Genomic DNA, 287,611 nt, shown 5'->3' with positions numbered 1-287,611 from the left:
CAGAACTCAGCAGGTAAATACTGCGAAGAGGTGAACAGGGGGAAAGAGAAGCCTCCGAGGGCAGGGAGCTGTTTTTGCTTGCAGAGAAAGAATAGAGACAGGGAGAGAGTACAGGAAAAGCACCCACACACACACAAAGCACCTGGAGAAAAAGTGGAAAAGTGGAAACAGCTGCAGGGACTGAACTAAAAAGGGAGAAAGAAGAAAAGAGAGGGTTTAAATTCCATTAAGACTCTATAAACAGGGGAAGTGCAGAATCTGAAACTCTGCAGCTCCATACCTAGTGGTGCTCTGGTGGGAAGGGCAAATCTCCAGGAGCAGAGAGGGAGGGGTCCTCAGCCCACATGGGGAGAGGCAGTTCACCTGCTGGGAGGACATTTGGTAGAGGTTGTGTGGCCCCTCCACAGGCAAAGGTCTCAGCAGACCCCAAAGAACAAACACATTTGCTGGTGCTGGAACAAGGTTGTTAAGGGTGAAACCTGGTGCCAGATGTGTGTTGTGATTTTCCATAATCCCTGAAACACTGTTGCTACACGATTGTGTGAACATTCTCTCGGGTGTGCTGGCACCCAGCTGCAGTCTCTGGGCATCAGCAGCAGCATGGTCCCACGAACATTCCTGGGTGCGGCAGCCACCAGGCCGTTGCTTGGTGACACCCTCCCCCAGAAGGTCTGAGCAGGTCAAAGCTGCAGTCTCAGAAGTGAGGGATTGGGAAACGCAGTCACATCTGAGGTAAAACTCAGGAAGGAGGGGCCGCCTGGCAACCTGACAGCTTGGTCACAGACAGTGTAAAAGCGGGGAGTGGATGGAAGCCAGAGACAAAGGATGGGTGTGCAAACGCTGATCCAGGAGGACAGAGTTCTGATACTAGAGACTGGGTAGTTGGATGACACCATTTTCAACATTCCCACACATGCACATACACACCTACAAGCACCACAATACTCTACCCCAAAAAGCTAAGCAGCACCATCCAGTGGAGAACAGAGCTGTTACACTAAGCACCACCCAAATGGGCCAACCTGGCTCTTCAAGAACACCACAAGTCTCTCCACCTGCTTAGTTTACAGACTATAAACTGCTTCATAGTTTGACTTCCAGGAGAAAACGATGTAATTTCAATCATATTTCAGTCTGCTTGCAGGTCCATATATTCAATTTTCTTTTTTTTTTTTGTTCCTTTTCTTTTTCTTGAATACAGAAATAGAAAAAATTTATTTTATTTTCAATTATTATTAAAAATATTTCTTTAATTTTTTCTATGATTCTTTTTACTTTTTTGTAAATTTTTCAAATCTATATTACTTCCATCATTTCATTTTATCCTATTTCAATGTATTCATTTTTTTGAATTTTCAAATGTTTTCTTTTTTCTTTGATTTTTTTCTTTTTTCTTTTTTTTGTTTTATTTTTCTCTAACCAACAAGCTCCTTTCAACAACCAGACCAAAACACACCTAGGATCTAGCATCATTTATTTAATTCTCTGTGTGTGTGTATATGATGCTTTTAATTTTTTAATTTTAATTTTTTTTACCTTATTAATTCCTATTTTTCCTTCAAAATGATGAAACAAAAGAATTCACCCCAAAAGAAAGAGCAGGAAGAAATGACAGCCAGGGACTTAACCAACACAGATACAAGCAAGATGTCTGAACCAGAATTTAGAATCACGATAATAAGAATACTAGCTGGAGTTGAAAATAGATTAGAATACCTTTCTGTGGAGATAAAAGAAGTAAAAGCTAGTCAGGATTAAATTAAAAATGCTATACCTGAGCTGCAATCTCACTGGATGCCATGGCGGCAAGGATGGATGAGGCAGAGCAATGAACCAGTGATATAGAGGACAAACTTATGGAATATAATGAAGCAGGAAAAAAAGAGGGAGACTAAGGCAAAAGAGCACAATTTAAGAATTAGAGAAATCAGTGACTCATTAAAAAGGAACAACATCAGAATCATAGGGGTTCCAAGATGAAGAAAGAGAGAAAGGGGTAGAAGGGTTATGTGAACAAATCATAGTGGAAAACTTTCCTAACCTGGGGAAAGACAGATATCAAAATCCAGGAAGCACAGAGGACTCCCATTAGATTCAATAAAAACCAGGGTGCTGAGTGGCTCAGTCAGTTAAGCGTCTGACTTCAGCTCAGGTCATGATCTTGCAGTCTGTGAGTTCAAGCCCCGCGTCGGGCCCTGTGCTGACAGCTCAGAGCCTAGAGACTGCTTCAGATCTGTGTATCCCTCTCTCTCTGTCCCTCCCCAGCTCATGCTCTGTCTCTCTCACTCTCAAAAATGAATAAATGTTAAAAAAAAAAAGAAAAAATTTAGATTCAATAAAAACCAACCATCAACAAGGCATATCATAGTCAAATTCACAAAATACTCAGGCAAGGAAGAATCATGAATGCAGCAAGGGAAAAGAAGTCCTTAACCTACAATAGAAGACAGATCAGGTTTGCAGCAGACCTATCCACAGAAATTTGGCAGGCCAGAAAGGAGTGGCAGGATATAGTCAATGTGCTGAATTGGAAAAATATGCAGCCAAGAATTCTTTATCCAGCAAAGCTGTCATTCAAAATAGAAGGAGAGATTAAAAGATTCCCAGACAAACAAAAATTAAAGGAGTTCATGGCCACTAAACCAGCCCTGCAAGAAATTTTAAGGGGAACTCACTGAGAGCAGAAAAGACAAAAAAAAAAAAAAAAAAAAAAAAAAAAAAAAATATATATATATATATATATATATATATATATATATATATATACACACACACACAGCAACAAAGACTAGAAAGGACCAGAGAACCAGAATGAATTCATATCTTTCAGTACTCACTCTAAACATCAATGGACTACATGCTCCAGTCAAAACACATAGGGTAACAGAATGGATAAGAAAATAAGATCTATCTATATGCTGTTTACAAGATACCCACTTCAGACCCAAAGACACCTTCAGATTGAAAGTAAGGGGATGGAGAACCATCTATCATGCTAATGTCACGAAAAGAAAGCCAGTGTAGCCATACTTATATGAGACCATCTAAACTTCAAAATAAAGACTGTAACAAGAGATGAAGAAGGGCATTATATCATAATTAAGAGGTCTATTCACCAAGAGGACCTAACAACTGTAAACATTTATGCTCCAAACGTGAGAGCACCCAAATATATAAATCATTCATAAACATAAAGAAACTCATTGGTAATAATACCATAATAGTAGGGGACTTCAACACCCCACTTACAGCAAAGGACAGATCATCTAAACAGAAAATCAACAAGGAAACAATGGCTTTGAATGACACAATGGGCCAGATGGACTTACAGATATATTCAGAACATTTCATTGTAAAGCAGCGGAATATACATTCTTCTCCTGTGCACATGGAACAGTCTCCAGAATAGACCACATACTGGAACACAAATCAGGCCTCAACAAATACAAAAAGATCAAGATCATACTGTACATATTTTCAGATCACAATGCTACAAAACTCGAAATCAACCACGAGAAAAATTTGGAAAGGAAACAAATATTTGAAGACTAAAGAACATCCTACTAGAGAATGAATGGGCTAACCAAGAAGTTAAAGAGAAAATTAAAAAGTATATGGAAGCCAATGAAAATGATAACACCACAGCCCAAAACCTCTAGGATGCAGCAAAGGCGGTCATAAAAGAAAAGCACATAGCAATCCAAGCATTCCTAAAGAAGGAAGAAGGGTCTCAGATACACAACCTAACCTTACATCTTAACGAGCTGGAAAAAGAACAGCAAATAAAACCCAAAAACAGCAGAAGACAGGAAATAATAAAGATTAGAGCAGAAATCAATGCTATCAAAACCAAAAAACAAACAAACAAACAGAACAGACCAATGAAGCCAGAAGCTCGTTGAAAGAATTAACAAAATTGCTAAACCCCTAGTCAGTTTGATCAAAAAGAAAAAGGAAGGACCCAAATAAAATCAAGAATGAAATAGGAGAGACCACAAGCAACACAGCAGAAATAGAAACAATAATAAGAGAATATTATGAACAATTCTACACCAATAAAATGGGCAATCTGGAAGAAATGGACAAATTCCTAGAAACATATAAACTACCAAAACTTAAACAGGAAAAAATAGAAAATTTGAATAGACCCATCACCAGTAAAGAAATTGAATTAGTAATCAAAAATCTGCCAAAAAACAAGAGTCCAGGCCCAGATGGCTTTCCAGGGGAATTCTACCAAACATTTAAGGAAGAGTTAATACCTATTCTCTTGAAGCTGTCCCAAAAAATAGAAATGGAAGGAAAACTTCCAAACTCTTTCTATGAAGCCAGCATTACCTTGATTCCAAAACCAGACATAGACCCCACTAAAAAGGAGAACTATAGACCAATTTCCCTGATGAACATGGATGCAAAAATCCTCAACAAGATATTAGCCAACCAGATCCAACAATACATTAAAAAAAATTATTCACCACGACCAAGTGGGATTTATACCTGGGATGCAGGGCTGGTTCAATATCTGCAAAAAAATCAATGTGATTCATCACATCAATAAAAGGAAGGACAAGAACCATATGATCCTCTCAACAGATGCAGAGAAAGCATCTGACAAAATACAGCACCCTTTCTTGATAAAAATCCTCAAGACAGTAGGGATAGAAGGAACATACCTCGAGATGATAAAAGCAATATATGAGCGACCCAACGCTAATATCATCCTCAATGGGGAAAAACTGAGAGCATTCCCTCTAAGGCAGGAACAACACAGGGATGTCCACTCTCGTCATTGTTACTCAACATAGTATTGGAAGTCTTAGCCTCAGCAATCAGACAACACAAAGAAATAAAAGCATCCAAATCGGCCAGGAGGAGGTCACACTTTCACTCTTCGCAGATGACATGATACACTATATGGAAAACCCAAAAGATTCCACTAAAAACCTGCTAGAACTAATCCCTGAATTCAGCAAAATTGCAGGATATAAAATCAATGCACAGAAATCGGTTGCATTCTTATACACCAACAATGAAGCAACAGAAACAGAAATCAAGGAATCTATCCCATTTACAATTGCACCAAAAAACCATAAAATACTTGGGAATAAATCTAACTGAAGAGTTGAAAAATCTATACACTGAAAACTATAGAAACTTATGAAAGAAATTGAATTAGACACAGAAAAAAGGAAAGTATTCCATGCTCCTGGATAGGAAGAACAAATATTGTTAAAATGTCAATATTACCCAAAGCAATCTACATATTCAATGTGATCCCTATCAAAGTAACAACAGCATTCTCACAGAGCTAGAACAAACAATCCTAAAATTTGTATGGAACCAGAAAAGACCCCGAATAGCCAAAGCAATCTTGAAAAAGAAAACCAAAACAGGAGGCATCACAATCCCAGACTTCAAGCTATACTACAAAGCCGTAATCATCAGGACAGTATGGTACTGGCACAAGAACAGACACTCAAATCAATGGAATAGAATAGAGAACCCAGAAATGGACCCACAAACGTATGGCCAACTCATCTTTGACAAAGCAGGAAAGAACACCCAATGGAATAAAGACAGTCTCTTCAGCAAGTGGTGCTGGGAAAACTGGACAGTGACATGCAGAAGACTGAACCGGGACCACTTTCTTACACCATACACAAAAATAAACTCAAAATGGAGGAAAGACCTCAATGTAAGACAAGAAGCCATCACAATCCTTGAGGAGAAAGCAGGCAAAAACTTCTTTGATGGTGCCCTCAGCAACTTCTTACTCAACACATCTCTGGAGGCAAGGGAAATAAAAGCACAAATGAACTACTGGGACCTCATCACAATAAAAAGCTTCTGCACAGTGAAGGAAACAATCAGCAAAATAAAAGGCAACTGACGGAATGGGAGAAGATATTTGCAAACGACATATCAGATAAAGGGTTAGTATCCAAAATCTATAAAAACCTTATCAACCTCAACACCCAAAAAACAAAGAATCCAGTGAAGAAATGGACAAAAGACATGAACAGACACTTTTCCAAAGAAGACATCCAGATGGCCAACCGACACATGAAAACATGCTCAACATCACTCATCATCAGGGAAATACAAATCAAAACCACAATGAGATACCACCTCACACCTCTCAGAATGACTAACATCGACAACTCAGGCAACAACAGACGTTGGTGAGGATGCGGAGAAAAAGGATCTCTTTTGCACTGAAGGTGGGAATGCAAACTGGTGTAGCCACTCTGGAAAACAGTATGGAGGTTCCTCAAAAAATTAAAAAGACAACTACCCTATGACCCAGCAATTGCACTACTAGGTATTTATCCAGTGAATACAGGTGTGCTATTTCAAAGGGGCTCATGCACCCCAATGTTTATAGCAGCACTAGCGACAATAGCCAAAGTATGGAAAGAGCCCAAATGTCCATAGATGAATGAATGGATAAAGAAGATGTGGTATATATATATATATATATATATATATATATATATATATATACACAATGGAGTATTACTCAGCAATCAAAAAGAACGAAATCTTGCCATTTGCAACTATGTGGATGGAACTAGAGGGTATTATGCTAAGCAAAATTAGTCAGAGAAAGACAAATATCATATGACTTCACTCATATGAGTACTTTAAGATACAAAACAGATGAACATAAGGAAAGGGGAACAAAAATAATATAAAAACAGGGAGGGGGACAAAACAGAAGAGACTCATAAATATGGAGAACAAACAGAGGGTTACTGGAGGGGTTGTGGGAGGGGGGATGGGCTAAATGGGTAAGGGGCATTAAGGAATCTAATCCTGAAATTATTGTTGCACTATATACTAACTTGGATGTAAATTAAAAAATAAATTAAAGAAATCATTTTGGATTAAGATGTATACAATAAACAATAAAGTAATCACTAAAATGACACAGTGTGATAGATAATAAGTCAAAAAGGAGATAAAAATAGAAGCATAAAAAAATAATCCAAAAGAAGGCAGAAAAAGAAAGAAAACAAAGAACAGATAAGACCAAAAATAATTAGAAAAGGGACACCTGGGTGGCTCAGTCAGTTAAACATCTGTCTCTTGATTTCAGCTCAGATCATGGTTTCCTGGTTGTGACACAGAGGTCAGCGTAAGATGGGGCTCCATACTGAGCGTGGATTCTCTCTCTTAAGATTCTCTCTCTCTGTCTCTCTCCCTCTGCCACTCTCCCCAACTCGCATGCTCTCTCTCTCTCCAAATATTAAAAAAAAATAATAAAAAATAAAAATAAATTAGCACAATGACAGGCTTAACCCCAACCAAATTAGTAATCACACTAAGTGAAAATGCTCCAAATAGTCCAATTCAAGGAAGATATTCCCAACCAGAAATAGACAAACAGATCAGTAGAACAGAAGAGAGTCTAGAAGTAGACCAACAGATAAATGGAAAAATCTTTTTTTTTACAAAAATACTAAGGTAAATCAATGAAGAAAATAGTCTTTCAGACAAGATCAGGCACATTCAGGGTGGTATGACCACAGACAAGAAAACAGTCTTTCAACAAATGAAGATGGAACTACTGTATATCCACATGCAAACAAAACAAAAATAATTTTGATCCATATCTCATACTATATACAATAAATTAACTCATTTTGACCTAAATATGAAACTTAAACTTACAGAAGACAACATAGGAGAAAATCTTTGTGTGACCTTGGTTTAGACGAATATTTGTTAGATACCAAAAGCACAGTCCATAAAAAAAATGATAAATTGAACTTCATGTAAATTGAAAACTCTTATTCTTCAAAAGTCACTATTAAGAGAATTAAAATGCAAATCACAAACTCAGGAAAAAATGTGCAAAGCATATATCTGATAAAGGATTTGTTTCCAGAATATATTTTTTAAAAACTCTCAGGCATCAAAAATTTTTTAAAACCCAATTTTTTTAATGGGCAAAAGCTTTAAGCAAACTCTTCAGCAAAAAAGATACACGAATGGCAAATAAGCACATGAAAAGATGTCTAACATCATCAATCATTAAGGAAATGCACATTAAAATCACAATTATACATATCTACACGCTTTGATTTAATGGCTTAAATTTAAAAGACTAACCATACCAAGTGTTGGCAAGGATGTCGAAGAACTGAAACTCTCATACACTACTGGCCAGAATGTAAAATGGTACAATCACTTTGAAAACAGTTTGTGGTATATCCACACATGAGAATACGACAGAATAAAAAGAATGGGATATTGATATATGCAACATGAATGAATGCCAAAGTAATCAGGTCCTGCAAAAGAAGGTAGACTAAAAAAATTTTAATGAAAAAGTTTAAAACCCATACTGTACTATTCTATTTATATAAATTCAAGAAAATGCAAACTAATATAGTGCAGGAAGCAGATCATTAGTTGCAGGGGTGGGAGGTGGGGGGCAGGATGAAGAGGGACAAGAAGAATTATAAAGGGAAATGAGAAAAACTGGGGTTATGACTGATTTTGTTCACTACCTTCATTGTGGTATTAGGTTCATAGGTATATACAGATGTCAAAATTTATATTAAATTACATACTTTAAACATGTGCCACTTATTACTACATGCAATAATTTATATAATTCAATATAAAATTAATTTAATTAATAATCTATATAATTATGCCTCAATAAAATTGGGCACATGATTATTTTATAGTCATAAAGACTTAAAACATACTTTAATAAATCCAAAGAAATATCTAAAGTAGAAGGAATTTCTGGGGCACCTGGGTGGCTCAGTTGGTTAAGCATCCGACTTCGGCCCAGGTCATTATTTCACCATTCTGAGTTGGAGCCCCACATTGGGCTCTGTGCTTATAGTTCAGAGCCTGGAGCCTGCTTCGGATTCTGTGTCTCCTTCTTTCTTTGCCCCTCGTTCTCTCTCTCTCTCTCAAAAAATAAATTAAAAAAAAAAAACATTAAAAATAAAGTAGAAGGAATTTCAGGGGCACCTGGCTGGCTCAGTCAGTGAAGCATGAGACTCAATCTCAGGCCCCACAGTGGGTGTAGAAGTTACTTAAAAAATAAAACAAAGTATTTTAAAAAAATAAAGTAGAAGGAATTTCAGCTTGCTATGTTAGAGGGAGATATTTTAGAGGAAGTGGAATCTTCAGCTCCTGTAAGTTACTAAAATTTCAGCGTGGCTAAAATACCTTATAGGCCGGACCACAGCTGGTGGTAATCACTTATTTATCTTGTGAATACTAACAGGAGTAAAGCTAAAATGAAAATCTACAAGAGATGTCTGGGTGGCTCAGCTGGTTAAGCTTCCAACTCTTGGTTTTGGCTCAGCTCATGATCTCACAGTTCATGAGTTCGAGCCCCACATTGGGATCTGCTCTGATGGCACAGAGTCTGCTTGGGATCCTCTCTCTCTGCTCCTCCCCTGCTTGTGCTGTCTCTTACCCTCTCTCTCAAAATAAATAAATAAGCTTTTAAAAAAATCACAAAAATAAAAGAAAGTCTACAGAATTTCAAGAGGTTTATTTCAATCATCCATACAAGGACTCTTCTCTTAAGACCATAAAACACAAGGCAAGGCCCCTTCAACACCAACTCACATACCTCAAACAACAACAACAAAACTGATTTCAATAGTTTCTTTGAATGTTTCTTTTCAATCACCAAGAGATTCCATCACAATCATGAGAATTCCCACAAATTATTTCAATAGGTATTGGAGTCTACTTAAAAGCTGCCATCCCAGTGAAATCTCCTGTAATCAATTTCACTCATCTTTGAGCACTTCAAGACTGTCTTCTTGGGGCGCCTGGGTGGCTCAGTGGGTTGAACAGCCGACTTCAGCTCAGGTCATGATCTCGCGGTCTGTGAGTTCGAGCCCCACGTCGGGCTCTGTGCTGACAGCTCAGAGCCTAGAGCCTGTTTCAGATTCTGTGTCTCCCGCTGTCTCTGCCCCTCCCCTACTCATGCTCTGTCTCTCTCTCTCTCTGTCAAAAATAAATAAACATAAAAAATTTAAAAAAAAAAAGACTGTCTTCTTAGCACTCAGGTTTGTAAACCAAACCACAATAACTACCAAAGATCTCTATGGCTGAATCCCTCTCTATGGCCAACTAATTGTGCACGTCACAAGAGAAACTATATGGACAGTGGGCATGGATGCATGCAAACCCTCCCCAAGACTATAGGAAAGAAGTAGACATTTAGAAATTCTACATTCTTGTTTCAAAAGTTGAGATTCTCTGGGTGGCTCAGTCAGTTAAACATCCAACTCTTAACTTCAGCTCAGGTCATGATCTCATACTTTGTGAGATCAAGCTCATGCTGGGCTCTGTGCTGACAGCTGGATCCTGGAGCCTGCTTCAGATTCAGATTCTCCCTCTCTCTCTCTCTGCCCCTCCCCCCGCTCGCATTCCGTCTCTCTCTCTCTCTCTCAAAAATAAATGAACATTAAAAAAAATTTTAATAAAAAAAGAAGTTGATATTCTCTTTTTTGGGGGGTGGGAGGGCAGGTGCAGGAGAAACATAAGTAACTGGTTATACTGATATCCTTTAGGAATACAGTCCAGGAGTAGAGATCAGAAACGGAGCTTTAACTTATTACTATATACCTTATAGTATTTTTTTAATTGTCTAACTCTTTATGTGTACAATTCTTTTAAGTCTGCAGGGGATATCTGGGTGTTGGATTTCAGATCTATTTGTATTCATTTTTATAATCCTTTATACTAAATCTTTTTTTAGGTGCACTTAGGTGGCTCAGTCGGTTAAGCGTTCAACTTCAGCTCAGGTCATGATGATCTCACCACCAGGAGAGATCAGTCTCTGTCAGCCCCACATCAGTCTCTGCGCTGACAGCTCAGAACCTGGAGCCAGCTTCAGATTCTGTGTCTCCCTCTCTCTCTACCCCTCCCCTGCTCGCACTCTCTCTCTCTCAAAAATGAATAAACATTTTTTAATGTAACAAATAAATCTTTTTTAATGTTTATTTACTTTGACAGAGAGAGCACATGGGGGAGGGGCAGAGAGAGAGGGAGAGAATCCCAAACAGACTCCATGTTGTCAGCGCAGAGTCTGATGCGGGACTCGATCTCTTGAACCATAAGATTATGACCTAAGTCAAAATCAAGAGTCAGACCCTCAACCAACTGAGCCACCCAGGTGCCCCTTAAATCTTTTAATAAGTGTAATTTTTAATAATTTTCATTTTCCACTGTCACTGGGTCCATTCAGAACCACAAGAGATCATAGAAATCTTTTACTCCAAGACCTTCCTTTTACATATAGAAAACCTGATGCTCAGAATAAAGAACCAGGTTCCTCAAGTCTCCACCCAGTAACTGGTATGGCAAATTCAGGATCTAAGTCCTCCTAACTTTCAATACATCCTACCAAATTTCCTTTCTGCACTTACATATTAATATTCCATAATAAACTTTTTAAAATTCTAAGAGCACCAATATTCTGGATGCCACACCTTAAAAGAAAAGGTACCAAAGTGGAAAACTCAAAGAAGTAATTGTGGGAATTTAAGAAGGCAGTTAATTAGGGATTGGAAGTTTTCTTGTGACCCCTCAATTTCTTTAAAGCAACATAATGAGGAAGGGGTGAGGAACGTGTTCTGTATGGCTCTAGAAGGAAAAACTAGGTCCCATGAAAGGAAGTCCAAGAGGACAAATGCCTGTAATCCAACTATCTGCAATGGAGTGGGGTGTGTGTGTGTGTGTGTGTGTGTGTGTGTGTGTGTATGCACATGCACGCACAGTGATTTGGAGACTAACATGCCAGTTATGCTGGACAAAGAGAGATAACCTCAATGTACACCAAAGTCTTTTCCCCTGAGCGCCTAGGCCAGGGTTCTACACACTGGGTGTGTAGGTGTGGGTGTTCCTAGGCACAGGCCACTGTATTGGATCATTCTTTCCCATGCCTCCTTTCATCTGGAAGACAGTGCTTCATCCCCTACAAATCTCCCTATGGAATAAATGAGTTACAGTTGGCTTCACAGAAATAGAACCTTAAATCAGCAGCAATGATTACTGGGCAGTTGAGCAAAATAAAATCACTGGGCCCCACAAACAGCCAAGGACCAGAACTTCCCAACAGAACTAGGCAAAGCTCAGAAAATGACGAGGCCTCTTTGGTGCATCCCAATCTTTCCATTCCATTACACTATCAATCTCACTGGGTTTTTGGTATTTTTATTTTTTGTCTGTTTTCTTGGGGTTTTTGCCCTCAGTTCAAAGTATCCTGCTGGTTCAAACAGCAACAAAGCAGCTAAAATGATCTTAGCCAACGGGTTCTGGGTCCTTAATGCAATGTTAAACAAGTACAGCCTCTAAACTTCCTTAGGGCAAGATTCACCCTTCCATGAGGAATAAAGTAAGAGGTGAGAGTGACCAGAATAAGAATTGGGCTGAACACTGAGTATGATCCCAAAAAAGGCTATTTTACCTCATTGGTAAGTTTTCTTATTTATATATATAATGGTAAAACATATACAGCATATATCTGAAAACCATGAGCATTGGCCAAAGTATCTGAACTTTGGTAAAGTGACCTGCCTTCTGAGTCCCAAGTTCACCAAGTGTAAAATGGGAACAATAATAAATTTCTGCTAATCATCTTCATATTGAGCCAGCTGCAGGTATCCTTACTTAAATAATACAAAAATTCCTCAAACTCAGCATGTCTAAAGCATATTCTTCCTTCTGTGAGCCTACACAATCTTCCAAAGTTCTCTGTTCCTCACTACATCACCACATACATAGTTATAAATCTGAGTCATACTAAATCTATCACCTTTCTTTTTCCTTACACATCCACAATAGTCCAGTTACCAAGCCCTGCCTTTTTTTTTAATATTTTTTAATGTTTATTTTTGAAAGAAAGAGCGAGAAAGACAGAGTGTGAGCAGGGGAGGAGCAGAGAGAGAGGGAGACACAGAATCGGAAGCAGGCTCAAGTCTCTTAGCTGTCAGCACAGAGCTGGATGTGGGGCTTGAACCCATGAACATGAGATCACGGCCTGAGCCAAAGTTGGATGCTCAACCGACTGAGCCACCCAGGTGCCCCGCAAGCCCTGCCTTTTAAAAGCGAGTATTATACGGGGTGCCTGGTTGGCTCAGTCAGTGGAGCACATAACTCTTGATCTTGGAGTTGTGGGTTCAAGCCCACAATTCTACATTGGGTGTAGAGATTGCTTAAAAATAAAATCTTTAGGGGTGTCTGGGTGGCTCAGTCAGCTAAGTGTCTGACTCTTGATTTCAGCTCAGGTAATGATCTCACAGTCATGAGATAGAACCCTGCATCAGGCTCTGTGCTGGATGTGGAGCCTGCTTAAGATTTTCTCTCCCCCCTCCCCCTGCCTCTCTCTCTCTCTCTCTCTCTCTCTCTCTCTCTCTCTCTCTCTCAAAATAATAATAATAATAATAATAAATTATTTAAATAAATAAATAAATATTATGCAGTTATTAAAAATAAGATTGAGGGGCGCCTGGGTGGCTCAGTCGGTTGAGCGCCCAACTTTGGCTCAGGTCATGATCTCACAGTCTGTGAGTTCAAGCCCTGCATCGGGCTCTGTGCTGACAGTTCAGAGCCTGGAGCCTGTTTCGGATTCTGTGTCTCCCTCTCTCTCTGACCCTCCCCCGTTCATGCTCTGTCTCTCTCTGTCTCAAAAATAAATAAAGGTTAAAAAAAAATTTTTTTAAATAAGATTGAAAAATATTTTATGCCTTAGAATGATGCTCTAAAAGTATGTATACACATATACACACAGAGGATAAGGTAGGAGGGAGAAAAGAAGGGAGGAAGATAGAAAAAAAATCACCAATTGTTTTTAATAATCACCCAAAGGATGTTGGGAATGAAGTTGTTTTTATTTTTCTCTTTTTGCTTATTGGTACTATATAAATGTTCTACGACTATTTCAAAGGAGAAATTTGTTTTTAATTATGAGAATTAGCTAAGGAAGAGATTCCTTTGAAGAGAATACCATAACAACAAACCCTGTTGTTTCAAGACCAAATGAAGAGGCAGTGGTTAGGACACAGGCTCAGAGCCACACGTCCTGGCCTGAACCCTAGCACGGCCACTTCTCATTATAGAATCTTAGATGAACTACTTATCCTCTGACTCTCAGTTTCTGCCTCTGTAAAATGGCAATAATATCAATACTACCTGCATAGGGTCAATGTGACAAGTAAATGAATTAACACGTGTAAAAATCCCTTAAACAGAACGCATAATACAGCAACGATTTATTAAAATGTTGCTGTTATCAGTAGTGATACTAGCACAACTGTCATCATCATCATCATCATCATCATCATCCTCTCCATCCTAATCTAGGCCCTCAATTTCTCTCATTTGGACTGTTTCGACAACTTTCAAATTACTCCCCTGCGTCTAGTTTTGCAACATCGTAAATTCATCCCCAGTTAGTAGGAGCCAGATTGACCTGGCTAAGGACAACTCTAACCATGCCACGTTAAAAAAAAATTTTTAACGTTTATTCATTTTTGAGAGACAGAGACAGAGCGTGAGCAGGGGAGGGGCAGAGAGAGAGAGAGATGCAGAATCCGAAGCAGGCTCCAGGCTCTGAGGTGTCAGCACAGACCCTGATGCGGGGCTTGAACTCACAAGCCGTGAGATCACGACCTGAGCCGAAGTCGGCCGCTTAACCAACTGAGCCACCCAGGCACCCCTAACCATGTCACATTATTTACAGAAAATATCTTATCTTAATGTGATATAGAATTACTTACCAGTTCTGCTCTGGCCCCTGTCCACTCTCTTTTCCTCACCTCCAAAATATTTTACTTTGTACTTTATGGTGTGATCACTCCAAACTGCTTCCCACAAACTCTGGTGAATCACCAAATTTCCCACATACCTTCTGGCTTTGCTGATGCTATTTTCTTTATGTGGACTGTGCCACCGTTTTTTTTCCCCTCAGATGGTTTTTACACATTCATTTGAGTTCAACATAGGTGCCATGTTCAAGAGTTTTCACTGAAGCCCCATATAATATTATTCCCCTTCTTTTTTTTTTTTTTTTGCATAATATCAAGTGCTCTACTATGAAATGTTCTGATTGTATGATTATTTTACACACCAAACTATGGGAATTTCAAGGGCAAGAACTATGCTTATTTCTTTTTAATGTTCATTTTATTCTTGAGAGAGCCCGCGAGCAGGGGAGAGGTAGAGAGAGAAGGGGCAGAGGATCCAAAGCAGGCTCTGCACTGACAGCAGCAAGCCCGATGAGGGGCTCAAGGTCACAAACCGTGAGATTATGACCTGAGCTAAAGTCGGAGGCTCAACAAACTGAGCGACCCAGGTACCCCAAGGACCATGTTTATTTCCAACAAATCTTTGTATACCCAAATTCTAGCTTCATACACACATTCAAACATTTGTTTAACTGAACACACCTGTATAACAATTTCAAAAGGATTGTGGAATTAATTGAAATGCGATTCCCCTCTTGATTTCTTCCTTTAATAAAAAGAAACAACAGCAAGAAAAATAAAATACACTAAGCACCTACAATGTGCCAACTCTGAACTAGGTACTATGGAATTAGTAATGACACCATAATATGAAAACAGTGATAAGATTCTTAGAAAATAATTATAGTGTGAAGTGACATTTGATAAAGTCCAAAGACAAGATACAAGTAGATGGTTAAAGAAATTTGAAAAGGGATAATATTGTTAAATTCAGTACACCAGGATCTGTGAGACTGGACCTTTGAGGGCTTAGAGCTCCAAATGATTTCTCCCAGAGAGAAAAGCAACTGTATGGACAGTGCTCTGTGTTTTGCCCTTCTGCTTGGATTCTTTCTGTTTATTCCATAATAGCATCCAGGAGTCTCCTGCTCAGTAAGAATTCCACAGTGGCAACCAAACATGTCCTCTTTGTCGTGAGTAGAGTAAGGATGTGCTGGTAGGTTCAAAAACAATGTCAATAACCACCAAAATGGGGAAGAGATAAAGTATAATAGCAGAAATAGACGGTCAAATATCCAAAGTTAATATTTGTGGGTATCCAAACATTAATAAAAGCATAAACACACACATAGAGTGTACTTTAAGCAGTTATCATAGTGCCTGAGGAAGAGGAAGCCTTGGCAATGAGTACTTATAGCTTCATCACAACAAGCCAATGAGGTAGGGGCATTCTACAGACAAGGAAACTGAGGCTCAGAATGTTCAAAAGAACTGCTCAAAGTCACAAGGTCAGTTGTGGAGACAACATTCAAACCACTGTCTATTAGACTGCAGTCTGTGTTCTTTTCATTACACTAAGCTGTCTGTTCAGCCTGAATTCCCCTGCACATGCAATAGATTTCTCTCCTGATCAATATTACCTATTACCTTAAGCTATGCCTGGTCATTATTGATTCAAGTGTAGCTTTAAAATGCTCACCTCCCATTGGCAGAGGCCAGCCTTGCTTCAGAGGGGAAGATGATCCAAAATAAATCCATATGCTCTGTGTTTCGGTCTATTTTGTGTCTGGCCCGATTTCCTGCTGCCCAAGCCTGAATTAGTCCCATAAGCATCCTCACGTGGCCACTCCAGGATGGTAGGGAAGAAACACAACACTGGGTGTTGTATATACAGGTTGAATATATACACACTCACTGAAATAACCAAAAGGGGGTATGGAAATTGGGAGATAATATTCAAAGGCCTATTCTAGCATTCCTTTACCCATTGTGTAAGATAGAAAACTGTAAACGCATCTGAACCAGGATTTAAAGCTTTGGAACTGAGAAATCTGTTCTCTGATATGTAAAAGGGGTTATTATAAGGAGTCAAAATAATAAGCATAACTTTCCCAGTCTGATGAGGGAGAGTGGGTCAAGCTGAGGGCAAAGTACAGGCTAACAGCACTCCCCACACCCCAGTGGGAGATGTGCAATATTCCTCAAACACTCCTGGCTACGCAAGAACAAAGGAAAAGGGTTTAAGTGCTTCCCATGGTGATGTGGGAAACTAAGGCAGATGAAAAATTAAATTCCCTTACTATCTATAGCCTTTCAAAGGGCTTGAAGCCAGGAGAGTGACCTCCCTCTAGGAGCTCAGCTACCTCGATGATGACACTTTGCTAGGGGCAAAAGGGAATCTTGGCTTAACATTATCCTGACCCCACGATCCTGTAAGTCTACTTTAACAGATGAAAGTTCCTTTGGAAACTTCCTTTATCTCAACTCCCCCAAGATATATGCTGGCAATCATACTCCAAGCTTATGGCCCCCAGATAAACATCTGGAGGGTCTCATGACTGAGGTTTTACTAAACAGTAACAAATGGCGTTTTCCTAATAGCAGCTGGACCCTCAAGGTCCTGGAAATCTTGCTTCCAAAATACCTTAGAGACTTACTCTATCCCTGACCTTCTCCCAACCTAAGGGTATATAATCAATTACCCATCACAACCCCAGGGCAGCTCTTCCTGCCCACAGATCCTGTCCCCATGCTTTAATAAATCACATTTTTGCACCGAAGATGTCTTTATTCCGTTGGCTCTGAACCACCCCCCAACATAACCCCAAAACGTCATTAAGCCCATTGTAAGATAGGTTGAAAACTGTTACTATTGTATTAGTAGTATATAGTAGAAGTATTGTTTTAGCATATGAAAACAGGTAATAACAGATTGATCTGGGAAGTCCTTAATGGATTGTTTGAGCTCTTGGAAACCAGCTCCTACATGGGTCCTTTCCTTTCAGCATGGGATGTGTACCGACAACTTAGACAAATAATCAGGGGCTTGACAAAGCACATGCAGAGAGACATAGTGCAATCTCCCACTCCTCCTGGAGGGGCTACCAATCTTTTGATGAATGATGACAGTAAGCTTCGGTAATGAGGCAGAGCAACAGGAGGCGCTCCACATTAAATATTCAAATCCCAGCTGCCGTTCCGAAGCCCCAGAATCCGCATACCAAGATCGGAAGCAAATGAAAAACAAGAGAGCAAGTAATAAGTTAACAACCCACTTCAGAAATGACTGCATTCGTTCTATTGAGCAGCTACTTAAATTGTGATGGTTCCTGCTCATTTGCCACTGTGTAATTCTAATCAGTATGAAAGTCCTTAATCATAGCAACATTACAGAAGCTTCTATCCTGAACCTGTTAGGACTCTTACAAAAGTAAATATCACGTGCTTGCTGGCCGCTGCAAAGGGAACTGAGTTACCAGCTCACAGCTCTATCCCAGGCTCATTCCTGATGCTGCCAGGCCACATCTCTTTCCTTTGTATTGGGTTTACCCGACTACAACTTAGCCTTTCATCTACCCATGCCCTATGCCTAAAGGTCATAAGTGTCCTCCCTGATGCTCTGACTCAGGTCAGCACACGTATCCTGACTCCCTGTTGTACTGGTCATTTAACTTGTCTGTATTTCATTTTTCTTATATGTAAAGCAGTTGGTCAAGGCACAGTGCCCCATCAAGCACTTAATACCCTGATTCAAGGCAGTACCTTTTATGAAGTTAATGAGAGAGTATCAGGGGGGAAATATATGGATAGGAGATCTACACGGCTAATGGAGCAGGCCATAAAAGTGACTGGGCTCTGTTTAGGTTTGATTGAGAGGAACAAAGAGAAGAGGAGAAAATCATAATACTGATCGACACTATCTTGCAAAATTAACTAACAGGAAAAGTGTCACGTTCCCTCATTATAAACAATGATTCACTTTTGGTCCAATTCATGGAAGTCCACATTGGCCCCTCATCAGGTCTACACCATTGTTTGAAGTCAATTCAGTAACCCAAAATGTAAACAACTATATAGTTCTCAAGTCTGCCCCATTTCTATTCTTTAAGTCACTATGGCTAGATATTCTATACCCACCTTTGACTCCTTCCTCAACCACCAAGCCCTTCAATATCTCTACTACCCCAAACCTCTGCTCCAACCCAGTGGTCAATAAAAAGCTCTAGACCTACATCCCCTCTCAACTAGCTCACTGAGAAAGTACTCAAAGCTTTGTTCACCCTGCCTTCAGTATATACATTTCAGGGTATCAAGTGTACCTCTGTGATTTTTAACCTTTTTAAAATAAAACTCTTATTCCAAAACAATAAAAGTCTGCCCAGTTTCCACAAAATAAAAGCCCAAATATCTCAACCAGGCCTTCAAGTATTTTCACAATCTGACCCCAAATGTCCTGCCTCCATCAGCTCTTTCTGTCTCCTTCCTTGAATTCTAGAGTCTACTTAGGCTAAACTGAATGTTGCTCCCAGTATATGCTTCTGCTTCCCCTCCGCGAACATGTGTTCATGATGTTTCCTGCCAGCAAGAAATCTCTAATCCACCAATCTGTTCATGTCTAAATCATCCTTAGTCATCTAGGTCCAATGACACCTTTTCTGATAGGTGGGATCTTTCTCTTCCTTCACCTCCACTGCCCTCTCTCGTAGTATTTATTACAGTGGAATGACTCCACACACTGAGTTCTTCACCGTTCCGTGCAACTTCCTCTCATGACGTAACAACAAATCAATCTCCAAGGAGTCTAAACCCTGACTTGGCCATTTATTAGACATTTGACCTGGAGTTATTTACTTAACCTCTACCAGCCTCCATTTGCTTGCTTATAAAATGCGGATAAAAAAAGATTCCTACTTCATGGGGTTAGCTGGAGGATTTAGTGAGGTAATACACATTAGGTACTTAGCCCACTGTCTGACATAAAAGGGCTCACTAAATTTTAGCTGGGGTTCTTATTTATTTGTATCCATAGAAAATACTCTCAAAAGAGGACTGCCATCAATTCCTTCCCTCTCTGGGAGTGTGTGCTACTTCACCCATCAAATCTACTACCTCTCCTCTTGAGTCACAGCTGGCAGTATGACTTTCCTTATCAATGAAATGCAGCAGAAACAATGCCATGTCTGGTCCTCTCCTTTAAGAATCCTGGCAGCTTCTGCTTTCTCCCTGGTGAAGCCAGTCACCTGGGATAAGGAAACTTTGACTAGACTACTGAAGGATGAGACACCACAAAAAAAAGAGAAAGGCCACGTGAAAGAACACCAAGGCACCAGACATATGAGTGAGGCAATACTGGACCTTAAGCCTAACATGCAGCTAAATAGATCTGCATGAGAGACCCTCGAAGCAAAACCACCAGATGAACTTTCCAACTGAGCCCCAGCAAACCATGGCCAACCCATGGGTTTATGGGAGATTATAAATTATTATATAGATAACTAAAACAATATCCATTCATTTTCTCTTCTACTAGACAATGAGCTCCTTAAAGGCAAGGACCATATCAAATTTATATCTATATTTCCAGTTCCTAGAGAGACAGAAATCTGAATAAATTCATATTTCAATACACCAATAGAGTAAGTAAGTGGCTAAGGCAGAGTGTTTGAACATAAAGCTGTTGAATGAATTCTTTCCTATCTCTTTATGAGGATACTGTACATGCAGAATCAAAGCCCGGGGTGGGAAAACATTAATACAAGCTGACAACCTAAGCGAGGGGACCCCATCTTTGAAAACTTTATGCTTAACATCGTGGTTAAACAGGTCTCTTCCAAAACAGCTTGGCTTCCAATTAACTGCTAAGACAGAGGCAACCTGGGTAACCAGAGGAAGGGAAGTGGGAAACTTGGATTTAGTGCACCAAGTTGAAACTGCAGAAACAGATGGGAGATAAAATGCTCCCTGAAGTTTACATTTTCCTAACCATTCATTCAGTGATTGCTGCTCACCACCTGTCTTAGCTCTGGCAAGAGTTGTAAGCATTAAAAGAGCCTCCTTCTGTGACTACTTTAGAATGACACCAAATGCACAAGGTTATACCTTGTCTAGCAGAGCCTAGCTCTGTCCCTTTAAGCCACTTGTGGCCCATCCTCACATCATAAGGCCTAAAAAGAAGTCATCTCAGTATGGAAACCAATATGACAATAAATTTCATATATTAAATAAATAAATAAATAAATAAATAAATAAATAAATAAAAGTCATTTCTCTCAAAAAAAAAAGGGGGGGGGGTGCTGACTGGCTTAGTCAGTAGAGCATGCAACTCTTGATCTCCGGGTCATGAGTTCAGCCTCACTTTGGGTATCGAGCTTACTTCGAAAAAAAAAAAAGTCATCTCTTTTTCAAAAAAGTTTTGTCCTAAATCATCACTCCCTTGCTTTGTTTTTACACCTCTTTTCTGATACAAAATCTTGCATATGTCCTATGACTCTAACTGGGTACCAGCAGTTCATAACCAAAGCTCTCTTCACTAATCATGGTATTTTACATTCTCCTGACTTTTCCTACTGCTGGGTATTGAGGAAAAAGTAAAAATTCTCATTTAATTGGCCTGGCCACAATATCCTGTGTAAACCTTTGTAATCTCTACAATCCTTAAGCATACATATGAGATATCAAATGAGGCCCATATCTCATCTCCTGGTCAACGTTTTACATGGATCCTTTGGAAATGGGGTAGGAAGGATAACAAAGAAGATATGCCCCTCCTAATCTGAGTCGATGCTAATGAAACCTAATGTCAAATGTTCTCATCAGCTTCCACTCTTCATTTTTCATCACATAAAAAGTCACATCTTCCCCAATAATTTTTAATTCCCAAGCTACTTACATTCTCACTGCCACTCCTCCCTGCCATTCCCTGCATCTACTGAACTCTTGTTCCTGTTCTTACTTATGTTCATTTACTAAGCCTCAAATATCTTTCTTACATCATCAAATATCTCTTGTGTCTTTCATAAGAGAATGTAACAAAACCCAATTAGTGCTGTCAGGACAAAAAGATCAAGTGGGGGTGACAGAAAATTTGATAGGCAATTAAATGTTGTGTAAGTTCTAGAGAAAAAGTAGAATGTCTCTAAGCACCTCATTCTGAGGGTGAGCTGGGAGGTCAGAAAAAGCTTCTCAAGCAGAGGAAAACTAGAAGCAAGTGATACCTATATACTTGTACTCAAAGTGTAGCCCATGAAAATAGACAAATCCACAATTATAGTGAGAGATTTCAGTATCTCTCTCTTTCTCTCTCTCTCTCTGTCTCAATAACTGATAGAACAAGTAGACAGGAAATCAGCAAGGATATATCAAACTTGAACAATTATCAGCCAACTTGACCTGAGTGACATTTATAAAACACCCAAACAACATCAGAATATATGTTTTTCTCAGATATATACAGAACAATTATCAAAAAGAAAATCCTATTCTGGTTCATAAATCAAGACTCAATTATTTCAAAAGGACCCAACTCACACTTCATAGTGAAAGACTTGTTTGATCTCAGGGTTGTAAATTTGGCCTCCACATTGGGGTCCACACTGGGCGTGAAGCCTACTTAAAAAAAAAATAATGAAAGACTTGAATGTTTTCTCCCAAAGATCAATTTCATCATTTCTATTCAACACTGGAAGTTCTGGAAGTTCTGCATAGTGCAATCAAGCAAGAAAAAGCAATAAAGTGTCCAGTTGGAAAAGGAAGAAGAAATGGTCTTTATGCACAGAAGACATGATAACCCATGTGGAAAAACAGATGAAATCAACCAAGAAACTACTAGAATAGGTGAGTATAGCAAGGTTGTAGGATGTAAGATCAATATACAAAAAATCAGTTATGTTTCTATATACTAGCTACCATTGAAATTGAATTTTTTTAAATACCACTTAAAATAGTATTTAAAAAGATTACTTAGGGATAAACCAGAAAAAGATGATAAGAGACCCATAAACTGAAAATAATGAAATAATGTTGAGATAAATTAAAGGAAAATTAACTAAATAGAGAGCTAAACCTTGGTCATTCATCAGAAAATGCGAGATTGTTAAGAATAAATTTTTCCCTAAACTCATTTATACATTCAAACCAACCTCATTCAAAATCCTGGCAGGTTTTTTTTCTAGAAGTTGATAAGTGATTCTAGAATTCATATGCAAATGTAAAGAACTTAAAATAACCAAAATAACTTAAAAAAAGAAGAAAGTTGGAGGACTAACCTACATAATTTTAAGAATTTTTTAAAACTAAAGTAATCAAAATGGCATGGCATTGCCATAAAGATAGACAAATAGAATAGAGTCCAGAAAAAAAATCTATACATACATGAACAACTGATATTTTTAAAAAGGCACATAGATAATATAATAACCTTATCAACAAATAGTTTCTATAAGAATTGGATATAAAACAAAAAAGGAAATAAAAGAAAAATAACTAGGACCCATACTACATACTATATACAAAAATTAACTCAAAATAGACCATAAATCTAAACATAATACCTAAAACTGGAAACCTTAGAAGGAAACATAAAATCTTTGTGACCATGGGTTAGGCAAAGATTATTTAGATATGGCACTAAAAATACAATCCATAAAAGAACTTCACCAAAATTTAAAACTTCTCCAAACAACTCTGTTAAGAGACTAAAAAGAAGCCAAAAGGGAGAGACATTTTTGCAAAGTATATCACTGATAAAAGACTATATCTAAAATATATTTTTGACTTGTGAAACCCAACAATAAAACAGTTTAATTTTTTATTGAACAAATAATTTTCAATTCTAATATAAAAGCTAAAAGACAAAAGTATTACAAAATAACTATAGCTACAATAATTGGCAATAGATGTACAACATAAAATTTGTAAATTATTAGATCAGTAACATAAAATATGGGAGGACGAGATATTAAAGTGTAGTTTTTGTTAACTTAAGTTGATATCAACTTAAAATAGATTGTTATATATATAGACATTTTATGTAAGCCTCATAGTAACCACAAATAAAAAACCTGTAATATACACACAAAAGATAAAAAGGAAGGAATCAAAATATATCACTACCAAAAAATCAGATCACAAAGGAAGAAAGAAACGAAGGTACTAGCAAACAGTCAAAAAACAATTTAAAAAATGACAATAAGTCCTAACCTATCAATAATTATTTTAAATGTAAATGGCTTAAATTCAATCAATAGAGTGACTGAATGGATAAAAAAACAAGATCCCACAAAATGCTACCTATAAGAGACTCACTTGAAACTTTTTTTTTTAATGTTTATCTATTTGAGAGAGAGAGAGAGAGACCACGAGTGGGGAAAGGGGCAGAGAAAGAACGGGACAGAGGATCTGTAGTGGGCTCCATGCTGACAGCAGAGAGCCCAACACGGGGCTCAAACCCACAAAGTACAAAAATCATGACCTGAGCCAAAGTCAGATGCTTAATAGCCACCCAGCACCCCAAGAGACTCACTTTAGTTTTAAGGACACACATGGAATGAAAGTGAAGGGATTAGAAAAGATGCAAATGTTAACCAAAAGACAGATACTTATATCAGACAAAATAAGCTTGAAGTCCAAAACTGTCATAAGAGTGGCACCTGGGTGGCTCAGTGAGGTAAGCATCTGATTCTTAATTTCGGCTCAGGTCATGATCCCACGGTTGGTGGGTTCCAGCCCCACATCGAGGCACTGTTAGTGCAGAGCCTGCTTGAGATTCTCTCTCTCTCATTCTCTCTCTCTCTCTCTCTCTCTCTGCTCCTCTCCCACTCACTCTATCTCTTAAAATAAATAAATAAATAAGTAAGTAAGTAAGTAAATAAATAAATAAATAAATAAATACAACAACAGCAAAAAAAAAAAAATAAATAACTCACAAGAAGAGCACCTGGGTGGCTCAGTCGGTTAAGCGTCCAACTTCAGCTCAGGTCATGATCTCGCAGTTTGTGAGTTCGAGCCACACGTCGGGCTCTGCACTGACAGTTCAGAGCTTGGAGCTGCTTCAGATTCTGTGTCTTCCTCTCTCTGCCCCTCTCCTGCTCATGCTCTGTCTCTCAAAAATAAATAAATGTTAAAAAAAATTTTTTTAACTCACAAGAGACAAAGACCATCATATAATGATAAAAGGATCAATTCATGAAGAGGATATAACAATTGTAAATATATATGCACCCAACATCAAGGAACCTAAATATATAAAGCAAATATTAACAGAACTGAAGAGACAAATAACAATACACTAACAGTAGGGGACATCAATATTACACATTCAACAATAGATAGGTCACCCATACAGAAAAGCAGTAAGGAAATAGCAAACTAAAACGACACTATAGATAAATGGACCTAACAGATATATACAGAACATTCCATCCAACAGCAACAGAATACATACACATTCTTTTCAAGTGCACATGGAACATTCTCCGGTACAGATCTTTGTTAGGTCACAAAACAAGTCTTAACATACTTAAGAAGACTGAAATCATATCAAATATCTTTTTGACCCTAATGGTAAGAAACTAGAAATCAATTAACAGAAGGAAAAGTTGTAAATTCATAAACATATGGAAACTAACACATTCCTGAACAACCAATGGGTCAAAGAATAAATCAAAAGGGAAATCAAAAATGTCTTGAAACAAATGAAAATAGTCAGCTGGGTTGAATGTATTATATATTATATATCTGTGTACATATGCCTGTAAAGTCACTGTCAAGTCCATCCTCAGACAGAAAATTAGCAATGGTACATCTGCATTAAATAAAGCCTAACTTGATTGCCTTTCTCATAAGGGCTATGGGAAGATAATATGCTTCTACTGCTGTTTCCATTCAGTTCCATTTGTAGAAACCAGGTTTCTTCCAGCTTTTAAATGATTACTAACTCTACAGAAGCAAAACAAACAAACAAACAAAAAAACAGTAAGTTAACAACACTTTTAGCAAGAGCCCCTTTATTTTCCATAAAATTTTACTGAATAAAATCTAGAAAAATTTAAAAAAGAAAAAGAAAAGAAGAAACAAACAAAAAGGGAAACACAACATACCAAAACTTATGGGATGCAGCAAAGCAGCTCTAAGAAGGAAGTTCATGGCAATAAATACCTACGTTAAGAAAAAAGAAACATTTCAAATAAGCAACCTAACTTTACACCTCAAGGAACTAGAAAAAGAAGAACAAACTAAACCTAAAGTTAGGAGAAGAAAGGAAATAATAAAGATCAGAGCAGAAGTAAGATAAATAGAGACTAGAAAAACAACAGAAAAGATTAATGAAACAAAAATCTGTTATTTTTAAAGAAACAAATTTGTGAAACCACTAGCTAGACTAAGAAAAAAAGACTCAAATAAATAAAATTATAAATAAAAGAGGAGACATTACAACTGATATTATAGAAATGAAAAAAACTCATAAGAGACTACTATGAACATGTACACACCAACAAACTGGACAACCTAGAAGAAATTAAATTCCTAGGAACATACAACCTACGAAAACATACAACCATACAAAACTGAATCATGAGAAATAGAAAATCCGAACACACCAATAACATATGAGACTGAGTCAGTAATCAAAAATTTCTCAACAAAGAAAAGCCCAGGACCTGATGATTTCATTGGTAAACATTTAAAGAAGAATTAATGCCATGTCTTCTCAAGCTCTCCCAAAACATTAAGAGAGGGAACACTTTCAAACTCATTTTGCAAGGTCAGCATTACCCTGATACCAAAGCTAGACAAGGACACTACAAGAAAACTACAGGCCAATATCCCTAATGAACATAGATGCAGAAATCCTTAATAGCACATGAAAAGGATCATGCACCAAATCTAAATGGGATTTACCCCTGGATGCAAGGATGTTTCAATATATGTAAATAAGGAAGTATGATACACCACATTAACAAAGTGAAGGATAAAAATCACATGATCATCTCAATAAACGCAGAAAAAGTATTAGACACAATTCAATATACATTCATGCTAAAAATGCAACAAAGTGAGTACAAGAGGAACATACCTCAACATAATAAAGGCCATGTATGATAAGTCCACAGCTAATACCACACTAATTTTTTTATTTATTTATTTTGAGAGACAGAGAAAGCATGTGTGCGTTGAGGAGGGGCAGAGAGAGAGGAAGAGTACTCTGAGCTGTCAGAGCAGATGTCAGGAACCATGAGATCAAGACCTGAGCTGAAATCAAGAGTCAGATGCTTTAACCAACTGAGCCACCCAGGCACCATAATGTCACACTTAATAGTGAAAAGATAAGGGGCACCTGGGTGGCTCAGTTGGTTAAGCATCTGACTTTGGCTCAGGTCATGAACTCACAATTGGTGAGTCTGAGCTCCACATCCAGCTCCATGCTGACAGCCCGGAGCCTGCTTCAGATTCTGTGTCTCCCTCTCTCTCTGCCCCTCCCCTGCTTGCTCTCTCTCTCTCTCTCTCTCTCCCAAAAATAAAATAAAACGTTAAAAAAAAATTTAAATAGTGAAAAGCTAAAAGCTTGTCCTCTATGATCAGGAACAAGACAAGGGTGCCCACTCCCACCACTCTTATTCAAAACAATACTGGGGTAAAAAAAAAAATAGTACCGATGTCCCAGCCAGAGCAACTGGGCAAGAAAAAAAAATAATAAAAGGAATCTAAATCAAAAAGGAAGAAGAAAAACTGTCTCTATTTGCAGATAACATGATATTATATTATATGTTGATCCCTGAACAACGTAGGAGTTAGGGGCACCAAGCCTCCACAGGACCAAAAATCCAAGTATAACTCTTGACCCCCAAAACTTAACTACTAACAGCCTATCGTTGACCACAAGCCTTACTGATAACGTAAACAGCCAATTAACACATATTTTATATGTTCTATGTATTATATACTGTATTCTTACAGTAAACTAGAGAAAAGAAAATGTAATTAAGAAAATCATAAGGAATAGAAAATACATTTATGTATTTATCAAGAAACCCACATATAACTGACCCACACAGTGCAAGCCTACATTGTTCAAGGGTCGCTGTATAGGAAACACAAAGGACTCCACCAAAAACCTGCTAGAACTAATAAATTCAGTCAAGTTGCAGGATACAAAATCATATTCAAAAATCAGTTGCATTTTTACCCAGTGGTTTACAACCTGTGGGCCGTATCTGAGTTATTAGCAGAAAAGAAGGAAGAACAAATGAAGCCTTGTTAAAATCTAATGGAGAAGATTCAATTCTCTAAAATCCCCAGAAGACCTAGAAGGGGGAGGAGGATTCTAATGTTGCCTTTAAAGCCCTTGTGTCATGCCCAGCATTTCTTTTTTTTTTAAGTTCATCCCTTTATTTCAATGGGGAGAGACAGAGAGAGAAGGTGTGAGCAGGGGAGAAGGACAGAGAGAGGGAGAGAGAGAATCCACAGCAGACTCCACACTGTCAGCACAGAGCCCAACGAGGGGCTCCATCTCACAAATTGTGAGATCATGACCTGAGCTGAGATCGAGTCAGAGGCTTAACTGACTGAGCCACCAGGCGCTCCAATGCCCAGCATCTCTAAAATAAATGAACCTCTTCCTAGGGGACTGAGGGGTGATTTCAGCAGGCAAGTAGGAACTGAATACCACAGGTAAATAAGGCTTGGGACTTTACAGTCTTTTGGGAAGGCAGATGGAGAGGACATAGGTGCTAAGAATGCTAAGAATTTCCTTCCACAGGCTCTCTGTGCAGGCAGCCAAGGCAAAAAGACCCCAGTATGCTCACTTCCAGGGCTCTCTAGCTCCTAGTCCCTCATAAACCAAGAGGAATCAAATCATGTGCCTGAATTCCCCATCTAATTGTGACAGAACCCAACTGCCCTCCCCACTGGACGGACACACAAACACACACACACAAACACACACACACACACACACACACACACACACAAACCTTCCAGTGATCACCTGCTTTTCTGACCCATCAGCTGCCCCACTCTGGAAAAGTAATAATAGTCATATTGGAATCTTGATCAGAAGTCAAGGTAGACATACATTCAGGCCACTATCACTGCCACGAAGACCTACCAGAGGGAGAAACACAACAGAATAATATGTTGAGATATTTTATCTCTATGGTACACTTTCCCAATTTTATTTCCTAGGACACAAGCAAGTAATTGGTCATATCACCATCGCCTCAGGAGAAAAACAACCCAAAGCAGAAATCAAAGAGATGTTGTAAATCCTCTTGATATTTTTTTCTAAATTTTAAGCCACAAGAAGAGGATTCAGAGGCACGAATACATTAGGAATATGTAGTGGGTAATTTTATGTGTTGATTTAACTGGACTTAGGGATGACCAGATATCTGGTAAAACAGTATTTCTGGGTGTGTCTTTGAGGGTGTTTTTGGAGGACATTGACATTTGAATCGGTAGAATGAGTAGAGCAGATTGTAATCCCCAATGGAGGTGGGCATCACCCGATCCATTGAGGGCCTAAATAGAATAAAAAGGTGAAGGAAGGGCAAATTTACTTTTGCTTAAACTTAAAAATTCATAGGGGCACCTGGGTGGCTGAGTCTGTTAAGTGTCTGACTTTGGCTCAGGTCACCAACTTGAAGTTCATGAGTTCAAGCCCCACATTAGTCTTTGCACATGTGCAGAGCCTGCTTGGGATTCTCTCTCTCCCTCTCTCTCTTCCCTTCCCCCACTTGTGCTCGCTCTCTCTCGCACGTTCTCTCTCTCTCTCTCTCTCTCAAAATAAATAAATAAACTTTAAAAAAAACTGTTAACAGTTGGCAACCAATGGAATGGGAGAAGATATTTGCAAATGACGTACCAGACAAAGGGTTAGTATCCGAAATCTATAAAGAATTTATCAACCTCAACACCCAAAAAACAAATAATCCATTCAAGAAATGGGCAAAAGACATGAATAGACACTTCTCCAAAGAAGACATCCAGATGGCCAACTGACACATGAAAAAATGCTCAATATCACTTATCATCAGTGAAATACAAATCAAAACCACAATGAGATACCACCTCACACCTTTCAGAATGGCTAACATTAACTCAGGCAACAACAAATGTGGGCGAGGGTGTGGAGAAAGAGGATCTCTTTTGCATTGCTGGTGGGAGTGGAAGCTGGTGCAGCCACTCTGGAAAACAGTATGGAGGTTCCTCAAAAAACTAAAAAGAGAACTACCCTATGACCCAGCAATTGCACTACTAGGTATTCATCCAAGGGATACAGGTGTGCTGTTTCAAAGGGACACATGCACCCCATTGTTCACAGCAGCACTATCAACAATAGCCAAAGTATGGAAAGAGCCCAAATGTCCACCGATGGATGAATGGATAAAGAAGTTGTGGTGTATATATATACAATGGAGTATTACTCAGCAATCAAAAAGAATTAAATCTAGGGGCGCCTGGGTGGTTCAGTCAGTTAAGCATCCGACTTCGGCTCAGGTCATGATCTCACAGCTTGTGGGTTCAAGCCCCATGTCAGGCTCTGTGCTGACAGCTCAGAGCCTGGAGCCTGCTTCTGATTCTGTCTCCCTCTCTCTCTGGCCCTCCCCCACTCATCCTCCCCCCCAAAAAAAATAAAAATTCAAAAAAATATTTCTATAAAGAATGAAATCTTGCCATTTGCAACTACGTGGATGGAACTAGAGGATATTATGCTAAGCAAAATTAGTCAGAGAAAGACAAATGTCATATGACTTCACTCATATGAGGACTTTAAGACACAGAACAAATGAAAATAAGAGAAGGGAAGCAAAAATAATATAAAAACAGGGAGGGGAACAAAACATAAGAGACTCTTAAATATGGAGAACAAACAGAGGGTTACTGGAAGGGTTGTGGGGGGAGTGGGCTAAATGGGTAAGGGGCAGTAAGGAATCCACTCCTGAAATCGTTGCACTATATACTAACTAATTTGGATGTAAATTCAAAAAATAAAATAAAATAAAAACTAACACTCATCTTCTCCTCCCCTCAGCCACTGGCAATCCCGGTTCTTGGGCCTTCAGGCTCAGGTCAGGATTTACACCACCTGCTCCCCCAGTTCTCCCCTCTGACTAGGACTGGGACTTACACCATTGGCTCTCCTTTGTCCTCAGGACTTTGGGCTCAGACTAAACTACATCACCTGCTTTCTTTGGCCTGCAGCTTGCAGACATCAGATTATGGGATGCCATATGCCTCCATAATAGTGTGAGCCAACCCCTCACAATGAATTTCGACAGAGGGGGAGAAGGGGAGAGAGAGAGAGAGAGAGAGAGAGAGAGAGAGAGAGAGAGAGAGAGAGAGAAATCCTACTGCTTGTTTCTCCTAAGAACCCTAATACAGGCTACTTGCTTAGAAGTAGAAGAGAAGACAGAGAAGCTTCCTCCTAGACTAGAAAAACTTTCTCTGGGCTGAGGAGCAAAGGAAAAAGTGAAAGGAGGTGGTCTGTGAGGCTAGAGTCACAGGAGCTGGAGGAGAAGGAGCCCTGTGTTCAGCAGTGATGCCCTAGAGGTTGGTCCTGCGTGGAGCATTCTGAGACTTCCACCACGAGGTGGCAGCATCGGCTCACAGATGCTACAACCGGCCGAGCCCTTCTCTGCAACATTCTGGAATATGCTTACAGAACACTAGAGGGTCCTGATCGCTTGCCTCCGTAAAGAAGGGCAGAAGGCTGATTCAGAAAACATTTCCTGATGGAGGGACAGTCATCTTCACACCTCCGCAGGTACACACATACTCCTACACTCATGCACTTGGAAAGTACTGTTACCAAAAAAAAGGCAATGACGACAAAGGAGGAGAAGGAGAAGGAGAAGGAGAAGGAGAAGGAGAAGGAGAAGGAGAAGGAGAAGGAGAAGGAGAAGGAGAAGGAGAAAAAGAAAGAAAGAAAGAAAGAAAGAAAGAAAGAAAGAAAGAAAGAAGAAAAAAAGAAACTACTGTTACATACTACAGAGGTGTTGCTATTTTATTATTTTAGAAAGAGAAAGAGAGTGTGCATGTGAGTGGCAGAGAGGGCAGAGAGGGAAAGAGAGAGAATCTTAAGCAGTCTCCACACTCAGTGCAGAGCCTGACACAGGATTCAATCCCACGACCTTGGGATCATGACCTGAGCCAAAATCAAGAGTCAGACACTTGGGGCCCCTGGGTGGCTTAGTTGGTTAAGTGTCTGAATTCAGCTCAGGTCATGATCTCATGGTTTGTGAGTTAGAGACCCTCGTTGAACGCCACGTAGGGCTCTGTGCTGACAGCTCAAAGCCCGGACCCTGCTTCTGATTCTGTCTCCCCCTCTCCCTGCCCCACCCCTGCTTATGCTCTCTCTGTCTCTCAAAAATGAATAAACATTTTTAAAAAAAATTTTTTTAAAGAGTCAGACGGTCAACACTCAACAGACTGAGCCACCCAGGCATCCCCAGGTGTTGCTATTTTACACACACACACACACACACACACACACACACACACACATACACGCACACCCCACAAAAGATGTCCAAGCTGAGAAAAGACCCCTTAACTACCAAATCTCAAGGTTCAGAGGGATCGTCTACCTGTTCCTTACTTCCTATTTTAAATACAGAAATCACTAGAGACGTAGCATATTAAACAACAGTTTCAGTGTCAGGATTTACTAGCCCCCAGTGTCAACCAGGCAGTTGTACCTTGCACGTCCAAGAACTGCAGGAAACCACAAACAAATAATTCACTGATGTTTATTGAGCACTTCCCCATGCCAGTCTCTGTGAAATAACTTTATCCTCTATTTTTACTTCAAGTAACTGATATTCAGTGCAGGTTAGTCACTTCTCCATTGTCCTACACTACCTATGACAGAAAAAAGATTCAAACCAAATTTGTCTGATTCCAAACCCCATTCTTTCTACTATTACAGCTTTTGCTACAATATAGGAGGGAGAACATGACAATATCCAGTTCTCTGAAAGGAATTCAGTGTCATAATAACACAATTTTTTCCTTCTACAAATAAAATCCAGTCAAAATAAACAAAGAATTTTGCGAAATACTAAGTAGGCATTTTCTTAACAAAGACAAGCCATAGGTAAATGGTATAGTACATGTGAATTCTCACAGGTATCATATAAAATGCAGTTTTCTGTAATCATAATATCACCCACAATGCCTGATCACCATATAAACCTTTTTAAGGTATATGAAAATTGCCTCACTTGTTCTCAAAAATGTTAATATATAAAATAAAATCAGCTGCATTTTTTCTTAATTTACATCCAAGTTAGCATATAGCACAACAGTGATTTCAGGAGTAGATTCGTTAATGCCCCTTACCCATTTAGCCCATCCCCCCTCCCACAACCCCTCCAGTAACCCTCAGTTTGTTCTCCGTATTTAAGAGTCTCTTACGTTTTGTTCCCCTCCGTTTTTATATTATTTTTGTTTCCCTTCCCTTATGTTCATCTGTTTTGTCTCTTAAAGTCCTCATATGAGTGGTCATATGATTTTTGTCTTTCTCTGACTAATTTCACTCAGCATAATACCCTCCAGTTCCATCCACATAGTTGCAAATGGCAAGATTTCATTCTTTTTGATTGCCAAGTAATACTCCATTGTGTGTGTGTGTGTGTGCGTGTATATATATATATATATATATTAAAATTTATATATCTTATATATATATATCTGTTATATATATATATATATATATATATATATATATATATATATACCATAAAGAAGATATGGTATATATATATACCATATCTTCTTTATCCATTCATCCAATGGACATTTGGGCTCTTTCCATACTTCGGCTGTTGTCAATAGTGCTGCTATAAATATTGGGTGCATGTGCCCCTTTGAAACAGCATACCTGTATCCTTTGGATAAATACCTAGTAGTACAATTGCTGGGTCATAGGGTAGTTCTCTTTTGAATTTTTTGAGGAACCTCCATACTGTTTTCCAGTGTGGCTGCACCAGCTTCCATTCCCACCAGCAGTGCAAAAGAAATCCTCTTTCTCCGCATCCTCGTCAACATCTGTTGTTGCCTGAGTTGTTAACGTTAGCCATTCTGAAAGGTGTGAAGTTGTATCTCTTTGCAATTTTGATTTGTATTTCCCTGATGATGAGTGACGTTGAGCATTTTTTCATGTGTCAGTTGGCCATGTGGATGCCTTCTTTGGAGAAGTATCTATTTATGTCTTTTGCCCATTTCTTCACTGGATTGTTTTTTGGGTGTTGAGGTTGGTAAGTTCTTTATAGATTTTGGATACTAACCATTTATCTGATAGGTCATTTGCAAATGTCTTCTCCCATTCCTTCAGTTGCCTTTTAGTTTTGCTGATTGTTTCCTTGGTTGTGCAGAAGCTTTTTATTTTGATGAGGTCCCAATAGTTCATTTTTGCTTTGGTTTCCCTGGCCTCTGGAGACATGTTGAATAAGAAGTTGCTGCAGCCAAGGTCAAAGAGGTTTTTGCCTGCTTTCTCCTCGAGGATTTTGATGGCTTCCTGTCTTACATTTATGTCTTTCATCCATTTTGAGTTTATTTTTGTGTATGGTGTAAGAAAGTGGTCCAGGTTCATTCTTCTGCATGTTGCTGTCCAGTTTTCCCAGCACCACTTGTTGACGAGAACATTGGATGTTCTCTCCTGCTTTGTCAAAGATTAGTTGCCCATACGTTTGTGGGTCCATTTTTGCATTCTCTATTCTGTTCCATTTATCTGAGTGTGTGTTTTTGTGCCAGTAGCATATTGTCTTGATGATTACAGCTTGAATACAGCTTATAATACAGCTTAAAGTCAGGGATTATGATGCCTCCAGCTTTGGTTTTCTTTTTCAAGATTGCTTTGGCTATTCAGGGTCTTTTCTAGTTCCATACAAATTTTAGGATTGTTTGTTCTAGCTCTGTGAAGAGTGCTGGTGTTATTTTGATAGGGATTGCATTGAATATGTAGATTGCTTTGGGTAGTATTGACATTTTAACAATATTTGTTCTTCCTATCCAGGAGCATGGAATATTTTTCCTTTTTTGTGTGTGTCTTCTTCAATTTATTTCATAAGCTTTTTACAGTTTTCATTGTATATATTTTTCACCTCTTTGGTTAGATTTATTCCTAGGTATTTTATGGTTTTTGGTGCAATTGTAAATGCGATAGATTCCCTGATTTCTCTTTCTGTTGCTTCATTCTTGGTGTACAGGAATGCAACCAATTTCTGTGTATTGATTTTATATCCTGCGATTTTGCTGAATTCATGAATCAGTTCTCGCAGGTTTTTGGTGGAATCTTTTGGGTTTTCCATATAGAGTATCATGTCATCTGTGAAGAGTGAAATTTGACCTCCTCCTGGCTGCTTTGGATGCCTTTTATTTCTTTGTGTTGTCTGATTGCTGAGGCTAAGACTTTCAATACTATGTTGAATAAATGGAGAGAGTGGACATCCCTGTCTTGTTCCTGACTTTAGGAGGAAAGCTCCCAGTTTTCCCCCATTGAAGATGATATTAGCATTGGGTCTTTCATATATGGCTTGTATGATCTCGAGGTATGATCCTTCTATCTCTACTTTCTTGAGAGTTTTTATCAAGAAAGGATGCTGTACTGTGTCAAATGCTTTCTCTGCATCTATTGAAAGGATCATGTGGTTCTTCTCCTTTCTTTTATTGATGTGATGAATCACATTGAGTGTTTTGCAGATATTGAACCAGCTCTGCATCCCAGGTATAAATCCCACTTGGTCGTGGTGAATAATTTTTTTAATGTATTGTTAGATCCGGCTGGCTAATACCTTTTTGAGGATTTTTGCATCCATGTTCATCAAGGAAATTGGTCTATAGGTCTCCTTTTTAGTGGGGTCTCTGTCTGGTTTTGGAATCAAGATAATGCTGGCTTCATAGAAAGAGTTTGGAAGTTTTCCTTCCATTTCTATTTTTTGGAACAGCTTCAAGAGAATAGGTGTTAACTCTTCCTTAAATATTTGGTAGAATTCCCTTAGAACGCCATCTGGGCCTGGACTCTTGTTTTTTGGGAGATTTTTGATTACTAATTTGATTTCTTTACTGGTGATGGGTCTGTTCAAATTTTCTATTTTTCCTGTTTTAGTTTTGGTAGTTTATATGGTTCTAGGAATTTGTCCATTTCTTCCAGATTGCCCATTTTATTGGTGTAGAATTGTTCATAATATTCTCCTATTGTTTCTGTTTCTGCTGTGTTGGTTGTGGTCTCTCCTCTTTCATTCTTGATTTTATTTGGGTCCTTTCCCTTTTCTTTTTGATCAAACTGGCTATGGGTTTAGCAATTTTGTTAATTCTTTCAAAGAACCAGCTTCTGGTTCATTGATCTGTTCTACTGTTTGTTTGTTCATTTGTTTTTGTTTCGATAGCATTGATTTCTGCTCTAATCTTTATTATTTCCTGTCTTCTGCTGGTTTGGGGTTTTATTTGCTGTTCTTTTTCCAGCTCCTTAAGGTGTAAGGTTAGGTTGTATATCTGAGACCTTTCTTCCTTCTTTAGGAAGGCCTGGATTGCTATATACTTCCCTCTTATGACCGCCTTTGCTGCGTCCCAGAGGTTTTTGGGCTGTGGTGTTATCATTTTCATTGGTTTCCATGTACTTTTTAATTTCCTCTTTAACTTCTTGGTTAGCCCATTCATTCTTTAGTAGGATGTTCTTTAGTCTCCAAGTATTTGTTATCTTTCCAAATTTTTTCTTGTGGCTGATTTCGAGTTTCATAACATTGTGGTCTGAAAATATGCGCAGTATAATCTTGATCTTTTTGTATTTGTTGACGGCTGATTTGTGTCCCAGTATGTGATCTGTTCTGGAGAACGTTCCATGTGCACTGGAGAAGAATGTATATTCCACTGCTTTAGGATGAAATGTTCTGAATATGTCTGTTAAGTCCATCTGGTCCATTGTGCCATTCAAAGCCATTGTTTCCTTATTGATTTTGTTTGGATGATCTGTCCATTGCTGTAAGTGGGGAAATAAGCTACATTCTTAGTTTAAGGTTAGATGTTACATAAATCTGGCCCTGAAGTCTTTTTTTATATACTACTGCCAGCCACAGGGCCATTACAGTCAACATATTGATGAGCTTAGGTTGCAGGAATAAAAGAATACAGTTTTAAGCAATTTAAATGGTCATCACACTCTGTCTAGGACTTCTCAGGATGGTACTAAGGTCTTGTTACATTTATAGCAGGTTTTGTTTACCTGAAGAATGGCTATTGATGCCAACTTATTATGACATAAGATGAATTTTATTTTTTTAATTTTTTTTAATGTTTACTTATTTTTCAGAGAGAGATTGAGAGACAGAACATGAGCGGGTGAGGGGCAGAGAGAGAGGGAGACACAGAATCTGAACCAGGTTCCAGGCTCTGAGCTGTCAGCACAGAACCCAATGCGGGGCTCGATCTCATAAACTGCGAGATCATAACCTGAGTCATAGTCAGATGCTTAACTCACTGAGCCCCCCAGGCACCCCTAAGATTAGTTTTATTAATCAGAGAAGAGAGATTAGGACAGCCATGAGCTGAAGAAGAAATGACCTAACAGGGGGAGCATAGCACCTGTACTCAAACATACATAGCCTTTATTATCTGGCTCTGGTGATCAGATGCAGGCCTATGAACTGAAGGTACACAGCGTTTATCTCATTATAAAGAAAAGCATTGTCACACCAAGTGCTGTCCCACAAATGAAATAGATGGCCTGATCAGTGCACCAACAAATATTTGATGAACCAATGAGATCCATAAGCGGAAAATTCTTCCATATACCGTGATATGCATAATGGTGTTGGAGGTAGGCTCTGTCTCTGCTGTCACAGGGCCTTCACTGTGAAAACAGAGCAGGAAAAAAAAAGGGACTTACAACTATAAAACATGAAATGTTCTATAATAAAGACAGAGTGCAAAAGAGCCCATCCAAGAGGCACCTGACCTTAACTCTGGGTAGTCAGAGAAGGATCCTCAGAGAATGGTTACCTAATTTGAAACCTTACAAATAGTGAATGGGAGTTAAATTTATAAAGAAAATAGAAGAGAGGTGTCTGGGTGGCTCAGCTCAGGTCATGATCTCACAGTTTGTGAGTTCAAGCCCTGCATGGGGGGCTTGGGATATTCTCTCTCTCTCTCTCTCTCTCTCTCTCTCTCTCTCTCTCTCTCTCACTCTCTCTCGCTCTCTCTGTCCCCTCCTGCCCCCTGCTGTGCACTCTCTCAAATAAATACACTTTTTAAAAAAGTAGAAGAAAGAGAGGATTTTCCACTGAGGACAATTCTCCTTCCCATAGTTTTCTGTGACCTTCATAAACACCAAGAAAAATAGCCCATTGTTATCAGTTATCTACTGCTGTGTAACAAACCACTCCAATATTTTGTGGCTTAAAATAACAATCATTTGTTTGCTCATGATTCTGCATCTTGGCTGAGCTCACCCATGTGTCTGCAGTCATTTGATAGCTCAACTACAAGGGACTGACCGACACTGCAGTGGCCAGGGTACCTAGGCTTTCCTCCACTAGCCTCCTAACTTCTGGAAGGCCAGACGGAGTTTCTTTACCCAGTGGTCTCAGGGCTGCATTCCAAGAGGATAAATGAGGAAACAACTCTTCTTTTTCACAGGAAGAGCTGCAAAACACTGTGGCTCTACTTTTCAATCTACCACAAGTGTGCTGAGAAGACACCAAGTGGAAGAAATTAGGCTAGACTCTGGAGAAGAGCTGGAGCTTGAATGCAGTCTAAAGGATGAGTAAGAGTTCACTGAGGAATGCAGGAGTGCACAGATTTATGTGGGCATATAGATGTCAGGGAGCACAGGTGACCTGTCTGGGGAGAGACACAGCAAAAGACGAACTATCTAAACATGCATTCGGCTGTTTATGTATGAGATGATCAATAAATATTTACTGTAGCCAATCAAGGACAAGATCACAAAGGCCTCTATGACAAATGTAGGAGTTTGCCCAGAGAAAATTTTTGATCAGGGGAGTTAGACAATGTGACTTTTCCTTCTACATCTGAAATGCCATTTCACAGACACAGCATAAAGTGACATCCAAACTATTTATTCCTATGGATCTGGTCAAGACTTTAATTATCTGTACTTTCTGTGGCTCTTATGTGACCTGTGTGAATTCTGAGTCCTTGTTCTGAGCACATCAATTTACTCAGGTTGGAGGAGAGAGAGAATATCCTCAGCAAGTACAATGACCCCATCAAACATGATAACTGACATCGAAGCCAGAGGATGACTATTAAAGCAGATAGGAAGGCAGATAGCTAACACTTAAGCCAACACATGTGATCTCCCTCAAGCTGGATTTATACAGGACTTTTTTTTCTATTCTTCCTCAATCAGTTAAAAGAAGACATCTTACTGCTAAAAGGCTAGAGAAAGAAAGAACTCAGATAACAATCCTACAACTAACCAACATTGGCAAAGCCAGGAGAGAGGTGACTGAGGTTGCCCAGGGTCATCCCCTAGTCAGGGTGGGGAGGGGAGCAATGACAGGTAGCTGCTAAAGGATACAAAATTTCTTTGAGGAATGATGAAAAAGCTCAAAAATGTATTATAATGATAGTTATACAACTCTGTGAATATATTAAAAACCACTGAATTGTATACTTTATTTTTTTTAAGTTTTGTTTTTGTTTGTGGTTGTTGTAATCTCTGCATCCAATGTAGGGCTCAAACTGACTATTCCAAGATCAAGAGTCAGGTAGTATTCCAACTGAGCCAGCCAGGCACCCTGAATTGTACAGTTTAAAAGGGTAAATTAGGGGCACTGGGTGGCTCAGTCAGGTGAGTGTCCGACTTTTGATTCTGGCTCAGGTCACGATCTCACATTCATGAGATCAAGCCCCTCGTCAGGCTCTGAGCTGACAGAGCAGGGCCTGCTTAGGATTCTCTCTCTCCCTCTCTATCTGCCCCTCCCCAGTTCATGCGTGTGCTCTCTTTCTCTCTCTCTAAATAAATAAATAAACATTTTGTGGGTGGCTCAGTTGGTTAAGCGTCCAAGTTCAGCTCAGGTCATGATCTCACTGCTTGTGAGTTCAAGCCCTGCATTGGGCTCTGTGCTGACAGCTCAGAGCCCGGAGACTGCTTCGGATTCTGTGTCTCCCTCTCTCTCTGCCCCTTCCCCATGCTCACATGTGGGCTCTCTCTCTCTCTCTCTCTTTCTCTCTCAAATATAAAAACATTTAAATTTTTTAAAATAATAAATAAACATTTTTTAATAAAGAAGAAAATAGGGGTGTCTGCGTGGCTCAGTTGATTGGGCGTCTGACTCTTGATCTCAGCTCAGGTCATGATCTTGCAGTTTATGGGATCAAGCCCTTCATCAGGCTCCCCACTAACAGTGTGGAGTCTACTTGGGATTCTCTCTCTCTCCCTCTTTCTCTGCCCCTCCCCTGCTCTCGTGCACTCTCTCTCTCTCTCAAAAAGAAAAAAATAAACTTTAGAAGGATGACTTAGTGATGAATCCACTCTACAGCATATGTAGCCCCAGACCTGTGTGTACCTGTGGGGTTCCTTCCTATCTCAGCAAAATAGAGTCAACCTGAGGCCCAGGGACATGTCTTCAGTCTTGCTAATCTAGTACAAAATGCATTGAATCAACAAGTCTTTATTTTTCCACCTCCAACAGACTCCACTTCTCCCCACAAAACAAAAACAAAAGGATAGTTTTTGCCAGCATTGAGGTTAACTGGATAATGTAAATTCCAAAATCAAAAGTTATTGGATTCTTGACCTGCATTTCTGCAGACGCTTCCCTTGAGTTAAACAAAGGGCACAATTAGGAAACAGAAGACATTTATTATATTTGTTTTTGCCTTGAGAATATGTCTCCTCTTGATTTTGAAAACACTTTCTGACCACAAAAGTAGATCAGAGGATGGTTCACAGCCAGCCTCCAAACGGCAGGATTTGCATGAAAAGAGAGTTTCCACTTTAATTCAACTTAAATTTTTTGGAGCAGTATTATTATCATTCTCATTATTTCTTAAATGTGTATTTATTTATTTTGAGAGAGAGAGAGAGAGAGAGCACATGTGCGAGACTTGGGGAGGAACAGAGAGAGAATCCCAAGCAGGATCTGTGGTGTCAGCACAGATCCCAATGAGGGGCTCAGTCTCACAAATCATGAGATCATGACCTGAGCCAAAATCAAGAGTCAGATGCTTAACCAACTGAGCCACCCAAGAGCACCTGTTTGTTTTTTTTTTTTAATATATATCTATTTATTTTGAGAGAGAAAGAGAGAGAGAGAGAGCACACGCACAAGCACAGGAGGGGCAAAGAAAGAGATGCACAAAAATGAGCAAAGGCAATCATGATGACACATATCCTAGAGGGCTTTCACATACTGCAGTCTCACATGATGCTCCTCCTAGACATGGTTAGGAAAGTTTTAATTACATTTATTTGCACATGAGAAAACTCAAGTTCAGAAACATCAGAATCATATAGTAGCCAGGACTTAGCTTTGGCAGAGATGGAGCTCTTAGTTCAGATGCCATTAATACAATGTATTAGTCTTCCGACGTTTTGCAAGTTTTGAAACTTTTCTGAGTTTCAGTCTCCTCAACTTTACAGTGACAATGATAATGCGTCTCTCATAGGTTTGTGTGAAATACAGGAGAATTTATTCACCCACGCACACGTATGCATAGACACACACAGGATGCCTGGCGCTTCAAAAGAGTTTAGAAATTGGTTATTAAACTGTGGCCTCTGGTTATTAAACTGTGGCCTCTGGATCAGACTACTTCAGTTGAAATTCCAGGCTTGTCATCTGCCAAAGTTCACAAATTTAAGAAGTCTGGCTTCTCATACCACGTTTCCTTAGCTACAAAATGGGGACAATAGTAGCAGCTGCTCCCACAAGTTTGTTGTGGAATTTAAAGATGATAAAGGCATATAAAGTTCATAATAAATAGTCAAAAAATGATGACGGAGATAAAAAGTATAGTGATAACAAAGGTAATTATCGTCTTAATTCTCAATTTGATCAGCGTCCATAACAGGTAAGGTAAAAGCAGTTTCCAATTCTAGGTCTTCTGACTTTAAATACTGACTTTAAATACTTCTTTCCACTACTAGGTAAGACCACAAAGTCAAAAGCAAGGATATGAAATATTTTCAGGTCCCAAGAAGTCTTTGGTGGCAGAAAATCATTGAGCAACATTCAGGAAACGATAGATACTTCTAAAAAAGAGAGAAAGGAACACTTCTTAACTTAGTGAATGAGACCAATATTGTTGCCCTGATTCCAAAACTAGATAAAGACATGACAAAAAAAAAAAAAGAAAACTAAAGATCAATTTCTTTTATGAATATAGATGTAAAAATCCTCAACTAAATACTAGCAAAGGGAACCCAACAGCATATAAAAATAATTATTCACTATGACCAAGTGAGATTTATCCCAGGAATATAAGTACAAAAGACAAAAAACAATCAGTATAATATACCATCTCAACAATATAAAAACAAAACCACATAACCATCTTAACAGATTCAGAAAAAGCATTTGACAAACTCCAACACCCTTTCATAATAAGAAAATACATACATACATACATACATACATACATACATACATACATCTCAATAAACCAGGAATACAAGGGAACTTCCTCAACGTCATCAACAGCATCTTTGGAAAATCTACAGCTAGTGTCATACAACTTGATAAAAAGACTGAACACTTTCCCCCTAAGATCAAGACAAGAATGAATGTCCACTATTGCCCCTTCCATTCAATATTGTACAACATCATACCACAGCAATTATGCAAGGAAAAGCAATAAAGACATCCAGATCAGAAAGACAGAACAGAATCTTATACATATCTTATACCCAAAGAATCCACTAAGACACTATATGAGCTAATAAGCAAGTTCAGAAAGTTGCAGGACACAAGATCAATAGAAAAAAAGTAGCTGTATTTCTATACACTAGCAATGAATAACCTAAACATGAAATTAAGAGAATAATTTCACCTGTAATAGCATCAAAAAGGATAAAATACTTAAAAATAAATTTAATCTAATAAGAACAAGACTTATACACCGAAAACTACAAAACATGTCAAAATTAAAGAAGATCTAAATAAGTGGGAAGAAATCCCACCCTGTGGGTCAGAAAACTTAATATTGTTCAGATGGCAATCCTCCCCAACAGATTCAGTGTAATCCCTACCAAAACCTCAGCTGGCTTCTTTGCAGCAATTGACAAGCTGATCCTAAAATTCATAAGGAAATTCAAGGGACCTAAATAGCCAAAACATCTTGAGGGAGGACTCACACTTCTTATTTTCAAAACTTACTACAAAGCTACAATAACAAAGACAGTGTGGTACTGGCATAAAGATAGACATCAAAGGAAGAAAATTAAGAGCCCAGAAACAAACCCATACATCTATGAACAACTGTTTTCCCACAATGATGCCAAAACCATTCAGTGGGGAAATGAGTCTTTTCAACAAATAATGCTGGGATATCTGGAGATGTAAAAGAATGGATTTGGGCCCCTACTCCCCACCATATACAAAAATTAATTTAAAATGGATCAAAGGCCTAAATGTAAGAGCTCACATCATGAAACTCTAAAAATAAAACACAGGGATAAATCTCTGTGACTTTGATTGGAAAATGGCCTCTTAGATACAGCACCAAAAGTACAAGAAACAAAAGAAAAAACAGATAAGTTGGACTTCATCAAAATGTAAAATTTCTGTGCTTCAAAGGATACCATCAAGATTGTGAAAAAACAACCCACAGATTGAGAGGAAATCTTTGCAAATCACCTATCTGCTGAGGTGCAATATACAGAATATATAAAGGATTTGTATACTTCAATAATAAAAAGACAAACAACTTTTTAATTTTTTAATGTTTATTTATTTGAGAGACAGAGAGAGAGCACGAGCAGGGAAGGAGCAGAGAGAGACAGAGAATCCCAAGCCAGCTTCATGCTGTCAGCACAGAGCCCTATGTGGGGCTCTATCTCATGAATCATGAGATCATGACCTGAGCCGAAATCAAGGGTCAGACATTTAACCAACTAAGCCACCCAATGCCCCAAATAATCAACTTTTTAAATGGATAAAAGATACCTGCAAAGAACATACACAAATGGCCAAAAAGCACATGAAAAGATGCTTAACATCATTATCCAGGAAATGCACATCTAAACCACAATAAGACACTTCTTTACACCCACTTAGACAGCCATAAGTTTTTCAAAAAGAAGAGTGGTGAGGATGTGGAAAAATTCAAACTTTCATACATTGCTGGTGGGGATATAAAATGGGAGGGCCACTGTGGAATAGTCTGGCAGTTACTCAAAATGTTAAACACAGAGTAACCATATGACCCAGCAATTCCACTCTTTCATGTACATCCAAGAGAAATGAGACATGTTCATACAAAAACTCATGCATGAATATTCACAACAGCATTATTTGTGATCGCCAAAATGTAGAAACAACCCAATGTCTATCAACTGACAGGTGGATAAACAAAATGTGGTGTAACCACATAATGGACTATTATTTGGCCCTAAAAAGAAATGAGGTGCGAATGTATGCTGCAAGATGAGTCAACTTTGAAAACATTAATAAGAAATGCCAGAGACAAAAGACATGTATCGCAAGAACGGATGAGGAGGATGGCAATGGAGATGACTACTGAAGGCTTGGGGTTTCTATTTGGGATCATGAAAATGTTCTTGAACTAGATGGTGGTAACAGTTGTACCATCTTCTGAATAGGCTGAAAACAACTGAATTGTACACTTTAAAAGCGTTCATTTAGGTATGTGAGTGGCATGTGAAATTAGATCTCAATTTTATTATTTTTTTTTAATTTTTTTTAATGTTTATTTATTTTTGAGACAGAGAGAGACAGAGCATGAACGGGGGAGGGTCAGAGAGAGGGAGACACAGAATCCGAAACAGGCTCCAGGCTCTGAGCTATCAGCACAGAGCCCAACGCGGGGCTCGAACTCACGGACCGTGAGATCATGACCTGAGCGAAGTCGGATGCTTAACTGACTGAGCCACCCAGGCACCCCTAGATCTCAATTTTAAAAAGAGAGACAATGAAAGCTGACATTAAGACCAGCATGGGAGGGCCTCCTCATGGCTAGAATGGGACATCTCTGACTTTAAGCAGGTTTCTAGGGAAACTATATTGCAAGACCAGTGTGGTCTGGTCTTGTGCAAAATAGTGGTGCAAAACTGTGTTGGTCCTGTGCCTGAGTTACAGAGCTCCTGCAACGGGTTGTGAATGTCAGAGAACATCTTCAACTTGGTTTTGATAGAAGGGTTTCTGCCATGATCACAAGGCACTCATATACTTTACTCCTCCCTTCTTCTGCATCATTACCTGTCAAGGTGGTCATTTACATCTGGAGTAGAAAGTGCCTTGCCTAGGTCCTTCACTTATTAATTTATTTATTTTCCTGGTACTTTCACTTGTGTGAAGTCAAATAGTTTGTATGTTAAGCTTCAATTTCCATATCATTGTTGGGAGACAGGTCTCCCTCGAATCCTCACTTTCTGCAGGTCTGGACCTTCTGAGCCAAAGATATGTGTGAGGGGTGCCTGGGTGGCTCTGTCGGTTGAGCATCTGACTCTTGATTTTGGCTTAAGTCATGTTCCCAGGGTCATGGGATCAAGTCCCACATCAGGCTCCACTCTCCCTGCCCCTCTCCCCTGCTTCCACTCTCTCTAAAATTAAAAAAAAAAAAAATTTTAGGATGTTTGAATAGCAAACAGCCTTGGAAGCTAGAAATATGTTCCCTCCTGAGCTATTTTGTTATTACCTCCCCAGAGATGTCCCAGAGTAGTAAAGATAAGCCTTCTCCTCTCTCCCTAGGAGATTGGCTTACATTCCGGAATAATGAGTAATCTCTCTCTCTCTTCCCCTTCTCCAGAGGGGAAGATGGGCAGGTCATCAGTTTCCTAATTTTACGGTTCCTCTCCTGTGGGGCACCTCACTACATGTGCAGGTAACAACACCCAGCCCTCATTGCATTTCCCCGCAGAAACTGGAGCATGGGGAAATGCTGTTCTGGTTCCTGTTTTTTCTGTGAGTAATAAATCTGTTTCGCTGACCCAGCAGTCATATCTTCTGTCAGTGTATGTATATAAAATTGTGCCAGACTAATTCATAAGCTTGCAAGTCACGTACAATCTCAGATCTTTCACAATTTCTAACTTAACGTTTTGTAAAATTGGTAATTGCAATGCTTATCCCTTAAGAGTTTTAATCAAACCATGTGAATAATGCACTTAGTTAATTATTGGCCAGTCACTGTGCCTTATTTTATCCATTAATTTCTCTGCTAAAGACACAAAGTTAGGGATGCAGTAGAAAACAAGGAAGGGATTTGGTTCTCAGATTTCTGTCTGAAAATATGAGTTGGAGTTCTGGTTCCACCACTCACCAGTTTTATGACGAAAGACAGGTCACTTCTCTCTCAGACCTTTGTGTTCTCATCTGTAAAGTTAGAATAATGGGAAAGGTCAACATTTAAAAGATATTTTCCTAGAAACATTAGACTCATGAGATTATGCTGGGGGAGAAAAGGGTTCTGTGGACACAGAGGTCTGGGAAATCTTGCATCTAATAAATCTCCCCTAAAAATTTATAAGGCATATAGTAAAAAGTCAGAGAGCCCTGCAGAAACCTGTTTGATTGAATTAAGCCAATGTTTCCAAAATGTCATTTGACGGCAGTACCCTTGTTTCCTCATGACAGCAAACTACCATCGCATGGACTGTATTGTAGAAAATACTAAACTACATGACCTAAGAGTCTTTCGAAGGTCAACAACCTTTTTCGTCTCTACTGTCATGCACCCACACCTGATGTTTTGTTCTACAGTTTCAAGCTCAGGTGTGAGTGGCATTGTCTTCTTGTGGACAGGAACCACACTTGTCACTCCTAAGTCACATGGTGTGGGCAACCAACAGATCTATATTTGCATAGAGCCACACCAGTAAAATACACACCCATCAGCAAATGCACAAAGAAGACAGCAACATTGGAAGTTTATACATGAGCTGCCCAGCATTCTTACTGCCACCAAACACACTTTGTTTTTCTACCATTCCTGGGAATCCAGGCAGGGCAAAAACTTTAGTAATCAGGTGGAGGGAAAAACTTGTTACCAAGAAGCCTTTTTCTGTCTTCTAAATAGCTAAATCCAGTAAGAATGATGGCCTGGAATCTGGAAGCTTTGGATTTTAATTGTGTACACCATGAATTCACTCCTGGTTTGAAGTGAGTTATCTTCCATATCAAATCATGTGTTTTTTCCATCTTGAAAGTGAGGGAGGGGGCTGGGTGGTGTCTGTCTTCTCATGCAGTTTGAGATTGTTGCTTCATTCTGAAGAAATGGCATCTAAAGGCAGCTTTCGGTCCAGCAATTCCACAGTGTGTCAGTCCAGCCTTCTGCAGCAGCCTTCTGGTCCCATGCAGTATGCATTAGCCTCTTTAGCCTCCAACAAGCAAAGCTGGAGGTGGGAACAGCTCGAGCCCATCTGGGTCTTTTCAAAAAGGCTACATCATGCCTCTCAGGGTCTGTGCCCCACACTAATGTCACTCATACTCTTTGGGAAATGCTCTCTCCAGTGTTGGGGACAGGCTGTGTCCACCAAATCAATGGCTTGGCCTTCTGTGATACTGACATTTTCTTTTCTTTAATGATTAAAAAATGTACAAAAATACTCATTTAAGTTGTGTGAAGGAGTTTACTTCAACCTCCAAAAGCAATGAGAGCTATGCCTGGGCCTGGAAGTGGGACCAGACACATGGCTTAGGTTAAGGCAAAAGGAGAGCTTCAAGTTTGAAGCTAAAGTTTGTTCTTATTTTGTGTGTGTGTGGCTCGGTCAGGGACTCAGCATGGCTAAAGCATAGCTTACTTGGGGGAACTACATGCTGTGAATGTGTAAATTGGCTCCTATTTCTCCAAACTGTGCTGAGGAGCTCAAATCCCCTTAACCACTGAGCACAGGGAATTTCTCCCCAGTGCAACCTCCAGCCTTGGCTTTGAGGTCACTGATTGCACCCTACAGTCAGCTGAACGAGGCCTTGGGCTTATCTGGATCCCCTCAGTCACCCTCTCAGGGCCACATGCTTGCAGGGAGAGGAACAAGGAAGGCCTGGTTGGCTCTGACCTTATTGATCTGTGGCCTGGAGCCACTCATGTGGCCTCTCGGGGCCTCAGACACTTTGTGTCCCTATAAAATGGAGCTGATAATCCTGCCATGAAAACCCCATCAGACCACTGGTGGAACACCTCCTGCTCCTCCCCAAATCGTGCTGTAATATCTGGGAGCATCTTGACTTTGTCTGTCTACCTCTTCCTCTGGTATCTACCAGGCTTGACAAGTGCTGCTCCTTCATCCTGGTAACATCCTTCCTTAAATTTTACTCATTCTTCTAGAGTCAGATCAAGTGTTTTCTCCTCCAAGTGACTTTTCTTGACATCACAGGCTGACCGTCTCTATTCTGCACTCCTCTGGCAGTGGCACCTATATTTACATTTGCTACTGAACTTAGAGAACCTGAAATCAGTTTCAACCTTTAATTAAGATGCTCAGAGACAGCCTTGTCTGAGGAAATCCTCAATGTCCTAGAGCTTGGAAAGCTTAACTTCCCAGCCTGCTGTCCCAGACCTGAGCTGCGGCTTCCAGCCCACCCATCCCTCCTGAAGGCTGGCTCCCCTCACAGCCATTTCTGTCCTAATGGAGTGTTGTACAACCTTTAGTCCACGGGTAGTAAGAAGCCAAGGACCGGTTTTCCCTCCGACATCTGTGAATGCCTTAACCCCCTTTATTCTACACTGAGTCCTAGTTTAGGTTCTTTGAGAATGAGCAGAGGAGGGACAGAGAATCCCAAGCATGCTCTACTCTGGCAGCTCAGCCCAATGTGGGACAACGTGAGGATTAGGACGTGAGCTGAAACCCAGAGCCACATGCTCAACCTACTAAGCCACTCAGGCACTCCAGTCCTATTTTAGCCCTAACATCTCCAAATGGTGAAACACTTCAATAAAATAACCACGATTTGGGGGGGAAAAGAAAGATGCTCAGAGACAGGGGGGCCTAGGTGGTTCAGTTGGTTGAGCGGCTGACTCTCGATCTCACAGTTCATGAGTTCAAGCCCCACATCAGGCTCTGCACTGACAGTGTGGAACCTGCTTGGAATTCTCTGTCTCCCTCCCTCTCAGTCCCTCCACCACTTGTGCACTCACTCTCTCTCTGTCTCAAAATAAATAAATAAATAAACTTTAAGACACACAGATGAAACATATTCTTTTGTAACTGGCCTTTCTTGCAATGTCCTCCTCGGGTGGCTAACACTAGTCTAGACACATGACTGACTGTTGAGAGTGAAGGCACGTGGGGTGCAGGGACCACCAAGACAGTAGAAGGACCCAAGGGGTGTGTGTGCAGCACTGGCATTGTCTGCGACATGGGAGGAGGCCAGCACCTGCCTCTCTCCATGATAGGCAGATCCTGCAAGGCCTCTCAAGGGTTATGTGGAGGGGACTGGACTCTATCTTGAGGAACCTCTGGAGGATTTTAAACAAGAGAGAGATATGATTGGCCATATGTTTTAGAGGTTTATGTTTATGTTTATGTTTATGTTTTGGCCACTATTGGCCACTGGCTACTGTAGGGACAATGTATAGAAGGGGCAAGACTAGAGTCAAACAGTCCAGTGAGTGGCTTTTAGTGTGACCCATGAGAGGGCTGCATCTGGATGGCAAGAGGACAGTGGCTCCATTTCCTTCCATATAATAAGGAGAAAGCTGGGGCTGAATCCCAGCTCTGCCCCTTCTTGGCTATGGACTTTGGGTGCCCACTTCACAGCACTCTGTGAGGGATAAATGAGACAATAAATGTTTTAGCAGTAGCAGTATTCCAGAAATGTCCTGGAGGTCAACTGGGGAGTATGGGAGGCGAGGGAGAGCCAGATCAAGGATGACTCTTGGATTTCTGGCTTAAGGAAATGGGTAGATAAGTCAGAAATGACTCAACTATGAGCATGTCAGGTCTTGGGATAGGTAGGAGGGCCTATTTGGGATCTGTGGGTGGAATGTGGGGAGGCCCTCCTATCTCAGCCCTGGCTCTCACTCCCATGGGCAGGGCAGGATGGATCCAACATAGGTAGCCAGAAAGGGTGGAAGTGATTGGAAACAACAACAGGCCAATTATCTGAAAGGCTAGGCCCTATCAGAGGTGCTCTGTAGGGCCCTGGGTAGGTCACTTCCCTGTCTGGGAACTGACTTCACACACATGTGAATCGGGGAGACATCCTCGTCCAGCCCTGGTTTCCCCAGACACTGAAAGCTGGGAAGTGCAGATGGTGATGTTGAAACACCTCCTCTGCATTCAGGGCCCCACACACGTGCCCCCTCCTCCACGCCACCTCTCCTGGCTCCCCAGCCAGCAACAACCACTCTTCACTCTGGGCTCCTAAAACTGCACACCCAGAGAACTTCCTTCCAAGCTATGTCTGGCCCCTGCCCACCCCACAGTACTGACCCACCACACGGCTCATTGCCGCAGGTGCTGCTCTGCCCCGCTCACTGCAGGTGGCCAGCATCGGCCCAGGGATAGTCCGGAATCTGCAGCTCCTGCTGGCATGATCCTAGCCAACGGGGGAACTGGATGATTTTCCTTCTGGTGGAAAGTCTAAGTGTGAAGCAGAACAAAGACATACCCAGGGGCTGTATGACAGGGGAGCCACAGAAGGACACCATTAATAAAGTATTTTTCAATCATGTATTAAAATCCTTAGAGTTCTCAGGTAGAGATGGGTAGGTGGGCTTTTCCAGAGTAATTTCACATACGCAGAAAAGTGTTTGCAGACACTCTGTGAGAAGGTGGGAGAAGTTTCCAGAGGGCCCACCAGCCAGAAACCAGGATATTCGGAGGGGGGGTGCTCAGAAGATGCTCCGGCACCCTGAGGAGAACCACAGTCCCCAGAAACTACCCCCCTCACCTCCTGCTAGGAGGAGGCCGATTGTGGCAGGGCAGTGCCTGGCCCCAGACATCCCCCAAGCTATTCTTCTGAGGCTTTGTGTTTCTCCTAAGGCAGGCTGGGCATAGAGGACAAGGGCTGTGAGGATACAAAAGAGCCTGGTCAGTCCAAAGAAAGAGCTACCTCCTCAAATGAGGTGGCCCTCTCACCCAGCACTATCCCTTCTCCATCCAAGGCCACTGAGGCAGCCCAGCATCCCCACCCTGGCCCAGCAGGTCTCCCCTGTCCTCCTCAGCAACAGGAGGCCACAGAGCTTCTTGACCGATGGGCTTGAAAGCTGGCACACAACTACTCCCCACCACTCCCACATACGGAATACTCGCATGCAAACAGGCATGTACATGGACATCTGCAAAGAAACACACCACTCACATCACGTATGCACACAAATGCCAAACACAAAGTCTCACTCAAACACGATCACCCCCACGTGCACATGCATGCCCTCCACAGACATCAAAGACAGGCATGTCCATATACAGCTATACACACACACACACACCCGAGCACTGCAAGTACTCTCCTTACAGATTTTATATACACAGTTGTGTACTAGATGCTCTGGGGTGCCGCTCAGGTCCCCGGCCCCTCTATCCACTGAAGCATCCACTTGCCCAGGCAAGGTCACTCAGCAGGATGAGGCAAGAGGGAGTTTGGGAGGGGGAGTCGATGCACAGGTACAAAAGGTAGGCCCCACTGCCTCAATTCAAGACAACTCTTTGGGGCTGCTTCCTTCATCCTCCCAGGTGTTGATCAGAGTGCTCCCCAAAACAGCCATGAGTCTGTGCAGAACTCTTCCTTTCTTTAAGGATCTTCAGTCCTCCGGACTGGGGGAGAACTAGCACTTTTCTCCCTGCGGCCTGAAGGCTGACCTCTCCTATAGCCTAGGCCTGGAGCCCTGAGAGGATTCCTGGAAAGGCCACCAAGGGGCTGACTCAGGGCTGGGAGCAGATCAAGGATCCTCTGAAATACCTGCAAGTGGTGCTGAAATAGGTACAAAGGAATCTATCCTTCATCTGTGCTTTTGATTCTAGTCTCAAACCCCAGCTGGCCGTGTGACCTTATGCAATACTTCCCTCTTCCGGCCTCAGATTTTCCATATATATAGGAGGAAGTCTGGAGTTGGAGACACAAGCGTCCTGTGATACCTATAAAGGGCTGGCAAGGTACGGTCTAGATCTGTGCTACTCAAAATGTGGTCTACTGGCCAGCAGCACAGCCCTCAGCAGGGAGCTTATTAGAAAAGCAGAATCTCAGGTTCCTCCCAGCACCTGCTGAATCAGAATCTGCATTTTAACCAAACCTCTGGGCAGTGCTGATGCACACTACAGTGTGAGAAGTACTGTCCTAAATGAGCTCTGAAAGCCCTTTCAGTTTCTAGAGTTCTATAAGTTTCTATAGTCTATTGGAGTAGAGAATGTGGGGCTTTTGGTTGAGAAGAGTTATTGATTTGCCAGCAAAGCTTTTTGTCAATCCCTGGTGACCAGATAGCTCTCTGATTTCTACAACTGGAACCGAGTCCTCTCTCCTGGGCCCTCCGCTGGCTCCCTCTCCTCCATCTGATCTTTGCCACGTTCTGCCTCCTATTAGCTCCTTTAAATGATGGCTAGTGTGGACCCTTTGCACTTTATCTTTGCCCCTTCCTTTAGACTCCTGGCTGGAATGGAGACATGTGGCTACTACCTGGGATCACTGGTTGAGAGCCACACTTAGGGAGGGCAGAGTCACAAGCTGGAAGTACCTCGGTCCCTGAGCACTTTGTGGGGCAGAAATGCCATGCCAGCCCTGGACTACCTATCTCCAGATTTTTAAGTCATAGAAGTAAATTTCATCTTGTCTAAGCCAATTATTTGGGGTCGCTATGACTTGCAGACAACCCCAGTTTTAGCTGATATACTGGCAATTATTTCAGACCCCTTTTCCACCTCTCCCTGCATCTAATCACCAAACCCTTTTTATCTACCTCCTTGATATATCCCAGATCTGTAATCTTTTCTCAACCACTGCCACTTGCACTGAACTCAGACAATCAGAATTTCTTCCCTGGGTTACCATGTCAACCTTCTTTCTACCTAGTCACCCTACTTTGTAAGGTCTGTCCCTTCCCATCTGTCTTTCCTACCAGTAACTCAAATCAGCTGTTGTATGAGAAACTTGAATATATATATATTTTACAGAGACCAGTATAACAAAGATACACACCCAAAATGATGACCATTGTTAATATTACCTATAATTTTTTATGAGACAAATATGACAAAGTTGTGTCATTCCCTCCACAAGGGCCTGATCCTGTACTGAACTGTATCCTTGGAGTATTTTTTCAAACTTTACATACATTTACAAATGAATATATGAAATGATTTTGTGAATGTTAAAATTTTATCTAAGTGGTGCCATACTAACCTATAGTTCTGCAACTTGCTTTTTAATATTTTTACAATTTATCAATTTTGATACCTATAAATTGAGTTCGTTCATGTCAGTAGCTCTACAGCGCTCCATCATGTGAGTATAACAGCACATCTATTTACCTATTAATGAGCAACTATATTATTTCCTGCATTTTTCTTTCATAAACAATGCTTCACTAACATCCTTATATATGTACGAGGTCTCTGGGGTCTATAGCTGGAAGTATAATTGCTAGGTCTTAACAATAGTGATGGTTATGGGATGAAATGCATCCCCTCAAAATATATGTTCCAATCCCAGGTACCTGTGAATGTGACTAATTTGCAAGTTGGGTCTTTGCAGATATAATCACCTTAAGATGAAACCACTAAGGTGGGCCCTGATCCAATATGATCCGTGTCCTACAAGAAGAGAACCAGAGAGATACACACAGGGAGAGAACACCGTGTGAAGACAGAGGCAGAGATAGAGTGATAGGTCTATAAGTCAAGGAACTGCTTGCTGGCAGGGACTTGTGGCAACTGCCAGAAGCTGGGAGTGGCAGAGAACAGATTCCTGTCTCGGGGACTCCCTGTTGACACCTCGATTTGGGGTCTCTAGCCTCCAGAACTGTAAAACAATACATTTCTGTTGTTTTAAACCATACAGTTCGTGGTAATTTGTTAGAGCAGCTGTAAGAAGCAAATGTAGTGGTGGAATCAAAAGACTTGGCCTGTGGGAACATAAGTTGAGGTCAGAGAGTGAGCAGATGAGTCTGAGACAGTTGGGGCTAGACTGGGAAGGGCCTACAATATGACCCTAGATAGGTATTTGGACTTATTCATTCAGGCAATGAGATGCCACAGAGGATAAATTACATCAGCAAAGGACACAATTGGGGTTAGAGAAGTGTCAAAGAAACAGCCAATCTTTAGCCATTTCTGCAGGGGGTTGTTTGTTTGTTTGTTTGTTTGTAAAGAAGGTTCCACACCTAATGTGGGGCTTGAACCCACCACCCTGAGATCAAATGTGGCAAGTTCCACCACTGAGCCAGCCAGGCGTCCAGAAATGGCCATTCTTTAGAGTGGACTTGTTTGAATCATTCAACTTCTGAGATCTCAGATTTATTCACTTTTTCCTTTAAAAGTGATTAATTCCCTTCCACACACAACTGCAGGATTTGACAAACACAAGTTTGTCATTAACAACCACAGGTTATCTGGTGCTTACTAAACCAAGCCCTGTTTTTAGACATAAGCGGCTAATCTCACTTAATCCTCACAAATACCCCACGAGACAGGCCTGTTATCTTCTACAAACAGAGATTTAAACACACACACACACACACACACACACACACACACACACACACTCGGGAAGAAGGTGAAGTGATAGCACTTAGCGAAATACTCAGTTGGATGTATGGCTGTAGGCAAACTACTTCAACTACATCAGCCTAAATTTTCTCATGTTTCAAACTGGCATAAAAACATCTACCTCTACTGTCCGGTCCACGGTGATTAAACGAAAAAGGTTTTCAAGCTCTTTGAACCTTAATATACGGTGTCGTCACCATTCTCCGGAACCACGTGGCCGGAGTTGGCTTGGAGGGGCGTGGTGCAGACTCCGGGGCCGCCCCGCCCACCCACCGCTCAGCCTTGGCCTCGCCGCTGCGCTCCGGCCGCCAGGGTGCGCTGTAACGCGGCTCAGACCGGCGGGCGGCCGCTCTAGCCGCCCCCGGGAAGTCGCTGTCCTTACCTTCAGAAGCAGCCCGCGCCTCGGTGTGCGCGCCCGCTGGCCTTCCGCTCTGTCCTGCAGCTACCCACTGCCTTCTCGCCGCCCACCATGGCCCTGCTGCACACCGGCCGCGTCCTGTCCGGGGTCGCCGCCGCTTTCCACCCGGGCCTCGCTGCCGCGGCTTCTGCCAGAGCCAGGTAAGCAGGACAGACGGAGACGGAGCTGGGGACAACAGGCCTGCCCAGCCGGGCTGCGGGCGCCCCTGGACATATCCCCGCTCCCCCCAAACACAAGCACCACACACATGCTTTCTCTGACACCCCTTCGGCCTCACTGGGCGCTGAAAATTGAGCGCCGGCGCCTCAAAGTAACCCTCGGGGTCCTACATCCCTCCCCTCTTTTGCCCCCAGGACTGCAGGAGAACGTGTCAGCGCGTTCCCCGGGGTTAGGCAGTGTGGGCCTTCTACGGCACCCGGACTTCCATTCAAGGGTGGGGGGTCACGAGACGCGGATTCGGCGCGGTGGGGGTGGGGTGGCGAGGGGAGAGCCAGCGGGGCTGAGGTGCCGGGCCCGGACGGCCTGGCGCCCATTGGCTGCGCCGCCGAGGCTGCCTCGCACCGATTGGCTGCGGCGCGGAGGGGCGCGGGTGCCCTTGATGGGCTGCCCTGGGGCACGGCGGGGCTCACCTATCGTGGCCTCCCTCGGGCCTAAGGGTTGGCAGGGCCGCGGAGTACTGCCGGTCGTGGGCCTGGGAGTAGGAAGTACTCGAGAGGAAGGTACCCCGCCGAGGCCCTGGCTTTCCAGCCCAGCTTTCTTTTCTGCATCCCCTGACCTTGGCGCGCGGCATCCTCCCAGCCGCGTTACCGCCTATGTCGCCGGTGACCCCTTTGCTTGGAAAAGAACAGAGGTGTAGTTCTGTTTGTAGTTTTGTTTGCCCTTAGGGGGTCTGATTGTGGAAAAGTCACCGTTCTTCCTCTCCACCTCGCTCTGCTCTCATTCAGTAAATACTTCGTCAGCTATAAGCCAGGTACTAGACCCGATGCTAACGATGGAGGCTGCGGTGAACACGCCTGACGGGGAAACAGGTGCCACTCAAAAAATTATAAATATGTCATTAAGCCCTGCGTGCTAAATATTGCCATTAAAAAGCACGGAGTTTAAAGCGAATTAGTAATTCCTTCCTAGTGGAGACTTGAGCCAGGCGATTGATTCACTCAAGAAGGCGATTTGGGACAGTATCCTTAAGTACCACCTAATGAATCTAGTCTCCAGCCCACCTCCAGCTAGATATTGACTACAAGGAGCAAAGCCTTGGCCTCTTTTATGTGCCTTGGCCTTTCCTTTGATTGTATGCGCGTTGTCTTCAAGTCAGCAGAAGTGTGTCCTTACGGAGCCTCAAACTCTTGGCAGTACAATTTTGTCTGGGCTTTCACTGCTCCTTCTCTCCCAGATTTGGCTCCTCCTTGGCCCTATGTCAAGGTGTGCTCTTTAAGCCATGCTACCTAGTGAGCCAGAATTAGGGAGTGGTTATCATTCATGCAGCCAGTTTGGAAAGGGGTGCCTAAACGATGGGCAAGAGAAAGTCTTTCAACATTGTAGTAACCTTAAAATAATTATTGGTTTAGGGGCGCCTGGGTGGCGCAGTCGGTTAAGCGTCCGACTTCAGCCAGGTCACGATCTCGCGGTCCGGGAGTTCGAGCCCCGCGTCAGGCTCTGGGCTGATGGCTCAGAGCCTGGAGCCTGTTTCCGATTCTGTCTCTCCCTCTCTCTCTGCCCCTCCCCCATTCATGCTCTGTATCTCTCTGTCCCAAAAATAAATAAACGTTGAAAAAAAAAATTTTTTTTAAATAATTATTGGTTTATAAATTTGGCTGCGTGTCCTAAAGCTTACTTAAAGTGCTTGGTGAAAATCCCTATGGGTGTGACCTTTTGGTCATTCTTTGAGTGGCTGACTCATTTTTCTTTTCAGTCTTCTCACAATTAGAATGTACGTTCCACGGGGGCAGAGACCTTACCTACTTTGTTCCCTGATACAAAGCCTTAAAATAGTTGAGTGCCTGTAGTTGAGGAGGTGCTGTTCAGGTTTAAGCAATGATACTTAATTGGGTAATAGAGCCTATAATGATCTGTTCTTAATTCTGATTATTTAATTTTTTGTGAAATAACTGAAGGAGTATCACGAGACCCTTTGGAAAGGCAGTGTGTGGTAGTTGTATAATAACCAGTAGCTAGAAGATCAAAATTGTACTATCTTTCCCATTTTTAACTCAGTGATCTTGAGCAAATTAATTAACTTCTCTTCTTATTTTAAAATAAGAATGTGGGGGCGCCTAGGTGGCTTAGTTGGTTAAGTGATCAACTCTTGATTGTGATCTCACAGTTGTGAGATAGAGCACCACAATTCAAAATAAAATAAGAATGTGAAGGAAAACATTTTTTTTAACTATTCTTAAACTATATATTTTAAACTATTTTAATTTCAGTTTTTTTAGTTTTTTTAATATTTATTTTTGAAGGAGAGAGAGAGAGAGAGAGAGAGAGAGAGAGAGAGACTGTGAGTGGGGGAGGGGCAGAGAGAGAGGGAGACACAGAATCCGAAGCAGGCACCAGGCTCTGAGCTGTCAGCACAGAGCCTGATGTGGGGCTTGAACTCACAGACCACGAGATCATGACCTGAGGTGAAGTCGGACACTCAACCGACTGAGCCACCCAGGTGCCCCTAAGCTATTTTAATTTTAAATTTTTTTTTAACGTTTATTTATTTTTGAGACAGAGAGAGACAGAGCATGATCGGGGGAGGGTCAGAGAGAGGGAGACACAGAATCTGAAACAGGCTCCAGGCTCTGAGCTGTCAGCATAGAGCCCAACGTGGGGCTCGAACTCGTGGACCGCGAGATCATGACCAGAGCTGAAGTCGGCCGCTTAACCGACTGAGCCACCCAGGCGCCCCTAAGCTATTTTAATTTTAAAGCGCCAGGTAGGTTCCCAGGAAAATTACAAGACATTTGAATTAGAAAAGGTTATCTGAATAGTTTGTACCTAACATCTTTTGGTTTGTTAGCCAACATTGCTCAATGGCTGAGGTTTTGCACTTGTCCAAAGTACATTTGTAGGAATCACTTTGTAGGCCACAGGTTATCAGCAACAGTTTTGTCCCTAGCACTCTTGTTTTCAGCTAGTACTGTCCCTTGAAAACATCATGGTTCTTACATTGTGGGTATAGAGTCTTTACAGTTTTAAGGAAGGGAATGGTGAAGGGCATAGAGGTTCTGAACATGATTACTAATGTAGAACTAATCAAATTGGGTATCCATGCTCCTGTATTTAGATTAAGATTCAATATGGTGTAGTTGCTTTTAGAATTCTTAGAAGATACACTCCAGAGGCGTCTGGGTGCCTCATAGATACTGCTATGTGCTCAGAAAAAGAAAGATTCCACTCTTGATCAGATCCCTGCCAGAAGACTTGAGGCTTTGGTTTCTCAGAGAATCTCTGTACTCAGTAAACTTTGTAAAGAACTTGATGAATAAGTGCTTTTCACATCATTTAATAAGAATGGCACCTTCTGTCCTTGTGGCTTGGGGCAGCAGTCCTGTCATTGTTGATGAAAGGCCTTAGAGACCAAGACATCTGTTTTGAAATGACAGTTGCTTCCTGCAGGTTTTCTATAATAGGTCTTTGACATTCAAAGTATTCCTTTCACTCACCAGTTAATGGCAGGGATATATACCGGCAGGTGGCTGCAAGCTTTCAGGGTCTAAACTGTGGGTAGGAAATAAAGGAAGCTTTCTTCAGGCCCAGGTCAGAAGTTGTTTCAAGGTATCTGTTTCTTACTATTGCTTAGGTACGGGAACAACTAAGCAGCCTACAACAATGAAAAAGAACAGGGGGGTTTTGAGTCCTGGCAGTAAAGCTAATGAGGGAGATGGATGGTAATGATAATGTCTCTCAAACTGTAGGAAAACTAGTAGTAATTGAAAAGCAAGAGGCACCTGGGTAACTCAGTCAGTTAAGCATCTGACTCCTGGTTTTGGCTCGGGTCGTGACCGCATGGTTTGAGAGTTCAAGCCATGCATCAGGCTCCAAGGTGGCATGGAGCCTGCTTGGGATTCTCTGTCTCCTAGCTCTGCCCCTCGGGCATGTTCTCTGTCTCTCAAATAAATAAACGTTTTAAACAACTGAAAACCAAGAAAGACCTGTATTTGGTCATAAAATTATGACCATTTCCTTCTTGAATTGTCTACATACTTGCCTTGCCAGGCTCCATACTGGCACGGTAGAATAGAAGCATAGAAGGAATAATTTAGTAGCAATGATACCAGTGAACAGCAAGCACTCATCCTATTCCAGGCTCTGAGTGTTTTATATTTAATAACTCCTTTCATCCTTATAACAACTCTGTAAGTTGGGTACCGTTATGTGCTCATGTATAAGGAAGGTTGAGATGTAATTGGCTTGCCTGTGCGCACACAGGCTTGTAGGCAGCTGAGCTGTTATTTGAATCCGTGCAGTTTGCCGAGTACTGACATTATCCGAGGCAAGCTAATAAAAGTCTGGGAAATCCAAAAATGGAATAATCTACGCTTTGATAACAGAATTAACTATATGTCACAATTACAGCTATTAATACAGAGGCAGTTTCAACTTGTCAGGAGAGCATAAATTTAACTCTGTAATGTGCTGAGCCATCCACTGTGCCTTATGGAGGAGTGAAATGAACGAGTGCTGACTGGCCACTGACTAGTTCAAGAGAATCATTTTCAGAAAAGAAATTCTGAATAATTCACTGAGCTTGTCAGCGTGGTGACCGTAGAGAACTTTCACTGTGCTGTGCTGAAACATTTGGTTGAGATTGGATAAGTGATTACTAAAGGAACGTGAGCTATTTCACCTGGGTAATTTGGAACCTTGCTTCCCTAGCTTTCACCTTTCCCTGCAGCACTCCCCCAGCTCTTTTTCACCCTTAGCCTTTCTTACGCCTCTGCTGGGAACGCCTTTTTCCTCCTCTCATCGGTAGCACTTAGCTCATGTGTCACCTCTTCCTGCAAGCCTTCTAAGCCTATACTATCTCCCCCTTTCCCAGGTTATTAGGTCCTCTCCTCGGTCTCTTAAAACTAATATTCTGTGCTCTGAGCCTGTCTTTATTGCTGAAGGTCATCCTCCGACCCCAGCCTGCCTACAGGTCACCCCACTGGGCTAATGTGGTAGATAGTCAGGGATTGTTTTACTCTGATATTCCCAGCTCTTAGCACATAGCACATTCTCAATGATTGATTTAGACAATCATAAAGACTTCTGTAATCTGAATCTGTAAAGAGCTTTTTGCTAATTTATCCTGAAGAAAAGGGGTAATCTTTTTTCAGAACAGTAATTTACCATGAGGTAAAACCTCAGTTTTGATACATTAATGCATCCTGCTGCTGAGAGTGTGTGTTGGAAACATAGATGGTGCTTCTTGGGTGCACTCTTAGAAATCTCACAGTAGTGGGGCACTGGGTGGCTCAGTTGGTTGAGCGTCCAACTTCAGCTCAGGTCATGATTTCATGGTTTGTGAGTTCAACCCCACGTCAACTCGCTACTGTCAGCCTGCGTGGGATCCTCTGCCCCTCCCCCACTCACACTCTCTCAAAAATAAATAAAATAGTTTTTAAAAAATCTCTCAGTAGCTTAAAAATAAAAAATCTCTCTGTAGGTTTAGATGAAAGATAGCCTGGAAGTTTTATGTTTTCTATGTTTAGGATTCAGTTTGAGAAGGCCAGATCAAAAAAATTTTTTGGTGATATTTGGTCACTTGATTAAAATAGGATTTTAAGTATCTGAGAATTAATCATTGTTTACCTATTTAATTAAAATGAGAAAATATTGAATTAAACATACAACATGATTGTAAAGAACCTTAGTTCCTTCATATATGAGGAACTGTGTTTTGTTTTTGGACATAAGAATCAACATAAAGCATAAAGAAGTATTCTGGTAAAACACAGAATCTCCACTGTATAGGCATATAACACAGAAGGTAAAAAATAACCTTTTGTATTATAAAGTCATTAATCACTGAACCAAGGAAGAATAAGCAGACTTTTAAAAAATGTTAACACATTTCTTAGCTTCTTTTCAGACTTAGTTTTTATGAATCAAGACAAAATTCACTTTGCAAGTTTTGTCCTTATATGCTCTTTCATATTTGGAACAAGCTGATACTCTAGTATAAGAGATTCTTAGTTTTAATTTCTGATACAGTAAATATTGGTAGTTATACCCCACATAAATAAAAGCTATTTCAGACCCCCAACAAGTTTTAAGAGGAAAAACAGATCCAAAGACCAAAATGTGTGAAGATCACAGCTTTAGAACAACATGACTTTTTTTTTCTTTGAAAGACTAAAACATACACAAAGTTGTACTTCTCTTGTCACAGTTGATCTGAGTATAGTCTCAACCACTCATTAAAAATAACTTTTAGGGGCGCCTGGGTGGCTCAGTCAGTTGAGCGTCTGACTTTAGCTCAGGTCAAGATCGCACGGTCCATGAGTTCGAGCCCCACATTGGGCTCTGTGCTGACAACTCAGAGCCTGGAGCCTGCTTCGGATTCTGTGTCTCCCTTTCTCTGCCCCTCCCCCACTCATGCTGTGTGTGTCTCTGTCTCTCTCTGTCAAAAATAAATAAACATTAATTTTTTTTTTTTTTAATAACTTTTAGAGGCACCTGGGTAACTCATTCGGTTAAGCATCTGACTTTGGCTCGGGTCATGATTTTGCAGTCCATGAGTTCGAGCCCCATGTCAGACTCTGTGCTGACAGCTCAGAGCCTAGAGCCTGGAGCCTGCTTTGGATTCTGTGTACCCCCCTCTCTCTACCCCTCCCCCACTCATGCTCTGTCTCACTCTGTCCCTCAAAAATAAATGTTTAAGAAAAAAAAATTTTTTTTTAATAACTTACAGCCAGGATGCCTGGGTGGTTGGATCAGTTAAGCCTCCAACTCTTGATTTCCACTCAGGTCATGATCTCACAGTGGTGAGATCGAGCCCCATATCTGGCTCAATGCAGAGCCTGCTTCAGATTCTCTATCCCTGTCTCTCCCCCACTCTCTCTCTCAAAATAAGTAAACTTTACAAAAATAGCTTTTAGCCAAAGTAACTTCCATTTCACAGACAAAACTGAGGGGGCGGGCATTGATGCCAGTCCTGCGCAAGCATTTTAGCACATAGCTAAAGAAGCACATAGTTCAGCTTCTGTAGCCACACACATATCCCTTTTATACTTTCTTTTATATGTTTTTTCTCTTTTTTTTAATGTTTGTTTATTTTTAAGAGAGACAGAGCATGAGCGAGGAATGGGCAGAGAGAGGGGGAGACATAGAATCTGAAGCACACTCCAGTCTCTGAGTTGTCGGCACAGAGCCAGACATGGGGCTGGCACTCAAGAACTGAGATCATGACCTGAGCTGAAGTCGAATGCTTAACCAACTGAGCCACCCAGGCACCCCTACGCTGTCTTGAAATGGCAACAACATGCTTACTAAAATGACCCAAAGCTATAGCCTTCTAGCCTATGTAAAAATAAGAAGTAAAAATATATGAAATTTAAATTATGTTTAGTAATAAATGTGTCTATATCCTCTCTTAGAAATTGTCTAAGAATCCAGTGATTAACCCTTTAACTCATAATTAAATTAGTCCACGATTTTAAGTTACTTAAAGGTCTTGGGAATTGTCTTCAAGCTAACACATTACAAAATACATTATTTTTCTTCTAAATACCCATAACTCCGGTCTAATGAGAAAAATATCAAATCCAATCAGGGGTACCCTGCAATATGCCTGACCAGTACTCCCCAAAATTGTCAAGGTGATAAAAAAAGCAAGGAATATCTGAAACTGTCATCACCAAGAGAAGCCTCAGGAGACATGACAAGTAAATGTAATATGGTATCCTGGGTGGAACTTTATAACAGAAATAGGACATTAGGTAAAAACTAAAGAAATCTAAATGAATTGTGGGCTTAATGTGTCAGTTCATTAATTGTAACAAAAGTACTCTACAAATATAAAATGTTAGTAGTAAGAGGAAACTGTTGGGGGGCAAGTTGTGGGAACTCTGTGCTAGCTGCTCAATTTTCTGTAAATCTAAAACCATTCTAAGAAATTTAACCTACTAATAAAAGTTAATAAAAAGATACATAATTTTTTATTTTTCTAGTTTAAGTATAATTAACATACAGCATTATTATATTAGTTTCGGTTATGCAGCATAAGGGTACAGCAATTCTATGCATTACTCAGTGTTCATCAATCTAAGTGGGCTCTTAATTAATCCCTTTTACCTGTTTTTACCCATTCCCCACCCACCACCCCCCTGGAAACCATCAGTTCTCTATATTTGAGAGTCTGGTTTTTTGTTTGTTTATTTTGTTTCATAAATTCCACATATGTGTTAAATGATACAATATTTGTCTTTCTGTGACTGGCTTATTTCACTTAGCATTATGCCCTCTAGATCCATCTGTGTTGTTGTAAATGACAAGACTTCATTCTTTTTTATAGCTGAGTCATATTCCGTTGCGTGTGTATACTATATCTTCTCATTCATCTGTGGATGGGCACTTGGGCTGCTTCTATCTTAGCTATTATGATGATGCTGCAATAAACATAGGGGTGCATATATCTTTCGAATTAGTGTTTTTGTTTTCTTTGGGTAAATACTTCTTAGTGGAATTACTGGAGCATATGGCAGTTCTATTTTTTTTTGTTTGTTTTTAATTTTTTTTTTTCAACGTTTATTTATTTTTGGGACAGAGAGAGACAGAGCATGAACAGGGGAGGGGCAGAGAGAGAGGGAGACACAGAATCAGAAACAGGCTCCAGGCTCCGAGCCATCAGCCCAGAGCCCGACGCGGGGCTCGAACTCACGGACCGCGAGATCGTGACCTGGCTGAAGTCGGACGCTTAACCGACTGCGCCACCCAGGCGCCCCTATTTGTTTTTAATTTTTTTTTTAACGTTTATTTATTTTTGAGACAGAGAGAGACAGAGCCTGAACAGGGGAGGGTGAGAGAGAGAGGGAGACACAGAATCTGAAACAGGCTCCAGGCTCTGAGCTGTCAGCACAGAGCCCGATGCGGGGGCTTGAACTCACGAACCACGAAATCATGACCTGAGCCGAAGTCGGACGCTTAACCGACTGAGCCACCCAGGCGCCCCTATGTGTTTGTTTTTTTAACTTTTGTTGTTGTTGTTTTCTTTTTTAAGTACTCTCAATACCCAACATGGGGATCAAACTCACGACCCTCAGATCAAGAGTCACATACTCTACCCACTGAGTCAGCCATGTGTCCTCTATTTATCTCCATAGTCTTTTCCACGGTGGCTGCACCAGTTTGCATTCCCACCAACAGTGCATGAAGGTTCCTTTTCCTCCACATCCTAGCTGACAGTTATTTCTTGTGTCTTTGATTGTAGCCATTCTGACAGGTATGAGGTGAAAATATGTCAGAATAATTAGTTGAACACAAATTCAGATTTTTCATAACTTTAAACATTATATTAGGAATGCTTTGTGTATAGTATGAGTAAACCAATGTAAGTTTAGGAAAAACAAAGCCACATAGAATAAAATGTATGCTTGTGTCTAAAAAAAGACCTAGCTTTTTTTTTTTTTTCCTAAGCCTCACACCCCACATGGAGCCCCATAAGGGACTTTAACTCACAACCCTGAGATAAAGACTTCAGCTGAGATCAAGAGTCAGACACTTAACTGAGTAAGCCACTCAGGCACCCTAGAAGACATAGCTACTTTTATTATATCAGTTAAACTGGTCTCAAAGGTTTATCTCATTTATGTGAACTTGAATTTTTTAAACACTTCTGAGTTAGTTTCTTTAAGAAAAAACTTTTGTCTAGCACATTTAAAGTAATAGGAATTCAGTCCCTATAACACAATCAGAACAGAGTGCCTTTGAGATTTTTATAATCCAATTTATCAGTACCCTCCAGAGCTGGAAAACATTTCACATTCAGACACTCAGAGACAAAACAAGAAAGCTTTTCTGAATTACAGACACACAGAGATCTTATAGCTCTTTAGGTCTAAAACTTCAGCTCTTTAGGTCTAAAACAGGCAGAGAACAAACACAAATAAAAACCTCACAATTCTGATTAAAAAAAAAGAAACAAAATCACACAAACAATAAACCATATTATGTGTCATCTCTCACCCAACAGAGAATAGATCTTTGCTGTCCATTTACAGAAATTACTGAATGGTCAGATCATAAAACCAGATTCACAGTCATTGCTGCCAATGAGGACTAGCTTATTGGCCATACGTGGAACAGAAACAAAACCCCAAATCAGTAGGGGGTGGAGAACAAGCCAGAGAAACAAGCCTCAGAAATGTAAAGCTCTGTTGCCTCGGAGTGCCAGGGTGGCTTAGTAGATTGAGTGTCAGACTCTTAATTTCAGCTCAGGTCATGATCTGGAGTTCATGGGATCAAGCCCTGCATCGGGCTCTGTGCTGTGTGGAGCCTGCTTCTGATTCTCTCTCCCTCTCTCTCTCTCTCTCTGCCCCTACTCTGCTCACTCGCATTCTCTCTAAATAAATAAACTTTTAAAAGAAAAGCTTTAAAGTTCTATTGCCAGAAAAAGGTTCTGTTGCCTCTTGAGATTACCTCAGGGCACTGAGGACAGATGTATACTTGCCTGGCAATACAGTTCACCTGGCCCTGGTGGATGACCTTCCCCCCCCCCACCACCACCCCAAGACTATTAAGGGATAATTTTTTTGACATTTATTTATTTTTGAGACAGAGAGACAGAGCATGAACGGGGGAGAGTCAGAGAGAGAGAGGGAGACACAGAATCTGAAACAGGCTCCAGGCTCTGAGCTGTCAGCACAGAGCCCAATGCGGCGCCTGAACTCACCAACCGTGAGATCATGACCTGAGCTGAAGTCGGACGTTTAACCGACTGAGCCACCCAGGCGCCCCAAGGGATAATTTTTTTTACGAGATAATTTTTTAAGGTAAAATCGTGACTCTCATATAAATAAAGAGTAATGAACATTGTCCGGCATTTTTTAACTTTGTAAGTAGTGAAGGAATCAGTAGTTTGTTACAAGCAGTTCTTGTTGATTTTTAATTCCTAAATAGCTCAAAATTCTGTCTTCCTCTCAAGCCCTACTGCCCCATCCTCATTCAGGCCGTCCTCTAACTCTCTGGCCATGTAATGAGCCAGTGCAGTGAGTGATCCTTCTACATCTGCTCTGACCACTCTGCATTCAGTGCCCCACCTTGCTCGCAGATGGGCTCTAAAAAGGCAAGGTTATCCATGCCACTCCCCTTACCTGATCAACAACCCTAACCCTCCTCACACCCAAAGAAAACAAAACTTTAATGACTCCACATGTTCTCATTATATCCAAGATGAGACACACAGGAACCTGTATTTTTTTTTTAATGTTTTTATTTATTTTTGAGAGAGAGATCTAGTGAGGGATGGGCAGAGAGAGAGGGAGACACAGAATCCAAAGCAGGCTCCAGGCTCTGGGTTCTCAGCAGAGTCCGATGCGGGGCTCGAACTCAAAAATTGTGAGATCACGACCTGAGCTGAAGTCGGACACTTAACCGACTGACCCAGCCAGGTACCCCAGGAACCTGTATTTTTAACAAGTTCTCCAAAAGATACCCCTTAATAATTTTGAGAACAAGGTAAAACCCAAGCCCCTTTGAGGGGACAGTATCACATAATACTCTTGCCCTTGTTTGCTTCTTTTGTGTCATCTTTTACCACTCTGTTTCTCATAGCCCTCTTTGCCTGGGAATTCAGGACAGGTGTGGGCTACTTTATTATTTTTTTTTTCAACGTTTATTTATTTTTTTGGGGACAGAGAGAGACAGAGCATGAACGGGGGAGGGGCAGAGAGAGAGGGAGACACAGAATCGGAAACAGGCTCCAGGCTCTGAGCCATCAGCCCAGAGCCCGACGCGGGGCTCGAACTCCCGGACCGCGAGATCGTGACCTGGCCGAAGTCGGACGCTTAACCGACTGCGCCACCCAGGCGCCCCAGGTGTGGGCTACTTTAAAAGCCTACACATGCACCCTGTCCTCCCCATCCACCTTCTCCTCCTTGCATTTGTGTTAAAATCTTTGGTCTTCTGCATTCTTCTGCAAAGAAATGGATTTTCAGCAGATCTGAGATGTCTCTGGCCATGGAAATCCAGCTACTATGACTGATTTCATTTTATTTCCCATTTCAGCTCCTGGTGGACCCATGTGGAGATGGGGCCCCCAGATCCCATCCTGGGAGTCACAGAAGCCTTTAAGAGAGACACCAACAGCAAAAAGATGAATCTGGGAGTTGGTGCCTACCGGGACGATAATGGAAAGCCTTATGTGCTTCCTAGTGTCCGGAAGGTGAGTTTGCCGTTCATCTGCTGCCTTCTCAGGGTGGGTAAACTGGAGACAGCTCCTAAAGAGTGGCAGAAAGAGCGCCACACTGGGAGTCGGGAGACCTGGGTTCTAGTTCTGGCACTAACTGCTTGAATCACTCAGGTTGTCTGCTGTGGTCTCCTTGGCTGTAAAAGAGACAGATTGGAACTGTGTGGTCTTTTTCAAGATTGAACTTACGTGATTTTCTACAGAAGCAGGCATCGTCTCGTATTTAATCCTGAGGGTGCACATAAGGACGAAGAATTAAACATTGCCTTTTGGTGATAAGAATAGCCCTTTGTGGATGAGGGTTACTGTGGTTATTTTCCATTTCCTCTCATGTTGATTGCCTTAATAAAGCTCTCACACAGGCATGCTCTGTCCTTTCTTCCTACTGCACTGTAGAATAATTTGTTTTATTATTGTTGTATTTTTATTAGTAGTTTTTCTATTGGTTATCATTATAACTTTAAATAATCCTCTTAGAACAGTTTTTTTTGAAAGAAAGTATGAGTGTCCTTTCCCTCTGCACCTCCTCTTCTTTGTCACTTCTCAAAGTGGGGTGATGATGCATCATTCCCCCATACAGGCACAGTGAGTGAACGTTTCAAAAGAATACTTCCAGGTAAGGGTAAGGAACTCTCTAACCATCTAAGCTGCACACTATACAGCAGGCTGGCCCAGCCCTCATGAGCCACTGAAATAATAGAACATGGCCTGAATGAACCACTGGAAGAAGAAATTTCTTCCAAAAGTGTGGGAGTGTGGGTTACGTGTCCTCTCTTTGACTCTCTGAGTACAAAAAAAGGGCTCAATTGTGAGGAGAAGACCCATTGAAAACTGCTGGCTGCTGGGTCTCAGGCCATGCAGAAATTGCTCTGGTCTCAGCAAGTCAGTTTAAAGTACTCAGCAAGTATTAGCTATTTTGCAGGCTGGAACACCACCACAAGCTCTTGTACATACTTCAAGTTGTTCCCCCATTCAGCTGAGACTCACACAGCTAAAGAGACAGCCACGCCTCCGTCTCCAAAGCATGAAGATATGTGGTTGTTACTGTTAACGCTTTGAAGTTCTGAGACTGGTGTATACCTTGAAATACTACTTTTTTATGTATTTAGTTTGATTTTATCATCTTATATCTACTTATAAGTGTTTTAAGTGTTGCTCGTAAACCTTGTTCTTGTGCATTCCAAGAATGCCATTTTATATTAAATATTGACCAAGAGAACACTGTACCCATTCATATAAAAACCTAAACCATATAAAAAATATATATATGATTTTAAAAATTAGAAATATTTCTGTTCTGCAATATAAAATATTAAGTATTCTACTTTTTTTATAGTTTGTATTTATTTTTGTGTTTTCAAGATTTTCTTTAGATTCCAGTTAACATGCAATGTAATATTAGTTTCAGAGGTAGTACTTAACCCTTTTCCTTGGACAGTACTTCCAAAATAAAAACAAGGCTTTACTTCCTTTATATTGAATATATATGTTTAAGTTATAAAACATTTAAATATTAATCACAGTAATTCCACGTAAGGAGAAGAAACTAAGCAGGTGCATTTTCTCTTGTCTAGGCAGAGGCCCAGATTGCTGCAAAAAATTTGGACAAAGAATACCTGCCCATTGTAGGACTTGCTGAATTTTGTAAGGCATCTGCAGAACTAGCCTTGGGTGAGAACAATGAAGTGTTGAAAAGTAGCCGGGTAAGCAGAGCAGACTCTGGCATCCTACAGTCTGTTTAAATTTAACAGTTTAAACAAATGTGAACTAATTTAAACAAATAGAGATACATCACTTTGTGTGATGGTTGTTTGCAGTAACCACACTATTGCTAATATCTCTCCTTTAGAAAGTAAGTTGGCACTCGTTAAATAAACGATTTCATATAACACCAATCCCAAAAATGCAGCAGTAGTCCTGAAAATGGAATAGTAATTTGATTGAAGATTTGACACTGCTCTGTGTATGCTTATGTTTATCTTGTACTGAATATGCTTTAGAAACTTAAAAAATGAGGGGCGCCTGGGTGGCGCAGTCGGTTAAGCGTCCGACTTCAGCCAGGTCACGATCTCGCGGTCCGTGAGTTCGAGCCCCGCGTCAGGCTCTGGGCTGATGGCTCAGAGCCTGGAGCCTGTTTCCCATTCTGTGTCTCCCTCTCTCTCTGCCCCTCCCCCGTTCATGCTCTGTCTCTCTCTGTCCCAAAAATAAATAAACGTTGAAAAAAAAAAAAATTTTAGAAACTTAAAAAATGAAAGGACAAACTACAGGACGCCTGGGTGGCTCAGTCGGTTAAGTAAGTGTCTGACTTCATCTCGGGTCATGATCTCACAGTTCGTGAGTTTGAGCCCCACATCAGGCTCTGTGCTGACAGTGCAGAGCATGCTTGGGATTCTCTCTCTCCTTCTCCCCCTGCCCCTCCTCACTCAAAATAAATAAACTTTTAAAAAAATAATAAAATGTAGCAATATTATTATAATGTATTGATTTGCTTTTCAAGGAGCTTTGATGTTCAGAGACACATTGAATTTTGTATAATTCTAGAATATTTTAATGTAGTGACCATGGTATATGTATAAATTAGCCCTTATTCATGGGGAGCGAGTTTGGGTCCTGAAAGTTTCTCATATACCATATGATACTAATAACAAGCTCTAAGGAATTAGCTTCTCCATCAGCAAAGGTGTTGGAAACTGAAAAGGTGGCTGTTTTGAGAACTCCAAGGAGAATCAATCTGTCTCTTAGCAAATGGGGAAATGAAACAATTAGTGCTGTTTTCTCGTTTGCAAATACCCATTTGGAACATTGTCTTCAACTTCTGAAAAATGAAGGGCAATGACTACAGAGTACTGCCTCTGTGGGCTTGGCCTCTGTTCTGTATCTGTGGGCCTCTAGCGAGTGTTGGACCTCCCTAACCGTGGTGTCTCTCCTTCAGTATGTCACCGTGCAGACCATTTCTGGAACCGGGGCCTTGAGGATTGGAGCCGGTTTTCTGGTGAGTCTGGAAACTCCTTCAGGAAAGAGCTGTAAGACAGTCTGTAAGCTGAGGAGAGGGTGTTTTCCTACTGCATGTGTGTTTGCTGACTTCTTTCCACATAATTGGAAGATTTCCTATTCTCTGATAAATGGAGTCACGGGTAAGGAATATGAAAGTACTTTAACTAATTTGGATTTAAGTTTAAAAAAAAAAGTACTTAAAAACTACAAGGAAGATATAATAATAATAAGGCACCTGGGTGGCTCAGTCAGTTAAGCATTTGACTCTTGGTTTTGCCTCTGGTCATGCTTTCACGGTTAGTGGGTTCGAGTCCTGCATCAGGCTCTCTGCTGATAGTGTGGAGCCTGCTTGGGATTCTCTTGCCCTTTGTCTCTCTCTGCCTCTTCCCCGTGAACATGTTCTCTCTCTCTCTCTCTCTCAAATAATTAAACTTTAGAAATTATAATAACAATAAATATAATTTATTGAGCACATATCTGTTACTAGCAGCTTTTGTTTTAACTCAGTTAATCTTTATGAAGGAGGTTCATTTAATGCTATTTTACAAATGAAGAAAGTGAGGCCCAGAGAGGTCCCTAACTACACAGCCAATTTCCTTGTCAGAGCCTGGATTCCAACGCAGGCAGTCTTGATGCTGAGTCATACCGTCTCTCAGTCATTACTGTCTCTCAGTCATTGAGATAAACTGAAGAGAAAATAGAGAAAAATGTCTTCCTCCATAAACTATGTCATTTTATTTTTCCTTCATTTTTCCATTCCCTTTCATCCCATTTTTTAGCAAAGATTTTTTAAGTTCAGCCAAGATGTTTATCTGCCCAAACCATCCTGGGGAAATCACACACCCATCTTCAGGGACGCTGGCATGCAGCTACACGGTTATCGATACTATGACCCCAAGACATGTGGCTTTGACTTCACAGGCGCTATAGAGGACATTTCGGTAAGTATGGCTTTCAGGGCAAGAGGGGTGAAGGAACAAGCTTCCTTGTGGAGATTTGATGCCTCACATCTCAGTCTCAATATCTGACTTAAAATACTGGGGATGAGCTAATTCTCAGAACTCATATTATCTTCGTTGATCAAAAATAGTGACCCTACAGCATTTCAGGTAAATTATCTTGTTGAGGGATGCAAAATCATCTGTTGGTTGTCTTTTTAGAAAATGCCACAGCAAAGTGTTCTTCTCCTGCATGCCTGTGCCCACAATCCCACGGGAGTGGACCCTCGCCCTGAGCAGTGGAAGGAAATAGCAACAGTGGTAAAGGTAAGGAGACTGAACTGACTGGTGACAGTGCTGTGTTCAGTAACTAGCCTTAGATGTTTGCCTTGGCAAAGTCTTAACAATGAGAATTAATTACCCTTGAGCCCACATTGTTAAGTTGTCAGGAAAGAACTTCTCATTTGCATAATTAGCAGTTCTTAATTGATGATACATGAGCAGCTTGCAAATAATTTTTGTTCCTCAGCCTGGATGTGGGGAATTCTGATAAATCTTGTCATTGACTAGCCTGTACAGTGGGTATCCACTGGTCCCGGGATGTCTGTCGTTTGCCCTGGTCCTTGTTACTTGTTCATCTTTTATACACTGTTTCATGTCCCCTCCTATCCTTGCCTGTTTGCTCAGCATTGCCATTACCATTCACAGCATCAGCTGTCAGAGAAGGCCCTAGTCAAAATTGTAATGGAGGAGGGGCACATTGGTGGCTCAGTGGGTAGACTGTGTAACTCATGATCTCAGAGTCTAGAGCTTGAGCCCCACTTTGGGGATGGAGTTTACTTAAAAAAAAAAAAAATTCCAAGGGAGGAAAATATTCCTCTTGCCTTATGTCCACGTTTTCACTTCTTTTGGTTTCCCTTTCTTTACATTCTGTCAAACCTAAGGTGTAAATAAAATGAGATGGGGGGGGTGGACAGAGAAAGAACATTCAGAGAGCACTTTGAAGATGAGATGGTTCTCATGAGGCCTTCCCATGATTTCTGGGTATAAGGTGAGGCTGCCAGAGTTACATTAGCCCCAGAAAAGGCTGATGCTGGTCCTGTGTCGACTGGACCACAGTAATTACCCAGACTCCTGTGGGCCTGAAAAGAGCTTCCTGTTGGATCAAGCAGCTTTCTGGGAAGACTGAAATTAAGAGTCTCTTTTCTTAATGTCTTTTTGAGGGACCATATCCACCAAAGTAAAAACATATATAATGATACCTTAACTCAAGGAAAATTAAACATCTCCAAATTGCCGGTTGGGGAGAAAACTGTGTTGACTCTATGTGAGGCAGACGTTGTCCCAATAAGCACAGGCAGCCATGTGGGTTGTCTTGAGAAGGACCCCCTAAAGCCTTGCTCTTCTCTTTCCTTCCCAGAAAAACAACCTCTTTGCATTCTTTGACATGGCCTACCAAGGCTTTGCCAGCGGTGATGGTAACAAGGATGCCTGGGCTGTACGCCACTTCATCGAACAGGGCATTAACGTTTGTCTCTGCCAATCCTATGCCAAGAACATGGGCTTGTACGGTAAGCGGAAGGCCCCAGTCTGTGATGTCTGTCCCAGTGAGATCGGAGAAGCGCTGGAAAAGGACACCACAGAGTGTCTGTGCCTGTCCATGCGTGTGTGTTACCCAGAGAGGAAAGACCGGTAACATGGATCTAACTGATCTTAGTCACATCATCTTTTGTGTCTCTGAATTCCTCTAGCAGAGAAAACTATTGTTTCTCTAAACAAGAAGTAACCGTTCCATGAGCCAAGAAATTGTATATAATAAGAGACCTTTGAGTTCTCAGACTTTCTTTCTGTTATCTCTAAAGTCACCATACTGGGTGTTGAAAGGTTTTTATTTATAACATATTTTTGTGGCGTTGCTGATGGAAGCATGACATGTAGCAAATTGAATCATTTGCTTCAGCATTTTACATTGGAAAACTAGAAGACAGGATCCCTTTTTGTCTTCTCAGGTGAGCGTGTGGGAGCCTTCACTGTGGTCTGCAAAGATGCTGATGAAGCCAAAAGGGTAGAGTCACAGTTGAAGATCTTGATCCGTCCCATGTATTCCAACCCTCCAATCAACGGGGCCCGGATTGCCTCGACCATCCTAACCAGCCCTGACCTGCGAAAACAATGGTAAGAGCACACTGCCACTCCCCAGCCATCTGTCTGTCCCACCACTGATCTCTCAAAGCTCCTTTATAATCAGCAACTAGTGACATACAAATATCACGCAGCCTCCATATATGGAAGAGGCAGAAGGGAGAGAGGAGTGGGCATTTTTTTTTTTTAGCACTTCCAAATAAATACATTGGAGACAAATGATTGAGAAATGGCAGGGTTTTTTATTCCATTATCTCCATGCTAAGTAAAACCTGCCTTCTCCTCAAATTGAGTTCAAATTGAAGTACCTTACATAGGAAAACTTTTTTAAGAACACCATATTTTTGGTTCTTAATCCTAGTAATAACTACCACCGAATCAGTATTTCTGCTTATTTTGAGTTTTTATTTTTCCTACCATCTGAATCTCTTGGCCCCTGTGCTCTTAGTCTTACTCGATCTCTTTAACCACAGTCCACATAAGACAGATATTTTGTATCATGACTCTGAATACATTACCTGTAAACATATATATAACTGACGTGGTTGTCCAAACTTAATATTAGGCTTCATGTGTTATATTTAAATTTTTTTTAATGTTTATTTATTTTTACGAGGGAGAGAGAGCATGAGTAAGAGAGGGTCGGAGATGGGGGCCCTTGGTGGCTCAGTTGGTTGGGCATCCAACTTCGGCTCAGGTCATGATCTCGCAGTTTGTGGGTTCAAGCCCTGCATCAGGCTCTGTGCTGACAGCTCAGAGCCTAGCGCCTGCTTTGGATTCTGTGTCTCCCTCTCTCTCCTTTTGTCTCTCTCTCTCTCTCTCTCTCAAAAATAAACATTAAAAAAATCAAAAAAAGAAAAAAAAAGGGTCAGAGAGAGAGGGAGACACAGAACCCAAAGCAGGCTCCAGGCTCTGAGTTGTCAGCACAGAGCCTGGTGCAGGGCTCAAACCCACAAACTGAGATCATGACCTGAGCCAAAGTTGAACACCAAACCAACGGAGTCACCCAGGCGCCCCTTCGTGTGTTATATTTTAATATTTTCTTTTTTTTTTATTTAAATATTTCCTGAATGCCAGTTGCATCCATCTACCTTGAATTTATGACCTACTCATGACTCATGACACACAATTTAGAAAAACTTTATCACCTACTAATGGGTCCTGACACAATTTAGAAAACCTTGCTCTAGATCAGAGGTTGGCAAACTTCTATGGATCAAATCTCGTTTGTTCCCTGTTCTTGTAAAGTTTTATTGGAACACAGCCACACCCATTTTTGATGAATTACGTGTGGCTGCTTTTATGCCATATAGCAGAATTTAGTAGTTGTGACAGAGAGCAAATGGCCCACAAAACCTAACAAATTTATAATTTAGCCCTTCATAAAAAGTTTTCCATGTTAACTCTACTGGAACTTTAAAAAATAAAAAAAATTAAAAAGTAAAAAATAAAAAGTTTGCTAACCCCCTGCTCTATATAATTCAAAGTTAATTAACCAAGGGGCATCTGGGTGGCTCAGTCAATTAAGTGTCCAACTCCTGATTTCGGCCCAGGTCATGATCTCACAGTTTGTGGGTATAAGCCCCACATTGGGCTCTGTGCTGAAAGTGTGGAGCCTGCTTGGAATTGTCTCTCTCCCTCTGCCCCTTCCCTGCTCGTGTTTTCTCCCCCCACCCCACCAAATAAATAAACTTAAAAAAAAAAAAAAAAAGCCAAGGTGCCCATGAACAATGTGATTTGTTATAACAAGAGTTTGTCCTGTGTAGCCAGTTAATTGGGGGAATCGATTCCTGAGTAGCTTCCTGAAGAGAAAAGCTAAATCTGTTGTCTGCTGTCTGCAAGGAACTTTATCTGCAACCCCCCAACTTTTCACATGACAGCTACTCTTTCTACTTTAAATTAATCCTGTGAAACATTGAAGTAAGTCTGGTTCAGGGTAGTTCTTTCAGTTCAGTAGTCCATGGAAGGCTTACCAAAATATTAACTACTTTTTAAATTCTACTTTTTTCCATTATAACATTAACGTGTAAGTACATTTCAGAAAGTTTAGGAGAGGGAAAAAATTAACTGTAAATATAGTCACTGTAACCCAGCTTTTTTCTTCACTATTTTTCATCATTGTAACATACTATATATTTTACTCCTATATATGTGTGTTGTAGGATTAGTTTCGATTTGTCTCTTAGAATTATAGTCTTTTTTTTTTTTTTAATGTGTGCACATCAGTACACATCGAAAGTCTGTAGTGTACAAAGATGACAAAGGTAGTATGCTGGATGAGTAAGACATTTCTACCTGTAGAGTTTATAATCCAGTGAGAAAGGTAAGTGTATGGCATTGATAAAAGAGACAAGGAATAAAGGCGGATGAAAGGAGCAGCCATCGATTCTAGGGGGAAATGAGGGAGGACCTAATGAAGACAGCAGCATGCGGGCTGTGCCTTGAAGAGAAAAGGCGGCTTTTTTTCCCCCAAAGGAGATGAAGAGTAAATGAAAACCGGACAGATGTGCATGAAGAAAGGCACACATTACACGATGTGCATCAAAAGTCCTAAGTGGTTTTTTGTGGCAAAGACACTGAGTGGGAGGAGGATGGAGAAGGCAGCAAAACTGGGAAGGTGGGAGCAGATAGATCATGGAGCACCTTCACTGATATCTTGAGAAGTCAGAAGTTCATTCTGTGGGTAGCAGGGAGCACGGAAGGGCTTCACCAAAGCTGCCCTGGATCTGGCCGTGGTCACACTCCCTGCCTTTAGCACCCCGGCCTCAAAGTAAATGGAGCTGGAGAGATGGAACCATAGGAAATGTAAACCCAGTGCCATCCCTAGAAGGGCCAGGGCTCCAGCTCCAGCCAGTAATCACTCTGCTAGTGCCGAGTTGCCAACTTTTCCAAGGGAGGACAAATCCATGTTTTTAGGAGCAAGTGCCCAATTGTAAATGTTTAACGAGTCACAAATGACTAGGACTGTCATTTGACTTGTAATTGGCGATTGTGATCTGTTCTGTGTATGGCCTCATCATAGGTGGTTAAAGAATGTGAACACAGGGGTGCCTGGGTGGCGCAGTCGGTTAAGCGTCCGACTTCAGCCAGGTCACGATCTTACGGTCTGTGAGTTCGAGCCCCGTGTCGGGCTCTGGGCTGATGGCTCGGAGCCTGGAGCCTGTTTCCGATTCTGTGTCTCCCTCTCTCTCTGCCCCTCCCCCGTTCATGCTCTGTCTCTGTCTGTCCCAAAAATAAATAAAAACGTTGAAAAAAAAAAAAAAAAAGAATGTGAACACATAAGAACTGGGGGAAACTATAAATGTTTCCACAGTCGTCTAGTTGCTGAGAACAGATAAGAATTTCCTCTAGAGCCATAGGAATAGAATGGGAAGAGGAGATTCTGAGGAAAGCAGTGATTATGTACAGAACTGAGTGAGCCATGTGGATCAGGACTCCTTTCAGCCACCCAGATAGAATTACATCTCTTCCTGGGGCCTTCAACACAGCACTGTTCTATGGGTTCTTACCTTCTCTTGCCTCGTTCCATAGCTGGTTGTTCCCAGGTTTGTTCCCAGTGTCAAGTTGTAAGATTTACAGGCAAGGACTATGTCTCAAGCCTCCCTTTCTCCCTACCACCTAGCACATGGCTTGGCACATTGTAGCCTCCCAGTGCACTGTCTTAACTGCAAACGCAGGAGTGTTTCTTCCATCCATGTTAAAAATAAAGTCATAGTCTGCTATTTAAAACACAACTTTTGCCTCCACATAAAGTATGGAGAACCTTAGCCTTCCTAGGTTTGAGTCGTTCTTTCATTTTTCTTAATAACTCAATTATGTTAATCATTTTAGCTGCCTAATCAAAATAGTGTTCTAATAGAAAACAGAAGGCTATAACTAGCATATAACTCAGGATAGGACAAAGAATTGAGGCACACTAGGGGAATACTCATGTCAGCTGTGGCTTGTCTGTCAGTGCTTGTCCGGAATTGAGCTGCATCTTGGTGGGTTTTTGCACAGGTTGCAGGAATTAAAAGGCATGGCTGACCGCATCATTAGCATGAGGACTCAGCTGGTCTCCAACCTCAAGAAGGAGGGCTCCTCCCACAACTGGCAGCACATCACTGACCAGATTGGCATGTTTTGTTTCATAGGACTGAAGCCTGAACAGGTGAGTGGACTCCAGTTTCTCCTCAGCTGACCAACTGATGAGTCTTTGCAAAATGATGGAATTCTTCATAGATCACTTAGCTGTTCAGATTACTGTTAAAACAGTCGTTTGAAGCCCTTTCAGGTAGAGTGTAGCATTCATTTTGTTTTGTTCTTAGTCATTTACCTGTCTGTGTCCCCCATGAGGTTGCACACTGCTGAGGAACAGAGCACATTTTGATCATTTTTGTGACCACTGCTGCTTCTCTGAAGAGTTTCCCAAACCAAAAGGAGCCTGAATATTGATAGGAGACATAGCTGTTCCATAGCTGGATTCTGGATCTATCTTTCCTACAAATGCTGAAATGAGATTTTTTTGTTTTTTTTTTTTGCCTGTCCACACCTCGGTATTCTTCATCCTACTTTAAGATAGCATTTTGTCCTTCTCTCCCTCTGCACTAGCCTACCAAATTCTGGGAATAGGGTTTAAACGAGAAAATAGAGTTTTCTGTTATTTTCCTGTTTTAACACTTGGCCACCGTGCCACACCTGGCTGGGCAAATCCCCCTGCCTGGGAGTGCTCCTGTACTCTTTCCTCTGCAGGTGGAGAGGCTGACCAAGGAATTCTCCATCTACATGACAAAGGATGGCCGCATCTCTGTGGCAGGAGTCACCTCGGGCAACGTGGGCTACCTTGCCCACGCCATTCACCAGGTCACCAAGTAATTTCCCTGCTGAGAAAGAGCCAACAGCCTTCCTGTCTACAGCCTCTGCTGTTGTGAGATTCACACAGAGGAAGGAGGAGGGCGGGTGGCGGTGAGCAGGTCATTTCTTTTCAGCGACAGTACTTAACACTCAACCATGTGTTTCTCAGAGAAGAACATGTAGTGAAATAGGGCAGAGGCATCTGTGGCTGGTGTCTGAAACTTTGTGGCTCAAAACCAAACTCCTGCTCATGCTTTAACTCCAGCTGTTCCAAGAGTTTACATGTATAAGAAAGCCCAAAAAAACCTGTCGATCATGCCATTGCAATGTTTCTGAAGCTTTAACTGGAGCACCATATGGTGTTGGGGCACCTCTGCAGATCCAGCACGAGAGTAGCACCTACAAGAGGTGTTGTGGGAAGACCTCATTCTAACATTAGCAGTCAGTCCCGTGTCCTCCCGTGATTGAGCAAGCTTATCAACAGACCTTGTTCCAGAAATCATGTTTCATGAAAACCAGCAAGTCTGCTGCCATTGCAGGGAGGAAAATAAAAGATACTGTTTCCTGTCTTATTTAAGGGGGGGGGGAAAGGCCCTTCTTTTTAATACTTTCAGGCATTTTAATGTTCCTCTCTTCTCCCTTATCATTGCTGTTCTTTTCCTTACACACAGAGATCTATAACTAGCCTAGATTTTCACCCTCTTCTCTTGCTCAATTGATCATCAACCCCATCCTATAGGATTTATTTATTTGAAGAATGAAGAACATATTTTACCGTTCATCCCATACCCTCACCTTTCTCATCAGAGAATAGCAGAGAGTAAGTCACTGCACTTAATTTTCGTGTCCTCTTCAATGATGGTCTCCTGTCGAGGTGTCGCCTCTGCCCAGTTGGACCCCTCACTTCATCCAGTGCGGTCATGCAGTCTCTCATCTCACATCATGAGCAGGCCATGCAGGGCAGACCAGGAAAGAGGATATCTGGGCTTTGGTTTTAACCTTTGTGTGCTGCCAGCTAGGCTCAGGCTTCACCCTCTGGAAAGAAAACTGCCATCTGCTCCGATCACGTAGACTTCTTGCAGCCTGGTTTCTCTGTTTAAAATAAAGATACTGTAGACCCCACCACTGTCTACTATGTTATGTTTTTCTTTAATGGGAGGAAAGGGTGGGAGTGGCTCTGTGTCCCAGAAGTGTGCGGTCATGTTCAGCTGCCCATAAGCCAGTGGGTGTGTTAGCTGTTCCGAATGTAAACTGAAGCCACGTCTTTGTCTTGCGATTCGGCCTGTCTAGTCCAGCGATGTTGAAAATGCAGGTATAATCCTTTAGATTTTGGGAGACATGTGGAATACCTCAAAGGAACCTGTAGATAGAGCAGGGATGAAGAAGGGGGGTGGGTGGGCAGTGGTGACTAGGTGTCTACAGGAGCTAAGCAGGTAATATAAATAGTGAATGTAAATTAAAACTGATGTGAACTAGAGATGAGATCATGACTGGTAAGCAGCCTTCGTCTCAGTATTGACTGGCAGGGAAGTGACAGCACTGCGAGAACCAAAAGTTTAGGGTTGTGGGTCTTAAGTTTTTTTAATAAAATGAAAATCCTTGTTTTTATGGGAGGCCAATTGATGCTTAAAAGTTGGTAACTGGGGCGCCTGGGTGGCGCAGTCGGTTAAGCGTCCGACTTCAGCCAGGTCACGATCTCGCGGTCCGTGAGTTCGAGCCCCGCGTCGGGCTCTGGGCTGATGGCTCAGAGCCTGGAGCCTGCTTCCGATTCTGTGTCTCCCTCTCTCTCTGCCCCTCCCCCGTTCATGCTCTGTCTCTCTCTGTCCCAAAAATAAATAAACGTTGAAAAAAAAAAAAAAAAAAAAGTTGGTAACTAATTCAATTTTTTTTTTTTAATGATTTGTAAGCAAGATGCAAGCAATAGATTGCCAGTGTGGGGCCTTTAGCCTGAAGTCATGTGCTCTGTCAGCAGACTTCTCGCACTAGTGGCATCTGCTTAGCATCAGTGCTACCCAAGGCTATTCTGTCCCCTCTGCTTCGTGCTAGGAAGCATTCAAGATGGGACGGCTACTGGCCAGACAGACCGTGGAACAGGAGTCAGGCTCAGAGGCCATCCACGGTGTTCTGACAGTTGTTGGGAGGGGAAAGTGGGCTCTTGTTTCTCCTCACTCCCTGAGGGACACAGTGCATGGGGAGGTCACTCCTGACCCTTGGCTCCTCTGCTAATGGAAACACCACGGTGGTAAAAGGAAAAGTGAATGGACTGGATCACTGGATGTCTTTGGAAATCTCTTTAAATAAAATGAACATTAATTGATCCATAAAGGAACTAACTGCCTAGGTTAGGAGAAACTGCTTTAAGTCTCCTTGTCTGGAGCTGAAAGGTTGAAGGTTGGCTGCCAAAACCTCAACCAAAAAAGGAACTTAACTGCCCTGCTGACTTGTTATTTTTAAAGCCATGTATTACCAGCTCACCCTGGACTGGACTAAGTCCCGTTCCTCACTGAAAACAGAGCTGGGAGATGGGAACCTGATGCTTCTCTCCACTGTCCAGGCTGTTTGCTTCACCTTTTCCTGGTTTCTTAGAGTCTAAAATGTTAACATTCTTCCACCTGATGGAGGAAATTGCCCACTTAGAATAGTCTTGCCTTTGTTCTGTTATAATTTAAGGTCTAATCATCCCCCAAACTGGATTGATTTTTAAATTTTTGTTCTTAACGTTTATTTTTGAGACAGAGACAGAGCATGAACAGGGGAGGGGCAGAGAGAGAGGGAGACACAGAATCTGAAACAGGCCCCAGGCTCTGAGCTGTCAGCACACAGCCCAATGCGGGGCTCGAACTCACGGACCGTAAGATCATGACCTGAGCCGAAGTCGGATGCTTAACCGACCGAGCCACCCAGGCGCCCCTGGATTGATTTTTAAAATATTGGTTCCCTGGTCTTACCTTTGGGCATTCTGACTCAGTATGTCTGAGATAAGGCTTGGGAATCTTTTTTTTTTTTTTTTTTTTTAATAAAAAAAAAACTTTCTAGGTGGTTCACATATAGCTGACCCATGGACCAGTCCTTGGGTATTCTTAGACTGCTTCAAGCTTACATCTAAACAACCAAAGTCCAGGGGCACCTGGGTGGCACAGTCAGTTAAGTGTCTGACTTGGGCTCAGGTCATGATCTCACAGTTATGAGTTCAATCCCCACTTTGGGTGCTGCACTGACAGTGTGGAGCCTGCTTCAGATTCCCTCTCTTTCTCTTTCTCCTCTGCCCCTCCCTCACTTATGCTATCCTTCTTAAAAATAAATGTTAAAAAAATTTTTTTAAGGAATGAAGTGCTAATATATTCCTCAACATGGGTGAATCTTGAAAACAGTATGCTGGGGCGCCTGGGTGGTGCAGTCGGTTAAGCGTCCGACTTCAGCCAGGTCACGATCTCACAGTCCGTGAGTTCGAGCCCCGCGTCGGGCTCTGGGCTGATGGCTCAGAGCCTGGAGCCTGTTTCCGATTCTGTGTCTCCCTCTCTCTCTGCCCCTCGCCCATTCATGCTCTGTCTCTCTCTGTCCCAAAAATAAATAAACGTTGAAAAAAAATTTTTAAATAAAAAAAAAAAGAAAAAAAGAAAACAGTATGCTGAGTGAAAGAAGGCAAAATATATGTGATAAAGTCACAGGTCAGTCTCTCTGAGGTGGATGTTCTTTGGATGCATCTAAAAATCCTACATGTTCATTCTCTAAGGATCACTACAATTATGTCCACTTTTACCTTATTTGTATTACTTTTAAAATTTGCTCTTTTCTAATTAAGAAAAAAAAAGTCATGGGCACCTGCCTGGCTCAGTCGGTAGAGCATCCAACTCTTGATCTCAGGGTCATGAGTTCAAGCCCCACATTGGGCGTGGAGCCTACTTTAAATTTTTTTTTCAACGTTTTTTATTTATTTTTGGGACAGAGAGAGACAGAGCATGAACGGGGGAGGGGCAGAGAGAGAGGGAGACACAGAATCGGAAACAGGCTCCAGGCTCTGAGCCATCAGCCCAGAGCCCGACGCGGGGCTCGAACTCACGGACCGCGAGATCGTGACCTGGCTGAAGTCGGACGCTTAACCGACTGCGCCACCCAGGCGCCCCGGAGCCTACTTTAAAAAAGGGGAGTTGCCTGGGTGGCTCAGTCAGTTAAGTGTGTCTGACTCTTGGTTCCTGCTCAGGTCATGATCTCAAGGTTTGTAAGTTGGAGCCCTGCATCGGCCTCTGCTCTGGCACCATAGAGCCTGCTTGGGATTCTCTGTCTCCCTCTTTCTCTGCTCCTCCCTCACTTGTGTCTGTCTCTCTCTCTCTCTCTCTCTCTCTCTCTCTCTCTCTCTCTCTCTCAAAATAAATATTTCTTTAAAAGTCACATATTCGACAAAAAGTCACAAGTGACTTTTTATGAAATGGCAATACTGGGCAACTCCATAGAAGCAGAGTAGGTTTGTAGTTTCCAAGGGCCTACAGGAAGGAGGAGTAGAAAGTGACTACTAATGATTACAGAGTTTTTGAGAGAGTGATGATAATGCTCTGAGACTGGGTAGGTTGCAAAATTCTGAACATAGCAAACACCACTGTATTGGACACTTTACAAGGGTGAATCTTGTGGTAAAATGCATAATGAACCTCAATAAAGTTATTTGTTTCAAAAACTTGCAGGGGTGCCTGGCTGGCTCAGTTGGGAAAAGCATGGGAAGCTTGATCTCAGGGTTGAGTTCGAGAGCCGCCTGTTGAGTGTAGCAATTTCTTAAAAAACAAAACAAAACTTGCAAACAGCTCAGCTATCCTTCAGCAAGTGATTACACAAACTGGTACATACACACCACGAAATACTACTCAATAATAAGACATACACGACAACTTGGATGTGTCTCTGGGAATTAAGTACAGAAAACCAGTCCTAAGTTACAAACTGTTTGATTCCATTTTTTTTAATTTAATTTTTTTTAATGTTTATTTATTCTTGAGACAGAGACGGAGCGTGAACAGGGGAGGGGCAGAGAGAGAGGGAGACACAGAATCCGAAACAGGCTCCAGGCTCTGAGCTGTCAGCACAGAGCCTGACATGGGGCTCAAACCCATAAACTGCGAGATCATGACCTGAACTGCAGTCAGTCGCTTAACTGACTGAGCTACCCAGTGCCCCTGTTTTTGCTTTTTTAAGTCTATTCATTTAATTTGAGAGACAGCAGGAGCAAGGGGGGAGGGACAAAGAGAGAGAGACTCTCAAGCAGGCTCTGCACTGTCAGCACGGAGCCCAACGCAGAGCTTGGTCTCACCAACCATGAGATCATGACCTGAGCCAAAATCAAGAGTCACACCCTTAACCAACTGAGCCACCTAGGCACCCCCATATTATTTCTTATAACTGCATATGAATCCACAGAGATCTCAATAAAAATTTCAGTTAAAGATGACTTGGGTTATGTGGTATTTCCTGTGTTCCCTCATCAATGAGGATCTTGATTCATGGACAGATACATGTAGTGGAGAGCATATTCTCATAAGACAGACCTGGGACATTGGAATGGCAAAGATTACGTGACAACTTGAAAATGTTGCACACAACCAGGAACAGAAGCCAGGGCTCTGGACACCCATTCCCTCATTCCACAAATATTTTTTTATATGAGTAACTAGATACCTCAGAAACTGTTTTAGCATCTAGGCCCTGAGGTTATGGCCATGAACAATACTCAGACCAGTCCTCTCACAGGAAAGATCACACAGCTCAAGTGGGTAAAAGTGGTCCCTCACTGTCAGTGAAAGAAACTCCAGGGTCACTGGTTGCGGGTCTGAGGCCAGGAGGGAGACACAGGAGGATAATGAGGCCAAATCACTTTTGTCCGGTTCCTGGGCCTGGCAAAGACACCAAAGCTCCTAATGTTCTTCCTAAAAGGAAGGAGTAATGTTTCGCTTTGGCTAAGAGACCAGGATTAAAACTAACAGGATAGGGAAGACTGGGTAGCTAGGGTCATGCTCTCACGGGTGTCGAGGGTTCCAGCCCCGTGTCAGGCTCTGTGCTGACAGCTCAGAGCCTGGAGCCTGCTTTGGATTCTGTGTCTCCCTCTCTCTCTGTCCCTCCCTGCTTGTGCTCTGTCTCTCTCTTTCAAAAATAAATAAACATTAAAAACATATATATATATATACATATATATGTGTATCTACACATATATATGTATATATATGTATCTATGTGTATATACGTATATATACGTATATATGTGTATATATGTATAGATACACATATATAGATATATATAGATATAGATATAACTAACAGGTTATGCATGGTGGTCTGGGAGCGGAGAGTGGCTCGCAGCAAATGTGTGGTTGAGGATTCAGAGGGCCGGTGCCCTCCAAGCCTAAAGCCTGCAGAAAACTACAACTTCCAGCGTCTCCCGCGGCCCGCCTGAGCCCTGGCTGTCATGTGACCTCGGCTCACGTGTCTCTGCAGCCGGCTCGGGTGGGAAGTACCTTAGGTAGGTGGTAGGAGGTGGAGGCGGTGGAGGGTGGAAGTGTTAAGTCTCGGACCCCAGCTGTCTAGAGCCCTGCCCACTCCGTGCGGGGCTCCGAAGCCCGGAGTCATCGGTCCCCCGCCAGCCCTCAACAGGACCGGCTTTGCCGCGGCGCCGTAGTTCGGGCTGTTTCCACCTAGTGCTAGGCCTGAAGCGCCTTCCTAGCTTACCTCACAGCAGCCCACTCGCCTCGCTTGGGGCCTGGGGATCTTCCCCTCCGCGCCGGGCGCTCCCTAACCCACCTCCCAGTGCAGCCCTCCCTGCTTATTTCTGGGATCCAGCCCCAGACTGGACTGGGAACCCGCTTTGGTTGGGATCTGAGAGGGCCTGTTGCAATGGTTACAGCTCTGGCCTTGAGCCTGTGGACATCATTCTTCTGGTTCTGCCGACTATCTGCTGTGACATTAGTCTAGCCTCTTTCCTTCCCTGGGCCTGTTCCTCTAACTGATCTGGTGCTCCATTATTGAGTTAGCGTCAGAGCTGCTGACGCTCTGCTGACCAGCGCAGAAACAGCTCACACTCTTCTCTCCACTGACAGCAGATTTTAGATAAAGTCTTGAAGAAGAAATTGGGGCCAGAGAGGGAAGTGAGGAAAATCAGATCCTAGATCTTCAAGAAGGAGCTGTAAGGACAACACACCCTCCACCATAGCCCATCAGGCAGAAGGAGAAGGTAAGGTGGGGACAATGGAACCGGGGACTTCGCATGGAAGGACAGCCGAGAGATCTTGGACCAGTGCAGAGACCTCTGTGTCTGAGATGTGAGCAGGGTGGAGGAGGGGGTCTCACAGCTCTGGGAGCGCTGACTTTGCAGGGCTCTTTCTTGAGCTATGCTGGAAACCTGGGAGCCCAGAGCTCTCTGCCTCCACTACTCACAGCTTTGATTTCTTTCTTTTTTTTTTTTTTTTTCTGTGTTACTGGTTGAGTAACAGGTTGCATAAGAGGAAGCCTGTGGCATCTGATCTTTCTGGACTTGGAGCCAGCAGTAGAGATATTTCCTCTGGAGCTGTGTCCCTTGGTTGCATGCTTGGTGAGAGCACCCAAACTCTCTGTTTTCCCTCTCATGAGCGTATGGTTCCCATCTTTGTTCATCCATCACCAGGAGAAGCAATGAGAAGCATCCGACGACCTGGGGGTGGGCGGTGGCCTCATTAGCCATTCTAAACCCCTCAGTGTGCTGAGGGCATCAGAGAGACGCCTCTCTGATAGGCAATGGTTAGGTCAGTCACAAGGGAGAAGAGTGAGAGTTAGCCTTGAATTTTCAAGGGCTTTGAAAGCTACACAGAATTTAGACTCTGGGCTAGAGAGCAGTATGTTGGATTGTAATATATTGAAATACCCACACTTCTAGGTGAGGGCTGCGATTGCAAACCCTGTGGTGTGGAAACAGGCTGGGAGGCCAGATAGATTTAGACCCAAATCCTGCTCTGCCTTTTGCTAGCATGTGACCCTGGGTCAACGATATGATCTCTCTGAACCTTATGACCACTGTGATAAGGACTGAATGAGATAAGATATGTCCAAGATACTTCTGCCCAACAGGAGTGTAGCCTCTCCGTAGTGCTGATGTGTTAGTATTCCGCTCTCTTAGGTTTAGGACTTATTTACCTATGGGTCTCTAAGCCTGAAGCAAGCAGGCTTTACATCAGATATATTTCTGCCTCTGCCACCATACACTGTGACACCCAAATGCAGTGTTCTGCAGAGGCACACCTGGGTTTGAATGTCAGCCATATGACCTTGGGAATGTTGTTTCAGCATTCTGTGCCCATCTCAGGATAACAGTAGTACCTGTGTTTCCCATCTAGGTTGAGAAGAGCCAGAGCTCACAGGCCTCCTAGAATAACAGCCCCAAACAGGCTAGTGCCGCCCTCCAGCTGCCCAGGGGATGTGGTTGTGAGGCAGAATCCACAGACCCCGTGGGAAGAGGGCTCTGAGTGCCATGGCCCAGGTCAGCATCAACAATGACCTTGGCGAGTGGGGTCTGAGCACGGACTCCGGGGAGCGGGCCCGTCTGCTGCAGAGTCCCTGTGTGGACACAGCCCCCAAGAGTGAAGGGGAGGCGTCTCTTGAGAGTCTGGGCAGAGGCACCACTTCCACAATTGGGGCCATCTTCATCGTCGTCAATGCCTGCCTGGGTGCAGGGCTGCTCAACTTCCCGGCGGCCTTCAGCACTGCAGGGGGCGTGGCAGCCGGCATCACACTGCAGATGGTGAGTGTGCTGGCCGTAAGGGCAGAAATGCAGTTCAGGTGTTGGGTCTGAGCTCTTTACCTTGGAAGGGAGGCTTTGCCTCAAGGATAGTCAGTCAATGACACAGGCTACCACTGCTCCCACCCTCACCCTTGGCAGACATTACTAACCTATCCCAGCACTCTTTCATCTGAGCCCAGGTGAGGCTGCAGAAGGCTTCCCAGCAGTTTGGACATCGACTGCATATTTAATAATTTTGTAGTTTATGTTTAAAAAGTGGGCTCTTACCTTTTAGAACTACATGCTGGAATATTTACTGATGAAATGATTTGATAGCTGGTATTTCCTTCAACATAATCCAGAGTGGCAGAGGGAAACAAGATGAGCCATGAGCTGATTATTTTTGAAGCTGAGTGATGGGTGCATGGCGGTTCATGATACCATTTTGTCCCTCTTGTGTGTATTTGAAATTTTCCACAAAACTTCTTCGTTTTTAAAGAAAATCTCAACTCGGCAGCCTCCAGCCATGTGGTAAAGTTGCCTACAAGATGAGGCTTATTTACCAAACTGGCGGTAGGCATTGGCCTAGTAAATGCTGAGCAAGATCAGGCTGCCCTTTGTTGCCAGGCCTGTCCCACACCCTGTGGCTCTGTCCTGCTTGCAGGGCATGCTGGTCTTCATCATCAGCGGCCTCGTCATCCTGGCCTACTGCTCCCAGGCCAGCAATGAGAGGACCTACCAGGAGGTGGTGTGGGCTGTGTGTGGCAAACTGACAGGCGTGCTGTGTGAGGTGACCATTGCCATTTACACTTTCGGCACCTGCATCGCCTTCCTCATCATCATCGGGGACCAACAAGACAAGAGTGAGGTTCCCCCTCAGTACCTACTTCATCCCTCCCGCTCGGCCCTCGGGATCCTGGGTGGAGGAATGGGCACCAACACCTGCCCAAGGCCTAGCCTGGGTCCAGCCTTCTTCTGTGAATCCTCCCTCCTGGCTGCTGAGCCCATTAGACAGATGGAAGCCCTGAGGCTCAGCAGAGCAGGAGGGCCACAGCCTGCAGGAGCCTGGCATGACATTCTCTCCTTCCTCCCTGTGCAGTTATAGCTGTGATGGCAAAGGAGCCTGAGGGGGCCGGCAGCAGCTCCTGGTACACAGACCGAAAGTTCACTATCAGCCTCACTGCCTTCCTCTTCATCCTGCCCCTTTCCATCCCCAGAGAGATCGGCTTCCAGAAGTATGCCAGGTTCGGAGGCCCCACCCCAACTCAGGCCAGACAGAAGCTCTAATCACACACAGTTAAAGGCCCAGGCACTGCTGGAGAACCCCTCTCCTTCTGGGGCAGCCAAAGTGGGCAAGGCAGCATGGACCACGGCTCGCAAGGCCACCAGCATAAGATTTCCTTTTGTGTCTGCATCAAGGGAGACAGTGGCCCTTTGCATAGTGAGAGATCCTGTTCCAAATGTCCTTGTCACAGAAGAGACAGGTGGTTATCAGGAGTGTGAAGGGAGCTTCCAGGCCAGGACCTTGGCTTTCCCAGGGAGGAGGGGATTTTTTATCATTTGGAATTGTCAAGCCTGGCCCCATCTTCCATGCAGCTTAGTATGAAGGGACAGGACTGGCTTCCTGTCTCAGGGTCTGAAAAGCTGTGTAATTCTGAGCCATTTCCTGTGATCCACAATTGGTAGGGTCACACTTGGCTGTCTCCAAGGTCCCCTTTAATGTTGACATCCCCGTATTTGAATCTTCAGCCCTTTTACCTCCAGCGGCTCCTACTTCTCAAAGGCCCTTGTAGCAGTCACCAAGTGAGGGTTGCACTGATGGAAGAAACACATATGCTTTGAAGCCCAGACCTCTAAGCCGAACCAGTGCATTTCCTAATGGTCAGAAATGTTAGTCTGGTCCCCTCTTGCGGTCCAGCTGCCTCCAAGCTGTGACTGGTTTCTCTAAAACCTGTTTCTTTTTTTTTTTTTAAAGTTTATTTATCTATAATAAATAATCTATACACCCAACATGGGGCTCAAACTCATGACCCCAAGATCAGGAGTCACATGCTTTTCTGACTGAGCCAGCCAGGCACCCCTCTAAAGCTTATTTCTCATGCATTTTTTGAATCTTTGTTTGGAATAATCTCCCAATTTATTCAGTAGACACTGTGGTCACTAGAGCTGAGGGTAGATACCCCTGGGGTGGAATCAGAGAGAGGGCAGCTGGGGCTGGGGAAGAGGAAACTCAAACCATTCTTTCTGGCAGCTTCTTGAGCGTCGTGGGCACCTGGTACGTCACTGCCATCATTATCATCAAATATATCTGGCCAGATAAAGAGATGACCCCAGGGGATATCCTGACTAGGTGGGTAAGAACCCCAAGGAAGCCGCTACTTGGGCTCCAGGAAGTACTGGGTCAGACATCAAAAGGCCATACAGGTGCTCTTTTTAAAGCTCATTAGGTCACCAGAGCTTGACTTGTTGGTCATTGGAGAAAGGAGGCAAGAGTGAGAACCAACATCCAATATCCAATATCCAACAGATAAGCCATTGTAAGACTTGGCCTCCAGTTATGGAGACTACCAGGGTGGAATTGCACATTTTTGCAACTTGTCCTTATCTGTAATTTCTGTATGAGGATGAATCTGTTTTCTCATTTAAAAAAAAAAAAAAGTTTCTTGTTTTTGAAAGAAAAAGGAAAGCAACTCCAGTGCAGCAACCAGAAATTCTGGATTTTGGTCCCAGGAGGGTCTTCCAGAGTCTCAGTGTACTGACCTGTGAAATGGAGATGTGCCCTCTCCCTGTTTCCAGACTTAAGGGGGTTGAATGTGTAGAATAGTGGTTGGTGGAGGCCATGGTGGGATGAGTGAAGAGTAAGGACATGGGGCGGTTGGTGGCTCTGTGGGATTCACAAGCAGCAGACTCTTGTGTGTTTGTCCACAGGCCAGCTTCCTGGGTCGCCGTGTTCAATGCTATGCCCACCATCTGCTTCGGATTTCAGGTGCCGGTTGCAAGGTTCCTGTTGTCCTCTTAGCTCACTCCCCACCCTGGGCAGGAACCCACATTATAGGGAGGATGGGGACATCCTGGGAGGAAAGACAGAGTCAGAGCACTGGGACTTGTCCCTTGTCCCTGGTGCCTTTGTCCCCAAACTGCCTCCCTCTAGAAACTGGGAAGGGGTCACTTCCCCACCATAACTGTGACCTTCACCCTAACAGTGCCACGTGAGCAGTGTGCCGGTCTTCAATAGCATGCGGCAGCCCAAGGTGAAGACCTGGGGTGGGGTGGTGACAGCCGCCATGGTCATAGCCCTCGCTGTCTACATGGGCACGGGTGAGTGCTCCCCTCTGATGGCTGGGCTTAGAGTGCTCCCACTTTTCCTCTTTGTCTCCAAGTCCTCTGGCCAAGCTTTCTTGGGGACAGCCCAGCATTCCCAGCATATCAAACACTTCTGTAGGCATTGGCTTGAACCTGGGCTGCCTTGGGCCTCCTCCCCCCCAAATGAGAGAGATGTATTCACCCATTCACTTGGCAGCTGTCAGTCAGTGCCTCGTGAGTTCCGGGAACTGTTCCCAGCACAGGGGATGCCGTGAAGATTGACAGACCTGGTCCTGCTCACCTGGAATTGACAGTCTAGCCAGAGAGTCTTACAAGAGTAAGGCAGGAGTCAGTAAGGACATCCAGACAGTGGGGAGTGCCACCACAACCAGTGAGACAGGGAAGCTGTGAGTGGGACTAGGAGAGGTGGTGACAGTCTCCATGGTTCACAGGAGGCTCCTGTCTAAGGGGGTGGCATGTAGGGAGCCCCAGTGACGAGGAGCGAGCATCTGAAGGGCTGAGAGAAGAGTGTTCCAAACAGAGAGGCGGGAAATGCCAGGCCCCTGAGGCAGGGACAGACAGGGCTGTGCAGCTGGAGTGGGGTGAGTTGGGGGTGGGGGGCAGGCAGGGAGGCCAGACAGGGACCAGAGTAGGTCCTGTTGGGCGTGAGGACTATGGGGAGCCCAAGAGGAAGCATTTCAAGCAGGGGCACATCTCGACAAAATATGGCTGCGGGCGCCATGCGGAGAATGGTTTGGATAACAAAGCAGAACAGGAAGACCAGGCCGTGATTCCTTCCACAGGTGTTATGGGGCCAGCATTGTTCTACCTCTGAAGACAAAGCCAGGAGCAAGAGGGGCAAATAGGCCAAGTCCCTGTCCTCCTAGGGCTCGTGTTCTGGCTGGAGAGACACACAATGAATAAGTGTAAAAGGAAAACACACACACACACACACAGGAGAGTTCTGAGGAAAATAGAGCAGGGTGCTGTGAGCGAGCGCCCAAGGTCAGGGGTTATTGTGGATGGGCAAGGCGGACTCATTCTCTGAGATGGGGACACCAGAGCTGTGACCTGAATAGTGAAGAGATAGGGGTGCGAAGGGCTAGACAGACAGAAGGTTAGTGCAGAAGCTCCGAAACAGGAACGTGCTGGGTGAGCTCAGGATGACAAAGGTGGCAGTGGGGAGGGGATGTGAGAAGTCAGGGACAAAGCCTCGGGTCCCAGCCTGACACCCTCTTAGCCTCCAGAGCTGCTCCAGCGCCCTCCCCATCTGAGTTGCAGCCTGGAGTAAATGGTCCATCCCCCTCACCCTCCCAGGATTGCCCCTGCCAGCCCTCTTGTCCCTGTCCTCAGGCATCTGTGGCTTCCTGACCTTTGGAGCTGCTGTGGACCCCGATGTGCTCCTGTCCTACCCCTCGGAGGACATGGCTGTGGCTGTTGCCCGTGCCTTCATCATCCTGAGCGTGCTCACCTCCTACCCCATCCTGCACTTCTGTGGGCGGTGAGCCCCCTCCCCACCCCATGGGAGTGCTCCCTCTCACCAGGACTCCTCAGCACCCCTGAGAGCCCTTTGAACATAGTCCTTTGGCCTTTTGTGAGTCCTCTAAGAACCTGTAGTCAGATCCTTCCCTGAACACCTAGCCTCTGGCGTACCCAGACCCTTCCTTTGCAGGAGGATAATAGCATCAGTTCCCACGAGGTGAGCATGTCCTGGGCCAGGCCAGGCCCTAAGCACATCACATCCACCAGCCCGTCCAGTCCCCGTGGCAACCACAAGAGTACTGCTGGACCCATTGCACAGAACAGGAAACAGGATCAGCGCTTAGGGCCTTACCCCTAGTCTACGCACTCAGAGCTCTGGCTCTGTGAACCGGAGGTGGGGGCCTCTGAGACACTCTCTGTGTGGGTAGGGCAGTGATCGAGGGCCTGTGGCTGCGCTACCAGGGGATGCCCGTGGAGGAGGACGTGGGGCGGGAGCGGCGGCGACGCGTGCTCCAGACTCTGGTCTGGTTCCTGTTCACCCTGCTGCTGGCACTCTTCATCCCTGACATCGGCAAGGTCATCTCAGTCATCGGAGGCCTGGCTGCCTGCTTCATCTTTGTCTTCCCAGGTATGGACCTGTGCCCGCCTCCTGCACCCCCACCACCCTCCCCCCCCCCCCCCCGCCCATGCAGTACTGGCTCCCAGGGTCTCCCGGCCTCAACTCCTCCCTTGCTTACCTGCCAGGAGAGTAACCACCAGCCCTTACTAATCACCCACCTCAGGCTCTGCACTAACCCCTGCCCCTCCTGCAAAGAAGGGATAGATGTTATCTCCATTCTGTTGATGAGATGTGAGGAGGTTAAACAGACTCAACCATTGAGTAACAACTTTTCTGACCCAAGTCTGTCTAGGTGCACAGCCTACACTCTTAACCTTTCATTCGCTTCTCTGTTGCTGCCTGACTGTTAGGGATCCGGCTGGTTCAGCCCATTACAGCCCAGAGAGTGCCAGGGTCTGGCGGCAGCACCCGGATACAGAAGTCGGGAGACCCAAGTTTCAGACACAAGTCTGCCACCGGATCCCCAAGAAGTGCTCCCACCTGCCCAGCCATGAGTTCTGCCTGTACCCAGCTTATTTCTCTCTAGGAGACCAACTTGAAAGTCCTTGCCACTTTGCAAGGAGCAGGGGGGGCCACATCTGCTCAGAAGTGCCCTGGGAAGGGCCCTCGGGGTGGTGGGGGCTACTGCTGAATCCCCTTCCGTGGCTGCCCCTTTGGCTCTGGGGCTCGCCTGCAGCCCGAGGAGAGCCTGTCAGATGCTGGCCTCTCCCGGGAGAGCAGATGCAAGGCCTCCGACTGCACGTGGAGTGGGGCAGAGTTGAAGAGTAAACACAGGCCTTTCTCCATTCACCGCTACCTCTTGGTAAAGGGGGAGGGTGGGCCTGAGTGAAGGAGCCCGCCTGAGCTCTCGGGGCCACGTCTTCTCTTCCAGGGCTCTGCCTCATTCAAGCCAAACTCTCGGAGATGGAAGAAGTCAAGCCAGCCAGGTAAAGCAGAGCCCGGGGTGTGTGGAGGTGCCAGATGAGGGATGGGCTGGTGGGGGCAGGGGTGCTTAAAACGGGGAGAGATCAAGAGACCTGTGGACTTAAAAATAGCAGAAGAGTTTTTGGGGCGCCTGGGTGGCTCAGTCGGCTAAGTGTCCGACTTCGGCTCAGGTCATGATCTCACGGTTTGTGAGTTCGAGCCCCGCTTCGTGCTCTATGCTGACAGCTCAGAGCCTGGAGCCTGCTTCAGATTCTGTGTCTCCCTCTCTCTCTGCCTCTCCCCCACTCATGTGCGTGCGCACTTTCTCTCAAAAATAAATAAACATTAAAAAATTTTAAAAACAAGACAAACCTCATACCTTTAAAAAAAAAAAAAAAAGGCTTGGGGCGCCTGGGTGGCTCAGTCGGTTAAGCGGCCAACTTCGGCTCAGGTCATGATCTCACGGTCCGTGAGTTCAAGCCCCGCGTCAGGCTCTGTGCTGACAGCTCAGAGCCTGGAGCCCGTTTCAGATTCTGTGTCTCCCTCTCTCTCTGACCTTCCCCCGTTCATGCTCTGTCTCTCTCTGTCTCAAAAATAAATAACTGTTAAAAAAATTTTTTTTTAAAAAGGCATAAGAGTTGTCTAAATACCTAAGAAATGGGTGGCACATGCTAGCTGTGACAGTTTAAATGCTACTGAAGGACTTTAGAGAAAAAAGTGGAAGTTCCTCTTGCCCCTACAACCCACTCCCCACCACATCCCTTCTCCTGAGAGCTCTCTGTCATCAGTATGGTCTTCTAGTTGTTTCTGTGTGTGCATACATGTCCAAATACATAGAGCTACGCATACGTATGCACAAACACATGAAATTTTGTGTCTGGTTTGGTTTTTTCAAAAATGGCTTCATGCCAGACGCTTTTCTACCACTTGCTTCCTTTCACTTAACCATGTGTGTTAGAGATCACTCTACGTCAGCACAAGAAGATCCATCCACTTCTTCCCTTTTTTAAGGGCTGTGGAATGTTCGAGTGTGTGAATGTGTGAATACTCTTATACGTGTGCATCTTGACACACCTGTTTCGAGGATCTTACTAGGATCAATTCTTAGAAAGAAGTTGCTGGATCAAGGGGCATGCTCATTTTTACTTCTGCACATAGGTTCAAATTTCCCTCTAGAAAACCAGTTAGAGTCCTAGCAGTAGAGTGAGGGTACCCTGTTCTCCACACCCCTGCCAGTATTGTCTAGAACAGCCTTTTTTTTTTTTTAATATTTATTTATTATTGAGAGAGAGAGAGACAGAGTGTGAGCTGGGGAGGGGCAGAGAGAGAGGGAGACACAGAATCTGAGCAGGCTCCAGGCTCTGAGCTGTTAACACAGAGCCCTACGCAGGGCTTGAACCCATGAACCATGAGATCATGACTTGACGCTTGACCAACTGAGCCACCAGGCGTCCCAGAACAGCCTTTTAAATTTGTGTTAGTCTAGTAGATGAAAAACACAATATTGTTTTAATATCCACATTTCCTTGAATAGTACAGAGGTTGAAAACAGCTTGTAACCTTTTTTAAAAGAATTATATTTGCATATTCTATATACTTCATTCTATAATGAAGTAATATTCATTATAGAAAACTTTAAAAGTACAAGTGTAAGGAAGAAATTTTGAGTCATCCTTAATGTCAATACCCTGTTGTATCCTCTTACTGCCTTGTCACTATATTTGATATATATATTTGCAGATGTCTGCGCTTTTTTTTTTTGTAAATGGAATGGATCACACTCCATATGACCTGCTTTTTCCTGAACATGTTTCCATCAGGAGGCATGCATTCTAATCCTGGTTCTGCCCTTGGCTTGCTGTGACCTGTCAATGAGCTCCATTAGGTCTTGGTCTTCTGACCCATGGACTGGATCTTACACTTGGCCCCACATACCTTTGTATGAAAAGTCATTTAGAAGTAGGAAGTGCTCTACTCACTAGAGAAATGCTATAAGTAATTACAATAATTAACTGACACACACACACACACACACACAAGTCTGCAAAGCCAAGGGTAGGTTGACTGACTAGGCCTCTCTCTCCTGCCTTACAGCTGGTGGGCGCTGGTCAGTTATGGTGTCCTCTTGGTCACCCTGGGAGCCTTCATCTTCGGCCAGACCACAGCCAACGCCATCTTTGTGGATCTCTTGGCATAACCGCTGCCTCCCAGGCAACACATGGCCTTTGCCACTGGACCCAGGAGCCCATCTCTTAGAGTTGTGGGGTCACCTTGAGTCCAGCACCATTCCCAACTGCTGGTAGGATGACATCTGGACATCCTTTTCCAAGAACGGTTCTGGAGTAAAATCAGGCCTCACACCTCTGGATGGCTCAGACCCAGCTCCCCCTGCTCTCCAGTCCCGGCAGTTCCACGATGGAGGGAGGAGGTCTTGTATCACAGAAGAACCTTCTCTGTCCTTCAACTCTCGACTTCTCCACCCCTGAAAAGCATGGGTGAGGAGGATCAAAACATCTCAGAAAAAAGACCGCAGCCTGACTTTCCTTTGGAGAAAGTATGGGCAAAGGGCCACTCAACAGAGCACCCTGTCCTGAGCAGGACCTGTGCTCATTATCCCGGGACTCAGTGCCTGCTCCAGTTGGGCAGCCGCTTGGCCAGCCGTGACTTCTCTGGGATCTGGCAATTTCCAAAGGTAGCACAAAAGTCATACAGACGCACAGAGGTAGATAGAGTCATGCCTTGTCCACCCCCAGCCTGGGTCCAAAGTGAACCTGTAGACCTCTTTTCCGTGGCTATTTGACATCTCCCAAGACTTTGAGGCCTCACCCTCTTTCCCCAAAGCTGAGGGTCCAGGCATCCCTCTCCTCCTCCATCTCCAGACATCATCAAGTCTAATGTTTACAAACGGTGCCAGCCCGGCTCTGACCCAAAGGACAGGGGCCGTCCCGTGCCACCACGGTGCTGTGAGTACTCCTCAGTTAGCTTTCCCCTTGGCAGGAAGTCTGTTTATCTCACTCAGATTCCAGATGGGCCCCTCGTTTCTGTGGCACAGGGTGGGTAAGAGAGAAGGCTGGGAATCTTTCAAACCCACGCAGGTTGGGTCAGTCAAGGTCCAGGTGAGCCTCTCTGTTACCTTCTCTTTCAGTGACTGCTTCTCTCTGCCTGCCCTCTGCTCCCCTCTCCCCTGGCAACCCCAGCAGGATAGCCCACAGAGAAGAAGAGCAGCCGAGTTGTCACTGACTGGGCAGCACTTGAGTGTAGTCACGCCGGTCTGGAAGTTTCCCTTCTGGCCCAGATCTTGTCTGCTCCCTCCCCCCAGCATTTCTTCAGCCCCTCCCCCAGTTTTCTAGCTCAGTCTCTCCTGCTCATGTAACACTGGGGCAGGAGGTGTGCCCAACCCTCTCGTGTCAGCTTCCTCAGCTCCACAAGCCCACCAGACCTGGCCTCAATGACCCGACACCGAGGTCACACGTGGGTTGTACCCCAGGTGGGGTGAGGAGGGACACTCTTCTCCCATTCTCGATTCCCAGTTTTCCCTCCTTGGCTGTTCACTTTGACCAATGCCAGGCATTGAATCAGGCCTCCTCCACCTGGAACTCCTAGAATTTCCTTGGCCCTGCCTGCCCCAAACCTCTGTACCAGGGGTGAGAGGGACCCCCACCCCACAGCCCTCCACTCAGGGCAGTGAGACCACAGAAGCAGAGACTGGCCGCGGCCAGATGGGCTTCTGCTCAGGTCCCGGATTGGATGACTCACCTTTCTTCACATCCCTCAGCCCCTCAGCCCCTGGAGCCAGACCCCCTGTGCTGTTTTCTCTCCGCCCCCTGCACAGCACCAGGTCCTTTCAGTGTGCATCCATGCTCAGTCAAGGGATGGGGGTGTAAGGGGAGTCCTCGCACAGAAACAGACCCATCAGAAAAAGGAGCTGGAATCTGGCCACGTGGCCTAAGCTCAGGAGCCCCCTGCCCGGCCCTCCCAGCCAGGGTATTTTACTGTTTCTTTTCTACTTGTGCACATTCATACCAGAGAGGATGGCTAATAAAAAGAGACTGTGCTGCTGAGCTGTGTGGCCTATGTCCAGTGCTGGGGACACAGTCCAGACCACTGACAGGAAGAAGGTAGGCAGGTGGGGAGGGGGTGGGGCAGGCACTGCTGGCTTCATCGTCTTTGACCCCTGTCAGGGATGAGTCCTGCCGTGTTCCCCTGACCAAGACGGGAACATGCGAGTGGTTCTTGGTGCCTCCCCTCTCTTCCACATCCCATCAGGCCCTGCCTGCCAACCTGGAGATTTACCCTGGGCTCCTGTCCTTGGTTTAAGTCCTGCTTGTGTCTTCCCCACACCATGTGGCCTCAGACTGGTCTCTGTGCTGCGTGTCTCTTGCCAGCCTCACATTTTGGGGTGAGCTTCCAACTCCTGAGCATCCGCCCTCATCCTTTCAGAGGCATGTGTTGAGCAGACCCTGGTTGTCCTGGTAGCAGAACCAGGTACTGACTGCTCAGTGCTGGCAAGAAGGTAGACTCAGCAAAACAGACAGCGGCTCCACCCTCAGACCAAGTGGTCACACAAGTATCTATTTGCAGATTGTGATATGTGCCAAAAGGAGAACATATAGAATGTTCTATTGGGGGGCCTGAAGCTTGTCTGGGGAGTCAGGGAAGGCTTCCTGGAGGAAGTGACATTTAAGCTGGCCCCTGAATGATGAGTAGGAATGAACTAAATGAAGAGAGGTGAGGAAACCTTTCCAGGCCATGGGAACTACATGCGCAAAAGCCCTGGCATTTGGTACTTGGTATTGGAAGAACATTGTCTGTGGGGTATCGCCTGGATGTGGGAGAGCAACAGGGATGAGACTAGAGCATTCTGGGGTGGTCTTCAGTGGCGCCCCCCCTTGCCCACAGGGTAAAGTGTAACCAGCTCATCTTCCACCACACTCCCTCCCTCCTGGTGCGAGTGGGGACTCTCTCCAGGGAGAAAATACTTCTGAAGTGGCCTAGTACTTTTGAGGGCTGGAGGAGTGAGACAGCTTTGGGCCACGCTTCACAGGAGGACTAGGGGACGAGAACTTGAGGTTTGGTTTCACTTTCTCTGAACAAAGAGAAGGAAAGGTTACATCTATGCTAAAGGCCAAACACCAGATTCATCATTTGTTCATTATATTCAAGACTTTGCCCGTGTCGTGTCGCCCCCATACTTGTAGGCACTTGATCACATCTCCCCCGTTGCACTGTAAGCTCCATGGGAGCAAGGGCATATCTCCTGTTAAAAAACAAAATTCAACCGAGTAAACTGGAAGATCTAATAGGCTTTATTAAGGAATTCGTGAATCAAGCAGTATCCTGTCTAGCAAGTACAGAGATGCTCCAAGGAGTTGTGCAAAATGGAAGGTTTTTACAGGAAGGGAGTGGGACAAGGTGGTTATTAGCCAATGAAAAGAAAGCATTGCTTCAGGCCAAGTCACCCTCACTTAAAGGGAAGGGCAGGGGGTCTTGGGTGGATTAGCTCATCTTCCTTTGGGGGATGGAGAGGGCCCAGGTGACAGATTGCCCCCTTGGTGCTGATCAGAAAATTCCTGATTGATCAGTTAAGACATTTCTGGGGAGGTTGAAACTGCAATTAAGTCTCATTTTGCTGTCCTGGGGGCAAATGACTCCACCTTGGGCCTGTGGTATTGTTTTTAACACTCCTTATCCATCTGGTGTCTTAGTCTGGAGCCTGGCCCATTGTAAGCAAGTGTCCTATAGTTGTGGAGCAAATGAATGAATAGCAACGAACATTTGTTGAATTCTTCCTTTGTGCCCCCACTTCTCCTGCATCATCCTCTCTCGATCCTTGCAACGGCTCTAGAGGGAGGCTAAGAAAGACTATCACATAGTTTGCTCAGGGACACACATTGGTAATAAAATTGAAGTCTGACTGCACTCTTGTCATGCGTGGATAAATAAGTGAGCAGAAGGCTTTCTCAGAGCCAGCCTAGTGCTTTCTGACCCCTGAAGGCAAGCTCAGGAGCCTAATACCCCCATGCTGGCACCAACACCAGTTCTTGGAACCTTTGGATCATCCTCCCAGCCAATCCCTGTCAAGTACTGGGATGCCTGCTGACTAGTGGCTCTGGGCAAACTGCGTCTCCCCTCTGGGCTTCTGTTTTCCCCGGCTCTAAAATTGGAGTGATAATCACTGACCTTATTTACCTCCCAGGGAAAAGGGGAACCAATGTAAAGACAGCACAGGAAAAATGACAGAAGTGCTTTGTAGCCAGAAATCGACATTCACAGAATAAATATGAGAACTCGGTGTCTCCTCAAAAAACTGGGATTTCCCTACCGCTTCTTGGGAGTCAGGGTACTCTTCAAGCTTTAATACAACATACAAAATTTTTTTTAAGTTTATTTATTTTTGAGAGAGAGAGAAAGATCATGAGTAGGAGAGGGGCAGAGAGAGGGAGAGAGAGAATCCCAAGCAAGCTCCATGCTGAGCCCCAGCAGGGTTCTCAACCTCATGACTGTGAGATCATGACCTAAGCTGAAATCCAGAGTCAGATGCTTAACCAGCTGAGCCACCCAGGTGCCCCTAATGTACATGCAAAAATTTTATCTCCTTAGGATACAAGTTCTGATTCAGTAGATCTAGGGAGCCTGAAGTCTGTATTGTTAATGCTCCCAGTGTTGCCCATGCTCTGGAGCTTGGACCGCACTTTGAGTAGCAGGAGACTGGTGGACTGAGCAAAGCCTTCTAGAAGCCTCAGATAGACCTGAGGTGGATCTCGGCAATGCTTCTTAACACTGTGGAAACCCAGAGAATCAGTTCATTTGTCTCAACCCTGCTTTTCTCCACTCTAAAGTAGGAGTGATGGTGCCCACCTTGTAGATGTAAATATTTCAAATCCAAGGACAAATGGCATAATAACATATGTGAAGTGCCTGGAAGCTGGCCAGGATTGTGTTGGTTATTTCCCTGTACTGGAAGGAAGGAGGGAAGCGCGTGAATGCAGTTTCTTCTTTTGGTCAATAGAGGTCACCTCTGTGTAGTTTCTTCTTGTGAGAGAGGAGACTTCAGGGGCGCCTGGGTGACTCAGTTGAGTTTCTGACTCTTGGTTTCGGCTCAGATCATGATCCCAGGGTTGTGGAATCAAGTCCCATGTCAGACTCCGTGTTGAGTGTGGAGCTTGCTGGGGATTCTCTCTCCCTCTTCCTCTCCCTCTTCCTCTCCCTCTGCCCCTCTCCCCCAGCTTGCTCTATGTCTCTCTTTAAAAAAAAAAGGAAAGAGAGGAGACTCCAGTCGTCTGAGTCACTAGGTAATTTAGCTGCTGCCTAGTACCCCTGAGTGATGCCCCTATATTGGGGTCAGGACCGCAATAATCACACAAACCAATTGTGTAGGTACATGTGCTAATGTAGATTAGATATTATAAATCCGGATTTGGTAATAATTCATTGCTATGATACAATGAAAAAAAATTCAATAGGTACAGAGGAAGGCCAGAGAGAGATATTGTAGCCAGGAAGAAGGCTGACACACTGTCCTGTGAAGGAACACTGTGTGTCCTGGGAGGGAATAGGCACTAGATTCACTAGGTCATTCTTCCATGAAAAATGAAACTGATGTATCAAAGGAGGAGTTAAGACGATGGAATAGTAAAGGGACTTTGGGCTAGTCTCATCCCTCCAACACAGATCAACATCAAACCACCTTGAACACCTAGGAAATCTATCCGAGGATTAACAGAACAACTGTGTAATTTGAGGGAGAGAGCACAGCAGCTTCTGTTAACAAGCTGACCAACACACACATAGGATCTAACTTCCTTTATCTATTTTTTTATTTTTAATTCATTCTGTTGTTGTTGTTGTTTTCTTCCTCCAAAATGACAAGATGGACAAATTCACCTTAAAAGAGAGAACAGGGGGTGGGGGGCTGCCTGAGTGGCTCAGTCAATTCAGCATCCAAATGACTCTTGATTTCAGCTCAGGCTGTGATCTCATGGTTTGTGAGTTAAAGCCCCACATCTGGTTCTGCGCTGACAGTGATGAGCCTGCTTGAGATTCTCTCTCTCTGCCCCTCCCCTGCTCTCTCTCTCTCTCTCAAAATAAATAAATGAAATAACTTAAAATAAAAAGAAAGAAAGAAAGAAAGAAAGAGAAAAAGAAAGAAAGGGAGAAAGGAAGGAAGGAAGAAAGAAAGAAAGAAAAAGGCACTTGGGTGGCTCAGTCAGTCAAGTGTACAACTTTGGCTCAGGTCATGATCTTGCGGTTTGTGAGTTCAAGGCCTGCATCAGTTTCTGTGCTGACAGCTTGGAGCCTGGAGCCTGCTTTGGATTCTGGGTCTCCTTCTTTCTTTGATCTTCCCCTGTTCCCACTGTCTCTCTCAAAAATAAACAAACATTAAAATAAATTACGGTGGGAATGCAAGCTGGTGCAGCCACTCTGGAAAACAGTATGGAGATTCTTCAAAAAACTAAAAATAGAACTGCCCTACGACCCAACAATTGCACTACTAGGCATTTATCCAAGGGATACAGGTGTGCTGTTTCAAAGGGACACATGCACCCCAGTGTTTATAGCAGCACTATCAACAATAGCCAAAGTATAGAAAGAGCCCAAATGTCCATCAGTGGATGAATGGATAAAGAAGATGTGGTATGTATATATACAATGGAGTATTACTCAGCAATCAAAAAGAAGGAAATCTTACTATTTGCAACTACATGGATGGAACTGGAAGGTATTATGCTAAGTGAAATGAGTCAGAGAAAGACAAAACTCATATGACTTCACTCATATGAGGACTTTAAGAGACAAAACAGATGAACATAAGGGAAGGGAAACAAAAATAATATAAAAACAGAGGGGAACAAAATATAAGAGACTCGTAAATATGGAAAACAAACACAGGATTACTGGAGGGGGTGTAGGATGGGGGATGGGCTAAATGGGTAAGGGGCATTAAGGAATCTACTCCTCAAATCATTGTTGCACTATATGCTAATTTGAATGTAAATTAAAAACACATTACAGGACAGCTGGGTGGCTTATTCAGTTAAGCGTCCAACTTTGGCTCAGGTCATGATCTCACGGCTCGTGGGTTTGAGCCCCGCATCAGGCTCTGTGCTGACAGCTCAGAGCCTGGAGCCTGCTTCTGATTCTGTGTCTCCCTCTCTCTCTGCCCCTCCCCTGCTCATGCTCTGTCTCTCTCTCTCAAAAATAAATAAAAACTTTTTTTTTTAATTTTTAAAAAAGAAAGAAAGTACAGGAGGGCACCTGGGTGACTCAGTCAGTTAAGCATCCTTCCAACTCTTAATTTCGGCTCAGGTCATGATCTCACAGTTTGTGAGTTCAAGCTCTGCGTTGGGCTCAGTACAGATAATGGAGAGCCTGCTTGGGATTCTCTCTCTGCCTCTCTCTCTCTCTCTCTCTCTCTCTCTCTAAATATATAAATACATAAAAAAGAACTAAAATCTAATCGAGTCAAAATTAAAAATGCTGTAACCAAGATGCAAACCCAAATAGAAGCCATAAAAATGAGGATGGACAAGGCAGATGAGCAAATTAGCGATATAGAAGATAAAATTATGGAAAATAATGAGCTGAAAAGTGAAACAAAGGTCAGGGATCATGAAGGCAGACTTAGGGAATTCAGCAATTTATTCAAACCTAATTACATTCATATTGTAGGAGTTCCAGAAGATGAAGAGAGAGAAAAAGAAGCAGAAGGTTTATGTGAGCAAATTATACTTGAAACCTTCCCCACATCTGGGGAAGGACACAAACATCAAAATCCAAGAAGCACAGAGAATTCCCATTAAATTCAACAAAAGCCAGCCATTGATTGCCAAGACATATCATAGTCAAATATATACAATGGAATATTACTCAGCCATCAAAGAGAATGAAATCTTGCAATTTGCAAAGATGTGGTTGGGGCTAGAATGTATTATGCTAAGTAAAATAAGTGAATCAGGGAAAGACAAACACCATATGATTTCATTCCTATGTGGAATTTGAGAAACAAAACAGATGAATATATTCAAAGTCGGGGAAAGAGAAGGAAACAGATCATAAGAGACTCGTTTTGTTTTTATAAAGTATTTTTTAGGGGTGCCTGGGTGGCTCAGTTAAGTGTCCAACTTTGGCTCAGGTCATGATCTCACAGTCCATGAATTTGAGCCCCACATGGGGCTCTGTGCTGACAGCTCAGGGCCTGGAGCCTGCTTCAGATTCTGTGTCTCGCTCTCTCTCTGCTCCTCCTCTGCTCATGCTCTGTCTCTCTCTGTCTCAAAAATAAATAAAAACATTTAAAAAAATAAAAAATAAAGTATTTTTTAAATGTTTATTGATTTGAAAGAACATGTGCATGTGTATGTGGAAGGAGGGGCAGAGAGAGGGAGAGAGAGAATCCCAAGCAGGCTCCACACTGTCAGTGCTGAGCCCAACATGGGGCCCAGTCCCACAAACCACAAGATAATGACCTGAGCTGAAGTCAGCTGCTTAACCAACTGAGCCACCCAGGCACCCCATTTTTTTAATGTGGCATATCCATGCAATGCAGTATTATTCAGTCTTTTTTCTTTTTTTTAACATATATTCATTTTTGAGAGACAGAGCACAAGCAGGGGTAGGGGAGAGAGAGAGGGAGACACAGAATCTGAAGCAGGCTCCAGGCTCCGAGCTGTCAGCACAGAGCCTTACATGGGGCTTAAACTCACAAACTGCAAGATCATGACCTGAGCCAACATCGGATGCTTTACCGACTGAGCCACCCAGGCGCCCCAAGAGACTCTTAATGATAGAGAACAAACTATGGGTTGAAGGAAGGAGGTGGGTAGGAGATAAGCTAGATGGTGATGGGTACTAAGGAGGGCACTTGTGATGAGCACTGGGTGTTATATATTAAGTGATGAATCACTGAATTCTACTTCTGAAACTAATATTGCACATATGTTAACTAAAATTTAAATAATAAATATAACTTAAAAAAAAAAAAAAGAAAAACCCAGAACATCACGAATTAAGTTTGTGGACTTAAAAAAAAAAAAGTGCAGCACGTAAGAAGGTTGTAAGTGGCCACTCCATCCTAGCAACAAGTAAAAAAGCTGAACCAACTGAGAAGTCAACAACTCTCCTTAAATCTGTAGGATAAGTCCGATTACAGGGCACACCACTGTCCCTGAAAATTGAAGAGAGTGACAAGCAAGTATGGGCAGAAACTCACAAACAGAGGCATCTGCAGGAACTGGAGCCAGGGTAGGGAAGCCCAAACTGTGATTGGAGGCTCAGTGGGTACAAATCTGACAGACAAAAACCCCAGGGGACCTAGTCGTGGGAGGGGGCACACTTTTGTGCATTTTACCTCCCGGAGCTTTGTAGGTTCTCCTAGTAAATGTCAGAGAAAAACCCCCTCCAGTTTCCAGGAGGGGAAAGACGAAGCCATTTTGAAATGTGCCACAGCATTCTGACCCTCACGAGACATGCCCTCGGGGGAAACTTAAATTTTAACCAGATCCTAACCTGCTGGGATTTTATCAGAGCCTAACTGACGTAAGGAAAGGGAAATACCCAACTGCAGCCAGCTCTAGCCTTCCACGTGGAGGAAGGGAAACAGGTCAGTCCAGCTCCCTCTACTTGCCCTGTCCCACCCAGAGAGGACTGGGGAGAGAAATGAGAAGCATGTGTGAGGTTCACAGTCCAGAGGTACAGAATCACTGAAGACAGTGATTTCTTGTTTTTTAAAGTTTATTTATTCTAAGAGACAGAGAGAGGGGGAGGGAGCTGGAACACGGGAGGGGCAGAGAGAGAGAATCCCACTATCAGTGCAGAGTCTGACAAGGGGCTCAGATTCCTGAACGTGAGATCAGGACCTGAACTGAAATCAAGAATCAGCCGCTCAACTGACTGAGCCACCCAGGCGCCCCTGAGGACTGTGATTTAATTATGGACAATAGAATGCTTCCTTTCCTCCAACGCCTTGCCACCCCTTTATGAAAGCCTATTTACCACAGTTTCTTTTACCCAGGACACGATGTCCACTTATCAAGTAAAAATTATAAGATATATTAAAGGCCAAAAATACATTTTGAAGAAACAGAGCAAACATCAGATCTCTAGATTCAGATATGGCAAGAATGTCGGAATCACCAGACAAGGAACTTAAAGCAAGGATGATCAATATGCTGAAAGAGCTCTGGTGGATACAGTAAGCGGCACGCAAGAACACATGGACAATGTGAGCAGAACGATGAGCCAAAACAGAAATGCCAAAATGAAAACCATTGCAAGAGACATGAAGAATGCCTTTGATGGACACACAAATAGACCGAATACAGCTGAGGAAAGACTCTCTGAGCTTCAGGATATCTCAGTAGAAACCTCCAAAACTGAAAAGTAAATAAAAAGAAAAAAAAAAGAAAAAAGACGGGGCACCTGGGTGACTCAGTCCATTAAGCATCCAGCTTCCATTTGGCTAGGCTCATGATCTCGCAGTTGGTGGGTTCGAGCCCCGCATTGGGCTCTACACTGACTGCAGAGCCTGAAGCCTGCTTCAGATTCTGTGTCTCCGTCTCTCTCTGCCCCTCCCCCAGCTTATGTGCTCTCTCTCTTTCTCTCTCTCTCCCTCTGCCTCTCTCTCTCTCCCAAAAACAGGGGCACCAGGGGCGCCTGGGTGGCGCAGTCGGTTAAGCGTCCGACTTCAGCCAGGTCACGATCTCGCGGTCCGGGAGTTCGAGCCCCGCGTCGGGCTCTGGGCTGATGGCTCAGAGCCTGGAGCCTGTTTCCGATTCTGTGTCTCCCTCTCTCTCTGCCCCTCCCCTGTTCATGCTCTGTCTCTCTCTGTCCCAAAAATAAATAAACATTGAAAAAAAAATTAAAAAAAAAACAAAAAAAACAAAAACAGGGGCACCTGTGAGGCGCAGTCGGTTAAGCATCTGACTCTTGATCTCAGCTCAGGGCATGATCTCACAGTATGTAAGTTCAAGCCCCGCATGGGGCTCTGTGCTAATGGTGCAGAGCCTGCTTGAGATTCTGTCTCTCCTTCTCCCTGACTGTCCCCAGCTTGTGCTCTCTCTCTTTCTCTCTCAAAATAAATAAATAAACTTTAAAAACATAAAGCAATTAACATTAAAAAAAATTTTTTTTAATGAAAAGCAAAAGAAAAACAAAGAAAATCCGAGAACTATAGAACAACACAAAGAGTGTACCATATACATGAGTACCAGAAGAAGAGAGAAGGGAACAGAAAAAAATATTTGGAAAAGTAATGACAGAGAATTCCCCCTAAATTAATGTCACACACCAAACCACAGATGCAGGAAGTTCAGAGAACACCAAGCAGGATAAATGCCAAAAAATATGACACCTACGGGTGCCTGGCTGGCTCAGTTGGTAAGGCACACTATTCCTGATGTCAAAGTCTTAAGTTTGAGCCCCACTTTAGAGGCTATTATATGGCACCAATCATTTCATTTTCAAAATATAAAAAGTCAAAGATAAATTTAAAAATCCTGAAAAAAGCCAAGGAAGGGGGGAGGGGGGAACACCTACAGAGAAGCAAAGATAAGAATTACATCTGACTTCTCAGAAACCATGCAAACAAGAAGAGAGTAGAATAAAATATTTTAAAGATTAAGAGAAAAAAAAAAACCCACCAACCTAGAATTTCTGTGTACCCTGTGAAATTATCCTTCAAAAAGGAAGGTGAAATAAAGACTTTCTGAGACAAACAAAAATGGAAGGAATTTATTGCCAGTAGACTTGCCTTGAAATAAGTGTTAAAAGAAGTTCATTAGTGAGAAAGAAAATGAAAGCTAGAAGATATTACAATATAAAATAAGAAAAGAATGCTGGGGCACCTAGGTGGCTCAGATGGTTAAGCATCTAACTCATGATCTTGGCTCAGGTCATGATCTCACGGTTTGTGAGTTCGACCCATGCATTGAGCTCTGCGCTGACAGTGCAGAGCCTGCTTAGGATTTGTCTCTCCATCTCTCTGCCCCTCCCCCAAACTCTTTCTCTTTCTCTCTCTTTCTCAACATAAATAAATAGAAAGTTTTTTTTGTTAAGAATGCTTTGAAGAATAAGCAAAATAAAAGCTAGCACTAAAAATCAGAACTATGAGAGCCAAATTAAAAAATCAAAACAAGAGGGGTACCTGGGTGGTTCAGTCAGTTAAGCCTCTGACTTTGGATCAGGTCATGATCTTATGGTTTGTGAATTTGAGTCCTGCATCGGGCCCTGCACTGACATCTCGGAGCCTGCTTTGGATTCTCTGTCTGCCTCCTCTCTGCCCCCCACCCCCACCCTCTGCTCTCTCTCTCTCTCTCTCTCTCTCTATCTCAAAAATAAATAAATATTTTAAAAAATTAAACAAAAGTCAAAGACAGTTAAGAAACTCTCCCCAAAAGCTAAACAAAAAACCAAAGAGATGGAAAAGAAGCAATAAAGAAATTAGAGTTTCTGGGGTGCCTGGGCAGCTCAGTCCATTAAGCATCCAACTTCGGCTCAGTTAATGATCTCACAGTTCATGAGTTCAAGCCCACATCTGGCTCTCTGCTGTTAACCCAGAGCCTGCTTCAGATCCTCTGTACCCCTCTCTCTGCCCCTTCCCCATTTATTCTCTTTCTCCCCCCCCCGAAAAATAGATAAACTTTAAAAAAAATAAAATGAAATTAGAGTTTTAACTCAGCTCCAACACCTGACTAACAGAGGTCCCAGAAATAGAGAACAGAGAAACTGGGTGGTGGGGTGGGGAACAAAGAAGGGAGATATTACCAAAGAGGTAAGAAGATTTCCCAGGACTGAAAGATGTGAGTCTCCATATTTGTGACAGTAAATTGAATTTTAAGAGCTGTACACTGGAAATAAAATCATAAAGATTTTCTGAGATGGTGGGGGCCAGGAGAGCATGCTTCTTAGCATAACTGCAAGCTGGAAGATAACACGTCAATGCTTTCATAACTTTCTTTTTTCTTTTTTCTTTTTTTTTTTTTAATAATGAGTCATTATTATTATTTTTTTTTTAATTTTTTTTTCAACGTTTATTTATTTTTGGGACAGAGAGAGACAGAGCATGAACGGGGGAGGGGCAGAGAGAGAGGGAGACACAGAATCAGAAACAGGCTCCAGGCTCTGAGCCATCAGCCCAGAGCCTGACGCGGGGCTCGAACTCCCGGACCGCGAGATCGTGACCTGGCTGAAGTCGGACGCTTAACCGACTGCGCCACCCAGGCGCCCCAATAATGAGTCATTATTTTGAGAGAGAGAGAGAGAGAGAGAAACAGCACAAGCAGGAGAGAGATGTGTTTTTTTTTTAATGTTCATTTATTTTCGAAGAGGGAGAGGCAGAGAGAGAGGGGGACAGAGGATCCAAAGCAAGCTCCACACTGATAGCAGAGTGCCCGATGCAGGGCTTGAACTCACAAACCATGAGACCATGACCTGAGCTGAAGTCAGATGCTCAATCAACTGAGCCACCCAGGCACCCTATGCCTTCATAATTTTCAGTGAACATTTTCTTCTCTTTTTTTCTTTTTTAACATTTATTCATTTTTTAAGAGAGACAGAACATTAATGGGGGAGGGGCAGAGAGGGAGACACAGAATCTGAAACAGGCTCCAGGCTCTAAACTGTCAGCACAGAGCCCCATGCCGGGCTCGAACTCATGAACTACAAGATCATGACCTGAGCTGAAGTCAGATGTTTAACTGACTGAGCCACCCAGGTGCCCTTAAGTGAACATTTGCAACTTAAGTTTCACTATACAACCAAACTCTCAGTCAAGTATGAGGCTAAAATAAAAATATTTACTCATAGGGTGCCTGGCTGGCTCAGTGGGAGAAGTATATGACTCTTTTTTTAATTATTTGTATTTGAAAGAGGGAGGAGAGGGGCAGAGAGAGACAGAGACAGAGGATCTGAAGCAGGCTCTGTGCTGACAGCAGAGAGGCTGGTGCAGGGCCCAAAAGTCAGACACTTAACCAACTGAATCCCCTCAGGGGCCAATATGACTCTTGATCTCAAGATTATAAATTTGAGCCCCATTTTGGGTGTAGAGACTACATTTTATTTTATTTTATTTTATTTTTTTTGAGAGAGAGGGAGTGCATGTGTACTCAGGCAGGGGAGGGACAGAGGGAGAGGAGAGAGAATCTTAAGCAGGCTCCAAGCCCAGCATGGGCTCAATCTTAAGACCCTGAGATCAGGACCTGAGTCCAAATCAAGAGTCCGAGGCTTAACCAACTGAGCCACCCAGGAACCCCAAGACTACTTAAAAAAAAAAAAAAAAAGATCAGTACACAACTAATTATTATTTTTTTTAATTTTTTATTAATTTTCTTTATTTTTGAGAGGCAGAGACAGAGCGTGAGTGGGGGAGGGGCAGAGAGAGAGAGAGAGAGAGAGAGAGAGAGAGAGAAACACAGACTCTGAAGCAGGCTCCAAGCTCTGAGTTGTCAGCACAGAGCTGGATGCAGGGCTCAAACTCACAAACCGCGAGATCATGACCTGAGCTGAAGTCAGACACTAACCAACTGAGCCACCCAGGTACCCCTCACAACTCATTATTTTTTAAAAATATTTACAGATGGGGCAGCTGGGTGGCTCAGTCTGTTAAGCGTCCAACTTCAGCTCAGGTCATGATCTCTGGGTTTGTGAGTGTGAGCCCTGCTCAGGCTCTGTGCTGACAGGTCGGCATTTAAGGTCAGTGTTTAAGAGTCTCTTACAATTTGCCTCCCTCCCTCTCTGTTTGTAACTATTTTTTTCCCCCTTACCTTCCTCCATGGTCTTCTGTTAAGTCTCTCAAGATCCACATATGGGTGAAAACATATGATATCTGTCTTTCTCTGACTTATTTCAGTTAGCATTATACCTTCCAGTTCCATCCACGTTGCTGCAAATGTTGTGATTTCACTCTTTCTCATTGCCAAGTATTCCTTTGTATATATAAACACATGTTCTTTATCCATTCATCAGTTGACAGACACTTGGGCTCTTTACATAATTTGGCTATTGTTGAGAGTGCTGCTATAAACATTGGGGTATATGTGCCCCTATGCATCAACACTCCTGTATCCTTTGGATAAATTCCTAGCAGTGCTATCGCTGGATCGTAGGGTAGTTCTACTTTTAATATTTTGAGGAACCTCCACACTGTTTTCCAGAGCAGCTGCACCAGTTTGCATTCCCACCAACAGCAAAAGAGGGTTCCCATTTCTCCACATCCTCGCCAGCATCTGTTGTTTCCTGAGTTGCTCATTTTAGACACTCTGACTGGCATGAGGGGTATCTCAGTGTGGTATAGATATTACTTAAAATAAATAAACAAAATCTTAAAAAAGGAGAAAAGGACTTCAGAGTGCAGGTGTAAGAAAGCTAAATCATTAGTCAATAGTTACTGCTTTTAGGTCTTTTTTTAATGTTTTTTTATTTACTTAAAGTTTATTTTTGAGGGAGAATGAGAGTAGGGGAGGGGCAGAGAGAGAAGAGGACAGAGGATCTGATGTAGGCTCTGCACTGACAGCAGGGAGCCCAATGCTGGGCTTGAACTTACAAACCATGAGATCACAACCTGAGCAAAATTGGATGCTCAACTGATTGAGTCACCCAGGTGCCCAAAACTTTTAGTTTTTAAATAAAGAAATAGCAGTATACACTAATAATCAATCAGCAGAAAAAGAAACCAAGGAATCTATCCCATTTACAATTGCACCAAAATCAATAAGATACACAGGAATAAACCTAGCCAAAGAGGTAAAAAAAAAAAAATCTGTACTCTGAAAATTATAGAACACTTATGAAAGAAATTGAAGAAGACACAAAGAAATGGGAAAATAGTCCACGCTCATGGATTGAAAGAACAAACATTGTTAAAATGCTTATACTCCCTAAAGTAATCTACACATCTAATGCAATCCCTATCAAAATACCACCAGCAGTTTTCACAGAGCTAGAACAAAAAAATCCTAATATTTGTATGGAACCACAAAAGACCCCAAATAGCCAAAGCAGTCCTGAAAAAGAAAAGCAAAACTGGAGGCATCATGATTCTGGACTTCAAGCTATATGACAAAGCTGTAGTCCTCAAGACAGTATGGCACTGGCACAAAAACAGACACACAGATCAATGGAATAGAATAGAAAACCCAGAAATGGACCCACAACAGTATGGTCAACTAATCTTCAACAAAGCAGGAAAGAATATCCAGTGTAAAAAAGACAGTATCTTCAACAAATGGTGTTGGGAAAACTGGACAGCAACATGCAGAAGAATGAAACTGGACCCCTTCCTTCACCATACACAAAAATAAATTCAAGATGGGGGCACCAGGTTGGCTCAGTCAGTTAAGTGTCTGACTTCAGCTCAGGTCATGATCTCACAGTTCATGAGTTCAAGTCCTGCATGGGGTGAGCATGAGTCACTCTTAGGGTGAGTCTCATTTCTCTCTCTCTTTCTCTCTCTCTCTCTCTCTCTCTCTCTCTGCCCTCACTCACTTGTGCCCTCTCTTTCTCTCAAAAAAATTTTTTTTAATGTTTATTAATTTTGACAGAGACAGAGTATATGCATACACACACACATCCAGACTCTCTCTCTCTCTCTCTCTCTCTCTCTCACACACACACACACACACACACACACACACGTATGTGTGTGTGTGTGAGTGCAGGAGGGGCAGAGAGAGAAGGAGAGAGAGAATTCCAAGCAGGATGTTTGCTTATTAGCACAGAACCTGATGAAGGGCTCAATCCCATGAACTGTGAGATTATGATGGGAGCCAAAATCAAGAGTCAGACACTTAACTGACTGAGCCACCCAGGTAACCCCCAGGTTTGATTTTTTTTAATGTTTATTTATATTTGAGAGAGAAGGAGAGTGAGTGGGGAAAAGGCAGAGAGAGAGAGACAGAGAGAGAGACAGAGAATCTCAAGCAGGCTCTGTGCTGATAGCACAGAGGGCTCTGTGGGGCTTGAACTCACAGACCGTGAGATCATGACCTGAGCCGAAACCAAGAGTCAGACACTTAACCGACTGACCCACCCAGGCGCCCCAGTTTGATTGTTTTTTAACTTACTATTTTTTGTTTTTTTTTAAAGAGAGAGAACACAAGCAGTGGAGAGGGGCAGAGGGAGAGAAAGAGAGAGAGAGAGAGAGAGAGAGAGAGAGAAAGAATGAGTCTTAAGCAGGCTCCACACTCAGCAGTCTGATGTGGGGCTCCATCCCATGGCCCTCATGACCTGAGCCCAAATCAAGAGTCAGATGCTATGGGGCGTCTGGGGGGCTCAGTTGGTTAAGTGACCGACTTCAGCTTGGGTCATGATCTCATGGTTTGTGGGGTAGAGCCCTGCATCGGGCTCCGTGCTGACAGCTCAGAGCCTGGAGCCTGCTTCTGATTCTGTGTCTCCCTCTCTCTGCACCTCCCCTGATCGTGCTCTGACTCTCAAAAAAATAAATAAATATTTTTTTTAAAAAAGGAGTCAGATGCTCAATGGACTAAGCCACCCAGGAGCCCTTAACTTAAAATTATTTTTTTTTATGTTTATTTATTTTTTGAGAGGAGGGGAGGGGTAGAGAGAGAGGGAGACAAAGGATCCAAAGCAGGCTCTGTGCTGACAGCAGAGATCCCCATGCGTGGCTCGAATTCATGAACCATGAGATTATGACCTGAGCCAAAGTCAGATGCTTAACCAACTTAGGCACCCAGATGCCCCAAAATTATTTTTAAGTAAGGGAAGTAAAAGCGGAACATCTATTACAAGGCCATGTTTGAATTGTAGTTTTGTTGCTTATTATGAGGATTTAGGCAGTTACTGAGACTTGATTTGATTTGAGCCTTGCTTTTCTTTTTTTTTTTTTTTTTAATTTTTTAACGTTTATTTATTTTTGAGAGACAGAAAGAGACAGAGTGCAAGCAGGGGAGAGGCAGAGAGAGAAGGAGACACAGAATCTGAAGCAGGCTCAGACTCAGGAGCCATGAGATCATGACCTGAGCCGAAATCAAGAGTTGGACACTTCATCAACTGAGCCACCCAGGTGCCCCGAGCTTTGTTTTCCTTATCCATATATTACAGTATTTGTTGCAACAGCGACTGCCTGGCCCCCTCCTCCATTCTTTGATAACAATACAATTTGTTAAATAATAGAAATATGTATATTGGCTTCTCCACCCAATTTCTGGTACAACGTTCCTAAAATCTTTGTAATTTCCTAAGTAATAAGGGCACCAGGAACAACTTTTGTTCTAATATTTGTTGTTTTACCCTGGTTCTTGACATAGAGCTCCTAAATCCCTTGGCATTCCTGGGTGATAGGAGTGTGGTTTGTTCTATGAAGTGACTATTGGCAGGTTCCTGGGTAGCTTCAGCACAGGGGCTGGTGACCTGAAAGACCAAGCATGGCACTTTTAGCCCCACCCCCCATCCTCCAAGATGGAGAGAAGGGTTGGAGATTGAGTTAATGATCAGTTATGCTTGTATGATGAAGCATCCATAAAAACCCTAAAAGTATGTGGTTCAGAGAGCTTCTGGGTTGGTGAACACATCTACATGCCAGGAGGGTGGCACACCCCAAGTCCACAGAACAGAACCTCCTGCACTCAGGACCCTTCTGGACCTCATCCTATGGACTTTATCAGCTGTTCATCTGTACCTTTTATTATATTCTTTCTAATAAATTGGTAAACATGAACAAATGTTTACCTCCCTTCTGTGAGGCATTCCAGCAAATTATCTCCCCCTGAGGAGGGAGAGGTGGGAACCCTGATGTAGCTGGTCATCACATTCAAGTGGAAGGGAGTGAGGCCCTATCCCTCCAAGAGATTAGTGACAGAATTTGTGGCCATCTTTATCTACCACATAATCTGCAAAATATACATAAATATTTAGCTCAAAGTATTGCAAGAATCATGTCAGATTTGTAAGAAGTGTTTTCTTTATTATTATATTATTATATCAAGGGATAATTATTATTATATTAAGGGATAAATAAGTGTTTCATTGTTTTTATTCTTTTAGAGTTCTTATTTTTAATTTTTTTATGTTTATTTATTTTTGAGACAGAGAGAGACAGAGCATGAATGGGGGAAGGTCAGAGAGAGAGAGGGAGACACAGAATCTGAAACAGGCTCCAGGCTCTGAGCTGTCAGCACAGAGCCCGAGGCGGTGCTTGAAGTCACAGATAGTGAGATCATGACCTGAGCCAAAGTCGGAGGCTCAACCAACTGAGCCACCCAGGCGCCCCTTATTTTTTTATTTTTTAAGTAAGCTTTAGGCCCTAGCTGGGACTTGAATTCATGGCAACCCTGAGATGAAGAGTTGCGTGCTCTACCAACTGAACCAGCCAGGTTCCCGATTGTTGTTATCCTTTTAAAAGGTCACATTTGGCATCAGAGAGTACTTAAATTAGGATGGAATTTTTCACTTAATAGGGTTTGCCTCAAAAAGTGCCTGGCTGTCTCAGTCAATAGGAATAGGCAACTCTAACTCTCATGGTGTTCAAGCCCCAAATTGGGCATAGAGCTTGCTTTAAAAAAAGGCGGGAACGGGGGGGGGGGGCGGCGGTAAGAGGTTTGCCTAAGAGTTGAACTGTTACGGTCCAGGCAGAGGTGACAGTAACAGATGGCCTAGACACAACAAAAGCACTGGAGGTGGAGATCAACGGAAAGATTGGAATACATTTGTAGGATGAGGATTAAACTTTGACCTTGACCTCCCTCAACCCCACCCCACGACCCCCAGTGTTTTCGTTTTTGTTTTTTAAGTGTATTTATTTATTTTGAGAGAGAGAGCACAGGAGCAGGGGAGGGGCAGAAAGAGAGGGGGAGAGACAGAATGTGAAGCAGGCTCTCCACTGTCATGGCAGAGCCCGTCTCAGGCCTCGAACTTACCAACCTGTGAGATCATGAGATGAAATCAAGAATTGGTTGTTTACCCAACTGAGCTACCCAGGTTCTCCCCTGCCCCCCCGTGTTAACCTTAATGATAAAATTGTCAGTCATTTTGCCAGCAAATTAGGTTTATTCAGGAACAATAGAGAATCGCAGGTCAGAACAAACAAGCCGTGGCAAAACCAGAGCCAAGTCTAGAGAACAAGGTTTTACAGAGGAAGGTGGAGAGTTGGGAGGCGCTGTTGTAAACTGAAAGTCCATTGGAGTAAACTGGGAGTTTGAAGTGTTGTGACTTCTCATTGGCTGGGTTGTGACAGTCTCTCATTGGCTGGTCTGTTGCTGGAGGAGGAGGAAATCTTTCTTCTTCCGGCTGGGGTGGTAAAGTATAGGTTTCCTCCTGTTGAGAATGCAAGGTACGCCTCTTCGTGTTGGGGTCTGCAATTGAGGAGGTTGTGAGAGCTCCCCTTTCTGGCCTTATGACTCCATTTTAAATAAGGTTTCTTTATTCAGTTTCCCACAGGTTTCCCCATCTGGAAATGAGGCTAATATGAAAGATGTCAGCTGCTCTGAGATTCTGAATATAGTTCACTGTTAATCCTTTAGGAGGTCGCATAGCCAAGTGGCTAACGGTGCAGGCCCAGAAATGGCACCAATCTGGGTTTGAATCTTGGCTCTACCAGTGACTGGCTATGTGGCTCAGTTTCCCCATCTGTAAACTGGGAGTTCTCACAATAGTCCCTGCTTTACAGAGTTATGGTGAATAAAGGAGACAATGAATGTAAAGGGCTCAGAGCAGGCCCTGGCACACAGTGAGCACTCCACTGAGGTTAGACATCATCACTGTTACCATCAGGAGGGAGCTGCTTAGCATTTAGTTGTCTTTTCTGGTTTCAGGGCTTTGGAGTGGGAAACAGAAGGAGCAACTACCAGCTGAACAATGATACTCTGCTAGTTTGGTTACTACCACTGCCTCACTGGCAGCAGTAAGTCCTATCTCCTCCCCGTCCTTGGCACATGTACCTCTGAGGCAGGTTGCTTTCTGCAATGTGTAGGCCAGAGGTAAGCAATGCCACCAGGCAGGCCAGTTTAGACTGATCAGGGATAATTAATACAGCAGGAAATGGAGTGACTGCCACGTGGATGGAGGTGAGCCCCCGGGGCCCTGCCCTCACAGCCTGACTCTCCGGCTCTCTGCTCACAGCCTCTAGACTCCCCTCAACACCAGACTCTGAGAGGACACCTGCAAAATCTTCTACAACACAGAGGACAATGGCTTCAATGAGGTGAGTCACCCCTCTCCTCAGTGAGGGCTGTAGAGAGGGCAACTTTCTCCTCTTCAGCTGGCAGAGAGCAAAGGAAAAAGAGGAGCTCATAACCCCAATGCACAGCGTCCTTACTCTCTCTCTCTCTCTCTCTCTCTCTCACACACACACACACACACACACACTCCCAATTCTATTTACAGCAATTCTGTGAGGCAAGCAGATAGGTGAGGCCACATTTTGTTTTAAAAAATCTTATTTGGGGGGCACCTGGGTGACTCAGTTGGTTGATCCTGAGACTTTGGGTCAAGTCATGATCTCACAGTTCATGAGCTTGAGCCCCACATCGGGCTGACAGCACCCAGCCTGCTTGGGATTCTCTCTGACCCTTTTTCTCTGCCCCTCCCCTGCTTGTTCTCTCTCTCCCTCTCTCTCTCTCTCTCCTCTCCCTCTCCCTCTCAAAATAAATAAACATTTAAAAATAAATAATAAAAAATCTTATTTTGGGGGGATGGGGAAAATGGATGAAGGTGGACAAAAAGTAAAAACTTTCAATTATAAGATGAGTAAGTTTTGGGGATATAATATACAGCATGGTGACTACAGTTAATACTGTCTTGTATATTTGAAAGCTTCCAGTGGAGTAAATCTTAAAAGTTCTCACCATAAGAAAAAAAATATTTGTTAACTATGTGAGGTAATTAGTTGTTAACTAAACTTGTGGTAATCATTCCACAATATTTATTTATTTATTTATTTATTTATTTATTTATTTATTTATTTAAAAATTGTTCAATTTTTTTAAAGTAGGCTCCACACCCATCATGGGGCTCAAACTCACGACCCCAGGATCAAGAGTCACATGTTCCTCAGACTAAGCCAGCCAGGTGCCGCTTTCTTTTTGCTTTTTATTTTTTGAGAGAGAAAGAGCACAAGCAGGGGAGGGGCAGAGAGAGAATCCCAAGCAGGATCCATGCTGTCAGTGCAGAGCTCAACCACAACCTGAGCTGATATTAAGTCAGATGCTTATCTTTTTTTTTTTTTTTTTAATTTTTTTTTTCAACGTTTATTCATTTTTGGGACAGAGAGAGACAGAGCATGAATGGGGGAGGGGCAGAGAGAGAGGGAGACACAGAATCGGAAGCAGGCTCCAGGCTCCGAGCCATCAGCCCAGAGCCCGACGCGGGGCTCGAACTCGTGGACCGCGAGATCGTGACCTGGCTGAAGTCGGACGCCTAACCGACTGCGCCACCCAGGCACCCCAAGTCAGATGCTTATCTAACTGAGCCACCCAGACATTCCTCTTTTTGCTTTTTAAATTGCAAATGCAATATATTGTCCTTATTAAGAATTCAAACAAGGGGTGCCTGGGTGGCTCAGTTGGTTAAGCGTCCGACTTCGGTTCAGGTCATGATCTTGCAGCCCATGAGTTCAAGCCCCATGTCGGGCTCTGTGCTGACAGCTCAGAGCCTGGAGTCTGTTTCAGATTGTGTGTCTCCATCTCTCTCTGCTCCTCCCCCACTCATGCTCTCTCTTCGTCTCTCAAAAATGAATATTTTAGGGGCGCCTGGGTGGCGCAGTCGGTTAAGCGTCTGACTTCAGCCAGGTCACGATCTCACGGTCCATGAGTTCGAGCCCCGCGTCAGGCTCTGGGCTGATGGCTCGGAGCCTGGATCCTGTTTCCGATTCTGTGTCTCCGTCTCTCTCTGCCCCTCCCCCGTTCATGCTCTGTCTCGCTCTGTCCCAAAAATAAATTAAAAAAAAAAAAATGAATATTTTAAAAATATTTAAAAAAAAGAATTGAAACAATACAAAAGTTTGATGTACTCCAGATTTAATTTTATTATTGTTTAGAATTATTATGCCCATCTTGTAGACCTGAAAACAAACTACCCTAAGGCTGTCCGGGCAGTAGGAAGCAGAGTGTGAACTAGAATTCAGTTTTTTGTGTCTAAGGGCAGGGTTGTTCAGGCTGTATAGCCCCTGTCAGGAGGACCCTGGCCCCTATTCTGGGTTAATCAGGAAGAAACTTACAAAGACCATGACAAAATACTCAACAGGCAGGCCCTGATCCACATCAGAGATAACATTCACTCCGTTGGGTGAGATAGGACTGTCCTCAATTTCCCCTGCAGTATATACCATCACTCCACACCTGTCTCTCCCACCTAACAGGGTGTGCATATCTAAATACAAATAAGTAAGAGTCTAGAGGTAACTCTGAATTGACTCTGATTTCATTAGGGAAGTGATTCATGGGGGCACCTGGGTGGCTCAGTCTGCCGAGCATCGGACTCTCTCTCTCCCTCTCCCTCTCTCAAATAAAACACACACACACACGCACACAAAGAAAACATTAAAAAAAAAAAAAGAAGAAAGAAAGTGATTTATGCAAACCACAGCACTCTGATTTTTCTTTTTTTAAGTAGGCTTTACACCCAACGTGGGGCTTGAACTCACAACCCTGAGATCAAGAGTCACACGCTCTGCTGACTGAGCCAGCTGGTTCCCCAGTGCTGTATGATTTTTTTAAACAAAATAAGCAGCAGGAGATGTCACCAGGAATGGTAACAACTCAGAGGAGATGGCTGCCTCACCGCAGTGTTTCTGCCTCTGCTTCCTGTGCTGGTGCTGGGCCCTTGGGGTTCTGATTTACCATTGCAGGAACCCAAAAATCCGAAGTACCTCGCATCTTCATTTATTTTATTTTTTTATTTTTATCTTTTATTTATTCACAATTTCATTTGACCATTGACAAAGGATTATTGTATACAGGGAGCTGTTGCAGGTCACCAAATTTTGGTTTTCAAACAAGAATTAACACTTCAGGAGCATTTACCGGGTACTCTAGCTCAGATTTCTGCCAAGAAGTTTGGCAGCCATTCAGCCTTGCAAAGTTCCTGCTGCACATGCCCAGGTGGAAATAGGTGGCAAGTTATAAGGAGTGACAATAGGTGGGAGAAGAGGACCAGAGAGCCCTTGCCTCTGTCTGAATGAGCCAAATTTTAAAAAATAAATTGTGGGGGCACCTGGGTGGCTTAGTCAGTAAACGTCCAACTCTTTAACTTCGCCTCCGGTCATGATCTCACATTCCTGGGTTCCAGCCTCGCATGGACTCTGTGCTGATGGCGCGGAGCCTGCTTGGGATTCTGTCTCCCTCTCTCTGGCCTTCCTGCTTGCTCTCTCTCTCTCTCTCTCTCTCTCTCTCTGAAAATAAATAAAAATAAACTTAAAAAAAAAATAGGGCACCTGGGTGGCTAAGTCAGTTAAGGGTCTGACTTTGGCTGAGGTCATGGTCTCAGAGTATGTAGGTTTGAGCCCTGTGTCGGGCTCTGTGCTGTGTCTCCCTCTCTCTCTGCCCCTCCCTGGCTCGCATTCTGTCTCTCAAAAATAAATAAATGTTAAAAAATGTTTAAATCATACATACATACATAAATAGTGAACTCTGGCCCCTAGATCAGAATAGAGCCCACTGGCTTGTCCGAGCTGGCTGGTACTTGGTAACCATCTTCCTGGGGAAAGGTTGTAGTGGTACCTGCAGCTTCATGCAGGTGTTCCCCAGGGGCAGCTCCAAGAGGCCAGAGGGCACAAGCTCAGGTCTCACATGCCCTACTGGAAGTTTTCATCATGTTGGGTGTCAATGTAATTAGACCCTGTGCCAGAAGTATAGTATATTGTGATTAAACCCTTAATCCTGGAAAGATCTTGGACTGATTCCTCTCTGCTGGTCCTGGAGGTTTATGGCATGATTCAGGGCATTGGTTTCAACACCCTCAACCTCTAGTCACCCTGCCGGGGGCGGGGAGGGGGGGCACGGAGGATGGCACAAGGCTACCAGGGGCATTATGCTGGCAACACACACAAGCAACCTCTTCTGAAGGTACCAGTTCCACATGGCCACCCCAGTAAGTGGTTGGTCAGGTGGGGTGCGAGACAGTGAGAGCCATGCCTTGCGGTCTGGAGATCGTTATTATAGGCATCGCTTTTCTCCACCTCTGCAACTAGTCCAGTCCACCATCATCTGTTGCCTGGACTATTATAATATCCTTCTAATTTGGTGATTCTGAAGTCACTGCCTCAGCCTCTCCAGTCAACTTAGTAGTCTTTAAGTTTTAGCAATCACCTTTAGCCCATGTGATTGTTTAACTTTCTTTGTATATCTAAGTATAAGGTTATATCTATAACCTTTCTTTGTATATCTATACATCACGCGTTGTTTCCTCGAAAGACTTGGAACAAACCCTCTTGCACAACACCAGGACACAACCTCTGAATACAGAGATAACATCCGTAGCTGGCACCACTGAGTATGCACGTGGTCAAGGAGTGTCACCGACCACTGTGCTCCCCTTTTACTGATTAACTGCCCTGAAGTTCCTTTAAAAATCTTTGGGCCAGGCAGAAACCTCAGAGTTGATTTTTGGACAAGAGTCCACTTTCTCCCCAGGTGCCTGGCCTCCTGAATAAAGCTCCTATTCGTTGCCAATCAAAATTCTTCTCTTGAGTATTGGCTTTTTGAGCGAAAGGCCACCGAACTTGGGCTTTTTGGTCGCAAATTTCTGCTGCCACCCTTGTTTTCCTATAGTCTCCTGTCCTTGCAATCATCTTTTACTCTTTTTTTTTTTTTAAGGTTATTTATTTATTCTGAAGGGGGGGAGGCAAGAGCAGGGGAGAGGCACAGAGACATGGGGCTCAAACTCACGAACCGCGATATTAAGACCTGAGCTGAAGTTGAACGCTTAACCGACTGAGCCACCCAAGGACCCCTGCAACAGTCTTTTAAAACTCGTCATCCTCAGCTCAAAATCCTCTATGGCTTCTCTTCTTACTAGAGGAAAGCCGAGGTCCTCACCTTGAATGACAGGCCCCACAGTCCTATTTCTCTGTGACCTCCTGTTCTACCACCCTCCTCCTCCCTGTCCACCACCTCAGCTCTGCTTCATTTTCACCTACAGACTCAGCAGATGTCAGCCTCAGGGTCTATGTGCTTCCTGGTCCCTGGCCTGGAACCCTTTGCCACTAGATGCCTGCATGGCTTCCTCCCTCAGCTCCTCAGGTCTCTGCTCAGATCCTAGTCAGAGATCTCCTCAAACAAAAATAAGTGCCCACCTCTTTGTCACTCCAGCAACTTGTTCTGCTTCATTACTTGTCACAGCACTTTGATTGCCTAGTGTGCTTGCTTGATTTATTGTTTATATATGTATGTATGTATGTATGTATGTATGTATTTATTATTGTTTATCCCCCTGTCCCTCCCTGTTTTGTTTTTAATTTTTTTTTCATATTTATTTATTTTTGAGGGGCACCTGGGTGGCTCAGTCAGTTAAGCGGCTGACTTTGGCTCAGGTCATGATCTCACGGTTTGTGGGTTCAAGCCCCACGTTGTGGGTTCTGTGCTGGCAGTGCAGAACTGCTTGGGACTCTCTCTCCCTCTCTCTCTGCCCCTCCCCTGCTCATGCTCTTTCTCTCTCTCCCCCTCTCAAGATAAATAAATAAAACTTCTAAAAAAAGTTAACAAAAAAAAAAAAAGAAAGAAATGGATCAGGGGTATAAAGCATAGAAAAAGTTTGTGGGATTCCAAACAAAAAGAACATCTCTATGGGATTCACTGAGTCTGGGGGGACTGGGCGTGGAATAATGGAATGGAGGGAGGGAATATCTGAGGCTCTCTACCACATAACCCCTTCCTACACTTAGCACTCGCTGCCTCCAGCCTCCGAATGGTCCCATCCCTGGGGTGCCTGAGTGCATCCATGCCCCATCCAGTACTTGCAGCCAAACCAGAATTACCTGAGGCAGGGACTCACTCCGTGCCTGGGGACTGTGCAGGTGAACCCGAGGAGATCCAGCAGCCACCGGTAAAGTCACTACAGCGAGGCTGTGACCCCACAGTCAGGGAGAGACAGGCCAGAGACCACGGGGATTAAATGTAGGGCAGGATGTTTGCACACTGTTACAATCCCAGCACCTGTACAGTGTCAGGAACACTGTAAGTACTCAAATATTTGTTGAAAGAAGCAATGGTTGAGGGAGAGGCAGCTGTTCGATTGGAAGCAGAGGACACGGAGGTGAGGGCCCTAGGGTCCAGGAAGAGGATGTGGGATAGAACTGTCATCCTGGGGGAGCAGGTAGGCCCATATCTAGGAGCAGTTTTTGGCTAATTGAAAAGGGCCCCCAGGGAGTCCCAGTTCCTAGCTCTTCTCCCCTCAGCTCCCAGGTTAGGTCTCAGTACCAGAGGCAGCATGTGACGGGGCCCATTCTGCTGGAAGTTGCGGCAAAATGACCTTTGTGCCCTTTTGTCTACACGGGGGACACTAACCTGGCCTGCAATTTCCTGGGTGGGGAGAGGTTTGTGGAGGCCCTGAAGTAGCAGGTGAGGAAGCCTGGGTCAGAGTGGAGTGCTGAGGTCCTTTGTTCTTCTGGAAATCAGCAGCCTGGGAAAGAGGGGCTTCCAGTACCCCTCCAAAATGGGGGCTGCCCCCCCCCCCCATACATTCTGCCTGGGAGAAGAACCGTCAGGTAGGCAGGGCTGGAGAGATCAAAGGCCAAAAATTTCTTCCTTCCTTTTGGAAACAAAGAAGGAGACCTTGTCCCTCGAGCTATCCAAAAAGCTATCTAAAACCCGAGGAGAGATAACTTCTTTCCAAAAGAAGTTCATTAGCATTTAAATATGCACCAATCTCTCCATCTTAAAAAAACAAAACAGAACAAAAACCTCTCCTCTCCCTTCCAGCTACATCTCCCACTCAGATCTGGCTTCTCCTCCCCTCATTCCACAGAAATGGCTCTCTCCAAGGTCACCATCAGCCCTGTCACACAGCCCGAGGCCTTGTCAATCCTTTCCTTGCTGGACTGCACAAAAACACAGTCTCTCAGTGCTCTGGCTTCTGTGATTCTGTGACCTCGCTTAGCCTTTACTTGTCCTCATCCTCTTGGGCTGGGCTGTCCCGAGGCTCTTCCCTCCTTAACTGTGAATGGAAGCACCTCTTCTCAGGGCCTTGAGGCCTCTGCTCTCCGAAGTCTCCCCCACAGCAGCCCTTCTCCCCGAGACTTCAATCCCCATCAGCAGTCTGTCTCCCAGCTCCTTGTCCTGCCGCTTTAGCCCAGGGGTCTCTCAATCTCTCCTCTTGGGTGATTCACAGGCACCTTGAACCCACCATCACTCCTCCACTGTTCCTGCTTTGTGGGGGTGAGTCACCTTGGGCAGACTTAACTTTTTCCTCCCTCACCTTTCATAGGTAGGTTGCCAAAGCCCCACACTTTTATCTCCCTTCCCTCTGGTGGCCTCACTTCCCTCTAATGCTCTACCCAGCCAGTGTCCCCCCGCCCCCCTCCCTTGGGGTAGCTTCCTGGTTAGCCTCCTAGAAACTTCTCTGGCTGGGCACCCGCCCTTTCTCCTTGGTACAGTCAATGTGACCTTAAAACAATGCACATATTAGTATGTCACCTGTTCTACCCCACCCTTCAAAGGTTTCCAGAGCCCTTAAGGATAAAGGGCTGAGCAAGGCTGCTCTAGCAGGTCTCCAGCTACTTCTCTCAACTCCAGCTCTCCTGGCCTTTCAATTCCTCAAAGATGTCCACAGACGCCAGTGTCATCTCTGTAAGGCTCGGGTCTTTGTTGGGATGCAAACTCTCTCTGCCACTCTATCCAGAGAACTCCTACTCCTTCCACATCCTTAGAGAATGCTTGAATGCCTACACTGGGTTATAGATTCCCCAAAGCCTCCTGTGCTTCCCCATTTATTAACATTTATTATACTTGTAATTCTTTGTTTGACAGTTGGCTTCTCTGCTAGCCTGCGAGCAACATCAGCCAGCACCTGAAGGGCCTGTACTCTTCTGAGCTACAATCTAGGGCATGGTGGATGTCTAACCAATGGTTATTTGTGGAAGAAATGAAAGTTCTGCCCTTGTGATGGAGGGGCAGTGGCTGTAGAGCTGGGAGAGTTACTGGCTCATAAGTACTTGATGCTCTAGCCAGAAATACCCTCAGAGCTGGTAGCTGTGAGAGGAAACCCAAATAGGGGTTGGTTGGTCTGAGGGTTACTTTAAGGAGGAGCCTCTTTGCAGAGGCTAAAGAAAACACAGTTGCTGAGTGACCCACTTCTTTGGTCTCCTAGATAGTGAGCCACTACCTGATATTGGAACAAATAGGCTGCTGGCTTCTGTAAAGAATATGAGATCTCATTCCTCAGAATCAAGGTGGGGCCACCCAACTCCTAACCAGTGTCTCACCAGAACCTGCACAGGGGAGGTGACTCAGGACTCAATCTGGGCTAGGTCCTCCTGGGGGTAGGGACGGAAGCTCTTCACTCTTCAACGAGTGAAGGGTGCCAAATGGGACCCAGCCAGAAAGAACCAAGTTCCTGGCTTGAGACCCCAGGACTTGTTTTGGACTTAAAGACAGCTGTGGTTTGGGGACCTGAGAAAAGTGGATGCAGTTAGAAGCCCCATAGCTTGGAGAATATAATTAGGAAAACTGAGGTTAGGGTCAAAAAGTCCCCATTCAAATACCACCTTCCCCAAGAAGCCCCCAAACATCTCCAGTGATCTCCCCTGTCTCTCTATCCAGGCATCTATAGCATAAGAAAAAAAAAAAAAAGTTAGTACTTTTTCTGCTAAAAAATAAAAAAAAAAGTTAATATAAAACTTCAACTCTCTGGGGCGCCTGGGTGGCGCAGTCGGTTAAGCGTCCTCTTCAGCCAGGTCACGATCTCGCGGTCCGTGAGTTCGAGCCCTGCATCAGGCTCTGGGCTGATGGCTCAGAGCCTGGAGCCTGTTTCCGATTCTGTGTCTCCCTCTCTCTCTGCCCCTCCCCCGTTCATGCTCTGTCTCTCTCTGTCCCAAAAAAAATAAATAAACGTTGAAAAAAAAAATTAAAAAAAAAACTTCAACTCTGGAGCAGTGCTTTTCAAAGTTTAAAACATATCAGAATCACTAGGAGGGTAGCCTGGTGGGCTCTAGCCCCAGGGTGTTGGATTCTGTAGATCTGGGCTAGAGCGTAAAGGAGTGTGTTTTGGGGGGCACCTGGGTGCCTCGGTCAGCTGAGTGTCGAGAGCATCTTGATTTCAGCCCAAGGTCATGGGATTGAGCCCCTCATTGGGCTCTGCACTGAGTGTAGAGCCTGCTTAAGACTCTCTCTTTCTCTCTCCCTCTCCCCCTGCCCCCTGCTCATACACACACACACACTCTCTCTCTTTCTAATATAAGAATAATAATAAATCTTAAAAAAAAGTGGGGGGGAAGGGGGTGCCTGGGTGGCTCAGTTTGTTGAGCGTCCAACTTTGGCTCAGGTCATGATCTCGCAGTTTGAGCCCCATGTCAGGCTCTGTGCTGACAGCTCAGAACCTGGACCCTGCTTTGGATTCTTTGTCTCCCTCTCTGTCTGCCCCTCTGCTCACTCTCTGTCTCTCAAAAATATAAACATTAAAAAAAAAAAAAAAAAGAATGTGTATTTCTAACAAGTTCCCTGATGGAGTTGCTGCTGCTGCTGAGGGAACTCCATTGTGAGAACCAGTGCTCTACAGAAACCTACTAACTAGCCAGATAACTGGTACTAATGATTTGACCTTTCTTTTCAAAGGGCTCAGGTGTCCTAGTGCTCCAATACCAACCTGTTCAGGCTCTGGAGATGTTCAAAAGCTTCCTGAAGAATTGTGATCTTCCTCATATGTGGGTTAGGTTCCCCAAAGGCTGGGTCTTCCCGTACACCCAATCTGCTTCTCTTGAGGTGCCTCCCCTTCCAAGCACTCTCACTGCCCTTCTCCAAAGCTCTATGCTGCTATCGCCAAAGTAGTGAAATCTGGGAAGAGGAAAAGGGGGAAGACAAAAAGGTCTACGTGAGGAGGATGGACAAGTAGGCTGCTCCTGGAATTTTCCAGAAGCTGCCGGGTTCCAGTGAAAGTTCTGCCTCTAATTTGCTACTTGACCTTAATAGAGATACTAAGCTCTTCTGAGTCTCTATTTTCGCATCTGCAAAGTGACAGGAAACTTTCTCTGGCTCATATCCTGACTCCTAGAGCTGATGGGAGGGATCAAATTCTTGCCAGCGATTTAGAAAAAATAAACCTTAACACAAGTTGCATTTTGAGAGGCTTTCTCACTTAAAGGTAACTTTGAAAGCCATTTTTCTACACCTCTACCTACCCCCCTCCCCTTTTGAACAGATGTATCTATTTGTCTATTGTCTATATCGAGATAGCAGGATTAGATGTTGTATATGATCAACAGCCTATTAAAAAGAAGTGATTCTCTGGAGTTGACTCTCTTCAAGAGTTTTTTAAGGGCACCTGGGTGACTCAATGAGTTAAGCATCCTACTTCGGCTCAGGTCATGATCTTACCCTTCAGAGTTCAAGCCCCACATTGGGCTCTGTGCTGGCAGCTCAGAGCCTGGAGCCTGCTTTGGATTCTGTGTCTCCCTCTCTCTCTACCCCTTGCGTGCGCGCTCTCTCTCTCTCTCTCTCTCTCTCAAAAATAAATAAACTTCAGGAAAAAAAGGTAAAAAAAAAAAAGAGCCATTCATTCACTTATTTATTCCATATTTATAGAGCATCTACTATGAGCCCATCACCATGCTGAGGCAGATAGCTAAAAATTAAACAGCCTAAAATGCAGGTAAACATATCGCCATCCCAAAGTGATGATATTGGGAGGTGGGGCCTTTAGGAAATGATCAGGTCATGAGGGTGGAGCACTTACGAATGAGATTTGTGCCCTTACAAAAGGAATCCCAGAGAGTTCCCTTGCCTCTGCCACCATACAAGGTTACATCAAGAAGATGGCCATCTAGGAGCACCTGGCTGTATTTGGAAGAGGTTAAATTTCTGATGTACTTATACCCTAGAGCGGGAAGTATGGAGTGCTGAAGAGGAGTTTGGAGGACAATCCCCAATTTATTGCCCACCCCTTCTCCTGTTCAGGACACGGTTCAAGTTTACATCTCTAAGGTCCCTGAAATGATAGTAGAGATAAATGTTAGGTAAAAAAAAAATGTTAAGTCTACCTGAAACCATTATGACACTGTACTAACTTGGATTTAAAAATCCAAGTTAATGGATTTTTAATCCATAGATTAAGTTATGACACTTAACTAACTTGGATTTAAAAAAATTTTCTTTAAAGCAATTATAAATATGAAAAAAGAATGTTAAGTCTACATTGGGGCTCAGATAGTGCCCTGAGAAGTCTGTAATACAAAATGAACTATCTGCCAAGGCAGGCGCCCAGATGGGTGAAGGAAAAAGAGTTTGAGCTAAAAGTCCAGCGTACAGACAACCACTTCAATCATTAGGTCTGTAATCAGAGAGGACACAGAAAATTAGAGCAGAGTCACAGACTTTGTCCAGCTCAGAGTTCTATCAGTAGTCCTAAGGTTCACTCATCTGCCTGGACCCCAGGCATATTTCTTAGACCTGCCCTAATTTGTGTGCAAGCATCCATTTAGATAATTCTAAAGTATCCATGAACCAGAGGCCATGCTGTGTGGCCTTTCCTGTTCCTTCCGAGCTTCTTCTGTGTTCTCTCATGAAAAGAGATGGGGGGATTAACAACCTTAAATTAAGTCAGAAGCTCCTACACAGTCCTAGAACAAATTTCCTGTTAAGGATAGGATCTAGTAATTCAAATGCAAACTCAACTGGAAAACACCAAACACACAGCAGTATTTTCAGGACCTGTATCACTAATTTATAACACCCTGTCAGATTATATATATATATATATATATATATATATATATATATATATATTTTTTTTTTTTTGGTTTGGAAACTATCTGGTTGCTAATGGGCCATTGAACATTACAGCTGGGAGGTTACCTGTTACCTGGGCAGGGGTTTTTCCAAATAATGACTAAGAGCATGGTGCCCGAGAATATGAGCCCTGAAATCAGACAGGTTGGGTTTCAACACTTGCTCTGCCATTGACTAGGTATGTGACCTCCAGCGAGTGATTCAGCTTCTCTAAGCCTTGGTTTTATGATCTGTAACATGGGGTAAATAACTCAATCTGTACCTCACAGGGTCCTGAGGTGTGGATGGGATAAAGCATGTAAAGTTGTATTTTTAGAATATATTGGCTGATCAAAGAAACCTATGCACACATAAGAATTCCAGCACCCCACAGTAGGTCCTTGGCTTCTTAGAAGTCAAAAGTGCACAACCGGGGAGCCATGTAATCTTGCCCGATATCCTCAGAGTAGTGAAGAAGGAAAGAACTGGTCCAGGGAAGGGAATGACCCTCCCAAGGTTACACAGAAAGTTAGGGGTACAGCCTGGTTTAGGACTTGAGTTTCAGAACTTCTCAGTGAGTTTTTTGCAGTGTGCTTCCCTGGACAACTGCCCTCAGGGTAGAGCCACCAAAGTGATACCAAAGCATGGGTGCTTAGGGAGTCAGGAGCTTTGCTGCTAGGCAGTGGTGATGGGCTGGAAGGAGATCAGAACTTAGGGTTGGGCTGTCAGGGAGCTGCTCTGGATAGGACAGAGAATCCTAAGGTAGTCAACAGTACTGTAAATTGAATTTACTGAACCATCTGATAAACGGCACCGAAAAAGGGGAACATGAAGTAGTAAGTCTTGTATTTCTGCTTGCTTTTTTGTTGTTGTTGTTGTTCACCCTTCTTCCAAGCACCTAAACATATATAGTTTGCACAGATCTTTTTTTTTTTTTAATCTTTTTTTATTTTTGAGAGACAGAGAGAGACACAGCCTGAGCAAGGGAGGGGCAGAGAGAGAGGGAGACACAGAATCCGAGGCAGGCTCCAGGCTCTGAGATGTCAGCACAGAGCCTGATGTGGGGCTGGAACTCATGAGAACTCAAGAAACTGAGATCATGACCTGCCGTTTAACTGACTGAACCACCCAGGCGCCCCACAGATCTAAAAGTCTCAAAGTCCTTTGTCTTCTAGGTAAATTTGCCTCAACTGATTGCAACCCAATTCTGTAAGGTTTTTGTTTCCTGACACTTAGGTTTCCTCCTCCAGGCTATTTTGGTAAACAATTAAAAGAGTTTGTAAAATTCTTCCAGAGCTTGGGATGCACAGTTAATTGGGGGGTGAAGGATCAGAAGAAGAAGGCTGAGGAAAGAGGCCAGGTGAGTAATTAACAGCTGGCTGAAGTGTTCTGTTTCTAAATATGTTTTGAACCCTAGGACATGTAATTGCTGAGTGATTTAGTGAATCTTTTGTGAAGGTCTCTAGTAAAATAGTTTGGGCATGATTTCCTACTATGTTTTTCAGTAAAATGAAAAAGTACACCAGGTCAATCTCCTTTACTTTTTACAGTTGGTAAACATTCTATAAGGTCTCTCCACTTCTAGTAGGGATGGAAGCCACCCAGAATTCTTGACAACACACAGTTGAAGGACTTTGATCTCCAGGCTATTGTGTGAATCCTGCAGGTACTTGACTAAGTCAAGGCAGGTCAGGTCCTCAGGAGTGGTATTAATGTGTTATTTCCAGGGTAGGGACTGCAGTGGGCTTTAAGAATGTCCTGGAACAGTCTCAGTATAAAGTAGCAAGTGATTTTTCTGGCAGAGACAGGCTGAAGTGGGGAAAGGCAACTCAGTTTTCTGTCAACTTACCTTATTTTAGGAGATCTATGTTTGAGGTCTGAACTAGTTGTAGAATTACAGAGTTAACCTTAGATAGTTGACCTTTATGGCTATCAGTCTCTTTTCTAAAAAAGAAAAAATGTAAATTATACAAAAAAGACATGAATACATCTGCTTTGTAAACAGTTCAAATAGTGTGGTAATGTAGAGAATAAAAAGCAAAAGCTCCCTTTACCCTTCTTCATTTTACTTCCTTCCCAAGGGATAACCACTAGTGTCAGTTTGGTAGGGACGTATATCTTTCCAACCCCCCCCCCATGTTTATTTATTTATTTTGAGAGAGAGAGAGAGAGAGCGAGCCCAAGCAGGTGAGGGGGAGAGGGAGAGGAGGGAGGGAACCCAACGTGGGGCTTGATCTTAGGAACCATGAGATCATGACCTGAGCAGGTATCAAGAGTCAGATGCTCAACCGACTGAGCCACCCAGATGCAGCTCCAAGCCTTTTATGCATTCAGTTATATGTAAATATAGACAGTTGTTTTTTTCCTACACAGATGGTAACGTAATGATTATGCTATTGTTTTTTCTATTGTACACCTTTTTAAATTTAACAATAAATCTTGAGGGGCTTCTGGGTGGCTCAGCTGGTTGAGCATCTGACTTTGGCTCAGGTGATGATCTTCGGATCATGAATTCGACCCCCACATTAGGCTCTGTGCTGATAGCTTAGAGCCTGCTATGGATTCTGTGTCTCACTCTTTCCCTGCCCCTGCCCCACTCATGCTCTGTCTTTCTCTGAAAAATAAACATTAAAAAAAAAATTAAAAAAAAAAGCCCAGTAAATCTTGGAATCATTTCATTGAAGTACATATAGATTTGCCTCATTCTTTTCAAAAACTAAATAGTATTCCATTGTATGAATGTAGCATACATTTATTTAACCTGTTCTCTATTGTTTCCAATTTTGAGAGGCCCCATAAACAATGTGTCAGTGAATTTTTATACATTCATATCTATACAAATTTGCAATGTTCACCTGTGGAATAAATTCCTAGACATGGAATTACTGGGTCAGTGGGCTTATGCGCTTTCAATTTTGATAAACTTGGCTAAAATGCTATCCACAGATGTTTTAGCAATTTTATACAGCAACGCTGTATACAAAGATTTATTCCTCATCCTTGATATGTTTGAGGGGTCTTTTACCACTAACATTATAATGTTATAAGTCTATTTCCTGATTTTTCAGCATTCATTTGTTTGTGTGTCTACCATGTGCTAGGTACTGTGCTAGGTGCTGGGAATACAGCAATAAACGAGACTGAAACAGCCCTTGCCCTAGCTGCATGTGGGGTTCCTGGATTTCATACAGTTGCTTGAAAACATAAGACAATGAGTAAATGTTTGCTAAAAGAGTTGGCCTCCAACCAAGGAAAGGCAGATGTCAAAAAGTATTTTTAGGACATTATGTTAAGTGAAAGAAACCAATCACAAAAAGACAAATACTGCATGATTCCACCTATATAAGATATCTAAAGTAGTCAAACTCTTAGAAAGTACAATGGTGGTTGTCAGGGACTGGAGGGAGGAAATTGGGAGTTGTTCAACTGGTATACAATTTCAGTTTTACAAAATGAAAAAGTTCTAGGGATCAGTTGTATGACAATGGGCATATATTTAACACTACTGTACAGAACATTAAAAAAAATGGCTAAGATGATAAATTTTATGTGAAGTGTTTTTTATCACGATTTTAAAAAGGGTATTTTTAGACACAAAGGGTAGTATGAAACAGATGGCTAGGAGACAAGCTACTGAGTCTAGCCTAGGAGGGAGTGATGAGGATAGGTATTTTTTCCAAAGGTAGCGAAAACCAACCAGTCAACACTTCCTTCCCGGTCCTCCTACTTTTGTCTGGGAATAGGTGACTATAAAATCTTATAGTCTGCTATAGACAAATCGCAGCAAAATATAGGTTTCTATGCTTTTTCTCCGGAGAGCCTTTCTGATAGGTATCCTTTCTGATACCCATTACAGGGACTAAGCTAAAAAGAGAACCTTAGCTTCCTATGTCTGTGTAAGAGATCTCTTCTTCAATAGGCAGAACTACATAGAAGACAAAGTTCTGATGAGAGTGAAGCAAATTAGGACCAAATAGGAGACTACATTCTCCAGCACACACTGCTCTCTTGGGACGCAGTCAGTGACGGAAAAAGACGCGAAACTTTTGCGACAGGAATGGGGCGCGCGGACGAGGGACGACTACATATCCCAGAAAGCAAAGCGCCATCACTCGTTACAGTCTGGCTTGCTTCTTGCTAGTTGGCGTTCTCAGCCAAAGGAACGCGAGGGGAGGGGAACGTCGCCCCGCAGCGTACCGGACTTGACACTTGGAAAGAGAAAGGAGAGTGGGGGAAAGTGTTTTACCGTAACTCAAAGTAGTTCCCGCGCAGGGAGGTGAGGGTTTGTGGGCCCCCTCCCTTATTTATTGTTTCTCGGAGGCAATCCCAGGCCCTTATTGGTGGAAGACCTCGAGGGCAGGTGGGAAGTCCATGAAGCCCCAAATCGAAGTTATCTGCGTCTCTCCATTGGTCTTCCTCTCGAGCGCAGGCGCGAGAGCGCCGACTCCAGTCCCCAGGGACGGGTGAGCGGCAATTGGCCAAAACCCGCGAAGTAGGAGTCCGGATTGGTAGTTGCTAGCAGGAGCCTGGTTTCTTCCTTGACTTCTGCAAGTGATAGTGTGTGATTGGTTTAAATCCGCGGGCACCTCACGGTGATTGGGCGGGAGCCACGGGCTGGGTACGATCATTGGCTGGTGCTGGGTCCATCCCTCCTCGGGCGGGCAGCGAATGATGAAATGGGAACGGGGAGGGGAAAGGCCGCGACGTGAGCGCGCGACCTCCGGCGCCATTTTGTAGAGAAACAAGCGGAGTTAACCGAAGAGGGGGTCGAGGAGAGCCGGAGTCGGGGACTCAGGAGTTTCCTGTGTCCAGCGCTGCCGGAGCCGCCTGAGGTGAGGTGGGCCGGGGTCAGGGGGCTGGGGCCGGCTGGCAGTGTCAGCTACGGACCGCGAGTGCCGGTGGGCGAAGGAACGGGGGTGGTCCAGGGGCCATTGGGAGCGTTTCCCGGAGCTCCGCGGAGTGAGGGGCAGTCGGGACGGGGAAGTGGCGAGGCGGGAGAGGGCGGACTCTTCCCACGACTCGCGTACTCTTTGGGCTCTGAAGAGAAAAGGCCGGGGCTGAAGGCTTCCCGGAGCGCAGGGCAGAGCGCCGGGTGAGACCCGGGGTGGTCCCCGGCCCGGGCCTGGAGGCTCTTGAGGGCGGCGGTGGCGGCAATTCGGACGGCTGGGCCTCGCTTCGCGCGGGCTGCACCCTCCTCAGCCCCCGCGAGCTCCTCAACTGCCCCTTTCTCTCGGGGCTTCCGGACGGGTGCAGTGGGCTTCGGCCCCCGAGGCCTAGTTCCAGAGGCGAGGGTCCGTGTTTGGAGTAGTTGGTAGGCTCCTGCTTCTTTCTGGTCGACCCGGAGCTGGCAGTCCCACTCCCGGTGTCCCCGGCACGTTGTCAAACCCCTGGTGTTTCGGGTGTCCGCCGGTGGGAGGGGCAGGCGGGAGCGAGCACTTCCTCATTACTTCTCGCCACAGGTTTTGTTCCACTCGCGCGCTGGGGCGCTCCGACTTTCTCCGAAGTCGGCCCTCCTTCACTTGGGCCGCTGTCTGTGCTGTAGTGGCGGCTTCTGCTCTCCCGTGGGAAGTGCCCCCCTAGTGAGCTGACCGCTTGGAGGCCTCGCGGCTGGGGAGGGATTGCCTTCCTCCAGGTTTTGTAGAGGTTGCTTAAGGCCGCACACGAAATACTTACTCGTTACTCGTTACCAGTTCCGCTGCAGAATCCACCCACCTGGCCTCACACAGATAATTACCCCGCCAGGAGTAAGATTTGTACTTTACAAAAAGGAGATGCCTGATAGTGGATTTGGAAATGCTGCGTTTAAAATAAACTTTGAGAAGTAAACTTTTCCCCTCAAGCCACCCAATCTAACGTCACATTTCTTAGGACTCCAATAAAAAGCCTGTTTTCTTACTGTAAACTGCGTAACGATCCTTAGTTTCTCTCCTTATTTCTGTGTAATTCTATTGCCTTGGGAGAGTGATTTTAACAGCCAATAATTGAGTACTTTGACGGGGATTCTGAACAATGCTCTCGTGATGATCCGTTTGGAAGGAACAGGGATACTTAGATGAAAAAAAGTGAGAGGACAAGTAAAAAAATTAGAAAGCAGGTCAAACAGATTAAGAACAAACCTGTTTTTGTAGAGATCTTCAGTAATCTGTTAGTAATCTGTGACTCAGGTTGACATTCCTACCTTTCCAAAGATTGACAGCATAGTGTTTTAACTATTAATAAAATATACGGTAACAGTTTAATCTTGTTTTAGGACACAGCAAATCGTTACCTTGTCTAAGTAGAAAATGAGCTGATGATACATAAAGTTTTAGGCATCTAGTTGTACTTTTACTGAAATGGAAGCACGTTGATAAAACTTGTTGAGAGTTGAGACCGTTGGTCCCTTTTCAACAAGTGTGGGTCCCAAGTCCTTCATTGGAATCAAGGCACAAAGACTTGACCATTCATCACTGAAAGCATTTCCGTTTTTTGCCTAAGATTGTAACCTTAGAAGTCTTAAGGCAGGGTTTTGTGGCATCACGGTGGAACTGAACTGAAATGCTCTTGGTTCCTAACTCAACTGGATTAGTTTCTAGCTTAGTTTTTTCTCTCTAGTCTCTAACTTTATATTGGGCGTTTAAGTCCCGGTCTCGTCACCATGGACTCTTGTCAGGCTAAGTGCTGTGGCATCCCTTGAACTTTGGGTTGTGTCATTTAAAAACCAAACTACTGTGTGAGGACAGGAGACGAGATGCTTACTGTCTCTTCAAGACATGCGTAAAGACTAATCTCATATTCATCCTTGCATGTTGGGTTTTCCAAGTAGGTTTTTGGTTAGATTCTGACTTATGAAAAGCTTTCTTTTTAACCAGCCTGAATTGATGAACTTGAATTTTTATTTCATTCCATGAGGTAAGAAATCTTTGGTACTCAATGCTGTGGAAGGTAATTTGTCCATAATAATTTTAATTGAATGCTCACACATTGTTTAAGACACTAATTTTTGGTAAGATGTTTCTGCCTCTCAAATGAACAAAAATAATTGCCATTTTGAAATGCTCTATTTTATGAACTTGGTATACTTTATTAAAGTACAAAACTAACTTTCAAGTCATTTAAAGATATTAGCTGAAGCACTTCTTAAATGGCCCTGTGACCAAACTGAGCTTCCTGCTGGGACCTTTCAAAATGGTATCCCACTGAGTCTTATTTTAAGACCTTATATATAGAAAAATCCTACAGTTCCTTTTCTCTTTGCTCACAATTTTTGAGAAGCATGTTTCAAAGCTAAAATGGGCTCAAAACCTTTAGCACTCTCTATATACACACTATTTTAATGTACATTTCACTCATAGATTTGTAAGAATGTAGCAAAGCAAATAAAACCAGTTCACTGAAAAGCACTGTTTGAAAAGTCAGTAATTAGAAGTGTAGACTTAATCTGAAACCCTGTGCTGAGATTTGAAGGAAATGCAGCCTTTGGAAGTGTAGAGTATAGGTTTAAGAAATGCATTTTGTCTTTAATGCTGGAAAGCTCTGCATAAACCTCCAGGATAAAATGTCTTGGTTAATGTTGTTAACAGTTGTCAGGAGGAAATTCCTAATATGTTGAATGCGATGTTAAACAGTTTTCAAGAGAGGTTTTTTTGTGTGTAATGAATGTGTTGTTGAACTAATTACGTAAAATATAAAAGGGAATGAAGTTGTGTTTCGAAAGACATCATCTTACTGTTCTTAATCCTCATCAAGAGCTCAGCATTTTCCCTTTCAGGTAATTAGTTTCAAAGTTTGTCACCTTGGAGTTATAGCTCATGATTTTGAAATGTAATGTTTAAAGTTTTTATGTACACTAATCGTAAGAATAGTTATCCCTTTGTTTCAGACCTTTTCTCTCTGTCTCTCTTTCTTCTCTACCCCCAACATAGGGCTTGAACTCATGACCCCGAGATCAAGAGTCCCATGCTCTAGCAACTGAGCCAGCCAGGCATCATCCCCTTTTGTCTTTTTTGCACTAGCTTTCTAACTTATCTCCACTATTTTTGCCCTATGGTTTGTTTATTATATATTTATTTTTATTACATAAGTAGTATGTAAGTACATTCTGGGTGTAAATGATTCCAGGAATATTAATTCTTACACCCAAATTGCCTCCTGAATCATTGGTTTGAAAATAGCCATCCTCTGCTCAAAGTCCTTCAAATCCCTTGGCCTAGAGCTGTGTAACTGTTGATCCCTCCCTACCTGTGGCATCCTATTACTGTCTTATGCTATGGTCAAAAGACTGTTACACAGTGGTTCCTGAATGCATCTTTGCCCCTTTTATCTGGAATGTCATTGTTTGTATCTACCGAAACATCCATCATTTCAGTTCAGACATAAGTATACTGTCTATAAATCTTTTCCCTGATTTTCCAAAGCAAAATTGATTTCTTCTATACCTTTTGGCCAGTTTCACTTACCTATGGCATACACTGTTTTGCTTTGTAATAAGTTTTTCTGCCTCATTTTATAGTGGGTAAGGAATCTCCGCTTCCTCACAAAATCATGTAATTGCCCTGAATTGTAATTGAAAAATGCTTCGTTTGTTACACTTGGGAAGATTTATAGAGGATTTTTTTTTGGACTGTATACTTATAATCCTGTTGACATCTTTTAGATGGTTAAACTTGGAAAGCTGGTCATACAGAATTAAGGTATCATCCTTTAGGAAATTGAAGCTGAGGAAAGTAAGGTGACTTAGTTTAAGGTCAGACCAGGTTTTTCTACTCTACCCTAGTGTTCATTTTGTATTTTCACACTCGGCTTGAATTCAGTACAAGGGAAAGAAAGGCCTGTGAACTTATTCATCAAAAAAGTGAGCATCATCTATGTGGTCAGCCATTTGTTTTTTTGAAAGAATGTTTGTCATCTTACAGTTAAAATCTCTGCAGGTTGATTGGTAGTTCAGGGTTTCACTTTCATTGAGTGGATTGGAGTTTAGCACATCACACTATGTCTATTAATAATAACTCCGTAGAATCAGGAGCTCCTGGGGTGGCTCAGTTGGTTAGGCATCCGACTCTTGGTTTCTGCTAAGGTCATGATCTTATGGGTAGGTTTGAGCCCCACATTGGTCTCTGCTGACAGCGGAGAGCTAGCTTGGGATTCTCATCCTTACTCTCTCCCTTCCCTCTGCTTGTGTGTGCGTGAGTGTGCTCTCTCTCTCTCACAATAAATAAACTTAAAAAAATACTAATTCTATAGAATTAAAGTGTTTCTTAGGTAATTTATTATCGAGGGAAAATTTTCCTTTACTCCTAATATGTGATTTCCCCCCATTTTATTGACCTGATTGACACACAGTAGTGTTTTCTTAAATTTATTTTTTTAATATTTTTATTTTTATAAAAAATTGTTTTAAATGTTTATTTTTGAGAGAGAGAGAGAGAGAGAGAGAGCATGAGTGTGGGAGGAGCAGAGAGAGAGGGAGACACAGAATCTGAAGCAGGCTCCAGGCTCAGAGCTATCAGCACAGAGCCCAACGCGGGGCTCGAAACCACGAACTGAGATCATGACCTGAGCTGAAGTCAGACCTTAACCAGTTAAGCCACCCAGGTGCCCCTTTTATTTTTTTTTTTAATTTTATTATTTTTTTTTAATTTTATTTTTAAAAGTTTACATCCAAATTAGTTAGCATACAGTGCAACAATGATTTCAGGAGTGGATTCCTTAGTGCCTCTTCCCATTTAGCCCATCCCCCCCTCCCACAACCCCTCCAGTAACCCTCAGTTTGTTCTCCATATTTGTGAGTCTCTTTTATTTTGTCCCCCTCCCTGTTTTTATATTACTTTTGTTTCCCTTCCCTTACGTTCACCTGTTTTGTCTCTTAAAGCCCTCATATGAGTGAAGTCATATGATTTTTGTCTTTCTCTGACTCATTTCACTTAGCATAATACCCTCCAGTTCCATCCACGTAGTTGCAAATGGCAAGATTTCATTCTTTTTTATTGCTGAGTAATACTCCATTGTATGTATATACCACATCTTCTTTATCCATTCATCCATCGATGGACATTTGGGCTCTTTCCATACTTTGGCTATTGTGGATAGTGCTGCTATAAACATGGGGGTGCATGTGTCCCTTCGAAACAGCACACCTATATCCCTTGGATAAATACCTAGTAGTGCAGTTGCTGGGTCATAGGGTAGTTCTATTTTTAGTTTTTTGAGGAACCTCCATACTGTTTTCCAGAGTGGCTGCACCAGCTTGCATTCCCACAATCATGTAAGTTGTATAGGTAGAGTGTATAGGTTTTATATGTAGAGTGTAATGACTTGATACACATATATTGTGAGATACCACCAATGTGTATTTGGATGAGATTTTCTTAGTTGTGATTAAAGCAAATACAGATTTCTTTCCCCAGCAAGTTTTTGGAGGATGAGAGACAGGATTTGAGTTTTTCTTCTCTTCAGTGTAAAAATAGAAAACTGTAGTGTGACAAACAGGTGGTCTTTTCTGTTGGAGTTATTGTGTGATTAATATTTAACCTCAGTGTAAATTAACTTGCACTTCTGTTAAGACCTCTGAAGGATGGGGAAGGACTGAGGTTTTACAATGTTCTTCAGCACTGTAAATTGAATTCTTTTTAAAAAAAATTTTTTTTCAACGTTTATTTATTTTTGGGACAGAGAGAGACAGAGCATGAACGGGGGAGGGGCAGAGAGAGAGGGAGACACAGAATGGGAAACAGGCTCCAGGCTCTGAGCCATCAGCCCAGAGCCTGACGCGGGGCTCGAACTCCCGGACCGCGAGATCGTGACCTGGCTGAAGTCGGACGCTTAACCGACTGTGCCACCCAGGCGCCCCTGTAAATTGAATTCTAACAAATATGTGTATTTGTTAGAACAAATATGTTCTCTTGGTGTAGTTACATTTTTAAAGTAGCACCATGAAGGATTCTCAGTTATCTTTTAGTAATTGAGTATATTACACACTATATTGCTTTATAGTTTTGCAGTTACTTCTGGGAAGATGCTTCTGAATATTTAGTTGATTCCAAGTCAAAAACTTGATTCTTTTCTGACTTTGGAGTAGGCATACTTTTCTGGTTCTCCACTTTCTCAGTTTTTTAAAAATAGGGATTTATTGGGGGTGCCTGGCTGACTCAGTCTGTAGAGCATGGGTCTCTTGGTCTCGGGGTCATGAGTTCAAGCCCTACATTGGGTGAAGAGCTTACTTAAAAAAAAAAAAAAAAAGATTTATTTGTTAACACTAACAGTATTTCAAACTATGCTGATGTATGGATTGGATTAAGTTTTGTAAAGTTCTGAAAATATCCACAAGAGGCTGTTAAATGTTCTTTAACATCTTTAAGATTCTATTGAATTGAGTAAAAATTGCTTGTGTAAAGTGGCATGGTTAGGAAACAAGTTAGTTCATGCCCCATTTGTTATTATTTCATACCTATTTACTATTTGTTGACCATTATGCCTTTGGATATTTCCTTATCCCTTGTCAGCTGGGTTCTAAAAAACAAGTTTTATACTAGGCTTTTCTGACCTCAGTAATACATAATTTTGGGATGTTCATGATTGGATTATTTACACTTGGTTTTTACTCTTTAGTTTGGGTAATAGAGAGTTAAGTCTACCATGTGTATGCCCACTGTTAAGAATATTCCCCTTTCCTAAAGCAGATGGCTGGCTCAGTTGGTAGAGCTTGTGACACTTGATCTTGGGATCATGAGTTCAAGCCCCACGTTGGGTGTAGAGATTACTTAAAAAGAAAAATCTATCATCTGTATATAAAGAAATAGAAAAGTAATGTTAACAAAAAAGGGGTCCCTGGCTGGCTCAGTTGGAGGAATGTGTGACTCTTGGTCTCTCAAGGTTGTAGGTTCAAGCACATGTTGGGTGTAGAGATAACTTAAAAATAAAATCTTAAAAAAGAGGGGCACCTGAGTGGCTCAGTTGGTTAAGCGGCGGACTTCAGCTCAGGTCATGATCTCAATGTTTGTGAGTTCGAGCCCCATGTCAGGCTCTGTGCTGACAGCTCAGAGCCTGTAGCCTACTTCAAATTCTGGGTCTCCCTCTCTGTTCCTCCCCCACTCACGCTGTCTCTCAAAAATAAATAAACGTTAAAAAAAATCTTAAAGAATTTTCCCCTTCCCTTTACAAACAGACAAATATGCCAAAGATTACAGAAGTTGAGATCGTGTATCTAAATGTAAAATATAGAAATTACATGAAAGTATTTAGTCACTTCTGTATCAGTAAGCCCCTCAAGTTCTCTGGCAACCACAAAATATTGGTATGATATCTTGATATACTAACTTAGTTTTGGCATATTTGTGTATAGCTTTGTAGAGTTCTTCTGTGTTGAGTTTCAGTGACTAATTGTCTCTTAATGTGCTATTATTATCTACCTCGCTTCTATCCTCGCTTCTCAGTTCGTCATCTAGAGTAATTCTTGTATTTTAAAAGTCATATCATGTTGTCCTGTTCAGGACCATCCATTGATTCTCCATTTGTCTTTCATAAAAGCCAGAGTCCTTTAATTACCTACAGAATTTAACTCTGCTCTGTACCTACTCATGTATTCTCCATTTCCCCCTAACTTATCACCCCTGTCCACCCAGTTGGTTTCCTTCAACTACACTTGACCTCCTTGCTTTGCCTTACAGATGCCAGCCATGCAGTCTCTTAGGAAGCCTGTGCACCAACTGATTGATCCTTCTGCCTGGAACATTCTCTCAGATATGTGCATGGCTGAACCCCTCAGCTCCTTTTAAGTCTGCTCAAAGACTTCTTTCTCAATAAGGCTCACTCTGACCACCGTCAGAAAACTTAAATTGCATCCCTCCTGTCCTCTGGCTCACTTTTACCCTGATGTTTTTTTCTTTTTCTATAGTACTTAGCATCTCCTGACATGTTTTATAATTTCTAATGATTACTATTTCTCATCTCCAGTGGGAATGCAGGCATATGTGTATGTCTCTTCACGGATGTATCTTAAATACCTGACACACAGTCAGTACTCAACAAATAGTTGGCTGAGTTAGTGCATATGGTGCATAAACTGTTTCTCTGATAAGTTGTGGTAGCCACTTCACGAAAGCGATACACTATTTCTTTTTTTTTTTTTTTTAATTTTTTTTTTTTCAACGTTTATTTATTTTTGGGACAGAGAGAGACAGAGCATGAACGGGGGAGGGGCAGAGAGAGAGGGAGACACAGAATCAGAAACAGGCTCCAGGCTCTGAGCCATCAGCCCAGAGCCCGACGCGGGGCTCGAACTCACGGACCGCGAGATCGTGACCTGGCTGAAGTCGGACGCTTAACCGACTGCGCCACCCAGGCGCCCCACGATACACTATTTCTTATCATCTGATGAATTTAAGTTGTGCTTGGCTTTGTGTTAACTTTGTAGAAAGCCATACCTGAGGTGTTCACATCTAGGGCTCACCTTACGGAAAGTGGACGCAAAAGCCATTTTCTCAGCAAGGGCACTGTTGGTGTTTGGGCAGGATAATTCTTTGTTGGTGGTGCTGTCCTTTGTGTGATGTTTATTTCATCTCTAATTCTCATTGTGTGCTAGTGGCTCTCCCACTCAAGCATTTAAGGGGCGCCTGGGTGGCTCGGTTGAATGGCCGACTTCAGCTCAGGTCATGATCTCGCGGTCTGTGGGTTCGAGCCCTGCGTCGGGCTCTGCTGACAGCTCGGAGCCTGGAGCCTGTTTCGGATTCTGTGTCTCCTTCTCTCTCTGCCCCTCCCATAATCACGCTCTGTCTCTCTGTCTCTCAGAAATAAATAAATGTTAAAAAAAAAAATTTAAGCATTTCAGAATGTTTTAGCAGGTGTGCTTGGCTGGTTCAGTCGGTTGAGCGTTGGTTGGTTTCAGTTCAGGTCATGATCCCAGGGTCCTGGGATTGAGCCCTGCTTTGGGCTCTGTATTGAGTGAGGAGCCTGTTTGAGATTCATTCTCTCTCTCTGCCCCTCTCCCCTGCCTCCCCCCGCCCCAATATAAAAATTAAAAAGAAAACAAAAACTTTTGGAGATTACACTGCTTTCTAGTTTATTCCAGTAAATACCCTCTTGAGGTTCAGATTTTTGTGAGGATTATTTTATTTAATTTAGAGCCAATTATTGGTGTAAATCACAAGTTACTTAAATTTAATTTCACAGTGGCACATATGAGAAGACTGCGTAAAGAGAAGGAATAACAGATTTCACTGATTATAAAACAAATTTTCAACATTTTAACATCTCTGAAATTGGGATGCATCTTGTCCTAAGAAAAATACTGTCAAGTAAACTTTTTTAGTGATACATAATGTAAAGATGCTTCTACAGTTAAAGACAAACCAACGTGAAATGAGATTGTGGAAAATTATCTCCATTTCATGGGTGATGAAGGTGGAAGAACTTTGCCAAACTTGGGCTACATTTTCCTTTTTGTTAGGCCTAGTCAAATTATATTTTAGGGTCCTAGAAATTAATATTGGTATTGTATTTTTCACAGTTCTGGAATGTTTTCAGTGCCCTCAAAGCTGATTGGTTGGGAGTGATGGTGAGGAAGAGCTATGGAATAAAACCCAAGGCATGTCTACGGGAGCCTGATATAAAGGATAATACACATGAAACAATAGTGAACAGTTTGATTAAATTAAAAAATTTTAATGTTTATTTTAGAGAAAGAGAGCATAGGAAGGGGAGGGGCTGAGGGAGAGGGAGACGCAGAATCCAAAGCAGGCTGCAGGCTTGGAGCTGTCAGCACAGAGCCTGATGCGGGGCTTGAACCCACAAACCGTGAGATTGTGACCTGAGCCAGAGTCGGATGCTTAACTGATTGAGCCACCCAGGCGCCCCTAATTTTATAGTGCATCATACATATTGAAGGGGAGAGGAGGTAGATTAGCCTGTAGATGATCTGAAGTGGCTTGGGAGGTTTTGGAGGGGCTGGGGCTTGAAGTAGGCCCTGGTCTTATTACCTGATGCATTGTCCACTTTATGGAGGCGTCTTGGCCTACCTTCTGGTAGTCACTAACTTTCCCCTTGAAGGTTATCAATGATCAGTTAGTTGCTGTTTCTGATAATTTATAATTTCTATATAGTTTCGGTATACTGCCAGCTATATCTTTTAAAATCTTTCCCCCATGGGGGCACCTGGGTGGCTCAGTTGGTTAAGTGTCCAACTCTTGATTTCAGCTCATATCCCGGGGGATTGAGCCTCGCGTCTGGCTCTGTGCTGACAGTGCGGAGCTTGCTTGGGATTCTCTTTCTCCCTCTCTCTCTGCCCCTCCCCATGTGCTCTATCTCTCTCAAAATAAATAAACCTAAAAAAAAATCTTTCCCCCCCATGATTTCTGCAGACTATAGGTATATTAGTTATCAATTACTGCATGACAAAATACCTCCGAATTTAGCTATTTAACCTTTCTTGTTCTTTATTTCTTTTTTTTTTTTTTTTTAAATTTTTTTTTTTCAACGTTTATTTATTTTTGGGACAGAGAGAGACAGAGCATGAACGGGGGAGGGGCAGAGAGAGAGGGAGACACAGAATCGGAAACAGGCTCCAGGCTCTGAGCCATCAGCCCAGAGCCCGACGCGGGGCTCGAACTCACGGACCGCGAGATCGTGACCTGGCTGAAGTCGGACGCTTAACCGACTGCGCCACCCAGGCGCCCCTCTTGTTCTTTATTTCTAAGGCACAGCTTGGCTAGGTACTTCTGGCTCAGTGTCTTTCACAGAGTTCCAATGCACGTATTAACGGGCTGCAGTCATCTCAAGGCTGAAAGGTGGAGAGATCTTACAAGCTCACTCACGTGGCATTTGTCTGGCTTCAAATTCTTGCTGTTGGTTTGGAGACATCAGTTGCTTGCCACATGTGTCTTTTCCATACTCATAGCATGGCAGCTTGCTTAGAGCATAGGCTCAGAGAGAGGTAAACAAGACAGAAGTCAGTCTTTTTTGTAACGTACACTTGGAAATGACTATTTCCTTCTTTTGAAGCTACACTTAAGGTCCATCCCACTCATAAAGGGAGGGGATTACATAAGGATAGACATTTTAGGGATTGTTGGGGTTGTTTTAGAGGCTGTCTGCCACAATGGACATTTGGTGAAGGTTCATCCTTAAGGCTCTCTTTAGGGATGCTGTTTGTAAGTTTTACTTATTACCACTAAGTAGAGGACTTTGCTTGGTTTCTGATATTATGCATTCTAAGTTTTTTCCACTTCTCAGGCTACTCTTCATTTCCTTTCTTGAGTTCCTCTTTATCCACCCTGAAATACTAAGCTTCCTTAGGATTCTCTCTAGACGCTCTTATTTTCATTCTGTAGTTCTATCCCGTCTTTTTTTTTTTTTTTATATGTTGATGACTCCCAGATCTATTATTTGTAGCTCACCCTTGCTATGTTGCAGGCTATAATTCATAGTCCTGTCCAAATTGAATTCTTGATTTTCTTTCTTGCCATGTATTCTCTTAGTTGTTTCATGTCAGGAGTAAGTGGAATCCAGGTGCTTAGTGGAAATATATTTGACTGCTCCTTTTCCTTCACTTGTCTTGCTTATTCACAGTTTCAGAGAGTCCTTGCAGTTCTCTCTTGAATGCATTCACTTTGCTTTCCCTATAATCTTTTGTTGTTGTTTATTTTTGAGAGATGAGAGAACGTGTGCTTGAGCAGGGCAGGGGTATGGGGTGGGGAACAGAGGATCTTAAGCAGGCTCTGTGCTGACAGCAGACAGCTCGATGCGCGGCTCGAACTGAAGCTGTGAGATCATGGCCTGAGCTGAAATCAAGAGTCGGATGCTTAACCAACTGAGCCACCTAGGCGCCCCTCCCTCTTAATATTATCAAATTTCCTTGTGACCTCCTCTTTCTCAGTATTTTGCATTGTCAAGAGTAGCTTCTAAAAATGTTTACCAGATCGTGCCGTCTGTTAGTATGCAAAGCAGATTAACGTAATAAACAACCCCAAGATATCAGTGGCTTAACAGAGTAGACATTTATACTCCGATAACTTTCCTCAGGTAACTTTCATTGAGTGTTCATTAGGTTGCCTTCTGTGTGGTAATTCAGGAACCCAGGCTCCTTCCATCTTGTGGCATTGTTTTTCTCTAGAGGGAGTCCTCTTTCTTTAGCTGGCAGATGGTGATAAAACCAGAGGGTCATGAGTATGAGGTTTTATGGACAAGGTCCAGAAGTGGCTGGTATCATTTTTGGCCTGCGTTTTATTGGCTAGAACTTAGAATCTTGGCCACACCTATGCAAGAAAGGCTGAGAAATGTAGTCTAGCTGTTTAGCCAGGGAGAGGAAACAGATTTGGTAAGCATCTACCTAGTCTCTCCTACTCCCTTATTCCCTAAAATATACTTAAACCAATTCATGTAGCTTCTAGGATCATCTTTATGATAAAATCTAGAAGTCTGGGATGGGGGTTCTATACATAAAAGAGAAGAAAGCCACAAAATGGGTCTTAGTTACCTCCAGAAGACATTTCATTTTGGCCACTGTCAGGGTTAGTGTGTGGGGATTGTATTTAGGACCGTGATTTATTACAGCAAAAGGATACAAAGCAAAATCAGCAAAGGGAAAAGGCATATGAGGTGAAGTCTGAGGAAACTGGACTCATGCTTCCAAAGCTGAACCTCTCCCAGTGCCTTTCCCAGTAGAGTCACATCAGACACACTTAATTCCTTCAACAAGGAATTGTGACAACACATATGTGCAAAATGTTGCCCAGCAGCGAAGCTCCTGAGAGACACAGTGCCTAGGATTGTTATAGGCACCTTCTGCCTGTCACCCATTAAAATTCCAGGTTCCTGGAGGGAAGGTAGGTGTTACACATGAACCACATTTTTTGGTACAGTTTAGTCACAGTGAGCCACTCTTATTAGCTCTTGGAATGGGGATTAGTTTTCCCCAAATCCAGGTTCTCACACTAGCCACGGGCCAACCTGGCATGTCTTTCTAAGGATAGCAGTCGCAGGCCTTCTATGTTAACTCTTTTCTGCTCAGTAAGTGAGGTGAATGGTTTCCATCAAAAGGGATTTTGTATAGAGAATATGCAAAATTGGAATATGCAAAATTTTGTTGGCCTAATATTTTGTCTTTGAAAATTACATTTGTATTTCAGTAGGGAAAAAAAGTTCAATTCCCTTCTTATCTCCTTTCATCTAACTTTTCAGATAGTTATTTTTGTATCATTCTGGATACTCTACATATAAGGACATATATATACACAATGCTGTTCTGAAACTTGCTTTCCTCCCAATAGATAGTATTCCTTTTTATGATTTACTTAACCATTGCACTTTTAGGGGGATATTTAGGCCTTTTTCACTTGATAAGTTTTTAAAGAGTTTTTCATTTCCTGGATGAAAAAGGAATGGATTAAAGATGATTCCTGGGGGGGGAAAAAAAAAGATGATTCCTGAGTATTCAGTACAGAATTGGGGATTAAGTGGTCTAAAACTTTTACTAATCCTAAAGGTTGGAGATACTCCTATCAGGAACTGTTTGTTTTAGGACTTGATATTAAAACACTTATTTAGACTCTTAATGATTTTGAAGGTGCAATACAAGGATTTTTGTTCATTTTTAAATCCTCTTACCTCTACTGCCCAATTCTTTAAAGTTCTGTTAAATACTGTCTTTAAAATTCTATTAGCAATTGCCATTTAAACTATTCTTCAGCTATAAACTTGGGATAATACCTTCCTCAAAGAGTTACCAGGTTTAAATAAACTAATATACATAAAATGCTTAGAACAATTCTGTTTAAGTATTGTGAATGTACTGGGATAAGTTATGCTATTTTGTACATAGTAATTATATTTAAGAATTTAATAAGTAAGCCATTTTGGATGAATGAATTGGAACTGTGTACTATAAATCTAGAATCTCTGCCTCTTGGAGGAGTATTAAAGATTGCTATGGCCTTTTGCCTCATTGCATCTGAGAGCAAAATGGGTCACCAACAGCTGTACTGGAGCCATCTGAGGAAATTTGGCCAGGGGTCTCATTCTTGCTGCATTTGCTGGAACCAGCAGGGTCTGACCCAGAAATACACTCTCAGTATGTGCTGCCAGTATTTCCGTCAGTCCGTGAAGAATATAGGCTTCATTAAGTTACATTAAGTGAACTTCCTTGAATGGGTCATCCAAGATACCTCCCTTAACTGCAGATACCCAGGATACCTACCTTAATGCAACTCATTGTACATAAAATAAAAACACTTCAATTAAAAATAAGTAGGGGCACACGGGTGGCTCAGTTAGTTGAGCTTTGACTCGTGATGTTGGCTCAGGTCATGAGCCCAGGGTTGTGGGATGGCATCCCACGTCGAGCTCTGTGCTGAGCTTAAAGGCTGCTTGAGATTCCCTCTCTCCCCCTTTCTGCCCCTCCCCTTGTGTGTGTGTGCTTACTCTCTAAAATAAAAAACATTTTTAATTTAAAAAATAAATGGGGATGAATATTTTGAGTCAGTGATTTTGTTGCTTATAAAGTCCCATAGAAAATAATGAGCTCTCTCTTTTAAGGAAACCGAGGGGGAAAGTGGGGCATCTGGGAAAATTGGTATTAGTTGTTTCTGAATGCTAGAATAAGATACCTTCCCCGATTTATATGGGTCATTAGGAGTTTGCAACATTGGCCAGTATGGTAACCACTATCCACATGAGGCTATTTAAATTTATACTAAGATTAGTTAAAATTAGATAAAATTAGGGGTGCCTGGGTGACTCAGGCAGTTAAGCATCTGACTCTTGGTTTCAGGTCAGGTCATGGTCTCATGGTTTTGTGAGTTCAAGCCCTGCGTTGGGCTCTGTACTAACAGTGTGGAGCCTGCTTGGGATTCTCTCTCCTCCCTCTGCCCCTCCCCCACTCATGTTGTCTCTGTCTCTCTTTTTTTAATTTTATGTTTAATTTTTAAAAATTTACATCCAAATTAGTTAGCATATAGTGAAACAATGATTTCAGTAGATTCCTTAATGCCCCTTACCCATTTAGCCCATCCCCCCTCCTGCAACCCCTGCACTAACCCTCAAGTTTGTTCTCCATATTTAAGAGTCTCTTATGTTTTGTTACCCTCCCTGTTTTTATATTATTTTTACTTCCCTTCCCTTATGTTCATCTGTTTTGTATCCTAAAGTCCTCATATGAATGAAGTCATATGATATTTGTCTTTCTCTGACTCATTTCACTTAGCATAATACCCTCTTGTTCCATCCACATAGTTGCAAATGGCAAGATTTCATTCTTTTTGATTGCTGAGTAATATTCCATTGTGTATATATATATATATATATATATATATATATATATACCACATCTTTATCCATTCATCCATCGATGGACATTTGGGCTCTTTCCATACTTTGGCTGTTGTTGATAGTGGCTTATTTTTTTTTTAATGTTTGTTTTTGAGAAAGACAGAGCGTGAATGGGGGAGGGTCAGAGAGCGAGGGAGGCACAATTTGAAGCAGGCTTCAGACTCCATGGTGTCCAGTACAGAGCCTGACATAGGGCTCGAACCCACAAACCCTGAGATTTTTGACCTGAGCGGGAGTCAGACCCTTAACCTACTGAGCCACCCAGATGCCCCAGGCCTATTTGGCTTCTTAAAGTACCTGTTGATATTTAATCCTAGAGCAAGTTAGGTCATACTACCAAGATTGCTAGCATCAGTCAGTGCAATGGGAGACCAAATTGCCTTTACAGAGATGTCTTTGGCTGAACTGGTAGAAGTTGAGGGGAGAAAAAGGAATAGATGTGAAGGGCTTTCCTTGTCACTTAGTAGAGATTGCATTAAAGTTTGGTAAACTTTCTAAAAATGTTTCCCAAAGCTATTAGTAAGTTTAGTGGTTCTCAACTTTTAAAATGCATAATAATCACCTGCAGAGTATGTTTAAAATACAATGTTCTGGATTCTTTTTATTTTTTTAATGTTTATTTTATTTTTGAGAGAGACACACAGAATCCAAAGCAGGCTCCAGCCTCCTAGCTGTCAGCACAGAGTCTGATGTGGGGCTCAAACCCACAAACTGTGAGATGATGACCTGAGCCGGTAACTCACTAAGCCACTCAGGTGCCCCTGTACTCTTTCCTTGAGGATTTTGATTATCTTGATGTAGGGTGGTGCTTAGGAGTCAGCGGTTTTTTATTTCTTTTTTAAATATTTATTTTTGAGAGAGAGACCAACCGAGCATGAGTGGGGGAGGGGCAGAGAGAGAGGGAATCCCAGATCTGAAGCAGGCTCCAGGCTGTGAGCTGTCAGCACAGCCTGATGCAGGGCTCAAACTCAAGAGCCATGAGATCATGGGGTGCCTGGGTGGCTCAGTTGGTTAAGTGTCCAACTTCAGCTCAGGTCATGATCCTGTGGTCCATGGGTTCAAGCCCTGCATCGGGCTCTGTTGCTGACAGCTCAGATCCTGGAGCCTGCTTCAGATTCTGTGTCTCCCTGTCTCTCTGCTCCTTCCCCACTCACGCTGTTTCTGTCTCTCAAAGTTGAATAAATGTTTTTTTAAAAAAAAAAGGCCATGAGATTGTGACCTGAGCTGAAATCAAGAGTTGGACACTTAACTGACTGAGCCACCCAGGTGCCTCAGGGCTGTGTGTGTGTGTGTGTGTGTGTGTGTGTGTTTTAAGTAATCTCTACACCCAATGTGGGTCTGGAACACTGACCCCAAGATCAAAAGTCATACGTTCTTCTGACTAAGCCATCCAGGTGCCCTTCATCTCCCAGTTTTATACACATTTTTTTTTCCATAATTGTTTTAGTGTAAAAATCTGTATTTATTCCATTAAGCCCCTTGTGGTATATATATAGCACCTAAGCTATGTCCATGGCATAAAGTTAGGCTCAAGTGTTTGAATTAATAAGAGTGCCATCTTCAGCAAATGAAGATATTTATAAAGTATACTGGAATAAACTGGAAGGAGATCATTTTGGACATTTTATATAATCCTCATAAGGAATGATAATAGTTTTTCCATTAAAAGTATTTTAGGGGCACTTGGGTGGCTCATTCAGTTAAATGTCTGACTCTTGATTTCAGTTTAGGTTATAATCTTAAGGTTCATCAGTTCGGGCCCAGAGTCGGGCTCTGTGCTGGCAGGGGGGGGACCTGTTTGTGATTCTCTCTCCCTCTTTCTCTGCCCCTCCCTTGCTTGCCTGCTCTTTCTCTCAAAATAAATAAAGTTAAAAAAATATTTTCAAAACTTAATGAATTTGAGCTTGTTTCTGCAATCAGATTTATGTTGGTTTTTAGGCTTCAAAGCCTACATAACATTTTAATCTTCAAATTATTGACAGTCACCATCAAAGAGAGATCTCATTTGCATGAATAAAGTTGATACATTTAAATTTTTTTCAACGTTTATTCATTTTTGGGACAGAGAGAGACAGAGCATGAACGGGGGAGGAGCAGAGAGAGAGGGAGACACAGAATCGGAAACAGGCTCCAGGTTCTGAGCCATCAGCCCAGAGCCTGACGCGGGGCTCGAACTCCCGGACCGTGAGATCGTGACCTGGCTGAAGTCGGACGCTTAACCGACTGCGCCACCCAGGCGCCCCAAAAAGTTGATACATTTAAAAACATTTTTAGAGTCATTCAAAGATTTAGAATTGAAATATTAAAAAAATTTTTTTTTAATGTTTATTTTTGAGACAGAGAGCATGAACGGGGGAGGGTCAGAGAGAGAGGGAGACACAGAATCTGAAGCAGGCTCCAGGCTCTGAGCTGTCAGCATAGAGCCCGACGCGGGGCTCGAACTCAAGGACCGTGAGATCATGACCTGAGCCGAAGTCGGATGCTTAACCGACTGAGCCACCCATGCGCCACTAGTTTTTTTTTTTAAAGAGTAACTTGGTTTGTTTGTTTTTTTTTTTAAAACAGTTTATTTATTTTGAGAGAGCACTGAACAGGGAAGCGGGGCGGGGGGGGGGGCGCAAAGAGAAAGAGAATCCCAAGTAGGCTCTGCACTGTCAGCGTGCAGCCTGAAGTGGGAGAGAGATCATGACCTGAGCCAAAATCAAGAGTCAGACACTTAACTGACTGAGCCATCCAGGCACCCCATCATCCCCATTTTTTTAAAAAAAATTATTTATTTTGAGAGAGAGAACAAGCCGAGGAGGGGCAGAGACGGGGGGGGGACAGAGAATCTGAAGCGGGTTCTGTGGTGACAGCAGAAAGCTCAATGCAGGGCTTGAACTCACGAACCCTGAGATCACGACCTGAGCTGAAGTTGGACACTTAACCTGACTCAGCCACCCAGGCGCCGTATCATCACCCCCAGTTTTATTAAAAATTTCACCTGTGCTTCCTACAGCAGCACATACACTAGACTTGATATGATACAGAGAAGATTAACACGGCCCCTGCATGAGGATGACACACAAATTCATGCAGTGTTCCATATTTTTTCCATCATGTCTCAAAGTAAAGTCTTTAAGAAAGAAAAGAAAATCACATGTACAGAGAAATTAATAGTACAGTGAACAGCCAGTAACTTCTTCCTAGATTCAGCAATTAACAGCTTACCATAACTATTTTCTCTGTTATTCATATATATATTTTTATTGGAGTACAGTTGACACACTGTTACATCAGTTTCAGGTGCACAACATAGTGATTTGACAACACCATATGTTATTCTGTGCTCACCACAAGTGTTGCTACCATCTGTCATTATACAACATTATTGCCATACCACTGACTATATTCTCTATGATATACCTTTCATTTTTGTGATTTATTCTATAACTGGAATCCTGTACATCCCACTCCCCTTCACCCATTTTTCCCATCTCTATTCATATATTTATACTGAACTGTTTTATCTCAAATACTTGAGCATGCATCTCCTGCAAATTAAGACATTCTTGCATAGCCAAAGTACACCTAAAATTATTAAATACTTTTTATTTTATTTTTTTTTTTCAACGTTTATTTATTTTTGGGACAGAGAGAGACAGAGCATGAACGGGGGAGGGGCAGAGAGAGAGGGAGACACAGAATCGGAAACAGGCTCCAGGCTCTGAGCCATCAGCCCAGAGCCCGACGCGGGGCTCGAACTCACGGACCGCGAGATCGTGACCTGGCTGAAGTCGGACGCTTAACCGACTGCGCCACCCAGGCGCCCCTAAATACTTTTATAATATCCAATTAATTAAAAAACTTTGCCTCAATATCTTTTATTTATTTAAAATTTTTAAACATTTATTTATTATTTAGAAACAGAGACAGAGTATGAACATGGGAGGGGCAGAGAGAAGGGGAGACACAGAATCTGAAGCAGGGTCCAGTCTCCAGGCTCTGAGCTGTCAGCACAGAGCCTGACGTGGGCTCGAAACCATGAGATCATGACCTGAGCTGAAGTCAGACGCTTAGCCGACTGAGCCACCCAGGTGCCCCTGCCTCAGTATCTTGTATAAGTTTTTGTTTTGTTTTTTATTTTATTTTTTAAATTTTGCACACAAGAGAGAGCACACTCACACAGCGGGGGAAGGGGAGAGGGAGGGGTGGGTGAGAATCTTAAACAGGTTCCATGCGCAGGTCTCCATCTCACAACCCTGGGATCAGGACCTGAACCAAAATCAAGATTTGGACACTCAACCAACTGAGCCATCCAGGTGCCTCTTATTAATATTTTGAGGAACTTTCATACTGTTCTCCATAGTGGTGGAATCACTTTACAATCCCACCAGCAGTTCACAAGAGTTCCCTTTTCTCCATATCCTCTCCAGCACTTATCTCTTCTTGTCGCTAGCTGTTCTTAATGGTGTGAGATGATATTTTATTCTGATTTTGATATGCTTTTCTCTGATGAGTAGTGATGTTGAGCACCTTTGCAGATACCTGTTCGCTATTTTGATGTCGTCCTTGGGAAAATGTTTGTTCAGTTCCTCTGCTTATTTTTTAATTGGATCGTTTGTGCTTTTTTAATATCTTTACCGAGTTGTTTGAATTTTTATTTTTGAAGTTTATTTTGAGAGAGAGAGAGAGAAAGAGAATGCACAGCTGATAAGAGGCAGAGGGAAGGAGAGACAATCCCAAACAGGCTCTAAGCCATCAGCACAGAGCCCAGGGCAGGGATCAAATTCAGAAACTGTGAGATCGGGACCTGAGCCAAGATCAAGAGTTGGAAGGAATCCCAACCAACTGAGTTACTCAGGTGTCCCTGTATGAGTTCTTATGTTAACCCTTTATCTGGTACATGTTTTGCAAATACTCTAATTTTGTAGGTTGCCTTTTCATTTTGTTGTTTGTTTTGTTGTGCAGAAGCTTTTAATTTTGATGTCGCATTTGTTGATTCTTTTTCTTTTGTTGTTTGTGCTTTTTGGTGTGATCTCCAAAAACATCATTGCCAAGATCAGCACTGAAGAGCTTATTTTGTATGTTTTCTTTGTGGTATCAGGTCTTCTGTTTAAGTCTTTAATCCATTTTGAGTTAATTTTTGTGAACGTGTAAGATAGAGGTCCACTTCCATTTTTTTGCATGTAGCTTTCCAGTTTTCCCAGCAGTGTTTGTTGAAGAGACTGTCCTTTCCCCATTGGTTGTTCTTGTCCCCCTTATCAGATATTAGTAAGCTGTATATACAAGGGTTTAGTTCTAGGCTGTCTGTTCTTTTCATCTTTGTGTCTATTTTTATGCTATACTGTTTTAATTACTATAGGTTTGTAGTATAGTTGAAAATCAAGAACTGTGGTGCCTCCAGTTTTTTTGTTCTTTCTCATGATTGTTTGGCTCTTGAGGGTCTTTTATGGTTCCATACCAATTTTAGGACTTTTTTTTTTTTTTCTATTTATGTGAAAAATGCCATTGGGACTTTCATAGGGTTTGTGTTGAGTCTAGGTGGCTTTGGGTGGCATGGGTAGTCTAAGAGTATTAACCCTTCTAACACAGTGTCCTTCCACTTGTTTGTGTCATCTTTAATTTTTTTTATTTTTTTTTTATTTTTTTTTTCAACGTTTATTTATTTTTGGGACAGAGAGAGACAGAGCATGAACGGGGGAGGGGCAGAGAGAGAGGGAGACACAGAATCGGAAACAGGCTCCAGGCTCTGAGCCATCAGCCCAGAGCCCGACGCGGGGCTCGAACTTGCGGACCACGAGATCGTGACCTGGCTGAAGTCAGACGCTCAGCCGACTGCGCCACCCAGGCGCCCCTTTAATTTTTTTTTCAACACTGTCTAGTTTTCATTGTATAGTCTAGGGCTTTCATTAAACTCCGTTAGGAAATGATGATTTTTAAAAAGCGTTTCTCCTGATAATTCCATTTGAAATATAGTATTTCAGGCCTTTAAGCTTTTTTTTTTTAAGTTTGCCTATTTTATTGATTTTTTTGTTTTAAATGTTTATTTATTTTTGAGAGAGAGACAGAGCATGAGCAGTGGAGGGGCAGAGAGAGAGAGATAGAGGGAGACACAGTCTGATACAGGCTCCAGGCTGTGAGCTTTCAGCACAGACCCTAACGCAGGGCTCGAACTCAGGAATGGTGAGATCATGACTTAGGCCAAAGTTGGATGCTTAATCTACTGAGCCATCCAGGTGCCCCACGGCCTTTAAACTTTTATGTTTACCACATTTTTTTGCACTGAATTTGGATGCCTGTTATTTGCTTTGCCCAATAATATAAAAATAGTTTAAACTTTTTTATTAAAATGTTTTTAATGTTTATCTTCAAGAGGGAGGGAGAGAGATAGAGAGAGGGACACTGTGAGTGGAGGAGGGGCAGAGAGAGAGGGAGACACAGAATCTGAAGCAAGCTCCAGGCTCAACAGGCTCTCAGCACAGAGCCCGATATGGGGCTTGAACCCATTAACTGTGAGATCATGACCTGAACCAAAGTAGGACACTTAACTGACTGAGCTATCCAGGCACCCTGTAAACTTTAAAAAAAAAAAAAATGTTTATTTACTTATTTTAGACAGAGAGTGAGTGAGTGGGTGGGGGAAAGTCAGAGAAAAGAGGGAGACATAGAATCCCAAGCAGGCTTTGCACCATCAGCACAGATCCTGACGTGGGGCTTGAATCCATGAACTGGGAGATCATGACCTGAGCTGAAGTCAACTAACTGAGCTACCCAGGTACCCAGAGTTTAAACTTTTTAATGCAATACTCTTGTTAACAGTAAACATGTGTCAAATTTCTTTGATTTCTTTTGGTCCTAAAAAATAGGGATACTTTGGTGGTTCAGTTGGTTGAGTGTTCAACTCTTGGTTTTGGCTCAGGTTATGATCCCAGGGTTGTGGGATAGAGCCCTGCGTCAGGCTCTGTGCTGAGCATGGACCCAACTGAAGATACTTGCCCCCCCACCCCGCCCCTTCAAATAAGAAATAATACACACACACCCACACACCACTCTGCATTGTCCATCAAGGATGTACAGCATCTGTGTTCAGTAATTATTTGAAATAATTTGTTTTCATTGTGTTTTATGTAATCAGTTTGACACTCAGGTTTATTTGTTTGTATTTGGTTGTGTTTTTTCCTCAGGAAATTTTTTTTTAATGTTTATTTATTTTTGAGAGAGAGAGACAGAGTGAGATCAGGAGAGGGACGGAGAGAGGAGGAGACACAGAAGCAGGTTCCAGGCTCCGAGCTGTCAGCACTGAGCCGCGGAGTGGGTCTTGAACTCACAAACTGAGATTGTGACCTAAGCTGAAGTCAGATGCTTAACCAGACTGAGGCGCCCCTGATTGTAGTTTTTTTCTTAATTAAATTTCAAACGTGGAAGATAATCACGTGATTCAAAAGTCAAAAACAGGGGCGCCTGGGTGGCGCAGCCGGTTAAGCGTCCGACTTCAGCCAGGTCACGATCTCGCGGTCCGTGAGTTCGAGCCCCGCGTCAGGCTCTGGGCTGATGGCTCGGAGCCTGGAGCCTGTTTCCGATTCTGTGTCTCCCTCTCTCTCTGCCCCCTCCCCCATTCATGCTCTGTCTCTCTCTGTCCCAAAAATAAATAAACGTTGAAAAAAAAAAAATTAAAAAAAAAAAAGTCAAAAACATACAAAAAGGTATACTTGCTGAGTTTTCAATCAGATTTGTATGCCTTCTACCCTTTTCTCACTCCCTTATGGGTAACCATTTTGATTAGTTTGTGGCTTATCTTTCCTGTATATTTTTTGCAAAAAGCTAACTCTATATATGTCCACATATTAGAAGCAAAAAGTAGCATATATAGAAATAACAGTTTATTTTCTTATTTAAAAAAAATTTTTTAATGTTTATTACTATTATTTTGTGTGTGAGAAAGACATTGTGAGTGGGGTAGAGGCAGAGAGAGGGAGAGACAGATTCTGAAGCGGGCTCTAAGCTGCCAGCACAGAGCTTGACATGGGGCTCAAACTCACAAACCTGATCATGACCTGAGCTGAAGTCAGATGCCTAACTGACTGAGCCACCCAGGTGCCCCTAGAAATAAGAGTTTAAAGGCTAGAATACTATATACATTGTCCAAGGTATTTATTCGGTCACCAACTCCTAGCCATTCCTTTGCTATGACAGCTATTGCTGCACTGAATAATACTGTACATGTTGTATGTATGAAGGTCTGTAGATTTCTAGAAGGACTCTTTATTTAGGACTTAAACTTTTTTTTTTTTTTAAGAGAGTGAGAGCGAGCGCACAAACTGGGGAGGGGCAGAGGGGAGAGACAGAATCCCAAGCAGCCTCCCGTGCTGTCAGCACAGAGACTGATGCAGGACCTGAACTCATGAACTGTGAGATCATGACTTGAGCCAAGACCAAGAGTTGGACGCTTAACTGACTGTGCCACCTAGGTGCCCCTCGGGGTCTTTTTGTAAATGGAATTTTAAATGAAATCCTGTCTGTAACCACTATGGTTGAGACCTTATTTTCTCTGCATTCTCTGCACATAGGAACGTAGATGTCTTTATTTAAAAGATGCAATCTTGCTATTCATAGTTCCGAAGCTTTTCACTCAGTGTCATGGGTATTCTTTTATGATAACACTTAGAAGATTAACTGTAATCCACAGTGGTTGGTATTCCTTAGATTGGATGCACAAGAAACAGTTTGTAGTGTTCAAGGAGGAGGAGTCAGCAAAAGAGACTGAGAAGGAGAGACCGGTGAAAGTACATTTTAGAAACAAAGTAATGTTTGGAGGGACTGGTCAGGTTTTTTTTTTCTTTTTTTTTTTTTAAAGATTTTTGCCAGCTAGGGTGATCACATGTCTTGGTTTACACCTGTTGTCTGGTTTAACTGGTTACACCCTTTACTTTCAGAAGTGTTTTGGTTTGGTTAATAAATTATGTTGTCATTCTAATCTAATATGAGGGCTTGGAATCGGTCATAAATGCATTAACTTGTTCATATAATGAAGATTGGGTTTTTGAAACTTGGATTACACCAGTGTTTTGTTGTATAGCAGTCTTTAGATGTTAACGTGAAAAGGTTGTACCCTTTACCATGAGGCTTTTATCAGAAGAGATGGTGTAGTCAAAGTACCAAAACCTCAGTTTTATTAGAGGAATTCTGAGAAGGTCATTCAGTATTTGTTTTGCTGTACCATATCATAAGTAAAATAAAATTTGTGCTGTCCCATGGGTAAAATAATAACTGAAACAGGCTGGGGTGCCTGGGTGGCTCAGTCACAGACGTCCAGCTCTTGATTTCAACTCAGGCCGTGATCTCACACTTGACAAGATCAAGCCCTGTGTGGTGCTCTGTTGACAGCACTTAGCCTGCTTGGGATTTTCTGTCTCCTTTTCTCTCTGTCCCTCCCCTGCTCTCTGTCTCTGTAAATAAATAAACATTAAAACACTTAAAAAAAACAGGCTGCCATAGTATCTGTTCCATGGTAAAGTTATTCTGTTCCTTTGTATCAGCCTTTTAAAAAAAATGTTTATTATTTTGAGAGGGAGAAAGAGAGCACACAAGTAGGGGAGGGGCTGAGAGAGAGGAAGAGAGAGAATCCCAAACAGGCTCTGGGCTGTTAGGGTGGAGCCCAACGTGGGGCACCATGTGGGGCTTGAACTCACGAACTGAAGTGAATGGTGAGATCATGACCTGAGCCGAAATCAAGAGTTGGACGCTTAACAGACTGAGCCACCCCAGCACCCCTAATCTTTGTGAATTCTCTATATCTTACCTGGTGAGTTCTGATTGTAATGAAATTATGAGCCGATTTTATAGAACATGAAGCTTTGCATAAGTTCAGCTGCTTGTATTCAAAGATTTTTGTATTTCAGCAGCAGTACTTGGTGAATGCTTAAGAAGAACGTGTGGGGGCAGCTGGGTGGTTCAGTCAGTTAAGTGTCTTGACTGTTGATTTTGGCTCAGGTCAAAATCTCAGTTTGAGATAGAGCTCTGTGTTGGGCTCTGTGCTGCCAGTGTGGAGCATGCTCAGAATTCTCTCTCCCTCTCTCCCTCCCCTGCTTGCACACTCTCTCTCTTTCAAAATAAATATTAAAAGAAGCTTATGTGTTTTTTGTTTTTTGTTTTTGTAACACGGAATAGTTCCTCTGACTCAGCTTGTGGTTGGAATTAAACTGATAAGCATCCTGTGATTTTAGCTATCCTGCTGCTTTGGGCTTTCCTTTCTAAATTTTCCTAATAAAATTTTCAACACTGTGAGAAGGAATTTGGGTTATGGAGTCCTTATTTGCCTTTAAGACAACCATTCAAATACCTAAAACATAGATCCTAAGGTACAACTTTAAGACCAAACCATCTGATTCTGTAGCAGTCTATAAGGAGTAAAGTTAATAAATGGGGTCTTGTAAATAGGTTGTAGATAGTGTGGGAAGAGAGACTGAAAATGTCAGATGAGTGTTCCTTTCCATCTATTCTAATTTTAAGTACGTTCCTGCTGTTCCTAAGGGTATAGTATAAATAATCATTTTGAAGTAGATAAAATAGAAATCTCATATTATAGGTTGTCTCGCTAAGCAAACTTTTGGGGGGGGTTCTTTTTCTATTGGCCCTAAGTTTCAAACTTGGCATCGTCTATAAATAGTGTTTGAGACATTTTAATTTTGTTTTTCCTAAGTCCTTAGTGGTATTTCAGGTATTAAGATGGAGAGATGATGGTTGTTTAACTCCTTTTCCCCTAAAAATAAAAACTAATTTGGGGGCACCTGTGGGTGGCTCAGTCGGTTAAGTGTCCAACTTCGGGTCATGATCTCAGGTCATGATCTCACCGTTTGTGGGTTTGAGCCCCGCGTCGGGCTCTGTGCTGACAGCTCAGAGCCCGGAGCCTGCTTTGGATTCTGTGTCTCCCTCTCTCTCTCTGCCCCTCCCCTGCTCACACTCTGTCTGTCTCTGTCTCTCAAAAATAAATAAATGTAAAAAACAAAATAACTATTTGAAAATTTGAAAATCTGAAGTGTTTTCTTCTTCTTCTTCTTCTTTTTTTTTTTTTATAACACAGGTGCCATGTTTCAGAACAGAGTAATACCCCTGGTAAAGAAGAACTGAAAACACTGCACAGACATCAGATATAGGCTAATTACAAAGAAAGCATTAACCTGCCTCTGAGGTGACTAAAGGGGAATAATGGTGATTTTGCGCCGGGCTCGGCCGCCTGCTTCCGCCCCAACCAGCAATGAATCTTGACTCGCTCTCGCTGGCCTTGTCTCAAATCAGCTACCTGGTGGACAATTTAACCAAGAAAAACTACCGAGCCAGCCAGCAGGAAATACAGCATGTAAGTAAACTTAGAAAACAAGTACCAGTAAAGGAATGAGTATGTAGTGGAAAGAAGGTTCTCCGCAGCTTTAATACATAAAAGAGATTTATCCCAGTCCTTTTTTTTGAGGAGTCACAGATTTTAATTTTTCTATACAACTTATGAAATATCTTGTTTTGGCCTACTCCCCATCTTTTCTAGCTACAGTTTGAAATTGAGGTATACTTTACAAAATGTAAAACTCACCCTTTTAAAATGTGCCATTTGGTAGTTTCCAGTAATTCACAAAATTACTTAATTATCACCATCTTTGAAAATATCTTCTTCATCTTTGAAAGAAATGCTTAACACTGTGAGCAGTTGCTCTTCCATTTCCTCCTCTCTCCAGCCGCTGGCAAGCACTAATCTTTCTGCTTTTAAGGATTTGCCTTTCTGGACATTTCATATAAACGCAGTCTTACCAGATGTGGCCTTTTGTGTCTGCCTTCTTTCACTTATCACAGTACTTTCAAGTTTCATCCATGTTGGAGCCAGTGTCAGTACTTCATTCCTTTTTATGAATAATAATAATAACACTGTGTTAATATTATTCATAATAATGAACAATAGCCAATTCTATGAATAGTCCTCATATTGTTCATCCAACCATCGAATATATTTAAATTTGTTTCCATTTTGTGGCTTTTGAGTAGTGTTGGCTTTCAGTTTTTGGGTGGATATTTGTTTTTAATTTTTTTGTAAGTTTATATATTTTGAGAGAGAGAGAGAGAGAGAGAGAGAGAGACAGACAGACAGCGTGAGTCTGGAAGGGTCAGGATGAGAGGAGAGGAGAGGAGAGAGAGAATCCCAAGCAGGCTCTGCGCTGTCAGCTTGGAGGATGATGTGGGGCCCGAACTCCTGAAACCACGAGATCATGACCTGAGCCGAAACCAAGAGTTGGATGCTTAACTGACTGAACCATCCAGGTGCCCCTGTTTTAAATATTTAGTATATACTAAATAATGGAATTTCTAGGTCATATGGTAACCCTAAATATCTGAAGAACTGCCAGACTATTTTCTAGAGCACTGGACCACTTTTCAGTTCTACAAGCAATGTAGAAGGGTTCCAATTTTCCCTCCTCTTTACGAACACTATTCCCATTCTAGGGAGTGTAAACAGGTATCTCATTTTGGTAATATAGATGATGATGTTGAACATCTTTCATGTGCTTATTTGTGTATCTTTGGAGAAATGTCATTTCAAATTCTTTGCCCCTCTCCCCCCTGCCCAGGTTTTGCCTTTGACCCCCAATTTTATTTTTTTTATGGATGTGGCACTTTTTGCAACGTTTATTTATTTTTGGGACAGAGAGAGACAGAGCATGAACGGGGGAGGGGCAGAGAGAGAGGGAGACACAGAATCGGAAACAGGCTCCAGGCTCTGAGCCATCAGCCCAGAGCCCGACGCGGGGCTCGAACTCATGGACCGCGAGATCGTGACCTGGCTGAAGTCGGACGCTTAACCGACTGCGCCACCCAGGCGCCCCTTGACCCCCAATTTTAAAAAGCTATTGTTTTCAAGTACAGGTTTGACTTATAGAGCATTTCATTCAATCTTTTTGAAAGTTATATAGTATACCTTTGTTTCAATGATGGTACCTCCTTCGCATCAATAAATCAAATGGCACTATACTTAGAATTGTATATATTGTTAAAATAAAACATACTAGTTGTGTGACAGTAGGTCACTTCTCTGAACCTTATTTTCCTCACCTGCAAAATAAGAATAAAAATATAATCTGCCTGACATCCTTGTTAGGATTAAATGCAATAAGTGGAGCACCTAATACGGTTCCTGTCATAAGCATTATTTTTAAAAATGCTAATTCTCCTCTGCGTAATAAATTACAGTTATTATATAAGTTAAGTAGTACACTAGTACAAGTTTGTAAATGAAGTAGGTGCCTAATGATTTGAGCTAAATCTAAGAATTAAGAGTTTATATGGAAACTTTTTTCTCTTTTGTTTTTGGAGTGTGTGTGTAGAAGTTGTGGTTTAAGTTTATTTTTAAAGTAGATTAATACAAGGGCACCTGTGTGGCTCAGTCAGTTAAACGTTCGACTTTAGCTCAGGTCATGATCTTGTGGCCCGTGGGTTCAAGCTCCGTGTTGGGCTCTGTGCCGACAACTCAGAGCTTGGAGCCTGCTTCAGATTCTGTGTCTCCCTCTTCTCTGCCCCTTCCACACTCTGTCTCCTTCTCAAAAATAAATAAACATTAAAAAAAGTGAAAAAATAGTAAAATACTTCTCATCCTTTTTTATATGGTGGTGTATGATAGTGTTCTACATCTTGGGTTTTTTTTTTTTTTTTAATTTACCAGTCTCTTTTAGAAATTATTTCTTAATCCAAACATGAAAAGTTTCTTCATCCTTTTAAAAGGCTGTATAGGAAACCATCGTATTGATGAATTGTAATTTATTTCACTATTGAGGTACATTTAGGTTTGATGTGTATGTGTGTGTGTGTATCCATCCTATCGACAATGCTGTTATAAGATTGTTTTTTACGTGTGTGTTAGTTGATTTGTAGGATAAATTCTTAGAAATTCAAGCTTGGGCAACTCTTCTACTTAGTTTTGTTTTTTTCTCTTTTAATTTTTTTTGTTTATTTATTTTTGAGACAGAAACAGAGCATGAGTGGAGGAGGGGCAGAGAGAGAGGGAGACACAGAATCTGAAGCAGGCTCCAGGCTCTGAACTTCCAGCACAGAGTCTGACACAGGGCTCAAACCCACGAACCATGAGATCATGACCTGAACCGAAGTCGGACGCTTAACCAACTGAACCACCCAGGCACCCCTTCTACTTAGTTTTCTAATGGAAAAGCTCAGTTCTTGGAATTACTCAGTTCCTATTTGCTTTTTTTTCTTTTCATGTAGTATTTCAGTGTATGTGGTACATTGAAATACCAGCACATTTGTATGCTTACAGGACTTAATGCATTTGATGCTACTTTGATGAATTAACGGTGCTTAAGTTCATTTTTCTAATACCTTCACAGGTCCTTCTAGTACAGAACAAAATTCAAGCTTCTCAGTCTGAGTTTCAGGACCCTTTATGTCATTCTAAATCCTGAAATTCTCATCTTTGAAGAATCCAATCTAATAACACTTCATCAGTGAAGACTTAACCCCTTTTTTCCTTTATTTGGATTAATTCTTTAGGATAAATTCTGAAAGCTGTGCTGGTCTGTGACCTAAGAATTTGATGCAACTACTATTTAAGCATCTGCTGTGTACCATGTGTTATTTATTTATTTTTAGTCATTTTTTAAAAGTTTACTTAGAGAAAGCTGCAATGGGAGAAGGGCATAGAGGAGAGATTCTCTTGTGATTTGATGTGGGGCTCGAACTCACGAACTGTAAGATCATGACTTGAGCTGAAGTCGGATACTAGATTGAGTCACCCAGGTGTCCCTAGTCAACTTTTTATTGAAGTAATATGTATATACAGAGTGGTTCACAAATCATAAATATGCAGATGAGGGGTGCCTGGATGGCTTAGCTGGTTAAGGGTCCCGCTCTTGATAACGGCCCAGGTCAAGATCTCATGGTTAGTAAGATCGAGCCAAGCATCTGAGATTGAGCCCCGTGTTGTGCTCTACACTGACCGTGTGGAGCCTGCTTGAGATTCTCTCTCTGCCCCTCCCCTGCTTGCACACTCACTTGCACACACTCTGTCGTAATAAATAAACTTAAGAAAAAAAAAAGACACAGGGGTGCCTCAGTGGCTAAGTTGGTTAAGCATCTAGCTTCGGCTCAGAGCGTGATTTCACGGTTTTTGAGTTTAGGCCTCGCATTGGCCTTGCACTGGTGGTGTGAAGCCTCCTTGTGATTCTCTCTCTCTTTCTCTCTCTGTCCTTTCCCCACTGGTGTACTCTCTCAAAATAAGTAAATTTAAATTTTTTAAAAAATTAAATAAAAATAGACGAATATTCATAAAATGAATATAAATCTGCATAACCATGCAGATCAAGAAAAATGATGGTAACATCTCAGAAGCCTCTTTTTAAGGTACTGAACATATCATTTATGACCCAGCAGTTCACTTCTATGTATACAATAAAACAAATTCATGTACATGTTCATCAAAAAACATGTATTGCAATAGCCATGCTGGAAATAACCCAATCGTCTATCAGTAGCAGTGAGATTATTACGTGAAACAACATTGATCTTACAGTGTTGTGTGAAAAATGGTAAGCATTATGTCAGTTCACTCGTTGTTTGTGCATACTCCGTTCTGTTACCATTTCTTCCTAGCAACTGTTCAAACACTTGTAATGGTGCAGGTATTATTTTTGATGTGATTTTATGTCAGTTTTCACCTTCTCCTCATAGTCATGCAGGGTAGGTATTACTCTCTTTACACGGAGTTTCAAAGACATTATTAATTATTTTGCCCACTGGTACTTTCCCTGAAAATGGTGGCAAATGTGATATTTGAATCCACAACATTCCTATGATGGATCTCATTCTGTATGGAAGACAAAGAAATAGGAGATAATTAGACTGGATTGGAAGGTCTTCTAGTTCAAAGTTTGGCTGTCCCAGACAGCCCCTACTCTAAAATATCTTTCACTGTGTTCTCAGTGTGACCTTTGTAAAATGTATAGCTGTGGTCTCTTTGTTGTTTTAAAATCTTTAGTCTGTCTCTGTTCTATCCAGTTAGAAACTCAGACTCCTAGGCTTGGCCTGTGTTGCTCTTCTCTGGAAGCACGTAAGAGGTAGTTTGGAATGCAGGTTACTTACAAGGTTTCTACACCTGTAGTGGAGGGAGACCAATTGGAAACAGAATTGGGCAGAAGGAGAACTGTGGTGGAAATGTTGGCAAACTGTGTGGGAAGTTTGGGAACAGATCTCAAAGTTGTCTCACAGTGTGCCCAGATGGCCAGGCCTTTATATCCCTTATGTTATCTCTTAATATATGAGAGCTAACCTTAGGCAGAGCTGTCCCATGCAGCCGAGACAAATTCTGAGGGACCTGACTGCCAGTGTGAGTGCAACTTCCTTGAAGTAGGGAATCTGATGGTGCAGTGTGTCACTTCACCCCAGCAAGGCTCTGCCTGAACTGGTCAGCTTAATACTATACTATAATTGGTTTGATTATCTTGCCTACTCTCAAGACCTTGAGTTGTGGAACTATCCTCTAGTTTTTATCTTTATACCTATAAATGCAATCGGGATGAAAGAAGGAATAAATTATTTAGTGATTGGTTTTTTTAAGAAGATTATTTTTTAAAATTCATTTTATTGGAGCGTCTGGGTGGCTCAGTTGGTTAAGTGTCCGACTTTGGCTCACCTCATGATCTCACGGTTTGTGGGTTTAAGCCCCATGTCAGGCTCTGTGTTGATAGCTCAGAGCCTGGATCCTGCTTTGGATTGTGTCTCCCTCTCTTTCTGCCCCTTACCCACTCACACTCTGTCTTTAAAAAGTTAATTTAAAAAATTAAAAAAGCAAAATTCATTTTATTTATTTTTTTAAGTTTATGTATTTTGAGAGAGAGACAGCAGGAGTGGGGGAAGGGCAGAGAGAGAGAGAGGGAGACAGAGGATCCCTAGCAGGCTCTGTGCTGCCAGCGCAGAGTCCGACAGAATTCACCCAACTTTGAGATCTTGACCTGAGCCTAAAACAAGAGGCTGAAACTCATCCAACTGACCCACCCAGGTGCTCCTCCTCCCTTATTTGTTTGTTTATTTATTTTGAGAGAGAGACAGTGCAAGTGGGGATATCTTCTCTTCTCTTCTCTTCTCTTCTCTTCTCTTCTCTTCTCTTCTCTTCTCTTCTCTTCTCAGAGAGGGAGCAGTGGGGGTGGACAGAGAGAAAGAATCTTAAGCAGGCTCCATGTCCATCGTGAAGCCAGACATGGGGCTCAATCTCCTGACGGTGAGATCATGACCTGAACAGAAATCAAGAGTTGGACAGTGAGCCACCCTGGTGCCCCTTAAAAGATTGTGGCGCTCAAACTCACAACCTTGAGATCAGGAGTCGCAGGCTCCACCAGAATGAGCCAGCTAGGTGCCCCACTAATTAATTTTGAAGATAAATGTTAGAATGGTTGGCCTAATGACTGAGGTTTTCACAATGTCTACAAATTTTTCTCAGACAAGTAAATTTTGTGTCTTCAATAGTATTTTTGCAGGGAGTGCCTCTCTCCTTCTGCCCCTTCCCTGCTTGCGTATGCTCTCTCAAAATTGATAAACTTAAATAGTATCTTTACAGACAGCCTCCTTCTGTTATTTCAGAATGATTAGGAATTTAGAACTGATGTGGAAGCAGCATTCTAATTTTTGGTTCTTGATTGCTTTTGGTGATTGATAAAGGCTTATTGTATTCTTGGATGCTTAGTATATTTTACACTTGCTGTGTTGTGGCTTAGTCTCAGCAGCCTTAATAGCTTGACTAGGATTGTTTTCCCATTGTTGTTTCTCCTAGGGACAAGCGGATAAAGGAATGTTCATTGAATTTATTAGATATATGGGTTCACTAGATGTGTGAACTAACTAGTACTACCATTTTATAGATGAGAAAACAGGATTGGAGTTTGTCTCATCAGTCAGGATGTTATGATATTCTTTAAAGATTAACCCTTGTAGTTCTTTCCTTTAAATTCATCATTGTTGGGACAGGTGGGTGGCTTAGTTGGTTAAGGTTGGACTCTTGGTCCTCATTTCACACTTCATGAAATTGAGCCCCATGTTGGGCTCTGTGCTGACTATGTGGGGCTTGCTTGGGATTCCATCTCCCCCTCCCTCTCTACCACTGCCTTGCTTGTGTGCTCTCTCTCTCAAAAACAAACAAAAAACCATAAAGGTAATCATTGTCGTTATGTGAAAGAAATTATATAAGTAAAATAGAAAAAAATACACTAATTTTTTTAAATTCTCAGCTTAACGTTTCTGAATATTTCACTTTTGTTTTTGGGTTAAAAATACTGATGCTATAAAAATATTTTATGCCTTCGGGTGCCTGGCTGACTCAGTTGGGGAACGTGTGATTCTTGATCTTGGGGTTGTGAGTTTGAGCCCCATGTGGGGTGTAGAGATTACATAAGTAAAAATTAAAAAAAGTATTTTGTATCGTGTCCTTTAAGATCTAGAGTTTCTGTAAATATAATTTAAAAATTGTATTAAAATTTCAAGTTTATTTTTAATATGTGATATAAAATAGATTTTAAAATTTATTAAGTTAATAAAACTGACACCAAGAGTTTTATTAAAGATAATCTCAAGCGCAAGAGTAGAACAGTATAATATAATTTTTCCAAATCTATCATCCTTATTTTAAGTCATGACTAATCTTGTTTCAGGCTTTTTTTTTTTTTTTTTTTTAATTTGAGAGAGAGAGAGAGCACACGTGGGGGAGGAGCAGAAAGAGAGGGAGAGCGAGGACCCCAAGCAGGCTTCTTCTCACTGTCAGTCCAGAGCCTGACGAGGTAATAGGTCCCACGAACTGTGGCATCATGTGTGACCTGAGCTGAAATCAAGAGTTGGACACCCTACCGACTGAGCCACCTAGGCGCCCCCAGTCTTCGGTTTTAAAACTTGTCTCATACATAATTTTATTTATTTATATATTGATTTAAACCAAACCATAATGCCACTGTCATATCTTTAAAAAAAAAAAGCATAATAATTTCTAAATGTAATATCCAGTTAACACTCAAATTTCCTGTTTGCCTCATCTAAAAAATCTCCTATAACACGTGGGTTTGAATTAGGATCCAATAAAATAAGCATTTGTTCAATTGGCCCTCATTAAAGATCTTTTAAAATCTTTGGTTTTCCGGGGTGCCTGGGTGGCTTAGTCAGTTAAACATCAACTTTGGCTCAGGTCATGATCTCACAGTTCCTGAACCCACAGCATTGGGCTCTCTATTGTCAGCGCAGAGCCTGCTTCGGATTCTGTGTCCCCCTCCCCACTTCTAAAACAAATAAATAAAAACTTTAAATCAGATTGTCTTATAGCTACCAAGTGTGAGTTTTGCTGATTATAGCTCCAGGGTGATGTTTAACATGTTCTTTTGTCTCTTGTATTTCCTGTAAATCAGTAAATTTAGAAGCTTAATAGATTAGGTTTTTTCTTCCCTTAAAACAGTTTTAAAGGTAGTAGTATATACTTTTCATCAGGAGGTTTGCAGTGTCTGGTTGCCTCTATTTTTGTGATTTTTAGTAGACTTTGTTCATTGATTAGATTCATTTGTTCAGGATTGCAAAATGATGGTACTCTTGTTATGCATTCTTGAAATAGTTCTGTAAAAAGAAACTTGCTCTTACCAACTATATGGTTATCTGAGGTACAGTTTATAAAAGAAGGGCAAGATTAATGTTTGATTCTGTGTTTATTTGCAAGTTTTCAAACTGACTCGATTCCTGGCTTCTGAACATGACTGTGAATATGAGTTTTTAAAAAAAATTTTTTTTAATGTTTGTTTATTTTTGAGAGACAGAGTCAGAGCACAGGCAGGGCATGAACACAGAGAGAGGGAGACACAGAATCTGAAGCAGGCTCCAGTGTCCGAGCTGTCAGCACAGAGCCTGATGTGGGGCTCAAACTCAAGAACCGCAAGATCATGACCCAAGCCAAAGTTGGACGTGTAACCAACTGAGCCATCCAGGCACCCCAAATAGGAGGTTTTTTTAGCATTCTTAACTCTTTTTTATTTGAGGTGTGGGGGTGGGGGGAGGGAGAGCGTGCAAGCGCATGTGAGTACGGGAGAGGGGCAGAGGGAGAGAATCCCAAGCAGGTTCTTTGCTGAGTGCGGAGTCCCAACGTGGGGCTTGATCTCACTACACTGGTATCATGACTTGAGCCGAAATTACAAGTTGTATGCTCAACTAACTAAGCCACCCAGGCACCCCAGGAGCTCATATATTTTTAACTTTTGATGTATGTGTTTTAGTATTAAAAATTTTTTTATTAACATTTTTTTATTTATTTTTGAGAGACAGAGACAGAGCACGAGTGGGGGAGGGGCAGAGAGAGGGAGACCCAGAATCCGAAGCAGGCTCCATGCTTCAATCCGTCAGCACAGAGCCCAGTGCAAGCAGCTGATGGTTGCTGAAGGTTGAGGTGGCTGTAGCAATTTCTTAACATTGATTGACTCTTCCTTTCATGGATGATTTCTCTGTAGCATGTGATGCTGTTTGGTAGTATTTAATTTGCAGTAGAATGTGTTTCAAAATTGTGGAGTCAGTCCTCTCAAGCCCTGCCTGCCACTGCTTTACTGAGTTGGTAAGTTGATAGTTGATAAACAAACTTCGTTGTCATTCCAACAATCTTCACAGCATCTTCACCAGGAGTAAATTCCATCTCAAGTAACCACTTTGCTCCTTTAAAAGAATCAACTCTTCATCTATTAAAGTTTTTTTTTCTTTGAGAGAGAGAGAGCAAGCTGGGGAATGGCAGAGGGGGAGAGAATCTTTTTTTTTTTTTTTAAATGTTTTTTTTAGTCTTTATTGAGAGAGAGAGACAGTGCAGACAGGGGAGGGACAGAGAGAAGGAGGGAGACACAGAATCTGAAGCAGGCTCCAGACTCTGAGCTGTCAGCATAGAGCCTGACACAGGGCTCGAACCCACGAACAGTGAGATGACCTGAGCTGAAATCAAGAGTTGAACACCTAACTGACTGAGCCACCCAGCCGCCCCTCATCTGTTAAAATTTTGTCATGAGATTGCAGTAATTCAGTTACATCTTCAGGCCGCACTTCCAGTTCTGGCTCTCGTGCTGTTTCTAGCACATCTGTAGTTACTTCTTCCGCTGAAGTCTTGAACCCCTTAAAGTCATCTCCACGGACTGGAATCAACTTCTGTAACTCTTGTTACTTTTGATATTTTGACCTTTTCCCCATGATCACGAATGTTCTTGGATGGCATCTAGAATGCTAAGTCCCTTCCAGAAGGTTTTCACTTTACTTTGCCCAGATCCATCATCAAGGATTATCATTATCTGTGGTGGCTGTAGCTTAACAAAATGTACTTCTTAAATAGTAAGACTTGAAAATCTGAAGGACTTCTGGGGCACTTGGGTGGCTCGGTCAGTTAAGCATTGGACTTCGGCTCAGGCCATGAACTTGCTTTCGTGAGTTTGAGCCCTGCATCAGGCTCTGTGCTGACAGCTCAGAGCCTGGAGCCTGTTTGGATTCTGTGTCTCCCTCTTTCTCTGCCCTTCCCCTGCTCGCACTCTGTCTGTCTCTCTCTCAAAAATAAATAAAGATTAAAAAAAAAAAGTCTAATAAAGGGCTCTTTGATCCGTGGGGCTGCGGAATGGATGTTGTGTTAGCAGACCTGAAAACAACAATAATCTCCTTGTATATCTCCACCAGAGCTCTTGGGTGACCAGGTGCATTGTCAGTGATCAGTAATCTTTTGAAAGGAGTCTTTCTTTCTGAACATTAGGTCTCAACAGTGGTTTTAAAATATTCAGCAAATCATGTTGTAAACAGATGTACTGTCCTGTAGGCTTTGTTCCATTTTTAGAGCACAGGAGGGTCAATTTAGCATAATTTGTAAGGACCCTAGGAGTTTTGGAATGGTCAGTGAGCATTGGGTTCACCTTAAAAGTCGCCTGCTGCATTTGCCCTTAACAAGAGAGTCAGCTTGTCTTTTGAATCTTTGAAGTCAGGCATTGGCTTCTCTCTAGCTGTGGAAGTCCTAAATGGCATTTTCTTCTTCTTTTTAATGTTTGTTTATTTTTGAGAGAGAGATAGAGGGAGGGTGGGAAAACACAAGTGGGGGAGGGGCAGAGATAGAGGGAGACACAGAATCCGAAGCAGGCTCCAGGCTCTGAGCTGTCAGCACAGAGCCCGACACGGGACTCAAACCCATGGACGGCGAGAACATGACGGCAAGATCATGACATGAGCTAAAGTCAGGACATTTCACCAACTGAGCCACCCATGTGTCCCTGGCGTTTTCTTCTTCTTCTTTTTTTTTTTTTTTCTTTTTCAACGTTTTTATTTATTTTTGGGACAGAGAGAGACAGAGCATGAACGGGGGAGGGGCAGAGAGAGAGGGAGACACAGAATCGGAAACAGGCTCCAGGCTCTGAGCCATCAGCCCAGAGCCCGACGCGGGGCTCGAACTTGCGGACCGCGAGATCGTGACCTGGCTGAAGTCAGACGCTCAGCCGACTGCGCCACCCAGGCGCCCCCCTGGCGTTTTCTTCTAATAAAATTCTGTTTCATCTACATTGAAAAATCTTTTGCTTACTGTAGCTGCCTTCGTTATCTGGCCAGATCTTCTGGATGACTTGCTGCAGCTTCTACATCAGCCTTTGCTTCATCTTGTGCTTTTATATTAGGGAGATGGCTTCTTTCCTTAAACTCCATGAACCAACCTCTGCCAGCTTACCGCTTTTTTTCTGCAGCTTCCTCGCCTCTCTCAGGCTTTATAGAATTGAAGAAAAGTTGGGGCCTTGATCTGAATTAGGCTTTGGCTTAAGGGAATATTATGGCTGGTTTGATCTTCTGTCCAGGCCATGACAACTTCTTCTTTACCAGCAAGAAGATTCTTCTGCTTTCTTATCATTCATGTGTTCACTGGAGTAACACTTGTAATGTCCTACAAGAAACTGCCTTTTTTAGTATTTACAACTTGGCTAACTTACGCACAAGAGGACTGGCTTTTGGCCTGTTTCGACTTTGAATGTGCCTTCCTTAACTAACCTTAATCATATCTATCTTTTGATTTCAAGTGAGATATGTTTGACTCTTCCTTTCATTTGAACACTTAAGAGGACATTGTAGGATTATTAATTGGTCTAATTTCAATATTGTTTTATCTCAGGTAACAGGAGGGGAAGAAGGTGGGGGAGCAGCTGGTTGCTGTAGTAGTCAGAACACATACATTTGTTATGTTTGCTGCCTTCTATGGATGTAGTTCTTGGTGCCCCCAATTACAGTAGTAACATCACTGATCACAGATCATCATAAGAAATATAATAATGGGAAAATTTGAAATATTGTGAGAATTACCAAAATGTGACACAGAAACAAGAATGAGCAAATGTTATTGGAAAAATGGCTTTGATACACAGTTGCCATAAACCTTCAATCTGAAAAACAAAAAAAATATATCTTAAAATTGCTGTAATGCAATAAAATGAAGTATGGCTATGTATCTTAGTAGAGATGTACCATTAAATTAACATTTTAAAGTTATTTAGAATAGTTCTTGATATAGTTACACCACCAACTGGGTATAGTATTGGATTCATTGTTTTCATATTACCTTCAATATTTAGGGAATATCTTTTACTTAATTAAAGTTTGCTTGGTAATTATGTAAAGTTTTTGTTCCCAAAGTTAAATATGTAAAACAACTTTTATTTAAAGAGCAATTTAATCTTATTAGAAATATATTATATATTGAAATGGATTCAGTTCTCACTGCCTGTCCTTTTACTACAGTTTCTACATTCCCCCCCAAATCTTCTATTTTCATTCATTTCTGTTTTGGCTGCAGATTATGGTCAGATTTGTTTCATTTAGAACTTGGGTGCTATTAATGGAGTTCTTTCACGCTTGAGAATGTTCTCATTTTTAGGGGCGCCTGGGTGGCGCAGTCGGTTAAGCGTCCGACTTCAGCCAGGTCACGATCCCGCGGTCCGTGAGTTCGAGCCCCGCGTCAGGCTCTGGGCTAATTGCTCAGAGCCTGGAGCCTGTTTCCGATTCTGTGTCTCCCTCTCTCTCTGCCCCTCCCCAATTCATGCTCTGTCTCTCTCTGTCCCAAAAATAAATAAAAACGTTGGGAAAAAAAAAATTAAAAAAAAAAAAGAGAATGTTCTCATTTTTATTTAAAGTCCAATTATAACTAATATGAAATTATTTCTTTATTATTTATTTTGAGAGAGAGTGTAAGTAGGGGAGGAGCAGAGAGGGGAATGAGAGAATGCCAAGCAGGCTCTACACACTCAGCGCAGAGCCTGACTCAGGACTCGAACCCATGAACTGTGAGACCATGACCTGAGCCAAAATCAAGAGTTGGATGCTCAACCGACTGAGCCACTTAGGTGCTCCTAAATATGAGATTCTTGAGTCAAGGTTACCCCTGGTTTTATAAATATTGCTCCCCATTATTTCTTCCGCAACATGTAATGCCAAAGGTTCCCCGACTGTCTTTCCTTGTCTCTCTCCTTCCTCAGGCATTTTATTTTAGATAACTAACTTTTCCTACCAATATCTACTCCTAACCTCAGTATCCCTGTGAATTTTCTTTTAGAGTTCATTAACTTTATGTATATGCTGTAGCATTGGTTATTCTGCATCAGCCTTTCTTGTGCTGTGGTATACCTTTCAGTCTTCCCATTCAGATCTTTATTTATTTCATGGATATTTTTGTTGCTTTCTTTGATTTTTTTTTTTTTCCCATGTGGATTGTACTAGATTTTATGTGGATTGAAATAGATTGTTAGGTGATTACCTTTTCTGAAGGTTTTGCTTTTAAGACATTTTTGCTTTAAGACATAATTTGTTTTTAAGACCTTTTTTTTTATCTATCTATATATATTTTTATCTAAACATTTGTTTATTTTTGAGAGAGAGAGAGCATGAGCAGGGGAAGGGCAGAGAGAGAGGGAGAGACAGGTCCGAAGCATGCTCCAGGCTCTGAGCTGTCCGCACAGAGCCCTGGGCTTGAACTCATGAACCGTAAGATCGTGACCTGAGACTTTTGACCTGAGTCAAAAGTTGGATGCTTAGCTGACTGAGCCACCCAGGCGCCCTTGCTTGTTTTTAAATTTTTATTTTTATTTTGAGGGAGAAAGAACAGGCAGGGGAGGGGCAGTGAGAGAGGAAAAGAGAGTATCCTAAGCAGCCTTAATTTTCTTAAATATGCAAGCTTGCTTTCATTTCCTTCTGTTATCCTGTCTTTGAGCCAGTCTTTTGCCTTTTTCAGGACTTTTCCCCTTCAAAAATTAAAGCAGTTCTTAGAATTTCTTTGGTAGTACGAAATACTGTTTACTGAACTCTTCTGTATATTTGGGCAAGTCCTTTCAAATGTATGTTCTCCATCTGTCTTGTTTGTTTCTTTGGTCTGTTTATTTTACAGTTTCTTCCAGATTGGTTCCATGCTGAGTCTCTGGATTTTTGCTCATCTTTGAATTAACCCAATTATTTACTCACTTATAAACAATCTTGGGGATGCTTGAGGGCTGGGAAGTATGTTGGGGGTAGTCTGCCATTTGTTTTCAAATTCAGTAGTGGTTGCCACTGCCACAGCCTCCTCTTCATTCTGCTTCACCAGCATTCTCCTTTGGCTAGATGGTTTGCCCTAGACATTAAAAGTAGCATCTTGAATTTGGTTGTTTCCTCAGCTCTAGCTCCTTTGTCATTCTGCAGTATGTTGATGTGGGTTTCTAAATGGATAGTCTCTTTTCTTTCATGGCTCAGCTGGCCCCTGGTTCCTCAATTGAACAAACAAAGGATATAGGTTTTGGAACATTTATCAGTCCCAAACATTTTTACTTGTCGATTTATCAGTCCCTAATAGAAATCTACATTTGGCCTGTCATTTGAGGTGCTAAAAATGAGCTATCTTCCATATCTCTCTGGATCAGTTCTTTCAAGAGTATGTTTTATTGAAAATGGAAATTAGGAAGTTTTTTGTTATTCGGAAAAAAGTGCTCATAGTTCCACCATCTTTGAGTTAGGACTTTGAAAGTTTTGTCCTTAAAATTAATGATTTTCATTAGAATTAACCCTGATTACTTGCTGCATGGTTTTTTCTTGTTCTTTTCAATATATTAAACTGTTTCAAATACATGCACTATTTTTTTTATAAAGTAACCCAAAGTATATTACAGATAATAACCTGTATATATAATTTTAAGAATTAAAATTGTTTAACAAGTGTAAGAAACACAAAGAGGCTCCATTATTTGTATAAAACATATTACAGTGTAAAAACTGTAATTGTTATATAGAGAGTTACTGCCTTCAGTTTAAATTTTAAAAATCTGGTACTTTATAACTGTAGAATCTTGGGCATATTTTGGACCTTTGAGGTCATTTGTAGGTTAGGTTTTGTATTTTTTTTTTTTTTTTAATTTTTTTTTTCAACGTTTATTTATTTTTGGGACAGAGAGAGACAGAGCATGAACGGGGGAGGGGCAGAGAGAGAGGGAGACACAGAATCGGAAACAGGCTCCAGGCTCCGAGCCATCCGCCCAGAGCCCGACGCGGGGCTCGAACTCACGGACCGCGAGATCGTGACCTGGCTGAAGTCGGACGCTTAACCGACTGCGCCACCCAGGCGCCCCTGTATTTTTATTTATATAAATCTTTTTGTGAAAATCTGTATCCATATATAAATATATAAAATCTGTTTGTACAACAGCTATGGTTGAAGACAATTCATCAGATAATTGCTGCTTTATAAGTATTCCACCAAAAGAAGAATAAATATTAATAAAGGATTTTTGTTGTTTTGGACTATGAGAGTTACTTGACTACCTTGTAAGATTACTCATAGCATTTGTGGACAACCTTCATTAGTCATTTTCTTATACTTAAAATGAGCTAAAATAAATGGGGCTCTTTCTGTATAAGATGTATTATTTCATGTAATTACCCTTCATACAATTATGTCTTTAATCCTCCTCCATATGTTCTCTAGGGCAGATAGTGCCCCATTTCTCTGACCATTTCACATGATTTTCTGGATCTCTACCATCATAAATGCATTATTTGTTAACGTTCCTCTTACTACGTGACTTCTAAATGAGAATGTGTTGTTCTAGCTGCAGATCAGATCATTATAGAAGTATTATGGCATGCCTTTGGTATAGTTAATTTACTTTAAAAATTTTTTTTTTCTTTTTTCAACATTTTTATTTATTTTTGGGACAGAGAGAGACAGAGCATGAACGGGGGAGGGGCAGAGAGAGAGAGAGACACAGAATCGGAAACAGGCTCCAGGCTCCGAGCCATCAGCCCAGAGCCTGACGCGGGGCTCGAACTCCCGGACCGCGAGATCGTGACCTGGCTGAAGTCGGACGCTTAACCGACTGCGCCACCCGGGCGCCCCAGTTAATTTATTTTTAATGTAGCCTACAGATTTTATCAGATTGTAATGTAGTTACTTAACTAAAACTTTGAATTATTTTATTGGTCCCACTCCTGTACAGTGGGTGGAATGTTTTTTTTTTTTTTAAGAGAGGGGGTGAGAGGGAGACAGAGGGAGGGAAATCCGGGGAGGGGCAGGGAAAGGAGAGAGACAACCCCAAGCAGGGATCCCAGCACTGTCAATGCACAGCCCGACACAGGGCTCAATCTCACGAACTGTGAGATCATGACCTGAGCCAAAAATCAAGAGTCAGACACTTAACCAACCGATTGGGTCAGCCAGGTGCCCCAGAAGGTTTGAATTTTAAGTAAAAATGCATAGGGCTTGGTCTTGTGGGATCAATAAAATCTTGCCATAACATCTTTGTAATCCAAGATCATGTCTTTACAATACCACTTTATGTTTTTTATTAAAGCCTTTTAAAAAATTTTTATTTTTTTAACATGAAATTTATTGTCAAATTCGTTTCCCTATGAAAAAATTTTTAGAGAGCATGAGTGAAGGAGAGGGGCAGAGGGAGAGGCAGAGAGAGAATCTTATGCTCTGTGATCATGACCTGAGCTGAAGTCAGGAGTCGGGATGCTCAACTGACTGAGCCACTGAGGTGCCCCAAAATATCACTTCAGTTTTAGAAGAAAAAAGTGGCTTCTAATGAAGGGCACCATGGTATCACAGAGTGAATATTCCATACACCTAGCAGCTATAAAAACATACCTTCTGATCCTACTACTCTCCAGCAAGTTATGTGTGACATTTGTCCCTTTTTGTTGCAACCTTGATTTTCTTTTTTTTTTTTCTTTTTTTTTTTTTTTCAACGTTTATTTATTTTTGGGACAGAGAGAGACAGAGCATGAACAGGGGAGGGGCAGAGAGAGAGGGAGACACAGAATCGGAAACAGGCTCCAGGCTCTGAGCCATCAGCCCAGAGCCTGACGCGGGGCTCGAACTCACGGACCGCGAGATCGTGACCTGGCTGAAGTCGGACGCTTAACCGACTGCGCCACCCAGGCGCCCCGCAACCTTGATTTTCTTAAAAAACAAATCTGTATTTGTAATGACATGATATTGTTTGTCTATATATACTGAGGGTGGTTGTTAAGATTGAATGGCTGTAATAGAAGCTATAAAATTATATTGTAGAAATAAATGTAAATGGTTAGAAGGGAGCTTCGTAAAATTCTGCCTATTCTAGTTAAAACAAAAAGTTAAATTTGTTTTTTTGGGTTTTGTTGGCTGTGACGACAGTCTAGTGGAATGTCTTCCATCTTTTAGATTGATGTAACAGTACCAGATAAGTCACTAGGTTCAAGAATCATGATCTAGTCTCCTGACTCCCTCTGGCTTTTTTTTTCTTTTTTGTTATTAAATGCATTTGCATACAGTTTACGTTTTGCCTCAAATGCTCTTTCCTCCAGCTCTATGTGTGGTTTTTGTCACTTCAATATTTTAAGTCTGTTTATATGCTAAATCTTTAGAGAAGGCCTTTCTCAGGCACCACTTGCCCCTCCTATCAATATCACAACACCTTGTTTTGTTTTTTATATGACAGTTTATCAGAAAAATTTCATAACTTTTTCCCCCTGTGAAAATGTACTTCATGAGAGCTACAGAACCTGTTGGTCTTGTCTCCTGCTGTATTTGCTGTAACTTGAATAGTATCTAGCATGTATTCAGATTTTTGTTAAACCAGATATTCTTGCTCCTCTGAGCAAGAGCTCCATTTGGTTGGAGCATAGATAGATTTATTTCTAATTAATTTGAATTGGCCCTTTAAGATAATGTTTTCAGCATTCCAGGGGATAGCAAAAAATAATCTCTGCCTTTACAGGACTTAAGGAACTGTAAGAACCCACAAACCCAGTACATTGTGAGTAGGGCCACAATAACTTTTAGACATGGAGAAGTTCTTGATTATCTGATTTTATTGATTTTATCTTGAAGATGTATGTGGGACAGTGTAAAAATTGGTCTTATTTACCTTGCTGTATTTTCTGGCTGGGGAAAACTGAAACTGAAATAAGTTAACTCAGCCAGCTACCACATAATTACGATATAGTACAAAGAGCATAGGATTTGGAGTTGGAGTATGAATCCAGATTTCTCAACTCATCGACTATGTAATTTGATGCTCAAGTTGTCTGATTTAAGTGTTCAACTCTTCATCTATAAAATTACAGTAAATTTTGGCAGAGTTGTTGAAGATTAAACCAGGGAAGCTCAGTACTGTACTTAGCCTAAAGTGCAAGTGTTATTTATAATATTTTTAAAAAGCATTTAATAAGAGAATGATTACTCACTCTGTACTTAAAATGCACTAAGTTCTTTTCTAGACTAGATGCAAAGAGGTGAGTATAACTGCACAAATTCCCTGTTCTCGTACAACTCTAAGTCTAGTGAGGGACATAGAAAATAAACATAAATTATCAGGTGATTTTAAGTGCTATAGTGAAAAGTAATGCAGGGTGAAGGGGAGATTGTGGGGCAGGTCATGTAGTTATGAAAGGAACTGATGAACAGCCCGTGTTACCATTCTGAAGCTTTCTAATTAGAATAGCAGTAACATTGGTAAATTTGAGAAACAGCACAAAACTAATAGAGCCCAGGGGCAGCATCTAAATAAAGTACTGAAGTCAGACTGTTTTTTTTTTAGGGCCTTGCCTTGTAGGTTATTGTAATGAGTTACAGTTGTCTTAAATTTCAGGTTACGTATTTAGGGTACAAATAATGCACAGAAAAAGTGATACTCTTACAGCTCCAGTTTGTTACAAAATTGTTGCCTTACAACTTAAAAAAAACAGCCACTTAATATTCTTACTGCATGTCATTTATGTTACTTGGTGTTTTGGTTTAGATGTTGACCAAAGTGCACACAGTTTTATATACATGGACTGGTTAGTTTCTTGTTTTTTCTTTTTTTTTTTCCTGCCAGTGACTGTAGGAAACATTAAAAAAAAACCTTTAATTATAAAATATGGGTACCTCTATTTCATTAATTCCAATAACTCTTATTCAACATGAAAAATTAATATTGAGATTTGCCTAGAGACTTTTTTAATCCTCTTAAAAATATTTATTCATTTTTGGGAGAGAGAGCGTGAGTGGGGGAGGATCAGAGAGAGAGGAAGGACAGAGGATCCGAAGTGGGCTCTGCACGGACAGCAGTGAACCCAATGCAGGGCTTGAACTGATGAACTGTGAGATCATGACCTGAGCTGAAGTCAGACATTCAACCCCCTGAGCCACTCAGGCACCCCAAGTTTTTCAATCCTCCTTAATGTTGACTATAAATTCATATTTTTCGTCTTTTTAGATTGTGAATCGGCACGGTCCTGAGGCAGACAGGCATTTATTACGCTGCCTATTTTCGCATGTGGATTTCAGTGGCGATGGTAAAAGCAGTGGCAAAGATTTTCATCAGGTATTGGGGCTTACAGAGCTTATGTTTACTTAGATCTAATTGTTCAGCAAATTGCATTTTGGGCATAGTGTGTGTATTAAGTGACATACACAAATCATCCAGAGGTAATCTCAGCTGAATGGCTAAAAGGTATTGGGACTTGTTTTTTTTTTTTCCTTTCTTTCTCCTTCCTGACTACAGAGCTTTACAGCTACCTAGTTCAGGCTTAGAGTGCTGGGGATCAGGCCTGCTTGAAGGAAGTAGGAGTGAGGGGGGGAATACTGCTTGACAAGTAAGTAAGGCAGAGAGAGAGGCTCTTTTTCTTAAAACAAAAAAACAAAAACTTTTTTTTTTTTTTAATGTTTATTCATTTTTGAGAGAGACGAGCACGAGCAGGGGAGGGGCAGAGAGAGGGAGACACAATTAGAAGCAGGCTCCAGGCTCTGAACTGTTAGCATGGAGCTCAACTTGGTGCTCATGATCTGTGAGATCACATCCTGAGGTGAAGTTGGACAATTAACCGACTGAGCCACCCAGGTGCCCCAGGACTGTCTTTTTCTAGATCGAGTTTCTTTGGCTTGATTTTCAATCTGGTAATAGTCTGTCGTGATGTTATTCCTTATAGATACCTTGTCGTTGGACTCTATTTTGTAGAAATGTTGGTTTAACACTTGCTGCTAATAGACTCTACGAGTTTAAATGTGATTTTAAAGAGCTGATTTGATAATGTAGAAACAATATCCAATATTGGATTACACTTCACTGTTCTGAGCATCTCTGCATCTGTTTGTGAGGAAGATGAATGTTAATGCTAATGAAAATTCACTTTTTATTTTTAAAGACTCAGTTTCTGATTCAGGAGTGTGCGTCGCTGATTACAAAGCCAAATTTTATCTCGACGCTGTCCTATGCCATTGATAATCCATTGCACTATCAGAAGGTTGGTATTGCTTTTATCTTTAGTAGTCCTAAGGATGTGACTTTCTGAAAAGACCTTAAATCTTGATATCATAATGACACGTTGTAATTTAAAAATCTCAGTAGTTACTTTAGGGTTTTTTAGTTTTCTAACAAAATCAAGATGGTTCATTTGATCATAAATAGAACCTTAACTAAAACCAGATCATGCAAAGGCTTGTTTGTCAGTCCATAGTTCTAGGACTTGGTGTATTCTTTCTAGCAACACTACAGAATTATGTCACTCCTGTGTAGCACCATATTTGGGTGAATAGATGCTTTTATAAACTTACTGAAAATCCTAAGTTTGTCTTGTTTTTTAAGTTCTTCTTGTTTTGAAATAAAGTTTGGTTTGTTTCAGAGTTTAAAGCCTGCACCCCACTTATTTGCCCAGCTGAGTAAAGTTCTCAAGTTAAGCAAAGTACAAGAGGTATGTGATTTAAAAAGAGATACATGCAAAATTGGAATTAAAAACAGCCAGTTGACTCTTTGATCAATCTAACCCTTCTTGTTTCAGGTAATTTTTGGCCTTGCCCTCTTGAATTCTTCCAGTTCAGATCTTAGAGGTTTTGGTAAGTTCTTTTTTCTTAGAGATCCTATAGTGAAGTTATTTCTTTAAAATCCATGAGTTTTTGAATCTTGAGGCACCATAGTTTAGATTTAGAGAGTAAGATAATCTAAGATTATTTTCTTTTGGCCTCTCTTATGAATGTGTGTATGCATAGTAAAACCTAATATAATATAAAACTTACCTTCATAAACATTTAAAATTTTTTTAAATTTATTTAAATTAAAAAAATGTTTATTTTGAGAGAGAATATGAGTGGGGGAGAGGGTGGAGACAGTGAATCCCAAGCAGTCTCCATGCTGTCAGTGCAGAGGCCGACGTGGGGCTCCCATCTCAGGACTGCAAGATCACAACCTGGGCTGATATGAAGAGTTGGGTGCTTAACTGACTGAGCTACCCAGGCACCCCCTTCTTCATAACCATTTTTAAATGTATAGTTCAGTAATACTTATATTCACATTGTTGTGTAATAGATGTCTGGAATTCTTTGTTTTGCAAAACTGATACACTATACCCACCGAACAGCTCTCCATTTCCCCCTCCTACCACCCCCCAGCAGTTGGTCTCTTATTTTATACTTGCCACCTAGAACTGTGAAAATATTAGAGGGTGAAGGGTGAGTTGGTGAATAAGAATGATGGTCATCTGTGTTCTGATGTGGCTCTTTACCCATTGTGGTGTTAAAGTAACTTGTGATTTTTGGTTTACCTGACTTTTAGCTGCCCAGTTTATCAAACAGAAGCTTCCTGATCTTCTGCGTTCTTACATTGACGCAGACGTCAGTGGAAATCAAGAAGGTGGCTTCCAAGATATAGCAATAGAGGTCCTACATCTCCTCCTCTCCCATCTCCTCTTTGGGCAGAAGGGAGCCTTTGGAGTTGGACAGGAACAAATAGACGCTTTTCTTAAGACGCTGCGCAGAGGTAAAGGAGTGTCTGTTGCCTACAAAAGATGATTTCATGACAAGGATTTTAGAATATAAGTGAAGACCATGATTTATCTATAAGTTGGTAATTTTTTAAGGAAGTAATTTGTAATTTTAAATACGAAAGTTAAAGCCTCATAGGAAAGGTATAAAATGAACATAACTGTAGTAATATTGTTATGTAGATACAGTCTCGGTTAAGACTTGGTATATTTCCATGTAGTCTTTTTTCTCCCTTAGGGTGATGGAGACATGTCACTGTGGTGACATGTTCTTTTTACTTAAGAAAATTGGTCATTATTGATATACCCACTTTGCCTATCTGGCTATTTGAAATGCTATGCTAAGAGAACTCTTGGCTTCTGTTGTTGCCATTCTTCTTTTCTCCCATCTTTCTTTTAGAGATATAAGTAGTCTTTTTGAAACAAATCTTTTTTTTTTAATATTTTTTTAAAACTTGATTTATTTATTTTTGAGAGAAGGGGTGGCAGAGAGAATCCCAAGCAGGCTCAACGCTATCAACATGAAGCCTGATGTGGGGCTCAAACTCTGTGAGATCACCACTTTTAACTGACTGAGCCACCCAGGTCCCTAAAACAAGTCTTGATGATAAACTAACCACTTGTCCATTTCCACTGTTACTTTGCTTTCTGATGTTTAAATACCTGAATTTTAAACTGCATTAACTTTCTGAGTGATAAATTTTCTTATCAGTGAAGCAAATAGACAATGATATTTCGATGGTCTCTGATGCTTTCTTTGTATGAGAACTGATAGTTAATCTTGTGAAATTTTAAAGTAATATTTCGGATGTGAATTGGCCACCAGATATTGGGATCCTAGCATAAAAACTTAACAAATATACTTGAGCAATTTTTGTGATGAGCAAATATTCAAATTTTGGAGTCGGTGTTAAAGTTGTAACTTGGGCTAGCTGGATTGAAAAAAACTGAATAACCTTTGAACATGAACTTGTGGAAGATTCAGATTTGGGGGCTTTTAAAGACAGTAAATGAGAATGGTTTGTTTTTCATCAGTTTAGCAATTACAATCTTTTCCTCCTTCAGATTTTCCTCAGGAACGCTGTCCCGTGGTGCTTGCACCACTTTTATACCCTGAAAAACGGGACATTCTAATGGACAGGATCCTGCCTGATTCCGGAGGGGTAGCTAAAACCATGATGGAGAGTTCCTTGGCTGATTTCATGCAGGAAGTAGGCTATGGCTTTTGTGCAAGGTTGGTAGTAAGATACACTAAACTTCTGTTTACTCCTGTGCCAAATATGATGTAATTCTTTAAGGCAAGTTGCTAACATTACTTAATGTGCTATTATCTTTGCCTCTTAAGAATTTTACTTCAAATTTAATCTTCCACATATAGGCATACCTTGTTTTGCTGTGCTTCACTTTGTTGTGCTTTGCAGATACTGCACTTTTTACAAATGAAGGTTTGTGGCAACCCTGTGTTGAGGAAGTCTGTTGGCACTATTTTTCCAATAACGTGCTTACTTTGTGTCTCTGTCACATTTTGATAATTTCTCACAGTATTTCAAAGTGTTTCATACTGTATTTGTTATGGTTATCTATAACTCAACCAAAAGCTCAGGTGATGGTTAGCAATTTTCAGCAAAAAGTATTTTTTTAATTAAGGTATGTACATTTTGTTTAGACCTAATGCTGTTGCACACTTGATAGACTACAGTATAGTGTAAACATAACTTACATGCTGGGAAATCAAAAAGTTCATTTGGCTTTATTGCAGTGGTCTGGAACTGAATCTACAAAATCTCCGAGATACGCCTCTACTAGTTTTGGTGACAGCTGTAAATATCATGGTGGCTAAATTTCTATCTCTTTATCTCTAGTTTCCCAAATTTAGAAATCATAGGTTCCTAGCCTAGTTGCTAGGATAGACATTTTTAGCTTTTGGGGGACAGAGAGCATTGAGGCAAGTGTTTATGGAAATTGTATCATTTCCTACCTCATGAGTTTAACTTTCTCTTCCCTCCCTGAGCCTTCAAATCCCCACTGTACCTTCCTTTTCTACAACCTTCCTTTTCTCCCTGTTTTATAGCCTCCTCTTGAATGTTTTTCTCACTTGTGAAGGGCCCCCAAGGAGATAGTTTCACCCTTTTGGTAGCACTCAGGACTTGATAAAGTGGATTGTCATTATTTTCCTGAGAGGAATTAAGGATATTAATGTGCTTTGCTTTTACTTTAAATGTAGCTTTTAATGTTTTTTTTTTTTTTTAATGTTTGTTTATTTTTGAGAGTGAGAGAGTATGAACAGGGGTGGGGCATAGACAGCAGGAGAGGGACAGAGGATCTGAAGCAGGCTCTGTGCTAATAGCAGTGAGCCTTGTGCAGGGTTTGAACTCATGAACCGTGAGATCATGCCCTGAAACCAAAGTTGGACGCTCAACTGACTGAGCCACCCTTGTGCCCCAGCTTTTAATGTTTTAAAAACTCTTCATACAAACCAAATCTACATTTATTTTTGAAAATGTGTTTGTGGGTATGTGTATGTGCCTGGCATAAAACTTGTTTAGTTAAACTTCAAGGTGTAAAGTAGCAAAGTTAGGGTACATTTTCAAGGCTATGTTCATACCAGAATAATCAAACTCACCTTGAGTATCAGTATTTTATTTTATTTTAAAACTTTATTTAAGTAATCTCTACACCTAATGTGGGGCTCAAACTCATGACCCTGAGATTAATAAGAATCCTGTGCTTTCCTGAATGAGCCAGCTAGGTCCCCTGTGTGTTAGTATTTTATATTTATGTATGTAAGTATTTCTAGAAGTTTGTTTATTTTGGGAGAGACAGTACAAGTTGGGGAGGGAGAAAGAGAATCCAGGCAGGCTCTGCACCGTCAGCACAGAGCCTGATGTGTGGGACTCGAACCCACGAACCATGAGGTCATGATCTAAGCCGAAACCAAGAGTTGGGCACTTAACCAACTGAGCCACCCAGGCGGCCCCTCCCCCACACTGAGTATCAGCATTTAAAAAAAATTTTTAACGTTTATTTATTTTTTGAGAGACAGCATTAGCAGGGGAGGGGTAGAGAGAGAGGGAGTCGCAGATTCCAAAGCGGGCTCCAGGCTCCGTGCTGTCAGCACAGAGTCCGACGTGGGGCTCGAACCCACGAACTGCGAGACCATGACCTGAGCCGATGTTGGATGTTTAACCCACTGAGCCCACTGAGCCCACCCAGGCACCCCTCGAGTATCAGTATTTTATTTTTTTTTTTATTAAAAAAAAATTTTTTTTAACGTTTATTTATTTTTGAGACAGAGCATGAATGGGGGGAGGGTCAGAGAGAGAGGGAGACACAGAATCCAAAGCAGGCTCCAGGCTCCGAGCTGCCAGCACAGAGCCTGACGCGGGGCTCGAACTCATGGACCGCGAGATCACGACCTGAGCCGAAGTCGGCCGCCCAACCGACTGAGCCACCCAGGGGCCCCTTGAGTATCAGTATTTTAAAGAGTAACTTGATTCATGTTGAAGATGGAAGAAGTTAATTTTATTTGTCTTTGTGAAAAATAATCATTACTCTTGGCTCATACTTTATTCCACTGATTTTTTTTTATGTTTATTTTGAGAGAGAGCTTGCGAGCAGGGATGTGGCAGAGAGAAAGAGGGAGAGAGAATCTCAAGCAGGCTCCACATTGTCAGTGCACAGTTGGACATGCGGCTCCATCTCATGAATGTGAGATCATGACCTGAGCCAAAATCACAAGTCAGACGCTTAAATGACTGAGCCACCCAGGCGCCCTCTTCCACTGATCTTTTAAACTTCTGCCATTTTCCTTTTTCTCTCTAGTTTTACTGAGGAATAGTTGATATCCATCACTGTACAAGTTTAAGCATATAGCCTGATGGTTTTGATTTACATACGTTACGAAATGGTTGCCATGATAGATTCAGCTCATATCTACCTTGTAATATAGATATAGCAAAAAAGGAAAGAAAGCTTTCCCATTTTCTTAGTTACGTAGGTGGTTTTTATATTCCTAGCTATATGAAAGTAACATGGAACGAAGCTGGTATTAGTAAAAGTCTAAGGATTTCACTTAAGGATTATTTTATATTAGCATTTCTTATCTTTGGTATGAAGGGTGGAAACATTTTTCTGAAGTTTATTTTCTGTTTCAGTATTGAAGAATGTCGCAATATAATCATGCAGTTTGGTGTCCGGGAGGTTACAGCTGCCCAGGTTGCCAGGGTTTTGGGAATGATGGCTCGAACTCATTCAGGATTGACAGATGGAATTCCATTACAGGTAAGTGTAGAAGTCAACTATTATACAATTTGAATTAATGTCCTGCCCTCTTTATTTATTAAATTACAGTATGATTGATTGTTCTACCAACCAGAGCTGAACACATTAAGTAGTTGGTTTTGTTTAATTCAAATTTTACTTGTACAGAGTATCTCTGCTCCTGGCAGTGGGATCTGGAGTGATGGAAAAGATAAAAGTGACGGAGCACAGGCACACACGTGGAATGTAGAAGTCTTGATTGATGTTCTCAAAGAATTGGTGAGTACATGTGATCATGATTTTATATTCATTATGTTAATATGATGTAGCCCAAAGAAAGCAAACTGTAACAAATAAAATTCTGCTGAATAAGCTGTAGTGTTTTGGTGTTCCTGACTTCATTGGCTCCAAAGTAATGAAGTGTCCAAGATGATTATGTACTGGAGATAGTTTATAATCAAATACCAGTTTTGTTCATTAGGAGTTGTTGCTGCGCAGTTCTCAGTGATATTACTGAGGTGATTTGGTGGAGTCCTGGTGTGGATAGTTTGGAGGGACAGCTTTATTTCATAGTAGTAATTGTATAAAGAATTACCAAGAAAGGAGGCCTTCTGAAAATTTTCTGGGAAGTGCAACAGAAATCTTGCTATCTTTTTTTATGGTGGGTAAGGATAATAAAAATCCATACTTCTCTTAATGACTTTCACTTCTAGAATATCCACAAACTAAATAATTGGCCCCCAGATAAAGTACTTCTCCTAAAATATTAAAATGCTTAAATAAAATAATGTAGGAATGAAACTTGGAAATTTTGAAAGGGAGTGATAAAATTTAGTCATTGGGAGAATAGTGCAGTCAAGGTGTAATATCTTTAGTTTCATTCATAAAATGTCAAGGAACAAAATACAACATTAAAGACTACATATACGTATTTATAACATTCTTTGTGTCAGGTCATTTAGCTATCCTAAGCCTCCGTTTTAATTTTCCATGTTTGTAACTTATAGATAGAGTTGGGTTACTGTTGTCTGTATTTACCTTACTATTAACATTATGGATCTTTAAATTTTTCTTAGTAGTAGGTGGAGTCACAGTGTTCAGACCTATTTTCCTTTAGTAATAGGATAAAATAATACTTGATCATGGCAGAAAATTTGGAAAATGAAAAGCAAAATACAGCCATAGTTTCATGTACAGATACACTAGTTACTGTTGTTTTTATTCTGTGGTTGTTATGCAAAAGTGAAGAACATGCCCTTTTCACTCAGTAGTTTCATTATTGTACTTTATTGCCCTATTGAAAATATATTGCCCTACTGAAAATAATTTCTCTTTAAAAATTGACAAAGACAGTATTTTCATGTTATCTGAACCTATTTTCTGTTTTCAGAGACTATAAAAGGCTATAAAATGGAGTGCCTACACTGTGGGTTTGAACACTTGAGTTAGTAACCTGTTTTCTTCCTTCTTCTTTTTTCTTCTCATATATTAGGGTTTTTTATACTTAAAAAAAATGTACATTAAAATTTTTTTTTTAATTTAACATTTTTTTTTTGAGAGAGCGAGCATGAGTAGGGCGGGGGGGGGGGGGTTGGGAGAAACAGGCCCCGTGCTTTTAGCGTAAACCTGATGTGGGGCTTGACCTCAAAAACTATGAGATCATGACCTGAGTCGAAGTTGGATGCTTAACCAACGGAACCACCCAGGTGCCCATTCTGTACATTTTTTGTAGACAGGAGCAGGAAACCATTTCAGATACATTTTGGGTCAATGATTTTTTTTCTCCATTGCTCACCAACGAGTGGAAGAAACCACAGGGGATTCTTACAGTTTTACCAAACTAGCCTGTGGATTTACCAAATTCGTCTCTGTGATAAGGCTATTTAATAGTACATTAATGGTTCTGTTCTGTCACAGTCATTGAAGCAAATTTTAGAAAGAAAAACAATCTTATTTTCTCAGTGCTCTTGTTGGCTTGGAGTGAGTACTTAATTTGAAGTTTGTGTTTGTACCGTTGCTTTTTTCTTTTTTTTTTATTTTTATTTTTTTTAATTTTTTTTTTTTCAACGTTTATTTATTTTTGCGACAGAGAGAGACAGAGCATGAACGGGGGAGGGGCAGAGAGAGAGGGAGACACAGAATCGGAAACAGGCTCCAGGCTCTGAGCCATCAGCCCAGAGCCCGACGCGGGGCTCGAACTCACGGACCGCGAGATCGTGACCTGGCTGAAGTCAGACGCTTAACCGACTGCGCCACCCAGGCGCCCCCCGTTGCTTTTTTCTTAAGTGTATTTATTTAGAGAGAATAAGTTAGTTGGGAGAGAGGCAGAGAGAGAGGAGAGAGACAATCCCAAGTAGTTTCTGTGCTGTTGGTGCAGAGCCCCATGCAAGGCTTGATAACCACGAACCTTGAGATCATGACCTGAGCTGAAGTCAAGATTCGGACCCTCAAATGATTGAGCCCCCCAGGCGTGCCTGTACTGTTACTTTTATAAAAAGCAAGCATGTATGTCTTCATGACTTGAAAGGGGTCACCTTGGAGCAAAACTAAACTGACCATGATGCTTTGAAGAGTTTTAAATACAAAGTGTGGACAGCCTCTTTCTTCTTAAGCATAAAATAAACTTAGTACTTTGTGCAGAGTGGTAAATTATCTTCTATAAACTAGTTAACTTTGCTTTGTGTTTTCTTTTTTTTTTTAATTTTTTTTTTCAACGTTTATTTATTTTTGGGACAGAGAGAGACAGAGCATGAACGGGGTAGGGGCAGAGAGAGAGGGAGACACAGAATCGGAAACAGGCTCCAGGCTCTGAGCCATCAGCCCAGAGCCCGACGCGGGGCTCGAACTCACGGACCGCGAGATCGTGACCTGGCTGAAGTCGGACGCTTAACCGACTGCGCCACCCAGGCGCCCCATGCTTTGTGTTTTCTTAAGGAGTCTCATACTGATTTTTGTTGAGTACCTTTTCATAGAACGTTTTTTCAATGGAATTTTCAATCATTTTGACAAAGAATTTAAACCACTTTTCCTGATACAATTGGTATACTTTTTGGGGAGATCATTAGTTAATTAAGAATGGTATTTGGGGAGGGGCACCTGGGTAGCTCAGTTGGGTAAGCATCCAACTCTTCATCTTGGCTCATGTCATGATCTCATAGTTTGTGAGCTTGAGTCACGTGGGCTCTGTGTGGATGGCATGGAGCCTTGCTTGGGTTTCTCTCCCTCACTCTCTGCCCTTCCCAAGCTGGCCCTGTCTCTCTCTGTCTCTCAAAAGATAAACTTAAAAATCCCTTTTTTAAAATAATGGTATTTGGGATAATTGATTTATCTTTGCTACTTTGTTCCAAGTTAGTAGAATCTTGGCTTAAAACCGAGTCATTGAGGGGCGCCTGGGTGGCGCAGTCGGTTAAGCGTCCGACTTCAGCCAGGTCACGATCTCGCGGTCCGTGAGTTCGAGCCCCGCGTCGGGCTCTGGGCTGATGGCTCGGAGCCTGGAGCCTGTTTCCGGTTCTGTGTCTCCCTCTCTCTCTGCCCCTCCCCCGTTCATGCTCTGTCTCTCTCTGTCCCAAAAATAAATAAACGTTGGAAAAAAAAAAAATTAAAAAAAAAAAAAAACCGAGTCATTGATTTAAGAGTTTTGCCAGACTGGGATGGGAGTGTTAGTTGAACTAAGTATGGGAAGAGAGAGTTCCCTTTTACATACTCCCATAGTCAGAAATATGTCATGAACTGAAAGGTTGGAGTGCCTCTCTAGAAAAGCTGGTTTATTTTGAATATGAAGTATTTACTTTTCTCAGTCTCTAGAAATGCCAGATAATGATTATTTTGAGTTTATAATTAGAACATTTTAATTTAATTTCAGATTTAATTTGGCTCTTTGGATAAAGCATAAAAATGTTTACAGTTTTTGTCCATTCATTCGATTTTGAAATGTTTTTCTGTTTTAGAACCCGAGTTTGAATTTCAAGGAAGTAACTTATGAACTGGACCATCCTGGATTTCAAATTCGTGATAGTAAAGGACTTCATAATGTGGTTTATGGCATTCAGAGGGGTCTAGGAATGGAAGTGTTCCCAGTCGACCTCATATATAGACCTTGGAAACATGCAGAAGGCCAGGTGAGCTGATGGTGTTTAGCTTTGGAAGAGGAAGCACATAATGACTTATTCCTTATGTAGTGCCATCTGTCCATTGATTAAAACATTCTTTTAAAATAGAATTTGTTTTGTGTAGTTCAGAATAGCAGAGACTGTCAGTTTTGAAAAGATTATTATCTTGGTTTATCGTAGTTTAGTACTAATCAAACTCTAAGTGAAGCAAACCGTTTCCCCAACTATTTGTCTCCAACACCATTTTATCTCATACCTTTCATCTGTTTGAATTGTCTGTGGCTTCAAAAGAGCAGAAAGTTAATGTTTTAAAGGGAAATTGTCATTCTAGTAACCTTAAGATTGAGATTAGCTGAATGAGAATGTTTCAGATTTTCATAGCATTTGCAGTCATTTATGGTGGTAAGGACTTTTTTCCTCTTGTTCCAGCTCTCTTTTATTCAGCATTCCCTTATAAATCCAGAGATCTTCTGTTTTGCTGACTATCCCTGTCACACGGTTGCCACTGATATTCTGAAAGCACCACCAGAGGATGACAATCGAGAAATTGCCACATGGTAAACACTCTCCTCTAGCGTTTCTTGAAAGGATAACTTGTGCTTTTTTGCAGTAGAAAATTAATAGGGAGCAACTACATAGTTAAAAGGTTTTACTGAAACAGTATTCTTAGTGAGCCGACTTTAAATTTTTAGATGGGTGTTAATGGATAAAAATCTAATTTTAGTCCCATTGGCACTAGATAGTTACATTTTTTCCTCTCTAAGGTCTGCCACTGGGTATTCTCTGAAACTGTCAAATGTTGGAAAAGAGGTTTGTACTTCTCCTTTAGATTAGATCCTTTTCTTCTGCCTACAGATTTACTTGCTTTCTTTCCTTTGTAAGTAGCTCAAGATGGCCAAACCATCCATTCTAATCCTTTCAGCTAAATTACCTAGTTTATTTGAGTTCCAATTCCTAATTTCTGAGGGAGAATCAGACTTTGGCCCAGTACATTTCTCCTGGAACTCAAGTCACTCCTCTCTAGGAATATGAGGTAAGGATGGTGAAAGTACTTCCATTACTGTTGAAATACACACACACTCTCTCTCTCTCTCTCTCTCTCTCTCTCTCCCTCTCCCTCTCCCTCTCCCTCTCCCTCTCCCTCTCTCCCTCCCTCCCTGCCCCCCCCCCCTTCTCTCAAACACTCTTAACACACTCTCACACACTCACTCAACAGAGGGGACATGGGCTTGATTGCTCCCCAAAGGTAACTACTTTATATTTCTTATCTCTTCTTCCTAACTGTAGTTTTCTGAGATCCTTTTCTGACACGCAACAGATGATCCTCTGCATTTTGGGTGCTATGGGTGGGTTTTTTAGGGCAGTTTAAAGCCCTTTTGATATTTCCAGTTCTTCTAAAGTCAAGAAGAGATGGTAAGCTTTTCCTGTGAAGGTTTAGTTAACATCTGGGTTTTCTGACCATATAGTCTCCTGTAGCAAGTACTTAAGCTCTTTATTGTAGCACAGTATAAATACAGATGTAGCTCTCTCAGAAAACATTTAGTGAAATAGGCAGTGGGTGAGGTTGGTCTGTGGGTGCAGTTTGCTGATCCCTGTTCTGAAAGATTGACCCCAAGCAGTAGTTTGTTCTAAAATGTGTCCTTGGGGTGCCTGGATGGCTCAGTTGGTTGAACATACAACCTTGATTTTGGCTTGGATCATGATCTCATGGTTTGTGAGTTTGAGCCCTGTATTGGGCTCTGTGCTGAATGCACGGAGCCTGGTTGGGATTCTCTTTCTCTCAAAAATAATGAATCTTAAAAAAAAAGAAAGTGTATCCTTTTCCCAGGTGCTAGCAAAATTGTATCTGTAGGCTTGATTGATTTTTTTTTTTCTGTTAAGTCTAATGTATATAGCAGTATTTATTTTGTGAAACTAAAATGTCATATTAAATTTAACAGTTCCTTAACATAGCTGTACATTCAAGTCTGTCTCAAAATTGTCTTTTAACAGTTTGTATGAGTAAGAGTCCAGACAGGGTTCATATAGTTTATTCTGTAAGTCTTCCTTTTCTCACTCTTCTTTTTTAAAATAATAACTTTTAGGGGTGACTGGGATGCTTAGTTGAGTGTCTGACTTTGGCTCAGGACATGATCTCATGGTTTGTGAGTTTGAGCCCTGCTTTGGGCTTGCTGGTGTCAGTGCTGAGGCTGTGTTTGGATCCTCTGCCTCCCCCTACTCTCTCTCAGAAATAAACTTTAGAAATAAATATAACTTTTGCCATTGATTTGATGAAGTAATCGGATCATTTCTCCTTTAGAATACCCCATAGTATGGGGTATATGTTTCCTGATGGCATTTAGTTTGATCTCTGTCTCCATAGTTTTCATGCACTATGGGTAGAGTAAAACTTTGATGTTTGATTAAAGTCAACCACTTTCAGCTTCTTGGGGCAAGAATAATGCATATGGGATGTGTGGACCTCTGAACTTGGGTGATATCAGGGGGCACTAAAGTTATACCTTTTCATTATCAAAGTAAGTGTCCAGCCTGTATTTTTGTGTAAAATTTTTCAGTGTATAAATTAGGTCAATGTTTGTATTTTCCATTTTCGAGCATTTCTAAACTCTGTGATGTTGTTTGCTTCTGTTTTACACGCTAGTCACAAAAATCTTCAATGATACCTCCTTGATAAGAAGGATCCATGATTATGTCAGTGGTCTGTAGTGTTGCCTCTCCACTTACTGTCAACTTGGACTCCATCTCTGAAATTAGTGTGATATACTAGTATATAATTTTAATATGAACACTAGTTTAAATATTTTTCAAATATTAATAGATGACCCCTCAGTTTTGTCATGATAGTTGGTATGACTTATTTGGAAAATGGATTTTTGTATACTTATGTTTTCATTGACAGAGTATCTCACTTCCATTCTTGTTAGGAAGAGCTTGGATTTGATTGAATCTCTTCTGAGGCTTGCAGAGGTGGGGCAATATGAGCAAGTTAAACAGCTCTTCAGCTTCCCTATTAAACACTGTCCAGACATGCTGGTATTGGCCTTACTACAGATCAACACCTCTTGGCACACCTTGCGCCATGAGCTCATCTCCACTCTGATGCCAATTTTCCTCGGAAACCATCCTAACTCTGCTATTATTTTGCACTATGCGTGGCATGGGCAGGTAAGACATGAATATTTCTTTGTCTTAATATTTGACATTCTGTGGAAGATGTTCAAACTAAATTGTCAATCTTGAATATGACACTTTGGAAAAGTTGCACTTTCATGAAGCCTATTTTATCTTTTAGCATCATGTGGGTGTTCAAGTATAAAACTTTAAAGAATAAGAAGGCAGTTAAAAAATCAATATCATGAAAGCTCCATACTACTAGGGCACCACTATGATTTGGTAACAGTAATGAGCTTAATTATTTATCATGGAAGCAGAAGGTACTCCTGTCACTTTTTAACTGTAAATGGGAGAAGATCACAGGTCAATTTGACATTTTCTATTTTATCTAAATTCAGCATCTAAATTTTAGTTTCTGCTGCAATGACGTTTAAGTCCTTTGCTGCTTTCCTTCCCTAATTTATAACAAGTAAATATTTTCTTGTCCATTGCACCTCCCCCCGCTCCCACTAGCCTGTATTTTTAATAATAACAAATGGAGAAGCTTAGGCGGGTAGAAAAGCAGTCATCAACTACTTTACATCAAGTTTCTTTTCTGGCTGGTTGTTTTTGTTTTTTTTTTTCCTTTCCTTTAACCATTTTCATTCTCAGTGTAGTTTACATTATATATAAGTGCTTTTAAAACATTAAACTCTTATTTATAAATGAAAAATGTTAGCTTTAGTTCCATGCTGTCAGTCAGCCCTCCATTTCTAGGGACTCAACTTACATGGTAAACTTACAGTTGACAGAATGTTTAGCAGCCATTTACAAGGTTTGCTGCCCAGACCTTTTTAGGTCTTTCTCACCACAGCTATAAGGTACAAAGGGCAGGTAGAAAGGAGCTGCGTCTCCTCACTTCTTGTTGAATACTTGTTTCACCTGAACCTGCTGTTGCCTCAAGACAGTTACTGGAAAGTGATTTAGATACAGTGCTAGCAATTGCCTTGCCATTGCTTCCATGAGAATTGGTTGCTGAACTACGACTGTTGGTTTCATTCAGCTGCAAAACTTTAGATCAGTTCTCAAAGCTAGGATGTTTTCTGGACAAAAAGGAAATTGAACAATCACCAAAAAAAAAAAAAGAAAAAAAGAAAAAAAGGAACATTCTTATTTGTTAAAATAGGTAGATTTAGAATGTACAAGTACCATTCCCAGAAATACTGATTGAACACTACACTACACTGCAGTGTGAGAAATGATTACCTTAAACTACTTTTTTAAATCTATAGACTAGTAATTTATAACTTAGTAAGGAATTAAACAAATTTCATGTGCCCTCATGTTCACACCATAATCTGTTTGAAAATGTGTTGGCCTATGTTTTATAGGAGAAGTACATTTATTGAATGACTATATGACCCAAGGTTTAGGAACAGGCTTTCATTTGGAAGATGTGGAAATAACTTGACTTTCCTATAAAGAATGTCACTGCAGTCACTGCTTGAGGCTTGAACTGATGCACCTCAATTTTTTGTAAATATAACAAGTAAAATTAGCTGGGCATTCATGGTAGTGCCTGTGAAAACGTTTAGCATTATTGATATGTAACCCCTGTTTTCTTAGGGACAGTCTCCCTCAATCCGCCAACTTATCATGCATGCAATGGCAGAATGGTACATGCGAGGGGAGCAGTATGACCAGGCCAAATTGTCTCGAATACTTGATGTGGCCCAGGACTTGAAGGTGAGCTCGGAGGGACAGGCTGATATTTTTATTAATGATAAAACAGACTTTTTATGTTATCTAGATACCTTAGGGATAATTCAAATATAACTAGCTCTTAGGTAGCTTATGTTGAGCTTTATAGTTTTGCATTGTAAGTAGACAGGGATTGAAACAGTGGTTTTGGAAACGTAAGAAATGTTTTCATTGTTTACATTTGACTGAATTTTGTTTGGTCTTCTATGGTAGTTGCAAGGCTATTTTAAAGCAAGTGATAACTGGCCTCAGATGTAGATCTGTGAGATATAATTTGTGGAGAAACTGGTTGGGTTTTACACCCTTTGCAGATTTCATTAACATTAATGGAATCTTTTCACAAATAGTCTCTGATTCTTGATGTTTTTGACCAGTAGGTGCATAGTACTGATATTGCAGTTGTGCTTAGGTTAGAATAAGCCTGACTTTAGATTTTTAAAAACGGAGTAAGGATACTTTTTCATGCATCATATGCTCTGATTTAGGTTTAGTTATTTTAAGAAACACAGGGTAAAGTTTATTTTGGAGGTCAAGTCATATGTCCACCTTTGAAATGTGATCTTATTTTAAGTAAGAACTAAATCAGCACTGAATTGTAGTAAGCTTTAAAATATGACCAAGAAAATATTAGCAATGTTTTATTTAGACTTGTTTGTGAAAATAAAAGCAGGAAACAAAATAGGACAGGGTGATAGATACCTAATTGCTTGACTTACAGTTTCTGATATTCTTTTGCTTTAGGCCTTGTCAATGCTGCTAAATGGTACTCCATTTGCCTTTGTTATTGACCTTGCTGCACTTGCTTCACGTCGTGAATACCTCAAACTTGACAAGTGGCTCACAGATAAAATTCGAGAGCATGGAGTAAGCAGGATTTGTCCCATTTGTTACTTCTCTTAAATTTTGATGCCTAAAATAGCTAAATGAACAACCTTTTTAAATGGCAGTGGAATGTTATATTGTGGATTTTAGTCATACTGTCTTTAATAGTCTTTAATCTGAAAGCAGTTTATCTTAAATCTGAAAGCAATTAAGATCAATATCTGATACACCAAGAAACTTTATATTTTCCAGGAGCCTTTTATCCAGGCATGTATGACTTTTTTAAAGAGACGGTGCCCTTCTATTTTGGGTGGACTTGCCCCAGAGAAAGATCAGCCCAAAAGTGCTCAACTTCCTCCAGAAACTCTGGCAACAATGTTGGCCTGTTTACAAGCTTGTGCAGGGTAAGAAGAGCATGCTTAAATATGACTGTTTAGTACTGGAATTAGGTTATGAATAACTTGTTTTGGAAAATAAGGGTTGAATGAGTGTATGTGACAGCAGTTTAGATAATCCAGTGGTTTTAAGTTTAGAGTACAATACTCAAAATACATATTCTTTCCATTTGAATGGATTTTGTGTGTGTGTGTGTGTGTGTGTGTGTGTGTGTGTGTGTGTGTGTGTGTAATGTGAGGTGGGGTCCAGTTTCATTGTTTTGCGTAGGAAGTTCAATCATTCCAACACCATTTGAAGAGACTGGTCTTTCTTTTAAATGGTCTTTTGGAAAATAAGTTGCCCATAATGTATGGGTTTTATTTCTGGATTCTTCGTTCTGTATATGTCTATCCTTATGCCAGTACCATAGGTTTTCAGTGAGATTTGAAATTGGGAAATACGAGTCCTCCAACTTTGTTCTTTTTTTAGTATTGTTTTGGCTGTTCTGGGTCCCTTGCATTGCCATGTGAATTTTAGGATCAGCTTGTTGATTTTTGTGAAGTTATGAAGAAGCCCACTGGGATAATGTTGAATCTTTACATCATTTTGGGGGAATATTGCCATCTTAAAATACTAAGTATTTTGATTCATGAATCTGAGATGTTTTTAGGTCTTTAATTCCTTTCAGGAGTGTTTTCATTTTCAGTGTTTAAGTCTTACACTTGTTTTATTGTATTTATTGTTAAATATTTTGTACAAGGCATGTCATATGCAAATAGAATTTTATTTCTTCCTTTCCCATCTTTTTATTTTCTCTAGTGTAAACCTCAGTCTAATGTTGAATAGAAATGGCAAGAGCAGACATTCTTGTCTTGTTCTTGAATTTATAAGGAAAGTATTCCTTATTCACCATGAAGTGTGATGTTAGCTGTGGGTTTCCGTAGATACCCTTCCAGTTGAGGTTTCCTTACCTTTAATTCTAGTTAGTTGCATGTTTTATCATTAAGGTGTTTTGTCAGATACTTTGGTCTACCTTTCTTGAGAAGATCTTGTTTTTGTTTTTTATTCTGTTGTAGTATGTTAATAGAAATTTGGATGTTAAAAAATACTGCATTCCTGGGATAAATTTCACTTCAGTCTTTGTGTATGTATACTTTTTATATGCTGCTGAATTCAATTTGCTAGTATTTGGTGAGCATTTTTATATCTATATTCCTAAGGGATATTGTTTTGTAGTTTTCTTGTGTTGTTTTTGTCTGGTTTTGATTATCAGGGTAATCTTGGATTCATACAATGAATTGGTAAAGTGTTCTTAACTCTTAATTTTTGTGAGAAAGATTGGTAACAGTTCTTTAGATGTTTCATAGGATTTAGCAGTGAATCCATCTGGTGTTAGGCTTTTTCTTGTGGTAGTTTTTAATTACTAATTCAATATCTTGTTATGTATCTATGCATATTTTCTTTTTTTTCCCCCCTTGGATCAGTGTTAGCAGTTTGTCTATGAATTTGTCCATTTCACCTAGGTTATCTAACTTGTTGGCATACCGTTCTTACATACTATATCCTTATTATCTTCATTTCTCTAAGGTTGGTAGTAATAGTCCTGTCTTTCACTTCCTGGTTTTAGTATTTGAATCTCTTCTCCCTTTTCCCCCACCCATTTCTTGTCATTTTGGATAAACGTATGTCAAGTTTGTTGACCTTTTCAGAGAAGCAACTTTTTGTTTTGTTTTTCTCTTGTTTTTCTATTTTCCATTTCATTTATTCCAACTGTCAACTTTATTATTTTCCTTCCTTATTTTGAATTTGGTTTGAACATTTTAAACCTGATTAAGGTGGAAAGTTTGGTTTTTCATTTGAGATTGTTCATGTTTAATTGGGGTGTTTATGGCTTTGAATTTCCACCTATGAAATGCTTTAAGTTTGGTATTGTGTTTTCATTTTCACCTGAAAGTATTTTGTAATTTCCTGCAACCCATAAGAATAGGTTGTTTAATTTTTACGTGTTTGGGAATTACCTGGCTTTATTTTGTTACTGATTTTTTTTTTAAGTTATTTTGAGAGATAGAGAACAAGGGCGGGGAGGGGCAGAGAGAGAGATGGAGACACAGAATCTGAAGTAGGCTCCAGGCTCTGAGATGTCCACACAGAACTCTATGCGGGGCTTGAACTTGTGAACCGTGAGATCATGACCTGAGCCAAGTTGGACCCTTAGTGAGCCACCCAGACACCCCTCAGATTTTATTTTTAAGTAATCTCTTTACCCAATGTGGGGCTCTAACTCACAACCCTGAGATCAGGAGTCTCATGCTCTACCAACTGACCAGTGAGGTGCCCTTGTAGTAGTCTTTTTTTTTTGTCATGTTTGGCCACTGAAGTCTCTGGGTAGCCTTGTGGTCAGCTAAGTCAATTACTTGACAACTTGTTAACCTTTATTTTCTTCTTAGAGCCTAAATGTCAACTTCAAGTGAGAGCTTGGTTCTTTTTAGGTCTTTCAGGGGAATATTACAGATTTAGGTATTGGCAGCACTCTACACATGTCTGAGGACTTCTTGGTTCCCTGGGAAAATGAGTGTTTTTCACAGTTCTATCCATGGGAATTTTATTCCCAAATTTTCCTTTTAAGCTTTTTGGGTAACCTATTGTTTGCTCAGACTGTTATCTTCTATCCCAGGAAGCCAGAAAATTAAAACAATTACCTTTAAATATTTCCTTCAGATACCTCAAGAGGAAAACGCTATTTGCAGTTGGCCAGCTATTAAGTCAGATAAAGATAATCTTGCCATTGTGGTCTCACAGGGAATCCTCTGGTGCAATAATGGCAATTCTCTAAGAATGAGGCTTTGCAGATGCCTCAAGCCACTTCCGAGCCCTCTCCCATGGCTGTCAGGCTGCTGGTTTTCTCTGAGATTGTAAACTATTAGTTCTCAAGGCAGCTGTGCAGCTTGAGAGGGGGCTGGGAGTAAAGTAATTTAAGATTGCAGAAAGCTTTTATTACCAAGGTTTAGTTTTCTTTCTAGAGTAAAAATTCCTGCATTGTTGTAAGCCGTTAGTCTCCAGTGTTTTGATAAAGTTGATTGTGACAATTTTTGCCACTTTTTTAAGTTACTTTTATAGGGGAGAGAATATATGGAGGTCTTTACTACACCATTTTTGCTTATGTACTATGTATTTTTTTTTGTTAAGCTCTGAAGTATAATAAACAGGTGTGAGTCTATTCTGCAGCTTCAACTGTAACATTTTTGAAGCTATCTTTCTTTGTCTTCCTCTCCAGTCCTGTTTTCTTCCGTCTCCCACACAGATCTTGAATTTTATTTTGCCTTGCCTTATTTTTTAAAAATTTACACATGTATATCCCTAACTCAGTGTACTCAATCAAGGAATATTTTGTTTCCTTAGAGTCATAAGACAGTATTATTGATTGTTATAACCAGAGACAAGTGTGCTGTTGGCACCTCCTGGGTAAAGGCCAGGGATGCTGGTAAACATTTTTACAGTGCACGATAGAAACAACACAACAAAGTCCAAAGTGCTAATAGTACAACATTTGAGAAACCCTAAGTTCTTAATGTTCTAAAATTTAAAGTCTAGAGTTTTGACTCTCACATTTATATATTTTAATCTACCTGGAATTAAATAATCATAAATTGAATACTGTAAATTTAAGGGCATATTGAAATTGGATAAAATGGTTTTTTTTGTGTGTGTAGGGAGGTAGTTTACCTGACTTGGATTTCAGTTTCTTTTTTTGATTAGAAGTACCTGTTTTCTTGAAGAATTTAATGAAATAATTCGGGTAAAGTTTTTAGAATCGATACTGATAAAAAATAAATGCCAAAGAAGGAAAGTTCTTCCAATTAATAAATAAGTAATTATGATGGAGGTACAAAATTTAGTGGATGCTAAAAGTAGTGAGTGAACGTTTCAGGAGCAGGACAGTCAGCTAGTTTTAGAGTGTCTCCCCACAAATTAACAAAGGGAAAAGTAGTAATGTTTTATTGAGAAAACTGGCAAATGCCACATTAATTCTTTGATCAAAGTGATCACCAGCTCTCTGTATAATATGCCTCATAATAAAACATGAAGGGCACCTGGCTAGCTCATTCATTAGAGCATGCGACTCTTGATTTCAAGTTTGTTAGTTTGAACCCCATGTTGGGCATAGAATTACTTGAAAAAATAATGCACTGAGAAGAATACGATGTAACTAGTGTGGTAGTCCTGCCATAAATGTATCTAAAATATCAGACAAACTCAAAGTAAGGGACATTGTATAAAATACATATTTAAAAAAAAATCAACTTGAAGAAGGCAAATAACAGCTGATGAATTTTTTCCAGTTTAAAGAAATTAGGGTCGCCTGGGTGGCTCAGTCGGTTAAGTGTTCTACTTCGGCTCAGGTAATGATCTCACAGTTTGTGAGTTTGAGCCCTGCATTGGGGTTGCTGTTATCAGCTCGGAGCCTGGAGTCTGCTTCAGATTCTGTGTTTCCCTCTCTCTCTGCCCCTCCCATGCATGCATGCTCGCTCATGCGCGTGCACGCTCGCTCATGCGCGTGCACGCGCGCTCGCGCTCTCTCTCTCTCTCTCTCTCTAACATAAACATTAAAAAAATGAAAGAAACTAAAGAGGTGACAGCTCAGTGCAGTGTATTGGATCATGATCCAAGGGTAAAGTAGCAGTGAAGTACATAATTGGAACAATTCATATAATTTTTTTTACATTTTTTTAAAAAATCTTTACTTTTTCAGAGAGCGAGAGACAGAGTGTGAGTGGGGGAGGGGCACAGAGAGAGGGAGACACAGTATCCGAAGCAGGCTCCAGGCTCTGAGCTGTCAGCACAGAGCCGGACGTGGGGCTCGAACTCACGAACTGTGAGATCATGACCTGAGCTGAAGTTGGATGCCTAACCGACTATGCCACCCAGGCACCCCAACAATTGATATAATTTTAACATGGCCTGTTTGATTTTATCTACGTTAAATTTTCTTATTTTTATTATTTTATATGGTTGTGTAAGAAAATGTCCTTGTTCTTAGGAAATACATAGTGAAGTATTTAGGAATAAAAGATATGTGATGTATCTAACCTTAAAAACTTCATGGAGGAGACAGTAGAAAGAATGGCTAAACAAATAGGGCAAAATGTAACTAACTGGTGGGTGAAGCATTTATGGGAGTTTCTTATAATATTAGTTAGCCTCTTCTAAGTTTGAAATTGTGTGAAATATAAGAAAGTTTTTCCAGAATTATATGGAATATTTTAATTAACCATATTTTATCAATCTAATATACCCAACTTTTAATATTTTAAAATCTGAAAGGATTCATGTCTTTAGCTATCTCTGAATTTGAAATCTTAACTATTGGCATCAAGAAGTAAAAGTAGTCACATTTAGAAAAAGGAAACATAAAACTACATTAAATGGGGTGCCTGGGTTGACTCCATTGATTAAGTCTCTAACTCTTGGTTTTGGCTCAGGTTATGATCTCATGGTTTCTGAGTTGGAGCCTCTTTGTAGGGCCCCACCCCAGTGCAAGGGGCTTGATTAAGATTCTCTCCTCCTCTTTCTGCCCTTCCCACGCACACATGTATGCTTTCTCTCTCAAAAAATAAACCTAAAAAAAAAACATTTAAAAGTTATTAGTTGCACTGTACACAAGGTTTAGTTTCAGAGGTATATATTAGATATCTTTGGGGCACCTGGGTGGCTTAGTTGGTTAAGTGTCCAAATCTTGATTTGACCTCAGGTCATGATCCCAAGGTCATCAGATCAAGTCCCACATCAGGCTCCATGATGAGCATGGAGCCTGCTTAGGATTCTCTCTCCTCCTCCCCCTCCATCCCTCTTCCCCACTTGTGCATGTGCACTCTATCTCTAAAATAGAATTAAAAAAAAAAAAAAGTAATTAAAGATCTCCAAGACAGAGCCGTGCTCAGAAAATCCTAGTGATTAGTGATGGATACAAAGACGTGGGGTATGGTGGAAGTGTAGCCATATGTTCTAGCAGGTTTTCTTTATTAGAAAATCAGGTTTGTTTATTTAGGTGTTCCAAGGAGTAGCAAGTGATATTTTTCATTCTTCTGTCTTTAGGAGTGTTTCTCAGGAGTTATCAGAAACCATCCTCACCATGGTAGCCAATTGCAGTAATGTTATGAATAAAGCCAGACAGCCACCACCTGGAGTTATGCCAAAAGGACGCCCTCCTAGTGCTAGCAGCTTAGATGCCATTTCTCCTGTTCAGGTAAGTGAATGCTACAACTGGTATGTCTGCATTTGTTCATAGACTTGGAATAGAATAAACTTCTACATCATAAGTAATCTACTCAAAGGAAAATTTGTCTGAGTTTATTTATTACCTTTTAGACACCTGCATGTCTAGCATCCACTATTACATTTTGAAGGAGATCTGTAAATAGGCAACGTAGTTGAGGATAGACTTTAATCATTAAATAGAACCTGTCTCTGAGAGGAAAGAGACAAAACAGCTTCTTTAGGTAAATGGTAAGGGCTTCTTTTTAAAATAAGAATAACTTAGACTTGAGAAATAAGCACTGCCTTTGAACCTGATGTGTCTTGTTTGTAGCTTCACGGGCCAAGCAACAGTGCTAGAGCATAAGGACTTGTTATAACTGGGGCTCTTCAGCTCTCAACTGAACTGCTCTTTTAAAAACAAGGTACATTTAAGTTACTCCCTGACACCAACCACCCCCCTTCTCTCTGGGAGCAACATACTCCACTTCTGTTTTCATCTGCATTGATTGGCAGATTGGGGTTTAAGAAAAAAAGAATGTTTAGTAATTCTTCAATGGCCGCTTTATGAAAGGCATTTATGTACCATTTCTGTAGTCATAAAGGTCTGAAATAATGCCACGAACCAAGGAGCTTGGAAGTGCAGTTATTAGATATTTTAAAAGATGTTTTGGTGAATAGCATACCTTGTTTTTTGTTTGCTTTAAATTAGAGCTGATCTCCTCCAACCCTTAAGATCCTCAAATTTTGAGTAGATTTATTTGTTTTGACTGGAAGATTTATTTCTAATTGCTAAGCTTTTATTGTGTTGGAAGTTAAAAAATGTAGTTCGAGAGATTGTTTCTGTTGTAAAGGGGCTTGTTGGAAATTTTAAAGACCTAATGTAACAGTTGTCCTGTGTGTTTAGTGCTATGGCTGCAGGGCAGTTCGTCTTAAACATTAACTCTTGAAGTTCCTTATCCCTCACATTATGGCTCTGGTACTTTGGCGGAGGCTAATAACTCTTTAAACCTTCTCTGTGATATAGTAAGAACAATGTCTGGCACACTTGACTTGATGTCGGGATTTAGTTATCATGATTGCTTGGGGTTTTGTAATTTATTAAGCATATGAAGAGCTAAAGATTTCTTTACTTGTGTCATAAATCTGCATGTGCTTGAAGTATGTTTAATACATTTTTATAATGTTTTTCTTTAGATTGACCCTCTTGGTGGAATGGCATCTCTTAGTATAGGTGGTTCAGCTGCCCCTCACACCCAGAGTATGCAGGGTTTTCCTCCAAATTTGGGTTCTGCATTCAGTACCCCTCAGTCACCAGCAAAAGCATTTCCACCCCTTTCAACCCCAAACCAGACAACTGCATTCAGTGGTATTGGAGGACTTTCATCACAGCTTCCAGGTAAGTGGGGTGGCGGATGGAAGTGCAGATCATTTGTAAGTTTCATTGTGCTTTAGTGTGTAGTAAGGTGTTTGGAGTCATTGTGATAAAATGAAAGCTGTTTAAATTGTGAAGGTTACTTCAACCTTCACAGCTGGGAAGAGAAAACTATACTATTACAATATTAATTCATTCACATTGTAAGGATCCTGTATTACCAAATGATAGTATAAACAGTAACAAGTGTGCTAATCACATATTCTGCAAGCTTTATAAATTACAGTTAGTATAATAAAAAGAAAATCTTTTATGTATGAGATTCAGGTATATGTTCTGCTTCATTCTACCTCACCTACCTTGACAGTGATGGTAAATCCCTTTTCAGTTTTTTCCAGATTATTTTAGCTTTGAACTTTTCTATTGAAGTAACGGTCACATCCCACCCCCACCCCTCACCCCCACCTCTGTAATTTGTTTGTCTTAAAGTATCTGCATTTTGACTCTGTAACCTAATTAACACTGCTGTTATATGGTTCTAGCCCTGATTGTTGATTTAAGTCAGAGTTACTTCTTCGGTAAAGGCTTCTTAGCAAAGTCCTAACTTAAGTTCTGTTTGCTAGGGTTGAGGAATAGGGAAGGCCTCCTGGCTCATGTTAACTGGAATATAGTAGCAAGAAATTGATTTTCAGTCATCGGGAGAAGCAAGCCAGTTCCCCTTTACTTTTACTACCTTATGTATCATACCACATATGAGAGTGTACAGTTAAGGATTTGTGTATTAATATCTTATTAAGAATATAAATACATGAATAATTCTAAAAGCTGAAGAAATTCTGGCATTGTCCATTTTCATCTCTTTATTCGTTTAGTTTCTCTATAAAATTAAATAGACATTGTGAGGGAATTAAAGACCCGGACTTTTAAAATAAGAACCTGTATCTCTGATGTAAATTCAAGAATATGAATAATGATAAGACTTCTGGCTGCCTTCCTTCTTTCTAGTAGGTGGTCTTGGCACAGGCAGCCTGACTGGTATAGGAACTGGGGCTCTTGGACTCCCTGCAGTGAATAACGACCCTTTTGTACAGAGGAAACTGGGCACCTCTGGACTGAACCAGCCTACATTCCAGCAGAGTAAGATGAAACCTTGTAAGTGGTAGTGTTGTCTGTGATTGTGAAGTATGACTGATGCACATAAAGCTTTTTAGATTTCCAATTTGTTCTTCCTAGCTTTATGGATGGCCCAGAGTTATGTGGACAAAAACGTTGACTTCTTTTAATATATTGTTAGTAGGGCCGTATGTTGATGTGCCTTCTAGATCAGTGGGAATTAATTTATGAACTTGATTTATTAAAATAAGAAACAGGTATCACTCCACCTTTGATCGGATTGCTAGAACAGTATGATGGTTAATAAGAAGTAGCATCCTTTAGGATCATTAGTCTACAAGTAAGAAATACAGTAAAAAGAAGACTTAGCAGTTTAAATATATGTATATAAATATTATATCTATTATAAATATGTGTTGGTGGTGTGGTCTTCGTTTTTGGTTTTGTTTTTTTAAACAAATCAAGAGCAGCCATGAGAATTTCAGATTCTTCTTTCAGGTTGGTAGTTTATAAAGCAGTTTATTTTAAGATTAAAGCTTTATGATCTATATAGCATTATATATAATAAATATCACCATATATATGATGTAACTTAGAAAACAGCTTTTAAAGTTTGACCTCCTTAGTAAGGTAATTTTCAAAGTCAGAAGTCTTCTTTGTAAATACATAAGTATCATTTACTTATAAATACCCGTCTTGTTGGGACTAAATAGTCATTGTACAGGATTTGAAATTACACCAGTTGCCTTGAAAATGTTAGTGTGAAAGGCTTGTCTGAATGTTAATGTTTTGTAGCATGCTTTGTGTTTATATCAGTGTGTTATGCACATGCATTGATAATTCCTAGATGTCATTTTTTAAAAAATAAAACATTTTAAAAATGTTTATTTTTTTTGAGAGAGTTGGGAGAGAGCGAATGCAAATGGGGGAGGGGGAGAGAGAGAGAGAGGGAGAGAAAGAATCCCGAGGAGGCTTTGTGTTGTAAGCGCACAGCCCCACACCGGGCTCGATCACATGAACATGTGATATAGTGACCTGAGCTAAAACCAAGAAGTCGAATGCTTAACCAATTGAGCCACCTAGGTGCCCCAGATGTCACTTTTATTAAAAAGTAGTAAAAGACTTGTTAATGTCAAGTGAGGTGGTATTAAGGGCAAGTGCATTGTGAATTTGAATGTAGTGGACTTTCACAGGTTGATAAAGCCTGATGAAGAAAATACTAAGGTAGAACTATAGTTGTAAGGCAATTTTGTTAAAATCTTTTGTATGTAGTTAAAATACTTGAATACTGAACCTTGGCCACTTAATAATTTCTTCATTTTCTCCCTTAAAATGAAAACTATATTATTCTCTTTGGCTTTCTGTGTGTCTCATGGGGAAGTGTGGAAAGAGCTTAAATGCCCAGTGGGTTGCCTTTCTGTTTCTTACAGCGGACTTGTCTCAGGTGTGGCCAGAGGCAAATCAGCACTTTAGTAAAGAGATAGATGATGAAGCAAACAGCTATTTTCAGAGAATATATAATCATCCACCACATCCAACTATGTCTGTTGATGAGGTGAGTGTCTAGGATGTTCCTATACGTTATGGTTTATGTAAATCTTAAATAAATGCCCTTTTCAAAGAGTTTGGAAATTCAGCTGATAGTGTATGATATGTCTGTGTACCATTTCAGATCTTAACATTCATCTCAAGCTCAAGTGTTTTGTTAAATGCTTTGCCTAACAGTTCTTTTTGAAAATATTTTACTTTAAGTATATTTATTTTTTCTACACCTGACACAGGGCTATAAGTCATGACCCCCAAATCAAGAGTCGCATGTTCTTCCAACTGAGGCAGACAGGCGCCCTCCTCCCCTGCTTTAAAAAAAAGATTTTATTTTTAAATTATATTATTCTTTTTAACAATTCTTTGAGAACTCTTTGAAGAATGCTTTTCATAATAGTTTCCTTTATGAATGTTTTTGTCTTGTTTTTCCTAGGTATTAGAAATGTTACAGAGGTTTAAAGACTCTACCATAAAGAGGGAACGAGAAGTATTTAACTGTATGTTGAGGAACTTATTTGAAGAATATCGGTTTTTCCCCCAATACCCTGATAAAGAGTTACATATAACTGCCTGCTTGTTTGGTGGGATAATTGAAAAAGGACTGGTCACTTACATGGCACTAGGTCTGGCCCTGCGATATGTTCTTGAAGCCTTACGCAAGCCTTTTGGATCCAAAATGTATTATTTTGGGATTGCTGCACTAGATAGATTTAAAAATAGGTGAGTGAATAGGTTTCCTATGAAGCATCTCTTTTTTTAGTGTAAGAAATAATAACTATCATTTACAACCTAGTTCTTGCCATGCCCCATCATTATATATATCTTAACAGTATAAAGTTGAAGAGGAAGAAGTGAAGACAATTCATGAAATAAGTAGTAGGAAAAGTATAAACTGAAATAGTTTTTTGTTGATTATTGAGGGCTAAGTCATTGTTTTATATTACAGTTCTTTGAATTTGACAAAATTTATACAGTTGTATAACTACTACTATCACAATCAAGATACTGAATATTTATATCACTCCCAAGCAGTTCTCTTGTTTTGCCTTTGTACAAGTTCACCTTCCCCCATCTTTGACCCCTGGCAGTCACTAATCTGCTTTCTCTGTAGTTTTTCTGGTACACGGTGTGTGTGAGTCTAACTTGTTACAATTACCACCCATCTTTTGAAATTAATCTGTATTACTGCATGTTTCAGTACTTGTTCCTTGTCATAGCTGGATACTATTCCATTGTATGGATTAACTCTGAATTGTTTCTCCATTTTTTGATGAACATTTGGAGTTGTTCTGGGTAGCAGTTTTAGTGGCTCATTGTAATTGTAACTGAAAATAGGACCTTTAAAAAAAAGATACTGTTTCCTTTCTTTTTTTTTAAGTTTCTTTATTTATTTTGAGAGAGAGAGAGAGAGAGAGAGAGAGAGAGAGAGAGAGGATCTGAAGTGGACTCTGCACTGACCACAGTGAATCCAAAGGGGGTTTTGAACTCACGAACCCTGAGATCATGACCTGAACCAAAGTCAGATGCTTAACTGACTGAGCCACACAGGTGCCCCATAGATACTGTTTTCTGATGTAAAAAGAGTGAAGTTCATCAATATTTCTCTCTACTTCTGTGTTCTTATCTTTGGCATTCTCTTCAAATAAGGTGTTATCAAGGTAGAATGAGGACAGTGGCTTAGACTAGCATTTGGAAAAAAATTTGTTAATTGTGCTGCTTCTGTTCTTACATGAAAAGAATGAATGAATGAATGAATGAATATTTTATTGGCAGATTGAAGGACTATCCCCAGTATTGTCAGCACTTGGCTTCTATCAGTCACTTTATGCAATTTCCACATCATTTACAGGAGGTAAGTGTGTCTGATACCTCAAATCTGTCTAATAGTTGGAGAGTTTATTTTAATTTGATTTTGGATTTGCTGGGACTGGCATTAAGACTTCTTAATGATTGGCTTGTTATAAGCATACATATTTTTGGTGCTCATTAGGCAGCTTAATGATAGGTTATGAAAAAAAATGTCATTCTTGGATTATCTTTTCTAAGCAGTGGTTTTGCTTCATTTAATGAAAGGCTTTTATCAGGTACTTAGGCCTGATAATGCTGTTGAAGTATAGACATCTTTTACTATTATTACGAATTCCTGCCTGATTCTATAAAGTATTTGGAGTGGGAATCTTGGATAAAAATAAATAAAGATGTTCCTTTGATCTAAATGTTAATATGAGCCAGAGCTGTTTCATATAAGACTAAGACAAGTGTTTCTTGAAACTACAGCCTGCTTGTGGCACCTGGCTGCTTCAGTCAGTAGAGCATGTGACTCTTGCTCTCTGAATTGTGAGTTCAAGCTCCATGTTAGGTGTAGAGATTACTTAAAAAAAAAATACAGCCTTCTTAACTACCTGCTTAGAGTCCTTTCATACACTTGTTTAAAAGGAGGGAGGTAGTCCTTGAGGAAATGGACCTAGAGATTATAGTTTTAAGCCATTTTACATGATTTGTCAACTATTGTTTTAGTAAGTGATTTTAGGTTAATTGGCTAATACTATTCATACCTTTGTCTTGGCTTTAGTCAAAGTCTACTCCCAGAGAACAAGAAAATTGATTAATTTTTATTGTTATTTTACATGAAGCTGAAAAATGGCTTTATAACATCATATTTTAAGGAATCAGATCAGAATTTGAACCTACTTTTAATTTTTATTAGAATTTAGTCCAGTGTTTTCTACCTCGTGCTCCTGGGTCTGTTTGTAGGAGGCCAGGGTTTTTGTGTTGGCTTAACCTAGGAGACCTATGGAGTGACAGGTGTGAGTGTTACTTATTCATCTGAGGGGGTTGGGAGAATATGCCAGTATTGTAATACTGAAAACTATACAGGAAAGCAGTGTTTTGTAAAACTAAGATGAGAAGTCAGAGGCTTACCACAGTAAAATGTGTTTGGAATTCAGAGGTGGGAATATAGACCTTAGGTAAGTGGAGACCAGGAGAGGGGCATGGGCATGATCACAGAAAACAGTGATCCCCACCACCCCTTGTAACAAGACAGCGAGAGAGAGAGAGAGAGAGAGAGAGACAGAGAGACAGAGAGACAGAGAGACAGAGAGAGAGAGGTAATTGTTTTCGTTTGTGTACTTTAAGACGCTATACTTTATTCAGAGACTGTCTTACTTGAAAATCTCCTTTTTTGAATAAAGTTATCATATACCTAGATAGTAGTTTTTGTTTTGTTCAGGCATAGACTGCTGGAAATAGGATCAGGATCCCTATGTCAGTTTTCTAATTTGTATGTAGAAAGGTCAAATGGTCTGAAATGGAAAAAAAAGTTTGCTGTCTTGCTTATTACCTTCTAGAACTGACTTGCCTTTCTACAGTGTGTTTGTTTTGTAGTGATAGCTTTGCTGAGAGATAATTCACATTACCATGTATTTTTTAGGCCTTAGATTTCTCATCAGTGTTCATTAAAAGAGATCAGTTTATTGTACAAATTTAAAAATGTTAAGGTTTATATATATTAAGGGATTTACGGAGGTATATATGGAAGCATTGGTGGGTGTTTTGAACGTGTTTTGCTAGACTAGTTCTCATAAATTTTTTAAGACACATTAATATTTTACTTCCTAAAGAGCCCCTGGTATCCACTTACATATATTACGTATAGAAATATGGACCAAAATGGGGCAAGGAGTAAAGGTTATAGATGAGCCAGAAGAGTCTTCTGAAATGATTTTTCCCTTGTTAGAAGTCAGGGGAGTATAATTCAGAATTTTCAATTTTTGTTAAGAACTCTTTTAATGTGTTTCCGTCTCCCTACCCCTATAGTATATTGAGTATGGACAGCAGTCTAGAGATCCTCCTGTGAAAATGCAGGGCTCTATCACAACCCCTGGAAGTATTGCACTGGCTCAGGCCCAGGCTCAGGCCCAGGTTCCAGCAAAAGCTCCCCTTGCTGGTCAGGTTAGCACGATGGTAACCACCTCAACAACCACCACTGTTGCTAAAACGGTTACAGTCACCAGGCCAACCGGAGTCAGCTTTAAGAAAGATGTGCCAGTAAGTAGATCTTTTTTCTTTTCTCGGATTTGTTATGTTGTAAATGTATCTAGGAGTGAGCATGTGTTTTAATTTTATTATAAACAGCACATGCCTAGTAAAGTATAAAGATGAACATTTCTCCCTTTGTATCTCCCCCAGATTTCCCAGAGGCAGACACTATTAACAGTTCAACATGTATTCTTGCCAACAGTTCCAATGCACAGCCATATGTACCATGTATATGTTTTATATTAAATATGTATACATTTTCCCCTGGGATTTGTCAAACAGGTATTTCAGTTCATTTATTTTATGTACTTTGTGTTTTTAGCCTTCTATTAATACTACAAATATAGATACGTTGCTTGTGGCCACAGATCAAACTGAGAGAATTGTAGAGCCCCCAGAAAATATCCAAGAGAAAATTGCTTTTATCTTCAATAATCTCTCACAGTCGAATATGACACAAAAGGTGAGCATGATATAATAGTTTATATATCATTGTGAATGCTATCTATTTTATCCCTAGTGGGTTGGGGGATTTCTGCACCTTTTTAAATACTCAGTTTACTTTAAAGATTTAAAGATTGAAGTAATAGAATCAAAGCAAAGGGAATACAGATATACAATTAGTGGCTGTAGTTTTTGTAGCCATTAAGTAGTACTAGTTTTGTGGTGAGTTTTACAGGCTTTTGAAGTAAACTACACGATCTCATCATGATGGAACATGTCATTTATACCTCATCACAACTCATGTCCTCCCAGAGACCATTCAGAGCTATTATTAGGTGCCTAGTAACTGAGATAGACCTTGTGCAGAGCATAAGAAGGGATTCTTCTCTTTCAAGATTATATGATAATGCATTGGAAATGCCTGTTTTAGCCTGTAAGATTAGCCTAAACAAGTAGGTTTTGAGATATTATGTATGTACCATCTTTCAAAATCCCACCAGAATTGATTATGAGTAAAATAAGTCTTTAGTGTCCTTTTGGAAGAGAAATTTCAAACTTTAGAGATGATTCCTGGAGATAGAAATTTAGGAAAATATGGTTCTGGTGTTAAGTCTGTTAACAGTAGGCTGTACATTAGCAATATATGCAAGTTTGGTCAAATTGAGAGTTGGGTAAGGTGAGGGTGAGGGACTTAAACTTGAAAGGAACCATAGATGTTTTAGTCGTAGTCACCCACAGTTTGAGAGATGATTGACTTTGTACTAACAAGAATTTAATATATTATACTTCATAGCATATGTCTCATGTGGAGGGAGATGAAACATGGGGCTTTAGCATCTAATTTTGCAAGGAGCCACATGGTATAGGATTGTTTACATAGAAGAAACACAAAGCTGTATTTTATCATCTTTTAACCGTGTACTTCCTGTGTCATATTGATTGGCTAGGTTGAAGAACTAAAGGAAACTGTGAAGGAAGAATTTATGCCTTGGGTTTCACAATACCTGGTTATGAAGAGAGTCAGTATTGAGCCAAACTTTCACAGCCTCTATTCAAACTTCCTTGACACGCTGAAGAACCCTGAATTTAATAAGATGGTTCTGAATGAGACCTACAGAAACATCAAAGTAAAATTTAGTTCTTCTATTCCTTTTCATTACTGTTTTGGATTTGGAAATACTTGATTGTACAAGCAGAATTTTGGGGGAGGTATTTATTGGCTGTTTTTTCTCTAGGTTATCTAGGGTTTGTTTCAGATACGGAACTAAATTTCACGAAGAATTTCATGAAGATCTACTCTATACTGTTTACTTTGAAAGTAGCTATACTATTCTAAATTTGTTTTCATCATTTCATGCATGGTTTTAATTCTTGATCCTCTGTTTATGTTTTCAACTTGCTTTTAGTTTGTAATATGCTCTTAGCTCTAGTCCCTCACTTCTGTGTTTTTTTTAAATAGTCTTCTAGAAATCTATTGTATGGATGTTTATTGCTAATGGATATTTAGGTTGTTAATAATTTTAACTGTTAGAAAGACAATGCTCCAGTGAGTCTTTTATGTCTTCTTAAGTGCCACATATCTTTAGACTCTCGACTTGTTTGTAGGATAGCTGTTTTAAGGATTCTCAGCAGTTTAGAGTCAGAGTTTTCCTAATGTGCTAACGCTTGTTGCATGAAATTAGGTTTTCTTGAAATGTTATTCCTCCTGAGAAATAAAATACCTATCATATAGCTGTAATCATTCTTTGGTGAATGATTTGGGCATTGGCTTAGGAACCAGCACTATATTTAAACCTGTGGATGGAAATTTTTCCCATTCCTGGTTACGCTGTAGTGCAAAATAATTCCTGGCTCTTTGTGTTACACAGCTGACTTTGTGCCATTCTGCTGTTGATCTGTAGAGTTAAGGAACATAACTATACTCACTTTTTGTTTTTTGTTTTTTTTTTTAATCTGATGGCAATGATGATTGGGATGTAAAAGTTTCTACATATTCTGGAGCAAAATTTCAAGATTCTTTTAAACAAATTTAAATTACAACTTTGAATTTATAGCCATAAATTAAGAAGTAATATGTAGATGGATGTATATGCTTGCCCCAAAACACACTCATGTGATGTGTCTGTCCCCCTTAGGAAAGTAAGAACTACAGAATTAATGAAATAGATAGGTAATTAAATATAGATTTAAATCCAGAAATTTTAAAGGAAGCACTTTAGCATTATTATAATGTATTTCAGAAAGTTATTTTAGTTCTCTCTAGAGATACATAGTGACCTGGATAATACTAAAAGGTTGTAGTAGATACTGTGATCTTGGTTACATTTCTTCATATGCTTGTTGTCTTGAAGGCCTTAGAACCGTAGCTTTAATCATCATTTGAATTGAATTTTGCTCCTCAAAATAGATTTGCATTTGGGTGCCTGCTTCAAACCTAGCTAAAAATTTCAGTTTTAAAATACTTTTCTGTAGGACTATACATGACCCCTTAACCTTGTATAGTTACACTGTAATAATATGGAGTAGATCTGCTTTGGGGTATGTTCTCAGAATTGACGTCTTGTTTTTAATGTTGGATGAAAGGGAATTCTCAAACATTCAGTTGAGAATTTTTTCTTAAACTTATTTTCTATATTTCTTAATCCTATACCAGGTGCTCCTGACCTCTGATAAAGCTGCAGCCAATTTTTCAGATCGTTCTTTGCTGAAGAATTTGGGACATTGGCTAGGAATGATCACATTAGCTAAAAATAAACCCATCTTACACACTGTGAGTTCCAGCCAGAGGTTCATGTAAAAATTGAGAATGTTCATATAGCATATTATGTCTAAAAGTCTTGACTGTATTTGGGACTGTTTTAATGATTTGGGGTGTTTGTAAGAGTTTGGCCCATGTTTTGAATCTGTAATTGCATGCTCATGATTCTATATTGTTGAGCACAATAAAAGCCAGAAAGGTCTGGTTGTCACCCTTTTTTTGTAAGGCAAGGGTCATATTATATTGATTCCTGATTTGGGAATGAGTTTGCAAAATACCTTTCTTTGGTGCTTTGTGAGGGGTTTTGAAGTATATTCCCAGCTTTTAAAAATATTTTTCTTATTCTAGGACTTGGATGTAAAATCTTTGCTGCTAGAGGCTTATGTTAAAGGACAACAAGAGTTGCTCTATGTAGTGCCCTTTGTTGCCAAAGTCTTAGAATCTAGCATTCGCAGTGTGGTGAGTAGATTTTAATATTTTATTGATGGTTAATCTGTAAGAGTTAGTCTGTTTCAGCAAAAGGGTATGAGATTATATCCTTAGTTCTGAAGATAGAGCTAGTTCAGTCTTTCTCAGGGAAACTCGGATTTCCAATGTGAGAGATTAAGGTAGCATCATTTAATAACTCTGATTTTAATGGATGTTTTTGGGTTTTGATGGTTTTCTAAATTATGATATAGATTATTATGGCCACACAGGTATAAGTGCCTAAGTATTTTAAATAATGCGAATTAAAGAATGATTTGGGGACCAACTTAACATAATAGCTTTTCTTTAGGTTTTTAGGCCACCCAACCCCTGGACGATGGCAATTATGAATGTATTGGCAGAGCTACATCAGGAACATGACTTAAAGGTACATTTGTTGCTGCTTTATCCTTTGAAACTTCCTTAATCCTTCACATTATTAAAATTGACAGGAAAGGCGGAGAATTGCAGGGGGCGGGGGGGGGGGGGAAGCACTGTAACAATTGGATGAGAATAGTATATATTGTGAATAAAACTACATTTTTGTTTTCAAAATTCATATAATTTGAATTATGCAGTTAAACTTGAAGTTTGAGATTGAGGTCCTCTGCAAGAACCTTGCATTAGACATCAATGAGCTAAAACCTGGAAACCTCCTAAAGGATAAAGATCGCCTAAAGAACTTAGATGAGCAACTCTCTGCTCCAAAGAAAGATGTCAAGCAGCCAGAAGAGCTCCCTCCCATCACAACCACAAGTAAGTGTGATAATTAGCCTTCTGCTTTACCAGAATTTTCTTAAATGGTACACCTTTATGCATGTAGCAAGTTATAATTTTCCACATAATGTGTTGAAATTTTGTATATTTTTTGGTGAGCCATCTGAATTATTAAGGAAAAGTTAGTAATGTCTAGGTATTGTCTTCAGTTCCAGAATTCATCTGGGTAATTCTTAATGGTATTCTTAACTAAGTATCATTAATCCTATCCCAGCTAAGCCGGGTGATTCTTTACAGTGTTTGAGATCAGAAAGAACTGCATGGCATGGTGGGCCTGTGTTACTCTTCACATGGTAGCCAGACTACCAGCTAGACCTGCCCAGGGGGCGGATTATTATACGTGGATCATAGATTGGAAATGTGGGGGCTATAGAAGTATTGAATGAAAGATTAGGAGGTGTGTAAGAATAAACCAGCTTGTCATTCTGTCTCATTCGTCAGTAGCTAAGAATCCCCAACTGTAACCAGAGAACAGCCTAGATGGGAAAGAGATGTCTATAATGAAGAGTTATCAACAAGTCTTGGGCTTGCTGATAACAAGTCTTGGGCTTGTAGCATGTCCTCACGGTTGATTTCTTTGCAACTGCAAAGGGTATTTTGCAGGGGTATTGTCACTGACATAGCTTTACATACTTTGTTCAAATCTCTGTATTAAAACAATAGAAATTTTTTTGTTACAATTTAGGGTGGAAAATGAGACCTATGCCATTCTCACCCCCCACTCACACCCCCAAGAGACTAATCCAGTTAAAGACTGCCTAATGCCTTGATTTTTAGCAAAGTCAAGAAATGTGCTTTTTATTAGCTCTTATTTTATGTCTTTAACATTCAGCAACTTCTACAACACCAGCTACCAGTACCACTTGTACAGCCACAGTTCCACCACAGCCACAGTACAGCTACCACGACATCAATGTCTATTCCCTTGCAGGCCTGGCACCACACATTACCTTAAATCCAACAGTAAGTAAACAACTGCTTCATCCCCCAATTCCTACTTTATGACAAGGTAAATGGGTCACCTTCCTTTTCTTTTTCTCCTTCCTTCTGGTTTCCTAGATCTTAGAGGATTTTGTACAGAAAGGAGGGATTGGCAACTGCTGTATAGTACAGCTGGGATTTTTTCCTACTCTAAAAATATAGTCATTGTGACTGGAAATCACCTATGTTGGTTACTCATATCTAAACCCTGTGGGATTAATCAGCTGGCGATATAATCACAATGGCCAAGATTACCTTACACAGGCCAAAAGATCCTTAGTATTCCATAGTTTTTTGCTGTTTATTTTCATTATCATGCCACCCTTAGCCCTTGCATTAAGCCGTTTCTTTTGGTAGATAGCTAGAACTGAGCTGATTCCTGTGTGTATGTGTAAAGTCTCCAAGCCAGGATCTAAAAGTGGGACTTAATACTTTCAGTTACATTTCTATATTCCAGAAGGAAGTTTGCTCTGAAGTCATATAAAATGCCAGTAGTTACAGGTATTTTACTCTGTGTATTGAGAGTGATGATTATCTTCTTTTAGTCTACTTAACACTTGTTCAGAATCAGATACTGGAATATTCATGGTGTTTGATTTTTAGAAACTGCCCATGTTCACAAATACAGGAATAACATTAATACATTGACCTTTTTTATTTAAAGGACACAAAGGGATTAAAAAAAGATCATTTTAGGGGCGCCTGGGTGGCTCAGTTGGTTAAGCATCTGACTTCGGCTCAGATCATGATCTCATTGTTTGTGATTTAACTCCCCTCATTGGGCTCTGTGCTGACAGCTCAGAGCCTGGGCCCTGCTTCAGATTCTGTCTCTCCCTCTCTCTCTCCTCTCCCCTGCTTACGCTGTGTCTATCTCTCAAAAATAAGTAAACATTAAAAAATTAAAAAATCTTAACTTAGGTCTCCCTCCTGTACCCCCATGGCACTTAATTTTTTGTGGGGTGGGGGGAGCCCTTAGATTTAGAAATTGTGATTCCCCTTTATAACACTGTCAGTAATCTGAATATTTTTATGTATCCATCATGAGTATTTTAGAAGTTTCTCACAAATTCATTAAGTTAAAGAGATCAAGTGAGTATTAGGGCATACCAGAGATAAAAGATTAGAAACAGTCATTCAAGTGAAGCAAAGTGGCTTCAATGTATGGTAATGTAAATGTTTGCTATTCTGGAGAATTATTTGTAGTAATGTTTCTGTAGAAATCCTTTTCTCTGTTAACCTGATTCTTTCTGCATTTATTTCTCCATGCAACTATAGAAGCTACATTTTTTTTATTTAAAAAAGGTTTTTTTGAATGTTTTTATTTCTTTTTGAGACAGCATGAGCAGGGGAGGGGCAGAGAGAGAGGGAGACACAGAATCTGAAGCAGGCTCCAGGCCCTGAGCTGTCAGCACAGAGCCCAACGCGGGGCTTGAATCCACAGACTGTGAGATCATGACCGAGCTGAAGTCAGACGCTCAACTGACTGAGCAACCCAGGTGCCCCGAAGCGCCTGGGTCTTTCTTTGAGAGTACTTAAGCTACAGATTTTAACTAAGCACATAATGGATCCTGCAATAAAAAATTTGCACATCAAACTTTTAGAATTTTTAAAAACGCAAAGACCTATTTATTATCACATATCATAAGGTATAACGAATAGTACTCTCTCTGTAGACTAGCTTCTATTTCCTGAGCTTTTCATTGGTTAATTTAAAGTAGAAATTGGTAGTTAATGGTTAACTTTGAAGTCATTTCCAAAATCACAGGTGTGATGACTGATGTAAGTTGGGTTGTCTTACCTTAAACAAGCTGTTGACTTAACTTGTTTCCCCCACCTAGATTCCCTTGTTTCAGGCTCATCCACAGTTGAAGCAGTGTGTGCGCCAGGCAATTGAACGGGCTGTCCAGGAGCTGGTCCATCCTGTGGTGGATCGATCAATTAAGATTGCTATGACTACTTGTGAGCAAATAGTCAGGAAGGATTTTGCTCTGGATTCTGAGGAATCTCGAATGCGAATAGCAGCTCATCACATGATGCGGAACTTAACAGCTGGAATGGCTATGATTACCTGCAGGGAACCTTTGCTTATGAGCATATCTACCAACCTGAAAAACAGTTTTGCCTCAGCCCTTCGTGTAGGTTGATTATTTTCTTAGTGGAATACATAATTTCTTACGCGTGCCTGAGTTTCTTTTTCTTTGCATGTCATCACATTTGATGTCTTTCCTCCTGTTGAATTGTAAATGCTGTGAGGTGAAGCCTCATGTTTTTTTGCTCACTATTGTATCCTCAACACAGTGTTTTGCAGATAGTAGATATCCAAATATTTATTGGTTTAAAGACATGAAGGGTTTAAAGATACATAAGTTAACAATATTGTTTCTAGTAATTATTAAGAATTTAGATTAAAGCACTTGCACTAGGTCAGTGGAAAACTGTGTAAAGTGACTTTGTGTACACACACAATTACACTCTTTCCTCAGGTTAACTCATTTGCTAATTTTGGGTCTTATATGCCATGGTTAATGATGCCTCCCCCACCGCCTTTTTTTTTTTTAACTGCTTTACTGTTTCCATATTGTTCACTGTCTTCATAACAACCTGAAAATAAAGTGTTTTGGTTGAGTAGTATTTTCATCTTACAGATGAAGATGATTTTAGGCTATTTTGTGGTCACAGCTAGTAAGTCATAAATAGAGTCAGAACTTTAAAAATTTGTATAAGCATTGCATCTCCTATTATCTGTCTTATCTATCTACAGAAAACTTTAAATTGTTTTCTTTCTTTCTCTTCCCCTTCCAAAAGACTGCATCGCCACAACAGAGGGAAATGATGGATCAGGCAGCTGCTCAGTTAGCTCAGGACAATTGTGAATTAGCTTGCTGTTTTATTCAGAAGACTGCAGTAGAAAAAGCAGGTCCTGAGATGGACAAGAGATTAGCAACTGTAAGTGTTTAGCCTTTGCCATTTAAGTATTTTTTTTTTCTATTTAAGAAAATGCCTCATAACAAGAACCTCAGTGACTTTTTTTATTTGCAGGAATTTGAACTGAGAAAACATGCTAGGCAAGAAGGTCGTAGGTACTGTGATCCTGTTGTGTTAACATATCAAGCTGAGCGGATGCCAGAGCAAATCAGGCTGAAAGTAAGAATTGGGGGCATTGTCTCTACCTACCCGTCTTTGTTTTCTTTCTGTTTATGTTGCTTAAACTCCTCACCAGGACTTAGACAGTGGGGTTACATGTTGTTTCTGAGACAATATCCCACCCTCAGTAGCGTATCACTTGTAGGCTACCTGTGGAGAAGGCATAAAGATATCTTAGATGGGGTCACTGGGCTGGTTCAGTTGGTAGAGAATACAATTCTTGATCTAAGGGTCGTGAGTTCAAGCCCCACATGGGGTGTAGAGATTACTTAAACAATTTTAAAAAAGAAAAGTTACCTTAGATTGCATGCACTTGCCAGTTGTCGCATCCCTATGTAAAGAGTTCATGTGCCTGTTAGTTTTTGTGTTTCACAACTTGGTCTTGCCTTCTAGTACTTCTATTTTAATTATTAACTACTTATTAGTGAGAAGATGTAAGAAATCTGATCACTGTTACCAGCTCCATTAGAGAATTTCACTTTGTGTATTCCTATTTGAGGTATTTTTCCCTAGAAAAGCTCAAATGAATTTTTTTTTATTTTTTTTTTTTATTTTTTTTTTTTCAACGTTTATTTATTTTTGCGACAGAGAGAGACAGAGCATGAACGGGGGAGGGGCAGAGAGAGAGGGAGACACAGAATCGGAAACAGGCTCCAGGCTCTGAGCCATCCGCCCAGAGCCCGACGCGGGGCTCGAACTCACGGAGCGCGAGATCGTGACCTGGCTGAAGTCGGACGCCTAACCGACTGCGCCACCCAGGCGCCCCTCAAATGAATTTTTAAACAAAGGGGACTTTTGACAGGATTCAGGGAAATAGGAAACACTGTGAGTTTTGTGCACACACATACATGTGCAATTACACTATTATATGTTGTAGTGACTCCTGTGTGCCTTCTCCAGAATCCCTGTGCATACTTCCATGCAAACTTTCCACTTTCAAAGAACTTTGCTTCGATTCTGTAAAGAGGATCCTGTCAAAATAGGTTTTCTTCTTTCCAGGTTGGTGGTGTGGACCCAAAGCAGCTGGCTGTTTATGAAGAGTTTGCACGCAATGTGCCTGGCTTCTTGCCCACAAATGATTTAAGTCAGCCTACAGGATTTTTAGCCCAACCCATGAAGGTAAATTGTTCCTTGCATTAAATTGAATGTTTTACATTTTAATTGGAATGTTTTTATCAAATCTATCTCTTGCTTCCTGAGAGTTTAAGTTAAAGGGGGGAAAATTACCCCACGGTTGATGAGTATAGTTATTCTTTGTATTAGATCAGGATGGCACACAGAGGAACTTTTTTATTTTTTTTTTAAATCCATGAGGTTGATTTTCATGTTTTGGCCTAATTAAAGGAATTTACATGGTGACCCCATCACTTTGCCTATGTTTTGTAAAAAGAGTTTCTAAAATTTTGATATAATTATTTACAGAAAAGTTGGGAGATGTAGGGGAAAACATTTTGCCCCTGAACCATTTGAATATCAGATGCTGACCCTGGTGTCCCAATCACTTTCAAATACTTTGGTCTGTGTTACCTACAAAGACATTCTCCTGTGTGACCATAGTACAGCTATTGAAATCAGGACGTTAATACTGATACATTAATACCTAATCCTGAGACCTCATTCAGATTTTATGAAGTGTCCTAGTATCATCTGTTTATAGTTAAAAGGACTTATTTCAGAATCACACATTTTTAGTTAGTTATGTTTTTAAAGTTTCCTCCAGGTCAGTCTGGTATAGCACCTTACCTTTTCCTCATCTTTCATGACCTTGACACTTTTGCAGACTGCAGGCTAGTTATTTTCTAGAATGTCCTGGTTTGGATTTGTTCAGTATGTTCTCAGGAATAGATTCAAATAGTGCATCTTTGATATATTTATCACAGAAATGATGCTGTGTTATTATTCTGTTAGGCTTTGACAGCTGGACTGGGTACTATATTTTCTGTGGTTTGGATTACCTACTTTCTTAGGCTATATCCTGTCCCATTATCTGTCTTGTTTTCTTTGATTACTTGATTATGTTGATGTCTGTCAGGCCTTCCATAGTCAAGTGAAGTACCCCTTCTCGCATCCCTGCCTTGCACTGCCCCACCTCATGTCATTAAGATTGAATAGTTCAGGAAAGGGAATGGAAGAGCCTTCCCTCTGTTTTGATTGGGGGTGGGGGGTGGGAATCAAGGGAGTAAACATACTAAAATACTTTTTAATTGCTGCATGTGCCAGTGAAAAATCTGAAAAATTTTTGCTTATCTCTTTTTTGGTTCTTTCCTTCTCTCATACAGCAAGCTTGGGCAACAGATGATGTAGCTCAGATTTATGATAAGTGCATTACAGAACTGGAGCAGCACCTACATGCCATCCCACCAACTTTGGCCATGAATCCTCAAGCTCAGGCTCTTAGAAGTCTTTTGGAGGTTGTAGTATTATCTCGAAACTCTCGGGATGCCATAGCTGCTCTTGGATTGCTCCAGAAGGTTAGTTCTTTTTTAAGTTTGTTAGAGAAGGGAGCAGGGGATGGGCAGAGAGAGGAAATGAGAGAATTCTAACCAGGCTCCACCCTATCAGCACAGAGCCAACATGGGGGCTCAATCCCATGAACCATGAGAGCATGACCTGAGCCGAAGTCAACAGTCAGATAGATGCTTAACTGACTCAGCCACCCAGGTGCCCCATTAAATGTTATTTTTAAGAAGAAACTATGTTTGTAAATCTAGTGACCTGCACCATCGCCTACTTAAGTTAGATTCAGATTTTAAAATTAAGATAAAACAAATTTTGTTTGGTAAAAACTGGGTGAGTTTTTCCCAGAACAGAATGTAGTCATGGCACTTACCAACGGCGAAGTGGGAAAATCTTTTTTTATTACAATTTTTTGAAAACACAGTTATTTAAGAAACTTTAAAAGACAGCACTTTAGATTTGGAGGGAAAGGTTGATCCACGTAGGTGGGTTATGTGGGAGGGTTGTTACGGACCATTGGATTTTGACTGTGTAGGGACAGTGGGACTTTTTATGTGAAGAACACATGTGAATATAAATTAGAATTGAGAGAGAGAGAGAGAGAGAGAGAGAGAGAGAGAGAGAGAGAGAGTGTGTGTGTGTGTGTGTGTGTGTGTGTGTGTGTGTGAGTGAAAAGGGTTTTGGTGAGTGGAGACATTGTTAACTCGAGGCTCCAGAAGATATATTGTAATTTCTGTTAAGGTTTGGTTTTTGGCTTTGAAAGTTGGGCTGAATACTATATTTTCCATGTTTCTGAATACTGTTTTTCTTCCGTAGGCTGTAGAGGGTTTACTAGATGCCACAAGTGGTGCTGATGCTGACCTATTGCTGCGCTACAGGGAGTGCCACCTTTTGGTCTTAAAAGCTCTTCAGGATGGCCGGGCATATGGGTCTCCATGGTGTAACAAACAGATCACAAGGTCAGTATCCATCTTAAACAAGTACTGTTTATTAGACTGCTTTCTAAGATACATGGCCCTTTTCATGTCCAAAGGTTTCCTTTTTTTCTAGAAGGCAAATGGGACTTTGACGAATATACAAAACCAGTACTTTGCTTTGGGGAATAAATTGCAGATCATTGGTTTTAAAAGGTTTCAGTGATTTCTTGGCAGTGGTGTTCACATATAACTATTTCAATGTCTTAAGTGAAATGCTTTGTTTTCTAGGCTTTGAAAGAAAAGCTTGAGTTTTAACACTGTGCTGTCTGTTCTGCTTCATTATTGGCTATTTTGAATTTTGGATACTGATTTGCATTTGGTTCTCAAAGCATCCTTAATTTGGAACAAATTACCACTGAATAAAATAGGATCTTTATTTTACCTGTTACAATATGGTTAAGCCTATATGAGTAAAGAAACACTTTTTCTAGGTGCCTAATTGAATGTCGGGATGAATATAAATACAATGTTGAAGCAGTGGAGTTGCTAATTCGCAATCATTTGGTTAATATGCAGCAGTATGATCTTCACCTAGCACAGGTATGGAAGGAATTTTCTTAAACAGAAAAAGGGCTCTGGTAGCTGGGAAGTGTGTTTGCCATAAGTGTTGTCTATCTTACGTTGTGCTTTCTGTGTTGCCAGTCAATGGAGAATGGTTTAAACTACATGGCCGTGGCATTTGCTATGCAATTGGTAAAAATCCTGCTGGTGGATGAAAGGAGTGTTGCTCATGTTACTGAGGCAGATCTGTTCCACACCATTGAAACTCTCATGAGGATTAATGCTCACTCCAGAGGCAATGCTCCAGAAGGGTGAGGATGGTGATGGGATCTTTGTGTGTTGAGTCTAAGAACGAGCTTTAGAAATGAATGTGCAGATTTACTAACATTACCTATTAGAACTGCTGTACAACATGTGGGAAGCTTTAGTGAGGCCTAATATTGTCCCTTGAAGTATGAGAGCTTAACTAACCGCCAAGCCACCTTGCTGTAGAGCAAGCAGTACATACAGTACTAGACTTGGTGTCAGGAGTCCTGTGTTTAAGCCCTGGCACTTTAAATTTTGATTTTAGGCAAGTTGACTTACCCCCCCTCCTCAAGCCTTTTCTTGAATAAAATAGAAACAGTATCTCAGAGAATTGTTGAAATTAAGATAAATAACAAACCATGGCACATGGTGGGTGCACAGAGTGTTTGTTTAACTATGCACATCAGCTCCATCTCAACAGGCATCATTTTTTTTGGGTCAAGAAGTGGCTTAAGTGAGGTCAGTCAGTCATTTGCATATTATGTGGTCATGAGTAAACAGGAAGAGACCAAAGATAGCTTTGCTTAAATATGGAAATCACTGTTGTGGTTTCTATTAAATAAGCAGATTGTCCAACTGTATGTCTGTGAAATCACAACCATGAGTAGACTGATTTTCACTCTGGATTTATTGTACTAGATTGCCCCAGCTGATGGAAGTAGTGCGATCCAACTATGAAGCAATGATTGATCGTGCTCATGGAGGCCCTAACTTTATGATGCATTCTGGGATCTCTCAAGCCTCAGAGTATGATGATCCTCCAGGCCTGAGGGAGAAGGCAGAGTATCTTCTGAGGGAATGGGTGAATCTCTACCATTCAGCAGCAGCTGGCCGTGACAGTACCAAAGCTTTCTCTGCGTTTGTTGGACAGGTAGAGCTTTTGGAAAGAAAGGTGCTTTTTATTCAACATAAGTAGGGTGTGATGCCTCCAATATTTAAGCTCAGTATTATGTACCTGTGGTCAGACAGTTACCTCCATACTCATGTAAACCAAAATGTCAGCATTGTTACTCTGTTAAATTGATAAAGCCTATTTCATTCCTCATCTTTGGACACTAAGCAGTAAATTCAACATTTCACGTCCCCTTTAGTTCTATTTATCCCATTTCAGTAGTCATAGCTACAAAACACAGTGGCTCAGATAATGAATAATGAAATTGCCACATGTATGTAGTAATTTTACTAGCTTGATAATCAATAGTGAGGGAATTTGGGGCTAATAAGTAATATTCTCATAATAGCCCATGTTTTTAAAAATAAGAAAATGCAACAAAATCTTAAATATTTAAATGGTAGAGCCTTTTATTATATTTTCTAAACTAAGTAGCTTTTCTGCCTATAATTGGTTAACATAGTTTTTTGGGAAATAGTTTCTATTTATTTTCATGTGATTTTATCTAAATTGGACTTTGAGTTAAAGTGTTAGGAAACCATTTCCTAGAAAAGAATATTTGAACAGGATGAGTAAACAACGATGTAGGAAGAGAGTGATAGTACGTACCATTTTAGCATTCTGTTTTTGATTATTACTGGCTGTTTTCAACCACTGTAAGGGATTCATACTCAGTAGCCAGTTTGTCCTGATCATACTACTTAATTGCCAGAGTGGTGCTTTTTGCTGAACTGGCCTTAGAATTCCTTTAGTAGAACTATTGTAATGTTTATTCAGGGAGAGATACTAGCTTATCTGCTTATTTCTGCAGATTGACCATTGTATTTTTTAAACTGAGACCAAAGCATAGGTGTGCAACCAAAGAAAGATTGCAATTAGATCTATTATCAAATAAATGACAGTGGATTATGGAAGAGCTGATTAGAATTTTAAAAGTTGTTAAAAATTGGATTTACTGTTCAAGATGAATGTTAACTTGGTAAATAAATCATACTAAGTAGGTCTCTACCTTAAAAGAATTCTAAAATACACCTTATTGCAAAGCTGTTGTTGAATATTTACAATTTGATTTTCTGATTTGGATGGAAGAACTTTGAATCAGTTGGGGTTTTTTTGTGATCATCAAAATTCCATGGGTATGGATGTGGCGCTTGTCTCAGCTCTTCCTGCTGGCTCATTTACTCTTGTTTCTTCTCTCTGTTTGAAAAAGATACTGTATTTATACTTTTTATTCTCTTTTGCATCCTTTTGAGAATTCTTTCTTCCTTGACCTTGATAACAGCAGTCTGTCTTTGTTACCTCCCCCTGGTAGTTTCTCAGATTTCAATGTACAAAAGTCCCTTTGCTGACCTTCTGTCTTGCCTAGGGTACATAAGTTTCAATTCAGTTATTTTACTGCTTATCAAGGGACAGTGAAATTGTTTTAAAGTTTCCAAGATATCGGTCAAGTTTCCATTTTGGGCTTGGTTTCTTTAAGCACTGACCTCCTTCTCCCTCTGCACCCTTAACACCTCTTATACTGCCTTCTTCTTTTGTACTAGCCAAATAACTTCTCTGCTTCACTTCCAAATCACATGTCATAAAATTTGTTCTTTATCCTTTGTTTTGAAGAAATTCATTCTGTCCGTGTTATTTTAAACTTAATTTACGTCGAAATAAACTCAATTTACATTTAAGTAGCCAGGTATGGGGCACCTGGGTGGCGCAGTCGGTTAAGCGTCCGACTTCAGCCAGGTTACGATCTCGCGGGTCCGTGAGTTCGAGCCCCGCTTCAGGCTCTGGGCTGATGGCTCAGAGCCTGGAGCCTGTTTCCGATTCTGTGTCTCCCTCTCTCTCTGCCCCTCCCCCGTTCATGCTCTGTCTGTCTCTGTCCCAAAAATAAATTAAAAAAAAAAAAAAGTTGAAAAAAAAAATTTAAGTAGCCAGGTATGATCTGTGGCTATTTTCTTTGGTACCTACTTATTGTGCAAATTATTACTTGACTTTTCATGTTGCAGCTAGTTGGAGTTTAAAAATTTTGTTACTGGTTAAGTCAGTCGGGAGAAGTTATCTTAAATTCTGTGAAAAAGTAATATATACATAATTTAATCTCTTACTTGGGGGAATTATGAATTGGTTAGAATGTCTAACTATGACTTAGTAGGTTACTAAAAGTTGGTTCGTTTGCCTAATTTTTCCACTTTACTTGGCTATGGACTGTTAACTCAAAATTGCCATGTTACTATTTCTCCATTTCCATCATTTTTGTTCTCCATTAAACTTAAAACTAAGGAATTCTGTCATCTGTCCTTAATGGATAAATCATTTTCATGACCCCTGTTTTTTACAAAGTAAGAAGTAGAAATGTGACAAGGAGTAAATGGGAGAATACCTCTTAAATATGAAAATTAAAAAATTATCTGTGTGTATTATATCTCACTGTGTTTTATATTTTTATTCCTTTGGTAGATGCACCAGCAAGGAATCCTGAAGACTGATGACCTCATAACAAGGTTCTTTCGTCTGTGTACTGAAATGTGTGTAGAAATCAGTTACCGTGCTCAGGCAGAGCAGCAGCACAATCCTGCTGCTAATCCCACCATGATCCGAGCCAAGTGCTATCACAACCTGGATGCCTTTGTCCGCCTCATTGCACTGCTAGTGAAGCACTCAGGGGAGGCCACCAACACTGTCACAAAGATTAATCTGCTGAACAAGGTCTGAAATTCTCTCTTGCCTTAGTCTTGATACACTTGAAGCCTGCATCAGTGGTTCTTAGGGCCCAGTCCCTTCCCCAAAACATTTTGTAATAGCCCTTTTTCTGTCCTGAAATTAAACTCATAGATAGTATTATAAACATAGTCATTAAATATTAGAAGAGTGTAGTGTCTGAACTAAAAGTCCACCCCTCCTCCCCCTCCAACCACCACAAGGTATTTCAGTATGTTAATGTTTGGTAATGACGATACTGGAAGATATTTAGATAATATAGAATTTTGGGCTATGCACAGAATCACCCTGAATGGGGTGGCTCGACCTGTCCACTGATAACAGATTAGCACCTCAGATACCAGGAGTGACATTGCAGTTGATTGTTTTCTTTAAAGGAACAAAATGGTTTTCTTTTGACATATATAGAATTCCTGGAAATTTCAGTATTAAAACTGCAAAAACGAACTTAGAGTTTGGTCTTGGGTAATTACAAGTAGGTTGCCCTGTCCCTCACTCTTCAGTGGGAAAATCCAGTGGAATGCAGTATGGTTCTTTGTGTTTTTAAATTTATTTATTTATTTTGAGAGAGAGCACTCAAGCTGGGGAAGGGCAGAGAGACAGAATCCCAATCAGGCTCCACACTGTCAGCCCAGCCCATTGTGGGGCTCTATCCCACAAACCATGAGATCATGACCTGAGCCAAAATCAAGAGAGGCTTGACTGTTGCTGAGCTGCCCAGGCACTTCCAGTTCTTTGTGTATGTGAGACATTTCTGCAGCCTGAGAGCTTCCCTGGCTTTCCATCTATTAAATGCCAAGAGAAGTATAAACCATTTTGCTTCTTGTCAGCTTTACTCACATCAGACCAGAAAAATTAGGTTGTTACATTGTATTAACATGATGGAATACGATGTACCATGTTCCTTTCTAAAGCTTACAAAAACCCAGTATTTGTGGAGAGTATGTTTCTGGTCTAAGATCATTGAAATTCAAAGAAAACAAAATTCTGCGGGGCACATCAGTGTATGGCCCTTTTGGGTGCCAGCATATAATTTTGTATTCAAATGATATGTGTCCTTTAATGTGGGACCTAAGAATACAAGGTAAAAAAACTTGTCTGATGAGTGGTAAGTGAATTATTTTTATGATATACAGGCTTGTAATCTGTGTGCTCTGTAGGTTCTTGGTATAGTCGTGGGAGTTCTCCTGCAGGATCACGATGTCCGGCAAAGTGAATTTCAGCAGCTTCCTTACCATCGAATTTTTATCATGCTGCTCTTGGAACTCAATGCACCTGAGCATGTATTGGAAACCATTAATTTCCAGACACTTACAGCTTTCTGGTGAGTATTGTTGGATTTAATAGAGATTTCCCATTAAGGATTGCTATTTTGTTGGTAAAATTTGAGAAGTAGTATTCTTGTGGATTTGAGGCATGTTGATTTGTAATACATCTTGAATGTTACTTACTTATATTGATGTAGTATTCACCATATTTAACTTGGACCTTCTTCTGACTAAGGTTTTCTTCTTTCAGCAATACATTCCACATCTTGAGGCCTACCAAAGCCCCTGGCTTTGTGTATGCCTGGCTTGAACTGATCTCCCATCGGATATTTATTGCAAGAATGCTGGCACATACGCCACAGCAGAAGGTGTGGCTGCAGTTTATCTCCTACAGATGAAGACTGTAACTACTTGGAGCTTATTATTAGCACTTTTAGTCATTTAGTAATAATTTTACTTATTCCAGGTTTAGTCGAGAATAATTTCATGTGGAGTAAAGTTTTGGAGAGAGGTTTAACAAGTACTTGACTGCCTCTGCCTAGAAGCCATTCCTCGGTGATTAGGGTATTGCTTTTCCAAGTGTCTTGTGAGCCATCTGTGTTAATTTCTTAAGGACTTTTTTAAAACTGAAACCTTGGAGCACCTTTGTAGACTTATATATAAAACTTCGAATAATGGAGTTCTAGATCCCGCCAGTTTTACAGGTTCTCACCTTAAATGCTAAAGACTCTCACACTCAAGGGTGAAGACTGCTGGCCTGTATTTGAAGAAATTAGGATCAAGTTCTAGTAAAGAGTTTTATTTTTTTAATTTTTATTATTTTTAAGTGTTTATTTTTGAGAGACTGAGTGTGTGTGTGTGAGCAGGGGAGGGGCAGAGAGAGAGGGAGACACAGAATCCAAATCAGGCTCCAGGCTCTGAGCTGTCAGTGCAGAGCCCGATGCAGGGCTCGAACTCCCAAATTGTGAGATCATGACCTAAGCTGAAGTAGGACACTTAAATGACTGAGACATCCAGGTGCCCCCTTTAGTAAAGAGTTTTTAAAGTGTAATTGCAATAAATATAGTTAACATGAGAGGTTTCTCTCCCATCTTGCAATTAAATGGCAAATGAATATGGTAGAACATACCCTTGATTGGCCTTTCAGAAGAAAATATGACTAATGTGCTTGGCAAAAAAGAAAGTGAGCTAATCCTTAAATGGAGTGTATATTGTTTGATATTCCAGGAGGAGAAACACAATAACATATTGAATAAAATTGCCCCCAAATAAACATACTTAGTAAAATTGGGAGTTGGTGACAGGTTCAGCCATGTTTGGCTGAAAATAGAGGATTTATAGTGTGAACATTTTATAAACTGGATCAAATTATTTGACAGGAGTTGGGAGTGGGGAAAGAAATGGTTTGAGACCTAGGACTTAATTGAAACAAGGAACTTAAAAATAAATAAATACAGGAAGGAAGGAAGAAAACAGACCTCTGTCAGTTTTTTAGTTGACTGTTTTGTGTTGTGTCTGAAATTTTCTCCAGGTTTACTACTCCTCTTCAAATTTTGCTTACAGGCACAAGGACCCATACATCCTAGAATTCTGGAGCCATTTTGTTTTAAATATTTCTCACTGTTTCTGTAATTATCCTTACTCCTTTTTAATGCCAGTCTTCAAGAGACTTATTTATGTCAGTATTCTCTAGTTCTGTTAGTCTGAAGAAGATAGTAAACAAGTCAACTTTTTGGTGGTAGAACAGCAACCGAGTAGAATTACGACTCATGTACATTTCTTTCTTTCAGGGATGGCCTATGTATGCACAGCTACTGATTGATTTATTCAAATATTTAGCGCCTTTCCTTAGAAATGTGGAACTCACCAAACCTATGCAAATCCTCTATAAGGTAATTAATCTAGAGTTACAAATTAAAATAAAATTTAAAAATACTTACACACTCTAAACTGGGAATGTGAGGCCTAATATTTTTTATTAAGCTTTTAAAGTATAATATATATTCAGAAAAGTGCAAAAGTCAAATGTTCTTGTATAACCAGCACCCGAACAGGGTATTCCATATGTTCAGCTTTAGTAGATCCTACTACTTTTATAAAATATACATAGCTGTTAATTGACACACCAGCATGTGCCTGGTATTTACTGTTTTGTGTTAGCCATTTTGGCAGTTGTGCAGTAGGATCTCATTGTGGATTTAGTTTGGATTTCCTTGATTTTTTTTTTTTTTTTTAAATGAATAGCTTGGCCATTTGGATATCCTTTTGTGATGCTCCTCTTCCAGTTTTTTGCTCATATTTCTACTAGATTATCTGTTTTCTTTTTATAGGACTGCTTCATACATTCTGGATATAAGCCCTTTGTTTAATATATATTCAAACATTTCCTACTCTTGTGGCTTTTTTACTCCCTTAAAAGTAGGGTGTCTTTTGAGGAATGGAAACTTTAATGTAGTCAGAATTACCAAGTTTTTACTTTCATCTCATGTAAGAAATCTTTTTTTTTTTTTTGTATCTGACGTAAGAAATCTTTGGCAGTCCCAAGTCGCATTCTCTTCTGTGTGTGCTCTGTTCACTGCCCAAGAAGCCGTATAATTCTGGCTTTTACGCTTAGGAGGTATGACCTATCTCAGAGTTATTTTTGTGTATGGTAAGATTCGTTTCCTCCTCTTTCCTTATATCCCCACCCCAATAAATAATGTACAGCTTTTCAGTAACATTCTTTATTCCCTATTGAATTGCTTGGGCACCTATGTCAAAATAATTGACCATTTGTGTATGGGTGTCTCTCTAGTTCATCTGTTTTGTGTTCTTAGGGCAGTATAAAACTGTCTTGAGTTGTAAGACTTACATATAAAGCCAGAGTAATCAAGCAAAGTGATTCCTCTTCAACTTTGCTCTCTTTTAACATTATTTTGGCTATTTTGTGTCATTTGCCGTTGCATAAAACTACACAGTCATCTTCACTTCTAAAAGCTGGCTGGGATTTAGATTGAGATTGCAGTGAATCTCTAGATCATTTTGGAGAGAATAGACATCTTAATAATATTGAGCTTTCAATCCTGAACATGAATATTTCTATTTAGTTAGGTCTTTAATTTTACTATGCAGTGCTTTGTAGTTTTCAGAATAGAGCTTATCAACCTCTTTCTTTAGACTTATGCCTATACATTTTGTGGGTTTTTTGGTGACATTGTAAAATGTCTTTAAACTTTTTCATACTTGGTAGCAATGTATAGAAACAAACTGATTTTTGTATATTGGCCTTGCATCCAGCTACCTTGCAAAATTTACATTTTCTGGGAGTTTATGAGTGTCTTTTGTGGGGAGAAGTGTATTCTGTATTCGTTCCATCAACATGTAACTTTGGGTTCGTGTTTTACTTTTTCTTGCCAGTAACTCCCAGGAAAGTGTTGAATAGAAGAGAGTGATAATGACATGTTTGTCTCATTAATGATCCTAAGGAAAGCTTTTAGTTATTCACCATTAAGTATAATGTTTTTATAAATCTACAGTTTTGTTTTGCAGATACCATTATCTGAATAAGGAAATGCCCTCTATTCATAATTTGTTGAGTTTTTAAATCATTAAATAGGTATGGAGTCATATTGAATGCCTTTTTGCATTCAAGATAATGTAAAAAATCTTTTTTCTGTTAATATTATAACTCCATTAATTTTAAAATGTTTAAACTGCCATTGCATTTTGAATCATTTGGTCATGATCTATCACTGTTATTTCTATTTCTGATATTTAGGATTTTTGTGTGACTTTTCACATCAAATTTTGGTGTCAAGATTATGCTAATCTCATTGAAAAAGTTGGGGAAAGTTCTCTTTAAAAATTAAAAAAAACGTTTGGGGAGCTCTTATTCATTGATTTTAGAGATGCTGGGGGTGGGGGGAGAGCCACAAGGGTGGGGAGGAGCAGAGAGAGGGGGACAGAGGATCCCAAGTGGGCTCTGTACTGACAGCTGTGAGCCCGATGCGGGGCTCAAACTCACGAACCGTGAGATTATGACCTGAGCTGAAACCAAGAGCTTAACCAACTGAACCACCCAGGCACCCCTATTCAGATTTTATTTTGATTGGGGTTTTGGCAAGTTGGTTTTTAAAGTAGTTTATTTTATCTGAATTGTCAAATTTATTAGCATATAACTGGGGGCCATTCTCTTAAACTATTATGTCTGTAGGATCTGTAGTGATGGTCCCATTTCATTCTTGCTATTAATATTTTTTCCATTAGTAGGGTTTATCAATTTTATTAATCTTTTCAAACAGCCAATTTTGGTTCATGCTCCTTTAATACTTTTTAAACATGTAATTGATTTTGGCTCTTTTACATTCTTGGTTTTCATAAATTATGTTTTTTCAGCTTCTGAAGTTAGAAGCCTATGTCTTTTTTTTTTTTTTTGCTAGCCTCTTCTAGTATACAGCATTTAAGGTATTAAGTCCCCAAAATTAGATTTTGGTGATTTCCAGATGTACATGTATATATTTTGGTAAATCACTTGTGACACAATTTTTTATTAAAGCCTGTAATTTGTTAATGAAGCATACTTTATACTTTTATCTTGTTTACTTGAGTTAACATTCATGATAGTATAAATGTTACTCCAGCTTTCCAACTTAATATGAAAACAACCAATGTTTTTCTCATTTTTTAAAAATAGGGCACTTTGAGAGTGCTGCTGGTTCTTTTGCATGATTTCCCTGAGTTCCTTTGTGATTATCATTATGGATTCTGTGATGTGATCCCACCTAATTGTATTCAGCTAAGAAATCTCATCCTGAGTGCCTTCCCAAGAAACATGAGGCTCCCAGACCCATTCACTCCTAATCTGAAGGTAAAGTTCTAAACATTTCCAGGAAAAACAAGGTTACTTCTTAGTATTTCAGTCCTTTTCTCTGGTTGTAGACTTATTTAACCTGTCTTTCCCCAGCATAAACCACATATAAGTTATTTGTTAGATAAGGATGCTCTTTGGGGGTAGGGGGCAATCATGTTATTAAGCCTGCGGAATATTGGTTTACAGTTTTGCCTAGCTGCTGTTTTCAGTTAATTTTGATAGCAAGTTAATTTTTGCAGAACGTCAACCAAGGTTTTGGGCCAGTCACTTGCTGGGTGGCCCTGATTGCACAGAATTTCAGAACAGACGTTTATAATACCTGTATTCCACAGGTATTTTTTGTGTGTCACCCTGATGCAGCTGTTGTAATTCTTAGTATTTTGTATTCTTTTTCTTTCACATGCATTTTTTTTTTAAAGTAACAAGTATGATGTTCTTTTCTTCTGAGGCATCTTTTCAAAGACTAGAGCTCTTGGTGAGTGAGCAATATCTCCTCTGTACCCTTACTTTGAAATCCAAGTCCAGGAAAAAAATAACTAGTGCTACACATTATTAGGCTTGTTCACAGACGGTACCTATCCTGCCTTAATTTAGAAAAATGATTTACTACAGAATGAGAGATTCCTACCTTTTATAGATTTTTAATTACAGATTAATAAAAAGTGGCAGCTCTTTGTAAGATCTTACATTGTATAGTTTTAGAAAAACAATCCTACTTTTTAGCACAGATGGAATTTGCTGTTAACTCCTACATATGCTTCTGGTTTTGATTATTGTATCTATCTGTGGCAGGTGGATATGTTAAGTGAAATTAACATTGCACCCCGGATTCTTACCAATTTTACTGGAGTGATGCCACCTCAGTTCAAAAAGGATTTGGATTCCTATCTTAAAACTCGATCACCGGTCACTTTTCTGTCTGATTTGCGCAGCAACCTACAGGTTAATTGGTTTGACTTAAATTTTTAGCTGTGTCTGTGAGTGGTCTATTTGGGAGTCAACCAGATTTAAAAATTTCTCATGGTTGGATGAGATTCACTGAATTATGCATTATACTAGTTCATCTTATCAATGATACAAAGCCTTAGAAGAGGCAACCAGGGGAACTGGCTGATTTTCTGTACGAATACATGGCTGATAATGGTTCCCTTTCAGTACTCCCAGATGATTATTGTTGTTTTTAATGTTTGTTTATTTTTGAGAGACAGACACAGAGCATGAGTGGGGAGGGGGAGGGAGACAGGGAGGGAGGAAAGGGAGACACAGAATCCAAAGCAGGCTCCAGGCTCTGAACGGTCAGCACAGAGCCCAACGTGGGGCCTGAACCCACGAACCATGAGATCATGGCCCAAACCAAAGTTGGACACTCAACCAGCTGAGCCACCCAGGCTCCTCCCACACCCCATGATTGTTCTTAATAAGGGGATTCTGTCTTAGTTTGCTGTTTTAGAAAAGGACTTGAAATCGTGTGGTCTTTCCACACCAGAGTACCATTTTTCCCTCTCTCTAGATTATTTTTTTCTTCAAGATTTTAAGAATGCCCCATACCCAACATGGGGCTTGAATTCACAACCCTGTGATCAGGAGTCACACACTCCACCAACTGAGCCAGCCAGGCGCCCCTCCCAGTATTTTTTATCATTGAGATAATAGACTGACTTTATAAACTGTATTTTTTTGCTGGCACCTGTTAAAGCTTTGCCTTCCTGTTACTGACACAACCACCCATAGACAGATAGATGTGTTATTTGTTCAGCAACCTCAGAAAGTCAAGTAAATTTCTAAAAGTTAAATCCCAAAGAACACTGAGAGCAGTTCAGCTTTTCTATGAAGGTGTAAAAAGGGTTTAGAAATAGTGAGTCCTCTATGAAAATAAGGAGTTCTCTGTTTTGTTCATTTAGGTATCCAATGAACCTGGCAATCGTTACAACCTCCAGCTCATCAATGCACTGGTGCTCTATGTAGGGACTCAGGCCATTGCACACATCCACAACAAGGGTAGCACGCCATCAATGAGCACGATCACCCACTCGGCTCACATGGACATCTTCCAGAACCTGGCTGTGGACTTGGACACTGAAGGTGAGTGAAACTAGCCAATTCTCAGAGTTAAGTTCTCTGTACTGTTTGCCACAGTCTGGTCATAGAAATACTTTGTCATAATAGGCATATAATATTTTGTTAGTCTGTTTATGGCTCTGGCTATTTTCTTTTTTTGGGTGGTGGGGAAACTCTTGCCGTGAGTGTATAGTGGAGTTTTCCAGAGGCTACAGGAAACAATACTGGAGCAGACTGAACACAGGATTAGAAGAATCCAGCTGTCTCCTATTAAATGACATTAAATAGATCTGTGAAATTAGGGATATTCTTCCCTGATTTTTTTTTGGGGGGGGGGAATGCTTTTATTAACATGTATTAATATTCAGGGTATCTGTTTTTAAATATTTCTAAAAATTGTAATGTGGAAAATAAAAAAATATATCTCCCAGAAGTGGAAACCTGAGAACCACTGGTTGAAACTAAAGGACACGGGAAAGGCCAGGATCCCAAATCCAAACCCTAGCCACTCAGAATGATGTCTTTTTGCCTTGGCCTCTCAGAGCAAGTCTTTAATAAAGTTTGTTTTCTGAATTTCTAGGTCGATATCTCTTCTTGAATGCAATTGCAAATCAGCTGCGGTACCCAAATAGCCACACTCACTACTTCAGCTGCACCATGCTGTACCTTTTTGCAGAGGCCAACACTGAAGCTATCCAAGAACAGATTACAAGGTAAGGGAGAAGTTTTTTGGATGATTCTCAATGGTTGCCTCTTCCCCTTAACTTATGCATCGAGTGTGTTTTCTGTGCACTGTTTGTTGAGATCTTCTTTGTGTCCATTTAAAACATCTTTTACATGTGGGATATGGGATACAGTAGTGAACAAAATGTACATTGATTCCTACCCTGGTAATTAGTCTGATGGACCCAGAATTACAAGTAGAGAATTGCAAATCATAATCATTGCTAAAATAAAAAGGTTTTGACAAAAGGTATAGGTATCTTGATTGAAAATCAAGTTTCTCTCAGATGGTAGCGATAACATTTTTATCCAGAGTCCAGAATTCACATAGGCCTATTAAAAGGCATTTTGTTAAAGAGTTTGGGCTTTTTCCTTCATCCTCTAGGTTGAAAGGTTTGAAGGAGAAATAGAGGATTGTACTTGGCGTTTTCCTAATGATAAACTACACCAGAGATTAGGCAATGGGTGGATTCTGGTGAGAGAGATACACATTTTAGAAACTGGACCAGACTTTAAAAACTTGTCCCTTCACCTAATAGTTTGTGTATTACAGTATCTCATTAAATAATACCCTTGATTATTTTCACACATACCCAGGTAGTATTAGAATTCATTTCTTTTCACTGGTTGTGCATTCCTTAAGTAGCTTTCTGTGAGCCATGTAATCTGATACTATTATCCTTTAACTTAGAAAACCTAGATTTGTATCCTGCCTCTTCCAGTTAGTGAGCGTAGAAGACTAATTCGGAATCCACCTGCATTAACGCGATAGATCGTTTAGACCTTAATCCACCTGTCTTCAGTAAAGCTAGTAACTTTTGCATGTAGTTTAGTAATCAAGGAGAAAAGATAGGAATAAAGGTAAAGGAGAAGTGTTCATAAATTTCTAGGTTTCTCTGTGCATTAACTCATCTTTTCTTCCCTTCAGGGTTCTCTTGGAACGGTTGATTGTAAATAGGCCACATCCTTGGGGTCTTCTTATTACCTTCATTGAGCTGATTAAAAATCCAGCGTTTAAGTTCTGGAACCATGAATTTGTACACTGTGCCCCAGAAATTGAAAAGTGAGTTCAAAGTGATTTGTCTAAGAATGAAACAGATGATGGCTCTAGCTAGGGTGGGTGATTAAGAGGGTAATAATAGCCAGAGCTAATGTGACACAAGGGATTGCCAGGCCTCAAGTTTTATCACAAACTTGTGATTGTCTCTATTTTTCAGGTTATTCCAGTCGGTTGCACAGTGCTGCATGGGACAGAAGCAGGCTCAGCAAGTAATGGAAGGGACAGGTGCCAGTTAGATGGAACTGCATCTCTGCTGTAAATGTGTCAGCCTGGAGGTCCCACTGCACCAAGTTCATAAACTGGCTGAAGAATCCTTTCAGCTCTTCCTGACTTTCCCAGCCCTTTGGTTCTCGGGTACCTGCCCCAATTACTGTTTGGGTCAGCTTCCTGTGTATGTGGGCACGTTCCAAAGTTTAAATGCATTTTTTTGACTCTTGGCCAAAATTTAGAAGATGCTGTGAATATCATTTTGAACTTGTGTAAATATATGAAAGAGAAAACTTTTGTCTGGAACTTCTTGGGTTTGTGCAAAATGTGTCCAAGGCAAGTAGATAAACTTGGTACCTGCCCAGCTTGTAACTGAAAAGGCTGCTGATGCCATCCACTTGTCTGGGGACAGAACAATACAGCTCCATGTCTTCTGACATTCCTGGTGTCCCAAAGAATAGCAAAAAAAGCCAGTTTAAATATTGTGTAACTTATTTTTTTAATGTGGACAGGGGACCTTGAAAATCACAAAGTTGTTAAAAATGTGTATGTGCTACTATTTGGTATGCTTAGGGGACATGGGAAGAGCTCACAATTGAGATCCCATGGGTTTTTGTTTTGCCTCTTCCCCAAATCTAAAGCCGACTGCTGGGAGAGCATCATTTTCTCATTTCTACTGGAGAACCTGCCCCCTTAGGCCCTGCAAGATGCAGTCAGCTCTTTTTATAACGTAAAACCGGACCAGGCCTAAAAGTGCCCCTTTCTTTCTTCTGATCCTTGTAAATTGTGGGAAAGGGAACTAATAGTGTATGAATTGCCCTTCCCCATTATCCCAGTAAATAGCCCTATATAGGCTATGTTGAACAACAACAAAGTCAAAAGGACCAATACAGCCCCTTTTGTAAGCATTTTGAATGTTTTGTAAATGTATTGGTCCACGTGTTGTATTTTGTAGCCTTTCTAGTTCCTGGGCTCTAGCTCCCATTACTTGTATGTGTATGCATACTGTAGTCAAAACATTAAAGTCATGACACACACATGACTCCACTGTGCCTTTCTCAGTAGTAGCAGCAGCCAGTGCTGGTGGTGAGGAAAGTGGACAACCCAGCCTCGCAGAGCCTGTTGCCAATGGGAAACGTCACTTCTTGCTGCATGGTAGATCACTTACATGAATCTGGCATCTTTAAACAAGCAAGGAAGTGAATTTTGTAGTGTTTCAGCAGTAAAAAAAAATCATTGGATCAGGTTTCTATGGTTAAATAATTACAAAACATTTTTCATACCCTTTGTCCGCATGGAGTTTTGATAATATATCACATATACTGACTTGTTTTAAAAAGTTTTTAAAATTTACACTATTTAAAATAAAATATACCTTAATAACTCAAGTTTTATGGCCACAGAGGACAAAAAGTTCAAGACTCAACAGCAGAAATCTTAATGGGGCTTGAATGTCATTGGTGGCTTAGGGTTTCTTCCCTTACCGGTGGGCTGTGCCATGTAGAGGGAACTTCAGACTCCTGAGCAAGTACAGTTGTTGAGTGCCAGTGCCATATCATACCCTCTAACAGAAAATGAAGTCTTGGAGTGGGGGGATGCTTGCTCAAAACAGACCCAGGTCTACCTTCAAAGTCCACGTTGTTATCAAATGCTAGACTACAACAGGAACCTATTACTATCACATTTCTTCTAACCTTTGGTTCAGACTGAGAACAAAACAGCTATAAAATTCACTGATCTTAGTAACAGCGATCTGCAAGTCTGCTGTACCCAGTCCTTAAACAGGTCACCCTTATCTCAGTTACCCCTAGCACACCACCTTTGTTACTTTTCCTGTTGGTATTTATTAAAGGAAAAGCAAAAGACCCAGATTTTCCTTTTTTTTCAAGCATCAATGAATGCGAGCTTAGAATAAAGTTCTTGTGGATGGTCTTTCAGGCAACAGGGAACCTGCTAACTTGTCAGTTCCAACAACTGGTGTAAGATCATCTTCTGACCATAGCGAACCTGCAAGGCCTGCTGTTCCCTCGAGCTGAGTTTGGTGTAGACCTCCTTGTTACTTAGTAAATCTTGTTCAGATTTTAAGTCTGTGGCATAGGTTTGCAGGGTCAACAAAACACTGTCCCGAAGCAGCTGTCTCCATGATGCTTTCAGCCTGGGGATATTTGTGACTGTCAAGCTCTCCTCTTCCCTTTTATCATCTCCCCATCCATCCTGGTCTTTAAACTCTCTGAACTCCTCAGCAGGCATGCATAGTACCTAGAAGCAATCATTGGGCCCTTTAATTTTGAATCGCTGAATTTAGAGAAAAGCCAGACCTGTCTTGGCAGCATTTAAGTGTCCTCTCCCTCCATCCCACCTTTCCTCTTTCATGTAGTTCCAAATATTTCATCTATTCTCAGCCCTTTACCTTGAGTGTGGTGGTCAGTTCCTCTTCAGTGAGCACCTCCTCCCGCCCAATTACAAAGGCTCCCTCTTCCCCTACCATCTCCAGTTTGCATAAGAAATCCCAGCGTTCATACAGTAGGAGCCTTTCAGCTTCAACTTTTGTTCCTGTAGGTAGAAAAGCAATGTTGTGTAAGTCTCCATATACCCACCAGTTCATTTCTTCTTCCATCTACCCCACCCAGTCTACCAAAAAAGGGGCAACTGCTATTTAAGAGCACTTGGGGTGGGGACAGAGACACGTCCATCAGTGTAGTGTGCAAGACTTAATCCAACACTCACCCAGTAATGCTGCTTCACGAACTGTCACCATCTGAATGTCAGCTGTGTCATCCGTGTTGTCGGGATATGGTTCAACAAAACCATACATATGAATGAGTTGCCAATTAGCCATTTGTCCATAAGTGTTGAAAATTTCATGGCCTTTAGGAATGGGCTGAGTGGCCACCATCCGAAGACAATTCTGGGGTGGAAGGGAGAAGCTGGGACTAAGCCCTTCCCTGGCCAACCCACGAAGATAATTTCTGTTTTAGGAAAAGCCTCCGGTGGGTGCAGTTCAGCAATGGGACTGATGATACACCTTCCAACATTCTACCTTTTTAGTTCCTGTTAAGATCCTGTACAGGCATACCTCAGATTGTCCAGGTTCAGTTCCAGAGCACCACAAAAGAGCAAATAATGTTAAAAGACAAAAAACCAAAAACAAAAGCCAACTTAAATGAATTTTATGGCTTCCCAGTGCATATAAAAGTGATGTTTATGGGGTGCCTGGGTGGCTCAACTGGTTAAGTGTCTGACTTTGGCTCAGGTCGTGACCTCACCTCATGGTTCGTGCATTTGAGGCCCAAGTTGGGCTTTGCGCTTACAGTGTGGAGCCTGCCATGGATTCTGTGTCTCCCTCTCTACCCCTCCGCAGCTCACGTACTCTCTCTCAAAAATAAACATACGTTTAAAAGATTTTTAATAAAGCTTATGCCATACTGTAGTCTATTAAGTGTTCAACAGTATTACATCCTAAAGAACAGAAAAATGGGCTTTTCTTGCTAAAAAAAAATGCTAATCACTGAGCTTTCAGTGAGTTGTAACTGCTGGGAGGAGACCACCAGAACAAATATAGCAACAATGGAAAACTCTGAAATCCTGCAATTCTTGCAGTTACAAATTCTTCCAAAAGTATGACACACAGACATGAAGCAAGTACTGTTACAAAAGCGGCACTGACGGACTTGCTCAACACAGGGTTGCCACAGACGTTCAACCTGTAAATGCAGTATCTGAAGTATAATAGAACAAGGTATGCCTGTACAGTAGGATGAAAGGGGTAAAAGTCGCTGGGTTTTAAAATTGAACAATTAAACCAAGATCAAAGTAGAAATGGCAGATAGAGGCAAAAATTAAAAAATAGCCATTTCCTAAATTTTGATTCCATAAACTTGGATCTGATCTTGCAACTTTCCACATAGCAAATGGAATTGATACACCCTTGATATCAAGTTAGATTTGACCTATGACCATTCCCCTTTCCTCCCTCTTCTTTCCCCAAAGTAGTGACAGTATATCTGACCCAGGCTGCTGTCCACTGGGCCCCAACACGATCTTGGTTCACTGGCACTGCACAAAGGAGCCAACCAACCTCTAGCACCAAGTAAATGGCAGTAGCTTATTACAGAATTAACCACAACTTTCTCTGCGGGTTTTGAAGTTTTGTGTTCTACTTCGTTGGAATACGCAAACTCAAAGTACATAACAGAAGAACTTCACCTACACATTTTTAGCCTGAGGAGAATGGAGCCCACCGAGCCCAACTGTCAGGGCAGCATCAACGACCAGCACTGGTTTGAATCAAATGCCTGATCATCAGTGCACATAATAACAATAACTGAGAGGGATCCACTCACTGGAGAGTATTCTAGATTGGCATTATGATTGGCTAAGTGGTTTAGTATGTCTGCAGCAGGCACCATCAAAGGGGAGTTTGGCTCCTTTTCATCCTCCTCTTCCTCCAGTGGTTCCTGAAAGCTGCCACAGAGAGAACTTTGCTAAAGCCCAGGGTAGGGTGAGAGACTGGGGTATGGTTCACTGTTCTTTCCCCTCTCATCCCTCAACTGAGATCTAAAGAAAGGAGTCCTTCAAGGTTCGGCTCACTGACCTGTACGCCATCACAAGAGCCACGAGCTGGTGGTAGAGTTCCAGGGAGCGAACCCTGGGGCTGAAAAGATCCGGGTGGGCTTCCATGAACGGCAATACGATGGAATAGTATTCGCTGCGGATGTTGGCCAAGTCCTTCTCCACCGCCTCGGGTACGCCCGTGCCCTGCAGCAATCGCCGACGCTCCTCCTCAGGCCTGCGGTTGACACCCCAGCCAGGCTCCCTTCACACACCCTACCGGGACTAGCGCTCTTGGCCCCGTCCCCGGGCCAGGGCGGAGCGAGCCGCGAGGCTACGGGGCCGATGCTCCCAGCCCCCACCAAGGCTCTCACCAGAACATCGGGTGCTCCAAGCGGCCTAGCTCCGGCCACATCGCAAAGTAAGGGCTCCAGGGCGAGGCCGGGGCCTGCAGCTCGTGCAGCAGCGCCAGCAGCAGCGGCACCCAGCCCGACTGGCTCTGCAGCGCGCCTCGCTCTGAGAGAGACACAGAGGTGAGAGCACCGGCGCGGCCCCGCGGCACGCCTCCCCGTCGCACCCCGCCGGCGCACCCACCTTGCTCCAGCAGGCCGCCGATGGAGCAGGTGTGCTGCGACAGGAGCGCGGCCCGCGGCACGGCAAACAGCAGCTCCCCGGGCTGCACGCTCTCCCGGGCCACCATGCCGTAGCCGGCCACCGTGCCCTGCCGGCTCACCGCCACCTGAGCAGGGGGAGCGGTGGGTCAGGGCTGGACTGCGCCCCAGCCACGTCCGCCCGCACCCCCGCCTCCTCACCTTGGGACTCAGCTCCAGCCCCACCCGCCGGCACCAGCTCAGGAAGCCGGCCACAGGGTCCGGGTCCGGGTCCGGGTCCGCGTCGCCTCCCACAGGCCCCGCCACCTGAAACGAGTCAGCGCGGTGGGGACGGTCCGCCCAGGAGAACGCGCGGGAAGCGGGAAGGCATCGCAGCATGCGCGCGGAGAGAAGTTCGCTCTGGGTGGGGGAGGGGACGAGGAGGGCGGCCAGGGACCTGCGCTAGGGAGCCGCAGGGACGCGCGGGACCGCACTGCGGGCGGGGTAGGGGCGAGCCGCAAGGGAGACGGGCAGGCCCCGCTCCGGCCCCCCGCAACTTACCCGCCGGCGCTTTGCCCTGGTAGCCATGGCGGAGGGCGCGCGGCCCAGCCGCTCAGAAGCTCCGCGCTAGCGCTTCCGGCGTCCGGTAAAAGGCCTCTCGGGGGCGGGGCCACAGGCCCCGCCCCGGCGCCGCGTGACGCTCGCCTCCTGATCCACGCGGAGGACGAGTGGGGATTTGCACCTGGTCAAATCATTCTTCCTGAGCACATCCTGTGGAGCCCGAGTGTCCCCAGTTGGGTTTAAGTCGGGTCCGATAAGGCGTGTCTCTGTGGAGCCTCGAGCCTGGTTCTGAGCCAGCCACAACTCTCCCCTTCGGTCTCTATGAGCTGAGACATTTCGGAATAGAAGTCCGGGTAAAGAACAAAACTCCCGTTTTCCCGGTACCAACCAAGGCTGTCAGCGCACCCAGGTGGGCGACCAGACTGCCTTCCTGATCTCGAGTCTCCGTTAGCTACGGTCATCTAACCGTTTTACACGGAGCAGGTTGTCAATGTGCGTGCGTGCGTTTCGGAGTGTGGTGGGTCAGGTTGTGTGTGTTTCCGAGGGGCAGGGGGAGGGTTCCCAGAAGTAGAATAACCCGCCTCTGCCCGCACTCGCTAGTATATCCGTTTGTCATCATTTGCATAGCACATGGTGGGTTTTATTTTTATTTAGATGCTTCTTTACTGGTTGACACATAGCAGGTATGCAATTATGTATTTATTGAGTAAATGAGTGAATGAGTCCTAAATGGTGGTTAAAACCTGGGAAAGTAGCATGCTGTTAAGTAAATGAAGCATTGAATAGAGAGTGTTTTGAAGCCAAACAATGCCAAAGCCAGTTCTCAGCTTTACAATATTATTAGGGTAAATTCTTTCTCCTGAGGCTCCGTTTCCTCAGCTGTGAAACTAATATCTACCCTATGGAATTAATGTAAGAATTGACAAGATAATGAATGTGATCAGAACAGGAAATAGGTGGGGCACATGGCTGGATCAAAGTCGGTAGAGCAGACGACTCTGAATCTTGGGATCTGATTTCAGGGTCCTGAGTTCAAGCCCCAGGGTGGGGGTAGAGTTAAAAAAGAAAAAAAGAACCAGAAATAGAAACATGGATGGACACTCCTACATATGCAACCCCATCTAAACCTCAAGAAGCACCAGCCTCAATGCTGCCTTCTCACGAGCTTCCTATGATGGGCCTGGTGTCACCACACTCAAATTCTTCTTAGTTTATTAGTTTTCCAGACACTTAACTCTTAATACTTTGACAAGGGTTTTTATTTGTTTTACATTTTGTCGTCTCAAAGTTTCATGACATCAGCCACCAGAATACACAAAATTAGGTTCTTCGCTTTATATAGACAGGAAAATAATAAACTCCATTAAAAGTTCACTTTGACCAAAGAGACAACCTCCGATGGAAAACCACACGCAGGAAGACCCAATATACATATATATATATAATGTATAGATATTTATAGATATCTTATCTGAAAGACAGAAAAAAAAAATCCAAGATTTGCAGCGCTATCTACAGTTAAGAGGGATTAATTCTACCAGCTTTTCAAACAGTCACATTTGATATTCAAAGGAAGCACGTGAGTGAATAGAACTGGGGACAGACTAACACTCCACCAGGCTCTAGAGCAGTCTAGTAATGGCTTAAGATTCTAGAAGGGGGTGATATGTGCAGAAATGTGGATGCAGGTGTCCTCTCAGCCTCAGAGCACCCCACACGCAACTGTCCCCTCCATAGCACTGCCTTTATCATTGCTCTTTTACTTGTTTTAGAGTTTGTGGCAATTGATTTAGGCTCCAAGACAAGTGGCTCCTATTTCTGAGCCAGGAGATTCTCCCTGATGGTGCAGGTGGGTTGGATGTGTGTGGCTCAGTCCTGGGCTTCAGGTGAAAGGAGGGGACTGGGGTACATGGAGAGCCTTTCTCCTCTGCCTGGACCTTGTTCTCTTTTGGAACCTCCACCTCCCACCCCAGGACCCAGCAAGCCCCAGCCCAAGCCACTCCAACAGTCCTGAGATGGTGATGTGGGCCTGCAGAAGTCTCACTACCTTAGACCATTTCTTTCCAGATAAAATCTCTTCTTGCTTAGTGATGCCCACATAAAATGTTGGCATAGCTTGACCAGAACTCTCCCTAACAACACCATGTTTCTGGTGGCCTTGGACACACTGCTGCTGATTGGGTTGTCCTCCATGGAACCTGGGGATAAAAGAGGGGGTCTGCCGGGAATCTCAGCCACCACTGTCTCTAGTCACATACTGGCTCCTGAAGGCAGACACCGTGAAGTTCTCAGGGGTGCATCCGACCTTCATGGGCTATCCCAGCATTTAAGTTCAGCCCCCAAGTCAGGCCCCTATGGAGATACAGGATCAGGTGACTTTCTACCTCAGGGCCTTGGCTCAGACATGGGACAGGGCCACGAGGTGGTGGAGTGTGTGGGCTGGGACAGTCTGTGGGGTTCCTGCCTGTAAGGTCCTCTGTGTTTGGTCTTCCTGGAGCAGAGAAACCCTGTTCAGCCCCTGCCTGCCTGTCTGCCTGGCCCTACATCACCAGGCTAGCCCAGAGAGCACCAGGAAAACTGCTGCCTGGTCAGAGCGCCCCCTTGTGGCTATGGTTCAGATGATTGTCACATGTGCAAAAGACAGAAACAGATGTGCTTGGTGGGGGAGATGGGGAGAAAGGAGCCTGCAGAGCTCCAGGGCCCCTACCTCCTAGTGCTCCCCTGTGCTGTCTCCTGTCACCCCGGTGCCTGAGCTGGACCCCATGCTCCTGCTGTCCCAGCACACCACCTCAAAACCCCATCCCATCTTCAAACCTGCCCTGCCCATGGGGGTCATCCCATGCTTTCTTCAGTCCAGGATATTACCCTGGATCCTGCCCAGAGAAGGACTTGAACTCTTTCCTTAGCAGATCCCCTTCCTCCCTGAGCCCCGCCCAGACCGTGGGGAGTTGGAAGAGGGGCCTAAGTCAGCCAAGTTAACAAGGTGAGTGAGGTGGGGGTGGGGAGGAGCGAGCCTCTCAAACCATCTGGAGACCGTTCTGCTGCAGCATCTAGGATGAATCCCCTCACGTTTTTAACAAAAGAGAAGTGAACCCATTTCCTCCCCCGGCCTTCACAAAAATAAACTAAAGGGAAAATGAGCCGGCGCGAGGATGCCAGTGGGACGTCGATGCGGGCGGGGGCAGGTGGGCATCTCTGCCAGGCTAGGGGCTTCAACAGGACACCTCCATGGTGTGATTGACCTGGCCCAGCCCCTCGCTGCTCTCCGAGTGGGTGCAGGCCTGCGGGCGGCTGCCATCCACCGAACCGGCACTGGTGAGCGATGCGGTACGAGAGCGGGCGAGGCGGGTCATGCTGGCCGAGGGCACTGTGGGCAGAGATGGGAACGGGCATGAGGACTGGCAGGCGGGTCTGGGTGCCAGCAGGCAGGAGAAGGGTTGACACAAGCAAAGCGGCAAGACCCGTTTTTCCAATGGCACAGAGGCCCCTCCCAAGCCAGGGCTCTGGCACCTACTCCATCAAGCCGGAGGCATGCAGCACCAGCGAGTGAATGAGCCAAAGAGGGGGGGACCGGGCACCCCGCAGAGGCCAGGGGGACCCAGCTCACAACAGCTGGCCAGAGCTATGGCCAGAATGGGGTCACTGCCCGGGTACCCCTGAGCTGCTACAGGGACGGGACAGAATTCCAGCGATGCCCCCCCTCAAGAGGATGATGGGACAGGGGAGTGGGACTACTTCCGTGAAGAAGGACTAGGTGTGGTGGCCACAAACTGCCCTACATCCAATTTCCATCCTTATTTGGAGTTTCACGAGCAAGACGCTCAGGGGCAAACTCCACCTCCCTGAACTCAGCTGGCCATTGGTCCAGCTGGGGCATGGTCAGACACCCTTGCACCCAGGGCCAGGCCTAGGCTTTACCTCTGAGAGGCTCTGGTTCCAAATGCCTGAGCTCTGAAAGCCACGTGGCCCATGGCCACCCAGAAGCCAGACCGCTCTGAACCCCAGCCAATCTAGAGCCCTGACATGGGACGCAGCCCACTAGGTCCAGGATCTGTGAAAAAGCACGACTCTTTTGGGCTTTAGGAGGCGAGCGGGACACAAGAAAGTTCCAAACCACAGCAAGATGAGGCCCGGCCGCAGCGCTGCACAGAGGAAAGAGCAGGGGGTCCTGGGGTGGGGATCCATGCATCAGGGGAGGGGCCACAGGGCTACCTGCTCCTCCACTCAGCCTTCGGTCCTTCAAGTATGCAACTAAGAGAGAAGACAGAGCCAGAGGGGTGGGGCAGGGTGGGGGGAGACACAGAACACGGGTGAAGAGCGTGATCCGGCGAGGCCAGGGTGTTGCGAGGGTCAGGAGAGAAGACAACAGGACAGGAACAGAGCGGGCTGGGGCAGGGCCAGAGCTTTAGGAAGCCCCCTCCTGCCCACCCACTGAAGCAGCAGCCCTGGAGGGAGCCCTGATCCCACGGTGGAGGCACTCATCTTGCTTCTCCAGCCTGGGCTGTGACCCTGAGGGGCTCTTGGTGACAGGGCTAGTGCCAGCACCCTCACCCTTCTTCTGGGCCCCAGTTCCCCCACGTACAGAATGGGGGAGGCCTGCACAACCTCCTAAATCCTGCCCAGCTCTCAGGCTGCCTGGTGGCATTTTGCCTGGGGTCCTGAGAACATGTCCCAGCCCAATAAGCTTTGCTGGTCTACCCATCCCACAGATGCTCACGGGGCAGGCCCTGGGCTCAGGCCCAGCCACAGAGCTCCTGCTGTGGTTCGCTGTTGGCTTTGGCCTCTCTTTGCCCTACATCCCCACAAGAGGCTGGCAGGCTCCTGGGGGGCCAGAGGGATTTCCACTCCTGGCTGGGCCCCCAGTTTTCCCCCACGGGCCTGTCCTTCTAAGGAGGCACAAGCTCCAGAGGGTAAAGTCCAGGGGGGAAACAAATTCAGGGAGAAGAGTTTTGCTTCCAGCAGGAGAGCCAGGTATATGGGGGAAAGGGGAGGAATCAAGGAGATAAAAAGGGTGTGTGCATGTGCATGTGTGTATGTGATTTAGAGGTGCCCATGAGCAGTCTGGGGATATCATCCCTGCACAAGGGGCAGTTTGGAGAGGGGAGGAGAGTGGGCATAGCCACCCCTTGGCCCCTACTCCCTTGGGGTCTTCATATATATGCAACCCCCAGGTTTGGCTGCCTTGTCTCTCTCCTAAAACCCAGGTGGCCTCACTTGCCTTCCTCAAGCCCTAGATTCCAAGACCACTCTAATGTCCCTTGCACCATCCCACCACGTGTGACAAAAGCCCTTCTCAGGTGCCATAGGCCTGGCGGGGAGCTGGTGGTATATATGACTCACCTGTAGGCAGGCTTTCTGGGCAGGACTCAGCCCTGGGCTCTCGTCCCCCAGGGCTGGAGGAAGAGCCTTACCGCTCCAATGCTGCTAGGAGAGCACTGTCCCAAAGCCCCTCCAAGAGCAGAGGAGAGCCAGACATAGCCTAGGATCATCTACTTACAACGCAGGTGGAGACGCCCTAGAGGGTCCCCCGTCATGTGGGGAGCATGTGGGGAGTGGCACAGCATGTGGGCCCTGAGAACACAGAGCTCATATGCCCACAGGCTTAGTGCCACCTGCCACCGTGTGCCAAACCCACTTTGCTGCCTGCCCACCGGTCTCTAGGGCGGGGGCAGGGGGAGGTATACTTACTGTAGCCCATGCCTTGCAGGAAATATTTGAAAGCCTCAGTCAGCTTCCCTGGCTGCAGGACAGAGAGACAGTACATGCTTTGACTGGCTGCCTGGGATTAGGGGAAAAGGAGGCTTCCCCCACTTGGGCCAGATAAGGGAAGGAGGGCCAAGAGTCTCACCTGTGTGACTTGGGGGAGCCCCCCGGAATCTGCCATCTGCAGGGAAGAGAAGGGGGTGAGCTGAGCGGGGGCCACCCCACACCCTGCCCAAGCCTCATATACCTAAACAGGCTGCGCTGACCCGACACGCTGTCCTGCTCCCGCCCTGGATGGGACCCCAGGCAGGCCCCTCCCTGAGGCTGGGCCCTTGGCTGAGGAGCTGGCCTGTGGCTGGGGAAGAAGGCCTCACCTTCAGGAAGGTCGTGGTGGTTGGATCCAGTTTGGAGTTGCACTCCACCTAGGGACAAGGTCAGCAGAGTAAGGCAGCCCCAGCCCCCAGGGTATCAGGGGAGCCCCTGCCCCAGTTGCTAAGGCAGGTTCTATTCCCAGAGCTGAGAGGCTCTACTCGTGAGAAGGGTGTGCAGGGGGCAGACACGGACTGACACCGGGGCCCTGGCTGAGGCTGCCCCACACCCGCCAGGCTGCCTTCTGAAAGTCAGGCCCCTGCAGATCAGGAAGCAGCGCCCCAAGGGACCTGAGATCCTTGGACTCCACTCATAACTGCTGGCCGGACGATGTCCTCACGGGGAGCCAGGGCCACCTTGGTGGCAGTGGCAGGCAAAGTGCCAGGGACCGCGGGTTCAGGCGGTGAGGTGAGGGAGGGTCAAGGCTCAGCAGGAGACTGAGGCCCCTGCCCGAGTCCCCATGGCCACAGCAGCACACACCGCATTCCTCCAGGCCCTCAAGCACAGGGAGGGTGTGCTAGTTTCTGTCACACAGGGGGCTACCCTGGTACTCCTCACCCCAGGGACGGGGTGGCCATCAGGTGGTCTGGCCCCAGCTCCCTCCCGTCTCCACGCCTCCCTCACTCGAAGGGTGGGATTGTGCCAGGTGGTGATGCATCATGGCAAGACGGTGGGAGGTGGGGTGAGAAATCCAGCATCCAGTACCTGGCCCTGCCAGCCAGAGGCCAGTGATCTCCGTACTCCTGCCTCCCACCCCCAGTCAGGACGCTGTCCCTCACTCACCACCCCGTCCTCAGCAGGCGCGTTATCCCCGACCACCAGCATCACGGGGCAGCTGCAGGCACAGAGGACAAGGGCTGTCTGGCTTGGGCGTGGTGGGCAGGGACAGGCTGGGGGGTGAGGGGCACTCACCGGAGTGTCTTGGCATTGGGTACTGTTCCAGGCCGATTAATGTCCAGGTCTCTGCGGCTGCAGGGAGAGGCAGAGGTGGGCATCTCAGAACTGGATCTGAGGCGGTTGTGTGCCCCAGGCCTGCCCCTGTTGTATTCCAGCCTTACCTCATCCTCCCACAATGGCAATTATGGCCCAGCATCCCGGGCTGGTCCCAGAGTTAGGGTTTACAGTTATTGAGTTGTCTCAACTATGGAAAAGGCTCTAAGAGATCCCAGTTAGGGGTAAACAGGGAGGCAGGGATCTGCTCTGCACAAACAGGGGTCTTCAGGCCATGCCTCATACGTAACTTCTTCTCAGACCCTGCAATTCATGCCAGGTGGGCCCTGAAATTTGGCTCTCCCTCCCCCTTGAAGCACTCTGACATGCACCACCACCTGTGCGTGGGATTCCTGGGTCGTAGAGGAAGGCAGGGCCTAGCCTCTCATTCTCCACTGTTCCTCCAGCACCATGCACACGGCAGGTGCTTAATAAACATTTGTAGGAGAAAAAGAAAGGAGGGAAGGCCAGTGGGCTCTAAGGAGCACAGCTTGAAAACCATGGAGTTCATCCAACCCCCCCGCCCCTCCTACAGATGTCAGCCCTGAAGTTCAGGCTGGGGGCATCAGGGATGCTGCCCAGCTTCCCCCACTGCTCCTGGCCGGCCAGCAATGCCCCGGGGGAAAAGGCGTGGAAGAGCCCAGAAACCAGAGCTGGAAGCCCTACCCTACCCTCTGTCCTTCGAGGGGTGTGACCTTGGGCAAGAAGTAACTCTTTTCTTCTTGGTACAAGTTGTTCATCTACAAGCTTGGGAGAGCACGTCTCCTGCCTGCCTCCTTCTGTGACTGGTTGTATCGAGGGGACAGAGGGGGCACTCTGTGGCCTGGTGCTGCGGAGCTGGGCCCCAGGCCGCCCGCACCTGTTGTACATGTTCCAGAAGAGCTGCAGGTTGGCCTGGTTCACCACGTTCCCGATCTGCTGCCGGTAGCTCTGCACCAGCTCTGTGTTGCTCACCAGCTCCTCCTGGGCTCACGGGATAGATGGGGGAGGTGCACGGAGGGGAGCGACAGACAGGGATGTGGTCTCAGACGGGCACAGGTGTCCCAGACAGAACCACCCTCGCCCCATTCCCAGCAAGTGAGGGAGGAGGCCTCCCACGTCTGTCTCAGGAGAGTAGAGTGAGACAGATCAGATGCCTCATGACCCCAACCCAGATCCCCTCCTGGTAGAAGCCCCAGGTGCCCCTGGGAGTAGACAGAACCAGGCCCTCCAGAGTCTCCCAAGGATCCCCAGTTCAGCCACCACTGCTGCTCCTGTGGGGGCCCCACCCCCTTACCTGGCTGAAGAGGTGGGATAGCACCGTGTCAGGTAAAGTGCTGGTCAGGCCGGAGAGCTGTGGGCCGGGGTGGAGGCCAGTGTGAGTGCCACCCCTCACCACCACCACCCCCTTCTGCTAGGTGGACCATGCTCACCTTGGTGGCCGCCCAGTCGATCCAGCCTTTGCCGTTGGGGTCAATGTTCATCAGCACCAGCCCCTCCACCAGGTCGGGGAAGATAAGCTGCCATGAGAGGAAGACAGAGCTTGGGAGGCTGGCTAGTATGTAGGGAGCCCCAGCCTTCCCACCCGGCAAACGGGCTGTAAGATGCTGACTCTGCCTATCTCACAGGTGGTTGGGAGGGGCCGAGGAGGAGGACGTGCTCTGGAAGGGCTTTGAGGAGCCGCAGACGCCTCCACTGGCTACAGATGGAAACCTGCCTGCCCCCCACCCCACCCCTTCTGGCTGCCTCTGCTCACCCTCTACCCCATTCGGCACCTTTCATTATTCTTTGATTGGTTTCGAGTCTATGCCTATGTCACTGTTTTCCACCCCTTTTAACAGGTCTTTGAATCTGTTTGATCTGTTGTAAAACTGAGGATTAAACATCCTCAATAAAACATTTTGTTTAGGGGCACCTGGCTGGCTCAGTTGGTTAAGCCTCTGACTGTGGCTCGGGTCATGATCTCATGGTTCCTGGGTTTGAGCCTCACATCAGGCTCTGTGCAGACAGCTGTCTCCCTCTCTGCCCCTCCCCCACTCGCGCTCTCAAAAACAAAAAAATAAGACATTAAAAAAATTAAAAATAAAAATTAAAAAATAAAACACTTTGTTTCTTTGCTTTCATAGAAAAAGAAGCTCTAGTGAAGTAAGAAACTGACCTTTCCAAAGCCTGTTTTGTGTTTGATGGTAAAAGAAATTCAAATGATCTGTTCAGGTGTTTGCCCACATTTAGGGGAAAATGGTCATATACATACGACTTTACTATCCTGTCAAGTTTATCTGGGGTGACAGGGAAAATATATATATATATATATATATATATATATATATATATATATATACTATAAGTATAGTTATATACACTATATATGGTAATATATATAACCATATATATAGTTTCATATATACTACTATATTACTATATATATAGTTTTATATATAGTTATAACGATATAGTTATATATATATATATCTATATATACATATATATATGTGTATATATATATATGTATATATGTATATATATATATATATATATACATATATAACTACTTGTTAGTAGTTAAGTGCTGAAATCCATACTGGAGTTGAAAATTCCTGGTCTTTTCTTTTGAAAAAAGAAACACTTTGAATCCTGAAAATTAAGTTTTTGTTTTTAGAGATGAAAAGCTTGTGGGCTCCTACCCAACACAATGTTTCTGAAATGCAACTTCCTTTAAACCTTCCAAACTTAACGTAAGTGTAATTTTTGGTTAAAAAAGGACTTGTGTTTCAGGCAGCAACCTCTTTGACCTTGGCCATAGCAACTTTTTACTAGACACGTTTCCAGAGGTGAGGGAAACAAAAGCAAAAATGAACTACTGGGACTTCATCATGATAAAAAGCTTCTGCACAGAGAAGGAAACAATTAACAAAACTAAAAGGCAGCCTACGGAAATGACATCTCTGATAAAGGGTTAGTATCCAAAATCTATAAAGAACTTGTCAAACTCAACACCCAAAAAAATAAATAATCCAGTTAAGAAATGGGCAGAAGACATGAACAGACATTTTTCCAAAGAAGACATCCAGATGCTAACAGACACATGAAAAGATGCTCAACATCACTCATAATCATGGAAATAAAAATCAAAACCACGATGAGATACCACCTCACACCTGTTAGAATGGCTAAAATTAACAACACAGGAAACAACAAATGTTGGCAAGGATGTGGAGAAAGGGGAACCCTCTTACACTGCTGGTGGGAATGCAAACTGGTACAGCCACTCTGGAAAACAGTATGGAGGTTCCTCAGAGAGTTAAAAATAGAACTACCCTAGGATCCAGCAATTGCACTACTAGGTATTTACCCAAAAGATGCAAAAACACAGATTCAAAGGGGCACATGCACACCAATATTTATAGTAGCACTATCCACAGTAGTCAAGCTATGGAAAAAGCCCAAATGTCCATGACTGGACATGGATAAAGAAGATGTGGTATATATACACAATGGAATATTACTCAGCCATCAAAAAGAAAGAAATCTTGCCATGCAATGACATGGATGGAACTAGAAGGTATTATGCTAAGTGAAATAAGTCAGTCAAAGACAAATAGCATGATTTCACTCATATGTGGAATTTAAGACACAAAACAGATGAACATAGAGGAAGGAAAAAAAGAGGGAAGGAAACCATAAGAGGCTTAATGATAGAGAACAAACAGGTTGATGGAGGGAGGTGGGCGGGGGATGGGCTAGATGGGGGATGGGTATTAAGGAGGGCATTTGTGATGGGCACTGGGTGTTGTATGTAAGTGATGAATCACTAAATTCTACACTTGGAACCAATTTTATCATCTATGTTAACTAACTAGAATTTAAATAAAAACTTGAAAAGACGGGAAAAAAAGCCTTATGTTTAAATATTACCCTAATTACTGAATGAGTGATTAGGATAATCCTTACTTAGTGGCTAGAGCAGTTAGTTGTATGGTTTGCCGCTAAAAGAAACTTTGGCTGTGGATAATGGTAAGCAAGTTATAGTCTAGTATTTTGAGGAAATGTATGGAAAAAGTAATCTCCCTCTTTTTTTTATTTCCTAGGGTGAATAAAAGAAAACAAAGGGCTTTTCTGAGTGAAGAGGAAGTGGGGGGGAGGGGAAGGAGAAGGAAGAAAGAGCAAATGTTCCTATGGTTGAAGGGTGGCCCCCTCCAGGAGACATCAGCCCTGGGGTGGGGGTGGAAGTAAGGAGACTCACTGCAAACTTGGCCAGCACATAAGCTCCGGCTCCTACTCCGATGCCAATCACGTACTTGAACCTGGTGGAAAGCGTGGCTGGTCACTCCAGGGCTCGGGGAGGTACTTCCCATGATTGCCATCAGGTGACTCTGATGGCCCCCCCCCAGCACAGGGACAGGGTAAGGGCAGACACTCACCCAAAGTGCTGTACCACGCTGGGGAGCATGGCGGCCAGCTGCTCCATTGAGGGGAACTGGTACCTGCAGGCAGAGCAGGAGGTCAGGGCCAGGTGCTGCCTGGGGCACAGAACTGGGAAACCTGGAGGGGGGCTCCCCGGTACCTACCCCTGGGGAAACTGTGACGCCCCCACCTGCTGACCAGGGGCATCCACGTGGCACACCACAAAGTGCTTGGTGATCTCCTGCATGTCCTCAAAGTTGAAGAAGGTGTTGAAGCACAGCTTGTCTGCAAAGACACACCTCTCAGCTGTGGCTCAGCAAAGGGGTAGGGAGGCCTGTGGCCCTGAGAGGGAGGGCAAGGCAGAGGTGGTCAGCCTCGTGGCCCAGCAGTGACACCAAGGCCCAAATGGCTAAGGGCACCAAGCTGAGGGTGAGTGGGGATCTCCGGGGCCCTGTGGGGAAGGAGGGGAGGCAGAGGAAGGCAGGATGAGGCTGGGGTGCACTCACGATTGAGGCCCACATCATGGTAGGTGAGGATGGCCGGGCGGTTCCCTTTGGGGGAGCCCCGGATCACCACATGCAGAAGGCCGTAAGGCGTCTCGATGTCATGTTCCTGGAGGGGAAACGGTACCAGACACTCTGGGCAGCCCTCAGTGTGGCTTATGGGCAGCCTGGGGGCTGTTGGGCCTGTGATGGGCCCTCCACCTCCCAACAGGAGGGCATCTCATTCTCATCACCCCAAGCAGCCCCCAGGGAGAACAGAGCAGACGGAGCACTTTTTCCCAGAGGCATCTGGCACAGGGACAGCATGAGCCAGTCTGCGCGGGGAAGTTTTGCAGACTGGTGGGGTGGGCGGCCAGTGCCCAGGCCCTGCTGCCCTTGGCCCTTCAGAGTCCAGTGAAGCTCGTTTTCTCTGTCTCCCTGCAGCCCCTCCAGGACAGTTCTGCCACCCTGGCCTGAGTCGCGACCTCAGCATGTTCCTCCTCCATTCAGAAGGTGAATGGCCTCAACAGCCCTGCTTAGAATCTGCAGGAACCTTCCCCTTTCAGCCAAGCCCAGCCTCCAACCCCCGCACCTGACCCTGGCTCCCACCTCCACACTCTTACTCATGCTGTTCCTTCCACCTCAAATGCCCCTCCCCCAGATCTCCAAGGCCTCCCTTCCAACAGGGCATGGTTAGATGTGCACTCCCACCCCAAAGGCCTTCTTGCAGTGACCACTATAGGATCCTCCTGTGTTCATGCCCTTGGTTTTGTGGCTTGGGGTTTTTAGTCCTTCAGGAAACAGTGCTGGATGATGTAGGTTCAAGACCTCCTCTGTCCCTTACTGTGTGACTCTGAACAGGGTATATACCACTTCTCTGTGCCTCAGCCACCTCTTCCCACGCATCTCACGGGGACCCCATGAGAACGGAAGAAGCTGATGTCTGTGGAGCATGTAGCACTTGCAGAAAAGGAGGCTGAAGTGCTCAGGCGTCCCTGAGCCTTAGGGAGGTGCCCTGCTGGCTGGTCCCTCTGCCAGCTAGTCACTTTGGGCCACTCGAAGGACAGACTCTAAGAGGGTCTGTCAGAGCTGAATTAACAGCCTTGCCCTGCACCAAGGGGATCCCTGTGGGTTGTCCCTGTGAGTTGGAGGCGAAGCTAAGGTCAAGGGCAGGAAAGGAACAACATGTGTGCATGTTATGCATGCATTTGCCCCTTTTGCAGATGGAGGACGCTTAGGTTCAGAGAGATACCATTTTCCTGCCCCTGAGAGAAAAGGAGAGACTCAGGAGGCAGGAGACAGCTTCCTGGGGCCTGGTGTTCTTGGGTCAGGGCTCAGAGGACCACTGTTCAGGCCTGTGTCTCCAGTGGGGAATGGCAAGGTGATATAAACCCTATGGCCAAAGGCCACACCCTGGGAGCCACAATTCTGCTGTGAGACCTTGTTAAAGAAACCTGATGTCCTCTAAGTGGTCCCAGGTCCACCACAGCCTCCCCATATCCTAGGCCTGTCCTCCCTCAGGGCCATCAAAACAAGGAACACTTCCTGCTCACTGACTCTGACCAGCCACTTGTCATGTGTCTTCTCATTTACTCCTCACAGGGACCCAAGCCCCAGAGGAGCAAACTGAGGTTTGGAAAGGAGAAATAACTTGCCCAAGGTCAAGTCCAGAGAAGGTACAGCAGGCCTTGCCAGGTGCCAGCCTCAGAGATCAGGGGTATGAGTCAAGGCTCCACCCAATAGATTTGCAAGCAGGCAGTTTTCCAGAGCTGCCTGGCCCTGTTTGGTGGCAGTGAGGGGTGGGGTGGGGGGCGGGGAGGCATGCAGCATCCTCCACAGTCTCTTAGCTCTGAAGAGCAGGGGTTGGGGCAGGAGGGATGCACAGTGCTATGGAGGGAGGGTGGGGAAAGACTGGGAGGGTTGCGGGCAGGAGGGGCGCCCATCGCACAAGAGCTGCAATGCGCTTCCTGCGGGTGTGAAGGGCAGGTCCGTGTGGGGTCGGCTCTAGTCCTGCCGGGTTCAAGTCCGGGCCCAGGGTGGCAGTCTTCCACCCTCAGACCGCCACCACCTCAGACTTCCACCCTCTGACTGCGCGTGAGGGGTGTCTACCCGCCTTCCAGCCCTGGTGTGACCACAGCAACACCATCACCGGTGCCTGGGCAATGCTCTCCCTGCTAAGGCTTAACTGCCCGGGGTGGGATGGGCTGTGGAGGGCAATGGCCCGGTTGCTGGGCCTCTGCGGCCCAATGACTTGGCTGAACCCTCCCCGGCCAATCCAGGAGCTCAGACCCAGCTCAGCCAGATGGAAGCCCAGTGTCCCCGCTCCTCTGGGTCCTGCACAAGAGGGGTGATCCAAGGGCCGCGGCCGGACCCACTAGGAGCCCCCAGCCCTCAGGGCCGGGCGCTCCCATTGGCTCCTGGTGACGTCAGAGCCCCCGCTCCCCGCCTCCAGGTGGGCGCCCGCGAGGCACAGCTGCCGCAGCAGCAAGGGAGGGGGCTCTGACGTCCTCTCTCTGCCGTCCGACTCCTCTCTCCTGTGACCTTGAGGACTGGAGGGGGGTGCTCCCAGCCGGGTTTCAGCACACGGAGGGGGTGAAGGGCTGGGGGGAGGGGCTAGTACACTTCATTCCATCAAACCGCATCCGGGATTCGGCCCCCCGGGTGCAGACCCGGGGTAGGCGCTGACGTTGCTGCCCGGGTGCAGGGCACCCGGTGGTCTGTGGCACCTTCAGGGCAGGCCAGGCGTGGGGGGTGTAGGAGGTGTGCTCCTGCTTCTCCCTCCTGGAGGAAGGACAGCACCCCGGGGCACTGCTGCCCTGCCCCCCGCCCCGCAGGCTCATGGCTCCAGCGTTGGCTTCCCCCACCCACCAAGTAAGACCCGCGACCCCTCCTCGAGCTCTCCCCCGCAGGGACCTGGGCCTGAAGGCTCGGGTAGCACCTCCCCCAGACCTCCCCGCCTCAGCCGGACTGGCACGGCAGTTCCCTGGGGACCACGTAGGCGCTGCAAGCAACTCCTAAGGAAGGAAGAGGCTGTCTGTCCTTCGATTGTCACTTCAGTGAGGCGATCCGAACAACCAAGACAACCCTCGCAGGATCAGAAAGGTGGAGACCCCGACACGTGCAGTGAACACAGCCTGCCCCAGGGCTGAGATGGTCACAGGCGCGAGGCAGACGCCCACTGGGCACCTGCGAGACGGAGGGCACACCGCCAGGGGGATGTGCACGCGCTGGCACACCGGTCCACCCAGGCTTGCGGACAGGTCACAGCCCTTCCCCATAGACGCTGACTAGCAGCTAAACCCTAACTAACCACTGATGCAGGCCAGGGTCACCAGGGAGACTAGAAACTGCTGGCCTTGCCTCGGTGACTCCCAAGGTGAGGCGACTGAAGGCAGATCCGCCGCCAGGGGCAGAGGGATGTCCCGTCCTCCCTGCCCACCTGGCCGCCCCCAGAGCCCTCACTCACCCCATCCCAGCACTCCGGCATCTTGCCGAGCGAGAAGGCGATCCGCCTCTACCAGGAAGGGCAAACAAAGGCCTGAGTCACCACGGTCCAAAAGGAGGGGGCAGTGAGAAGGGGAGACGGCGACGCTGTGATGGGGCGCCGCTCCCGGGCCATTTATAAGCAGAGGCTCGTGGCCTAGGCCGGCCCCGCCTCCCTGCGGGGTTTCTGCGCAGCCACACGCTCCCCCCGCCCCCAGCCCCCGCTTCCAGATTGGCTGTCGGGAGACAAACCTGACTCTGATTGGCTTCCGAAGTCCTCTCTCACCGGCTCCTGCTCCTCCCCCTGCTCCTCCCGCCCCCAGCAACACATCATCCTCGATGGTCCCTAGCCCCTAACTCCCGCCCCCCCACCTCCCGCGCGGGCACACACCAACAGCTGCAGCTGCACGAGGGGTCCTGGGAAGATGAGAGAAGAGACCACACGTACAGGTGTGCCCTGTGTCAGGTACACAGGAGCTCTCATGAACACGGACACTAACGCGGGGCAGGGGAGGCCACACAGGCATGCCCAAGGCGGCCCCGCCCTTGTCCCATTCCCAGGGGGGCGGGGAGGGCCAGAGATGGCCCCGAGCCCAATCTCCGCGTCAGAAAGGTCTGGATGACTTAACCTTGAAGGGACGAGGAAGTGACTGGCTGTCTGGGGCAACCTTCCTTCGTGACCCTGTTCCAGGGAATGCTCCTTCTCCACTCCCCAGGTTCTCCCCTCAGGTAGCCCTCATTCTGCCCACATGCACGCCTAGCGCCTGCCCACAGTGCTGAAATGGGGCTTCTGGGCGCAGGGGGCCTGGGCAGATTGCAGAACCAGCAGGTATGGTGGGGACGCACCAGTCTTGCCCTCCCCACCCCCACCCTGCAGCAAGGGGCTGGAGGCTACCAGGGAGAGGAGGGACTGGGGTCAGCCTATCAAAGTGGACACGCCCACCTACTGCAGACCCACCCACAACCAGTGTGGGGCTTGGCTCCCAGGTGTTGGGGGGGGAGGGGCGCCAGGATGCAGAGGCCACCTCAGGCTCTCTGCCCTGTCCTGAACAGCAAGGACTTGGGTAGAGAGCTGGTTAGAGTCCTGCAGGTAGAGGAAACTGGGAAGGAGGAGGCCGAGGAGAGGAAATAGGTCAGGGAGGTGAGCAGAGGAGAGAGCCCAAGGACTGAGGCGGCAGGAACCACACAGAGAAGGAGGGTGCTAGGCGCCTGTGCCCCCATTTTGTCTCTTTGATGAAGGAGCATGGACAGCCCTGCATGCTGTCTGGCAGCACTGAGGGAAGGGGGTCACCTCCCCATCTCTGGTGCCCAGTGACCTGGTCAACACCTGCCATGTGTGCTATTCCTGGCCACATCCTCTGTCTGGAGCGCACCAACGACTTTCCCTGCCCCATCTCTGACCTCTTGCCAGGATATGGAGCACGGTGTCCCACGGCCCCTCACCTACCAGCCATGTTCCCTGTTCCCTGCGGCCACTTTGGCACAGCCACGCCCCCTGCCCTGTCCACAAAATGCTCCTACCTGCTCCTCAAAGGGGGCGAGGGGTATCCTTCCACCCTTTCTGCCACTAAACCCCTGCTCTTCCATGGTCGCCTTCCAACTTTATGCCCAGTCCAGCCTCTGACCTCTGAGTGGCCACCCTTGGACCCAGCTGAGAAGCTGATCCTGGATACTGCCCACTCCAATCCATGGCCTGATTTCTGCTCGGCTCACTGCCTTCAAATCCATAGACTTGAGTTCAAGTCCCGGCTCCCCCACCCACTAGCTGGGTAACCTTGGGTAAGGATTTTTAATTTCTCAGCCTCCTCAACTGTAAAACAGGAACCATGCTTTCCTGAAGAGTTGCTACCAAGACAAGAAAGAGCTGCATGAGGGGCTCTACACCTGAGCCTATGCCTGCCCAGTCCCTGACAGGGGAGAAATGGGGCAATCCGTGTGTCTCTCCAAACTGGCAATTGGCCCCTTCCCTGGAGGTTGTGCAGTTGTGGCTGGACGAGGCAGGCTCAGGTCCTACCAGCCAAATCTAGGCTCCGGTCATATCTCTGCCACTTCTCTGCTGTGTGACCCTGGGGAAGTCAGTCAACCTCTCTGAGCCTCCACATCTGTAAATGGGAGAATAGCTGTGCTGTCTGCATGAGTGGCTGCAAGGATAACACACAGTCCTCACACACCTGTGGAAAATGATGAGAAAACTAAAGCACACAGAAGTTAAGTGTCCCAAACAGCTAGTAAACATGGATCTTACTAGCACCTTAGCACTCCGGGCCTGAGGTCACATTTTTGAGTAGCAAATGCTTATTAGCCTATCTCCCACTTGCCAGTCTCTGTCAAATGCCTTACAGGTGCTACCTTATTTTATCCTCTTATCACCCACTTTATAGATGAGGAAAATGAAGCACAGAGAATTTCTGTAACCTGCCCAACGTCACACAGAACCAGGAACCACACTCGGGTAGTCTGCCTCTGACTCCATGCTGTGGTGGCATAGCCACAGTTCTCTCAGCATCTGAGTGCTGGGCCTTGGGCATCATTCCCTACAAACACGTGGGGAGCTCCGAGCTCTGTCCTCACTGTACAAATGAGGCAGTGACGCGTGTTGGAGGTCACATGGCTCATAAGTGGCAGGGCCAGGCCCTGGACCCAGGTCTGTCTGGCTCTTGTTTGTCTTGCCTCCCCCACTGGCTGGGTCCACTGAGGCAAGGAATCAAAGGGGATAAAATCCCTGCCAGGCCTTGGCCCAGATAACGGTCATCCGTCCTCTCAGCTGCTCGTCTAAAAAAAAAAAAAAAAAAAAAAAAAAAGAGGCAGCCTCTGTGCAGCCTCCATGTGGTGCAACTGGAGACAGCAAGGTGCCTTTTAGCACATGCTGCCCTTTACCAGGCAGAGGGTCCCAGGCACTGCCAGCAGTAGCCCTGGGCTGGGCCTGGTACACAAGGACTGAGCTGCAAAGGATCCCAGGACTCCCTTCTCTCCTTTCAAAACCTCCAGGGTGTGTTTTGGGGGCTGGTAGTCAGCACCTGGCCTGGCAGGTCCCACTTGGTGTCAGGCAGGGGCTGAGGGCTGTCCGTCCACACATTCTTGCCTTCATTTGAGCAGGGAGGACAAGAAGTCCCCCTTGAGGTGCCTGTATTGATCTCCAGCTGGGCCTGGGCCATCTCCTGGCCACGTCCCTCCTTTCCCTCCTCACAGGCTCCTGTTTGTTCCCCAGACCCCATCCTGCCCTCAGTTCCAGAGCCCTTTGTGTTTGAACTGATGCTCCCCAGGGATCAGAGCACATGCATTGTTCTGAAGCCTCCTCTGGTGTCCTTGAAGGGACACAGGGCCTGATGCACAGGCCTGGGATCTGGATCTTTGCTGCAGCACTGTGCATGAGGGGGAGCAGCTTGCAGGCCACCCTACTTCTTCTGTCACCCTGCATCCAGACCAGGAGGCTGGGGCTATCCTGGGGCTCTGAGACCAAACCAAATTGAAGTCAGGTGGGGCCAGGGCGGTGGCCTGGGGGCTAGTTCCATCTAGCCAGGAGGAAGGGCCTAGAAGGATCTGATTTTGTTCAGCAGGTTTTGATGGCCAGCAGGGCCCTGGAACCCACTGAGGTTCCCCATTGTGTCTTCCACCAGATGTCTTCCAAGACCCGGAAATAAATGGCCATGATGGGACTCAGAGAGAAACGGCTGGCTAAGTGAGCGAACTCATCGCGCAGAGGAATAAAAACAAAGAACAATTTCAATTTTCACGGGGAATCTGGCATCAAACTAAAGAGGACACGGTTGTCCCGGCAACAGCTTCCATGGAAACAGGAGCTATTTCAGAGCACCAACCTCACTGGAGAGTTTCCTCACTGGAGGAAAGTGCTGATTCAGATGACAGCATCCCATCTCTATCCTCACTCTCCCCAGGCCTCACCCCTGCTTCAGTCCTGTTCAGGGAAAGAGCGGCACGTCTCCACTGGGCAGAGGGCAGATCAACCTGCTGTGAGCAGGCGGGTGGTCCTGGAGGCCGCAAGGTGCCCGCACAGAAGGGCTGTGACCCTCCTCTGGGGCCGGGCTGGGCAAGGTAAGGTGCCAACCAGCTGTCAGGCCCCTACCTTGGCAGTTTGAGCTGAGACCTACCTTCCAGTCTGTGTCCACCGCCAAGAGGAAGGTGTCAGAGTTCTCCTAAGGGGAGGCAAACAGAGAGGTGGCATGTTAGGTCCTGGCTGGCCCAGGGGGACCACAGGGGCTCAGCCTTGAGCAGACTCGCTAGCTGTTCCCCAGTCCATCTTACTGTTAACAAAAGTGATGCAGGGCCTCCCAGGCATCAGGCCAGTAAGTGTCTGATGGACGAGCCTACAAGCAGCGACTCATACTTATGAATTCTACCTATTCATTTGAAATGTGAAGATTCCCTTGGGGCGCCTGGGTGGCTCAGTCGGTTGGGTGTCCGACTTCGGCTTAGGTCATGATCTCACGGTCCGTGAATTTGAGCCCTGCATAGGGCTCTGTGCTGACAGCTCAGAGCCTGGAGCCTGTTTTGGATTCTGTGTCTCCCTCTCTCTCTGACCCTCCCCCGTTCATGCTCTGTCTCTCTCTGTCTCAAAAATAAATAAACGTAAAAAAAAAAAAATTAAAAAAATAATAAAATGTGAAGATTACCATCTTACAGGTAGGAAGAGTGAGGCTTAGAGAAGCTGAATCACACAGCTATTAAAGGGTGGGATCTCTGATGAAGCCAAATCTTTATCGTTTGTCACTTTGTCCTGCTTCCCCCCACAGATGGTTTTCAAGGTCATTGGGACATGGCAGCACACCCATTTTAGGGATGGGGAAGTTGGGGCCCATGCAGTGAGGGAAGAACTCGTGGGCTTTACTAAGCTGCACAGAGGCTCTGTCTGGGCCTGTACTTCCTCCCACCTTTCCAGACGTGCCTGCTCTGTGCTCTCAAAGCACGGAGGTCTCCTGTTTTCAGGCTCATTTACCCCAAACGGTGTGAGTCACCGGTGCCTGTCCCTTGCACTGGGCTGTAAGTGCCATGAAGGCAGGACCGTGTCTGACTCTGCTCCTACCAGAAAGCCTATAATGGAATGGGCTTCCCAAATCCAAACAGATTTGGAAGAATGAGTCTGACTTTGCAAACGAGGGGAACTGAGCTCAGAAGCACCCATTGTTGGCAAGGCACAGAGAGGCAGAATGCAAGAGGGCTAGAACCCTATATGTCTGTGTGGCCAGGTTCTCCCCAATGCCACCTACCAGCCCTCAGACACTCGTCTTCTGTGGGTTCTGGTCTAGGGAAGGAAACCTCATGAGGACGAGGGGAGGACCAGCACATTTCCTGGAAAACCAGAGATCCTGGGTCTCTGCCTTGCTTTCGACTGTGTCTGTCTAGAAACCTCTCCTCCCCTCTGCTCAGCTATGACAAACAGGGCAGGCCACCTTGCTTCCGAGCCTGTGTCTGCGAGGATTCAAGAGAAGCGCGGTGTTAGCTGTCACTCTGTCCTTTATACTTCTGCACTTGACTTTGTATGCTGCACATGCTCCCTATGGCTCTACTGAATAAATACACAGATAAATGAGACAATCAGATGAGGACGGGGATGTTGTCAGAGGACGGCAACCCAAGGGGTGGGCAACTAAGTACAAGAAAGAAAATGACCCTAAATCACAGGAGTAAAAAGAATGAAAACCAGCAATTCGGGTGTTTTACTCTCAAAATAAGGAAAAGTTGAGCCACCTGCTGTGTGGCAGGTGGGGCAGTGGGGGTGGTGGAGAGAATAAGATGGCACTAGAGGGCCTCACACCCAAGGAGGAAAGCCAGGTCTCCTGCAGCTCGAACTGCATCAGACACAATGGCTGTCCTCTGGCTTCACCTTCTGGCTCCTCCAGGGCCGGGAGGGTTCTGCCTGGGGGAGGGGTGGAGAGCATGGTTGGTCAGGCCACTCCCAGAGCCTCCGGAGAGGATGGTGGTCTCAGGAAGGGGACGAGGCTGGTTACTGATGAATCATCTCACTGGAAGATCACCCCCAAGTGGGAAAGAGATGTGAGAGATTTTTATACCTGGGAATCCTAAGGGCACAGTTATCTCAGAGAAGGGAACGGTTTTGTTAAAAACAAAATCAGCACAAGGGATGAGGCAGATAATGGCAGGGTGTGCTGTGTGCTCTCAGGGTACTGGGGGTCCCCAGGAGATGGGAAAGCCTCTGGAGGGGCAGGACCCCAAACCAAGCAACAGCAGGAATAATACAAGGCAATCCAGAGACCCTGGGAGGTCCTGGAGGTGCAGGAACAGTGGGAGGAAGGCAGGTGGGAGGAGGCCCAGGAGCACCTGTGGGGAGGATGGGGATGCAGGCACGGGGAGAAGGGGCAACAGTTCTCCCACAGAGCCCTGGACACCTGGCGGCCGAGTCTTCAAAGGTGAGCAAACCTGAAACAGTGAGAGATGGCGGGTAGAGATGTGGAAACATTCACTCCTCCCTGGACTCAAGAACTTGCACCTAACAGGTTGCAGGTTTAAAAAGTGAGGGGACAGAGGAGCACCTGGGTGGCTCAGTCGGTTAAGCGTCCGACTTCGGCTCAGGTCATGATCTCACAGTTCGTGGGTTTGAGCCCCACATCGGGCTCTGTGCTGACAGCTCGGAGCCTGGAGCCTGCTTCCAGATTCTGTGTCTCCTTCTCTCTCTGCCCCTCCCCTGCTTGTACTCTGTCTGTCTCTCAAATGTATCTTGAGAAAAAGAAAAAAGTCAGGGGACAGACCCCTTCCCGCACCGCAGCTACAAAAGGAGAATCAGCAGAAGAGAAAGCCAGAGCCAGAATAGCTCTGGAAGGCAAAGAGTGAGGCCACTAGAATCCACAATGGCCACGCTGGGAGCACACAGGTGTTTGGGGCTTTTAACGTGCCTTTGGTAAAAGCAGACGTGACCAGGTCCACGGCATGGGACTTGTGCCAACCCGAGAGAGAGAGAGAGAGAGAGAGAGAGAGAGAGAGAGAAACTGAGCTGGGGACTTGAGGCCTCCACACAGGGCTGAGATGCAGACCCTTGTGCAGGGCGAGCACGTCACAGTGGCAAACTCTGGTCCAGGTCCAGGTGGGATGGAGTGAGGGACACCAGATGCAGCAGACAGACAGAAAGCAGAGCCAGGCTGCTGGTCAAAGGAGCCATGCTTGCCGAGTCAGGGCGGGAGGGCCAGCGAAGGCTGGGCCGGGCTGGCAGGGGAGGAGTGTGGGGGCATGTCTTGGGGTGCTGAGGTGAGGGTGGAAGGACAGGCACGGAGGCGTGAGGCTGTCGTGCCCTCAGTTCTACGTGCCGACCACAGACCTACACTTGGTACCAGCAGGCAGACCTCCGTGCGGCCGCTCTCTGATCCCACACCTCAGCCCTTGTGATGAGGTCCAGGGGTCCCCAAGGGCACCATCTGCCCACCAAGCCTCACAAGCAGGCTGGTCTCTGCTCGCATGACTTGAAAGGGATTGTGAGGAGGAGAGGCTTTTTCAACAAGTTTGGAGAAACTTCCTTCTGAGAAGCATCTCAGTCTGTGATGACCCAACCCTCTTTGCTGAGAGCCTACACTGTGCAAGGCTCAGTTAGGCACCAGGGAGACCAGAAATCAAACAGACAGGATCTGGACATCAATATCAGACCTCATGTCAGACAAAGCCCCTTGGAGGAGGGGGCATTTGATCAGAGCCTGAATAAAATGAGGGGAAGTTCGGGGCTAGGTACCTCAGGCGGAGGAAGCAACTGGGAACATGATTGGCTAGTACAAGGAAGAGTGGTGGGCCTGGCGGCAGCAGAAAAGGAAGGAAGCGGGGAGCCTGGGGGGCAGGTGCACGCCTCATCCTGGGCCTGGGAAGGATGGTGGTGGTAGCTCCGAGCAGGTGGCAGCCACTGACCAGCTTCAAGCAGGAAGTGACATGATGTGCTTTAGAAGGTTGTAGGGTAAGGAGAGCACTGGGGAGAGGCCGGCAGACAGGAGATGAGGGGGCCTGGAACAGGGAGGCAGGACAGCTCGGACGGGTGCAGCTCACCAGCCACCCCCTGACCATTCCTGGGAGCTGCCCCCACATACTCAGGTTTTGTCAGTTAACTCAAGGTTCTGTCTTGAAGATAACGGGCAGGACCTGAGCCTCATGTGGTTGGGCCCCGGAGCCCCAGCCAGCCACTCTGTCGCACCAGGAGGCCCCCAGTGGCACTTGGGCTCCCCTCCCGGCTGGAGGCTGTGAAAGGGCAGGGTGGAGACGGGAGTGGTGGGGTTTCCGGGACTGAGCTCTTGGCTTCCCCACCTGTAAGAGGAGGAGTGGGTAGCACAACCAGCAGAGACCCGGGGTCCTGACATGCCAGGATTCTACAAGCAGTGGACCCTCAGCTGTTCCTTGCAGGGAGGGGGAGGGAGGCTGTGCTAGGCGTCACCGCGACGTGGGGTAGAAACAACTCTGGAATCTAATGTCTGGTGCCCCAGTGGGAGCCCTCTGGACACAAACACCTCGACAGCCTCAGTCCTACTGCTCCCGAAGGCTCTGTTGGTAATATCTGCCCTCGTCCCTCGGAGGCTTGTGAGGAAAGACACAGAAGGCCGCAGGTGAGTAAAGGCCCTGGCACTCCCCAGTGGGTACCTCCTGGGGCTCCAGGGCCTCTCAGAACTGAGGGTTGAGTATGGCCTCATTCCCCAATAGCTATGCGACCTTGGCCAAGTGACTTAACTTCCTGTGCCTCAGTTTTCTCATCACTGAAATGGGAATAACTCTCCCAAACAGCCTCCCAGCCCCAAAGACAGCCAAAGCCGCCAGGCCCGCGGCTCCCCGTGGGCGGTCCGAGGGCTCCTTGCCATCAGCAAGACTGGAGGGAAGGCACGAGTTTTCCTTCTTGACCACGAGGTGGCGCCCTCCGCCCCAGGACCGCGAAGGGGCGACTCACCAGCTCAGCTGCGTCCTGGCCCCGGAGCAGTGGCTTCTCCTCGGGGAATCGCAGCTCCTGCAGTCCGGCCATGGTCACGTCGTGGAGCAGGAGCCCTAGGGAGGGAGGGAGGGAGGGCGGACGAGGATGAGGGTTGGGCCCTGATGCTTAATCTCCCCCCTTGCGGAGGAGGGCAGCACAAGCCCAGGCCAGGCAGGGGCACAGGGCTCCGCACGGACTGCCCCATCCTCCCTGCATCTCGCAGTGCTTCATGGGGTATAGCAAGGCTTCATCTGCAAAAAGCCGCCTGTTTGGCTCAGAGGACGTCATTATATTATTTGCTCTTAAAAGTTAAAGCATGTTTAGAAAGAAAGAAAAGAGAAAAGGCACCACAGGATGATTCCTGAAACAATTTCAAGGAAAATTCTGCATTTATTGAGATGCAGGGAGATGGGTGTGGGGGGGCCACATGCAGGGGCAGATGCAGACAGAAGCCCCCTGTGGTTGGAAGTGGACAGTGGGGTCCCGGAAGGGACGGGGAGGAACAGAACCCAGGGCTGTCCTGGGGGCCTGGGAAGAAAAGCCTGCCCCCGCAGTGTGGCAGGCAGTGTGCAGTGAAAGAGGGGGTGCCAGTCTCCATGTGCCAGCAGCAGGGAGGGATGGCCACTCAACCCACAGCCACATGATAGGTCCCAGGCCCTAACAGCTGAGTGTTCCTGGGAGACCCTGGGGTTCTAAACCTCAGGAAAGGGTTACACGTGCACATGTGTGTATACATGCACGCCTGTGTGTATATTTGGAGGTGGTGGTGGTGGGGGCGTCGGAGACAATCTGTCCAGCTTGGCACAGCCATTCCTACTTGGATTTCATGACGTCATAGATTAGAATGCAGTAACAGAAAAACTAGCTGAGGACGTGAACTGGAAATCCAGAAAAGAATTAAGATTGACCAATAAATACACGAGAAAATATTAAAGCCCACTAGAAGTCAAATACATTCAAGTTAAAGCAAGATACTCCCCCCCTCCACCCCCAGAACTGGAATTTCTCTTGCACGGCTTGTGGGTGCATAAATTGTTACATCTTTCTGGAGGACAGTTTTGCAGAATGAATTAAAGAAATTTAAAAGGTTCATATTCTTGGACTCCACAGTCCTCTCCCTGGAAGAAATTTCCTAAGGAAACCAGAGAGGGCACCTAATGATTTATCTGTAAGAATGCTCACCACAGTGCCTTTTATAATAATAATAATAAACTAGAAAAAGCTAAATGTCCATGAATAGGGCATTCCACAGACTGCAGGTCAATCACTTGTAAACGATTATGTAATACCATGGGGAAATGCTTGTGTCATAATAAATGGAAAAACAAGTTACAAAACATACAGTATCCTTGAGATTATAAAATAGGAATAGTTCCACAGAGAAGCCTGAAAGGATGTACATATAAAGCTTATAGGCATTATTCCTAGGTGGAGGACTGAAAAACTAGAGTCTATCATCTGAAATCTAGAAAAGCCAACACTTTAAAAATTTTTTTTTTTCAACGTTTATTTATTTTTGGGACAGAGAGAGACAGAGCATGAACGGGGGAGGGGCAGAGAGAGAGGGAGACACAGAATCGGAAACAGGCTCCGAGCCATCAGCCCAGAGCCCGACGCGGGGCTCGAACTCACGGACCGCGAGATCGTGACCTGGCTGAAGTCGGACGCTTAACCGACTGCGCCACCCAGGCGCCCCAAGAAAAGCCAACACTTTTAAAAGGCTATATGGAGATGATCAGCAGTGCCTTATTCTCCCAAGCATTTCATGGCTTACAAAGGACTTCTTGTGCTGTTTGATTTTACCCTCAAGGGAAGGGAGATGAAGAAACCAAGGCTAAGAGAGGCTCCGTGGCATGCCCAGATAGGGCCAGGCCTGGAAAGGGGGTCTTTGAGTCCCTGCTTTAGTCCAGTGCTCATTCAGTCCTCCCATTCATTCACACCCCTCCCCCCTCCCCCCCCCAATTCTCTTTAGGTCACTTGTAAAATTGTTTTAAATGTTTATTATTGAGAGAGAGAGAGAGACAGAGAGAGAGAGAGAGAGAGAGAGAGAGAGAGAGAGAGAGAAAGAGAGCACGGGAGGGGCAGAGAATGAGAGGGAGACAGAAATATGAAGCAGGCCCCATGCTGTTAGTGCAGAGCCTCATGTGGGGCTTGAACTCACGAACCCTGAACCGTGAGCTCATGACCTCAGCCAAAGTCAGACACTCAATCAACTAAGCCATCCAGGTGCCCCTCTATTTTGGTCACCTTAAGGGTGAAGCCCTCAGACTTTCCTTTCCGTCCTGAAGGCTGACAATCCCACTAGCTGGCTGGTCAGAACACACATCCCTCCCCATCCTTTCCCAGATGGAAGGCCCAGTGACTATGGAGTCTGCACTGTGGTTGTGTGGGGCCCAAGGGCACAGGGCCTCAGATGGGACCTATTCCCGTGGCAGACCACGGCGGCAGCTCCAGACCTTCCCTGGGCTTCCTTCCCTCCTGTTAGAAGCAGGAAGCATCAGTCCTCCAGAGTGTTATCAAGATGCCTCGTGATAGCATGGGGATCCCCACCTGAGTCTAGTTTGGGGTTTAGATGTGCTGAGGTTGGGCTGGGAGCTGACGGCCACCTAGGCCTCATGGGAAGCTAATGGAGAGGGGCAGGGCCCCCACCCTCACCCCCCAGGGGAGAAGCCCAGCAGGGAGGTCCCTGCCTACTCAGGCCCCCAGGTCCCTGCACCTCTGAGCCATGCTGGAGCTCTCTGTTCCCAGTGGTTTCCGGGGAAACCAGCTAACACAATGCAGATGGGCTGTATTTTTAGAAAGGCATCCTCTCCCCTCCCCCTTTCTCTTCCATCCTTTCTGATGTGTGCATTCATCCATCCATCTGGGTGGGGAGCTGAAAGAAGGGCCCCCACCATGGAAAACTCTTCCCCCATTAGGACTTTTTTAGCTGTTAGTCTCCTTGAATAACCAACTCGATTAAACGCCTTGGCAGCACTGGGGCGTCCCCACCCTCACCCAAGCCTGTTATGAAACCACTGTGGAGACCATCCTCCCCAAGGATGGTGCTATTAAAAGGGCTGAGAGTGGGCAGTGCAGGGACAGATGGCCTGTGATCGAGGGGGTGGTGGGGAAGGGGGATGGAGAGAAACCTTATAATTCAGAGAGCTGGGAGTGTCTCAGCCCATGGAAAACAGGCAGCCCAGGGCCCAGCAGGTGGTGATGTGGGGCTTCATAACAGAGACATTCCCACAGGGTGCTGGCTTAGAAGCTTCTTCATAAGAAAGTTAGGGTTAAAAAAAAAAAAAAGGCAGCTAGATGATAAGTTAAAGGAAAATGAAATTCCTTACCAAATCAACACAGTGTATACCTTAAACGTAGACAAAGTTATATATCAATTATATATCAGAAAAGTTGGGTGGCTGGCGGGGGGCACCTGGGTGGCTCAAGTCAGTTAAGTGTCTGACTCCTGATTTTGGCTCAGGTCACAATCTCATGGTCTGTGGGTTTGAGCCCCACATTAGGCTCTGTGCTGGCTGGCAGTGTGGAGCCTGCTTGGGATTCTCTCTTTCTCCCTCTCTCTCTGCCCCTCCCCCACTTGCACACTGGCTCTCTCTCTCAAAAAATTAATAAATAAACTTTAAAAAGAAAAGAAAAGCTGGGCAGGGAGGGGAAGAGAGATTCCTGTTGACCTCCCACAAAGAAGCCACGGTCAGATCTGCAAGGAGGTAGGTGGCACAGGGCAGGGTTGGGTGGGCGACCCCAGGGGTCTGGGAAGCAACAGTGATGGCTCTTTTCACTCTGCCCTTTTTTTTCCCTTTTGATCCCTGATTCTAGCATGTTAGATCCATATAAGCCTGGGATTATTCTAACTCTCCATATTCTCGGTGCTGAGGCCTGGAGTCACTGGAACCATGGCCGGTATTTCTTCCCTGTCACTCACTTTATTTTGGGCAAAACCACTAAAAGGATGCTTCTCTGCAAACTGGGGGCATGAGCTTTCCTTTGCCCACCTCAGAGGTGCATCAGAGACAATGGATAGAAAAATGCCTTTTAAATGGAAGATTTTGGCACCCATCTGGATGGGACAAAAAGAATTTAGCAAAGGTGATTGATCAGGGTCTTGCTTAACTTCCTCCTTGTGCATAAGGCAACTCTGGGTTCTTTTCCTGCTGTCTTTTGCTGGATTCACACCTGCTGGCAGGAAGGTTACACGGATGTTTGCAGTAGGGGGAATGGACACGTGGCCTCTCTGACCAGGTGACAGAGTCACATCACAGGGCAAACGGGAGCTGGGAGCAGCGGCAGGGACTCCTGAGCTGCGTGGATGTGGGTGATTCTTGACGAGGACCTGCATTTCTTTTAAATTACTTTTGGTTCCTGGTTTGTGCTCCTTCCTTCCTTCCTTCCTTCCTTCCTTCCTTCCTTCCTAGAAAGAGGAAATCTTTTTTTAATGTTTATTTATATATTTTTGAGAGACAGAACACGAGTGGGTGAGGGGCAGAGAGAGAGGGAGACACAGAATCTGAAGCAGGCTCCAGGGTCTGAGCTGTCAGCACAGAGTCCAACACGGGGTTCGAACTCATGGACTGCAAGATCATGACCTGAGCCAACGTCAGACACTTAACTGACTGAGCCACCCAGGCACCCCTGGTTTGTGCTTCTTTAAATATGATTCTATGCTGAGGTCTGGGCCATGTAAACCCTCAGATGTGTTAGTGTTAAAAATACAGAGGCACCCAGGTGGCTCAGTCAGTTCAGTGTCTGACTCCTGATTTCTGCTCATGTCATGATCTTGAGGTCGTGGGATCAAGCCCTGCGTCGTGCTCTGAGCTGACAGCACAGGACCTGCTGGGGATTCTCTCTCTCTCTCTCTCTCTCACTCTCTCTCTCTGCCCCTACCCCTCTCAAAATAAATAAATAAACTTAAAAATATATATAAGTGATTACTATGGTCATTCCTGAAACTATTCAATAAATACACCAATTAAATTGCTCCAGTAGTAGTTACGTATCCTAACAGAGCAATCGCTGAATGGAAGCACTGCTCAGACAGTGGTAGGGATGTCTGGAAATCTACTGCGGGGATTTTTGTTGTCTTAGCAACTGGATAGGGGACTCCTACTAGTATTTAGTGCCCAGGACCCAGAGGTGAGAAAGGTGCTGGGCAGGGAGAGTGCTGCATAGTGAAGAGCCCTTCCCCACACCAAAACACCCATCACTGTCCCACTGAGCAACACAGGAACCAAAGCGGAAGAAAGGCAAGACATAAACAGAGGGAAGTTAGTTTATGCAGGAGAAACCATACATGTGATCCAGACCTTGTGGGGCAGGGAGAAACTGAACCCCAAGAGAAAAGAGGCAGGACTGTGCAATGGTTTATCACCTCAAGAGTGAGAGGGCCTCTGGCAGATCATGGTCAAGGTCATGGTCCAAGGTGCCATGTGGATGCTGCGCCCCTAAAAGTCCTGGTTGTAAGGTCCTGTTATTAGGGGAAAGGCCACAAGCAAATGAAATAGGCTGCAACAGGAGCAGGGTCAAACTGGTACTGGCCAGCTCCACCCGGCGGAGGGTCTGTGCCACAGATAAAGAAAGACAAGGCGGGAGGGCATGTGACGCATGTCCGAGCCTGTGCACCCAAACACCTTTCCACCGCCGCATGGCCAGCACCATGGTTTGAAAAGAATCCCCAGAAACTGGGACCCCAGAAATGAGGAACTCAATTTCCAAATGCACTAAGTAGGGGTTTGGAGGCTTAACAGTAGCTCGCCCCTTCTATCCCTCTCCCTGTCCCCATCCTGACCTCAAAAGGCTGGGACAGCACTGGGGGTGGAGCCGGGATGGGGACTGGACCTTCCCTCGGCATCCCCATTTCACAGATGAGAAAAAAAAATGAAGGTGCAAGGCGGGAGTGATGGTGCAGCCCTCCCCTCCCCCCATGGCAAATCCCAGAAGGGAACCCAGAGCTGTGCTCTAAAACCCACACTCCAGGGGCGCCTGCGATTAAGTGATTTCGGCTCAGGTCATGATCTCACTGCTGTGGGATGGATCCCCTGCGTCAGGCTCTGTGCTTGGTGTGGAGCCTGCTTGGGATTCTCTCTTTCCCTCTCTCTCTCTCTGTCCCTCTCCCCCACTTGTGTGCTCTCTCAAAAAATAAAATAAAACAAAATAAAAAAAATTGCTTAAAAAAAAAAAACCCACACTCCATGTGTATTCTGCCTCCCACACTAGATACCCAACAGGAGGCTACGGGGGATATGATTTTTTTTCTGGTCCAGCCTCCACTTCCTCTCTCTAGTTATGGCCCCTTGATTCATGCTCAGCCTGAACTAGACCAGTTCTCCTGATTTTCCTGATTTAGGCCTATGAATTCCCATCTCCCCACAACCACCGCCACCCTGACAACACACACACACACACACACACACACACACACACACACACACACACATTCACTCACTCACCCTTCCAGCACATTCCACCGTGCTTAAGGCAGCCATGTGGGGATCCTGACCCTTACAGCTAATGGCCCCAGCTGACCCTGTGAGCCCATTCTACCCACAGGAAGCACATGCCTTTGTTCATGCTGCTCCCTCTACCCAGAATGCCCTTCCCCATTGCATCCCTACATCATAACAAAACGGATCATTAGTATTTTCTGCTGGCACTTAGTATGTTTTTGTTGAATGAGATGAATGAGTGAATGATTCTTCTCTTAGACTTCAAAGTACCAAAAGATTGATGGCATTCAGTGTCGGTGAGGTTGTGGGGAAGCGGCAGAGTTTCACCTACCGTTGGCTGGACTGCAGAGGTTCCACTTTATTTGGAGGGCAACTCGGTAGTTTGTAAAAATGCAAAGGCCTGTCAACTCTGCAATTGTCTTGAGGTCTCTATCCCGATAGCAGGATACACCATGAGGCAGTGTGTGCAAAGAGGCACTGTTTGGAAGAGTAAAATAAGTGGAAACAACCCAAATGAATGTCAGGAGAATGGAACATCTACACCTGGAGCACCACAAGGGACCTACCTAATTGTGTTTGAAAATACTATTTTATTTACTTTTTATTTTTTTAGAGAGACAGAGAGAGAGAGCACACGAGGTGGGGGGGAGAGGGGCAGATGTAGAGAGAATCTTAAGCAGGCTGTGTGCATGGATGCAGGGCTTGATCTCACAACCCCGGATGACCCTGGGATCAGGACCTGGGCTGAAATCGAGTAGGCTCAACCTACTGATCAGTTGAATCTGTAGAATGCCCCTCAGTTTGGGTTTGTCTGTTGTTTTCTTTCTTTCTTAACGTTCATTTATTTTTGAGAGAGAGCACGTGCGGGAGAGGGACAGGAAGAGAGGCGGGCAGAGGACTCGAGGTGAGCTGAGTGCTGACAGCAGAGAGCCTGATGTGGGGCTCAAACTCACACACCACAAGATGGTGACCTGAGCTGAAATTAGACACTTAACCGACGGAGCCACACATGTGCCCTGGTTTGTCTGTTGTTTTCTTTATGATTAGACGGAGGTTATGCATTTTTGGCAGGAATAGAAGAGATGCCACGTGCCCTTCTCACCACACCCTATCAGGAAGTAGGGGCACTCAGTCTGTCTTATTGCTAGGGACACTGACCTTGATCACTTGTCTAAGGTGGTGTCTGCAGGTTTCTCCAGTGTAAAGTTATTATTTTTCTCTTTATAATTAAGAAGTATCTTGTGGGAAGATATTTTGAGATTATGCAACTTCCTGTTTCTCGTCATATGTTCCCCACTAACCGTAGCAACCATTGATGACTTCTGCCTACAGTTGTTATTGTGTTTTCTTAATGACACTTTTCTATTTCCACTATCCCTTCTACATTTATTAATTGGAGTTCTTCTGTAAGAAAGAGCTGTCCTTTCTCCTCCAATTACTTATTTATCCAATTACTTATTTACATTACTATGGACTTATGCATAGTTATTCTAGTCAATGGGTTATAATCCAATCATCATTTCATTGTTTACACCGGGTCAGATTTGGTCACTGAGGGTTCCTCCAAGCTGGGTCCTCTGAGTTGAGTTCTTTTACCACACACCCATTATGTTTTGAGTAGTTTCAAGTTTCCTGGTTCCTTATGATGTTCTAAACTCATCTCATATTTTCTCTGCCTGAATCCTGGAATCAACCATTCCTCCAGAGAGCCCAGTTTCTTCATATTGCAGAATGCTATTTAGAAACCAAGATTTGGAGACACCTGGCTGGTTCAGTCGGTGGACCACGTGACTCTTTGACCACGGGGTTGTGAGTTCAAACCCCACACTGGGTGTAGAAATTGTTTAAAAATAAAAACTTAAAAAAAAAAAAAAGGAAACCAAGATTTGGGCACTAGTGTGCTCATTGCCACTGGGGTTCCATTGTTCCAGGCTGTCTTAACAAGCAGAGTTAGGATATGTAGGTAAGTATGCTAACACACTCTTGTATATCTAGCCATCTGTGTGTGTGTATAAATCTGAAATTAAGGGGCATCTGGGTGGCTCAGTCGGTTAAGAGTTCAACTCTTGGTTTCGGCTCAGATCATGATCTCACAGTTCGTGAGTTCATGCCCCGCATCGGGCTCTCTTCCGATGGTGCAGAGCCTGCTTGGGATTCTCTGTCTCCGTCTCTGTCTGCCCCTCCCCACTTGCACTCTCTCTCAAAACAAATTAACTTAAAAAATAAATAAATAGATGAAATATATACTGACACCTTTAATTCTATTTTTAAAATAAATTTTTCATTAATTTATTTTTTTTTAAGTAGGATCCACACCCAACGTGGGGCTTGAAGTCATGTCCCTGAGATTAACATTCACATGCTCCACCGACTAAGCCAGCCATGCACCCCAACACAACAGTTTTTTTCTACTTCTCCCCCTTTCTTTGTTATTTTTTCTGCCATAATAAGAAACCTGGCTCTCACTATCCATAATAGTTTCACTTATTTGCTCATTATTGGTATATACACACAAAGTAATTTCAGAACTGCTACTCACATAATGAGTTCTTACTCTTCAGAACTTTTGTACTTACTTTAGCTAGTTTTTTGTACTTTACCCTTTTATTTTATTATGAAAAAAATGTTTAATCTTTATTTTTGAGAGAGAGAGAGAGAGAGAGAGAGAGAGAGAAAGAGAGCGCGAGGGCGGGGGGAAGGGCAGCGAGAGAGGGAAACACAGAATCCAAAGCAGGCTCCAGGCTCTGAGCTGTAAGCACAGAGCCCGATGTGGGGCTCGAACTCATGAACAGAGAGATCCTGACCTGAGCTGAAGTCAGACACTCAACTGACTGAGCCACCGAGGCACCCCTATACTTCACTCTTTTAGACCCAGATTTTTAAGAGCATCTATCACTCTTGTAAATTAAAAAGGAAACTACACGTGAAATAAATGGTTTAAAGTCTTCCTAAAACTTCTCCGCACCCAGGGTCGATGTCCCTGAATCACTGTCTTGAAATTATGGTTGCCTGCGTGCTTATCCTCTGACATCAGGAATGCTGGTGGTGTGGCATTTCCCACTGGGGCTCTGCTGCTGTCTCCAGGATTTCCCTCCCCACCACAGATTCTGAGGTGCACGAGACAGCGAGGACAGCACCGCTGAGCCCATCTCCCCAACACAGACTGCATTTTAGACATGAGAGGGTACAAAAAAGATGTGCGTCTCAGAGTTGCCATAACACAGCTCTTTCATAAAATTTCCTTCTATGGAGGCTGAGCACCAATGTGGGAGCTCTGTTTCTTTGCACAACATGGCCCCAAGAATTAAACACAGACCAAGGAGAGACACAACTAGAACCCCAATAACATTCCATGTGGGCAGCTACGGTAAGGAACCAGTAAAAGTGCCACTGTAGCAAGGACTGTTAATTGTCCCCCAATATCTGTTCTCTCCTTCTTCCTTAATAATAGATCCCTACATTTTTAAGTCTCTATCTATCTATCTACCCATCTATTTAAAGTAAGCTCTACGCCCAAAGTGGGGCTTGAACTCATGATCCTGAGATCAAGAGCCACATGCTCTACCAACTGAGCCAGCCAGGCACCCCTGGATCCCTACATTTTATTTTATTTTAATTAATTAATTAATTTTTTTTTTTTTAATTTTTTTTTTCAACGTTTATTTATTTTTGGGACAGAGAGAGACAGAGCATGAACGGGGGAGGGGCAGAGAGAGAGGGAGACACAGAATCGGAAACAGGCTCCAGGCTCTGAGCCATCAGCCCAGAGCCTGACGCGGGGCTCGAACTCCCAGACCGCGAGATCGTGACCTGGCTGAAGTCGGACGCTTAACCGACTGCGCCACCCAGGCGCCCCTTAATTAATTTATTTTTGAAAGAGACAGAGTGGGGAGGGGTGGAAGGAGAGGGAGAGAGAATCTCAAGCAGACCCCCCTCTCGGCACAGAGTCTGACACAGGGCTTGATCTCTTGATCATGAGGGCAAGACCTGAGCTAAAATCAAGAGTCTGATTCTCAACTGACTGAGCCACCCAGGCACCCCTAGATCCCTACATTTTAGACAGGCAGGTAGATAATGGCAATAAAACTTATTTATGACCATGTGACAACATTCTTCCAGTAAGATGTAAATGGAAGCATGTGACTTTAAAGGGAGGAGACATGCTATTCTTTAATCCATCTTCCTTCCTGCCGGCTGGAACATAGATGTGCAGGTGGGGGCCTGAACAGCCATTTTGTTTATTTATTTATTTATTTTTGAGAGAGAGAGAGAGAGAGAGAGAGGGAGGGAGAGACAGAGTGTGAGCGGGGGAGGGGCAGAGGGAGAGGGAGACACTGAATGTGAAGCAGACTCTAGGCTCCGAGCTGTCAGCATAGAGCCTGATGCAGGGTTTGAAGTCATGAACCACGAGGTCATGACCTGAGCCAAAGTCAGATGCTTAACCTCCTGAGCCATCCAGGTGCCCCTGAACAGCCATTTTGGGCCCTGGGGTAGGATACTAAGGAGTCTAGGTACCTGAGAATCATGAAGCCATGATTTGGGATGGCCTATCTTCAGACTCTGTTTATAAAGAAGGGAAGTACACTTTTATCTTGTTTAATCTATTAGTATCTTGGGGTTTTCTGTCCCATACTGTTGAAATGTATCTAAATGTGGGGCATTTTTCTTGGAGGCCCACCCTAACATGCTGAAGAGGCAGAAAGCCAAGGGAAAGGAAAGGGCTTGCCCAAGGGAAACCAGGGGAATGCTAGAGCTCAGCTAGAACTTGCAGCTTCCTCTCTCCAGTGGGTGGTATACTCCATGAAGCAATGCTCTCCGCTACCTCTTCAACGGAGCCAGCCCCTTCTCACTCAGCCCTCACAGGTGCACAGTAACCTTGCTGATATGGGTAACCGTGACCTACCTAAAAAGTTGAAAAGCCCACTGTGGCAGTTTAATTTTTTTTATTTTTTGCTACAGATTCTCAAGTTTCTTTAACACTGGTGCTTCAGTTCAGCTGTGTATCTGCCTCATTTGGCAGATTTCCCAGAAACAAAGATATACTTGTCCTGGATCTGTATGCAAGATCCAAAGAGGTAAGCTAAGGCAGCAAGCCTCGTCCAGCTCACGAGTCTGCAATATGGTCCGAATTAGAGAATAGGAGGGAGCAACTTTCTTACGGGGTATTTTTTCACAGGAAGCCCCTGTGAAATGCCTAACGTATTAGTGTTTTCGGGAACAACATTCACCTAGGAGAGAAGGACTCACACCAAGAAACTCCCAGAGTCTTCCTGCTTCAAACACAATGTCTACAGAAGGGAGCCCTGTGTCAGGACTCACTCAACACCCAGGTCTTTCCTACTTGTAATGGCACCTGGTTTCCTTTTATGAAACATTACCTGCCCCCCCCCCCCCATTCCCAATCCATGTGGTTCAGGCAGAGATAACCACACTCCCAGGCGTGGCCAGGTGGCTCAGGTGAAAATCCATTCATTCATTCATTCATTCATTCACTCACTAGATATTGACTGAGCACCTACTATGTGCCAGGCACTGTTCCAGGCACCAGAGACAAGATACTATTATAGACAAAATGTCCTTCCTTTGTGGAACTTTCTAGGGAAGGAGATAAACATCAACAAGTCTGAGTTAATCTATGGTGTGTCAGACATGCCAAGGTCAATAGAGGAAGCAGTGTCAGAGAAGGGGGTAGACAGCCTGAAACAGGGCGCACGGAGGTGAGGGAGAGGGCTCTGGGGACGTGCAGGAGCACTGAGGCCAGAGACAAGGGCAGAGGCTGTGAGGCAGGCATTTGTCTGGCACGTTCAGGGGAGCTGGGGAGTGGGTGGGTGGGGAAGGACCTGGGGACAAAGACGTCAGGGCAGAAGCATCAGATCATGTTGTGCCTTGAAGGTTGTTAGGAAAACTCTGGTTTTCCTCCGAGTGAGTTGTGCTGGAGGGTTCTGAGCAGAGGGGTGATGTGAGAGGATTTCCATCTTAAAGACTCCCTCCACCTGCTCTGGGGGGAACAGACGTGGGGGCGGGAATAGGGAGAACAGTTGCAATGACTTGGAAGAGACCTGACGGCTAGTGGAGGTGGAGAAGCACTCAGGTTCTGGCATGTCCTGATGGCAGAACCAGTGGGAGCTGTCGGCCATCGATGTGGGGCATGAGGGAGGGACAAGAGTCAAGCATGACTTGGGTTTTGCTCTGAGCCATTGTGAGGAGAGAGCTGGGAAGCTCTCTTAAGGCAGGTTTAGCCTTGAGCAGACAGAGAAGCCAATGGCTGGGCTGCTGACATCACCACAGAGGCAGTGCCCAAACTCGTGAGACCGGATGGTGCTAGCCAGGGGGTGAGTGAGGACAGAGGTGTCCAGGGCTGGAGCCCAGAGAAAGGAGAGGAGGGGAAAGTAGCGGCAAGGTGGGAGTGAGTGAGTGGAAACCAGGGGGACACCGCACAGGGTGTGGCCTCGGAGGGTGCAGGGAGGGCCTCGGGCTCCCGTCAGGACCAGGCCTTTGCTGGCATCCTTGGGGATGCTCTTCGCTGGGGTTATGGGGAGGATGGTCTGTGAGCCAGCAGCCAACTCGCCATCGAGAGGCAGGGCCTGACTTAGAACCAAAACAACCCAAAGACCCGAACAGGTAGGAGTGGGGGAGAGAGAGACAGAGTCCGGTGGCCCCGTGTGCCCTACATCCATATGCCACAGTTGCCCCACAGTGTCCTTTTTTGTCACCCTAGGCTCAGTTTCTGCAATCAGGAGACCTGGCAGAAGGCCCGAGGTCTTTTCTTCCACTTGGCCCAGCACCCACCCATCCACCCTGCAATCACATAGGGGCAGCCAGGCCTGGGTGTGGGGTCAGAGGGCTCATGGGCTGGAGGGCAGGACTTGCCCACCACACCCAAAAGGCAACATCACAGTCCACTCAAGCTGCCTAGGGCTTTTCCAACCCGGAACATCTCAGGGCCTGCAGTCCTCCTGGATGACCACTTTGGATCGCGAGGGACCTCGGGGCCACCCCCGACCACTACGTCTTCCACCCTGACCAAGTGGGCCGAGTTCTCAGTGAATACTCTGGAGCTGGCCTGGGCTTTGGGAGCAGTGAGCTCAGAGCTCTTACTCTCAGCACGAGGAAAGGCAGGTGTATGGCTCAGGGTGGGGCGGACAGGATTCTCCAGGGAACTTGATGGAGAGTCAGCAGCTTCCCCGTTCCACCCCCAGGCCCCTGGGCCCCAACAGGACATCTCTCCTCCTAAATACCAGCATGGAAAAGACTGCTAAAAGCTACTTCTGGCACCCACAAGCCTGGCCCCTGGAGTAGGCTGTCAGGAAACTGTCTCAGGTGCACAGGATATGATCCTGGCTACAAACCTCAGACGTGGCTATGGAATGCCCACCCCCAGCCCTGTGTAGGGAGATGACATCCCAGAAATATGCCCTGTGTCCTGTCCACCTCACCTGCCTAAGACAGGGCGCACCACCAGGCACGCAGCATCTGTCCTGCCACGCCTCTCCCAAAAGGTGAACTGGAAAAGCACGTAAGTCCTCAGAAGTGTTTGTTATGGGGCTTGTAATCGTTCTGGCTGGAGTGTACGTTTCATCTGTGGCTTGGGGTTTCGGGCACTGGAGGATGAATGCAACGAGAGCTCCTCTGTCACCACACAGAGACCAGTTTTGCACCCATGCTCCTGTGACGCTCTCCTACTCAGAAAACAGCACTGCAGGGCTCTCAGTTGACCCTCAAGAGGTCAGGGCGCCAGGGTGGCTCAGTTTTATGAGCATCCGACTTCGGCTCAAGTCATGATCTCACAGCCTGTGAGTTCGAGCCCTGCGACAGGCTCTGTGCTGACAGCTTGGAGCCCAGAGCCTGCTTCAGATTCTGTGTCTCCCTCTCTCTCTCTGTGCCTCCCCCACTCGTGCTCGTGCTTGCGCTCTCTCTCTGAATAAATAAACAAAACATTTAAAAAAAGAAAAGGAAAAAAAAAAGACTACCCTGTGGACTCGGCCAGGTTCAGCCTGAGGTCACATGGCCAGGGCAGGTCAGATCCAGCTTTCTAGACTCCAACCCCACAGTCTGACCACCACCCTGTGCTGCCGGCCGGCACAGGGGCTGAGGCCCTGGGTCTGATGTGCACACCCCAGGACTGGTTTTCCTGGGTGTCACAAATCACCACAACCTCAGCGGCTTCAAACAAGGCCTATCGTTGTCTCATCGTCTTGGAGGTCAGAAGTCCAAACTCCACGGCACTGGGCGGCAGTGAAGGTTTTGGCAGGACCACTCTTCCTTCCTACGCAGATCCGAGGGGAGAATCTCTTCTCCTGCACTTTCCAGGTTTAGAACTGTGCTCCTTGCACTGCTTGGCTCCTGGCCGGTCCTCCATCATTAAGGCCAGCGGTGTGGAGAAAGTGAAGCATCTTGATGCAGGGCATTCCATTGCCTTCTCCCGGGCTCTGGGGTCAAGTATCCCTCTGCCTCCCCCCTCGTAAGGATACATGTGCTTGCATTCAGGGCCCCCCTGGCTAATCCAGGACAAAGACCCCATCCCACGTGCTTTACCTTAATCACACCTGCGGTCTCTTGTCATCTAACACTTCTAGGTTCTAGTGCTTAGGATCTGAATATCTTTGGGAGCCGTTATTCAGCCTAGTGCACACACACACCCCCATGGTCTTGCAGCCCTACGTTTGTCAGAACTGTTCACTGTGCCCCTGAACACTTCCTCTTCCCTATGGAAAGCCAACTTCAACATCCACTGCTCTGCCCTCAAGCTTTCCAAGAACACACCGCTTCCAAAGCACTGGGCTTCGGCTCTTCCTCAGGGCTCCCGCCGGCTTGATTGCATCAGAACCCCAGCACTCAGCACTTCTCTGCGTCTGTTCCTTCTTAGTTTTTAAAAACTGAACTTGAATTTCATGTAACACACATTCACTGAGAAAAGTCAGAGAAGCAGAAGAGAGAACAGAAGTAAAAAGCACATACAATCCTACTCATCGGAGGAAACCACTGTTAAGATTTCTACTTAGGTTCTTTCATCTTTTTTCACTGCTGATCTACATACTGAAAAAGGCTTTTTTCTTTCTGAAAACAAAAAAACAGTTTTGAGACATACTTTTGGACTCTGGAGCCAGATATCCTGGTTCACATTCCAGCTAGCCACTTAACATCTGTGTGACCTTCAGAAAGTTACTTAACTTCTCTGTGCCTTAGTACGCCTTATCTATAAAAAGGAGGAAATAATAGCGGGTCCCTCCTAGGGTTGCTGGGATGAGTTAATACATAGAAAGCACTCAGAACTGTGCCTGGCACACGGCAAATGCCACACAAGTGTGATGTCACCACTTATTATTACATGTATAAGGGAGTGTCTGTCCGGATGAGTAAATAACCTGTGATGGCATAATTTGCAGCTGTTGGGGTTCCCTAGTATGATGGCACCCGCATTTATTTAACGTTCTCTGCTGTTAGGCATTCAGATTGCTCCAGTTTATTTTTTTTTTTCTATAAACAACTATGGGATAAACACCCTTGAACAAACACCTCTGCACACATCTTTATTTGTTCCTAAAAATTCAACTGCTGAGTCACAGATCACACATATTTTTAAACTTCTGATACAGCATTGCCAACCTGCCCTTCATAAAAGCTGCGCCAGTTGCCCTCCGCATGGACAGTGAGGACAGCACGCCTGCCTGTCTCCGCACGCCCCACCCTCACCTGTGGCTGGGGGCCCACCTGCGTACCCCTCCCCTCTTCAGACCACGCCCCCTCGTTTGCATGCCCCGCCCACACTGCAGCACACCGGTGAAGCAGTGGAGTTTGCTGAAATGGATGAACTGGAAATGAGGATTTGGGATCCTATTTTCAGCCTGCTGGGATAAATCTGTGCTTCTCATTTTCCCCCACATGTAAAATGTGGGTCAACACACCTGCCAAGAATCAAACACTATTTAAAGGTAGTCTATGAAATTGTGTGGGACTACATATTCCATGCATTCAAATGACACCAAAATTCCAGACAGAACAGGCAAAAAGTTTTGCTTTTTAATCACACATTGAGTGTATTTTTAAAACATTTCCAACATCCAACATCAGGGCTCCCAAGGGACCATATCAGAGCCCCAAATCTGCCACTTTAGAGCTCCCTCAGGACTCCAAACCATCTTGGAGACATATTGTTTGAGTGCAAATGCACATAAGCCATCACTTGCCTGTTTCCAAGTAGACTAATGTCCCACTTTCCCACATCATACTAAGAAATAAAAAAAACACTCAGCTACAAAAGGCACCAAGAGTCTGTCCTCTGAAGACTGCAGCAAGCTTGCGTGGGCACATGGGGGGGCCATGTGCTGGGGTCCTCCCAGTGCTGCTGAGGTAGGGCCCTTATTCCCATTTTACTGATCAGGAGACGGAGGCTCAGAGTAATTACAAATTTGCTCAGGAGCTGAGAAACAGAGAGGAGACCGTTCTGGTTCCCAAATCCCTGCCCTCCTTATACTGCAAGACTCAGAGAGTCTGGAAAATGCTGGCTGCCATATGCATCAGTTACCTGTGAAACTTCCTAGAAGAGCCCCTACCACCTGCTTCTTCTCTCTGCAACAAAAAGACATGCTCCGACTGGGCACAACAACTCATGGACATCCTTCCAGCCCCACAGGTGAGGGGCACCCGGCCTTCCCCACCTGATGTCAGAGCTGTGATGTCAGGCCAGTAGGGCCCAACTCTAGGTGTCATGCCCCATTTGTCCCACATGACGGGAAACTGAGGTCTCAGCAGAGTCCCCCAGGAGCACATTGCAGGGAGATCTGGATTGTGTGGAGAACCCAGAGAAGGAACTGGAACATTTCAGAAGAGGAGCAAAGGGGAAGGGGGAGACCCTAGGACACTGAGGAGGTAGTTGGGGACAAAAGCCCTACAACTGCGATTTGCTGACTGTCTGCCTGACACTGCACTCAGCACTGACACACACTCTCAAGCTAATTGCTGAAGCACACAACCAGGTAAGTACCATGATGATCCCATTTTACAGATGGGAAAAAGAAGTGAACAGCTTGAAGACTGGCCTGAAGCCGGGCAGTTAGAACACACGGGATGGCTCAGGACCCGGGTTTGAAACTGAGCTCCACCTTTTCCCAGCTGCATGAAGAAGTGACTAACCTCACTGGGAAAAGGGGCATGATGATAAAAGGGGAGAATGTGAAAACTGTAAACAGCTACAGAAGTAGGATTTTAGCAAAGAGGTTCAATGGAACAATTCACTAATGCTGACGCAGGGGGCAGGGAGTTACGGGCCTCTAAGGAATCCTCCCAGAGACACAACTGAGCCTGGACTCAAACAACGATTGAGCATTTGCTATATGCCACCACAATCTACTTGGAACCACACTGACCTTGACCTGCTCGTCATCCAGCAGGGGAGACAGGTCAGAATCTCACAGATGCATGTGAGCAGGGATAAGGCGGGGTTAGGGCAGAGCCAAACTCTCTAGTGGCCAACCAGCCACGGTAGGTGGAAGTTCTCCATGACAAGGAACTTTCCAGAAGGGAGATGAAGCCCAAGAGGTGCCCACCAGGGCTAGCCCCCTCACCGGTGCTATCTCGGTGAGCCTCATGCCAACTCTCAGAGGGAGGGGTCAACAGTTTCATCTCTAAGAGGAGAAAACAAGCCAGAGAGGTTAAGCAAGCTGTCTGAAATCACACAGCTGGTCAGCAGAAGGGCTGGGATTTGAACCCTTATCTGTGGGACAAGGAGGAGGACAGGATGGAGTTGGGAGGAAGGTCACAAAGACCACCAGGCAGAGGCTAAAGGGATGCACCATCTCCCAGGGCCTGGTGAGAGGTGCAAGGTGGGGGGGGGCCTGTGACCCACAACAGTGCCCTAGGGGCTCCTGTTCAGCCTGGCCAGGGGCTTAGAGAGTCCACCAGAACCAGGTAAGCCTGTCTGGTGAGGGAGGCGGGTCCCTGACCCCTGTACCCAGGAGATAAGGGCACATTGCCCTGGGACCCCAAAGCTGCACCCCCATTGGAGCCCCCATGAATGCCTCCCAAGAGCATTCTTCCTCCAGGGCCTTCTGGGGCCAAAGAGGAGAAGGGGAGGATCCAGAAGTTCTGCCCTGTGAGCAGGGCTCCCAACACCCACGGGGTTGTAAAAACTTTCCCTCAAGGGCATTAACTAGTGCAGTGGCCTTGAAGTCAGGTGGGCCAGCCTGCCTCAACTGAGCTCTACAAGGAAAAGCTGGTAGGGGATTGGAGGGAGGGCCAGCCCCACGGCTCATCCAACTAAGACCTGGCACTTCTGAGCACCTGGCCAGGTTTTCCAGGGCTTCGGAACAGCCCCCTCTTCCTTGTTTGTGAGCTTGCCAGGAGCCAAGAGACAGCAGCTGCAGGTAACTTAACTCTCACTCACAGCCTGAAACCTCACCAGACCTCCCCTCGCAGCTCCAGGCCCTCCAGCCTCTGCACCACTCGCAGGGCCTATACGTAAGCTGGTCCCTCCCTCCATTAGCCTGCGATGCCATGTCTCTCTCCATTAATAGAAATTCTGTCTTTTAGGGTCCAGTTCCAACACTGCCATGTGTTCAAATCTCTCTGCTCCCCTCCAGCGCCCTCAGACTCCAACCTGTTTCCTGAACGCACCCCCACACTGCTGCCTGCTTCCCTGTCTTGTAACGGAGTTCCTGTGCTCTGTTCTCTGGCACCAGACAGTAAGGTCCTTGAGGTCAGAAACCAAAGTCTTCCAGGTGCCCGACTCCACACATGGCCCCAGGACACACTGATTGAGCACCTTCACCACCCAGGCCCGGGGGAGATGGTGGCCCTGGGTGTTTCCCTTTCCTAGCCCCTTCCACCTGCCCGAGTCTCTCCACACAACCTCAGGAGTGGGAGAGCTCTCCCACCTTTCAGACACTGGGTCTCCTGTCCTTGCTCTTTCCTCCCCCTCTTCTGGGCATACCCAGTGTCCTCTGCTGATCTCCAGCCACAGCACCCTGGATGTGGTTTCCAGCAGGGTGTCTGGCCGCTTCTCCAGAGGAGCCTCAAGGCTGAGAGCCCCCAGTCAGCAGGGTCCCATCTGGTTGCCCACTTCACAGACCACTTGGCCTGTACTCCCAGCAAGAAACTTCTAGGGAGAGGCGCTCAGATTGTTACGGGGAGCAGGAAATAAAAGGCCTATGGCAGGGGTCATGTTGGGAGCCCAGGGAGCTCCTTCTTTACTGGGGGACGGCGACACTGACTGGAGGGCAAGGGCGCTGAAATCCCTTCCGATGGCCTGGCTACAGCTCGGCTAGTCGGAGACTCCAAGGGGCCGCTCCCCTGACCCGCGCTCCCTCCTGCGGGACGCCAGCACCGCGGACTGGAGCAGGGCCGGGCGGGACACAGCCCCACGTCCTCTCTCGGAGCGGTGCTCCGCGCAGGAACAGAGAGCGCACAAGCTCGAAATTCGCTAGCATCCGCACCCCCTCCTCCAGCTCGAACCCGAGCCGCCCCAAACCCCGGCCAGCGCGCCGGTCTCCCGCTCCAACTCGGAAAGTAGCGGGCGGCGAGGGCCGCGCCCAGGGGCGGCGGAGGAGAAGGGCCGGCGGTACCTGTCAGCAGTTCGATCTTGTGTCCCAGCACCTTCATCTCCGCGCTGCGGCGTCGGGGAGCGAGCTCGGCCGAGCCGGGAGAGGAGCGCGGGAGGCGAGGAGCGAAGCAGCAGGAGAGCCAGGAGCCTGGCAGGCGGAGCTGCCGGGAGCCAGGAGCGCTCTCGCCGCCCCCCTCGCCGTTCTCCCCCCCTCCAAAACCGGTTAAAAAAATCCACCAATTGCACGACCGCGCACCCCTAAAAGGCGCGCGCCGCCACCTGGTCGGGGTGATCTCCGGGAGGCGGAGGGAGCGCGCGGGCTGGGTGCGGGTGACACTCCCGGCGGCGGCGGGAGGGGGGGGGGCCCGGCGCCTGTCGCCCGAATAAAGAGGCCTTGCCGCCCGCGCCTCCCCCACCGCGACGCCCGGGGAGGTCCCCGCGTCCGGCTGGGAGGGGGTACCGCCCTCGTAAGCCAAATGTGGCCCCAGAGAGAGGGCGCGCGGTTCGCCGAGTCTCGGGTCGCGAGGGGAGGCGGAGCAGGGGTGGCGAGCTG

The 287,611-nt window shown here is 43.3% G+C and overlaps 5 protein-coding genes, 1 long non-coding RNA gene and 3 other non-coding genes across 19 annotated transcripts; 6 read left to right on the top strand and 3 right to left on the bottom strand.

The window, feature by feature from the left end:
- The first annotated feature begins 54,954 nt into the window (after positions 1-54,954).
- Positions 54,955-79,402, top strand: GOT2 (glutamic-oxaloacetic transaminase 2). The gene is made up of 10 exons (XM_047078512.1): positions 54,955-55,137; positions 67,193-67,349; positions 68,948-69,076; positions 70,306-70,365; positions 71,147-71,308; positions 71,528-71,632; positions 72,726-72,876; positions 73,315-73,480; positions 77,447-77,597; positions 78,179-79,402. Exons 1-10 carry the CDS (start codon positions 55,049-55,051, stop codon positions 78,299-78,301), a joined length of 1,293 nt encoding a protein of 430 aa, XP_046934468.1. The 5' UTR covers positions 54,955-55,048; the 3' UTR covers positions 78,302-79,402.
- Positions 79,403-84,808: 5,406 nt separating this feature from the next.
- On the top strand, positions 84,809-97,376 carry SLC38A7 (solute carrier family 38 member 7). 2 transcript variants are annotated; one of them, XR_006961870.1, is made up of 12 exons: positions 84,809-85,490; positions 85,750-85,847; positions 86,626-87,029; positions 87,673-87,871; positions 88,108-88,252; positions 89,260-89,358; positions 89,937-89,994; positions 90,212-90,326; positions 91,665-91,812; positions 92,222-92,421; positions 92,763-93,338; positions 95,410-95,454. XR_006961870.1 is itself a non-coding variant. In XM_047078511.1 (12 exons), the coding sequence occupies exons 3-12, from the start codon at positions 86,760-86,762 to the stop codon at positions 95,510-95,512; spliced, it is 1,392 nt and encodes a 463-aa protein (XP_046934467.1). In that variant the 5' UTR covers positions 84,809-85,490; positions 85,750-85,847; positions 86,626-86,759; the 3' UTR covers positions 95,513-97,376. The 2 variants fall into 2 exon arrangements, 1 of the variants encoding a protein (XP_046934467.1); XM_047078511.1 differs by having other exon boundaries at positions 93,284-93,338; positions 95,410-97,376.
- Positions 97,377-115,340: 17,964 nt separating this feature from the next.
- On the bottom strand, positions 115,341-132,561 carry LOC124511843 (uncharacterized). The gene is made up of 4 exons (XR_006961966.1): positions 132,418-132,561; positions 130,021-130,115; positions 126,055-126,242; positions 115,341-115,613 (listed from the first exon to the last, which is right to left on the bottom strand). It is a non-coding gene; the product is annotated as an uncharacterized LOC124511843 (long non-coding RNA).
- Positions 132,562-132,900: 339 nt separating this feature from the next.
- Positions 132,901-237,370, top strand: CNOT1 (CCR4-NOT transcription complex subunit 1). Of its 7 annotated transcripts, none has more exons than XM_047078507.1 (49): positions 132,901-133,003; positions 159,529-159,804; positions 179,201-179,308; positions 180,129-180,227; positions 180,606-180,674; positions 180,762-180,816; positions 181,532-181,735; positions 182,805-182,973; positions 185,894-186,020; positions 186,168-186,278; positions 189,947-190,117; positions 190,538-190,665; positions 193,033-193,273; positions 194,828-194,947; positions 195,704-195,826; positions 196,037-196,188; positions 202,253-202,403; positions 203,609-203,810; positions 204,795-204,938; positions 206,330-206,454; positions 206,878-207,164; positions 208,218-208,296; positions 210,264-210,494; positions 210,808-210,948; positions 211,877-212,056; positions 213,583-213,699; positions 214,036-214,146; positions 214,466-214,543; positions 214,734-214,911; positions 215,765-215,895; positions 217,752-218,048; positions 218,719-218,859; positions 218,953-219,057; positions 220,057-220,176; positions 221,337-221,528; positions 222,331-222,473; positions 222,923-223,031; positions 223,134-223,303; positions 223,938-224,169; positions 226,639-226,887; positions 228,060-228,223; positions 228,418-228,535; positions 229,958-230,059; positions 232,840-233,013; positions 233,809-233,958; positions 234,918-235,098; positions 235,655-235,787; positions 236,726-236,860; positions 237,015-237,370. In XM_047078507.1, exons 2-49 carry the CDS (start codon positions 159,703-159,705, stop codon positions 237,091-237,093), a joined length of 7,128 nt encoding a protein of 2,375 aa, XP_046934463.1. In that variant the 5' UTR covers positions 132,901-133,003; positions 159,529-159,702; the 3' UTR covers positions 237,094-237,370. The 7 variants fall into 7 exon arrangements, with proteins under 7 accessions (XP_046934463.1, XP_046934460.1, XP_046934464.1 ...); XM_047078504.1 differs by having other exon boundaries at positions 223,938-224,190; XM_047078508.1 differs by having other exon boundaries at positions 204,792-204,923.
- On the top strand, positions 151,452-151,558 carry LOC124511986 (U6 spliceosomal RNA). The gene has a single exon (XR_006962024.1). It is a non-coding gene; the product is annotated as a U6 spliceosomal RNA (small nuclear RNA).
- LOC124511952 (small nucleolar RNA SNORA50) lies at positions 202,709-202,844 on the top strand. Its single transcript, XR_006961993.1, has one exon. It is a non-coding gene; the product is annotated as a small nucleolar RNA SNORA50 (small nucleolar RNA).
- Positions 212,708-212,845, top strand: LOC124511951 (small nucleolar RNA SNORA46). The gene has a single exon (XR_006961992.1). It is a non-coding gene; the product is annotated as a small nucleolar RNA SNORA46 (small nucleolar RNA).
- A 1,021-nt stretch (positions 237,371-238,391) lies between the features above and the next one.
- SETD6 (SET domain containing 6, protein lysine methyltransferase) lies at positions 238,392-242,844 on the bottom strand. The gene is made up of 9 exons (XM_047078510.1): positions 242,767-242,844; positions 242,428-242,532; positions 242,210-242,354; positions 241,990-242,131; positions 241,659-241,853; positions 241,408-241,528; positions 239,792-239,972; positions 239,475-239,617; positions 238,392-239,323 (listed from the first exon to the last, which is right to left on the bottom strand). The coding sequence occupies exons 1-9, from the start codon at positions 242,791-242,793 to the stop codon at positions 239,018-239,020; spliced, it is 1,365 nt and encodes a 454-aa protein (XP_046934466.1). The 5' UTR covers positions 242,794-242,844; the 3' UTR covers positions 238,392-239,017.
- Positions 242,845-245,978: 3,134 nt separating this feature from the next.
- On the bottom strand, positions 245,979-267,147 carry NDRG4 (NDRG family member 4). Of its 4 annotated transcripts, XM_047079225.1 has the most exons (16): positions 267,061-267,147; positions 262,286-262,330; positions 254,718-254,823; positions 254,376-254,496; positions 254,229-254,291; positions 254,051-254,111; positions 251,241-251,327; positions 251,105-251,161; positions 250,688-250,791; positions 249,751-249,807; positions 249,622-249,673; positions 248,844-248,891; positions 248,615-248,650; positions 248,455-248,506; positions 246,979-247,017; positions 245,979-246,133 (listed from the first exon to the last, which is right to left on the bottom strand). In XM_047079225.1, exons 1-16 carry the CDS (start codon positions 267,130-267,132, stop codon positions 245,979-245,981), a joined length of 1,155 nt encoding a protein of 384 aa, XP_046935181.1. In that variant the 5' UTR covers positions 267,133-267,147. The 4 variants fall into 4 exon arrangements, with proteins under 4 accessions (XP_046935181.1, XP_046935182.1, XP_046935179.1 ...); XM_047079226.1 differs by lacking the exon at positions 246,979-247,017; XM_047079223.1 differs by lacking the exons at positions 262,286-262,330; positions 267,061-267,147 and adding an exon at positions 258,160-258,180.
- Positions 267,148-287,611: the final 20,464 nt, after the last annotated feature.

Source organism: Lynx rufus, unplaced genomic scaffold, assembly GCF_022079265.1.
Source record: "Lynx rufus isolate CCGP_SWC_20201006 ecotype Redwood Valley unplaced genomic scaffold, mLynRuf1.p SCAF_16, whole genome shotgun sequence".
NCBI lineage: Eukaryota > Metazoa > Chordata > Mammalia > Carnivora > Felidae > Lynx > Lynx rufus.
The sequence above is the reverse complement of the archived record's forward strand: the minus strand, read 5'-3'. Positions and strand labels throughout refer to the sequence as shown.

Coding starts and splice junctions, on each gene's coding strand:
- SETD6 (XM_047078510.1), bottom strand. CDS start 242,793: ATGGCTACCAGGGCAAAGCGCCGGCGG. Junction 241,854..241,989: donor TTGGAGCACCCGATGTTCTG/GTGAGAGCCTTG, acceptor TGTCAACCGCAG/GCCTGAGGAGGAGCGTCGGC. Junction 239,618..239,791: donor TCGTGAAGCAGCATTACTGG/GTGAGTGTTGGA, acceptor TTCTACCTACAG/GAACAAAAGTTGAAGCTGAA.
- GOT2 (XM_047078512.1), top strand. CDS start 55,049: ATGGCCCTGCTGCACACCGGCCGCGTCCTGTCCGGGGTCGCCGCCGCT. Junction 69,077..70,305: donor AAGTGTTGAAAAGTAGCCGG/GTAAGCAGAGCA, acceptor TCTCTCCTTCAG/TATGTCACCGTGCAGACCAT. Junction 73,481..77,446: donor CCTGACCTGCGAAAACAATG/GTAAGAGCACAC, acceptor GTTTTTGCACAG/GTTGCAGGAATTAAAAGGCA.
- CNOT1 (XM_047078503.1), top strand. CDS start 159,703: ATGAATCTTGACTCGCTCTCGCTGGCCTTGTCTCAAATCAGCTACCTG. Junction 186,279..189,946: donor TTGATGTTCTCAAAGAATTG/GTGAGTACATGT, acceptor TTTCTGTTTTAG/AACCCGAGTTTGAATTTCAA. Junction 233,014..233,808: donor CATTCACTCCTAATCTGAAG/GTAAAGTTCTAA, acceptor TATCTGTGGCAG/GTGGATATGTTAAGTGAAAT.
- SLC38A7 (XM_047078511.1), top strand. CDS start 86,760: ATGGCCCAGGTCAGCATCAACAATGACCTTGGCGAGTGGGGTCTGAGC. Junction 87,030..87,672: donor CCGGCATCACACTGCAGATG/GTGAGTGTGCTG, acceptor TCCTGCTTGCAG/GGCATGCTGGTCTTCATCAT. Junction 92,422..93,283: donor CTTCATCTTTGTCTTCCCAG/GTATGGACCTGT, acceptor CTTCTCTTCCAG/GGCTCTGCCTCATTCAAGCC.
- NDRG4 (XM_047079225.1), bottom strand. CDS start 267,132: ATGGCCGGACTGCAGGAGCTGCGATTCCCCGAGGAGAAGCCACTGCTC. Junction 254,292..254,375: donor GCGTCACAGTTTCCCCAGGG/GTAGGTACCGGG, acceptor CTCTGCCTGCAG/GTACCAGTTCCCCTCAATGG. Junction 251,162..251,240: donor TCGACTGGGCGGCCACCAAG/GTGAGCATGGTC, acceptor CCCGGCCCACAG/CTCTCCGGCCTGACCAGCAC.